We start from the raw sequence: 281054 nt of genomic DNA, 5'->3' as shown, positions 1-281054 counted from the left end.
GTAACATACACAGTATTCTAAACCACGGAGGGAAGCATCAGACGTGCTGTGCTATTTAAACAATGGTATCCAGAATTGTTGTTATCGTAGCAGTGATTACCTATGAGGCAGGTAGCTTGCCCTTGACCGCACTCTTTGGAGATGGTCTTTGGGAAAGTTAAAGCAGGTTTTGTTCTCTTCCGGGGAAACATCTGTATCTCAAACAGCAGCTTGAAATCCCATGTGGATTCTTTCACCATAAGAAACACAGAACCCTAAAACTCAAAGTGTGATTGGAGAAGACATCTCCTTTGGGCCAATGGATAACTTCTCACTCCTGTGAAGGGGAGGGCTCTTTATGGTGAGAGACAGTAATGCCATTATTCATGCTGTAAGCCAGCCCACTTAAACTGCTGATCCTCACAATGCCTACAAGTGTGAAAAAAAAAAAAAAAAAAAAGAATACAAAAAAACCCACTGCTTCCTTTTCCATGAGTATTGACATTCTTGTGCAGTATTAGGAGAGCTAATTTAGCTTCCAGTTCTAAGAATTTTTGAATCTATAGCCAGTAATTATTGGCATTCAGAGGGACAAAAGAGGAAAACAAAGCCTGCAAATTCTAGCACATTCATGTGGGATTGGGAGCTGAATTAGGATCCTCACACCCCATTGAATGATCAGCCCTCCTATTAGAGCCTTATTAAAATGGTAATGATTATATGCCAGCTATAGGCAGGCAGCCGCACCTGTCAAAAACTACCACGATTATCCTGTTCATTGAACTGTCTGGCTCTTGAATCAGTGTCTCAGGTTTTACTCCTCTGAAGTTTTTTTTTTCCCCCTGCTCCCTGTTTTAAACAATCAAAAAAATTTAAAAGATACATTTTTTCCCCCTTGGAGTCACAAAATACATATTGTTCATATACTTTCTCCTTGCCTTTTTGTTTTGTATTGAATATAGAAAAAAAGTTGTAAGAGAGCTACCTTCTCTGGTTTGGGATTTGGAACAAACAAGAGCAAGAAACAAAAGAAATGTAAAATCCCACCGATAAAAATCCTGACACTAGGAAAAGGAAATGCACATCTATGGCTTATCTGGAAGCTAGATCATCTGCTTGACAGCACATGTGCTGTAACGAAGGGAAAGGGTCTCCTTACTTACCCCTGTGTCAGTTACCAAGGCTAGAGAGCCATTGTCTTCACAGACACTCTGAGTTTTCATCCATCCTTTGCTTTTGATGATGCAGAAAAGAATGACGTGGAGTCTCATCTAAAGTCACTGCTCACCCGACATGAGTCTTACCATTGATTGTGTAGTGTTGCTTTCTTACAAGGCCAAACCTCACTCTTGCTGGGGGCGGGGGGATGTCTCTTTGCAATCATTTCTTCTTCTTGGTCTATCGTACTTGGTCCTGATGTTGGACATCATCCGAGGCGCTTGCGACAGATGCTGTGATGAGAAGTAGCCATAGTATTGGAAAGAAGAAAATGTGCAGATTTTTGTTTGTGCTGTCTGGATGGGGTTTGGTTGAGCATGGCTGCCTCTGATTACTATCATACGTCGAGAGTACCATGAAGAATGTTCTATTTCCCTCCGCAACTATTGGACTTAGGAAATCTCTATCTTTTTCTAGCCATAGGTCTCGGTGATTGTGGCACAGAGCAGGAAGCAATGAGTTGGGTTTCTTCCCTCATTCTGCAGGGAGGATGTTCTTCTCTGAATGGGATTCAAAGACTCAGGTCACAAACAACAGGCAGAACTAAGCTTGAGTTCCTTTTACACACACACACACACACACACACACACACACACACACACACACACTTTCAGGAGCCTGCAGTACGGAAAGGAAGGTGTTAGGAACCTGGGACTTTGTGATTTAACTCAGCTGGGAGAAACCTTTGGTTTCTATTTCTTTTGCTATTATGGCGTGAAAATAATTCACCACTAAGTCAACAGACATGGGATTACAGAGACGCCATTCCTGTAGCTCTCATTGTGCAATAAGCTATCTTTTACAGCAAGTCACCACTCAACTGAGACACTCTTTCTTCAAAGGAGATTTAGGTAGTAGTTAGCCTTGGAGCAGCACATCCCTCTGCCTCTCACACCCACTTCCCAGTCGACCTGCTTGAGATTGACTGGCTACCATAGAGCACCAATGAAGAAATTCCTCAGCCCCCACTGAAGCGTGTTAGAATTGATTCCCCATGGGATAAGCACATCTGGCAATTATGGAGTTTCTTTGCACCGAAGGTCATTACCGAGACACCTGAGTGGCCAGCATCACTGTGCTCCTCCAGCTCCACGAATTGGTACAGCGTGAACAAATCATTATCCTTCTATCCAGAAGCACGTCACCCGACGTGGGTGGTGGTTCGCCATCTCAATCTCCAACCTTCTGCTTGATGCATTCTCTGGCTGATCTCACTCCATCCTGTAGTAGGCCTTTCCTTTTTAGTACCTATTTTATTTTTAATAATGTACAGGCAGGTGTGTCCATGTCAGGGTATGTACACCTGAGTACAGTGTCCAGAAGAGAGCCGAGATGTAGCAGTCCCTGGAGCCTTAACTATAAGCAGCTGTTAGCCCCGCAGTGTGGGTGCTGGGGACCAATGTGTCCTCCTCTCTAGGCCTGTGCTTCTTCTTGGGTTTCTATCTTTGACCATTTTTACTCTTTCTTGGCTTCTTTTGGTTTATTTTCCTGGTCACTGTGAAAGAATATCTTAAGGGAGGGGGTCTTTTGGTAGGGATACATCAAAAAAGGCATGGCCACTGGGCCCCTGGGCCCCTGTGGCTCTGACCGGATGTGGAGGACTGTGGTGAAACATAGGAAGTTCAGTCCATCTCCCTTAACACCCAGACCAGATTCTTCTGCCCAGGTCCCACACCCTAAAAGGTTCCAAAATCGCCTCATATAGCCTCACCAGTAGACACCAAATAGCCAAGCATGTGAACCTGCCGGGGGATATTCTGCCTTCAAATCATAACACTGGCCTTGACTGAGACTCTCCTTCTAAAAACCATTCCAATTCCTGGACACCTTTTTCTTCGCAACCTTGTCATATGATCTCCAGCATCCCCTCTAAGAACATAGGCCTAAATACCAACCTCTAGCAGGGCTCTGCAGCCATTCATTTCAAAGAACTGATTTCTTAGTCTCCGAAGATGTTTCATGAGTCTGCAGCTCATGAGTCTGATATATTTGAGTCACCTGTTTCTGAACCTGTCACTACTGCATTCTCCTGTCTAACTGGACACTCAGGCCCATAGGTTCGGTCCTCAACATTTCCCAATAGCACACCAGTGGAGAAACTCAATAGTGTATTTTTCCAATCATTTCTCTCTCTCTCTCTCTCTCTCTCTCTCTCTCTCTCTCTCCAACTCACAATCATCCCCATTCAGACATGGTAAGGAAATGAGACAGAAGAAAGAAAGCAATCTCTGGCCCTCAACTCACAAAGCCAAGTACTCAAATGAACTCCGTCTGGGAAATTTCAAATTTAGAAACACTAAGGTCTTAGCTACCCATGTCTATTAAACTAGGAGATCTTGGAATGGAGGGATAAGCGAGAGGAACAATGGAAACGTAAAGAAAATGGTGGGCACTGGGACAAGCAGATGAAGACCGACCGCATCCAGGGAGACTATCACCACCAACCACAGCCGGAATGAAAGGGGAGTGACATGGGAAGGAAGAAATGGCAGACACGCATACAGAGAAGCTGTGATCAGCTGGGTTGAGCTAGCTCTGATGATACCTACTGCAAAACCCAGAAATTCAATGTACGATATGGGGTGGGTTGGGGATGGGGGCTGGGTAGTCTCAGTAGTAGTTCTCTGTAGTCTCAGGTTGCAGTCCTATGGGAGGGGGAGGAGGAATCTGACATCCATAGTTTCTCCACACACTGTCAATCATATATAAACACTCACACCTGGACCAAAAAAAAAAAAAAAAAAAAAAAAAAGGCTTTGGCACTTCTCTGAGCCTCACTAAAGGGAAGCTTTGCTATTTCCATGGGCTTAAGGCCCTGGAGTCTTGACATGGCTGTTCTCATGTCAACAACTCGGGACTTCATCCGGCCCCCAGATCCCATCACACTCCACTGAAGACCTCCAGTGGCTCTCAGTCCCATCCACAACAGAGTGTCCCAGTAGTAGTCTCCAGGGTCTTAGCTTCAGCTGTGACCTTTTTTTTTATACCACTCTACTTCTTGGCCCAACTTTCTGCATAGGGTGGGTTCTTGCCTCCCACACCTCCTTTTTTACATCTTACTTTCTCTAGAAAGTCTATACACACCACACAACTTAGTTGCTTGTTGTGCTATTTTAAAATCTTTCTCCCTTCCCAGAATGTCAATTCTATGCAAGGCAAAGTTTGTCTCTTTTCTTCAGTGCTGTATTCTAAGAGCTTAAGTCAATTCCCGGCATTTAGTCTTGCCCAATCAATCAATCAATCAGTCATGAGTGAATGAATGAATGAAAGATCAAACAGATGAAATGATATTAGGGTACTTAAGAGAGGATTTCAGATTCTTTGGCCAAGTGGTTTCCAGTGTAATATCTCTGAGAATCATGGTGGAACATCTATTTAATTATTTTAGAAAATGGAGTAAAAATTAAACCTTTGACCTTGATGAAATTGCCCATCCTTACGGTACACAAACTATTTGCCAAAGGACACTGAGGCTGAATGGTAGATGCCAAAGTGAACTCCAGGAACAAGGTAGAACAATTCTAAATCATAGAAAATACAGAAGTACATGTTATATGTCAGATACAAGACCAATTTGTAGCTCAAGGTAGTTTGTGGTTCTGATATTAAGTTTTGTTAAGTTGCTTTTGATAATATCTTCTCTTTGTAAAACTGAGTTTTGGTAACTGTGACTATAAATACACAAGTGAGTACCTTGTAAAAGAAAATACAGAACAGAAAATAGTTAAATTCCAAGATTTATAAGGCCCAAGATACATATACATCATGTTCATAAGTATGGCTTTATAAGAATTAAATTTTTTAAAAATTAAACTTAGCTGTATTTTTCTTAGTGACTGCTGAGAAATCAGGACATACACTCCTTTAATTCTACACTCCTTTAATCCCAGCAAGAGGCAGAGGCAGACAGATCTCTGTGAGTTTGAGGACAGCCTGGTCTACAGAGCGAGTTACAGGACAGCCAGGGAAACCCTATCTAGGAAAAAAAATGAGTGTGTTAAGCTGGAATGCTGGGAAATGGTTCGATTTCATGGTACCTCCTGCAAATATTAGAGAGAACACACCACTAGAGACTATATGTAGTCTCACTATGGGCAACATTGGGCAACAAATAAGAACCTTTACTATTTTTATACAGATTTTGTGTTAGACTATGACATAAAGAATACTCTTAATAGACGTGAGTGGTGGCGCACGCCTTTAATCCCAGCACTCAAGACACAAAGGCAGGTGGATCTCTGTGAGTTCGAGGCCAGCCTGGTCTACAAAGCGAGTCCAGGACAGCCAAGGCTACACAAAACAAAACAAAATAATTTTAATTTTAGCAGAGCATGGTGGTGCACATTTTGGTCCTAGCCTGAGGGAGGAAGAGGCAGTTGGATCTCTGAATTCAAGGCCAGCTGGTGAGTTGAACGTGAGTTCCAGGATAGCCAAAGCTATATAAATAAACCCCATCTCAGAAGAAAGAAAGAAAGAAAGAAAGAAAGAAAGAAAGAAAGAAAGAACTTTTAATTTCATCCTGGAATAGAAACACCACTCCCAATTATCAAATCAAAGGCAGTAATCTTAGAAATGTATTAAGTTTCTACAAGGACCTAAAATTATATAGAAAGAGGTTTCAAATTAAAAAAAAAAAAAAAAAAGGCAACGAAATACAAATTAAGGTACAACCCTTTTAAACAATAGCACTGTACAGATGGTCCCCTGGCCAACATTATTTTCTCTCTCATTTTCATATTATGGGCTGCAAAATGTCTCAACCAAATTAAACTAATGGAAGTCAGTGCATGTGGCATTCATTTGAAGGACAAGGAGAAAGATAGAGGAAAGGCAGGTAATGATTTGTGACAGGGGCCCCTAAATTTGATTTGAACAATTCAATTATGCATTTTAAAGTCCCTCAAAGAAATGTGCCAAACAGACCTCCATTCTCTACGCATGCAGATGGGACACGAACACGACCCTCGGTCGTAATTCTCAGTCACTTTCCCCACAGTGTCCAATGTGGACAGCAAGCCTGGAGACAAAGCCAACCTCCAAAAGTACAATCACAGCCCAATTTTGTCTATTTCCTGTAATATTGGTTTTTTCTCTTGTTTGAGGGCCTCAAGTGTCATATATCTTGGCTTTTCAGAGTCCCCTAGGCAGGAGCCATAGGGCTAGTGTCTTACTGTCACATGTACCAGGCCATACCCACAGGCCAACCCCAGACTTTAGTGGGCAGGCTTGCCCACAGATCCAATGAGCTGATGGTGAGTGGCTGTGAAGGCTTTGTGATTGTTCAGGCTCCTTTGTACGCCCAAACAATGGGGCAGGACATGAGTCTGGCTCGGGAGAGCAACGGATGGAACTGCTGGGCAAGGTGGAAGACTCCTGCCCACAGGACCACTTGTTGACATTGAAAGAATTTCACAACAAGTGAGCAGAAACAGAAACGAGTCTGTTCCGCGGAAGCTACTAGTTGCAACGTGTGGCACCGGAGCAGTCACTCCTCTGTGTGTTTGCTCGCTAATGGCCTCTGAATGCCCATTAAACTGCGCTGCTATAGGCCTGGAGCCGCAGGGACAATGGCACGCATGAGTACCTTCCTCTGCTGCTATTGGCTGACTGAAGGAAGAAACAACTGGTATCACTCAAAATTAAACAGAGTTGACAGTACAGTTAGATGATCATTAATTAGTGGGTTTTTTTTTTCGGGGCGGGGGGGCAGCAGACGAAGACTCAGCCATTTCTGATGATGACAAGATAAGCTAGCGTGACTCATTTGTGAAGTATGATTCAGGCTGGCTCTGTCCTATTTCTGGAGCCATGCGGAATGGTAGCCGAAGGGTTTTAGACAGGGTTAAATAATTCATACATGCTAAGTTGCGGAGGGCAGAATCTTTCTCTTAGGATGTTTCTTTAAAAATATATTTTATTAATTTATTCATATTACGTCCCAATTGTTATCCCATCCCTTGTATCCTCCCATTCCTCCCTCCCTCCCTCCCTCCCTCCCATTTTCCCCTCACTTCCCTCCCCTATGACTGTGACTGAGGGAGACTTCCTCTCCCTGTATATGCTCATAGGGTATCAAGTCTCTTCTTGGTAGCCTGCTATCCTTCCTCTGAGTGCCACCAGGCCTCCCCTTTTAGAAGTCCTGCTCAAACTATGGCACCAGCCAAGGACAATACATGCAGTAAACTTCGAACCCCTACCCAGATCTAGCCAATGGACAGGACATTCTCCACAGTTGAGTGGAGAGTGGGGTCTCTTAGGATGTTTTGAGGGCACTGATAAGACTTTACATGGGGAGAAGTAAACAAGCTACATATGGAAGTCTTCTGGGTATGTGGGTCTGAAATCCAGGACAGCACTGCTTGTTGACTGGGCCTGAGCATCATCTTGGAGTAGGAGTCCAAGTGACAATAACCCCCCCCCCCCACAGAGAAAGTGACAATAACCCTAGTGCCTACTTGAGGTTTGTATTAGTTGCTTGTCTCATTGGTGTGACAAGGTGGCCGATCGAAGCAGTTAGGAAAGGAACAGCTTACTTTGATTCGCTCCTACAGGGGACAGTCCATCGTGGTGACAGGAAATGAAGACAGCTGCTCGTGTTATGGCCGCAGCCAAGACGCAGAGGGCAATGCAAGCATATGCTCATCTGGCTTTCTCCTTGCTGTTTAGTGCAGGACCTCAGCCCACAGAACAGCACCGCGCACACAGGATGGGCCTCTCCACCCACGATTAATCTAAAACTAGATAACCCCTCCCAGATGTGCCCAGAGGCCCGTCTCTTCAGTGATTCTAGATTTTTGTCAAATCAATAATCAATTGACACGACAATGGAGTTATCACAAAGATCTAAGGGAAGACCTTGTAATTTATATTAAATGACACAGCTAGGTTTACCGTTTCACAATGACACATTTTATGCATAGAATTATGTCTACCTTTCTCACATACTCTGGTGCCTCACATTTGACAATGTCCCCTGGAGGGGGAGACCCAGTGGCACTCAGGAAGGATAGCAGGTTACCAAGAAGAGACTTGATACCCTATGAGCATATACAGGGGGAGGAGGTCCCCCTCAGGAACAGTCATAGGGGAGGGGAATAAGGGGAAAATGGGGGGGGGGGAGGGAAGAATGGGAGGATACAAGGGATGAGATAACCATTGAGTTGTAACAAGAATAAATTAATAAAAAAAAAAAAAAAGAAATGATGTCTACATCGGGTAGGATAATCTACTATGTTATAGAAAAATAAATGTAAAAATGGTCCAATGAAAGAGCATATTAAAATATTTTCCCTCACACATTTTATTGTGAAAGGAATGATTAAAATACCACAACACAAAATAATCTCTTATTTCTAATCTCTGAAATTTTTATACACGTATACAGTGTGCTTTGATCATATTCCACCCCTACTATTTTCTTTCATTTCCCTCTAGAACTACTAAACACATCTCCCTGCCAACTTCAATTCTTTATTTAAAGAAAATCAATAACTAGCTGAGATCAATTAGTGATAGCTACACGCATATTGGTGTGGGGCTGCGCACTTGGGAAGGGAAGTCTAACAACAGCCATACAAACCCCGCAACGGCATGTTTTTCTCTCTTGCCAACAATCATCAGCTACCAACAGTTCCTCAGCTGGGGTTGGAGATGGGGGCCTAATAAGCCAATCCCCATCCATGCAGGAATTTTGACTGGTTTGAGCTTGCATGGGTCAGCACAGCTACTAAAAGTTCATGGGTGCGATAGTCCCATGAAGGTCAGAAGACAACATTTCACATCTCTCTCCTTATCTTCTGGATTCTACATTTTTTTCCTGCCTATTCTTTCACAGCATTCCTTGAGATCTTTGTGGCAGGAAGTTGACATGGATGATCCACCTTCATTCTCAGCGCTTTTTCCAATTCCCCATAGGCCTATGACCTCCCCCGTCATGAGTGTTTGAACAAGTTTATAGCACTAGACCTTAAACTGTCTTCCAAGGATCAAGCCTCAAATCTAATCGGAAAGTGGCTGGTTACTCCCACAACTTTCATGCCACTGTTGTACCAATGGGCACATCTTTCCTCACAGGTTAAAGCATCCAGGGCCCCAGTGCTGGGTAAAACTGTTGATTATATGACATTTTTCTCACCTGGTAGCATGCACAATACCCTTGATACTAGGAAAGTCAGGAACAAGGACACCTGCTCAGTTTTAAATTGAGTTCTCTGTTTTGTAACAGATATCTTTGTAGTAAACTTTGTTATAAGTAATGTGTAATAAATTGATTAACTACAACCAAAGTATGTGGTATCTTCCATATTAAGGTCTTGTTATCTTGTTATGGTGGGAAAACCAAGGACAATAGCAGCAACCTTGTGTTGGCTCTGAACCTCTGGGTCCTCTGTGACAAATCAATAACTCCAAGGCAAGGGCCCCACGTCAGGAGCTGAGATTTGTATTTAATACTCTATATATTCTAGGAGCAGCTTTCTCCAAGCATGCAGGGAACCTCTCTGTTCAAACTTCCTTTTTTAAATTATATCCTTAGCTACCCTGCAAACTGTGGGTTCCCATAAGGCTTCTGCACGTGTCTTTAGTTTCCGTTAACATACAACGTACTCCCTCTCCTCTCCCACCTCCCCGTTTCCATCCCCGAGGAGACCAGGGAGGGGTTAACTAAAATGAATAATACACGTGAAAGTTTTGTGGAAACCTTTCATTGTGCAACACAAGTAAAAGGTACAGTTGGTAGGGGGCAGGGCATGTGTGACATGAAGAAACTGACATCAGGGGAATGCTAGAGGTAACGGTTCTTTATAGAGGCATTTCTCTTAGTTTTTCACTTCATCATAGCTTCTTCTTAGAAACATTTATTAGCAGACCCAAGTGGAGAACTATGTCATTAATCATGATTATCATATAGTTAAATAAGTAACCTTCACAAGTACATCCTTCATATCAATGGCTCTCTTATGATGCTCACTACTAAATCTCGGCCTAACAATTTCCCTGCTCCCCTGTGATCCAGACCTAAACTCAAACTTATTGATGAACATACACGGATATCTCACACCTATTTCAGAGTTAGCACAGTAAACGTTACATTGGTTGTCTAATAAATGGCTCCAAGATTCAGTGGCTCAAAACAGTGATTATTATATGGGCACGGCAATTTGAGGTGGGCTCAGCTGGGTGTTCCTTCTGGTACTGGCTAAAGTAACTCATGGGTTTGTGATAGCTGTCTGGCTGGTCCAAGGACGGATTCAATCAAGATGGATTGTCTCTCTCTTCCATGCGAATTTTTACCCTGCTGTAGGCATGGTTCAAGTTTCTCACATGGGAACTGCATGGGGGTGAGGGAGTGTTCAGGACTTCCTGAGAACTCAGCTTAGAACCAGCAAAGAGGAAGTTATAAAGATTTCACATTAAATATAGATTTGGGCCTGGATCATAACCATACCCAGCTACCTGTGGTTTTAAGTTTTATATGAACTTTTGATTTCTGCATAAATATTATCACAAATTTAGCAGCACTAAAAAATCCCACCCATTTGTTATCTCACAGTTTGTGTACATTAGATACCCACATATAAGCAGACCATGTGCATAATCTCAAGACTCAGGAAGCTAAGGCGGGAGCACTTCAGTGAGTTCAAGATCAGAGCTACACCGAGTCAAGGGCAAGTCACACACACACACACACACACACACACACACACACACACACACACACAATAACACAGCGGGTCCTTCATGCTAAGAGAGCAGCAACAATGGCAGCAGCTTCAACCTTTATTCAGTGTTCAAAGAGCCTTCTTATAGGCAGCAAAACAGGAATGCCCCGGTTGAATCATTTGAAGGGCAGGTGTCTGCAATGCTCCGCATACCTGTCTTGACGGGGCCTGGAGCTGACCCCGGGGCCCGTTTCCCTGTAATGGCCTTCCTTACCTATTTGACTTAGAGCAGCACTCATTCCCCCAATGATACCCTCATTGGCAACAAGAACACAAACCTGGCTTAGTATGATCAACTCTATCTCGAGCTTGTCCAGTCTCCCTTTGAGTACATTCTCTCTTAAGGTGTCCTATCTGGCCACATCTGAAACATGTTTTCGGCCGGACTCCCCCCCAGAAGGTGACCGTCCCTGAACAGCAGAAGCCATTACTTGTCCCATTATGTGAGTAGTATCTACACTTCGGCAAATTTTCAGATAGTCATTCACGCTTTTATATATATATATATATATATATATATATATATATATATATATATATATATATATATATATGGCCTAAGGACTTCCTGACAATGTTTATTAGCATTTTCAAAGGCCAATTGTTTAATAATAGGCATGGTTCCTTCCACATCTCCAAAAATCCTCCATGCCAATTGCATAGGGCGACCTACAAATTCCTGGAAGGGCTCCAAGGGTCCTTGGACCACTTTAGACAGCTGTTCTCCTGCCCCCTTATTAAGCAAGGACTTCCAAGCCCTCGTGGCGCAAGTTGCAACCTGCGCATACACAGCTGGGTCATATTGTATCTGGGCACTAAGTTCAGTATACAAACCCATGCCTGCTAGCATATCCACGTTTCTCTGTGGAACCCCAGCCGCTGCATTACGTGCAGCGGTCTGAATACACTGTTCTTGATAATCACTGCACCAAAGCAAATAATCACCCCCACTGAGGACTGCTCTACACATTTGTTGCCAATCATTAGATGTTAAGAATTGTCCTGTGAAGGATTCAAAAATGGCAATCGTAAAAGGGGCATGTGGACCATAGGCCATAACTGCCTCCTTAAGCTGTTTTATATCTTTAAACTGGAGGGCTTCATGCTGTCTCTGCGTTTGCCCTGGGTTACTTGGGTGAGGCACTTTGACTACTGGAAAGACTACTCCCCGAGGGGGGGCAGAAGGCTTTGCCAAAGATAATTGACTTTGATAATCTGGGTTATATGCCGGGGGCGGCTCTCCTCTAGTTTCTTTTCCTTCAATCTTACACTCCTTCAACTTCTTCTTTAGGGCCCGTATCTCAGAGGTTAAAGTTGCCTCTTCCTCCTCAGAATTAGAAGAAGATATATCAGAGGCAATCTCAGACGGGGGCCAAAGATTTTACAGATTGCTCCTCCTGCACTTCATTTAGGGCAAGTTCCAAACTTCCTAGCTGCTCTCTTATTTTCTCGTCCTCGCTCCTAAGCGCATCTCTAACAAGACGCCATAATGAAAAGGCAGCGATAGGAACACTGTTGGACTCTTCCTTTCGTAAAGTCCTCTGGAGATCAGACTTCACCTGATCCCAATCTTGGATATTTAGCTCTCCCGATACCATAAACCAAGGACTACTCAATTCTATTGTTTTTATAAAATCTTTAACACTCTCATGCTTAATCCCGGTGCCTTGATCCTCTAACAATCTCACTACTTGATCCACCAGAACCGTGGATGAGCCTGCAGCACCCATTTTAACACTCTGATACTTAATCCCAGTGCCTTAATCACTAGTCCACCAGAACCGTGGACGAACTTGCGGCACCTATTTCCAATACGCCCATTTCCTACCTCCCTGAGGCGCTGGCCAGCTTCCCTGGGCGATCCGTCAGCTTCCTCCGTTCCTTCCCTGATCTTGGTAGGACCTCCACTTGTGGCGCCCGTGCCAACGCGGTACCGAGTCAAGGGCGAGGGACTGCGGATTTCACACACACACACACACACACACACACACACACACACACAAACACAGCGGGCCCTTCATGCTGAGAGCAGCAGCAGCGGCGGCAGCTTCAACCTTTATTCATTGTTCAAAGAGCCTTCTTATAGGCAGCAAAACAGGAATGCCACTCGCAGGTAAAATCCCTCAAGAAGTGATTGCGCCCAGGAGGAAAAGTCTCAAGGAGGGGAGGGTTGCGCTCTCAGAGCAGTAAACATGACTAGCTAACCAATATAAACACAGACACGGAAGCTGCTAGAAACAAGACATGAAACAGCAAGACAGGCAGGCAGCCCAGTCAGGCCTGGTTCCTACACATCGCGAGTTCAAGTCCAGTCTGAGATATGTAGATAGCAAAGGCTATCTACCCAACAAAAAGAAGTCTAAGTTGCTTTTTCTTCTCTCTTCCTCTTCCTCTCTTGCACTCAGTCTGCCTTCCTCCCTCCCTCTCTTCTTCCCTCTCTTCCCTCCTTCTCTGCCTCTGTCTCTCTCTCTGTCTCTTCCCCTCTGGGGTGCCTCTACCCCTTCCCCATTCTCCCATGCTTCTATAATAAACTTCTCCATATCATTAAAAAAAAAAAACAAGTCTAGTCGAGATATGATTCTTTGTTCAGAGTTTCACAGGGCCGAAGTCAGGAGAGCTATTGCTCCTCTCTGGACTTAAAGTCTTTTAGTACATGTGGCCATGGGCAGAGTCAATTTTAAAATATGTTTTATTAATTTATTCATATTACATCTCAATTGTTATCCCATCCCTTGTATCCTCCCATTCCTCTCTCCCTCCCGCTTTCCCCTTACTCCTCTCCCCTATGACTGTGACTGAGGGGGACCTCCTCCCCCTGTATATGCTTGTAGGTTATCAAGTCTCTTCTTGGTAACCTGCTATCCTTTCTCTGAGTGCCACCAGGCCTTTTATCACTGTGAAATTTGAGGTCTTTGTTTTCTCACTAGCCATCAAGGAAGATCCACTTTCCTTGCTAAAGACCACCTGTTGGTCTTCCACAAGGTCCTCTCCAGAACCTTGCAAGAACACATCTGACTTACTCCTGTTCTTTACTGACCCTAGCATGCTAAGATACTCTCTTCCATACACTGTAAACACAGAAGTGACCCTGTCCTACAATCACCATTTGGTACATATTGCACAAGACCATCAAAATCAAGTGAGATTGGTGAACACTAGAGGATACTGGTGGGGGTATGAAAAAAACGACCCACAAACTGGAAAACTCAGAGACAAACCCGTGTGTGTGTGTGTGTGTGTGTGTGTGTGTGTGTGTGTGTGTGCATGTATGAGCAGGCAACAGTCTATCAGAGTACACATGTGGAGGCAAGAAGATACTTTCCAGGGGTTGGTTCTCTTCTTCCACTGTGGGTTCTGAGATGCAAACTCTGGTTTTTAGGCTTGCTTAGAATCATTTTTCATCTATTAAATCATCTCAATTGCTCTGGGAATCTCTGAGTATGAATCACTTATTTAAATTCTCATAACATCCAAACCCAGATTCTATGCTGGTGACGTGAACCTGTGTTGAGTGGAAGCATGGAGAGGCTTCCCAGAAGCCTTGGCGTTTGCAAGGCTATTTCTGAGAAGAAGGAGGGAGAGTTGGGTATGGGGAAGTATTTTTCCTTTTTATTTATTCTTCTCTCATATATTACATTCTCTGAAGTTTACCATCCCTTCGCTCCTCTGGGTCTCTCCCCACCAATCCCCCTTTCCCTTGGATCCACAACCCGCCTGTACTTCCCTCAGAAATAACAGGCCTCCCATGGGTGTTAACCGAATACAACATAGTAAGCTACAATAAGACCAGGCACATATGCTTACACCAAGGCTGGGCAAGGCAACACAGTAGGAAGGAAAGTGATTCCAAAAGGCAGGTGCAGGAGTCAGAGATTGCCTCCACTCCCACTGTCGGGAGTCCCACAAGAACACTAAGCCACATAACTATAACACATATGCAGAGGACCTCTGTCAGACCCAACCAAGCTCTCTGATCTCTGTGATCCCACTTTGAAGTCCTGGTCACTTGATTCTGTGTGCTGTGTTCTTGTGATGTACATTTACACAATGGAGTGTTACTCAACTGTTAACAAAAATAACATCATGCAATTTTCTGGCAAATGGATGGAACTAGAAAGAGACATCGTCCCGAGTGAGGTGACAGAGACCCAGAAAGACAAACATGGTATGTACTCATAAGTTTGTACTAGTGGGGATGTAAAAGACAATCATGCTACAATCCACAGACCCACGAGGCTACGTGAAAAAGGAAGGCCTAACAGGGATGCAGGGATCTTCCTGGGAAGGAGAAATAGACTAGTTATTGCAAGTGGACTGGAGGTTGGTGGGGATGGGGAAAGGAGGAATGCAGGTGCAGGGAGGGGATGGAGAGAAAGAATACTGGGGAAAATGACTGGAATTGGAGATCATTTTAGAAGTGAGGTAGAAACCTGGTGCAATGGAAACTCCATGGAATCTATGATGGTGACAATAGCAAAGAGTCCTAGTAGTGGGGGGGTCAGGGGGCTTGAACCAGTCATCTTCTGTAATTGGGCAAGGCCTCAAGTGGACGGACTGGGACACCAACACAGACACAAAACCTCCAACCTACAGTTTGTCATGGCTGCAGGATGTGCTGGGACCGGATCCTACTGTAGCCATCATCAAAGACACTTCATCCAGCAACCGATGGAAGCAGATGCAGAGTCCAACAGCCAAATGTTCAGTGGAGCTCAGGGAGTCCTGAGGAGGAGACGGAGGAAGGATGTGCCTTACTTAAAAACAAAACACTGGTGTAACTTGGCAAAGTGTGTTGTTAACTCTACATAAAAGGTAGAGATCAATACTCAATTTTAAAGGTTTTTTTTTTTTTTTTTTTTTTTTTTACGTTTTGAAATAAGCCAAGTTTGGAAAAGGTCATTAACGTTTCTGACTGATACAAATAGAGGGGGGAAGTAACTTGAAATCTCTTGACTCACAATAAATCAGTTAGCTATTGCATTTTTATCTATTGAAAACATTTTTGGCTCTAGGAAAGGAGTAATTTGTATTTAAACTTGCTTTGTATGCTTGGGAAGAAAGACTGGCAAGGATTTTACTTATCTACTGTTGATATTTTGGAAGCATCACTAGCAAATACACAAAGAGATTGAAAATGCATGACACCAGGTAGCCCTATTTGGCCATTGTTACCATTATTTTGAATAATGGCTGAGAGGGACAGATAGCCCAGGGAATTCTGGGTTATGATCATCACTTTATTTACTTTGGCTACTGGGAAACTCAGCACTGACTTTGACGCCTCCTGTAAAACTTCTGACCACTTCAATGTGGTTCTGGCTTCTGACCAGAAAGCGATGTGTTCTCGCTTCGGTTAATCTATCAACTTCCCTAGGCCAAGCATGCCACTGCCCCTTCTGAATGAAATACTACTTAAGTTTTCTTTTGGGGGGGGGGCGCGGCGGGGTTGAGACAGGGTTTCTATGTGTAGCCTTGGCTGTCCTGGGCGCGCTTTGTAGACCAAGCTGGTCTCAAACTCACAGTGATCCACCTGCCTCTGTCTCCCAGGTGCTGGGATTAAAGGCATGTGCCACCACTGCCCATCGTTTCTTTATTATTATTTTTTTTTATTTACATTTGGTATTGCCTCCATATTTGTCTATACAAGGGTGGACATTACAGGAACTGGAGTTACAGTTACAGACAATTACAGACAGTTGTGAACTGCCCTGTGGGTGATGGGGTTTGAACCCAGGTCCCTTGGAAGAGCAGACGGTGCACTTAACCACTGTGCCACCTCTCCAGGCTTAAGTTTTCATAAGCAAGCAACTGGTGAGATCCCCCACCTCATGCTGAGAAACAAGCTGGACACGGTTTCTAGGCTTGTCTACCTAGGTAGGTAGATACGCTGGCGGGGAGGAGGCTAGGTCAAGGTGCTTTGGACAAAGGGAGTCCTGATGTATAACATAAATGAACAGAATTATGTCTGAGGCAAAAAAACAAAACAAACAAACAAAAAAAACCAAGGTCATTTTGCCCAGTAGCTTGTTTACCTAACTTGGCTCCCCTTTCTAGTGGAGGGAGGGGGAGAGAATGAGAGATGGTGGGAGGGATCAGGAGGCAATGAGGGAGGGGGCTGCGATGTGGCAAACAAGCCACTGGAAAAAATGTCCTCCTTGCTGCCACAGACAGAATTCTGCCTAAAAATGGGCCAGTTTAGATGTAGGCAGAGTCAAAGGCCAAAACTCTGCCAGGACAGGGCAAGCAAGTCCTCAACAGTTCCTACCTCACAAATATGTCTGTCAGGTATACTGGACCATAACGCTGAAGATGATGCTCTAACATCATAGAGAGTTTTGTGTGACTGTTCAGGCAGTAAACAGTCTCTTTTTTTTTTTTTTTTTTTTTTTTTTTTTTTCCATTTTGGAAGCTGCTAACCTGTACTCCGGGTTCACTCAGGTATTTAAGTTTTATCCCTTCTCAAATCTCTGATGGGTCTGAAGACCAGATAGTTTAGTCTTTCAATTAAGTTTAGTAGGTTAGGGGTTAAGATGTTTTTAGATAAAAATAGATCTTTTAAGTTAATAAAGGTGACATATGATAAATATTAATCTCCATTCAGAAACTTAGACCCAACAAGATAGGAAAGATGTTTACTTCAAGTTTGCCAAATACAAATAGTGAAATCACTATGAATGTCACATTTATATAATTTCTGATTGTCTCTTGGTTTTTCCTTCTGTATGTAGCTTATTTTACCCACGTCAAATAACATCAATGTATATGTTAAAAAAGAAACGTAGTAAAAATATTAAATAAAAATTATAATATTGAAGAATTAAAAAACATGATCAGCAGAGGAGTGAAGCTTACTCAATGCGTTGGCTGCTTCCTACCATACCCTTTGCCACGTTTCTAGGGTTATTTCCTGATTAGAATATGTCAATGAGCCCCTAAGACTCTGGATGAAATACAGACCAAGTCCTTGGCATGCCACAGGTGTTGCCATCAGGTCTCTGAAACTCCAACCGCGATATCTGCGGGCAGTGCCGCCGCGATATCTGTGGGCAGTGACTTCTCTTGAGAAAATACCACCTGTCCTTCAACACTCAACCTAACACACCCTCAGGAAGTCTTCTCAGATCTGTCCAGTGAGCTCGCTACTTCGCTTCCCAGGCCCGGACTCCCACTACATCTGTCTCCACCACACTCACTGTGCAGAGCTCCTGTATGCTCACTTACTTCCAGTCAATGGCTTTGTGTTTCCTGGTCTGCTCGTAAGTTTCCCTGTAAGGAGAAAGGAGGCTAATGACCCTTGGAGTCCTTGGCCTGGGAGGTGGCAGGCTTGCAGCCATCTGGCATTCTAAGGCAGCTACACTCGAGGAATTTGGCATGACTTGTCACTTTTGTTGTTGTTGTTGGGAAACAGACTGGGGGAAATGTGAAGTCTGTGCAGCAGGTTTTCCCTTGTTCTAGCCTCTTAGTTGGTTACCCTGGTACTCTGAGAGCAAAGTCACGCTGAGGTGTGAGTGACAGTTGTCCCTATGTCCAGAGTCCCTGTACCTTTAAGGAGTTTCATGGCAACATTGAAGCAATGGCTAGCCCCAAGGAAAACAAGATTTTAGCATGATTTCAGGGAAGGCAACCAAGAAAGGCATTTGGGATTCAGGCTCTCCCATATCTCTTGATTCGCATCAAGTTAAATAACGTCATTATCTTGCATACAAAAATGTCTCACCCAGTCTGGGGAGTTGAGTGGGGTCATACATAATATGAGTTTTCATCTCTTAAAACTTCAGTTCTCAGAAGACGGTCATGTCTGAAGACATTTTTTATTGTCACAACTAAAGAGTCCTCCTGACAGTCACTGTGGTGTGTGGGAGGTAAAGGACATTGTATTGCTCAATATCTTACAACATATAGAATGACCACAACCCCCAGCAAGCACCCTGCACCCCCAAATGTCAGGAGCATGAAGACAGAGAGCCCCTGGATGAATGTGAGGCTTAATATTAGGCATTCAGAATATGTTGATTTTTTTTTTTTAGATTAAAAATAATTGTTTTGCTTCTGTAGACTCCAAGATTCTTCAAATGTGTGTCTCTCAGGCCTCGTTTTGTGAACAATTATATTGACTTTGGGAATGAAAATGCCAGCCCCAACCAGACTGCTTGGTTTAATCTACTTTAGATTAATTGTCAGGAAATAAGGGCATTTGCCATGATGCTGTGGAGCGTGGATGCATTCAGTGGTTTAAATGATCTTAAGTTGTAGCTTTTCCCGAATAGTTTATAAGACCATGGTTAGCTGGTCTTTTCCCCTTCTAGTAAGACAAATATGTTCTCTACTTTTGTATAAAATGCCTTAATAACGTAGGTGGCACGCAATTGGAAACATTTCATATATTCAAGTACAACTTTAGAGTTTGCATTTGAACGACAGATAATTGTTTTTTTTTTTTGTTTTGTTTTTTTTGTTTTTTTTTTCCCCACAGCTGGTGGGGGCACGGGAGTGCTGTCGGAGCAGCTGCCATGCATCATGGCAAGGCGGAAGGTGCCCCAGGGACAGGAATCCTGGAGTAGGAGGTAAGAGGTCTTTCTCTTCATCTAACGGTCTTCCAAATGCTTTCTCTGGAACCACATAGATTTTACCTGGGTGTCTGTGACCCCTATTGACCTCCCCACAGTCTGGCACTGCAACCTAGCCAGCAACACCTCCCCACCCCGAACCTCCCCAGAGATAAGTGCACAGGGAAATGTGGGGGAACCACAGATCAAAATCCACTCCTTCTGCTCCCCCAACAGAGCAAGTCATTTACCTTCTCAGACTTTTTTTTTTTAATACATTTATATTTTTGAATGAAAAAAAGACAAGGGATTGGAATATAAACATCTTTCAAACTGAAAAGCAAAACAGGGTAGTATGAATCCATGGCAAATCAGATTTGGTGCGGTGGGAGACCAAAGGCTTGACCCTCACTTTCAGTCTTTGCTTAAATTCTTAGCCAGCCACTAACCTCAAAGCAGAGATTGCAACCTTGGGGCGTGTGGGTTAGTTCATTTACCAATCAAGGTTCACGGAAATGACTCGGTGTTTACTAAGGTAAGCGAGAAAACTTGCAAACCTTGTGGAAAAAGGCACCCCCAAACACTCAATGAATGTTCGATCCTGGCATAATTGTCTCTCGACATGCTGGGGGTGTGTTGATAAGGACTGGACACTGCGTTCAAGTTTCAATGATAAAAAAATTCCTATACATACTGTGGAGATGGCATTTCTTTCTAGTCAGCTGCCTGTTAGCTTTGAAGAGGAAAAAGAAAAAAGAAAACTCAAAATCACTAGTTTCTAAATGAACTTTCCATGTTCTTCCTTCTCTGTCCATTGCCAAGGTGCCATGGAGGCAAATGTTCTCGGAGTGAGCCAAGTTGTAGAAGTGCAGCTGAGCCTTGAGTCGTTATCAGGTGATCTTTAATAAAGACACACCATCATCTAGAGGACCTAGTTGCCTCCAGCCTCAAATTTCAAGACTGTGAGAGTAGTTGCCTCCCCCCATCCCAAATACAGCTGAGCAAAGCCTCAACACAGACGTTAGGAGTGGCCAGCTATTTTCACTTCTTTGGCACACGATGCTATAAAATGTTAGGAGACCATATGATCCTGGAGTAAACAAGAATCTCTGTAAATGTGACTTTCAGTTAAAACACATAGAAAAGTTAGTGAACTTTCCTCATAGGGGAAACTGACCTCGGAACCCAACTGTGAAAATGCTCTGTCTTCCCACCTCTGTGAGAGAATTGCTTTGAGATTGAAATAAACAATAAGTTAAGGAGATATTTGAAATATGTCAGAGAATTAACATATTGACATAGTAAGGCATCTATCGGTCTCCAAGAATCAGTTCAAACGCACAAGGCTGCCTTTGTAAGCTGACAAGGACATTTCCCAATTCTACCTGCTGGATTCAGATTTCCCTGGTGTGAAAAGGATTCACTTTTGGAAACCATGAATGTGGGGGACAAGTTTCTCCAGATTCTATAGGGTCTTTGGGGCTGGGAAATGTGGGGAGCAACATTAACATGGTTACAGCCATAGAAGGCTCTGGACTTGGCACTTGGATTAGAAAAGAACATCGTGGAACAATTGATCAGCCTGTGGACATAACTCTGCTCGCTGATAAGGCTGGCCAAACGGAGCAAATCCTGATTGCCCAAATGGGGATGCTGCCGGAGAGTGTCCTTCACCTCCTGAAAGGTACCTGCTTTTGCCAAGACCTCACAGGAATTCCTAGAAAAGTTTAGCTGTTTATTATAGGCATGGAGGTGTGCCCTTCCCTCCTCTAGTCTCCAAATCTCTAATGCCAGAAGTGCTAGCAATAAAAACAGTACTTGGCCTCTGCCAACAAAGCATTTCCATCAACCCAAGTAATAGCTTCGTGCAGGTGTGAGCCATACCCAGAGACCCAGCAACACAGGAGACTCAGTACCTGCCATTGCTGAGATGTCCCCCTCTTGAAGGATCGGCATTTATATGTTCTGGTTTTCATTATAAGGGAAGATATTTGTTCCTTATTCCACAATTGAGATCAGTAGTAGAGGAGGCTGACATTACTTGATTAAAGTCATATTGCTGGTGTGAGTCTGCCTTCAAGGTCAAACTAGGCCATGTTCACAACGCCGTGTTATCCCCAACTCAATTCGGTCCTTGACTGAGAATTGTGACCTCTTAACTATTCGGTGGATAGTGCAGGGGGAGACTCAAAATAAACTGAAGGATGAATGGGTGGATGGATGAATGCAATTTGTCTTTCAGGAAGTAAGAATGGAAAGGAAGTGGTCCTAGAAGTTCACCCACAGCTCCCATGACACAATGACCTGAGAAGCGTCAACAGTCAGAACTGGGCCCAGGTCAAACATGCGTATATTTTATACTTAGATATTTTAAACCTTCGACACATCACTCTGTAAAAATACTGAACTAAGAAAATTCTAGCCTCTGTGTTGCCATGGGCTATGCCTTAGATTTGTTAATGTAAAGAAGTCATTTACATTTTTATGATTAAGTGTATATCTTCTTGAAGTTTTGATCCAGGGACCACCAATACAATGCATGGTTACCTTTCCCAATTTGCCCCCAGAGTCCCAACTTTTATCTGCTATTCTAATTTTATTGATTTTATTATTACCAAGCTGGCCTCAAACTCAGAGATCCACTTGTCTCTGCCTCTCAATTGCTGTGGTTAAAGGCATGCACCACCACTGCCTGGCTCTGGAGGAATTTTTAATAGATGTCCTTCTATTATAAAAAGTGTTCCGTTTTATCCAGTTTTGTTAGCATATCTAACTTGCCTGAGCCCTTCATCTCTTCCCAGCTCTGAGAGGAGCAGCAAAGGTAAATGGTTAAAAACATATGAGCTTTGAGGCCCTACAGCCACTGTAGATATTATGCCTTCCACTAGCCAGCTATGCAATCTTTGGGAAATTATTCATCTTTCCTATATTATTAGCAGCTGCTAATATTCAACTGGGCTTAATACATGTCTATCTCTGAGATATGTATGAGGAAAGGTGCAATACTTCCTCAGTGAACATAAATTGTTAAATTGTAAATGCAGTTTTTCCATTCACTTTTGTCCTCCTCAGAAGCAGCACACATCCATAAGTGGACCTGACTATATGGGAACAGATACTAACGTGGCAGAAAACTGATAACACGTCTCTAAGTCATGAGCCATGAGATACAAGATCCAGACAACCTTAAAGAACAGAATTATTGTCCAATGGTTGTCTTTGTAATACAGCCATTCTTTGGGATACAAAGCTCTATTTTTGCTTAGCATCTTAAAAACTCCTCTGCATCTAGATTAATGTCTGGAACAGCGAAGACATTGAATAAATGCTATTTGAAAAGGTAATTATATTGCTGGGGGAAACGAAATTGATTCTCATGTGTGTTTACACTCACATGGAGTCACCATTTCTGACCTTTCACCCTGAGCCAGCACCACTGTCCACAATGTGAAGAGCTAGGCAATTGATTTTACCACCATAATCCAAACTTGATCTTTGTCCCTGTTGTTGGTAGATGACCCATGGTGTGGTGGCACAGCCCTGGACATTCTTCTACTTCTGAGAAAGTCTGGTCATGCCACTGACTTGTCAACTGAGGGTCCTTAGTGGAACTAGAAGTCTATGATAAAGGAATGACAGAGAAGTGAAGAAAAAAAGCATAGTTCATTTCTCTGCCCCAGCAGAGTATTTGCACATGTGACACAAATCTGACCAAGGAGAGATCCTTGGTGAAAAATTGAGTCCCAGAGATGGCCACATCTCACTCCTGAGACAGTGGGATAAGTGCAGTTATAGAGTCCCACACACGTACAATAGGAGCACTGGAGAGGGTCACCCAGTCTCTGTGTGAGCATTGTGGAAGGTCTCGGGGAGGCGGGGGACACTTGAACGGGTTTGAGAAGTGGACTTACAGAATGAATGAGGAGAAGGCTCATATGCATATGTGAGAATTCTCCATTTCTAGAAGGGTGTGATGGACAGTGTTGACAGCAGGAAACGTGGTCAAGAGCCTCTGGAGGCACAACTGTTTAACTCCTCATCACTAGAGGCAAGAAGGTGAGAGGTACCAATGCTTTAATGGGACAATTCATTTCAGTTCCCTGTGCCTCACTTTTCTAAGCAATAGCGTGGGGATAATAAAAATACAATGCTGGGTTATTTTTAGAATTAAAGAAGATGAATAGCAGCTATCTCTCTCTTATTCTTACTATAATGACAATTATTACTATAAAATTCATGATTGTCATAACTAGAACTATTATAATTATTATAATCACTGGTCTATAATATTATTAATACAACAGTGCTAATTATTATATTACACTATAATATAACAGTATAATAGTTACTAAATTGCTCTTTAGAAGAAACCTGGACTTGAAGATGAATGTTCATAGACTGACAGAATGAGTGATGCATTCTCAGAATAAATATTTTACATCAAAACCTCAGCCAACATCTATGCCTCAGAAGTTAGTAGCATATCGAATAATTGTCCTGGAGTCAAAAACCAAGAACTTCTAGGACATTTTAAGTCAGCTAAAATGCGTGAAGAATAGAGTTATTTACATGCTGCTTGCAAATAATTTCCAAGATGCCCTGTTTCTAGGAGTGTAAGTTTAAAACCAGGATAAAAGCCAATCACAGTGGTGAAAACGGACTTCGTGTCTTTTATCATGCTTAGACAGAGATCAGAACTAATTAATCTTCAAAGAAGTGAGAATAATCTCTTCCTGAATTTTAATTATGCGAATAAAAGATGATTTCTCATTTGAAAATGGCAAGGCATGGTTCTTTGCCAAAGAAGGAAGGTAAATTGTTCAGAGGAGGTATGAGGCGTCGACTTGGCCCCAGGGTGCAGGCTGAATGGAGGTTCTCACTGTGGCTTTGTAATAAGGCATGTCTCAAAAGAGACACCGTACAGGAGAAGGCCATGTCCCTGCAGCCTCCCTGAGATCCAGGAATGCTATTATGTGGTACATTGGCTCTCCCTTGGTCCCGTGCATCTTTAGGCCCTCCCCAGAGATAAACAGACAGGACTGGGGCAACATACAAGAAAAAAAAAGATTGTCATCTGTCAGGAGGCCAACATTAGCCAACTGTCTCCAGAGAGGTTGTGCCTCTGTGCCTCTCATGCTACAGAAATCTGATCTTTAGGTCATTCCCTCAAGTCTCTCATGTGGATAGAGTGTGACCCAAATGACTCTTGTCAGGACTTATACTCCCAAGGGTAGAAATCTGACACAAACTAAAGAAAATGACCCAACTCTTCAACTTTCTGTGATTTTTAGTATCTCCATTACTCTATTTTACTGCCTGAGTAATGTACATTTTAATTCAATGAGAACTCAACAAACAATGCAAACAATGCAGCGGACAGTTCCTGAGGTTTCTCTCAGGCCAGTGTGAGGACTGGCTTTCTTTTGCAAGTGAGATGTGATTCCCACAGCTGGAAGATTTTTTTTTTTTTAGTTTAGCAAGCACACAGTATGTATTAGTTACTTTTCTGTTGCCAAGGTAAAATACTATGACCAAAAGCAAGCTAAGGAAGAGGGTTTAGTTTAATTTTCCATGGGGACAGAAGGGAGGGAATCCATTTAGCACAGGAAATGGAGTAAGGCTTTAAGCAAAAGCTTGCTCTAAGTGACCCAAGTCACTTTTTCCTCCATCAAGTCTGTACCCACTAAGGTTTTATAACCAGCCTCCCCACCCCCAAACAGCACTACCAACCAGGGACCAAGAACTTTTAAATACAGACTTACAGAGGACAGTTCGTTTTCAAACCACCATACAGTGCCTGCCTCAAGAGACCCATTCAAAACTGTGTGTAGCCATTACCTGATTTGTCATCTTGAACTACTATGATGCTCTCAGAAACCCAATTCGTCCTCGGAAAATCTGGGACTGGCCCTTTCGGGGTTGTTATAAAGATCAAATGGGATAATGTGTACAGAGTGCTGGGGGCCGGGTCTGAGAGGTGCTGGTTGCTCAATAAATGGAGCAATTTATCAGCCTTGACATCATTAGTTTGATTATTCTGATAATCGCTGTGAAGTCTTTTCAGGTAATTAGTTTTTAATTAGCATAACCACTATTGGACTATAATACCTATCTTGAAATTACATCTAATTTTTTTTTTTTTTTTTTTTTTTTTTTAGGATGGTCTATGTGTTCACACACTCTTAAAGGGAGAAATGTGGTATTCTTCTTGGGAAGGTCACAGGGGCTTATTCACTGTAGGAGTGGGATGTAGGGGGGGGGGATAGCCATCCAGCCCTGTCATCTGTATTGACCATTGGAATTAGTGGGCTGCCATGCTAAATGTTACCTGTCAGTATTCTCATATTGTAATAAGTCTCCGTTGCTCCATCTTCGATCCTAGGGATATAGTCCTGGAAGCTGTGTTAGAAAACCATCATAGGTGTGGACAGAGCGCAGAAAACGGAGAGGGGGTGGGCATGAAGCAAGGCCCATGGGAGTACTGATGACTGAAGGAGTAGTTGTGGAAGAATGGCCATTGACTTTCAGTCTTTGCACAGGGTTCGTCCAGTGTGTCCGTGGCATCAGGTGTAAACTCTATAGCCTGCCCAGAGCTGAGTCAGGTGGAGTTAAAGGTAGGAAGGTTAGAAAAGAGATTCCCAAATGAATGGGGTGACCTTCTCCTGGGATTTTCTCCCGTATTTATTCTACCCACCAATCAATAAGTCAATCAATCAAAAGTATCTATTTGACCAGACCTTTCCATAAACTGTTCCATACCTGCCTTCAGGAAACCTCGCATGCAGTTTGAGGTATTATGTTCACATTAGTCTTATTTTTTTTTTTCACTTTCTCCCCTCCTCCTCCCTCCACTCACACGCACCACACATTCCTTTCATGCTTTTTTTTTTTCTCTACTTGCATCATCCCAGACAACATCAGAGAACATTTAATCCCAGCAGCCACTGTCCATGGGGCCTCTGAAACCCAACAGGTGTTTGCTATTTAATGTCTTAGCCCAGCCTCTGACAGAAGGAGACAGTCACTAACCTCTTTACCCACACTTCCTTTTTACGTTGTATAGTTTTAGCTTCTTTGTTAAAAATCCAGCGGCCATAGATGTATGGGCTTATTTATGGGTCCTTGATTCTATTGCACTAATGAACCTGTCTTTATGGCACTATCACGCAGCTTTTATTACTATGGCTCTGCAGTACACCCTGGAATCAGAGATGGCGATACTTCCAGAAGTTCTTTTATGGTACAGGATTGTTTTGGTAGTATTCTCTTTCATATGAAGTTGAGAATTGCTCTTTCAAAGTCTGTAAAGAATTGTGTTGAAATTTTGATAGGAATTGCATTGAATCTGTAGGTTGCTTTCGGTAAGATGCCATTTTTTACTATGTTAATCCCATGAGCACGGGACATCTTTCCATCTTCTTCAGTTTCTTTCTTCAGAGACTTGAAGTTCTTGTCATATAGGTCTCTCACTTCCTTTGGTTAAAGTTACACCAAGATATTTTATATTATCTTTGGCTATTGTGAAGGGTGTTCTTTTCCTAATTTCTTTCTCAGTCAATTTATTGTTTGTATAAAAGAGGGATACTTATTTTTTTTTAAGTCAATTTTCTATCCAACCACTTTGTTGAAGATGCTTATCAGCTGTAGGAGTTCTCTGATAGAAATTTTGTGGTCATTTATGTATATTATCATACCATCTATAATAGCAATACTTCGACTTCTTTCCAATTTGTATTCCTTCGATACCCCATAGTTGTCTTATTGGTCTAGGTAGAATTTCAAGTATTATATTGAAAAGATACGGAGAGAGTGAGCAGCTTTGTCTTGTCCCCTGAATTTAGTGGAACTGCTTTAGTTTCTTTCATTTAATTTTATGTGGGCTATTAGCTTCCTGTATATTGCCTTTATTGTGTTTAGTTATGTGCCTTATGTCTCTGATCTCACCAAGACTTCTAACATGAAGGGGTGTTAGATTTTTTTTTCAAAGGCTTTTTCAGCATCCAGTGAGATGATCATGTGGTTTTTTTTTCTTTCAGTTTGTTTATATGGTGGATTACATTGATGGATCTTTGTATATGGAGCCACTTCTGCATCCCTGAGATGAAGCCTACTTGACTATGGTAGATGATGTTTTTGATGTGTTCTTGGATCCAGTTTGAAAATATTTTATTGACTATATTTGCATCAATGTTCATAAAAGAAACTGATCTGAAATTCTCTTTCCTTGTTGAATCTTTGGTTTAGGAGTCAAGGTGACTGTGGCCTCATAGAATGCATGTTGCAATGTTCCTTTTGTTTCTATTTTGTGGAATAGCTTGAGGAGTATTGGTATTAGCTCTTCTTTGAAAGTCTGGTAGAATTCTAGCTAAAGCCATTTGGCCTTGGGCTTTTTGTTGTTGTTGGAAGACTTTCAATAACTGCTTCTATTTCCATAGGGGTTATAGGACTTTTAAAAATGTTTGTCTTTAAATTGTTAAATCTTGATTTAACTTGGGTAACTGGTACCTATATAGAAAATCATCCATTCCGTTTAGATTTTCCAACTTTGTGGAATACATGTTTTTGAAGACCTAATGATTCTTTGGATTTCCTCAATGTCTGTTGTTGTATGCCCTTTTTTTTTTTTCATTTTTGGATTTTGTTAATTTGAACACTGTATTTCTACCACTGGTTAGTTTGGCTAAGGGTTTGTCTATCTCATTGATTTTCTCAAATAACAAACTCTTGGTTTCATTGATTATTTATATTGTTCTCTTTGTTTCTAATTTATTGATTTAAGCATTGAGTTTGATTGTCTCTGGCTGTCTACTCCTCTTGGGTGTGTTTGTTTCTTTTTGTTATATAGCTTTCAGTTGTGTTTTTAAGTTGCTAGAATGAGATCTCTCCAATTTATTTATGAAGGTGCTTAGTGTTATGAACTTTCCTCTTCGCACTACTTCCATTGTATCCCATAAGTTTGGGTATGTTGTGCCTTCATTTTCATTGAGTTCTAGAAAGTCTTTAATTTCTTTATTTAGGTCTTCCCTGGCCCAGCGGTCATTGAGTAGAGAGCTGTACAGTTTCTCTGACATTGTTGGCTTTGTTGTTGTTGTTGTTGTTGTTGAAGCCCAGCTTTACTCCATGGTGAGCTAATAAGATACAAGGTATTATTTCAATTTTCTTGTATCTTTTGAGTCTTGCTTTGTGACTGACTATAAGGTCAATTTTGGAGAAGGTTCCATGTGGTGGTGAGAAGAAGGTATACTCCTCTGTGTTTGAGTGAAATGTTCTGTAGATATCTGTTAGGCCTGTTTGATTCATAAAATCTGTTAATTTCATTATTTCTCTATTTATTTTTTCTCAATGATCTATAAATTGATGATAGTGGGGTGTTGAAGTATCCCACTACTAATATTTTGGTTCTAGTGGTGTGGAGTTATTTCCTGTTTTCTTGGGTGTAGCTAACCTCCTTGGGTTGGAGTTTTCCTTCAAGTATCTTCTGTAAGGCTGGATTTATGGATATTGTTTAAATTTGGTTTTGTCGTGGAATTTCTTGTTTTCCCCATTTATGGTGATTGATTTTATTTTCTCCATCTATGGTGATTGGAAGTTTTGCTGGGTATAGTAGTCTGGGCTGACATCTGTGGTCTGTTAGAACCTAAAAGACATCCGCCCAGGCCCTCCCCACTTTTGGAGTCTCTGTTGAGAAGTTAGGTGTAAATCTGGTCTGCCTTTTCATGCTCCTTGACCTTTTTCCCTTGCTGCTTTTAATATTCTTTCTTTATTCTGTACAATTGATGTTTTGATTCTTTTGTGGCAGGAGGATTTTCTTTTCTGGTCCAGTCGATTTGGTGTTCCTATAAGCTTCTTGTATGTTTATAGGCATCTCTTTCTTTATGTTGGGGAAGTTTTCTTCTGTGATTTTGTTGAAAATACTTTCCAGATCTTGGAGCTGGAAGTCTTCTCCTTCTATCCCTAATAGTCTTAGGTTTGGTCCTTCCATAGGGTCCCAGATTTCTTAGATGTTTTGTGTCAGAAACGTTTTTGATTTAACATTTCCTTTGGCCAATGTATTGATTTCTTCAAGCATACCTTCTATGCCTAAGATTCTCTCTTCCATCTCTTGTATTCTGTTGTTAATGCTTGTGTCTATAGTTCCTGTTCTCTTCCCTAGGTTTTCCATCTCCAGAATTCCCTCAGCTTGTGTTTTCTTTGTCACTTCTATTTTGATTTTAAGACCTTGAACATTTTTATTCATTTTGTAGATGTGTTTGGTTGTATTTTCCTGTATTTATTTAAGGGGTGTATTAATTTCCTCTTTAAAGGTCTCTATCATCTTTATAAGGTTAGAATTAAGGTCATCTTCTTTTGCTTTGGTGGTGTTAGGATTTCCAGGGCTTGCTATAGTAGTAGCTTTGGTGGTGCCATATCACCCTGGCTCTTGTTGATTGTGTTCTTGTACTGGTCTTTAGCCATTCAGTTATCCTTCGTGTTGGCTGGATGTTCCTGATGCCTGCAGGACTCCTCAGGAAGAGGCAGAGTTGTGAGCCTTACAATGGAGCTATAGATCAGCTCACCTCTGCTGGCTGTGCTCCAGGTGTATCTGAGTGTTTCTGGTCCCTGCAGACCTCCTTGAGAAGGCAGGGTGAACCTGGAGCTAGCGGTTCCCCAGGTAGCCCTGGTAAGCAGGGCATTGGAGTGGGAAGGGTCTAACCTAGATGTTCCTGGGCCCCAGCAGGCCTCCTCAGGAAGGCAGGCAGAGCTATGGGCTGGAAGATGGAACTCATGACACAGAGCAAAGCTTATCTCTTCTGGATGTGCTCCAGGTGGATCCAGTAGACACGGTCTTAACTTGTTATAGTTATAAATTTACCATATTCTAATCAAAGCTGTCTTAAAAACTCTTGCTTTTTTCATTGCAAAAGTTATAGTCAGAAAAGGATCTACTTTTTCCTTACTATAAATGGTCCAGTTTCCTGGATTTTCCCCCTTAGCTGTTTTTTTAAATACATATTTTATTATAATTTATTCATATTACACCTCAATTGTAATCCCCTCACTCTCATCTTCCTGTTCCCACCCTCCCTCCCCTTTTCATCTTATTCCCCTCCCCTAGACCTTTGACAAGTGGGCTCCTCCTCCCCCATTGTCTTACTACAGCCTATCAGGTCTCATCTGGATAGCCTGCATCCTCTTCCTCTGTGTTCCCACGGGGCCTCTCTACCAAGGGGAAGTGTTCAAATCACGGGTGCCAGAGTTCAGGTCAGAGGCAGTCCTCTGCTCTTTCCTTCCCTTCTCCACATGGAGAAAGAGCTGTCGTCCATTGGCTACATCTGAACAGGGGGTCTAGGTCCTCTGCTTGCAATGTCCTTGGTTGGTGCATCAGTTTGTGCAGGCCCCACTGGATCCAGATCCATCAGCCTTGACAGTCTCCTTGTGGAGCTCCTGAAAACCACTCCCAAGTCCTTCTCTCTCTCATCTCTCCCCTTCACTGTTTTAATAAGTCATCATTGGTTTAGTTAAAATCCCACATCTTTGCTTTTCTAAGACCTTTGAATCATCTGAACTGACAGGGTCAAACATTGCCAAAAGGCCCATGACAGAATTCACATTCAGGCACTTAATGGTACCAGCCAATCCCAGTTGGGGGTATGTAACAGGATGTTCCTGGTCCCAGAAAGACCTGAGCCAATCAGCCACTAATGTGACCATATATGGCGTAATGCCTTTGGACTGTAACTCAGGTGACCACCCATTAGCCCCCAGCTTATCAGCTTATGCATCCTGTGATTGCTCCTGAGCCCACCCAATCAAATTAGAAGATAGCACACTCTCTTCAAAGTCCTGTAAAAAGTCCTGTGCCTTTGACCTGGTTGCTGCCATTTTGTATGATTGGTTGACCCCTGTATGCTGGCTGTTTCTGCAGAACAAATGTTCTTTGTTTTTAAGCATACTATTTGAACCTGGGGGCTTCTTTCAGCAATTTTGGGACCATTTCATGAACCGTCTATGTTCATTATGAATCTTCTTTTTCAGTAGAAACTCAATACATAAAGATCTCACTCAATTTTTTTTTCCTCAGAGAATTAGACAGTTATAATCATGTGACAAGCATTGCTTCCAGCTGGGGTAAGAGCACTGGTTAAGCTGGAGCAGTGATATTTTGGAGTGGTATATCACCGTTGGGTAGGATGATGGTGACATTGATGGTGTGAGGTGTGGTAGTGGCAGAGCATGGCGAATTGTTGCTAGGGGTGATGTTGTGGGTGTGGAGCAGATAACATTGTTACCATAAGTTAAGATGATGAGGGACAGATGCTGTCAAATGGTGATGGTGTTGCCGGTAGTAAGGGCGCAGTACTGTTTCTGGTGATGAGGGAGGTATTTGTAGATGATGTTTCGGTGTTGGTGTTTGTGGTTGTGGGCTTAATGTTCTTTGTGGTGTTGTTGGTAAACTAATGCTGCGTGAGTTAGGATTCTAGTTACTGTGATAAAATACCTGCCTGAGGCAAGATCAGGGAGGAAGACTGATTTTGCCTCATGGTTTGAAGGGAACATTATGGAGGCAGGTGGCTCCATGGCAAGGGAATGTCCAGCTGCAAGCCACAGCCTCTTAACAGCCCAGTGGATTAGGAAACAGAAAGAGGGGCCACTGTTAACCACAGGCTGCTGTGCTTGGAGACAGGAGCCTATCAGCTGTCCTCTGAGAGGCTCCACCCAGCAGTGGCTCAAGACAGATGCTGAGACTCACAGCCAAACATTGGGAGTCTAATAGAAAAGTGGGGGAGGGGAGAAAAGGACCTGGAGGTAACAGGAGCTCCCCAAGAAGACCAACAGAGACGACTGACCAGGGCCCAGAGGGGCTTGCTGAGACCAGGGCACCAACCAGGGACCTTGCATGGACTGGATCGAGGCCCCCTACACAGATGTACCCAGTGGGTAGCTCAGACTTCATGTGGGTCCTTTATTGAGGAAGATGCGGGGGCTCTCTCTAGCATGGACTCTCTTGCCAGCTTTTTGCTAACTTCCTGCTGGCGGGACTGCCTTGCAAGGCCACAGGGGGAGAGAACTTGTTCAGCCCTCAGGCAACCTGATGAGCTGGGGTGGCTGGGTAGGGGGCTCCCCTTTTCTAGGGATTAGGGGAGGGAGATGGGAGAGAGGGAAGGAAAGTGAGACTGGGAGGTGAAGAGGGCTGGGCTACCACCAGGATATAAAGTGAATTTTAAAAATTATATATATTACATATATTAAATATATGATATATATTTATATATTAAATATATTATATATTAAATATATATATATATTTGAAAAAACCAGTAACTTCAGGAGCTTTGGATGCAGATCAGCTGGCACAGTGTCAGTATAGCGTACAAGAAAACCTGGATTTTCCCCCAGCAAGGCATAAGGCAAGTGTGGTCACCCACACCTCTATTAGAGATAGAGTCAGGAGGGTTAGAAGTACAGGATCATTTTCAGCTCCATATTAAGCTTCAGGCCAGCCAGTTTTGGCTCTGTCAAAATGCATCAAAACAACAACAACAACAAAAATCCAGTCACGGCTCTAAGATGTTCAAAAGGGTGACATAAGTACAGAAAGAATTTCTCCCATTCTGTTCTATAGCCGTGAAAAAAGAAAGAAAGAAAGAAAGAAAGAAACGATTGAGCATTTTCCTATTGCTTAATATGCAGTCGACTTCAAACGCAGTAACAAAAAGAAAGAAAGCAAAAGAAAAAAAAAAAAAAAAAGAAAAAGAGGGAGATTTCCAGTGACCAAAAATGTGTGATAAATGTTTCTGAAAAGAACGAAAACTCAGGAGTGACGACTCTCTGGCGATGGACATGGGCTTGCTGGGCAGGTTTGGCTGCTGACTCAGCAAAGCAGTTATGTAACTGCCCGATAATTTCTAAAGACACCATGCAATCGCATATGTGTGTAATTCTAAGTGTAAGCGTATAGTGTTACAAACATAAATCAAATAAAAGACAGGAAACGAATCTGCCCAGAGCATTCCAATAATGGTAACACTACTAGAAAAGAAAGGGAAAAAAAGCTATTTTCTTCTTTGTCCATTTCTGTACTTCTCAAGTTAAAACACAGAGGAGCGTCTCCGTTCTCTCATGCCGTTATCCTGCAGGTCACAAAAGTATGAGCGACGACCCAGACTCAAAACGCGCCCTCCTTAGTGAATAAAATGTTAAAAATCCAGGGCCTTGGGTGGGAAAGCCAGAGAAGAAAGGAGGCCTCTTCCTGGTTGTCCCTGGAAAGATGTGGGATACCCCCCCCCGACCCCCCCCCGTGACGCCTCTGCCCCTTCCCCCACGCCGCTCTCCACAAGAACACAAACATTTTATCATGGAAAGCTAAAAGCCCCACTGCCTTCTGTTTTTGAGTCGTGTCATTGTTTTGATACCTTGTGGCAGGGCGGGCGATGAATTGGAGGCCAGGCCGATCTAATCTCGCCTAAATATTCAGAACCAGAGAAGGGAGTCCTCAGCAGCAGTATGCCAACCTACATCCTGGTTTAATTGCCCCCGCTCGCTCCTGATAGATTGGCTCTTACCCCCCTTTGAATTCCTTTGTTGAAGAGGAGTTAAAATTCATGAGCGTCCCATGCCTGGGAATACTTACTTCAGTGCTGCTATTTTTCGGAGCCAAGCTGGCCAACACTGCAAAGAGTCGGAGGTCTGTTGGGCCATCTGTTACATCATAGCCGACAATCTCGAAAATCTAGGGAAACAGGGATCAGGGCGACGGGGGGGGGGGGGGGGGGGCGGGGGGAGCGAGGAGGGAGGAAGCAAGGATGATGAGGCATTTAAACAGAACAGATTGCCTCCTTGCTTACAGAGGGGGGAATGAAGAAGAGATAATATGCTTCGATTGAAGCGGAGACAAGCTGTATTAGCACGAGGGACAAAACAAGCTATAAAAAATGCTGACAGTCTAAAAAAGGTTTGGGGGACAAACCCAGGCTGAACTGGAGGTCACAGGGGTCCACATGTGACACATACACACAAACGACGCACAATGTGTTAGCTCCACACACATACGACATATCGTGACAAATGTGAGATGTGCTTGAAAAATTGCTGTGGGACTCAAAACCTGAATGCAAGCACACACTTGAATCTTCAATCACGGAGTACATGCGGACTGCACTCCTGCCTGAACTACCTACTGCAACAAAGCGTGGGCCGCAACTTTGCCTCTTGTGCTCTTAAATTCCCTGGGGTAGCTGCCTGTAAACTTTCCAATCTTAACTAGGCACAAGCCAATTTTTAGCAGTGGTTTATCGTATTCAACTTACAAAGACTTTAGAGAAAAGACACGAAACTATAGGTAACAAAAACAAAGAGGGAAAAGCAATGAAACCAGACGTAACATGGGTTAAAAATAATTAAAGTTAGGGAAAGAGAAGAAATCAGGGGGGAAAGTTTAATAAATTCTTGGAAAGGCAGAGCATCAACAGAAACCCCCCTTAAAAAAAAAAAAAAAAAAAAAAAAACCAAAGGGCAATATTAAAGTGTATTGAAACCCAGCTAATAGCTACTGTATCAGCAACTGAAGTTAAATACATCAAAACATAAAAAGGGACGGATGGGTAGAAAAATAATAGATTTTAGAGGAGTCCAAAGATGGAAAATGTTTAGTTGTGTACTATAAGACTCAGTATTATGGCATCTACTCTATAATTACTTCAACTTGTTTATATTTTGAAACTGTACTGTAAAATGTTAGGAAAAGACGCCTACATATTGTAGTTCCAAAATGTAAAAATGCAACAAACACCAAAAACTTTAATCATCTTTAAATGTCTGGTCACGCATCCCTTTAATCAATATTTTTTTTTTCCCCGTTACCACATTGCTGTTTCCAAATCTGAAGCTTAAAATAGAAATGTAGGAAATGCATCAAGGATGTGAGTGCCGCCGCGTCTGTGTGTCTAGTTTGGCCACTGTTGTCATTTTCCCCCACGTTATCACTTCATCGTTGCTCTTAATAAATCAATGAGACTAGTAAAAGTCACAGCCCAGCATAGAATTTGACTGACGCTGATCTCATCATTGTCTTCTTGCAAGTGGACTCTTTCTGGGATAAATGTTATAAATTCTAATTTCTTTCCCATAAATGTTCAAGCTCTCCCCTGCATAGACAATAACTTTAAGATTTAAAAAAAAAAAAAAAAAAAAAAAAAAAAAGCAGTTTAAAACCTCAAAGCTTGGGTTGGAGAGATGGCTCAGTGGTTAAGAGCACCGTCTGCTCTTTCAAAGGACCCTGATTCAATTCCCAGCATCCACATGACAGCTCACAACTGTCTGTCACTCCAAGATCTGACACCCTCACACCAGTGCATATAAATTAAATTTTAAATAAAATATTTTTTTAAAAAACCTCAAAGCTCACAATAGTAAACCGGAGGCCTTTTTGGCAAATTCCATCCCAGGCAAGGTTCTTACTAGGTCTGTATGCTTCCATTGATCCTAATAAATAAACTTTATGGTTATTTTCTATGGACAGACCGGCTGCAAAGTTAAGATTATCTTGAGAGAGAGAGAGAGAGAGAGAGAGAGAGAGAAATGGTTGGAGAAATTTCATTTCTAAAAGCTCCCTTTTGGTTAATCTTAGTGTGTGGCGTTTTCCTTGTTGTCAAGTTTTTTGTTATTATGTACATTATATATGCATATGTAATATATAATAAAGTTTACAAAGTAAAAAAAAATACTAAACTAAAAGCCCCATGTTGCCCATCACTTTGAAACAAACTATAAAATGACAGTCTGATTCAGCTGTCTCGGAAACCAGAAAAGAGGAGATGCAGGAAACACGAGATTGCTTTTGGAACAAATCTAAACCTTTCATGTGTGTTCAACTGTCTGTGTCTCAGGAGCAGGGGACGCTTCAGCCCATGTGCAGCAAGCCATGCCTCGATGACAGCTAATGCCTGAACTGTAAATGCATAATACTTTATAAGCCAAACCCAAGGCACTGAATGCCAAACAAAGACGTACACAATTCCACGTAATATACAAAACTGCATTGTGTGGGGGCTTCACTGATCAGAACATGAAACCACAGAAGGGGGCCAAGGTTAGAGGCTTCGGTTGGCTCAAAAATATCTGCCTGGGAACAACACATTATACACTGAGACGCAACAGGCGGAAAGGTTATTGTCTGCGAGTTTTCACTGCAGGGAATAAAAAGAGGGGGAAATGTGTGAAAGTATTTGAACAACTCTCTGTGTGTGAACAAGCAAGTGCAGAGCAGTAGACGCTGCGGGGTACCCTCTTTTCTAAGCCAATGGCAGCGTATCCGGTGCCCTGACCCACGAAAGGAGGCACATTTGGAGAGTTTGGTGTTCACGAAATGGCTGGTCTGGGGACTCTAGAGTTGGAAAGCTACTAGGTAGAAATATGGGCAGTCTATAAGAGCAGGATAAGGCAGAGGGGTCTGGAGGCGGTTAAGCTGTCCCCATGTGGTTTTACCCACAGTGAGCTTGCTGGCCTGAGGGCTCAATGGATACCAGTAACTCAGGAAACTGGGAACCAATCAGAGCTGGGAGTCTTAGAAAACCTCGTAGTGTTGAGAAGGTGACATTTGCCCCTAACTCCTGTTCTGGTTTGTTTGTTTGTTTGTTTGTTTGTTTGTTTGTTTTGTTGTTGTTTTGTACCTGTTTTCTGAAGTTTTGCTCTAACAAGAGAAAAGGATTTTGAAGAACCTGATGACATCCTACAAGTGTTGGGGGCTATCGTACATACAAACACCAATCACACCTTGAGTAGGTCCCAGGTTGCCTGATCTACGAATCCCAGCTCGGGCACAGTCCTGATCATAATCATCACGGTGTTATTGTGAGGATCAAAGAAGAGATTCCAATGGCAGCATATGCCAGGGTGCTACAAAAGACCACGTCCTGGGCGGCAGCTTAAGAACGCATCGTCAGAATTCGCTGAGTGAGGAAAAGCAAACCTTAGAGATCTCTTTTGGGAGCAATACCTCTAGATGTGTTTTGGGGGGTCGCCTTGACATACTTCTCAGCAAGCTGTGTTGATTTCATACTGTTAACGGGAGAAAAACACAATCATTTAAAACAAAAAGACGTTGAAAGCATTTGTCAGTGACCTGGGCTCTGAGCACGAAGTTATCTCCCCAAGCTTTTGTGGCTCTTTGCGGTCACCTTAGCAAGACCGAGGAAAGTCCCATAACGTTTTCCCATCCTCAAGCCATAGTTTAAGAACATAAGGTAAGTCCCTTCATGAGGAACAAGATAGCACAGAGACAGACAGTACATTTTCCAATTTCACAACAGACCGGGCAAAGTGGATACCGGTATCACCTTTCTTTCTGACGCCAAAGCAGTGAGACAGAGTCTTCCAAGGGGGAGTACTACATCTAAGGCTTTTAATAATGCTAAGCAGTATTTTAGGGAGTTATATGATGCTAAAGGGTGAAGGAAAAGCTATGTGGCACTCACATTTGTGAAACAAAAGCATTCACGTTATCTATTTGCCTAGAGTCGGAGTTCCTGACTGAAAGTCATCTGGGTAACTTAATTAGACTATTTTAGAGAAGAAAAGAGACACTCTGTGGGAAAATCAGACTTAGCATGGAACGTTCAGCACTCCGTTAGAGCTGAACTGTCTAAACGCACCATGCTGCTTAGGAAACATTGGCAAGCCTTCTCATTCACAAGGCCGCAAATCTGATTGGCTAAAGCTTACTCATGTGATCACTTCCTGCCTTCATTCTAGCTGAGGTTTTTTGGTTTTTTGGGGTTTTTTTTGTTGTTGTTGTTGTTTTTTTTGTTTGTTTGTTTGTTTGTTTGTTTTTCAGCCAACATCGTGTCTTCTCGCAGCTGCACATCATGTGGAGAACGTTATCCAGAGACGCAATCAAGATACTGTGAATATTAGCCCTGCCTCTTAAGTGGTAAGAAAGCAAAATGTATTGCATATTTCACAATGGCCCCGATCCCCCCCCCCCCCCCCGCCAAAAAAAATGCAATTAAATTCTGTTACTTCTACTCTCGGCTAAGCAGGTAAAAGTGCTGACATATACAAGTCTGATGACCCGAATTCCATTCCCAGAACCCACATGAATGTAGAAGGAGAGTATTATCTCCACAAAGTTGCCCTCTAACTTCCACATGTTCATGTCTTGTGGGCAAAGCCCCCTCACACACATCATGCACACATTAACAGTTAATAAAATAAAATAAAATAATTAGTCCTGTGTTTCACAGCAGTCATTATTTTTATATTTTTCCTTGTTTCCAAGATTAAAATGTATTTATACATGAATATTAAATAAAAGAAAGAGTAGAGAATTCACTGGTGCCCTGAAAGCTCATCCGTTAAACTTTGGTCTCGCTTTAGTTCCATTCTAATCAGTTTAGGATCTTTCTCATAATCTCAGAGAGCCTTTGAGAGGAAAGGAAGTAATGTCCAAGGCACCTTAGGTTGACCGTACTCCCGAGAGTGCTCCGGCACCCCTGTGCATATGGGCAAGGCTAACTAGATTCAGTGAGTTAGGAGAAATAATGGGCATGAAGTTGGGAGGGAGAAAGATGTAGGGGTGGGGCGGGGATTCAGGAGACATTCAAAGCAGGAATGACTATCTGTGAGTATGATCAAAATACACTGAGTGTGTGCGTGCAGTTCTTAGAGAATTAATGAATATCTTACTGCAAATATACTACAGGTGCCTGTAAGGTTCTTTTTCTGTTGCTTTTGTTTTCTTCTGTTGCTTCCCTTCTGCCTGCAAGGATTAACTCCAGGCCCTATGTTTTGTAAGGGAAAGAAACATCTTGCATACTTAAGACTTCCTTAACTCTTATGAGGCAAAGAGCAACATTGTTTCTTATGTTTTGCCTATACTGAGGCTAAGGCGGTTTTTTTTTTGTTTTGTTTTGTTTTTTGTTTTTTTGTTTTTTGTTTGTTTTTTAAGAATATATATTATCAACCAATTGTGATTAGTATTTTCAATGGGACAGCAAGAGACACTGAGACACATTGGCCCTTGGATAGTGGTGAGAAAACGCATGCCACGTTCATGGAAAGCCATTAAAGACACCCAGAAGAGTACCTCAGCTTGGGTGCCGTGCAGCTGTGACCTAGATGTGTACTCAATAACTGTGCAAGCAACAGCTGTTTCCTTCTAGAAAGTCAAGGTTTGCTCATGGAGGGTTGTGGATGTAAAATCTGAAGCCACCTAAATCAACTCAGAATGAGACATTCTTTTAAAATTAAGTCTTCTACTAATTTCTGCAAACAAGGAGACATATAAAAGGGGTCGGAAAACAAGCACATATGTACTCTTTTTGGTCTGTGGCTAAAATTAAGGCTGAAAGGAGGAGGCAAGTGGGCCAAGTTCTTCCCCTGTCAGGTTGGCCTCCAGCTCTTATTGTTTTAAACAATCATTTTTTTTCCCCACTCAGATGCCTCCAAAGAGCTTTCAGGTCTGTCCATGTGATGAAAGACACTTTGTGCTATGCAGGTCTTGCCTTACGCCACATTAAAGTTTGGGCCTTTGCAACGAGTGAGCCATTTTCTATACACAAATCCATGGCTGTGACCCAGGGGCAAAGCAGAGGTTCATTTTTTTTTCCCCTGCCACTTGTCTTTGTGTCTCCGAATTGAATTCATCCCACTGGTCTACACCCCCCACTTCTTTCCTTTCGCTGCAGTTCATAATAATAAATACTACAGCGCGTGTTGAGCAAAGCCACATTTGTGTGAGGCTCGTGTCCATCTGGAATGTCATGTTGTCATGTTCTCTGGCTCCTTATTCTGTCTTAGCTTTTAAAATCCTTGTTTAAACACCACAAGTCAGAACAAAACACCCAGGGAAAAAAAAATGAAGGCAAAGATTGCAGAGACAATATGTTTACTCGAGGCTCATGAGTGAGTAGCCAAAATAGCCTGACCAATCTTGTGTTTTAATCTTTCCTACCGTAGAAACATCAAGACAAAGCTCATGGACAACAATGGGAAAAATAAATGCTGGTAACATCTCTCTCTTTTCTCAGTGGCCATACAAAGGAAGGCCACTGCGTTGGAAAAAAAAAGCAAGGACAGATGGCTCGGTCATTCTCTTTTCTGTACATTATTGGTGGTCAACAACACAGCTGTAAAACAATTCGCCATTGAATAAAAGCAAACATTGTAGCTTTGTAGAGGTAGAGGTGCATAGAGGTATGGCAGAGAGATCACCAAGCTTTTGTGAGGGAGTTCTGGAAGCCCAATTATATTAATCTCCTAAAATCAAAGCGCCTTGCCAGTTGAGTTTTATGTATTTATATGTGGCACAAGCAACTTTTTTTAAAAAAATTGTTTTAACACAAGGTTTCAGTACAAGGTTGAATGGACCCATTGCTTTGGCCCCGAGGGCAGGCAAACAAAGGGGACATACATGCAGTAGTAACTGCTCATCTCTTGACAGCCAGGAAGCAGTCAGGAAAGAGCCAGGGACAAGGTATGCTATTCAGAATGGGTCCCCAGTGAGGTATTTTTCTCCACCTAGGCCCCACCTCCCAATAACGCCTTCGTATTATGAATCCATCAAAGGATTAATTCATCGACTTGGTCGGAGTTCTAAGGATCCAGTCACTAACTCCAAAGCCCATCAATTGGCAACCAAACATTATAATGCATGTATTATTGAAAGGACACTTCATATCCAAGTCTTTACAAAGCTGTTAGCATGTTACATCTTCTACTGACTATATCAAGAGTTAAGCCCTTTAAGTTTCTGGCTGTACACTCCAGATCAAAACAGTTTGCTGAGATATATATCGCTTTAGTAATGTAAAGTATGCTTTTATTTTATTTTTTTAAAGATTTATTTATTTAGTATACAGTATTCTGCCTGCATGTTACACCTGCAGCCAGAAAAGAGCACCAGATTTCATTGTAGATGGTTGTGAGCCATCATGTGGTTGCTGGGAATTGAACTCAGGACCTTCAGAAGAGCAGGCAGCACTCTTAACCTCTGAGCCATCTCTCCAGGCCCGTAAACTATGCTTTTAAAGACCCAATGTATAGACACTGGGTTTACCAGGTCTAGACTAAAACAAACAGCTAGTTAGTTAGAAATTATCTGCGAATAGGAGTTCTTCTGCAGTGCATGGGTTTTTTTGTTTTTTTGGTTTTTGTTGTTGTTGTTGTTGTTGTTGTTGTTCCTCAAATTATTTAATTTGTGCCCTTCTTTGTGAAGGGTATGAAGAGAGGGTACCTTTTCTTTGGATGACTGCGTTTGTATCATGAGGGTCTGCTTACACCTCTTCCTCCCTTCTTCTCTGTTGCTCCCCGAGTCTATGAGCTATAGGGTACGAAGGTGGAGAGCGAGACTCATCTTAGCCAACTCAATTTGTAAGCAGGTATAAGTAGTAGCGGTCATATCACAAACAAGTTGCATTGAAACAGCAAAGAAATAAATGAGCATTTATTGCATATCATCCCAAAATTCCTTATGTGTTTCTAACGTAGACGGAAGTACACAGGGAATTTATCATCCATGAGGGAAACTAGACACACATTGGTTTGGGGAGGGGTCCTAAGTACGATCATACCCTATCTCACGTCTGCTAAAATCAGGGTTGCGCTCTAGAACAAGCTGCCTGAGATTTCTACATATTCAGAGAACTACTGCCCACTGACTCAACTACTGTAAAAGGAGTTTCTTTTTCATCATTTGCTGATGCAGACTTCAAAACTGTAGAATTGGTCTAGTTTGGCGGTAATTTGTCCTCTTCTTTATCCAAAAAGTCAACTTCCTTTACTGTGGGTCAGATAATCCAAATGCCTGACATTTGGCAGCCTGAAATGTTCTTCTCCTTGAATACACACACACACACACACACACACACACACACACATACACACATCACACACACACACATCACACACACACATGCATGCACACACACACATGCATGCACACACACACATGCATGCACACACACATGCATGCACACACACACACACACACACACACCTTTGGAGTTCTAATTGAAGCAGGAAAAAAGAAGACTAAGCTTTAAATTCATGTTCCTTTTATTGCTTCCCAAAAGAGCATCCTTGTTTAGAGTTGCTTTTCTGTTAATAGCACAATGGAAAATTTTTCACTCTAAATTATGTAATATAGATTGTCTCAACATACACGATTACTAGAAATTGGTCCATAAATTGCCTGTCCTGAGAGCATTGGGACCTGAGTTTGAGTCCCCAGTACCATATAAAAGTCTTGGTGGTCCATATCTCTGGGTCAAGATCTGGGGACAGCAATGTAGGCAGACCTTGAAGCTCATTGGTCACATAGCCCGGCTGAAACAATGAGATCCAGGGTAGTGACAGACCCAGCTCCAAAAGACAAGACAGAAAAGCATTTGTAGAGGCCTTTTCAGTAAATGGCAATTTAATTCTTATCTTGGTAGAAAATTAAATTCAACATAGATTGTAGATTTATTTGTAAAGGACAAAACGGAAATACTATCAAAAATTATTTGGATAAATGTTTCAACTTAACTAGTAATCAGAGAAACACAAATTAAAGCACTATTAGTATTGGCAATAGAATATAGGATGAGAAGAAATCTACCAAAATAACAACTGTCTCATGAATTAAAAGACAGATGTCTGTTTTCTTATTCTTTCACATTTTCTAATGTTTTTTTAATATCACCAAAAAAACCGCTTTCAAAAAAGAGAGAAAAAAATTTTCCCATAAGACAGTAATTTCATACTCAGATAGAACAAGGAACAAATTTGATGTTTAATATATTTTGTTTGCTTGGTTAAAAATAAGATTTCATTAAACAATGAGTTTGATTTATAATTATACATTTGTAGCTGTCTACCCCTTTTTGGCTGTACTTTTAACTTCCTGTCTGGAATGGGACTTACCATCCCCATCCCATTCCTACTTGGAAAAAAAAATGCCTTCTCATGTGTTTAGTCAGTAAACCGATACTCAAAGCTAGAAACTTCCATGTTTCTTTCTTCACTGGCCTAAATTCACACCCTCCTATAGTTTATATTATCATAGAACAAGACATTGGTCTAGAGATACACATATCAGAATACACTAGTCTCCCTTCTTTGTTCTCATCGTCCCTACCTTATGTGCAGGCCTCTTAAGACCAGGCTTGGGGACTGGCTGTCAGTATGATGTTCTTAGCAGGGGTTTCTACTTCCTCCACACAACACAGAGTGTGGGACATTCCATCGGAGCAGGTGGGATTAGAGGCAGATGATGAGCATTTCCACTTGGTGTGAGACCACAGGCTGCACATTGCTATTGCTCAATGTGAAAAGTACAGGCTTGTCACAGGTTTGTTGATTGGCACTTGGGCTGCAGAGGCAGGCCCCCAAGGCTGCCCAAGTCACTCAGTAGTGGTGAGCCTGGAGGAGTGGATGATACAGCAGGCAAATGTCATTGGAAACCCTGGAGTTGATGTTTCTCCAACAACAAGGTGCCAGTCCTCTCACACAGGGCCTCTGGGTGCTTTAGTGTACATGCGAATGGTTTAGAAGAAGACAGTAAGAATGACATGTCTAAGCCTTTTGGCTAAAATCAAATTAATCTCTCTCTCTCTCTCTCTCTCTCTCTCTCTCTCTCTCTCTCTCTCTCTCTCCTCTCTCTCTCTCTCTCTCTCTCTCTCTCTCTCTCTCTCTCTCCAGGTGTCGTCTTTGAAATCTACTTTTTTCCATTGATCTTTTCACTACCATCAATATTTTTATAATCATCATTCATAATTTATTTTAGGTTAGCACTTGCTAATAATTATAATTGCCATATTTAATAGTGTCACAGTTCTACTTTGCAGTGTTTATTTATTTGCTAAAAACAAACAAACAAACAACAAACAAACAAAACTCGTGCTTATCCGTTTGAGGAAGACCAATTCTGATAACTCACTTTTCCCAGATCAGTCCGAATGGTTCCATGGCGGGGACACACAATGTCTGTAGCCGCTTACAGCCATAACTTACTTACCCAATTTGTGTAAACGTAAAAAGAGACCAAATCAATCTGTGAGGTTGTAAGTAGGGATTGTGGTCACATTCAGAGGTGACAGTGGATGCCAATTTGCATAAGTGTCACCTACTGGAAAATTCACGGACCCCTTGTTTCTATGTGCACGTCTTTTCATAAACACAGCACTTGAACACAAAGTAAAAAAAAAAAAAAATTAAATTAAATAACTTGTTTAAACCACGTACATGTTTGTTGGCCTGGATACTTTCAAAATGCAATCTTAAAGTTGTTTCTTGCTTGTGAAGGGTTCTCTTCGTGTTATCATTTGTACCAAGGCCTATATGCTGGGTTCTGCTCTTTTGTTACTGTAAATTTCCAATCTATTGTGTTCCAGAGGGACACTAAGAAACGAAGCAAAGATGTTTTCAAGCTTGTGGCAAGGATCAGTCCACCCGAAATAACAACTAGAGTTTTTTTTTCTCTCTCTCTCTCTCTTTTGCCTAATGTGTTGTGATATGACATATTATTATCTCTAATATTCCCACATCTAGGGAGATGTGACTTACACTCACTCGCAGATGGGGTAACCAATGCTCAGAGATCTGAATAAATTACCCAAGTCGATATGGATCAAGTGAGACTTGTAATGGGCCAAAAAGCCTGTCCTTTCTTGCGCCATCTCCTGGGGCCAGGTGCCTATTTTGCAGGATGATGCCAAGTTTTGCTAAAATGTGCCATGGAGGCAATTTTGTTGCTGTCTCTCATCTCACCCATCCAGAGACGGAGAACCACTTGTTTTCGCTGCCAGTTCCTAGAAAATCAGCAGGCTGGGGGCCATTTTTAAAAGCCTTATCTTCCTAAGTCAATATTCACCCAACCAAGATAGACTTTCAGCATGACAACGTGCTGCTGTTCCAATTTCAGCTTTTGCGTTTTAAAAATTGAAGGGAAAAAAGGGGGGGGGGCTGGTGGCTTGGATAGTCTAAAGCTGATGAGCTTTACCAGGTACAGTAAATAAAGTAATGAGACAGGTGTTGGGGCAGAGGATAATACAATTTTAACTAAGCTATGGGAGGAAAAAAAAAAAGCCTGAATCAGATGCAAAACAGATCCCATGTTATCTTAATGTTGCATACTTGCCAAGATTTGAGAGATGATATTTTGTTTGTCATTTCATAAAAAAAGGTGAGAAAGTAAAATTCCTTATGTTAGATTTTTTTTTTAAATGTGTTTACTCTCTCGGAGTTTTATACAGTATATTCTTTTTTCAAACTTTTTATTGATTCTTTGTGAGCTTCACGTCATGTATCTTTTCTCATTCATCTCCCAATCCCTTTGTATCTGTCCTCTGCCCTTGCAACCTCCCCTCCAAAAGAAAATTAAAAAAAAAAAAATAAACAAATAAAAAGAAATAAGCAAAATAAAGCATAGAAGAAATCTTGTCATGGAAACTGTAGTGTGTCACTCACAATGTGTCCCACAGTGTACCCTTTGGTCCACACATCTTTACATGCAAATGATCTTTGCAATGAGTTATTGGTCTTGTTTGAGGCCTCGGGCTTCTGCTACACGGTCAACACTGGAGCCTCGCCAGGACTTTGCCCCCACTTTCTTCCTTTCGTCTATGCTGGCTGGGACCTTGTCTGGCTTGTACTTGTGCAGGTCTCGTGCGTGCTGCTATAGTCTCTGTGAGTTTATACGTGCCTTGCTCCCATTGTGCTTGGAAGACGCTGGTTCCTTGGCGTCATCTGCTACCTCGGGTTCTTACGGTCGTTCTCCATAGACCTCTGAGCCCTGAAGGGAGGGGTGCGGTAAAGACGTCCTCTTTTAAGCAGGAGCCCTTCAAAACCTCTCACCCTCTGCGTGTGTTGTCCAGTTGTGGATTTTTCTATTTCGCTTGCACCTTTGGTAAGAAGAAGCCTCTCTGATGAGGGCTGAGCGGTAGATACCCCACCAACCTGAGGGTACACACCCAGTATGTCACTGGGGATCTATTGATTACTAAGTTCACTTAGTAGAACAATAGTAACAGGCATTCCCTTGGGGCCCAGGACCTATCTAGTCTCAGAGATGTAGGGACTCTGTTGCTGAAGATGCCGCAACTTACGGCCTAGACCATGGACAGATCAAGCTAGCGTTCAACTGGAAGCTTCCTTCCTGCCGGCTAGCATTCATATTTACATGCCACTATAGATGAAGATTAACCATTGATCTCACCTAGCCACAAACCCTGACCCATAAACAAAAGCCTGCCTGTAAGTTATGCCCACTAGTGCAGTAATGACACAGATGTTGGGGAAGTAGCCAACCATTTATTTTAGAATTTGGAGATTTTTTTTTTTTTTTGAATGAGATGAAATCCATATCTGACACCTATGTAGCCAACCACTTCTTTTTAAAATTTGGAGATTTTTTTTTTTTAATGAGATGAAATCCATACCTGACACTTATGAACGATCCTCCTGTTAGATTTTTAAAGAATGGCTGTATACAGACCAAAGTTAGGTTGATACGGCTGATCTACAAGCAAACAACTCTGCCTCTTAACTCTTCTCCACCGAGGTCATGTTACCTCTCTCTGAATCCTAAGGGCCTGTGTTTACAGAAAGTGCTGCTACACTAGCGTGAGGGATCCCATGGATTAATTTAACCCTCCACCAGACACCTATCTTTTACCTGCTCTCACCCAATGTGCTATGTGTTGGATGATCAGCCTATAAAGATAAGCCAGAAATCTTTCTCCTACCTCTGAGAATCTTCCAGCATCCTTATTAATGAGTCTGCCATCTAGTGCCATCCCAGAGCTATCCTGAATGTATCGACTACTTCTGTCTGACCTTGCCTTGGCTTTACTTGCGTCAACCCATCTGAGCTAGAATTTTCTCCAATTCTAATCACACCAACCCTTTTATCTAAAAACCGCATTCTTTCTTCAACCAATGCTGTCACCCACGTCACTTCTCCCATCTATCCACAGTCACTGTTCCGATCATTTATTGTGTCCCTGTGTTGTGCTTTTCCCAAGCCCCCCTGTTGTATTCTAGGAATCTGAATGTTCACATCACCATCTCCCCAGCTCTTTGATTAAAAAAAAAGAAACCCTGGTTTTTAGTTCGCATACTTCTGCACAGTTTAAGACACCATCCTCAGAAGGAGTTTGCATAGTCAAGCATTTGTTGATTCAATCTCTGACCAGGTTAAGTCTGAGATTATGGTCTATATTACCAACCAGATTGACTAATTCAGAAGTGTTCCTCTGGGATGAGGCACCCGGAGGTGAAATAATAGGGCATGAGTCAGCGGGGGCGTTTACCTCATGGTGTTTGATATGTTATCAGGTGCCAGGGGTTTTCCAAGAATGAGTGCTAATAAGGATTGAGCTTGCTCTGTTTGAACAGTGGGAGGAAAACAGGCAGAAAGTATTTAAAAAAAATTTTTTTTAAATATGTAAACTTCAGCTCTTCTCAAAATCTGCCTCAGTATTGTTTCTGAAATTGTGAAGTAAAGTAGAACAGAATAGATTTTAGAGACGTGTATACAATCCCAATTATAAAAAACTGAAAGATGTAGCATGGATTCTTAGAAATTTATATGGAACTTATGGGATTGATCTTTTTGACAGATTAATCTCCCATTGCTCTTAATTGCAGTTTTGTCCAAGCAAAGTAGGAATAAGTGATACTGAGACTTAGGGTCACCATTTCAAAAAAAAAAAAAAAAATGCAACACACTCCACAGAGAACCATAAGGGATACTTCAAACTCAAGGTTTTCCACTTTTACTCCTAAAACCCCTCCTCGTTGAAGAGCCACTCGGCACCCAAACTTTTACTGAATTCCAGCTTTTACCTCCAAAAAGCAATTAGATTTTAGCCAAAGTCACTTTCATACCTCAGTGATTTCCATCCCTCTGTGAAAATAAAGTTCAGAGACGCAATGACGGTGTGACCCCAGAAGAGTCACGGCAACTGAATGTGTCAACACAGTGCAGAGACTAAAAGTCACATTGCATCATTTTGTTCCCAACATGCTGTCTAGGTTTATTTGAATCCTAGATCTACCACCACTCACTGCACAATCATGCTGTGGGGCACGAAGCATTTAACTTCAGCTTCCTTGGTTGTAAAATGGCAGTGGCCACCCTCAGTGAGCACCTGTGATGTTTACAACTCAACACTTTGTGTGAAATGTCAAGCATGGCATCTGCTGCCCTTCAGTCTTTGGTCATCTGTTATTTGTCCTGCCTGCCATCTTCTTTCAGGATATGGGGCAGGGTTGCTGCCCTTCTTGTTGCTGGGATTTTAGCTCTAAGATCCTTTTCGATATCCCCAAGGGTTGTGGGAAATCAGACGTCTTAAGTTTGAATCCCAGCTAGACGGAATTATCTTAGAACTCCTACATAAGTTAGCTTCCAGTTAGATCATTTAAAGGCAAGTCCTGGGAAGTTTAAACTACCATGTTTTAAATTGTGTTTCAGAGAATACTCACTGTGCAGACTTCTCACTAGGAAAGGAGAAGGGAATCCTGTATACTTTGAAGGCTCGGCTTAGCCTCTCCAACTTGGAGAGATTCTCATAGACTTCAGCATTCTAAAGTCTCAAAGTGATCATACAGGAAGGAAACTTGGCATTTATGCCACCTATTTTAACAATGGGCATTTTCTAATACCTTGGAACCCATTTTCGGGCAATAGTCCCCAAGAAGTGGAAGCACATGCCAGTTTACAATAATAAATGATGTTACTGGAAATGGCATTCCAGCTTGCCAATTTCTCAGAAAAAAAGTGTTTTTTAACTATCCTTTAGTTACTATGGAACACAATCAAATTCTTCCTTGGCAAAATGACCTTACTTACTGAATACTTAAAGCCTTGTTAATCCTGGCATGGAAAACAATCAAGGCACACAGATTGCCTGCTGGCTTATGAAAAACTTTATGTACCCATTAACCATGAATAACTTAAGTTTGACTTTTTTGGGGGGAATTAAGCTTTCTTCCCTAAAAAGCTAATCACCGAACTGCTTTGTCTGCCTGTACATTTTACCCTCTCACACTCTCTTGCTATAGGGATCTATTATGGAATCTATTTCCACATATTTCGAAAGGAAGAGGAAAGCTCTACAGCACCCCAACTCCCTTCTCTTTCTCCTTCCAGTGCAGAGCAGCTGGTAGGCTTTATTGCTCTCCCCCAGCACTGGCTCTGTTTTATACACGGAGAAAGATTGATTAGCCTCGTTCTGAAACGTGGAGATCTGGCATGTGCCTTTGTTCTGCATTCCCCAAGCGAGAACTGGCTTCAAGGGCTCTCGGTAAAGAGGCAGCACCTCTTGATCCATCAGCCACCTCTAGCTCCATCAGCGTTGACAGGGCAAGGGTGGAGTTAGCATCCTGGACCACTCCTGGATGTCCCTGACATCCTCTACTTTAAGTTCAGTATCTTCCCATAGAGACCGCTGCCTCACCAGACAACGCCACACAAGAGTACTCAAGCCCCAAGTTCCCCCCAAGGCCCTGCTTTGTACAGTTGGCTGGCCAGGGATGTGGGGACCTTGCATCTAAAGACACTTTAAGTTACAGCTGTAGGAGGACTCAGGTGTCCAGCTAGATGTGCCTGGATGTATGCGCGTAAGCTCCAGAGAGCATGCACGCACTCCCAAACAGGAAGCTAAGGAGCCAAGGTCCCCGTCTTTCTTGCCTTTCCTTTCAGAGTCAGCCTCGCTCACTTTCCAAAGCAGGTTGTGTAAACCTGGCACATCATGACAGGATCCCCAGGCTTTCATCCTTTGTGCCACCAATTTGGCTGAAATAAAATCACTGAGCCTGCACAATATTGAACCACTGTCGAAGACCCAGCCAAGGTTTGGAACATAAGGCGAGCTGAGGGAACCAGCGTGGAGGCGACCCAGAGAAAGTAATTGTTCTTCTCTCAGCACGGCTGCTGCTCTACTTAAGCATCTGAACAAGGTAATTTGAAACATGGCTTTCTGGTAGGAAATGGAGCTCCTCTCAGCATCCCACAGATTCATGGGGAGACATGGCCTTTCACCAGGTAGCAACAGCAAATTATATTTGAAATCCATTTCTATTAAAGGAGGAGGAAAAAAATCCTATTCCACCCCCCAGAAGCCGCCCCTTTTTTGGCATGGTACCCACCATTTGACATTTGTTGTCTCCCAGAGGTCCCTTTTGCTCGCGGAAGTGTCTGATAACAATAGCAAGGATTTTCACTAATTGAACAAGGAGCAGCTTTAATTAGATGCAGCAACGCACAAAGTTTGCCCCTTTGCCAATCCTGGACTTCAAGGCAGTGATCTCAGCAGCCTCCAAGTCTGACAAATTGGCTAAATTGATCCTGCTCCATGGAAAGGGTGCCTCATCTAGGTCCAATCAATGGCAGATTGAGGTGTGATGTGCAGTGAGAGGAAGGAATCAGGCAGCTCCCTATTTCTGGGATACAAGTTGAGCTTCGAGGAGCAGAATCACCTCTGCTTTATTACCCCCCACGCACTAAGGCTCTTCAGGCCTGTGCCTCAGACTACCCTCGCGTGTGAACAAAGCACAGGTGGCAGTGAGCACAAAAAGCAAGAGCTGGTGTGACCGATTCTAGACACTGGATCTTTTGTCCTGTCCACAAGTTGCCAATCTTGTGTTTCACTTTCCATCACTAATTAATCAAATGCCCGGAAAGGGGAAGATTTTTTTTCAACATTTCAAATGACGTAACTGATGTGTTGTAAAATTGCTTTTCATACTACAGACTTGGGAAAAAAAAATAGTACTGGAGTATAAAATTACGTTATGTTCCCTTAGTTGGTCTCAGTGCATATTCCAGATCCCAGTGACATTCTGTATGATTCGAGTCATGGTCGCGTGTGCTTCCTATGATGGTTTACATGAAGAATGTCACCCCCCTCCCCCGTCCCCACGCAGAATCAAATATTTGAACACCCAGTGCCCAGTTAGTGGCGCTGTTTGAGGAGGCAGCTCAGCTGTGATGGGAGAAGTCCTTGGGGGGAGGGAGGATGTGATGAGAGTCCATGCTGAAATTCATCTGTGAAAGGAGGATGGTCAAGGCAATAGCAGGTCTCCAAGGTCCAAATGCTGTATGAAAACAATAGCAGGCAAAGCCTCAGATGCCAATAACACAACGAATGGATGGACTATTCCTTCCTGTTCTCCATTGAAAAATCTCATAAGTAACTACTATGTGCCTAGTCTGCAACAAAAGCAATGGCAGTGATAAATCTAGGTCCATCCTTTACATCAGATGCTTACAATCCAGAGAAGCCATAGTTCATGTAAAGAAACAATAGCTCGATGCTTGAGAGCATGGGCCCTGACATCATCCTTCATAGATACAATCTAGTGAACCAGGCTCTTCTCTCCGGCATAAACCCAGGCCAAATCCATTTCAGCACAACCTCATTCCCAAAAAAACAGACATGAAGGCTCAAGTCAACATCACCAAGGTCCTTTCTCGAGTTCAGGCAAATTTGGCAGCGTCTTGAGTACCATCTTCACAGGAAATCATGCATGCCATTGGCCTTGCTCATATGTCCATCTCCACAGGCTCTGACCATAACTTTGAGACCCCTGATTACACATCAGTCATTTCTCTAAGCAGAATCTTATTCTGGACTCACCTCAATCCTGATAAATTCCTCCATCTGGAAGCAACCTAATAGTGGTGCCCCAGCCAGTGGCTGGGCTCCTGCTTTAACTCAGCAGAAGCAAAAGCTGCCCACTGTTGACCTAAATCACATGTCAGAGGAATACCACAATTGTTTATAAACAGCTCCCTGCCACCCTCTCTCATAATTGAGTTACATGTAATTTCTGTGTTTTGAATTTTTCTAAATTCATATGTGTATGCTTGTCTTTACTAGGGAGCGAAAGGATAAAGGAGAGCAGTGGGTACTACTGATGCTTTTATTCTCCACATCGGGAGCCCTTCTTAAAAGGGTGACCCCAATTCAGAAGATATATATGCTGAAAAATCATCTAGAAGAGAGTATTTCCACTTTTTAAAACAGGTTAGTGAGCAGGCTGAGCCTATAGCAGTGAGCCATGCAGAGAAGACTAGAAGATACAAAAGGGAATTTTAGAATGATAAAGAATTCTAGTACTGGAGTCAGACAACAAATTCTTTGATATGAGGATGATACTGAAGATGTGTATGTGATTTCAGTATGGTTAAAGCCAGTGGCAACATATCCAAAAACTGGGAAGGACAGAGACTCAAGACAAGGTGTTAGTGCAGTAATCTAAGCTGTGATGGTTCTTTACATGAATTTTTGTTTTGTTTTGTTCTTTTTCTGAGATGAGGGCTCATGTATTCCAGGTTGGCCTCAAGCTCCGTGTGTAGCCAAAGATGGCCTTGAACCCTTGGTACTCTTGCCTCCACCTCACAAATGCTGAGATTTCAGGCATGTGCCTCCACGTCCAGCTTAAACAGTACTGGGGACTGAACCCAGGAATTTGTGCATCCCAATAGAATACATACCCCTCACCAAGGCACTTGTGGCATGAAGTGCCCTCTGCTAGCCCTCTGCTCTCACATCTCACCCCTTTCTTTCTGTCCCTGAGTTGACACCAATCTACTCACTTCGGTTTAGTGTGTTTCTGCATTGTGAGTGTGTGTGTGTGTGTGTGTGTGTGTGTGTGTGTGTGTGTGTGTGCATATATGCACACATGTAGTAGTAATAGTAAACTATCTTAGAGACCAAGGATATCTTACAAAGAAAACCCCTTTCAATTTAGAGGAGGCAAATGTACAAACACCCTGTGCCATAAGATTACAGACAGTCCAGCTGAGGCAGCATGGTATCTCACAGGTCTTCCAGTACAACCCCCTCAAAAATAGTCATGACTTTTTAGAAGTTGCTCATCAAGACAAAGCATCCTTTATCCAATGTTCTTTGCACTTGTCTTTTGTGTCCGATATTGCTGCCACACAGACCTCTGTTCCTAGACAGCACTAAGCACCTTCTTTCTTGGGGCTTCTCTGGTGGCTCTTTGCTTTTTCTCAAAGATGCTCATCCCAGGTAACTGTCTGGTTCATCTTCACTTCATTGAGCCTTGACGCAAATATCACAAATGCAAGAGGGCCGCTATAGCAGCAGCCATCTTAATCCCCCACCTCTGTCTCTGTCTCTCTCTGTCTCTCTGTCTCTGTCTCTCTCTTTTTGTCTCTCTGTCTCTGTCTCTCTCTCCTTCTCGTCTGTGTGTGTGTGTGTGTGTGTGTGTGTGTGTGTGTGTGTGTGTGTGTGTGTGTGTGTCCCAGGAATTAAACTCAGGTCATCCAGCTTGGGGACAAGCACTTCTATTTCTTGAGGCATCTCTTCAGACCCTCCATCTATTTTCTTAACCTGCTCTAACATTCTTCCTGTCCCCATCACTGTGTGTAATTACGTAAACACACGAGTATGTTTTATTGATTTACCTGGTATCTGTCTTCCCTTCCTAGAAAGCAAGTGGTTTTCTGCCCTGTTCACTAAAAGGCTCTTCATAAATACACATTGGATAAGTGAATGAACATGTGGATTGGTATGCACAAGGAATAGAAATTTAGACACATAGGATGAGATAGAAGGAAGAATCATTACAAAGGAAATACTTTAAACCCCAGCAATTGGTTGTACTGATTAAGAAGCCAAAGTTGAAGGGAAGATCAAAGGGGAAAACCAAGAGTTAGAGTCTCAGAAGCTGGGAGACTAACGGCATTAAGCAACTGAAGAGTTGGAAAATAGAAACAGGTGCTGCAAAGGAAATGTCAAAGTTACGAGAGAGAGAGAGATCACTGCATTGAGGTACAGGCTTTGATTTCAGGAAGGAAGAGAGAGAGAAGAGCAAAAGGTCAAAGATTCCGTCTTGCTTCTCCCTTCCTAGGAACAGAGAAGAAGACGTGGCTTCTCCTTCTCCTCTTGGTATTTGATGTGGGGGACAGGAGAGTGTGCCCGGGCACAGGTGAGTTGATAAGGTAGGCCGGTGAGAACCAGGAGAACACAACAAAAGAAACAGAGAGTTGAAAATGGTGGAAGCAACTCACTGTCTCTGTGTTAGCCACTGCAGGAATGTGAAACGAGGAAATTGCTTGTTTGGGACTCTAGAGAATGAGTTACGGAGCACACACTAGAGCAATGGAGAATTTAGAAACTCATTCACGCATTGCCCAGATTGGAGGCAGAAGGAGGTTTACCAGGACTCATGGACTGGACAGGTCTCCTGTGGTGTAGACTTCTGACTCTGTGACAGTGGAAAACTAGGAGACGACAGTATGAATGATATTAGCACAATTGGGCAGTTGAGTGGACAGAGTTAGCTATAAAACCAATAATGGCGACAATAATATTTATTTATGCAACTGTATTTATTGCATAATTCTCTTTTCCCAGTTGCTTACCCACTGCCATCCCACCAACAACATGTATATCCGTATTTATCCAGTATTTATAGAGAAAGAGAAACTCAGGAAAGCAAAGGCCCTGCAGAAGGCTTCACAGCAACCCTCAGCTACGGTGCGACATCTCACTGCTGCATTGGGAAGCAGATCCCAAGTCCTCTATGGATGAGATTTGATTTTCAAACAAACCCTCCCCAGAATCTGTTGTCCTTTCACTGATTTTCTACAAACTCTTTCCAAGAGCTTTGGGTCTTTTTTTTTTTTTTTTTTCCTGGAAATTTCTTCAAAAGAACATAGCATAATTTCCCAATTCCAAAGCTAACATCAGCTTCGTTTGTGCATAGCACCTGAATTTCACCAAGTGGATCTCTTGAACTCATATCCCATGAGTTAATCATTAAAGTCTCTGCCACCTGACCCACAGGAGCATGTGGATTTCTATTGCTCAATAGCTGAACTTCGTGGACAGAGTTTTCTTTAAACAAAGCTTTGAAGTATGTCTTCTCTTCAGGAATTGAGTGTCTCTTAAGGGGTAGAAATTAGCACCCAATGGCTGCTTCAAATTTTACAAAATCCATGCAGTTCAATTTCAGTTTCAATGGCATGTATATTGGTGTATTTATAGGATAATGAAATCAATTGATTTAGGGCTCTTCAATTAAATGTCCCCAGTGATTAAACAAGGGACAAGCAACTCCCAGATTTAAATAAATGAGTCTGGGTTCACGTTGGAGTGGAAAAGCTATCCTCCAGCCTGTGCAGCTCCTCTCTGGATTTTGCATAGGAGTGCTTATCAAAATGCCATTTGTGGGCACCCAAATGTTTTTTTTTAATCCAATTCTCACTAACCCCACAAACTTGGCGCCTCCCACTATGCCAAGATGACCTTTGCCTGTCTTCTGTACCCTAGACCATGATGGAAAGGGCAACTGAGTAATCTTTGTAACTTTCATCTGACAACCGTGGGTAGAGGAACTTTAGCTCAGAAAATGGCTGTTCTGGCAAGAGATCACATCCAAAGACCTTCTAGGTCTATGTGATCTGGCTGGAATACAAACATGCCTTTAATTCAGGAGACAGAAGCAAGCAGATCTCTGAGTTCAGGGCCAGCCTGGTATAGAGCAAATATCAGGTAAAGAAACACTTAGATCCAGGCGTGGTGGTATATGCCTTTAATCCCAAACAATAAAGGTAAAGTTAGTTTGTAGTAAGAAGCACCCATGTTTGAAAGTGATGTCTAATTGAGTGGCAGAAAAGGTGACGAATCAGAGAAGATTTGACAGAATATGATAAGCCCAACTCTCATGAGAGGTGGGGGTGGGGTGGGCAGGGGGAAGCTACTTAAGAGGCAGTTTTACAGAGAGAGGAAGCAATTTTGCCAGGACAGTAACAGAGAGATGAGCTCCAGAGAACGAACTCAGGTGAAGACAGAATAAGCCAGAGAATGAGAAGAAGGCAGAAGATTTGAACAGATTGCTGAATTAGTTTGAGGCCAAGCAGAGCAATTCTGGGCCAGGAGAGAAGCCAGATTGAATCAGTCAGCTGGGAGAAGAGTTTGAGCTGGAACAGCTGAGTTAAACAAGCCAGCCCAGAGCTTATTAAGCAGTAAATCTGAGAGACTGGAAACATTCTAGGCCTAGGTTGGATTGGCACGGAAGCTATAAGCTTCCAGGAAGAGGCCTTGGTTAGTAGAATGAGGCAGAAGGAGAACCATTGAGACAGGAGAATAAAAGTTAGTTTTGTATCCACGCTTTCCCTTTTTCTTGTCCCAGTGGTTTTCCTTGAGCAACTGCTTCTTTTTCCTTTCTCTGTAATTCTTTCCATTGCCAAGAGAAAGCGTTTATATGTGAGTTTGCTCATCGCCTACCTATCTCTTGGTTAGAGCTGTGGCTCCTACACTTTGATCTCCTGTTTAATCCCTTTGCATCCTGTTCTAACCTGATCAGCTCACACCAGAAACTTGATCATCCTCTTTTATAAACATTTGTCACTCTTAGCCTAGATATGTACCGACATCTTTGGGGGCTGAGGGTAGGTGTAAGTAAAAGGAAGGCATCCTCGCTGTTTTCCAGAAAGAAGAAAGCAAGACCCAGCATCCCTTTGCCCTACATCAGAATGGAAATCTAGACCAGAGACAGCTTTTGAGAGTTTTCAGCTCACAATTAACAGTGCTGCCTCTGCCGGTTAATAAAAGCCACAGGAGCACGCATTGGAGTTTAGCTCCTTACACAAGCACACAGGACACGGGACACGGGTTACTGCTGGGACCACTGAACTTGGTAGCCATCTTCCTGTCAGGTGCCTATGATCCTGCAGCCTCATCCACAGCTTTAGCGTTGCCTTGCTCTGGCCCGTCCTCTTGTATCACACTTCCCAACCTTCATTCAGTGCCGCCTCTTAGGTATACTAATCAGTTGTTTCATTGTTTACTCCCCGGTGGGTTATATACTTTTGGGGAGCTGAGAGTTTTGAGAAATACATAGGGCAATACACGGTAAATAAAACAAACACGTTTGTTTCAAAGATCAGTTAACTCACGGCCACCATCTGTGATTTACTCACTCTCATTTATTCCCATTTTTGGGTCATAATACTCATGAGGTAATAAAGCACATGTGAAATTATTGGGCTGCAGGAACACAGTACATGCTCAGTGGTGAAGGAAGCAGAAATTTCACATTTCTGGCCCAGTTGTACAATCTCACATCTGTCCTTTAACTTTCTATTTCTTCATATGAGAGGTCCTTTAGGGTTATTTACAGGAGCATGGGTTAGAGGGTTATTTACCAGAACAGGGGCACCTGAGCAGCAGCTACACCACTGAAGAAAATATTGTTCCCTCTGCCAGACACTCTTCACAAACCATCAGGGAAGGGATGCAGCCTTGTGAGCCCGTACCCTCTGCCTAACATAATGTTGCCATCCCCAATCCCATGCAAGCCATGTGCAGGTCACCATGGCTGCTGTTTTTTTTTTCCAAAAGAGCAACAGCTATGGCCATGTCATGTCTGGAGGTTCGACACCAAACTCCTTGGCTTGGACATCTGGACTCTTCAGTCCCTAACTGATCTACACTGAAACAAACAATCTGACAGCCAAGTGGGGCAGTCATATGGAATACTCAGAGCTTCGCTGCCCACAGGAAGCTGTTATTGTCTGTATCTAAAAGTGATGCCCCATAACTCACTACCATTTACTCATCATCTGTACTTGTGGTAGAAACAGATAGTCCTGATTTTCTAAGAGGAATGTAGGTCCAGCAGCAGCTACAGTAGAAACTAGCAGGAAAATTATTTTTCCCACTATTTACACCTGTGCTGTTTGTTCAATTTTTACTCTACCACCCAGTAGTCTGGAGGAAGAATTCCCTGAAATGTTTATTCTTCTATTAGACTGCCACTTGCCTCTACTAGGAATTGTAAGTAATGACAGTGCAGACACATTTCTGTAAAGAATTATTGGAGGGCTGGAGATGTTAGATTTTATGCTTAGCACATGATAGCTAAGGATAGGTTCTGTTCCAACCATGAGGAGAAAAATATAACCCTTGGATAAACAGACATACTTTTTCTCATATGGGGACGATAATTTGTAATCCAGGTGTTGTCATGAATACCCATAATTCCACGATCTCAACTACAGAGCAAGCTGACAAGGGATTGGGAGTTCGAAGTCAATGTGAGCAAACAGGAAGAAACCACCTAAAACAAGTCACACTCAGAGAGGGAAATAAACACAGTGTAGCAGCCTCATTCCTAGAAAATCAAGCCATGCTGTTTCATTCTGTTAATAACCTGGTTTCAGACACAATAGCCTTTTAATGTTTGATGATGTGCCTTGATCTTGTTAAAGAAGAAGAAGAAGATGATTATTATTATTATTATTATTATTATTATTATTATTATTATTATTATTATTATTATTATTATTATGGTGTGTGCTCACTAGTGCCCGGATCACCTGGAGCAGGAGTGACAGGAGGCTGTAAGCTACTGGCCTTGGAAGCTGGGAACCAAAACCTGCTCCTCTACAAAAGCCTTATATATTCCTAACCACTGAGCCATTTCTCTAGTCTCCAGACCTCATAAGTCATGAGACAGAATGCCCCTCCCCATAAAGAAAAGAGCAGAATGCTCTCCACATTCTAAAATACATTAAGACAATTAAGCAAAGCTTACCCCAAACGTACTTGTGCTGCCCAAGGGAAAAGCATTTCCTAATTGCACTTCAAGAAAGCTGAGAGAAAGGCAGGGGCTCCCGAGAAGCTAAAATGATTTGAAATTTTTTGAAGAAAAAGCTCATGACACAGAAAAACAATCCCATAAAGTGACAAGAAACATCAGTTAAAACGTTAAAATGCTACAGCGAGCCTTGCAGGGACATGCTGAAGAAATGAGTTTCTTTTATAAGTAATCAGATAATAAGTCTCTGTTAAGAAGCACAGAATAGTTAGATTCATCCACATAATTTGATTGTACAGGTTATTAAAGAGCAGTTGGCCCCTCCCTCCCCAGCTTTTGTGTATTAAACTCAGACTAATCGAATTGAGGATTCCAAGAGTACTGCCTTAGTCAGCCCCGTCCCTTTTAATTTGTTTAATGGCCGTGTGTGTGTGTGTGTGTGTGTGTGTGTGTGTGTGTGTGTGTGTGTGTGTGTTGAGGGGCTGCCTATTGCTTAGCCTCACAGCGACACGTAAATAAAGAATGGGCAGAGAGAATAAAGCATGCCTGCTTTCTCGAGTTGCATTTGATGTTTGAGTAATTCATGGGACGCAGAGGGCAGGCAATAGTGCTTATTATTTGCCCTGAGCAGCCCGCAGACATAGAAGAAGAGAGGAGGCGAAGAAAGGAAGGAAGGAAGGAAGGAAGAAAAGGAGTCTGAATTTACACTCAGTGCTTCAAAAGCCCTTTTGTACTCCGCCAACTTCTCCTGGCCGAAGATGCAGTATTTGCCCAAAAGTCGCCCCGCAAGAAAGCACACAACACAACAAAAGTAAGAAAACAGCCCACCAAAGGGCTCCTCTGCTGCCTACCCCCATCTTCTTTAATAATTTTCCTTTTGCATAAAAGATGCATTTCCAGAAAATGGCACTCACTCGGAGTCTTACAATGCCCACCGGGCTTAGGAAACAAACCACCTCGTTAGCGAAGCTTTACGTTCAGTTTGGCTGTGTGGGTTAATTGTCTTTTCACCTGGCTCCAGCCGTCAAGTCAACATGAATGAAGAATAGGAGTTACTTAGCATGTACAGTCCGTCCCTAGAGCAGGCCCCTCTGAGCGATGGTCTGAGAGGAGCGAGAATAGCAGGCTTGTTTGGGTTGCTGTTAGCCACCCTTGCACATTCAGGCTTTCTGTCCATTCAGCCGGAGAGGCCACGTGTCCCGAACCTGAAAGGGGGCCCCTGCCACAGAGAAACTTGGTTCGACTTACCCTTTCGTGTGTAGGCTTTTCCATGGATGTCGTGTTTATTCTCTGCAGCTTGGAGAGTTTACTCAAACGCGAATGCATTTCCATTATCTGTGCTTCACACGGGTGGCTGAAATACCAGCGTGGGTTTACTGTATGTGGGACGGAGGTACAAGGCGGAGAAAAGAGAAATAAACAAAGTGCGATCGCTAATTCCTTCATCAGAGGCTCCACAGACACCTGCTGAAACGCCACGAGCCCACTGGGGTGACTTGTTGAATGTTTGGGCTTCTGTGATGCCAACTGGCTGACTTTTCCAAAGAACTGACCGGCTGCTTGGGCATCTTTCAGGAACAACTCTGCTTCACTGGAATTATTTAGAAATAATTACTCCATTGGTGGATCATCAAGGCCATGTTTTCTCTATGGTCCCTTATGAAACACCTGCTTTTTTGTGTGTGTGTATTTTAATACTAATTAGTATCCCCATCCTTGGGAAGAACATCTCAAGTTTAGTGTAACAAGGGCTCCTGTAGCTTCTGGGGAGAGACAAAAAGAAGCAATTGCTCCCATCCACAATTTGAGGATTTAGTGCCAGACACACAAGGATTCAGAGAAACACCACAAAAGGAAGTGCAGAGTGTTTGAGGACTATAGAGAAGAGGAGTTGAGTGCAGTTAAGGTTCTCAGAGACAACTCTCGGTGATGAAGGTAGGATGAATTTTAAAGAATGAATAGACCAGGTAATGTGAGGTAACATGGAGAGAGAAAGAATTTCAGGGAGAAAGGAATAGTGTGTGAAAGTTAAAGTCATACAAAATAGGATTAGCTCAGTACAACAAGAACATAAAGAGAAAGACAGGATGCAATGGGGAGACTGAACCTGGGCACCATACTCGAGAAAGCTTGGTTGCCATCTTGAAGCGTCTATCTTTCATCTCACTGGCAGCAGGAAGCCCCTGAGGGTTAAAGCAGGGGTAGAGATCAGACTCAAATCCAGGCTTCGTGGAAATGGATTTGAGGAGTGGCTGTAGGGAGGCGGCCAGCAGATGACTGCAGCCATGCAGAGAAGAAAGGATGTGATGTGTGCGGTCCACAGCGAGAGAGACTTGGGGGTTCATTTGTGACCCTTCCAGAACAGTTTCTGGCAGTAGGTGTCAGTGCTGCTGACAAGTGGAGCCTGGGGAAAGGAAAATGGGGAGCATGTTGGGGTCTGGGGCTCACAGGAACAGTGAGCTTCGAGGTTTTGCTTTAAGTGAGGCTGTCTCTGTAGGCATCATCTCTACCTGGGAGGTGAAAATGAACCCTTGGGGAATGTGATGGAAGGAAAGAAAACACATTCTTGACACTACGTTTTGAGTCTCAGTAAAGGAGCACATTACATAAATATGTTTACAGTGTTAGAGAAATTTCATGATAAAAAGTAGTTGGGGTGGGTACCCGACAAGTTAAAAATCCAAAGTCCAAACCAGCTCTTTGGGATGTCGATGGCGGTCCACAAACGGAAAAGCAGTAGCTTGAAAGATAGTTATATTGTTGAGTGGTAAAGTGCAAGAGAAGCAGACTTCTTTGGCTAAAGCGGAGCTGGCTACAGGATTCGGATGGGAAGAAACTTGTCTTGACATAGTTGAACACGGACCTCTTCTGTTGGAATCAACTAGCTTGTTTGTTAAAATGCAGACCCCAGCACTCTCACCTCCCATGATACTGTTTGATAATTTCACAGGAGTAGAAGCTGGGTCTGCACTTAATATAAATTAACTGCTTTCCTCCGATATCATGCTTTAACCAACTTTAAAAAAAAAAATACCATTAGATATCTGAGATGGGATATGGCGACAATATCCTGATGGTAGGTACGGAATTAGAAGGCAAGGGCATTGTGCTAATGCATCGATCTGCTATAAACAAAACGCAGGCACAGAAGCCTCACCTTTCACGGCTTAGGAAGGGAAATGCCTTACAAAAGGAAGAAGAGGTAGTGGGTGGGTCTAAGTAAATCTAAAGCTGTGTGGGAAATATATGGACATCAATTCAAAATCCAAATTTTTAAAAGTTCAAGTGGCATCATTCTGCAAGGAGGGATAATATGACTACCAAAGGACACAGCAATTCTGTGTCTCACCCAAGCTCTTCTCGTTTGGGCTGATCTGTGGTCCAATACGATTTTTATTATTGTCTGAGGTCCAGACTGGTACTGCACCTCTTTGAAATCTCACACGAGGCACCAGAAAATCCACATAGACTTAGCCTTCTGGCTGTTACGAATAGGAACTTGGGTGGTTCGTTTAAAACACAGATAGACAATTTCGTGAAAGGAATACAGTTTGGAAGGAGCAGTATAATCCCGTCCGTCACAGAGTTTGAGGGGAAAGCATTAAAACAAGCTCCTGTGGGTGGCACACCTGGGTCTAGTGGCCTAGGACATTCCAGGATTTAGGGCGACTTTATGCTGGCTTGCTCCTCCTCATCCATTCTCAGAGGAAGTGGGGGGGGGGGTCATGTTAGGGCCTTGATCTAACTGAAGCTAGAAAGATAAAGTTCAGAACACTAGTGCTGCTCGCCATTCCTCTCACTCAAGAATTTGTATTTCGATTACAGTTTGTTCCTAGGAAGAATAACTGCTATCTAACAAAATACCATAACTTCCTTATATATGATACCACAAAATCTTGGATTTTTTTCTTTTTTCTTTCTTTTTTTTTTTCAGCCTCTTGACCTTTTTAGTTTTGGCCCTGACTGCTGGATTAATCTCCTTGAAGGAGAAAAAGCTCAAAACAGCCAAGAATGATTTATCTTGTTAAAATGGTGGCGTGTGGAATGAACAGTCTTATCAGTGTGCTTTACAGTTTAATTTTACATTTTCAATCAACCATTGCGTACCAGTGGTCAACTTTGCAGATGAGTAAAGTGGAGCACAGTAAAGGTATGGCATTTACTCTCATCTACGGCCATACTAATTAATGCATTGGTATTCAAACCCAAGCAACATGGCCCTGGGAGCTAAGTCTTATCACTCGCCTAAGCTGCATACTGAACAGGGCAGATGGCATGACCATTGAGGCCGTTTTATAGACTCCATTCTTGAGAAGAACACGCGATCACAGAGAGTGAGGATCGCTTTGTCTCTCTAAAGCATATGCTTTTGTTCTGTACAGCCTTTTTTTTTTTATCTGTGGGGATGAGCTCATGAATAATTGATAGGTAAGAATCTGTGTTCTCTCTCCTTGGAAATGTCCCGAGGTAGAAATGGGGCTGCCATCACTCTCTGAGAAACGACTGCAGGCAGGCTGGCCCTGGAATGAAATTTTAGGTAAAACCATTCATTTTTCCCTCCTTTTCCTGTGGAGCATTTACTAGCTGTATTTCTATTTTTTTCTTTGTTTGTTTTGTTTTTGTTGTTGTTTTGTTTTGCTTTTTTACTAGTTAATGGCACTGTTCACCACACAGATTATTCATAGGTTTCCGTATGTTCCAGGTCATTACTAAACAGGGTTCGAGTTGTTTTCTAAAACTGCCTGGAAGTATTTTAAAAAATCATTTAATTGGAAAGAGGAATGGCCAACAAATATATGCCATTGGTACACTCATTTCTCCCATTCTGGAAGGAATACCCCAAGTTTCTTTGAAAGTCTATTCCTCTCCTCTATATGTGTTGACCTAGTCTTCAGGGTCAGAGATGAGCCACAAGTGGACTAATACAATCATTGTCTTATTTCTCCTACGGTGATTTAGGAATGACTAACTAGCTTGACTAGATCTACTTTAAACTAAAAATACAAAACAAACTAACCCCTCCAAAAAACATTTCCCATAGTTCAGATGGGAAAATGTTGCTTTCTTTTGTTTCATTTTATTGATACTCTGAGGGGGGAGTTGGAGCACTAGAAGCCATTTTGCTGCTGTGAGAGAAGGCAATCTGCTCATGGAAAACAGACTTCCATGTGGAAGTGAGTGTGGCGGCATTGCTTTAGTACCTGAGACTTCTTCTGTGGTGGTCCTGTTCACTTGTTATATTGATTAAAATAAGTTGAACTTTTTGCTACTTAGAAACAGTTTTTTAAACTATTAAAACAAGAGAGATGAAGCAAGGACAGGATTACGGCTGATACATACAATGTACTTACATGTATCAAGTGGTCTACTGAGTTAGGTGTGAGCTTTTTAGCAAACAATAGAATACACAGTTAACTCAGAGTTCACAGTATCTATGGATTAGTCCTGGAACCAGGAATCTAATAGGAATTCCTTTTATGGACCCTCATAAGTAAGAATATATTGGAAAGCATTGTCATGAAGGCACAATGAACAAACAAAAGAGACTGGAAATAAGTGGGAAAAGTTTACAGGACTTTATGAGACAAAATCAAGCAAACCAATATACACATCACAAGATTCTAGAAATGAAACAAAAGAAGATGACGGAAATATTATTGAAGGAAGTTGTGGCTGGAGCTTTTCAAATATAGATACATTATATATAAAGATGTAAATTTTTAAGATAAAAGTGTAGGCGGGGAGGCTGAAGACACCCAGAGGCACACCCACCATGCAGCCCGACTAGGGCAGGAGCCCCTGTGTAGAGAGAAGGAGAAGCAGAATGGTTTGAGCATTATGAAGCGAAATGGAACTGGAAACAGGAGGATAGGGAATAGTAACCTGATGTGAATAGCCTGCCTGGTTATCAGAGGCCATGGTGAAGCCCTTGCTATTGTTGAGGGCCATGTCTGGGTCCATGTCCATGTGCCAACAGGTGTCTGTGCCAATGTCTGTAGCTCGTATAAGCACCACATGAACACATCCCTGGTCTGGGCTGCTGTCTGGCACCATGTTGATGTCCAAGGGTTGTGCAGAGCTGGCACCTCCCTTCACTGGCTGTGGCATTCAGGAGAGCTGGCCCTGTCCCTCATCTGTCTTGTGGTGACTTGGGTGAGGGAGAGATGCCTCCATTCACCCCTTGTCACCTGTGGCAGGTGGCAGAGCATGCCCTGGGGTCATGAGGGTGGGAGAGATGGCCTTGCCCCTCACTGGCTGCAGCACTCAGGAGAGCAGGCCCCTGCACCTCTTCTGGGCAACACAGTAGAGCCGACCCTGGTGGCACAGGGGCAGGTGAGCCTGCCCACGTGAGTGAGAATGGGAGAGCTGGCCCTGTCCCTCGCCAACTGCAGCAATGGGTGAACTAGGCCAGGGCAGCGCTGGAGAGCTCACCCTGGTGGTGTGGGTGTGGAAAAGCTGTCAGGCTGACCAACTTAGCTGCCACCCAGGCCCAGATCCAGGGCTTTGAGTTAGCCTACCACAACAGCTACCTCATCTGTGAACTGCTGGAGCATGTGAAGAGGCCAATCCTACAGATCCAAAGCTGCAGGGCCTCCATGACAGGGGCAACAACAGGATAGCCAAGAGAAGTCTCCATGAGGATCCAGTATCAGTAGAGTAGCAGAAGCCAAAGGCCTCGAACCAGACCAATGAGTCATTGCAACAAGCATTTGCAAGTTAAGATGTGTGAACAAAAGGGTGCACTGTGGGACACACAGTGACACACTACAGCTTCCACAATAAGATTTTTGTGGGGCTTTCTTGTTACTTTTTATTTTCTTCTGTGTGTGTGAGGGGGGGAGGGTGGATGATGCAAAGGCAGAGGCCAGATATGGAGGGATAGGGAGATGAGTGGGATTGGGGTGCATGATGTGAAATTTATTTTAAAAATGGATTTTAAAAAAATGAAAAAATAAAGTATAATCAAATTGTTGAAAGACAAGGAAAATTTCAAAGAAAGAAAGGCATCTCATTAAGAGAACATTGACAAGACAGAGTGGATTTCTGAGCATAAAGCTTAAATGGAGGGCTAGAGAGATGGCTCAGAGGTTAAGAGCACTGACTGCTCTTCCAAAGGTCCTGAGTTCAATTCCCAGCATCCACATGGTGGCTCACAACCATCTACACTGAGATCTGATGCCTTCCTCTGGCATGCAGGCATAAAAAGCTTAAATGGAAGAAATGAATGTTTTGATTTAGTCTGAGTCATGCAGAAAAGATGACTACCAACCAAAATTACTATACCCAGCAAAAGTTGCCTTTTTTAAATAAAGAGGAAGAGCCTTTCTGAGAAAAAAAAAATTAAGAAGGTTCATCACCGCAAGCCCTTCCTTGCTAGAAGTCTCCAAAAAGTTCATCCCTGGCCACATCCCTCCTGAGTTTCAGCCCAGGATTAGTACCTACTGAAGGGTTAAAGTGGGCAGGATTATAGAGGGTCAGCTTCAGGGGCCTCAATTTAAGGCAAAGCCAAAGAGCTAGCCCATGGTTGAGACCTGCATTGCCTCACAGGATTGATTACCTTTGAAACAGCCATATTGCGGCCCAGCTTCTCCCTCTGCTCATTTGCCTCCCCAGTTTTCCCAGCAAGCAAGCAAGTCTCCCAAGAAAATCGCTAGTCACGCGGCTGTCTGCAATGGTCCATCTTGGGGTCTATTGCAAGAAACTGTGAGACAACCTTCGCTTTTTCTCCGATGGGAAACAACTGATTTATTTGGGGATTTATTAGAGCTTCCAAGATGGTGCGTGTGCACTGCTGCTTTGCAGCGTGTAGCTGTATCGTCTCTTCATATCCTGTAAGTGTTACATTTCGGAGACAAAGGGCAAGTTACAAAAAGACTTCCGTTCCTCAAGGAGGGAGGCAAATTTATTTTTAGTCAGATAACCTTGTAGCAACACCTGAAAATGGTTCCTTCTAGCCTTTTAGTACCCCAACTCATGCACAAATATTATTCTACCGTAATATAGATACTTTTCAGCCATTCCAGCTGAACCATTAGCTATGTCTACAGCTGTCTGCACAGGAGCCTCTGCCACACAGTGCCACGGAGGCATTAGAAGTGCTCCCTCACATGACAGACTGAGACAGAGACAGAACAGAGAGACAAGAGAGAAAGGGGAGAAAGGAAAGGAAGGAGAGGAAGAGAGAGAGGAGGAGGAAGAAGGGAGGGGGAGAGAGAGAGAGGAGGAAGACAGACAGAGATACCCAGATAGAGAAGTAGTGGCAATTTCTGGTAAACAATCTCTTCCTAGTACAGCTTTTCTGGATAAATGAGAAAATAAAATCCGAGAAGAGGAAAAAAAATAATATTACACAAAGCAGTGGCAATGGATTTAGTCTTTCTTAAAATTGGCTCTGCTTTGAAGACATTCTTCAAAAGCCCTCAGCAAACAAGCTGTGAATTTTTGATCACACCACATTTCTTGCTCTCACACCTGAAAGTTGCCTGTGAATGCTGTACAAAGCTGGGGGGCCTGCCTTTTCATCTGGACTCAGTACTTGAAACAGCTCCCAGACTCCTCTGACACCTCCTCTTGAATAGTCACTGTCCATCGTTGTCCCACAACCCTCACCTCCCAATCACCACATTCTTTAAAAAAAAAATCCAAGAAAAGAGAGATTTTTGTCATTGGAACTCAGAAGCAAGCTAATAGAAATGGAGGGAAATGCTTCGGGTTTCACTTTTAACTTGCATAAACACCCGTGACAGCTGGCCCAAACCATTTGCTCAAATCAAATCTTCTGATGCTAGCTACATCAGGCCAGGATGAAAAGCTGTCCTTTCAGCTCCATCCAGGCCTTATCACCCCATCCTGTCACTCACACTTCCTTGGCCCACCCCTAAATCCTCCAGGATTTACTGCAGATGTACCAAGCTTGCTGTAAATAATGGTACAAGCGAAGAGGCTAGTCAGCAGTCGACGCCAGTGCTGGGTGATGACCAGTGGGAAACGATTAGCACAAAAGGTGCGCTGGGGTGACAAATGAAGGGGGGGGCTGGCTCATTGAAGACGCTAGGACTTAGACAAAGCTCACACACTAATGCCACACGGGTTCGCTTTATCTGATTACTTCTGGGGACAGTGGCTCCCTACTCAGACCCCCTCTGGGTCTCCTCACCCACCCACATTACCCTTAAAAGACACAGGTTCAGTTGCTGGTTTTGGTGTGCAATCTACCATGAAATGATAATCTAGAAAATCGCTACCTTTCTATAAACTACAAAGTGTTTGCACACCCGAAAAGAAACAAATTTCAGACCAGCAACACATTTGTGTTTACATTGTTGACTGGAGAAAAGCTTAACAGAGAAGTGTTACATTAGGACAAAGGAAAAGAAGAGTGACCTTTCCTTTTTCTTTTTTTTTTTTTAAGCACAGAAAGAGTGCGCTGGCTTTTGAATTTAGACACAATTTTGTTTACTCCAGTTAGACTCCGTTTAGGAAAACCCCCAGAGTCAGAGCAATTTTATTCACCACCCACCTTTTTGCAGAAGAAAATAGGTTTTTATTTCCCACTTTAATCTTTCCTTTTATTTTTTTCCACTACATTTGCTCAGTTCGCCTGTCCCTCTAAGCAGGTGGCATCGCCAGAAGGCTGTGTCATGTAAAACAAGTGAGCTCAGAGCTCCTGTTATCAACCCCCTCCACCCCACCCGCTCTAGAACTGAAGATGAATTATCCTCAGAAACTGTTTCTCAGATTGTCCAATCTCCTCATTTTCACAGAAACAAAGTGAAAGTGGGGTTTTTTTTTTCTTTTTCTTTTTCTTTTTAATCGGAAGCTGGACTGACTGCTAACGGTTTAAGCCGGATTTCATCAAGATGAACTGCTCCTTTTTTCAGGGCCCCATTCTCAACTTGGGTAAAAAGTGGAATGAAGGATGAAGGATCCACTCTGCGCATGATACACGAGATGCCCTTAGCTTGGTTTGGGAGAATGACGCTCCTTGTAGTATATGAAATGACCTTCAAGCAACAAGAAGAGCCAGCTCTTTCCTTCATATCCTCTTGACATCGAAATCGTATGTGATGATGTGACTTAAAACACTGTGCAGCAAGGTATGTCTTAATTTTCCTAAAACATCAGCAGTTTCCAGTGTATCCTTTCCATTATGTGAGAAACAAATGCCTCTTCATTGCAGCAGGCTTAGGAAAAACATTTAAAAACAAACAAAACAAACAAACAAAAAACCAAGACTGCTACTATAACTAGGGTTTAGTGTACATTTAGGGGCAGGGCAACAATGAGTTCAAGGCCAGCCTGATTACATAGAGAAACCCTGTCACATTAACAAACAAACAAAAGGTCCTTCTTCCTTTGAAACCTTTGCCAGCAGTTGGAAAGCGTGCATATCTGCTCCTTTTGAGCTAAGTCTTTCTCCCTGATACCAGTTTGCTGGCTTACGCCATGCAGTCCTTAGGGGTGCAAGATTAACAAAAGATGACTTTGAAAAAGCTACCACCAGTATCAGCAATGTTAAAAGAGCTGAGACTGACTCCCGTGGAAACCAGGTGCTGAGTCAAGGTTTTCAACAAAAATCTCCCAGAGAAATTTTCATTCCAAAAGTTACCTTACACAGGGTTCTTCTGTGTTAGTCGGCCTCCCAGTTCTCACACATCGACCCAGTCCTTGCTTTCCCATGTCACACAGCCATAAACCGCTAAGGCCAGGACTGAACTCTCAATTGTAGCCACTTTTTCTAGGTGGGTGGAAAGAATTGTTTCCCCACCTCGATTCTCAGCACTTACCCTCTGAAGAGTCTCTTTCCTAATGAAATTATATTTTATTCTTATTCAAGGCCCACGTACACATGGTAACATACAAGTAACAAGACAAGCATGTTTAGACATACAGTGGCTGTTCCCTGTGTGATGCTGTCAGCCAGTTCTTTAAAGATAGCTTTAATCCTAGCACCCAGGAGGCAGAGTCAAGTAGATCTCTGTGAGTTCAAGACCATCCTCATCTACAAAGCAAGTCCAGGACAGCCACGGCTATAGAGAGACACCAACTCTCGAAAAACAAATAAACAACAACAACAAAGATAGTTGTTAGACCCTTGGCTATTTCTTCTGTATTCTGGAGCATATGCCTCTCTTGGAACAGCATGAAGGGCTTTTTCTATTGTTTTCTCAATTAGAAATACAATTTATCAAGTATAGTTATGGCAGATTTGAGGTGAAATCTATGCCAAATATTCACATTTTTGAACAGAGGTATTATCCTTCTTTGCTGATCAAGACGTGTGAGTTGTGACTACACTCTCCTCTTGGTTTACCTTTTATCTCTAGCCAGTAGTTTCACTTTAAAATAAACAGTCTTTCCTAATTCACAGACTAAACTGTAAACCAGTATTTGTCCAGATGTAGCCAGATGGGAACATCCATACGGGCAGATGGGACTGCTTATGGCTGTGCCTGAGAAGTGCCTTTGCTGCTCACATCTTCTATAGCAAAGCTCCCATAGTGCCCATGAAATTCTGGCACGCTTGTCCTCTGCACTACTCATTTACACATTTAATCACCTTTAAGTGTAGCTTTAAAAAAAAATCTTTGTTCTCTACCTAGAATACACTGTTTCTGAGGCCAGGGAAAGTTCTGAAACTGCTTCTAGCCACAGAAAACTAGTGATCACTTAGTGCTGGGCACTCACAGTGAGCGGACAGTGGCCAGCTTCTGTGTATCTATATCGCAGGTGTTCTTTGCTGAGCACAGGGATTGAAACCAGAGCCCACAAAACACAAAGTGTCAAGGCTCCTGTGTTTTTATTTTATTTTATTTTATTATTAATTTATTCTTGTTACATCTCAATGTTTATCCCATCCCTTGTATCCTCCCATTCTTCCCTCCCCCCCATTTTCCCCTTATTCCCCTCCCCTATGACTGTTCCTGAGGGGGATTAACTCCCCTGTATATTCTCATAGGGTATCAAGTCTCTTCTTGGTAACCTGCTGTCCTTCCCCTGAGTGCCACCAGGTCTCCCCCTCCAGGGGACATGGTCAAATGTAAGGCATCAGAGTACGTGAGAAAGTCATATCCCACTCTCCACTCAACTGTGGAGAATTTTCTGACCGTTGGCTAGATCTGGGTAGGGGCTTAAAGTTTACCGCCTGTATTGAAGGTTCCTGTGTTTTAAGAAGTGTTTTCTTGAACTCCTGAACCTCTCTTAGCTATTCTGCTGCTGCTAACCAGAAAAAAGAGGCACAGTCACAATCACAGGCACAGGCAAAGACACAGCCACAGGCAGAGGTTACAGGCACAGACACAGGCACAGGCATAGACATAGCCACAGGCACAGGCAGAGGTTACAGGCACAGACACAGACATAGGCAGAGGCATAGTCACAGCCACAGGCACAGCCACAGGCACAAGTAGAGGTTACAGGCACAGGCTGAGGTTACAGGCACAGACACAGACACAGACACAGGCACAGGCACAGGCACAGGCACAGGCACAGACACAGGCACAGACACAGGCACAGGCATAGACATAGCCACAGGCAGAGGTCACAGGCACAGACACAGACACAGGCACAGGCACAGGCACAGGCAGAGGTTGCAGGCACAGGCACAGCCACAGGCATAGACATAGCCACAGGCACAGCCTCAGGCACAGGCAGAGGTTACAGGCACAGACATAGGCAGAGGCATAGTCACAGCCACAGGCACAGGCAGAGGTTATAGGCACAGGTCGAGGTTACAGGCACAGGCACAGGCCAAGGTTACACGCACAGACACAGACATAGGCAGAGGCATAGTCACAGCCATAGGCACAGACACAGACATAGGCAGAGGCATAGTCACAGCCACAGGCACAGGCACAGGCACAGGCAGAGGTTACAGGCATAGACACAGGCACAAGCAGAGGTTACAGGCAGAGGCACAGGCAGAGGTTACAGGCACAAGCGCAGGTAAGTCTTTAAGACTTTTAAAGTTTATTTGTATGTGTGTGTGTGTGTGTGTGTGTGTGTGTGTGTGTGTGTGTGTGTGTGTGCACGCGTGCACATGCATGTCACAGAGCTGGTGGAGAAGTCAGAGGCAGGAGTTTTTCCCCTCCTTCCATCATGTGGGTCCTGAAAATAGAACGCAGAGCCTCCTGCTTGGAAGCCGTTAACCTCTGAGACATCTTGCTGCCCCTTATTTTCTTTGCTTTTAAAAATTCTTATTGCATTTGTCTATTTATTTACTATGCGTGACACGGCATGTGTGTAGCAGTCTGAGGGACAATTTCTGGGAATAGGTCCTCTCTTTCCACTGTGCAGTTCCAGAGCATGAACTCCGATCATGAGATTCTTTAGCAGGTGCCTTTAGGCACTAAGCCATCTCGACAGCCCACCTTAACCTTTTCTGTAGTGCTTTAGTATTGTCAATGAAACAAAATGTTCATTCTACAATAGAGTCTAAAAGTGAGTTTTATTCTCCTGTTTTAATTGTTGTCTGGGAGGCTTAGTGCTTCCTCCTGCTAACCTAGACCTAGTCCTGGAAGCTTATAGGCTCCATAGAATCTAACCTAGGCCTAGAATGTTTTCAGCCTCTGAGACTTACTGCTTAATAAGCTCACCCTTACTTGTTCTTTCTGAGCTGTGGGCTGGCTGGTTCAACTCAGCTGTTCTGGCTCAAACTCTTCTCCCAGCTGACTTATTTAATCTGGCTTCTCTCTTGGCCCGGAATTACTCTGCTTGGCCTCAAACTAACTCATCAGTCTGCTCTAATCTTCTGGCTTCTTCTCATTTTATGGCTTGTTCCATCTTCACCTGAGTTCTCTCTCTCTCTCTCTCTCTCTCTCTCTCTCTCTCTCTCTCTCTCTCTCTCTCTCTCTCTCTCTCTCCCTCCCTCTCTCTCTCTCTCTCTCTCTCTCTCTCTCTCCTCTCTCTCCCTCCCTCTCTCTCTCCCCCCCAACCCATCTCTCTCTTACTGTCCTGGTAAAACTTTCCTCCTATCTCTGTAAAACTGACTCTTTAAGTAGCTTCCCTTTCCTCTCTCTTCTCGTGAGAGTTGGGCATACCCTATTCTGTCAAATCTTGTCTGATTCATTCCCTTTTCTGCCACCCAATTAAGCATCACTTTCAAACATGGGTGCTTCCTTCTACAAACTAACTTTACCTTCATTTTGGATTAAAGGCATGTACTACCACACTTGGACCTTACCTGATACTTGCTCTACACCAGGCTAACCTTGAACTTGGATCTGCTTGCCTCTGTCTCCTGAATTAAAGGTGTGTTTGTATTCTAGCCAGATCACACGGACCTCAGAAAAGGGGAGCCCCCACCACTCACCGAAGCTCATCAGGTCACATCAGGACTGAGCACAATTCCACCAGGGGGAAGTGATCAAACAACAAGCAACAGAGTCCATGTCAGAGACAGCCCTACTCCCCTTACTAGGAGACCCACATGAAGACCAAGCTGCTCATTGGCTACATCTGTGTAGGGGATCTAGGTCCAGTCCATGCATGGTCCTTGGTTGCTGCTTCAGTCTCCATAAGCCCCTCTGGGCCCTTGTTAGTTGGCTCTGTTGGTCTTCTTGTGGAGCTCCTGTCACCTCCAGGTCCTTTTCTCCTCCCCCCGCCCCCCACTTTTCCACAAGACTCCCCAGGCTCCGCCCAATGTTTGGCTGTGAGTCTTAGAATCTGTTTCAATCAGTTGATTGAAACAGAAGACAGCTATGCTAGGCTTCTGTCTGCAAACATAGCAGAGTATCATGAATAGTGTCAGGGGTTGGCTCTCTTCCATGGGGTGGGTCTCAGGTTGGGCCAGGCACCGGTTGGTCATTCCCTCAATCTCTGCTTTATCTTTATCCCTGTACATCTTGTAGGCAGGGTAAATTTTGGGTCGAAGTTTTGTGGGTGGGTTGGTGTTCCTCTCCCTCCACTAGTAGGACCCCCCACCCCCAGAATTTATTCCACTTGGAGAGACTGTGGATAAACTATCACTTCTATACCCCCTGACACATTCTCACTGATTCCATGGAGAATGCATTCCTTTCCATGGAGAAGGGATATGAAACTTAATAGTAGAAAGGCCATAGGCACTGAACTCTTAAAGGGATAGTTTACTTACATATACCCCTCCAGATAGATTTCTCTTCTTAGACATCATGCGTAAAAGGCAGTGACCTTGGATAAAGTTGTTCTGCAGCACCAGGTACCCTAAAGCTCCAGATCTGAGGCTGTCAGCACAGATGGCTACCAGCCTATTGGACTGAGCAGCTAATACCCTTCAAGCAGCCTTTCCCCACACCCAGTATACAGCTGGTGTTCCGATGTTCCCTCTTGCTCAGGATGAAACGTGCAACATCTGGAACACAGAATATGGGATTTTTGAACATTGCTTATTTAAGAGGAGGCTTGGGACAAGCTTCCACCTTTTGTAAGAAGGCAGAGGTGTTTAAATGGCTCCTGCTTTTTAAAATGGAGACAACAGAGCTCATTTCCCCGCTCCGCTTCTCCCACGTCTAATTGAAAAGTGATGATGAACCAGCTTCTGAATGAAGAGGCTCCTACTTCTATTTAAGGCCATGGATGGGCTCTGTGAGATAAGCTTGGACTCACTGGATGCAAGTAAAACAACAGCAATGATAGCAAAAACAGACAATCTTCTAACCCGTCTCTTCTCCTTCTGATAGGAGCCTTTCCTCTGGCCAGGTTCACATTACATTCTAGGACTATGGTTCAGTTAGAGCGCCAAATTCAGAGATCCTGCCAAGTCCCCCAGAGACCAAGCCATATTACTCCCACCCTCAACCCAGCCCTTTTCTAGGTAAATAAAAGTTTAAACCCCCTCAACCCAGAGGTACGTACTCAATATTTGGAAAGCTGCTTCCCCGGGAGTGGATGTACCTGTCCTTCTGCCGTCATTGCCCATTCCAGAATATGCCACACATCAGTGAACACCACTTCATGTGTGAAAGTGGTCAGCCCTCATTAGCTCTTCATTGCCTGTGGAACATAAACCAGAACTAAGTACCCTGGGGAATGGTCCTCCTGGAGGAAAAGGAAAGTAACTGGACCTCTCTGTCTTTCTCCCTCCTTTTTCTCCTCCTCCTCCTCCTCTTCCTCCTCCTTCTCCTTCTTTTTCTTCTCCTCCTCCTCTTTCTTCTCCTCTTCCTCCTCCTCTTCCTCCTCCTTCTCCTTCTTTTTCTTCTCCTCCTCCTCTTTCTTCTCCTCTTCCTCCTCCTCTTCCTCCTCTGTCTCCGTCTCTGTCTCTCTCTGTCTCTCTCCCCTGCCTCTGTTTTTCTCCCCCTGCCTCCCTCTCTTCCCCCATCTCTCTTTATCACAGCCTTTCCTTTTTCCACAGATAGGCTCTCCCATGCATTGGGTAAGGAGTTCATTGCTTACATCTTCTATTCTTCTATAGCAAAGCTCCCATAGTACCCATGAAATTCTGGCACACTTGTCTGCTGCACTACTAATTTATACATTTAATCACCTTTAAGTGTAGCTTTTTAAAAAAAATCTTTGTTCTCTACCTAGAATACACTGTTTCTGAGGCCAGGGAAAGTTCTGAAACTGCTTCTAGTGATCACTTAGTGCTGGGCACTCACAGTAGCGGACAGTGGCCAGCTTCTGTGTATCTATATCGCAGGTGTTCTTTGGTGAGCACAGGGATTGAAACCGGAGCCCACAAAACAGAAAATGTCAAGGCTCTTGTGTTTTAAGAAGTGCTTTCTTGAACTCCTGAACCTTTCTTAGCTATTCTGCTGCTAACCAGAAAAAAGAGACAAAGACACAAGCACAGGCACAGGCACAGGCAAAGACACAGCCACAGGCAGAAGTTACAGGCACAGGCACAGCCACAGGCACAGGCAAAGACACAGACATAGGCATAGGCACAGGCAGAGGTTACAGGCACAGGAGCCTTTTATTTGGGCCAAAGTCAAGCTGTGGACTGTGACAGGTGTTTGGCCCCCAAAGCAGACAATATGCAACCTACTTCTGTTATATACACAGGTGAAAGGGATGAAAGAAGAAAATGGAAAAACATTTATCTTTATTTTCTGGCCATGTCCATAGTAGTCTGAGGTTTCCAATGTACAGAATGAGAATTCACACACACACACACACACACACACACACACACACACACACACAATCTCAGAGGTAAAGTAAAACGGTTCCTCCAGTACTGCGGTGCAGTCTCCGAACACTGGGCAGAGGCAGCGCCTTTTAAATACCTGAACGTGTTAGTGGGCAAGGTAAAAACTGCATCCTATAAGACTATGAACCAGATAGATTTCCAAAGTGGCTGTACTAGTTTGCATTCCCACCACCAATGAAGGAGTGTTCCTCTCTCCCCACATCCTCGCCAGCATGTGGTGTCGCTTGAGTTTTTGATCTTAGCCATTCTGATGGGTGTAAGATGGAATCTCAGAGTTGTTTTGATTTGCATTTCCCTGATGACTAAGGAGGTTGAGCATTTCTTTAAGTGTTTCTCAGCCATTTGATACTAGGGCTTCCTCAAGACCCAGCTATTCCACTCCTTGGAATATACCCAGAAGATGCTCCAGCACACAACAAGAAAATTTGCTCAACCATGTTCATAGCAGCCTTATTCATAATAGCCAGAACATGGAAACAGCCTAAGTGTCCCTCAGTAGAAGAGTGGATAAAGAAACTGTGGTACATATACACTATGGAATACTACTCAGCTATTAAAAACAAGGAATTTCCGAAATTTGTGGATAAATGGATTGAGCTAGAAATGATCATAATGAGTGAGTTAACCCAGAAGCAGAAAGAATCAAATGGCATATACTCACTTATATCTGCATACTAGCCCAAGGGGCATGTCCCACGAAAGCCTTCACTTACCAGGAAACTGGGACAGAGGGGAAGGCATCCTATTGGGACTCTAAATGAGAGACGCATGGGAGAATAGCAAAATAAAAGGATACAGAGGGTCCTAGAAATCTACAAGTAGAACAATATGATAGGCAGATTTGGGCCCAGGGGTCCCGCTCAAACTAAGGCACCAGCCAAGGACAATACAGGAGGTAAACTTTAAACCCCTTCCCAGATCTAGCCAATGGTCAGAATATTCTCCACAGTTGAGTGGAGAGTGGGATATGACTTTCTCATGTACTCTGATGCCTCACATTTGACCATGTCCCCTGGAGGGGGAGACCTGGTGGCACTCAGGGGAAGGACAGCAGGTTGCCAAGAAGAGACTTGATACCCTATGAGCATATACAGGGGAGGTAATCCCCCTCAGGAACAGTCATAGGGGAGAGGAATAAGGGGAAAATGGGGGGGGAGGGAAGAATGGGAGGATACAAGGGATGGGATAAACATTGAGATGTAACAAGAATAAATTAATAAAAGAAAAAAAAGAGACTATGAACCAAGAAACAGGCAGTCATAGTCAGTGCTGTGAAAAGCACCTGCTCTGTCCTCCTGAAGAGTGTGTCATGACAACTCTAGAGGTAAGCTTTATATCGCTGGTAATTTTTAGCTGGAAAAGTTGAGGATAATATCGATTAGCACTAAAAGACTTACTTGTGCAAATGGTTTGAAAGGGCTTCTGACACTGCTGCGGGGGAGACTTCAATGCCATCTGCATCAGTGCAATCTCTTACACCCATTACATATGTAATGCACGCATGATCACGCAAGTAGAAGGTGACAGAGCAGAGCTTTTCACATCAGAATTCTCACTACAGGCAGAAAACATTTTATCCCAGGTACTTAAAAATATTGGCCATGTATTATTTGTTCTCGTTGTTTCTGATCATCCTTGAGTATTTAAAAATAATGCTATTTTTGGCTTCCTAATGGGTGATAAAGCATTCTAAATTTGTTTGAGGTTCCCCAAACTTAGCTCTTAAGCTATTAAGATTTTACTGCCTGCTCCAGCTTCCCCAGAGCATGTTAAGGTGGGATGTTAACTCTTTCCTGCTGCTGTACTCAGGATTGAAGGAACCTGTTTGCTGTTGGTGCTTTTGAAGCTAAAGAATTCAGTATGAAAGCCTATTGACCAGCCACTGGTGCTATCACAAAACAGATTTCCCTAATGAGACGTAAATGGAAACAAATTCCGTATTTTGTCATCACCTACTTCTTGTTCTTACACTAGGGTACTTACACTTTTGGCACCCAGTTTCCTTAGATTAAGTGTCACTTCCCCGAGTACACCTGCTCCAATCCCCAGCACAGGGTAAAGGAGTTCTGTTAAGTATTCTCACTGAATCATGTTTTCATAACGGGCTACATGACAGTAGGCACTGAGTCCTTCCTAACTGTGAATGCCTTTTAAGTGTCTGCGTCCTTCTTGCAAGACCATAAACTACCTAAGAATATGTGTGCCAGCCTACTCCACTTGCATCCCCAGCCAGCTTCCAGCACATGGCTGACCTCAATTCATAGTCCTTTCAATGTGGAAGTAAGTAAAAATGGTTTTTAAGATCAAACACATGTGCATATTTTTCTCAAAGACTTTATTCTACTTAAGACTAATAAAACTCTGGTGAGAGCATCACTGTCCAGCATCTGAGAGAGGAGCAGAAGGCTTCTTAAGGATTGTCAGCTAAAGCAGAGGATGCCCAGTATAATTCAAATTTCAGGTAAATAGTGAATAACCATTTACTGTAAATTTAATTTTAATTACATATTTTATGGTACTCTGTATTTTTATTTTAATAAACACAGGGACAAAACTAAAGAGGAAATAAGAACAGACATGAAACCCAAATGCTTATGAGCTTTGAGTAAAAGTCCACAAGAAAAGTGGTTCTGTTTTAGCATTTTGTGCCTACATTATTTGTCCTTTACCTTGCAAACTTAACAGCCACTGTGCTTTCTTGGTTTTATTGGCAGTTTTTGGGCAGATCTGTATGCATGACACTAACTGCAAAACTAGCTATTTTGGAAACAATAATGTGAGTTAACACATGCAGATAAAATAAAACCAGAAGAAGTAAGGTGAGGGACTGGACCCTTTGACGGTAAGTGTCAGAGCAATCGGATTCCTATCCCCTCCACCCATTGTCCCTCATTCCACCACAGTGGTCCAAGCACAGACCTGCTGCCAGGGCACAAAGAAGTCATTAGAAAGCAAACTGTCCACTTGTGTTCCAGGAAGTGTCTTCATCCACAAATGTAATGTTCTACTAAAGAGAAGGGTATAAAAATAACTCAGTGCTCAATCCCATGACCCTACAATCAAAGGAAAATGGGACCTAGTTTCTTCCCTGTTGGCCAGAGGGGATAAATACATAATCTAAGGCTATTCTGTGACTGTTCCAAGACCCCACATCTAAGAATGAAATGCGTGGGCTAGAATGAGGGCATGACAAACCCAGGCCTAGGACCCTTATGTATTCCACACTCAAGGTATTTCTAACATGGATAAAAATTTTTGATCCAGAAAATTCCACACTTCCCTTCTCTGCCAGATGCTTCGGCCTTGCAATCCATCTGACCGGCACCTAGCTGCCATAAGAGCGTTTTCCTTTCTTTCAGCTAATAAAGACCACTGCTCAGATGGATCGAACAAAACAGTAAATCAAAAATGAATATAGCTGATGAAAATATTTTAAGCCTTTTGAATGTAACTGTCTTCCATTTGTGGACATATCAGATTAAAGATCTCTCTTCTTACATTTTTAAAAGGATGGCAGCTTCGGCTCAATAGTGTTAGTGAGACAATCCCTTAAGCTGTGTCAAAACGCCACTTATCCAAGATGCCACCCAGATTTGAATAATTTAGAGAGAGAGACAAAACACATGCCGTCCGAAAGAAAGACTGAACCATCTTTTGACTCCCGAGGCTTTTGAGGAATACCTCCCCCAACCCCCTCCCTCCTTTTGGAAGCTTCTCCTCTCTGTCAGCAGTGACAAGTGCCAATCAAGCCTTTGGTGGCAGAGGAAGGGAAGGGAGGGGCAGAGGGGAAGCCAGGCTTGGGGAGGGGCGGGGGAGAGACATGAAATACTCCAAAACAATTGCTGGAGGGAGAGTCCCCATCAGTGTGTGGTCTGGGGAAAGGAGTCTTTTCCTTTTTTTTCAGCTTCTAATCTCTAACTGACTATTTGCCTCTTTTTATAAACTCCAATCTCTCTGTTGCACCAAAGGCTGCAAAACAAATCGCCAGTCATCCAGGATTAAGCTGCTTTGTTGGCACTGATTAGCGGGTTTGCTTGTAATTTTTAACATCTTCAGCAACAGCCTGAGGTGGCAAACACCTCACCTCCTTGGAGGGGTGTGTGTGAAATACCAGTCTTACTTCGACTGATGCCAAGCGAGTGCTGAGATAATTCAGGAGAAAGATGCCCCACGAGGAAGGTTGTGCAGCATCGCAGAGAGGCAGAGCTAAGCGGGACAAGTGACTGTCAAAATTTGTACCCTCCGTTGTATTTTATGCCGTCGTTTTAAATCCTGTACTGTTGTGGAAAACTGCACCCTGGAAATAGTCTGCGAAGTGTCTGTTACGTCCCAAACTCTAGGAAACATTTATGCTTGTTGGCCTAAAAATGTTAGAGCCTGAAAACCCTTAGTGGTCAGTTTTTGCTGACCCTGGGGTGGGTACTGTGCTAGAGTGAAGCATCCCGGGGCCCTGACTTCAATACCTTCCTATTGCATCTTCTCATTATACCCTTTTCTTTCTTTCTTTTTTTTTTATTATAATCTTTTTATTAATTCATTCATATTACATCTCAATAGTTATCCCATCCCGTGTATCCTCCCGTTCCTCCCTCCCTCTTTCACCCTATTCCCCTCCCTTATGACTGTGACTGAGGGGGACCTCCTCCCCCTGAATATGATCCTAGGGATTATACCCTTTTCATCATTTAACTATAAAGGTTAAAGTGGTGTCGTTGCCCAGAAATTCTCCCATTCCCGTTGAATCTGCTGGGAAGGAGCCTGCCTTCATTCCCTACTGTGTCCGACGGACACAAGCTAGTCATCAGAGAGGGAGGAGCCTCAGTTGAGGAAATGCCTCTATGAGATCCAGCTGCAAGGCGCTTCTCAATTAGTGATCAACTGCCGGGGCTCCCACTGTGAGTGCTGCCATTCCTGGGTTCTGTAAGAAAGCAGGCTAGCCAAGCATGGTGGTGGCGCACACCTTTAATCCCAGCACTCGGGAGGCAGAGGCAGGCGGATCTCTGTGTGTTCAAGGCCAGCCTGGTCTATGAAGCGAGTCCAGAACAGCCAAGGCTACACAGAGAAACCCTGTCTTGAAAAAACGGAGAGTGGAGGGAGAGAGCAGGTTGGGCAAGCCATGAGGAGCAAGCCAGTTAGCAGCACCCGTCCATGGCCTCTACATCAGCTCCTGCCTCCAGGTTCCTGGCATGTTTGAGTTTGTCCTGGCTTCCTTTGGTTATAAACAGCAATGTGGAAGTATAAGGCAAATAAACTCTTTTCCTCACTAACTTGCCTTTTGGCCATGGTGTTTCATCGCAGGAATAGAAACCCTGAGTAAGACAGTACACTTCACACTGATCTCCCATGAGAGATGCTCAAGGGCATCCCTCCCTTCTTAGCAACGCCAGTTAAAGAAAGGAATCAGCTTAAAATCACCTTTGGCTTCAGCACTGCCTCTGTTTATGGCAAAAAAAAAAAAAAAAAAAAGAGAGAGAGAGAGAGATCATGCAGGCTCAGAAAGGTACACGTGATATCTTCTTTCTCAAATGTGGTGGTTCATAGCTTCATATCTGCGGTTTTTCTATGTTTAACCTAAAGCACATGTGGTAACCTGGAAACTAGAAATGGGCTACAGGCTTCTGGATGTGGACACCTTAAGGGAGAGATTAGTAAAATACAGGTCACTTGACAAATGTGTGTGTGTGTGTGTGTGTGTGTGTGTGTGTGTGTGTGTGTGTGTGTGTGTGTGTGTGTACTAAACAAAGAAAGTCATTAATTTGCAAGGGAGTGAAGTGGGGAACACGGGATGGGTTGGAGAGAGAAAAGGGAAGGGGGAAATAATGTAAGTATAATTTAATGAAGCATTTTAAAAAAAAAGAAAGCAGAACAGAGATTACTGGGGGTAGAAAGGTTCAAGCATAGGTGGGAAGTAAGGTGCTGGTGAGAGACTTAACCACAATTGAGACTGCATGAAAAAGCCTTATGGAATCATAACTGTTCTTCTACCCAAGGAAAAGATTCACTTAGAGATGATGGGCTCAAGGTTAAAGGTTTAAGTGGGGATAGGGAGACTGAGGTGAAGAGAGGATATAGAGTGGGGTAGCCAAAACTAGGGATACATGAAGCACCTTCACAGAGGTTCACTAGTTTGTAAGCTAGTTTAAGCACGTGTGTGTGTGTGTGTGTGTGTGTGTGTGTGTGTGTGTGTGTGTTGCATACATATCACTTGCTCATGGACAATTTCAACAGAACTACCCTAAATGGTAGAAGACACGGGTTATTAGATGAAAGTGTCTGTACCAAGCATGAGATACCTCCTTACAAGCCATTAGTCAGGGAGGCCCGAGGCTACCGCCATTTCTCATGGTTGCGCCCGTTAACTAGATATTAAGACTGTGTTGCTGAAGAGACTACTTGTTTCGGATGAATGACACGGAAAAACCAACCTTGAACTCACCAGAAAAGTATCTCCTTGCTGACTGGCTTCCATGGTGCCAGAAGGTGCCTGCAGACTGCTGCAAGGGAGGACTTGGATGACCTTGCTCATGACCAGATCTTGCATGCTATAACACTGCCCAGCTGGCAAGATGTACCCACTGGGCTATAACGGCTTGATGTTTATGAGAATAACCGACCAATTTCTCATTGGATAGGAGACCTACTTCTGCAGAAATCCATGCCAGTACCGTGTGACTAGTCAAAAGTCCATGATTTGGGAGGCTGTAGGCGCTGGGGATGGGGTGGGGGTGGGGGGACGAATGAACAGACTACTAGCGTTGCATTGCTAAATAACTTCTAAGTGTTTATGTTTAGACTTATTTGTGGTGCTCTCAACCTTTGTCAGGGATATCTTATTTTACAGTTGGTAGTGGTGAATACAGACATTAGTAAACTGGTCAGAGGGTCAGGTATAAGAAGCTGAGCATCTTAAGTGTCAGTAGGTCATTTGAATTAACCTCCTACCATTGGAGTTTAGGGAACTTCATGGATGGAAGGCTGCAAAGAATGTACGATCAAGTAAGTGGGGGAGAGCTGTGAAGTGCTGACCCATGGACACGGCAGGACCACTGCACAGGAACCCAAAGGAGCTGTGCTTACCTGATGTGACCAGCACTAGATCAAGCCAGTTAAAATGCCACCATGGGTGTGGGAGGGGCCCCAAGGCTCCAACCCTACCAAAGGAACTAAGGGCAGTTAATGGCTGCCCAAGGAGGCAAAATTACTTTCCTTTGAGCTGCTAGGAAGCTGTTCATGCCCCAGCGACTGAGCATGCTGTGTTTATGGGCAGCGCTAACTGAACCCAGGGTTACTAATAACAACAACAACAAAATTAAAAGGAGGGAGGTAGTGACAGATTGCCATGATCAATAAGCATTATATAAACATATGGAACTTTCAAAGAATAAAACACAGAATTTTAAGAAGCACTTAAGACTGAAATTTGCTATTTCTTAAATGTTTCCAAGAGCTCACAGGAACCATCTGGTCCTGGTGTTCTCTTTGGGAAAAGATTTTAATCTACAGAATCAACTTCTGTATTTGTATGGGTTGTTCCAACGTCATATTTATTTTTGAGTCGGCCTGCGTATCTGTGTATAGGAGTCTCGATCTTTCGGTCGCTGATGTACTAACACCTCTGTCCCTTATTTGCTCAGGATGTTGATAACAGTTTTCTACTCTGCCCCTCTCCACGGATGCCGTCAGACCCATGAGTGGTGCGCTTTAAAGGAATTCATTTTAATTCTGCTATTATTTCAGTCATGTGCTTGGCTTTCATTTCATTTCATTTTTGCTTTTTGTATTGAATATGCTTTCCTTTTATTCCCTTAGGTTTATTACACTGTTCTCTTAATGACTTGCGTTACACATTTAGAACTTAGTTCATTAATAGGCCTGTTGCACTGTTCTCTTTATGACTGTGGTACACATTTAGCGCATCAATAGCTGGTGTGACTTTCACCAGGTATAAGCACTCATAGATACCCGTGTCTCTGTAGTCATTGCATCCCCGCGTTCTGTGACTCATTGTTCATGTAATAGTCATAATATAACTGCCACTCTAATTTCCTCTATAGTTCATGAAAAATTTAGATGTGTACTTTAAATTAGAAATGGTATAGGATTCCAAAAATATATCCCTTTTTTTTTTTTTTTTTGTTACCAATCCTTAATTTCACTGTGGTCTGTGACATACTATTATTAATAGGTTTTACATTTCAAAGACCTTTTCGTTTCACCACACACCCTCTGCCCTCAAGCATGCATCACGTTACCCCAGTATAAACGAAGCACCCCGGACAGTGCATTCATCATAATTGATGCGTCTTCCCCGATGCACCATTATCACCGAAAGCCAAGTTTACAAGAAGATTCGCTCTTGATGTTGTATATTCTGTGAGTTTGTGCAAACCTCTGCTACTATGCATCTACCGTGTAGTAAGAGCGGCTCACAGATTCACCCCGCTCTCTCCCTACCACAGATGATGAGATATCTTTTTCACTGACTCCAATACTTTTCTACTTCCAGAATGTGAAGTTACAGAGAGACAGTCATCCACAGATGCCTCCTTTGTGGGGCGGACTGCATTCCCGTCCATTCCCAATGGGCCAGTCCTGTCGATGCAGTTGGTCTACTTTCCCATGTTGCATCGTTACCTTCAACGACACTGTTTTTAGAGAGATTCAGTCGTGCCAATGGGTTGTGGTGTGTGTGCTGTGCCCAACGAGGAGTCAAAAGAACTGTCAAAAGCTTCCGTAGGCTAGATACATTTTCCTTGACAGTGGTTGACAAAGCCGGGTTGCCCAGCACATCCCACCAAAGCATCCAAGATCTCAAGTCCCAGAACAGCTTATACTTAGTTTAATTTCCAAAAAACTGTTCACAACAACATTGCTTATGCCACAAGCTTGTTTTGTTCTCCTAGCCTAGTTGACCTTTGTTTTCGTTAAGCCCTTCCCCCAGATAGATGTCCACATCCCAGTTACATATAGGTAGGCTTTGCTCTGCTTTTTAGAGCTCTCCCTGATTCCCCGCCACCCCCACACACACTTTCTCTGAATATTGGTAACATTTATTTTATTTCTCAGTTGCAAATGGTGATATTTTGCATTTCGTGTGATTTTGTGTGTGTGAAGGCATATCTTTCTCCTACTGAATTATCATATACCTTGAAGTTCAGAAGTTAATCTCAGTCATTCTACGGCGCTATATATCATATATATGCTAAAAGAATGCTTAAATTTCTATGTTCAAATGCAGGATCATTCCTGGCTTTGACTTTGCTAATGAAGAATCACATTGAACAGACCTGTCTGCCTGGATATAATGAACATTCTAGGTTGGAACAAACTAATTTTGGAGCAAGAATAGATTTCCATAAATACTCTGACACCGCTACCCTAATGGTTATATAACAGGGTTGCTGTGCTAAAACCACTTGACTCAGGTTGATGGTTTCATTCACACCCGTGGCAGGCTTTGCCATGAGTTCAGTCTCATTTCCCAGGTTGCTAGGCTTGTCCTCCTTTCCTCCAGTATGGCCATTTAAACTTTCCAGATTAGGAAAGGGATAAGTTACTGAGCATCATGTCAACTCTGATGGTATGCTACACTGGCAGAATTGCTTAGAAATGGCCCTGTAGTTGGATAAATATTTCTAGTCAAATGTAAGACCGGTTTTTTTCCCTGCCAGCATTGACTTCCCAGCATCGATCATCGAAATGTTCTGCTACCAGGAACTCCTGTTTCTCTGCCTAGAAACAAACGCATCTAAGTGCCCTAACAACTCATCACTTTTTAGCATCCTATCATCTGTCATGTCGGTGGATGGAGAACCCTGTACATAGTCTAAGAACACAACTGGTTTTGACTTTGCACGTCAAAATGTTATTTTAATATCAAGGTTCTAAACGTGCACTAAGATCGTAACTTCACGGGTCAGATTTTTCTAGGTGTATTAAGTTCTTTCAGCTGGAGAGCTTTTTCTCCCAAAGAGCTTAAAAAGGAGCCAAGAACAACTCGGCACTCAACGCATTAAAGCATCTTCTTTAGGGACTGAAATGCAGATGTGCAGTCGGATGGATGGTATTTGTGATTATCTTGGTTCACTACACTGCAAACCTGATTGGTCTCCCAGCTAGAGTAGCAGTGTGTGCCTGTTGTTCAGCAAGACTCACAGAGGTCCTTTAATGACCAAGATTTCACTTCTTTCCCAGAATATTTTATACGATTCAGTAAATCAGTGAAATTGGTTCCTCTACAAAGGGCCTCCCCCATCATTACTGAAAATTAGTAAAGTTATTTTTTTTAAAGGATAAAGTGATCTATTACTCTGAATAAACCTGCCTTCTTTTTCTTCTTCTTCCTCCCCCCTCCACCCCTCTTTTTCCCTTTTTGTGTGTGAAGAGTTAATTTGAAGAGTGCTTGCATTGTGAATTAAGTCACCAGCTCATGAAGTGTGTCCTTGTCCAGGAAGGAAGAAAACCAACCCTTCACTAAATCTGTAAGAGCAAAACATATGCTTAGGAAAAAAGGCTGCAGACCTGCCAGACCCAGCCAGAAGCCCTCAGTTGGGAGACTGAGGAGCAGCACTTCACTGATGCCTACAAGCTACAGAGAGGATGCTGGTATCACTTTCAAGGGGGTACCAAGCACTCAAAGCTCTAAACCAGTAGACATGTCAGTATTCCTTAGAGAGCTTGTCCGCTTGTGAATCAGCTGTACTGGAGGTCAAATTGTACATGCTTTAAAATGGAACCCAGGTTGCTAGACCTGAGAGACATATACTTGTAAAGCTGCAAGATGACTCCTTAAAAACATTCTTTAAGCTGCAGTATTAGGTTTTTTTTTCTAATCTAGAACTATCTAGAACTGTGACTGTCAAATGTTCTGTGAAGGGGTGTGTGTGTGTGTGTGTGTGTGTGTGTGTGTGTGTGTGTGTGTGTGTGTAGGTTGAGAACAGGAAAAGAAAAGAGAGTCAAACCAGAGTAACAATGCCAGCACACAGATAAGAGCCCAACATGTGAAATGGGTTAGAATCCCAGCCGACATCTACCTCTTGTGCTGCACTGTGGAAGTTTCCTAGCTGGATATTAGCTGCTTGTCTGTAAATTAGACACAGTGGGGGAATTCCTGGGTTACTTCCGAGGATTCTGGATAACGATTATCGTGTGACACGTGTATCAGTTAGCTTTTACTGCTTAACAAACCAACCCGAATTCTGTAGCATGAAATAAAAAATCATTCCACAGTCTCACGATTCTAATATTTGGCAGTTGGGATGGGTTCATCTTGGCAATTCTGGTCTTGGCTAGACTTGTCTAGGCATCTGCCAACAGCTCTTCCTGCAGTTTCTGGAGTGTCTTGGCTCCCTTGATTGCCTTCCCTCATCCTTCACTGAATGCAGGCTCGTTTCTCTGGAAGAGGTGAGCAGGGGAAGGCCTCTTGAACTCTGGGCTTCATAACTGGCGCATGATTACTTCTGCTGTGCTGTACTAGCCAAAGCAATTTAGAAGGAGAGCCCATTAATTGGAGTGAGTAATAAATCAATGCCACAATCTAAAGAGGAGATATGCAAAGTCACATCCAAAGAATATAGTCATAATGGAAGCATTTATTAGGTCTCTCAATACCATCAATATAGTGCAGTAGGCATGTGATGGGCTGTGGCCCCAACTGTTGAAAGAGTAGACAAAGGCACGAGCCAAATGTAACCGCTGCCTGTTTTCATAAGTACAATTCTATAGAACACCCTGGGATCCATTTGTTTTCGTACATCTGCTTGCTTTCACGTCACAACAACACAGGTCAATCATAGTAACATGGGTGAAACAGTCTTCAAAGTTTAGAATACCATCTGGTTGTCAGACACAGAGATCTGCTTTGGAGTTTTGCTGCTCCCAGTGTTGTCTATAGACCAACAGCTTTGGAATCACCTGCAAGCTTCCTAGAAATTCGGAAGCTAAGTACCGTATCAGAGTCTGCCTGGCAACAGGAGTTTGAGGAGTGCTGGACTAGAGAGCACTTAGATGGCTTGCTCATAATCTGCAGAGTGTGGGAGCTCAGTGATAAACTCAGTGATGAGCTAGACCCCAGTAAGTATTGCTATTTGTAATAGTCATGGATGCTAGGCTGGTTCCAGGAGCTCTGTCCATCCCCCAGCAGAGGACATGCCCTTCATCCAGGGATACAGCATGAGTGAGGACCCTAAGTTCAGACTGGCCAGTGTGAGGCTGAAAGATACTTAATGGCCAGAACCGTGGCCTGAAATAAGGCTGTAAGAGTCAGTCCTAAAAGATCATTGGTATCCAAAATGGTAAGTGATCCCAACTCAGGGTCACTGCTAATACTACAGATGTGGACCATTACTGGTAACCAAGGCGACTTGCGGGGTAATAAAATTGTATTTGAGAATATGGCTGAGTTAGTCCTTGTCCTCATTTTCCTTCTGGGAGTTTAGGGTTTCTTTTTTTCCCCTCTCAAGTGTTTTTGGTGAGAATGGTCACACATGGTGGAGGGTGGGGCCTTTGAGGCTCTCCACAAAACTGCATGAAGGAAAGCCGTCTCTGTGGAGTTCTTGTGAAAACTGATGGAATTAATCCATGAAAGAGTCACAGTAGTGTCTAGATCATATAACCCAGTATCGCAATCATTGTTACCAGCATAAACATCTTTTGGGAAATTTTGTCATTGCCATTAAATAAAAAACTTAAAGCTCTCAGGATCCCAAGGGCATCTTGGATTTAACTGGAACCTTGGCTTTTTTTTTTTTTTTTTCCTGCCTCTCTCCAATCTTCCTCCTTTCATCTGTCTTCATTCTCAAGATGCCTCCCTCTTTCTACTGGTCATCTCTTGTCTCTTCTCCATGTGCATTCCAGTGGCTCACATTTGGCTTCCAAATGCCCTTGGCTTGCCTTTCTAAAACTCATTGCCTCAGCCTGTGCTCTAGTAATTAATACTTGTCAATTAATGACAAAATCCTCTCCATAGTTGCAACTATGTGAGATTTTTCTTAGCCATAGATAGCCTTTCATGCCAGGTTTAGTTATTCAGCCTACGATCATCTACCTTTGGAAGAACACACAAGAAGCAGGTACTAAAACATAGATGTCTCCATCTTCCCTTAAGCCGTCGATGATGACACAGATTGTTGAGACTTGCCTTATAGTCGAAGTGGAGAAAGGAACTGGCGACAGAACTCCCAACCTGCCAACTGGACTCTAGATGAAGTCTCCATTTGAGAGAAGCGTAGAAAGAAATCAGGAAAAGTAAGAAGGAGGCTGGATTTCCAGTTACTACAATTCTATCAAGGCATGCAACCACAAACCATTATGGAATCTCCACCACATGAAAAAAAATACACTTACGGAAATCCCTCATAGCCACAGTTTTCTAATACCACTGTTAACATGTTACTTATAACAACACTACTGATATTGGTACCGTTACCGCTATAAAAGCCAACATTTCCTGGGTGTTTTTACATGTTAGGCACAAAGGCCTTAATGTGCAAATCTTCTTTAGAACAACCTGGTGAGTAGGGCAGAAGACCCTTAAAACGTGTACAGACTCCCTGACTTGGGCACAAAGTAATCTGAGCTTATTCCACCCAGAAACAACTGCGAAGACAAGACCTGAACTCCATATAAGCTCTAAACAGCTAATAGAACCACCATTAATATCCAAGGAAACAAAGACAGGAAAGGAAGAGAGGTGCTACCAAGCCAGGGTGATGGGAATTAGCCTTCAGGCTGTTTGGTTTCAGAGTTCATAATTCTTACATAAGAGGTTCCAAGACTAGCAGAGTGGCAGTTAGTCTGTAACCAGTACCAGAGCAATGATGCACCCACAAAACACAACAGCAATTCGATTAAGTGTCTACAGTGGTGAGGGGTGTGTGTGTGTGTGTGTGTGTGTGTGTGTGTGTGTGTGTGTGTGTGTGTGTGTGTGTGTGTGTGTGTTGCCCCCCCTTCTCCTCCCAGCTGCTCCCTCCACTTTCCCTCACTGCCCCCCATCCACCCCTCTCTTGCTTCTCTTCAGAAAAGAGCAGGCCTCTCATGGACTTTGCATGTTTCTTGTGTTGTCTTTGACCCCTCTGGCTCCTACAATCCTTCCTCTCGCTCTTCCGCAGGATTCCCCAAGCTCCCCCTAATGGGGCTCTGAATCTGTTTCCATCAGTTGCTGGGTGAAGCCTCTCCGATGACAATTGGGCTAGGCACCAATCTTTGAGTATAGTTGTGTTTTCATTTAGTGCCCCGATCACTGTTTCCCTGCCTCGGATGAGAAGGGATGCTAATCAGCTCCTACTCCAAAATTCACCGCCCTGTTACACCTTTGCAACGTTTACCAAAATGTCCCTGTCCTGTACCAAGTCATTGCCACACGTCCTCTGGTGCAAGAAATGCTTTAAGCAAAATGGGAATTTTCTTATAGCCCTTCCTAAGACTGCGGGAGTTAGGGCTCTACATTCTAAATCATTAATTGTATGCAATGTTGTAGATTCGACACACTCATTGTTGTGTGGATCTAAGAAGGAAGGAACGGCTGATGTAACAAACAGCTCCTGGTGAGCTGCAGTGCTCTTACATCCGTCAGTTGTTGTGAAAAGACAGACAAGCTATCAGTAAAATCAACGGAAATATCTAATATATTTTCTGCTAACCCACACCCTCAAAACACAGCATACCTATTGACAAAGAAGGTCATACGAGCACTTTGTCTTAAGATTCACAGTGGCATTAGGACACCTATGAGAAAGAACTGTTGTCGGAAAAACATTTCACAAGGCCACTCTTTGGAGTCCTCCCTGCCTGGTCCCTGGCTTCTTCCTCCTCCTCCGCCCTGTGACAGCAAGCAGCATTAAGATGCCACTTCATTTATTTAGATCCCATTTTAGTGGGCTAAGCACTCACCTAATGGAGCTGGCTTCTCTTGTTCAAAAAGCAAACAGATCGAAAGGTAAATACAACTGAACCGATCCAGCATCCACGTCCGGTGGCTGCACCTGCCATTCAGACCACTCACCATGGGTAATTTGAAAAATACCTGGCAGGCGTCTCTATTTACCTTCTGAAGGTAGAAGGGAAAAGAGCTTTGCGACACGTGTGAGGAAATCTGGGTCAGAGCCAGGCCTTTGATCTCCAGGCTAGAATGACCATCGGCTGGTCACTTTCTTCTTTGAAGATTTTTTTTCCCTGCCTTTAAAATCATCAGACAAAACCAAATTACCTCTAAAGGCCTTCCTTTAAATTTATATACTCATCTATTTAATGCTTGTTTTCCAAAGACCCCACCGGAGTGAGGCAGATGCGGCCTTCTCAGGGTTCCAGGTTAACAGAGCCCTACAGATCGAGCACCAGCAAGCACTCTTGCTTAGCTGAATCCTAAGTGATTTGGAGAGCTCTTTCAACGACAACTGAAAAATGAAAGTCGTGAGAGGGGAGCCTTTCCCCGACGCTACGAGCATCTCTTTTTCTCTTACGGGTCCCTCATTTGGCTCCAGCTGGTCCATGGAGTCCATGGATCACAGATTTTGCAACCTCCAGCTTCAAGAAGCCAACAAAGGAACTAATTGTTAAGACCTTCTTGTGGAGGTTACAAATTCCGCACCGGAACGCAGCTCTGCGACCCATCTGCTCTACCGGAGAACACTCTAGATCGCATTTGTGCTTGACCTGAATCTAGTTCCTTTCACATGCGATATAAAACATTATGCCTGACTTCAAGGCAGTCTTAACTTTTAAAACAGAAACTCTTTGAATCATAGCTCCATTGTTCTTTCTACATTGCTAAAGCTATGCAATATCTTTTTTTTTTAATTGTAGTAAATTGCCTGGAAGTTTTTGACTCATCTGTGAAACATTGTTTTTAATAGATTGTGGCACTTTGTGATCTCTAAAAATGTCATTTTTTTTTTTACAGTTTCAAAATTATGTCCTTTTTTGCTTAAAATGCTTAAATTTATTAAACACTAAAAGTCTGGTCTTGAGAAGTCATTTTATTATATTAACCATCTGAAAAAAATATATAACTAGGCATCATCTGTACGCTTTGTCACCCTAACATTCAGAATAGGAACATAGGTCTGTAGAGTTGGGCTGTGTGACTAAATATATGTTTTAAAAGAAACAAAAATATATATTCTAATGGTTACTGTGAGAAAATCTGTTACTTTTTAAATTTGTACAAGTAATATACATGGGGTGATTTAATCAATATGACTTACAATGATATCTACAATTGGTTTTCCTAATATAATAAAAGGATGCTTATTAATAAAGATCCTATCTAAATCCAGTTTGGGTGGCACTTACCTCTTATGGAAATCATAATTTCCATCAGTGTTATTGTCTTGATGGCTTTTACTCTGCATGTCTACTACAAAATCATAATTAGACCTTCTGAACTTCCATAGGGAAATCATTGAGTATTATGATAACTCTCAGTGGTCAGTATATTTGAAATTAAAATATTAGAAACTAAAAAAATCAGAAAGATAAGTAGCTAAGAAATGTCTTCATGTTGTACCCACCCTGATTTTAAAAAACATTCACAATATTTTCATCACTGATGTAATTTATATTAGGTATAAGTGCCTAGGGAGAAGTAAGCCTAGTTTCATTCAGGTTTTTCAAATCTTCTCCAAAACATTAAAATGTTTTAATACTTATAATATTTAATATTGTGTTAAGAAATTAAGTGATTTCACAAAGTATAAAATGCATTTTTTACAGGCAAAATTTATGATGAGCTTAACAACATACAGGTAATTATTCTCTTAAAAATTAATTCATTTGTTTATTCAGTTTATATCCTGATCATAGCCTGCTACCTCCTCTCTTCCCAGTCCCACTCTCCCTCTCTTTTCGCCCCTCCCTGCTTCCCTATTCCCCAAAAAAGGAGACATCCACCACCCACCCACCCCAGTTCATTAAGATGCATCAGGACCGAATACATCCTCTTCCCCTGTGGCCTGGCAAGGCAGCCCCATAGGGGCGGGGTGGAGGGATCGAAAAGCAGACATCTGTGTCCAAGTCAGAGACATTCCCCACCCCCTTACTAGGGGAACCACAGGAAGACTGAACTGCATATCTGCTATGTCTGTGTAGGGGATCTATGTCCCTCTATTCATAGCCCTTCGTTGGTGCTTCAGTCTCAGCAAGCCCCTCTACACCTTGGTCAGTTGGCTCTGTTGGTCTTCTTATGGAGCTCCTGTCTCCTCCAGGTCCTTCTATCCATCTCTCCACTTTTCCACATACTTGTCCCCGTGTTTGCCTATGAGTCTCCACATCTGTTTTCCGCTGCTTGGTGTAGTCTCTCAGAGGACAGCTATGCTAGGCTCCTGACTACAAGCACAGAAGAGTATCATTAATAGTGTCAGGGCTTGGCTCTGTCCCATGGGGTGGGTCTCAGGTTGGGCCAGGCATTGGTTGGACATTCCCTCAATCTCTGCTCTATCTTTACCCCTGCATGACTTGTAGGCAGGGTATATTTTGGGTCAAAGTTTTTTTGTGGGTGGGTTGGTGTTCCCTTCCCTCCACTAGAATTCCTGTCTAGTTAGAGGAAAATCATGAAATTTGGAGGCAAATGGTTAGAACTTGAAAAGATCATCCTGAGTAAGGTCACCCCTACCCAGAAAGATAAACATGGTATGGACTCACTTAAAAGCTGATTTTAGCCACATAGTAGAGGGTAAACATTACAATTCACAGACCTAAAGACAAGTAACAAGGAGGACCCAAGGGAGGATGATTAAATCTCATTCAGTAGGGGAAATAGAATAGACAGAGGAAGTGGCTGAAGAGAGAGAACAAGGGAGGAGAGGGAGCTCAGAGAGAAACGGGGATGGAGATCAGACATGGGGAGAGCAGGGGCAGGAGAGAGGGCCTGCAGAGAGAGGAGAAACCATGGGGTGGAGATATCTCTAAGACAAGCTGGAAACTTTTGGGAGGATCTGGCGGTGACGCCAGCTGAAATTCCTAGTAGCAGTGGTCAGAGAGACTGAAGAGGCAATTATTCTTAGTAACTGTATTTAGTTTTATAAAAATTCTTCAGTCTGCTCTTTCCAGCTGTAAAGGGCAAAGCAAAGTCACCTGTGTCCTATTTGTTACTCATGGAGTTGTCTGAAAGTGAGGAAAGGAAAACACATGTGTGTCTTATCAGGAAGGAAAAGGTTCTCTAGAGTTGTGGCTTTCAATATCAGCTGCCCATTAAAATTATTTGGGGGAGATTCTGAAAATCCAGTCCCGTAGGCGATACCCTTTTCCCATTAAATTGGGCGCTTATGAGATATGGCTAGACATTGCTTAAAGCTCCCAGGATCAATTTCAAGGTATAGAAAAGGTAAAATCTAGGAAAATAGGACAAGGAAGGTGAAAATAGGTATCTGACTTCTGTCTTTGTATCCCGCACCTCTGGTGGATCATGTCACCAAGGAAAGCATTCTGCCACTTGGACTGAATGGTCTAATCCCATAGCAGGTACAACCTCCGATTCCCAGCCTGCCAGAGGAGTTAGCTGATGTCATCCTAAAAGGATTCCTCTAGTGGGGACCTGATACTCTCTGAGAAGATGAGAGGTACCCATTCCAGACATCTCTGAGATCATCTGGTCAGTGTACTTCCATTCCATGGGTCTTTTGGGTGCTCAGATTTGAGTAGGAATGGTTCTCACTCCAGGACTCCAGGACACTTCAATATAGTCCATCTCAGAGTCTGAAGACAATAGTCACCTAAGAAATGCCTAGAATTATTTGAAAAGGAAAATACAGGCAAAAAAAATATCTAATTTACGTCAAGATTAAATCCTGATAAGCAATGATATTACCCAGGTTTATAACAACAGTAGTTAAAATACCCCACCTTTGGTGTCTTGGTACAGAGCCTTAAACAGAATGTATCTTTTACATAGATACAATGTATATTTCACTTTCTTTCTGCTTTTCACTTTTCACTCCTTCCATGTCCTTAATGTTTCCTCCTTTTCCTTCTAGAAATCTACCCAGGATGCCATAAATGCAATGTCATTAAACAAGTATTTCTGCACAACAACCAAAGATGATTTCAAAATGTGTAAACCCCATCATAGCTCTTTACTTGAAGCACTTTCAGAAGCAAATATGCCACTTAATTTCTTGGAAGATTACATACAGTGGTATGGGATAAGCAGGAAAATGTTTTAAAAGAGATTTTTCTTATTCTTCTATTTTTACCAAGGATTGGGGACAAGTATAGCCAATAAATGCATCAAATGAGTAGACTGTTCATGTAATCCCAGAGCATCGAGCATAAGTCTCCATATTACTATGGCAAATTAATTGGAAATAAGCTTTGGAAGTTTTACATAGCAAAGAGGCTATAGAGTGTTTTGGGTTTTGTTTTGTTTTGTTTTGAATACAGCCTTAGGGAAGATGGTGATACTCTCAAGTGTTCTTATACATTCCAAGTCATGTTTCTTGAAGGACATTTTTGTTCCATGGAAACACAAGCTATGGACCCAGAAAGATATATTGAGTTCTATTTGCTCAGCAGTCATAGGCAACCTAACTCACTTTTTTCATGTGGAAAGGAGTGAACATCATATCCAAACTAAAGAGTTGTTTTTAAAAAATTAATCGGATAACAAAGTGCCTACTAGCTAGCTAACCATCAGAAGCAGACTAAGCAGTTTATTGTTGACATGTATTATTGCTTTCCTTATAACTGGGAGCTACTAAAAAGAGTAGCCATTGTAGGAGCCAAATGCTGAACTCCTAAGTCATAAACTCATTCCTAAAGTATGTACTCAGCCTTGATGAATAGCAACCACTGAAGAAATGTAACAAAATATGTACACATGGTCTTTCCCTGAATCAGTTCGTTTGGATGAGATATGGAACACATATGGTAGTATCTGTTGAACTAGGAAGTATTAATGACTGGGTGGCTTGTCTCTGCCTGAAGTGAGAACATAGGACCCATAGGAGTTTCCACCTAGAGCAGTACAGAGGCTAAAGAGAGAGAGGCCTGTCACCCCAGACATTGCCAGCCAGGGGACTGGAATGTGAGTGGAAGGCACTCGGGTGCCACAGACATAAATTAATCAGTAACAAGCCCAAAATAGTGAACAAGGGCCACTTGACTTGACTATATCTTTGACTGATGTGATCCTAAATTTGCCAAACTTGGCCCCAAATCTCAGATTCAGTCAAAGCCAACCAAAATAAACCAATATAGTAAAAGCCAAAACATGGGAGCAATTCTTAGAAGAATAGCAAGGTATGAGTGACTTGGTGAAATGGGGGGTGGGGGTGGGTGGGACTTTAATTATGGAGGGAGGGAAGTCAATACAGGAAGGTGAGACAATAATACAAACAGTGTCTTAAAGTCAGAATGAATAATATTATTATATATTTACTTTAATTAAATATACAACTGTATGTATATATATATATATTTTTTTAAATGAAGATTCCCCACCTATACTGACAATTCTTCCCACAAGAGTCATAGACCATACAATGAACATCTCAATGCTGTCCATAAGAAGTCCCCTTTTGAGTTGTTGATCAGCATTGTTCAAGAGACTCCCCAATCATTATAGGCAGTTGTCACTACTTTTGCTTATCTCCTAGGAGTAAAGCCTTGTAGCCGAAGACACCATGCCCCTTGTACACACAACCTGGGGCATCTGATAGGAAAGCGTCCTCCCTGAGGGCTAGCTTTCATGGGACCAGAAAGTGTCATGCAATCTTCCAAGGGAAGGAAGCAACCCATATTTCTACCCATCTATGGAGCCTACAAACTACAATACCCTAAGGGTATGTTAGCGCCATGTACATCTTGGAGGTAAGCAACAGTTCTCTGGTTGGACTTAATGCTTGCTCAACAATAGCGAGCTCAGGCTCAGTACTGAAGTCTAGCCAACTACCTGGGGGGCTAAAACGGTTCTTGGAGGGGAGCCTACAACTGCCACCTTACCAGCCATCATGATTCCTAACTTTATTCTAAATAAGTGTAGCTCTCATCCCTCACCAAAGAAACTTCCCTTTGCAACAGAAAGAAACCATTAGAGAAAACTACAGCTAGTTAAAATGCAGGTGTCAGTTGATCACGTGGTGCCCATCTCCAGATGATACATCTACAACACATCTCCTACACAGAAAGGTGTGTGTGTGTGTGTGTGTGTGTGTGTGTGTGTGTGTGTGTGTGCATGCGTGCGCTCAGAAATGTCAGAAAAGCTATACTTGTGAAGTCTCAAAAACATGTCTACGTAAACAAGAACTGATCAAAGACAAGGCCAGTAGACATGCTAACATGTAACATGGAATGGGTAAATCTCACTGTTAGACAAAGAACTGAGGAATGCTAAGAGTGAGAGCAATCGTCCTCCCTAGGGAGGAGCTCCCCACTATGTCATCTGATAGCAGGTAACATGATACGGAATGAACAGGTTGTATTTGTAGACTTAAGAGTATACAAAACAAACAATTGAATACATAAACAATTATACACATTAAAAACTAAAGAATAAGAGGGCATGAATTTGAAAGAGAACAAGTGGGAAATATGAGAAGGGTTAGAGGGGGAAAGGGAAGAGGAAATTATGTAAATATATTTTCATTAACAAATAAACATTTAAATGTTAAAAACAAACAATAATAAGAAAATAAGGTGAATAAAAGAGATGCCATGTGGCTGATTATATCAACTCTCCCATAAATTAAGATTGACTGGTCCATTTCTTTTAAGGTACTGGCCAGGAAACCCAGAATATTTTCATGAAGGGAAGTCCTACAGGTTAAACATTTACCATACGTGAGTATATTTCTTTTGCAATTAATTCTTTGATAAGGGGGATGAATTTAAAGGATTTGGAAGAATACCAAGATGTATTCAAATGATCCTACGCCATATGACTCTGTGCCATATGTGATAGAACTTAATTAAATGAGGTTTTTTAAAGGATGCTGCTGTTTGCCTCCAGGGTGGATATAGCCCTCAGGACCTAGACACTCAAATACTGGAAACGAAATCATAAAATAATTCAACCATACACAAATGTAATATCTTTTTAAAGACGCGGACCTGAGAGAAGGGATTATCCGTTCATATAGTCAGAGTAAACAGTCCCCTCTGCACCCAACAGATGGAGGCTTTGAGTATGGGAAAGAGAGAACAGAAGACTAAAAATGCAGAGCTTAAAGTTACCCTTTGGACTATGGCTTAAAAGTCTCCTCTATTTATTGTGGGCACAAAGCTCTTTATGACAGGTATGAGAAAACACAGCATCTTCTAAGTATATGATTTCTTAGCCCATATTATTACTATTATTTACTAATAAGTGTCTTGCTTTTAAGTTAGCATAGCTAACTTTATAAGAATGGAATTAATACTGTTATCATATTCTACTTCTCCTTGCTCTTAATAGTTTATTTTTATTCTCTTAAATTTTATCTTTGTAGATTTATGCTTTATTCTTAAAAAATTTATAAAACAACTCTAGATCAAGATTTGATAAGAATTTTCAAGACCCAAATGACTACTAGATTCTCAGTGGAGGCCCAGCAGCATATATCGCCTTTTTACATGGGTTGTCAGGCTTTTCTCCCAACAATCCTACCACCTGTCGCTATTTCAGTGTCTCTACAGGAGAGGATGCTAAAGCTTGGAAGAATTGGTAATGGAAGCAAGGCCACGCAGGAAGGGACCCGGCCGAGGAGTACAGCTCATCTCAGGTCACTCCATCTTTATTCCATTCTCCTGTCACTGTGGTGCACTTCCTTTCCTTAGCACTTATCCACGCTTCTGACGATACATAAAACAGGAGTGTATAAGGCCTGGGTACCAGTGAGATGGCTCAGTGGGTAAAGACACTTGCTGCTGCCAAGCCTGATGACCTGCATTAGATCCTTGGGGCCCCATAGGGGAAGGAGAGAATAGATTGCTGCAGATTAGAAGAATCTATGGGGCAATATTTTCTCTCCAAAGCAAGATTGTTTTTCTCCTTCAATATCCAACTCTCAAGCAAATAAGTTACCATGCGTCACCAATATCGATTTCTAACTGGAGACATCATCACGGCACTAAACACTCAGAACTCAAGCATCAGGGTCTGGAGCTACAGTGAGTGAGTCAGAGAGTGTTCTGGGAAGCTTGGATTAACTTCTCTCCAGCAGTCCTTAGAGTCAGCCAGTCCTTCAGAAAACCCTAACCCAAGCAACCACTCACAGAAAGTTTCTACAGGAGCGACACATGCTCAATTTGAAAACCAGGTTGTCATTCTTTTAGTTGGTGTGTGTGTATGTGTGTGTGTGTGTGTTTAGTATGCATGCTATATGCATAGATATGGGACAGCAATTTTTTGATGCTTTTTGAAAGCCACAGAGGTGGTAGTGATAGAGAAAACGCCAAAGATGAAGGAAGTCAGGAAGTGTGTTTTCAGTTGCTTTGTGGAGCTTTTTATTTTTTTTAAACTAATAATGATGAAATAGGATCTTGGTCTTTTGTCCTCTGGCTGTGGTGCGGTTTGCACAAGTCATTTAATCTCTGTCTAGTTTCTCGGTTGTTAAAAAGCATATCACAGCAGGCAGTGGTGACGCAAGTCTTTAATCCCAGCACTTAGGAGGCAGAGGCAGGAGGAATCTATGTGAGTTTGAGGCCAGCCTGGTCTGCAGAAGAAGTTCCAGGAGGACCAAGGCTGTTACACAGAGAAACTCTGTCTCGGAAGACAGACAAACAAACAAACAAAAAAGCATATCTCAAAAAAGTGTGAGAATGTTTTCAAGGTTTACATGGTTGTCTTGTTTAAAAACTGCATTTTTGAAAGTGTTTATCGGTGTCGTATAAATATTAAAAAATAGCAATATGGTAATACAAAGATGAGGACTAGACTGTGCTACGTCAGCATCTCGGCGCTCACAAAGGCTGTCTTGTGAGCAGGGAAACGTGCGGGGATCGCTCATTTTCACTGGGAAAGCCTGCCCTCACACTATCCCAGTCTCTGTCTTCCTTGGTCCTTTTCAGTTCAGGAGGGAAGCAGACACTCACAGGAGGCTGCTGAACAAACAGGGACAACCCAGTTTCACTCCGGACCACATTAAATAGGCCAAACTCAAACACAGGGGGCCGACAATGTGAAGAGATGCAAATCTGCCTGCTTTATGCTATCACACTGAAAGACTAATATTATCCATTTGTTAGGAAACAAAAGCTAGGGTGAGTAAGCAAACCATTCAACCCTTAGATTTTCTAACCTTCCAGGAAAGAGTTACATAAGTCAACATTGACTCAGGAGGGCTGCTCGCTAGTCAAAGAGAGAGTAATTTTACTTCCCCTAAAGCAGAACATCAGTTTCTGTATGTTTGGAATCATGATCTTGCTTGATGATCTAAATGAAAATTTTTACTACTTTTTGAGAGATGAAGGGTATCTATGGATATGTATACTTAATTTTATAGAAAGAAGTCTAGCATGCTCAGTTGCCGACATGTCAGATATGACTGGTTAGGTCAAGATAAAAATACAACGAAGTTTATCAGCTCATATAAATGAGATAGGGCTGGCCCCAGCAGTGACCTAATTGGGAGCTCAAATTATGTTACCAGGCCACACTCGTCTCTTTTCCAGATCTCTCTTCCAAGCTGGGTCCCTCCTCGTGTTGTCCAAAATGGCTTGACAGGACTGGCGAGAGATGGGCCGGCCAGTAAAGGGTAGGACTCAAAAAGCACGAGAGCCTGAATTTAGTCATATCAGCGAGGGACACTGTCTCAAGAACTATAAGGTGGAGAAAATGAGACGTGAATAAGAACATTCATTGCCAACCTCGAGCCTGAAACCTGCACGCACACCAATATGCCCATCACACACACACACACACACACACACACACACACACACACACACACACACGGTGACTTTAGCACCTCCCACCCTCACATCTCTTCTTCCATATGTAATAGAACAGAACACGATTTTCTCCACAAATTGACGTTCCAATGTGGTTCAAATGTTACGTCCTCTTGAAGCTCTGCCTACCTGTAGAAGCCGACCCTCACGGACAGAGACGCGCAAGGTGTTGTCGGCACCGGAAAGGGAAAAGCAAACAAAGTGTGCTCAGGACTAGAAAACAGGAAGTCAAACTGGTCTTGAAGGGATACTGGACCAAAGAATTACTGACTGACAGAAATGTCCTCACGTTAACAGAAAGCTGTCTTTTAAAATGTCGTTTCTCACGTGCTCAAATTTAACATGTTCTTAATTTCCTTCCGTCTATTTATGTGTTTCTCTTGTGGTTGGGATAAAAAATGAACCTAAGGTTTCTTATAGTAGAGGCTTGATTCCGAATGCGATGCCGCGGGAAGGGGCGGGGCTAGCAGAAGGGGTTGAATTGTGAGAGCTCCAAAGGTATATCAATGGATTAATTGACGGACTCACACTTTAATGGTATTATTGGGAGATGGTTGGAAACAAAAAGGTGGCGCGTAGGTGGAGGAAGTCCTTCACCGAGGCTATGCCTTTGTTCCTGGCCTGGTCCCCTGGTTTTGTTTCCTGTCCACATTGAAGAAAGCTGACTTCTCTGCCACGCACTCCTCCCGCCATGATGGTCATGCATTGAAACCCATGAGCTAAAATAAATCTTACATGCATTTGAAAAGAATACAGAGTTAGAAAGCACTGTTGGTCTATGGAAGCATATTGTTTCTGAGCATTTACCCCACAGCCATAGCCTTTTGCAATCTTTGTTGATTTAAAGACCTTGCAGCATTTCTTGTTCCTTCATATCTTGGACTATCACTCACGCGCGCACGCATGTGTGTGTGTGTGTGTGTGTGTGTGTGTGTGTGTGTGTGTGTGTGTGTATGTGTGCGTGCATGTATATGTGTGTGTGAGTGTGTGTATGTGTGTGTGAGTGTTTATGTGTATGTGTTTGTATGTGTGTGTGTATGTGTGTATATGTGTGTGTATGTGTGTGTGCGCGTGTGTATGTGTGTATGTATGTGTATGTGTGTATATGTGTGTGCGTGTGTGTTTGTGTATGTGTATGTATGAAGTTGTGTATGAAACATAAATATATATGAATGATGATACATATTTCTTTATTTCGTACATAATTGTGCTAGCTGGGAGCGCTGGTAGAATGTTGGCTAGATGATGAAGGCTCTTTGGCATACCCATGATTTCAAAAGAATGGCCATGCATACATATAATACATAACTTGCTTCAGAATTTTGACATGTGACATACCTCTCCCCATTCTGACTGCATTTAAAAGTTCAGCTTGCAGTGTCCGTGGGATCAGAGCCTTCATCGGTTGCGCACCATTGTCCCACCCTGCTCATCCTGCCACTAGTTTAGTCTGAGTCCTTGGTTCACTTTGCTTTTCCAGAATGTATTCTCCTCAGGAGGGAATCACTGTAACAGGATTACACGAGTCCTTGATATTGATAATATTTTAGATGGTCTTGTGATATGCAAAGTCAGTTTTAGGGAATATGACGATCTTAGCTCAGACATTCTTCTAAATGCCTTAGTGATATTCTCAATTGCATTCTGGAATAGTATGGTGCTGTGGGGGATAATAGAATTTTAATTCATATTTAAGACATATGATTGCTTTTAGGTGCCCAAAATGTCTTTATAAATGGCATCAAGATGTCCCCAGGAGGCCTGCTCTTTTCTGAAGGGACATATAGGTATAGTGGATCTGGGGTTAGGGGAGGTGGGGGCTGGGAGAGCGGACAAAAGTGAAGCAGCAAAGCAGTCTGCATATAATATATGAGAGAAGAATTTTTTAAAATTCAAAAATAATGACATCAAGATGTACTTGATCTATAGGGTAAATATAAGCAGTGTGTGTGTAAGGCTTTCAATGGTACAGACAATAAGGGACCGAGGGATGCTCTGCTCTAAATAAGGCATCCCCATCACATCTCCTCCTCCCAAGGTTTAGGAGCCATCCCGGAAGAGGGGGTGGAAAGATCATAAGAGCAGGAGGCACGGAATACTACAGAACGCCCATAATTTTTGGACACAGAAGGCACATACGAACTCCCAGAGGCTGTAAAAAGCACGCACAAGGTGTGTGCAATACCAAGCCAGACAGAATACAAACCAGACAGGGAAGTGGGCAGGACCCATCACTGCAAGCTGAACTGCTGTCGGTAGCTAAGGAACATTTGCATAAAAAGAGTCTTTTGTCTCCTGGGATGTGCCTCTTGAGAGGCTACATGCTCCAGTGGATGGCCTTATGCATACTAGCAGCCCTAAGTGGACAGGGGAGGATTTTCTTTTTTAAAGAACACATGAAATTGGTAGAGAATAAAATTTTAGGTGGGAGGGGCCATAAGGGAAGAGCAAGGCTGACTCTGATCAAAACATTGCTTGTGTTTATGAAATTCCCAAACAATAAAAGTTTTAAAATAGAGAGATCAAAGAACCAAGGAACTCATTGTGAAGAGCATAAAAAAAAAACTTCGCTCAATGCGTCCATGTGGGGAAGATAAGGCAAATCAAGTGACAGCGCCAAGTCTATCCTCTGCATCCTGATGAGCGTAAGGTTTAAATAGAAACTAAGATACATGTGCAACTAAGAAGTCCACACAAGGTGTGGTCTTTAGCCCACCACCATCTGAGCTCCAAGTCCTCACAACTTGTATGTAATTTTCCAGGAGACAAGGTCTTTATCTGGTTGCAGATTCCTCCTCTAACTATAGATTCCTTCTCTGACTGTAGAGTCCTCTTCTGACTGTAGAGTCCTCCTCTGACTGTAGAGTCCTCCTCTGTAGAGTCCTCCTCTGACTGTAGAGTGCTCCTCTGCCTGCGCTGCCCTCCTCTAAGTACCTCCAAGGCTTTAGTCGGAGCTTCTTCCAGCCAAAGATTCCCAAGGAAGTTCTAGTGTCTTAGATTGCACTGTTCCCATAATCTGACAAACAAAGAAAGGTGCCCAAACGTCCCTAGGACAGACTCATTCCTGCCGAGTAGGACAGTTAACCTTCTGCCGTCTTTGTTTTCACACTCAGTTTCACGGTGTAATATGTACATGTTTGAAACAAGCACCATAAACAGAAAGCAAGTGAGTAGGATTCAGGGTTAGAACACACTCAGGAGGTGTCAGGTTACCACGCATAGGAAGCTCTTCTCCGCTGCCTCATGGCTTATGGCTACTTCCGGAAGGGCTGGACCAAGCAACCCCATCTTTTTAGTCTGAAAGAGGGACTCAACATCAGGCCTAGACTAACCTCTGACTTAGTCCTCGTCAACTAATCACTACGTTCCACATGATTTCAATTCAAACCCTACCGATCAGCTGACCCCAAATTCTGCATGGGAGTTTCAGCTGGGTGGCATCCTTACCAATCCATTAGAAAGTTGTCAGAATTAACACTGTGGCCTGGAGGCAAGAACAGGTGACTAGACCAACTGACTAGAACTCAGAAACAGTACCACAATACCTAAACATTTGAACCCTGAGTTATAATTATTTGCTGGAATTTTGTTTGAGTCTGAAATCAGTATTTTTTTGTTTCAGGGTTCAGGTTTCAAACTGTTCTCAGACTCTGAGCTGGGACTAGATCATAGCAAGAGCAATTAATTCTCAAGGAGCCAGTCTGTGGTCTTGCCTTCATACCACATAAAATGATATAAAAACTGGGGTGCTCAATTTTTAACACAGGCTTTCTTTGACTATATATTATGAAAGGGTGGTGAAAATGTCAACGCATATAGGAAATGTCAATTATACAGTTGTTTTTTGCCAACAACTGATTGCAAGAAATGTCTCTGTTTTCAATACAATGGAAACAAAAACACTGCAAAACGTCACATGTATACTTCCTCTTCAAAACAGATTCAACAATAATAATAAATAAAGGCTGCTGGAGCCTGTCCTGTGATTCAGAATCATATAACTTATAGTAGCTAAATCTAAATACAAGTGCATAGGCAGGAACAACTACCATCCTTGTTTTGTGGTTTAGAGAAGATGAAGATGCGTCAGATGGTGAAAATGGAGCTCAGTCGTGTGTCCATGTCTGTGAGACAGTCAGTCTGGGCTCAGCTACTTTCTGCTCTCACTCCATAAAACGCTTCCATCGCCCTGAACTAACACCGTGTCAGCCTTCACACCAGAGTAAAGAAAACAACACAAATTTGTGAAAAGCAACCAGTCATGTTTTTAAAATACCTTTTTGGATGAAATCAATTTTATTTTTGTGGTTAAAAAAAATTATTTTATTAGCAAGAAATGTGCAGGTGACGTGTAGGCACTTTCGGAAAACAGATTTTTTTAAAGTGTGTGAAACCTGGAGAGGGCTGTTTCCTGAAACAGGAGAAACAGTGCCCTGTGTATGGACTTGGCCCTACATTGTTGACACACGAAGAAGCTCTTTTTAATTAACTGGCCAGGAACTTAATATCTTCACATATGCAAGGCAAGTCGACTAGCCCAGGCAACCAGATACAGCAGCTTTGTCTCTTAGTTCTGCTGCCTTGGCCTGCCAGGGAGCCTCCTAAGTCAAGGGCATTAAGGCTGGATCTTAAGTAATGGTTTTGTACTCAAGTGTTCCTTGGGAAAATTAGGATATGCGGAGCACTGGCAAAAAGTACAAAGTGACCCCGCAAATTAAAAAATCGACAGCGAGAAGAATAAAGCAGAAAGAGTCAGATTAAAATATTCAAAAGATTAATTTGCCGAACAGCATGTGAGCCTCGCTGAATGAGAGCTCTTGGGAGCTCTGGCAAAGTATGAAACTAGAATTAAACAGGCCATCCGTGAGCATTCTAGCTTGTTCCTAAGCTATGCCTAAAGCAGAAGCCTGTGATTTGCTACCTTAGGTTGTATTTTAAAGGCTTATTTCCCACCTTAAGGTGAGTCCCACATTCTGGTTATAGCGGTGTCCTTCCTAATGGACACTGAACAGTTGCCTTAACAAAATTAGGAATCATTCTTCTGAGAATACATTATTATTATTATTTCTACTCATTATCTTTATTTTGATATTTCACATTTCAGATAAGTGTACTACTGCCCTCCTGGTGTTCTTAGGTGCACTACATGCATTTTTAAATTTGTCTTTGCCCCTTTTGTGCTCTTTCGTCTGGGTTCACAGATTGTCTGTTTATGAGGTTATAGTTATCTTAAGGTCAGCTACTACAATGCCTATCTATTTCTAAATTCTCGCCACCAGAACTCAAGTATTTCTGTAGTCCATAACACTTAACACAAGCTGTTACCCAGAAAGGACACTCAGGAAATTACTCTGTGAGTGGTATGTACTTTGCACACAAATTTGTAACATCCATTTCCCTTACCTCAATAAGATGTATTAATGGAGGACTGGATGGACAATAGAGGCTGCCTACCTGAGTCTCAGCCCTACTGTGGCTACCGTGGACCCCTGGTAAAGAGTGGTTTTTCAGGTCAGTAGGAGTCACAAAGGAATGGAGGTAAGCTAGAAGGAAAGGCTCAAGGGGACAACTGGAAAAAAAAAAAAAACTAGACAAAGCCACAACTAGATATAAAATGCCGCCAAGTAAAACCTCCATTGCCAAGGATAGGTTCAAGCTGGTTGAGTGTTGGTCCTAGGAGTCCTGTAGACCTTACCCAAACATCACAGGCTGTAGTCAAGGCTATTGGTTATTCTCCACAGCCTGTTGCTGAAGATGCCACTTACCTTTGTCGTCAAACATGGAGAGGTAGAGCTGGTGCCTAACTAGAAGCTTTGCCCCTGCTGACTAGCACTCACAGCACCAGAGAGCATACTGCAACCATCATGTTCCCATACAAACCCTATTGCCTACAACAGTGACCTGCCTGAAAGATACACTTGTTCAATACTGGTGCAAATGTTATGGGACTAACCAACCATTTTTTTATTGGATTTGTATGAGATGTAACCCATACTTAATACCACTTAACGGGCCAAGAACCTGAGACTAGCAAGATCACGGTCCCAAGAGAACCCTACTAGTATTAATCTGGTAAAAGTATATGCCAATAAAATGATACCTGATGACGCACTGCTAAACCAGTAGACCAGTGTGCTCTCGGCCTTCATCAAAGAAGCTTTTTCTTGCAGTAGATGGGAACTAACACAGAGATACACAACTGCACACGTGCAGAGCATGAGAGGTGTTGGCGCACCCTGTCTAAATGGGCATGGAGTCCTCAGACTACTCCCTAAAGGCAAAGGGATCTACATCTACGCAGAAGAGAAGACAGGAAGATTGTGCGAGCCAGAGGTGATGGATGAGTCCAAGGAAGCAGTGTCTTCTAAAAACAGCAGGACTGATGCACATACATAGCTCAGAGCTCAGAACTCACAGAGACTCTGGCAGCACACCTAAGACCTACGCATCAAAAGGGGAAAGAAGAAGACACCAGGTCCCGCCCCTACCCAAGGAACTATTTGCAATAGATGCCTGCTGGGAAAGGAAATTTAGGGATTTTTTTTTTTTTAAACCAGAGGAGTGTCACTGAGAAGATCAGCCACACCCCAGGGCAGGCACCCCAGCATGTAGTAGTTGGGCCAACACAGACTGGACTCCATAGAATTGAGGTTTTATTTTTGTGAGCTTTTTGCTTTGTTTTGGTTTTGGTTTGGTTTGGTTTGGTTGTTATATTGAGTTTTTTTGTTTCATTTTATTCTTGTTTTTGTTTTGAGGTAGAGAAAGATGATGAAGTTGGATGGATAATGAGGAGGACCTAGGAGGAGTTAAGGGAGAGGAGAGTATACGACTCATATATAGCCATATATATTGTATGAAAAATTTAAACAAAAAGAAATATTCACTAAGATTATGCTATTTCAAAAACGCATTATATTTCTCATGCAGTATTTTTTCATAAAATGGTAAAGAATAAGAATACAGCCTTTCAAAGCAGGAAGGAGATTCAGAGTATTCTATTTAATGTTTCAAAAATGTTTCAGAAAACGGGGAAAATTTGTACAGATTTTCAAAAGTGAGTTTGCAAAACGATGTCTGCAAGATTAAGCACCAGCATGAAAGGAAAATAGCTGGTTAGTGGTAGAATTAGAATTAATGCCCAGATGTAGTGACTTTGTTACCAAAACTTTCCCACTCATGAGCTAATCAAAGTGTTTTCAAAATACGCTTATGAATAAAAAATGTCTTATGAATCTGCCATTTACCGTACCAGGAAGCTGTGCTCAGTCACAGTTTGCCGATAATAAAGCTACTTTAATAAATGTGCTTTTAAAAGGGTTATAATCACGGTCAAGAAACTTGGCACTTGTACCCTTTCATTCACCAATTTTACTTTGGGGGATTTCTAGAGACAATAAGAGACGTTTCACAAGACCTGTGAATAAGGCTGCTTATTGAAGGCTTGTTATCAAAATATTCAACCAGAGATTGTGATGCAGCTACACAATAAAAGGCCAGGCCCTTTCAAAGAATGTGTCATCAGACATCAAAATATACAAGGTGTGATAGTAAGGACTTACAAGGCATATTTCATGCAGTCAAATTCGACTTTTTAAAAGTGGCACTGCAAGAGTGCCGTAATGTGTTCTTAGGAAAATAAGCTAAAATCTGAACTCATTATTTCTGAATAATGCAATTACTAGTGATCTCTATTTTGTCCTTCTAAAATATGTTTTGCTACCCAGTCTTATAAAATAAGCATGAATGAATATGTAGCAAAAGGCCGCTGCCCTGTAAATATACCTTTTGTTCAAAGTATGCCTAGCAAGTAGGCAAGCTGAAGAGCCACCCAGCAGATTTAATTTAGGTTCTTTGTATGATCATGAGAAGCTAGCTGACTTGCTGGAGCCTGGACAACTCGCCAGTAGCTACACCACTAAAGAAAGTCCCCCGCCCCTCCATTGTCTGGCACATAACAGTTCCTCTGTAAATATCCATCAGGTTACTGATGACCTTAATCCTATTATTCAAGCACATTGTGACTGAAAGGCAGTTGAACTTAACATGGATTCCTTTTATTATGATCGTAGCCAACTATTACCCTACCTTATTTCTCTTCTGTTCCTTTCTACCCTATAACTAGTTCCCCTCTTACTTTCTTGTCTGTTGTTGTTGATGATGATGATGATGATGATGATGACCCAGTGGATTTAGTTAAGACTGTTTGTCTGAGTGTGGATAGGTTATTACTAGAGCAGGGACAACTTACTAGAGGCTACACCTCTCTCCACTGGCAACAATTAAATGCTGATAGCACCTCAGGAAGAGAAGAGCCCCTGAGCCCCTCTCTGACCCATGATGGAATACTGAACCATTCAGACTCACACAAGTATCCACAGCTAAAACGGCAGGTTGGCAATGTTACGTGTTTCAGTACTATTTCATTGTAATAGAACAAGAATGTGAAAGGTGATCTTGACTGACAGAATGGTAAGAGGAAATATCCAGGCTGGGGTTGTCATTCTCCAGGCTGGATTGCTGTCACTCTATGTGTCCTATCTAGGCCAAAGCAAATGGAAGAAACAGAAGGACTTTCCAAAGCAAAGATGGCCACTGGGTATGGACCGCTATCCCTGCAGCAGATGCTTGTGCCTGCATTTCTCTCTCCTTGACATTTTCCAGGTCCACCCCCTGGTAAGTCTCAGCTTCTACATACCCTTGGGACAAATCTGATCACGCCACTGGCTTTGTCATCTTACAGTGACATTAGTGCCAGCTTGCATTCTTACCCTGTGGGGCTGCTTTTTTTTTTTTTTTTTTTTTTTTTTTTTTTTTTTCTTTTCTTTTCTTAAAGGGCATCCGGTAAGAAACTATTATACAAGTTTCAAACTTTTCCACTTGCCTGTTTTGGGGGAGGACACTCCTTGCAGTATAGTTGACCCAAGGACCAGGCAGCCTTAAAAAGCAAAGACTGTGATCTCTGCTTAGACAGTATATGAATGTCATCTGATATGAGAGTTCTGCCCCTTAAGAACTGGTAGTATGCCCTCATTTTTATTATCCTTGGCAAATGCCTCCAAAAGTGTTAAATAAGGGGGTTTCTGTGCTCGTTTTAATATCAAATTAATTGATAATTAATCAGAAAAAAAAGATCATCTTTATTTGTAAACACCACTAATATCCTGAAAGTCAGATAACTAAAGTCACAGAAAGCAGGCTCTGCAAGATGGGCTGTAGACATGCACATCTGCATGCAAGTGGCCACCATGGATTGACTGTTGGGTGGTGGCAGTCACTGTGGGAGTGTGTGCTGAGGCCTGTGTTACCAGACACCCCAACACTGGAGACCATCTCTGGGGTTACCTGGTCTAAACAGCACACTCTCAAGCATTTTCTTGCTATGGTTAAAGTAGCTTTCTTTGTGTCCCCTGTGGCTTTCTAATTCTGAAGGGAAGGGGTGGGGGTGGTGGGGGGAACAAAGCAAAAAAGTGCCAATTTGGTCATGACACAAACAAGACCTTCTCGCCCACGTCTGTCCAAGATCTGAAGATGTACAAGAGCTAAAAACCCAGGCAGATGGTGGCCAGGCTGACCTCCGATGCTTTGTGCTTAATTTGACTATTTAAACTTTTTAATTGGGTTCCTTTCTGTTCTACACCTTTCTCTAAAAGGTAGATTATTTTTAGACAAAATAAATAACATATTTTGTGAGCAGGTGGAGAGCTAAGAAAAATTCCAGTCACCAGGTGTCATACTATCAAACAACACGCCAGGTGTAAAAAGTAGAAAAATAACCTTGGAGAGTATCTGGGGAAAATTCCAAGAAAGGTCAGGCAGTCATTATCCTAACCCTGGCAACACTTCACAATTTAACTGCAAAGAAATCCTAACTGCTAGAAAGGTGTATGCTAATTATGAACACCTTCAGATCTGGCGGTGGGTGTATTTCTCCTACTGGTTTCAGACACACCTTCTTATGGCCACCTCTGGGCTAACCTCAGCCTCACTTATCTGTGGAAGTCCTGCCTGGCCTCTAGCCTTCCATACGAAGCTATCAATTCCTGGAAACTCTTCCGTGCTCAACTCAAATAGACACACATGTTGTGTCTGGTTCCGAGGGAGCAGAGCTGCAAAAGCAGGCACTGGCATTATGGCGGATGATGAAAAGAAAGATTTTAACACTCAAAAAGTATGGATTGAGCCAGGCATGGTGGTGTATGTGTTTAATCCCAGCATTCAGGAGACAGAAGCAGGTGGATCTTGGAGACTTTGAGGCCAGCCTGATCTACATTGTGAAATGTTGTATAAAAAGACAATCATACAAGCTGAATTGATAGAGTACTTGGTACAGGTTAGACACTCTTCTGTGGACACAAACTACTGTGGATGGGTGTGCACGGGAGAACACTGAGAAGAAAGTCATGGGTAGCACATTTGCGTTAATGCATTCATGTGCATAGTGCATACATGCGTATGTATGTATATACATTATATGCATGCGGTCCCCCTTCTGTATCGTGAGGAAATGTTCTGAGACCCCCAAGAGAATATTAAGAACTGCAAGTTCTCATGGCTCTTTTATGAAACAATGCAGTACTGGCATACAATCGATGGTAAGGTTACCACAAGCCTTTACGTTGCCTAATTTTGGGGAGAGAGATGAGCAAAAAGCTCATAGTTCTGGGTCACTTGGCCTTTCGTCTTCTTGTTGTCACCCAGTTCAAAAATCTTCTCATCTCTTTTTTTTTTTTTTTTTTTTTTTCTCTTCTCATCTCTTAATAGTCAGTATGCTCTTAGGTCTTCAGCTGAGCTCGGTACAGCCAGGCGTTAGCAAACGGGGTTACTGTGCCCATTGAGCCATACTGTTTCATGTCATCACTTTTCTTTCCCTGGGCATACAGTGAGTCCTTTCCCTTCTTGTGCTTTGTCACTCTGTGTACTGGGTACTTGCTGCACTTCTTGCAGAGAGTCTGGCCAATCTTAGAAACGTTCACCATGTTTCCAAGAACCGTAATAGGCACAGAAGGAAAGAGGCGGAGCCAGCAACGGAAGTCAAGAGGGGTCATCCCTAAATCATTCATAATATTTGGTGCAAAAGTTATGTAAACATTATATGGTTTAGGAAATAATGACAAGAGAAAGTATGTCTACATGTCTGGCACCAATATTATGTTTTTCCAAACTATTTCTTGGTTCAAATCCACAGGCATGAAACCCATGTATTTGAAGGATTCGTTGTGTGTACTGTGAATGTGTATCTATCTTTATCAATCTACACATACTGTGTATATGTGTGAATTTATGTAAATAATGTATATGTGTATAAATCATATACAAACATGAAGCACCACAATTGTTGATAAATACAACCACAAATATTAATAAGATAATAGACAACATTAGCACAGTAAGTTACTAGTTGAAAAAAATTTCATATCAGTATTCTATTTGAGGTTTTTCAAAGCATAATTTTACACAGGATAAAACCAAAGAGTAAGCAAGTGTGATGAGCTCAAAGATAAACAGGGGTGTATCGATAAGCACCCATTCCAGAACAAGGCTCCCTCCAGGGAGACAGAGGGGAGCCAGGTGAAAAGAGAGGACAGAAGTCAGTGACGCCAAGTCTAATCCAAGCTTTCCCTTCCCTGTATTTAAATAACACACAAAGCGGAAAGAACAAATGTTAAATGTTAATTATTTATAATAATAAATATACAGTCATCATTCCGGTAGAATCTGCTTTGCTGTATTTCAACACATTCTTTTCAAAAAAAAAAAAAAAAAAAAAAAGACAACATGGCGGAAGGAAGAATTAAACCCCTTCCCGTTCTCAAAACATAACAAACGTGACCCATGAGCACAGAGGCAAAGGCACAGTGCTCTGTTTCTACTACACCACCTAATAAGCTGGTCTTCCGTGTCTCTTCTCTCGTGCTTTTCTTCCCTTCCTTTTCCCTCTGTCCCCTTTGGCTGGGAATGGAATCATCCCAATCTATAGTTGTTAGAGCATGTTGTTAGGATGTGTGACCATCCTGAAGGCAGGAACCCTGTCTCAGCCACCTTGCATCTCCATAGACAAGTACCAGGCTGGCTAGTGGGTAAATGATACATGTCTTTGTCAACACAGAATGAGCATCCAAATACTCCCACAACTCGCAGGGGTTTAATCTGAAGCAGTATCGGCGGGTCCTGCTTTGTTCTGCTTTGCTTTCTATAGCAGTATATTCTTTTATTTAGAATCCAGACAGGAGCCTGGGGGCAGGGGCGGTGGGGGCGGGGGGAGAATAAATTTTTCTTGAAAGCTTCAAGATTAAGTTCACCATCTCTTCAACATGGTTCCTTAAAGTACAAGCTCCCCTAAACTTGTAAGCAATGGTCGCTTGCATTCTACCTCAAGGGAAACACATGAGGACTAGGTATTGATTTCCCCCCTCTGAGTTAAAGAAAGTGCAGGTGTTGAAGCATTTATGAAGCTGATTGACTCCCCCTCCAGCAGCCAGTTGATAATAAGTTTAAGCTTTGGAGTGAGGCTGTAAAGGTTTGATTATGTTAACAATACCAATAGTTATGGGTTCATAAATCTTAAGAGAAAGGCTGCATATGTCACATAGAAGGCATGAAAACGTTGTTCTTTTAGCACGGATAACCCTCTATTGTGCGGAGACCCGGTTGATCAGCGATTCCATTATTTGAATAAGTATCTGATGTCTTGTTTTCTTTCAAGAAGGCAGGTGCAGAATGAAGCAGGAAGCCTGCCAAGAAAGATGATAAATTACCAGTTAGTGCTGGCGACCAGGGGTTGTGGAAATGCAGGGCTGCCGGGGATAAAAGAGATGGAATAGCTAGAAACGACGAGAGGAGGAGAGTCCTAAGTATGACTTCAGAGGTATTTGCTTTGGTCTCCCATTATCCTTGTGGCATTCTAACTGCAAACTTAAGTACTGCTGAAAACGACCACGCACTAGCAAGAGATTGTATTACAGCCGCAGAGGTCAGAGGAAGATGCAGAGCTGACGAGGAACTTGACAGAGGAATCAAAATGACCTAGGTAGACAAATGACGTAAAGCAAAGCGAAGTGAGCGGCACTGTTCGCAGTGGAGCACCTGGGCCGCGTTTGCAGGAGGCCCACCTCTGTTACACTGAATTACACACCTCTATGGATTGCATTTCCCATCCATCCTACAGCTTTGAAGAATAAAACAGGCTAACAATAACCACGCTGACAATGATCACAAGTCACTTTGGGTATCTGTTTGTCCTCTTAGTATCACCTGCTTAGGGGCCACACTCTGTGTTATCTCATTGCAAGATTAGACATTGTTTCGTGATTGTGCAGTGATCCTGTGGAGTCATCAGCAATGGCTGCCCTCCACGTGCCGAGTCAAACAACATTAAACTGTGCTTCATGCTCAGCTGGATGCTGAGGACAAGACCTAGACTCAAGCTCGTGAGCCAATGAAGAAGAGGCAGTGTGCCCACGAGAAGGATGCACCTACAGCACTGGGGAGTGTGAAGGGCGCACCTGTGTGGCTAGCCTCCCAGGCTCCTGAGAGTGGTGACATCTGAACTGGCAAAGGGCAGAGAGGGGACACGTTTTAGGAATTCAAAGAAAGAGAGCCAGGAATGCAGCTATGACTAGCAACTTCCCAACACTGAGGCTGTGTGTCTGGGGCTCAGGATGGATGGGTAGGTAAGTGGGTGGGTGGGTAGGTGGGGGGTGGCAGAATGTGAAACTAGAAAAGCTCCCCGGTTTTACAGAACAAAGGATACTGGACTCCAGACTAAAACGTTTGAAATTTATTCTATTGTTAATACAAAGTCCCTGATGTGTTCTGAGCAGGAAAGTCATACAGGGAATTTTCATTCGGCCATGGTTGGCATTGTGAGGAAATATGACCTAAGGGATATGACCGTGTCACAAAAGAAGGGGCCAAGTTTACACTTTCCGGAGAAGTTCACTCTGTGACGGGTTCCAGGGGGGTTGTTAGGAGGTCACCAGTCATAAAGGGGGTAGGGGACTATTTCTCTAAGATGAAAAGAATAGGGGAGGGTGGGGAGGAGAGAAAGGAAGGAAGGGGAGAGAAAGAGCAAAGGAAGAAAGAAAAAAAAGGCAGAACAGAAAGAACAGCTGGAGGAAGAAGGGCAAAGTTCACCAGGACAGGAAGTCTTAATTGCATTTTAGTATTGATATAGTTTGTTTGTTTGTTTGTTTGTTTGTTTAACCATTTAAAAATATCTATGCGTTTAAAATGAGGGGAGAAATCCCAAATGTGCCAGAATGACAAGCAAGGGGACATGATCGGTTCTGAATAGAACGTGTCCCCTGCTTTGGTTACGTCCAGCATCAGAGGTACACAATTTTTGCCATCTTCCAAAAGAGAGGTCAGGAAAAATACTGAAACACGGGGCCCAGAGAAGAATACAGACATTGAATTTGATTATTTGCTTTGCCAATAACAAAGCAGCAATTATGGGAAGGTCATCGGGTGTCCTCACAGCTTCAAAATGGAGAGATGGCATGATACTCTGAGACAGCTGTGTGGCTTCTGCAAGCCGTGGAGGATGCTGTTAAGTGGGATGCTGGGAGGATGCATCTCCACCAAAGCTGATGCCTCTACACACACTGTCTGCTCTGTAAGTGAGTGCCCCCTTCTCCCTCCATGTTATACGACACACAGTGACACTGAACTGGTTGTCCCTAGGAAAATGCAGCAGTTAGATGCAGTTCTCATGAGATTTAAGCCTTCTCGTTGCATTTCCATTTGTCATCACCACAGATGCACGGGTAGCAGCTTGGATACAAGTGAGAGTCATGCTGGGTCAGGGGCCCAACATCTGGCTCCCTGTTTCTGCTACTCAATAGCCATACGACTCTAGCAGGAGTCTCTTCTCACCTCAGTGTACCCCACTGTAAAACGGGGCCAGTGATGGATGGCCACCTCACAAGAAGTTCCTGACACTGTGACCAGAGTGTATAAAGTGCTAGGAAAACAGAAGTTCTAGAACAAGGACATGTCTGGAATACTTGAAGAATAAGACTAAGCACACTCAGACTTGGGCAAACACACATGCTCACACACTCATACACACAGTCACACACATACACACACTCATACACACATTGTCACACACACATACATACAACACAAAAGAAGAAGGGAGACTAGTTAGGAAAACAGAGGGGATCAGTAGAAGTGGGAGTCGGGGCAAGAGAATGTAATACGGGGTGAATAAGATCAAAATTACAACAGTGTGTGGTGACGCACGCCTTTAATCCCAGCACTCTGGAGGCAGAGGCAAGCGGATCTCTGTGAGTTCAAGGCCAACCTGGTCTACAAAATGAGTCCAGAACAGCCAAGGCCACACAGAGAAACCCTGTCTTGAACCTCCCCCCTCCAAAAAAAAGATCAAAATTACATTCTGTACAATGAATGAAAATGCAACAATGAAACCTGTTACTGTGTGTGTGTGTGTGTGTGTGTGTGTGTGTGTGTGTGTGTGTGTGTGCGTGCACGTGCCATGTTAATGAGGTTAACAATACCAAGGACATCTGCCACTGACGGATGCAGTAATGGCTGGTACTTATTTCCAAGATGTGCATTTCAATGGTCTGTTTTGTTCCCCATACTCATTGCCCTTAATAATTACCTCAAAAGTAAACATGGGTGAGGAGCAGTGGCCCTGTTCAATCACAATGGAAAATGTACGCCCTTAGTTGCTAGAGGACACATACAGGCCATGTAATTGCTGCTCTTCCCCTATATCCCACATCTCAGGCAGTTTAATTCCTTGCCATGGTTTCTCCTCTATGCTGTGAAAGATTTACACTCTTTAATTTCTTTCTTAGAACTTTGCCAAGGGTATCAACATTCAAGACCCTTTATGTTAGAATATGGAGGGAGGACGGAAACAGGATGAAGAAATTATCTTTTAAAAGTACTATTTGAGCTATGGTGGCTCAGCTGTTAGGAGCACTGGCTGCTCTTCCACAGGACCCAGGATTGTTTCCCAGCACCCAGATGGTAGCTCACTTGGAGATCCAACACCCTCTTCCAGTATCTATGGGCACTGCACGTATGTGGTGCAAAGATACATGCAGGCAAAACATTCATACACATGAAATAAAAATAAAGGTAAGCATATTTTTAAAGTACCACTTGAAGGGATACCATGGAAGAAATGTATGGTGAAAGAGAAACACAGTCTCCCTGGCTACACATTCGACATGGTAATGCTACTTGTAGGTCTTTAGCATTCTAAGAGTGTGTCATTAAAGGCAACATGTAGTCACCTTACCTAGGTGACAATGCTTAGAATAATGATAATACTGTATTGACCAGCTTTCCAAGACTACAACAGATATGAAGTCTAACCAACATATAAAGATAGAAGGTTTCTTTTGTCTTGTGACTATGAGGGGTTTGACCAGTTAGCTCATTTGATTTTGAGCTTGAGATGAGATTGTACACACACACACACACACACACACACACACACACACACACACACACACACACACGGAGGGGCTTACTGAGAGGAAAGTCCTTCACTTCGGGACAGAGAACCAAACAAGTTAGGTAAGTGGGAGGGCAATGCTAGGGCCCCACAATACATTTTGAAAGTATCCCCCAAAACCTAAATGCCTCCCATCAGCTTATGTTCCTTAAATGTTCTACCAGCTCCCTAAAAGGCTAGGGAGGAAGACTCTAATGCACACACCTTTAAAAATATTCCAGATCCAGTGGCAGCAGTGGTATAATATGCCAGGCACTTGCTAAATCTTTTAACTTTGAGCATAGCTCCACTGAGCAAACCATCCCAGAACAATTTCACACCCTAGTAAAGACCACTGGGCCCACTCATGAAGGAACGGTCCCCCACACCCAGAACCTGGGAAGATGACAGTCATGAGGTCCGCTTACCCTGAAGAGAACTGGTTTTGAAGACTTGTCTTCTGTTAATAGATTGTATGTAAGGATGGGTCTGGTTTCTCATATGCCACCACAGACAAAGAACTATAGTGCCTTTCTGCTTGCCATAAGATATGGCCTCACAGAAAACAGTGCAAGATCGAGACCAGACAGAATGCTAGCTTTTCCATCTAAAGAAAACTTAGAGGACAGGGAGTTTAACCAGTCTCCCTCACCTGGTAGAAAACAAGGTCCTAGGAAAGGCAAGTGACCCAGGCCCATAAGACGAACAGCTAGTTAAACAGCAAGGTGATCTGAGACACTCAGGCCCCCTTACTGGCATGTGACCTACATCTGTCTCTTTTTGTCACCCAAGCGTGTGTTGTCAGTAGCTGGCCAGGCTCTCTACTTCCCCTGAACCGGAAGCTCCTTCTATTCACACACAAAGCCAAGCTCCCCCAAGTGTTCTTGTTTGTCTCTATAGCACCTGTGTGTTCCCTTCAGACGTAGGTAGAGGAACATTTCCACACAGCTTGTTTTCCTCCCGTCTCTTCATGGTGATGTGTACCTGTTAGAATATTAGTCATTGCTTTTACACTGGGGTGACTCAGCATGTGACCATTTGGGAGCAAAAGTCACTATTTACAGCTTAGATCCTCCCCTGACCCATAGAGACATGACTTGGAGCCTACCCAAGCCCATTTGATAAAGTAAGAGGGAACGTTCTCTTCCACTTGGGGTCATCAAGATTTCTTGGGGGCCAGCATAACCGTAAAGTGATACAAGCAGCAAAATTACATATAGCATTGAATATTTAGTATATTCTATCTACTATGATGGAAAGCACATTGCCTTACTGTTAAAGGACATGATCTAAGCAACTCCACCACCAGCTGTCACCTTGGAGCGCCACTTCCGTCCCCTGCCCTGTTTACTTATCTATGAAAGTAGAGTTCTGGTTTCCTGAGCTCCCGATTTTGTGGCGTAATGGTGGTCAAGTTGAATACACAGCAGGTCACTTGTCTGATCATTTTTAATCTATAAAAATCTTAGGCCAAGAAGGGAAAGCAGAAAGTGCATTTTAACAGCCCCCCACCGTAGAGATACCATACTTATCCAAGGTCAAGAAACACTCTCCTAAGAGTGGCCCCTCTGGGATTCCCGTAGTGGGACTGACACATCAACACTGCCACAAGCCTTCAACCTACAACCTGTCCTGCCTGCGAGGTGCACTGGGGCATGGTGGTGCAGAACTTATGGGACTGACCAACCATGCCAAGAGAGGGAACCCATGCCTGAATGACCAGGAAATGGAGGCTGGATAGCCCAGAGACATAGTGTAGAACCAAACATGACGGGGGAAAAAAAAAAAACCCAAACCAAACCAAAACAGTGAAATGATTCCTAAATGATGTGTGCTAACCTCATAGATTGGTGCCTAGTCCAGGCATCATCAGACAGGCAGCTAATGGGAGCAGATGCAAAGACTCACAGCCAAAAATTAGGAATAAAGAGAAAGAGAGAGTCCAGGTTGGAGCTCTTTATCACATCCTTCCCCTTGGGGTTTGGGAAACTCCCCAGAAGAGTGAGAGGGGGAATTGTGGGAGACAGAAAGGTTGAAGACACTGCAAGACCACAGGCTCATGGAATCAACTAAGCGGGGCCTAGAGACTGAATTTGGTAATTACAGAGCCTTCATGGGTCTGCACTAGCTCATCTGCATATACGTTATGTTTGTTCGATCTGTGTGTTTTTGAGGTGCTTCTGACAGTGGAAGTGGGGTGTCGCTGGCTCTTTTATTTGCTCTTGGGACCATTTTCCTCCTACTGGGTTGCCTCTTGATGAGAGCGTTTGTGCCTGGACTTATTGCATCTTGTTGCGCCATGATCCCTTTATGTTCCAGGGGAGACATGCTCTTTTCCGGAGGGTGAGACAGGAAGGTGGGGTTGGGTCGTGGGGGGCGGGGGAGTGAAGGTGGGAGAGAACTGGGAGGAGTGAAGGGAAGGGAAGCTGTAGTTGGGTTGTATTGTATGAGGAAGAATAAATAAAAACAACAAGGAAGTAATTTTACGGTGGGGGGAGGTCACCAGAACATGAAGAATTGTAGTAAAGGATCACAGCATCGGGAAAATTGAGAACCGTTGTTCTACAGGGTCTGTTTCCTTCCCATAATAGCAGTATGGGGCTGAGGAGAGCTTATTGGGCCTGAAACCACAAGAAGTCCTTTTATATTCATTTTTTAAATCCTCACAGCAGGATAAAGGTAGACACCCTCAGTAACAATCTTCAGTATATTTTTGCAGATGAGGACTTGGAGGAGGGTAAGGAATATATACCCAAGGCCACACAGCAAGACAAGCTGACAGAGTCCGTGCTCTTGAACTCTTACCCAGTGCTCTGGAGTCAGGCTCCTCTGCCCTTCCCGGATCTCGAGGTGCACCTTAAAAGGAACCTACATTCCTGGGATGTAATGTGGATTAGACACATGTGAGACTTGGTATGTCCTGATGGCCTAATCATATTTCTCTACCACTTAGAAGAGTCAAGTCTCAGATGACACCCGTGTACCTCTTCTCAGGAATAATTTGTTCCTTGTTTATGGCCAATTCTCACTGCAGCTCATTTGAGATGCTAGTTAAGGTCTCATTGCTATGTCTGGGAATGAAAGGTGTTTCATTTCTCTGGTAGATGGAGCACCTACACACGTGCGTAGGTGTGTGTGCGTGCATGCATCTGCACATCTGTGTGTGGACACATGCATGCAGTGCACGTCTTTGTTTTAATCTACATTTTCCTAGCTATGAAATAAATAAATCTTTCTTAAGACTTTATTGCCCTGTGGAGGGAAAGAAACTTGGCTTGCCAAATTTGCCCAGCACACATTTTCAGCTGTTCCTTTTTAAAATCTGGTCAGACACTTATGCTCAGCTTGAAGCTGATTTCCTTTAGCTTCTAAACACCTACATGAGATGCCAGGAGCAAATTCTTTGCCCTCCTGATGTCCTAAATGCTCTGTTCGATCCACATTTGGCACATCTTTGTTTTCTTTCATGAGCAAAGAAATTATCTTGGAAGAAAAAAAAAAGATTGCAACTCTCTTTTCCCACCTGTAGTCCATTTAAAAACCTTTATACTAAATGTGCTGTCTAATTTCAGTTGAATTTACCCCTTAAATATTTGATTTTTTTTGTATCACCTTTAGTCCTTGCAAGCTGTGACTTGATTGACAAGTCTGACCAAAAAGGAAGAAAACAATTGGATAGTGTCAGATAACAAGAAAAGACATGGCAATGTAAATTTCATCAGTAGCAATATTTTAAAGTTATAAATGCCTGCTGTAGATAATTGTGGGCCATAATTTTGAAAGTGAAAATGGTCATTCTTGACACAGAAGAAATAGGAAGTTGAAATGCACAAACTGATTAAAAAATCCTAAAATTGAATTTATAAGGTCCCTATCCCTCTCCCCTTAAAATACAGCATAGATCCAGAGAGTGTTGTGCAAAACCCCAAAGGGCACAATAGTTCTGATCTCAGCTGAACTGTGCCAGAGTCTAGAAAAATAAAGGACCTTATAGGGCTATCAATTTATACCCAAATAAGGTAAACATATACAAAAATATGCAAAAAAAATCTCAAAATATTAACTGGCTGAATATTTTAAAATATATCATGTCCAATACAAAAACAAGACAGTTTTGTCTTAAATCCATTTAATTCATGTTAGTGGAATAAGGAAAAATTAAAATTAACCCAAGTACAGACTCATTTGTCTTGCCACATCTGGCATCTTTTCAAAGGCTGTATAATATTCCATGATCAAGTGATACAAAACTGTAGTTAGGCAAGATGATTAGGCTATAGGTCCCTGCTGAACACGATGCTTACAGCTAACGATATTTGTACTGTCATTGAATTTTAGTCAAGATTGGGGATGTCAAGTGCTCTTAACACAGACACACACACACACACACACACACACACACGAGAAAGCTTTTAGAGGTGTTGCATAAAAGACCAATCACATTGATAACAAATTCACACATGTACACACTATGTTCAAACCCATCAAACTCTATACATTTTCAACATGAGAACTTTACCCCAGTAAGCCTATTAACTGTACACATGTGTTTATTATACACCTTTTGTTTACCTATTATGTGTTACATATAAATAAAAATGGTAACCAATGACTAGTAAGTAGACAGGGAAATATCTCCCAAACTCGTTTCTACCTGTGATGGCTCAGCATTTCAGATCAGATCCATCCGAATTTATTAATATAGAAAAACCCTGTCATTAAAGGAATGAATGAGACATTTGCATGAAGATAAGTTTTTGGTTAAAAGTGAGGCTACTCTTCCAGAAACATTAGCTTAAAAAGCTTTAAACCAAGGGAGTGTACAGACCTCACTCAGATGACCACACCCCAGTAGAAGTCCACAGATCCAATACCATATGGGAAATACAAACTGAACATGAAAGGCTTTTAAGAAGCAGACACAAACTGGGCAAGTAAGGAAGTAAGGAGGTGGGTCTGGGAGGAGTACGGGCATGAACACAGTCAAAACACGTTGTATGGAATTTTCAAAGGACAAAATTTTAAAATTATTAAATTACCTTCTGTGTGCAGTTATGAGCCTAAGTTGTGATTGGAAGTAGCACTGTGCTGATGAAAAGGGAAACGGATATTAGACCTTTGTCAGATGAAGGGTTGGTGAAGATCTTTTCCCAGTCTGTAGGCTGTCACTTTGTTCTGACAGTGTCACCTGCCTTACAGAAGCTTCTCAGCCTCATGAGGTCCCATTTATTAATTGTTGACGTTAAGGCCTGGGCTGTTGGTGTTCTGTTCAGGAAGTTGTCTCCTGTGCCTATGTGTTCCAGACTCTTCCTCACTTTTTCCTCTAATTGGATTAATGTCTCTGGTTTTAGATTGAGATCTTTAATCCACTTGGACTTGAGTTTTGTGCATAGTGACAAATAGGGGTCTAATTGCATTTTTCTACAAGTAGACATCCAGTTAGACCAGCACCATTTGTTGAAGATGCTGTCATTTTTCCATTGAATGGACTTGGCTTCTTTGTAAAAAATCAAGCGACCAAATGTGTGTGGATTCATCTCTGGGTCTTCAGTTCGATTCCATTGATCCACTAGCCTATTGCTGTGCCAGTACCATGCTGTTTTAATTACTGTTGCTCTACAGTACAGCTTGAGATCAGGTATGGAGATTCCTCCAGAGGATCTTTTATTGTATAGGATTGTTTTTGCTATTCTGGGCTTTTGTTTCTCCATATGAAGTTGACAAAGGTCTAATATCCAAAATATATAAAGAACTCAAGAAATTAAACACCACCAAACCAAATAACCCAATAGAGAAATGGGGCTCAGAACTAAACAGAGAATTCCCAACAGAGGAATATCAAATGGCTGAGAAACACTTAAAGAAATGTTCGACCTCCTTAGTCATCAGAGAAATGCAAATCAAAACGACACTGAGATTCCATCTTACAACCATCAGAATGGCTAAGATCAATAACTCAACTGACACCACATGCTGGCGAGGATGTGGAGAAAGAGGAATACTCCTTCATTGCTGGTGGGAATGCAAACTAGTACAACCACTTTGGAAATCTATCTGGCACTTTCTCAGAAAAATGGAAATAGGGCTTCCTCAAGACCCAGCTCTTCCACTCCTTGGAATATACCCAGAAAATGCCCTACCACACAACAGGGACATATGCTCAACCATGTTCATAGCTGCCTTATTCATAATAGCCAGAACATGGAAACAGCCTATGTGTCCCTCAGTAGAAGAATGGATAAAGAAACTGTGGTACATTTACACTATGGAATACTACTCAGCTATTAAAAACAAGGAATTCCCGAAATTTGTGGACAAATGGATTGAACTAGATATTATCATAATGAGTTCAACCAGAAGCAAAAAAGAGTTAAATGGTATATACTAACTGATATCGAAACACTAGTCCAAGGAGTACATCCCCATTAAAAACTTTACCTACCAGGAAAGTGGGTCAGAGGGGAGGACATCCTATTGAGACTTTAGGTTTGAGAAGCCTGGGAGAGTAAGGAAATAGAAGGATCCAGAGGGTCCTGGAAAACTACAGGTGGGTCTGGGCCCCAGGGTCCTCCTCAAACTATGGCACCAGCCAAGGAAAATATAGGCAGTAAACTTTGAACACCTACCCAGACTAGCCGACGGACAGGACATTCTCCACCATTAAGTGGAGAAGGAGATCTGACTTTCACACAAACTCTGATGCCCCATATTTGACCATGTCCCTTGGATGGGGACACCTGGTGGCACTCAGAGGAAGGATAATAGGTCACCAAGAAGAGACTCGATACCCTATGAGCATATACAGGAGGAGGAGGTCCCCCTCAGTCACAGACATAGGGGAGGGGAGTAGGGGGGAAGCGGGAGGGAGGGAGGAATGGTGGATACAAGGGATGGGCTAACAACTGAGATGTAATTTAAATAAATTAATAATTAAAAAGGGGGAAAAAGGAAAGAAAATAGAAATGGGAAGAGGACAAATCCCAAAAGGGTTAGTCACAATAGATTAGGTGTGGCACTGCTACTCCAAACACTCAGGATCCTGTGGTGGTGGTGGAGTGCTGACACGACAGGTCGTAGGGGCATACAACATGATCCAGGGAGACAAGGCTTTCTGTTATCATGGAACCTGTTATGCTAATGGAAGAGGAGGGTGTCAATAAACAAAAATCTAAGACTAGAAGGGAAAATGCAATATAGGGAAGGTATAAAAGAATTGATTAGGAAGTGTTTATTGTCTGCCAACTGTCTCCTACATGCTGACAAAGGCATTGAATAACCATAACCATAAAAAGCTTTGAATGTTTGTGTCTCAGGTGAGTTACTTATCCCTTGACAAATGCTCTCTCAATCCTTACAGCAGCTTTAAGAAGCTAATACTATTATTGGACACGGTTTCTAGGAAAGGACATTAAGGCTAGGGTGGGTTGAGTCATGTAAGTCACACAGATAGCCAACAGTGGGGTCAGACCGCACACCCAGCTTGACCAGACAGTCTGTGCTCTGAGACAATGAAAAGAGGCAAATGCCGGTCTCTCGCAGAACAAGGGAAAGGCATACAGTCACCTCACACTTCATCAAGGCTCCTTGTCACTGGGCCTTTTATAGCAAGTCGTTGACACAGTTCTAAAACCTTTGCCAATGTTACCATATTTAGTCCATCAACCAAATCTACAGGCAGGGTTTGCTCTTCTTCGTTCGCAGAGTGAACAGAAATGACACCCAGGATGGGGGGCAGATAATAACTTTCAGTTCATCTGAAAACAGAAGGGAAACTCTAGGAATAAACATCAAAGCCTCTAAACCATCGTCCTATGTAGAAAGGGCATGGACCAGACCTCGCTGTGGTCCATGGGAAGGGCATATTCTTGGAAATGACTAGAAATCTACATAGTTCAAAATCACTAGCATGGCATACCTGAAGTAGCACTGGCTCAGGCAACCTTTCCACTTAAGTGTTCTTTTGAAAGATAATTCTATTATTAAACTATACTGACAATATCCTTGACACAGAATTTCAAGATTCTCAACAGTTGAGAGGAGAACAGAGCTCATATTTAAGTTGAAGAAGGCAAAACAAAGACTGTAGAAGATTCCCCCTACCTGGCCCATGGAAAGTGCATTAACATGAGAATATTCCTCTTCTCTACTTTTGCAACATGCAAGTGTCTTGTTGTGCCCCACTTTAGTGTAATTTCTAGGAAGAAAAGAAAACCACATAGATTCTTCGCTCCACTAAAGACATGCCAAGAAAAAAGGAAGGAAAGAATGTAAACTTTCCTGAGCTCCTAGACCCAGCCTGAGCGGTTCACGAGCCTTCATTTATGTCAGCACTACTTCTGAATCGGGGAATCTCGACCCCTTTGGCCAGTCTCTCTAAAAAATATTTACACTATGATTCATAACAGCAGCCAAATTAGTTATGAGGTAGCAATGAAATTAAGTTTGTGGTTGGGGTCACCACAGCATGAGGAACTGTATTAAAGGGCTGAAGTATTGAGAAGGTTGAGAAACACTGACTTATGGGAACCAGAAAACTGTCTTTTTTTTTTTTTTTTTTTTTTTCCCTAATTGTGTTCATCAAAATGCAATTTCTGGTTACTTAAAAATCAAGATTCTTAAGTGTTTCAATGACCATTAGGAATTCTGTAAATGGCCTAAAGAGATGGCCCAGTGGCTAAGAGCACTAGTTGTTCATCTACTAGACTGGAATTAAGTTCTCACCACCCCCATGAGAACTTGCAACCATCTGTGATATTGACCCAGGGTATCCAATGCCTTTTTCTGGCCTCCGTGGACACCAGGCACACACATAATGCACAGACTCAGTGGGAGATTGGGACAGATGCTGGGACTTGCTATTGGGATTCCAGATGAGAGTGGTATGGGAGAATAGGGAGATAGAAAGACCCAGAGGGTCCAGGAACCCTACTAGAAGACCACCAAGACTGGCAGATCTGGACCCAGGGGGGGGACCTGCACAAACTGCTGTACCAACCAAGGACAATGAATGCAATAAACCTAGACACCCCCCCCCCTGTTTAGATCTAGCCAATGGACAACACATTCCCCACAGTTGTGTGGAGAGCAGGGATTGACTCTGACATGAACTATGGTGCCCTCTATTTGACCCCTTTCCCTTGGAAGGGAGGCCTGGTGGCACTCAAAGGAAGGGCAAGCAGGCTACCAGGATGAGACCTGATAGGCTGTGATCGTATGGTGGGGGAGGAGGGCCCCTTCTGTCCCAGGCCTAGGGGAGGGAAATAGAGTGAAAGAAGGAGGGAGGGGGAACCGGAAGATAGAAGTGAGGGGATAGCAACCAAGATGTAATCTGAATAAATTATTAAAAAAATAAAAAAAATTAAAAGCACCTCATTATTTTTTAAATTGTGTGATTCTATAACTTGAGTAAATTCAGCTGTAGCCTACATTAAACATTAGCTTCAAAAAAAATCCTCCAATATGAAATGGCTCAGTGGCTAAGAACACTGGCTGCTCCTCCAGAGGACCTATGTTCCATTCCTAGCAGCCACATGGTGGCTCAAAACCTTCTGTGCCTCCAATCCTAAGGGATCCAACATGCTCTCCTGGCCACCTAAAGCACTATATGTGTAGGATGCACAGACAGGCAGGCAAGACACTCATACACTCAAAAATCAATTTCAAAAATTATAAACTAAAATATTAGATCGAAAAGATAAAGATGCTATTTGTCATAAAAGTAGAACATGGTATGGGAGAGGAGGGTGGGAACAGACACACATGAACGCATTCTAACGCCATGTGGAAACATACATGGGTTGGCTTTGTATAGTGGAAATTGGACATTGCCAAGTAATTGCAGTGGACTCTTCACAGACCAGCAGTTCTCAACCTGGAGGGTCTTGACATCTTTGTGGATTGAATGCCTCTTTCACAGGGGTCACCTAAGACTACCAGAAAACAGATTCATAACAGTGGCAAAAATACAATTATGAAATAGCAATGAAAAGACTTTTATGGCTGGGGTTCACCGCAGCATGAGGAATGGTAGGAAAGGGCCACAGCATTAGGAAGGGTGAGAATCACTACTCAAGCCCCCTGTCCCAGTGTTCGGCCCTATCCCATTAAAGGATTGTTTTCAGTTAAGAAAATCTTTGGACTTTTCAAAACTCATTTATTAAAAGGTAGGACCCATACAGGGTGAGAGCCAGAAACAGCTTAACAGTATTTTGGAATGATCCACACAATTGCAATTACCAAAGGCAAACGACATGTATGTAACATGAGCGTGCATGTACACACACATGCACACACACATACACACACATATGCACACACACACACATACACACACACACACACACACACACACACACACACACACGGAAATCAGAAGATTTAGCTCAGAATATCCCAGTCCAAGATGAAATGTCTCCAAAACCTTGATTTAGCTTTAAGTGTCATATGAAGTTTCATTCTAGCCCATACTCTGTTTTACTTGATAGAGCAAGATGCTTCACAGTGCCTTCTGGAACTCAAAAATCTCCTTAATACTTCATCCTATGCCTTCTCATGTAACCACGTGGTCCACATGGACAGCACTCTCAAGCGCTACAGAAACACTACATGGTTGTTTTGGGGTGGTTTTATTTGTTTGTTTGTTTTTTGGTGTTTTGAGACAGGGCCTCTTTGTGTAGCCTTGGCTGTCCTGGACTCACTTTGTAGACCAGGCTGGCCTCGAACTCACAGCGATCCGCCTGCCTCTGCCTCCCCAGTGCTGGGATTAAAGGCGTGCGCCACCACACCCAGCTATTACTACACGGTTTTTATAATGGAACTTCACCCGGCTACATAAGTTCATCTCTGCCTGGGCTCGCACAACTTGGCCTCCGTCTGAGCACACCAGCCTTAAGCATAGCCATTTGCTTCCTTTCCAGTATCTTGAGCCAGCCAGGGCTCACACTGACATAGCCTTCTTTGTTTTCTTTGGACCCCCCCCCCAATCAGTCCATGTTTTCCTGTTATTCTTTCAGTGCTATGTGCCTTCCACTCATTAGCACAAATGGTAAGACAATAGGTAACGTCTTGGCTCTCCTCCCTGCTTCCTTGACAAATTGTAGCTGTACAGAGAATGTTTCCTACATGACTGCATAAATGGCAGAGCTCGGAAATAAGTCGCCTTCTTGCAGGTCTAGAGTTCAGAGTCGGAGTGGTCCTCAGCTTCCCTGATGCTACAACCCTTTAATGCTGTTCCTCGTATTGTGTTGACCCAAACCTAAGACCGTAAAATTGCTCCAAGGCTATTTCATAACTGTAATTTTGCTACTGTTAGGAATTGTCATGTTATGCAGGATATCTGTTATGAGACACACACACACACACACACACACACACACACACGAGGTGGAGACCCACAGGTTGAAAACGGCTGGTCCAACAGCTTGAGTGACTTGAAATAAAATTTAGAACCAAAACAAAAAAAAAATGTGGTTTTTGAAAAGACCCTTCTAATTACTAAAAGCAGAAAAAAACATCACACACCGCTTTGGTAAGGCTTGGGTGAGAAAGAACCTGGAAGGACAGAATCTTGCCACAGACAAGTGACAGAAGTAATCGTCCCTGTATGCTGCTCACCTCCCCAATGCACCCAGTAGAACTCCCAAGAGGAACAATGGCTGAAAGAAGCAGGCCCCCCTACATTGCTCCAATTGCTAAACCTCCGGAGACAGAAACTGTGAGTTTTATTCTTAAGACTTGGCTTCCGTTTGGTGACCAAGAAGCCAGGTGTTTTGTCGGCAAGCACCGACCCCTGATAACAATCATCATACTGAAGCAAAGTGGTGGACAGGAGCATTGATATCCAGCATCTTTACTCACCAATCACCCCACCTTGAGAAGGCTGTTTGTTCCTGCTACCAAGAGGTATTCTGGGAAATGGCACGCATGCCCAGCTCTGCCACCGGTAGGGTTCTATTTATATCCCACAGGTGGAGCGGTGTTTGTATCCCATCAATGCAAACAGATCTACACAGCTACTCTACCTACAAGGAAATATAGAGGTGAAGTTCTATTTTAACCCACTCATTGCTACTCCAAATAAACAGGGGTGCCATCATCACATAGGACAACAGAGATCAGAGAGTCACAGACCTCCTGAAAAGCTAAACCTCAAAACCTGGTGAAACATTGGAAATTCTAAACTTCTCCCCCGACACACACACACACACACACACTGCATGGGTGAAAGATAAGGCCGACCTGTCAGTCAAGTGAGAGCCTTGGTTAGGTGGCATCTTCTGGAAAGCGAACCCACAGGACGCCTGAGACGCAGGCCAGTTCTTTAACTGCCACCTGCCCTTCTCCCCTTTCTCGATGCTGCAAATGATCACCAAGCCTTCTGCTTCCCGACGGCCAAATACCAAACATTAATTTTCTTTGAGAAGACTTTGTTCAGCCTAATTTGTGAGTAAAATTTCCTAAGGGTGGCAGTGAAAAGCCCAAGATAATGAGGAAGTCTTCAAACTCAGCGGAGCCAATGGGATTCGCTCTCCGAGTTACCACACACCATTAATCAATTGTTACTTGGCAGAGTCACGAAGCCCAGATGAAGGTCACCTGATCACATGACCCACAGTGCTCCCGCTACAGTGTCTCTCAGTTTGCACCACAGTAGACATGACTTTGTAATTTAGGACAAGTCATAATCTACGTTGGTTTTTTTTCTTTTTCTCGGGGATTCCCTTCAGCTTATGGGAGACTTTCTGAATGAAGCAGAGTGGAAACCGGAAGACAGAGCATTAGAGATGTGGGGAGGGCGTGGAGGCTGTCACCAAGAACACAGGACGTGTTGAGGATGTACTTCTCAGAAAACAAACCGGAAACAAACTTGAATTATTTCCATATCTAGTCTGATGTGCCCTCATTTGAAAACTGGGCCTTTCTACCTATCATTTTCAATAAACATTCGAATTTGATCTTCTTTGCCAGTGCAAGCCACAAATAGTTCAATGTTTTACACTGTGCACAATTCTGTCTTTTGGGATCCTGTACAAATCAGTATGTCAGACTCAGAAAAGGTCCTGCCCTGCCTTGATTTCCCTTCTCTGTAACAGTAAGTCCCTGTAGTGGTGACAGTATCACCTCATGATATTTTCTCCCATAAGCCCCAAATCTAAAACCTCCCATTAGTTCATTCTTTGGCATACTCTAGAATTTTCCTAGCAGAAAAGCAGAAAAAAAAAGAAAAGGAAAAAGCAAGAGAAAAAAAAGTAGCCGAGAAGATGAACAGCATCACTGTAGGAAGAGTATGGCTGCTTTTATTTATTTCAGTCTATAAACATGACCCCTGTGTTTATTCTGACTGCCCCTTTTAGTTATTTTGGAGTGGCAAAGCATTTAGCAATAGCTGCATTTAATAGAAATATGCAAAATGCCAACCCAAAAAAATGAATTAAGCAATGTTAAAGCATTACTGCTGTATCATCTCACACATGGACAACAGTACTGTGCTGTTATCAATAGGTACCCAGGAGCTCCCAATTCTAGTTCCTAAAGAGCAGTTTGTCTAGTTTTTCAGATTAAAAAGTTGCCCACATTTATAGCAAATCATAAGACTCTGTGTAGACTGAACTCATCTAAATCAAAATGAAGATGATCCAACTCAGAATCTCTGTATAGAACCATGGGTTGGAGTAACTCTTTTCGATGTAACATCACCGTTTCTTAATCTCTACAGATAAGAAAGCACATCAGAAAAAATGCTTAGACATTGGTCTGGACCAGGACAAAAGCTACCAAATTTATTTTAAGAAGCAACCTCCATAAATAGGAATCTATACCCTAAGTGTGGCAAGTACAAAACAAAGCTATATAAAATGTATTTACCAGAGCTCCATTGTGACGGAGGAGAAATGAACTTACAGAATATGTTTAGTAGGAGTTTATTATAAAAATAGTCCTGTGTGCAGACACGCCAAGGAAAAGATTGGAAAGGAGGTGCACTAGTCCGCAAATGATGCTTGTGTCCATCAGGTGATGGGGCCCGCATATAATTTTTGCCCTTGTCATACCTTCAGGTAACTTCTTTTTCTCTTATTCCATTTAAAAAAGAATAATAAAGAAGAATGTGATTTCCATTGAGAGAGAGAGAGAGAGATGGAGTAGAGGAGTTGGGGGCTGTGCCCTGTACTAATGCTGGCCTTCCCATCTGGGTTAGTGACATGCGTGCAAAGGCCCTAAAGAGAGGGGTGGGGGTGGGGGGAAGGAGGAAGGAAAGCTTCACCACACTAAATGAAAAGCAAACAATATGCATATCAGCATTTTAAGATGTACCATTCTGCTGGGAAGAGCCAAGACAAAAGAATTATCGGACACAACAGTTCAAAGCATATTGCACCTGTCAAAATGTCTGTCATCTTCTATAGAAATGCTCCTTTCTAAGAGAGAAAGGGGAAACGTCAGAAAAAGTCACCCAGGAACAACAGCTTACTTTGTCTCCTTCCTCTTGCCAACCCCTCCATCTGAAAGCCATTGAGCTCCATGATAAAGATTGCCTGGAAGGACCAGACAATAGGAAGGTCTCTTTCATTGTCAAGGACAGTTACACTTTGAAGATGACGCTCAAAAGAGGTTAAAATGGGTCAACAAGCAATTGTCAAGCCTATGCATGGACATGTGAAGAGAACATTGTTAAGGACACACGCACGCGCGCGCGCACACACACACACACACACACACACATACACACACACAAAAACCTCGATCTCAAAGAATTCAACTTTAACCTAGAGGTGCAGGAAGGAGGGAACTAACACGCGATGCTGATTTCTGATTTCACCCCGAAGAAGCATTCAAGGATCAGTTAATAGACAGTCTAGGGACAGCCTCTGCGATTCTAAACACCCAGACAGGCTGCATTAAGAGATAAGTGCAAGATAGGGCAAAATAACAAATGTAGATTTTTAAAAGCATGCAAGAAGTGGTCACTCCATGTAGGCATTTATATTATTAAGATTTATATTTTCTGGCCAGACACAGTGGTAATTTCAGCGCCTGGGAGGTCAACACAGAGGGATTGGTGCAAACTCAAGTTCACTCGGGTCTACGGCGTGAGATTCAGGCTAGCCTGAGCTGGGGAGACCATGCCTCTAAAAATGACGCGTTCTGTCTTTTCTGCTTTATGTTTTAGATAATGTATGTATCATTTAATTGGATGATTTCTAAGCAGCTGAAAGGGGATACACTTAAACAGTTATTCTTATATTTGTGCAATCTCTAGAAAACTTAGAGACCAGAGGACAGCTGACAGGAACAGCAGCATGATAGAGATGAGTCAGCCTGAAGGACGTGTGGCCTGCCTCTTATACCTCACATGTGACCCTGGACAAGGAACTTAACCTCTTTATTCTCAGTTTCAAACCTGGCTTTCAACACGAACTTCTTTCAAACTAAAACCAGAACGATAGCATTCTCAAACTGGTGAACTAGCTAGCCATGCACCTGTGCTTCAGGACTGACTTTACATCTTCAGGTGACCACCAGCCCTTAGAAGCTTCTTTTCAGCCTTGAAAATGGGTGAGAAGGAGCTGGGGAGCTGACTCAGGGGCTAAGATCACTGGCTGCTCTTCCAGAGGACCTGGTTTCAATTCCCAGCACCCACGTGGCAGCTCACAACTGTCTGTAGCTCCAGTTCCAAGGGATATGGCAGTCTTTATGAGTACCAGGTACACACGTGATGTACAGGCACATTATGCAGGCAAACACCCATACGCATAATTTTTTAAAGGATTATAAAGAAAATAAAATAAGGCTGGGAGGGAGCAGTGGCATCACAATAAAAGAATTAGAACAGAGACTGGCACAGCTTAAGGGCCTGCTATACAACAACTCTCAGAATTATTTTCATGAGCTTATAAAAATGTTTGAAAGAAACTTTCGAAAAGAATACTGAGATGTGCCATTGCAGTCAGACTGAAATTGTACTTTACCTGTAATGTATGCACAATATTTTTAGATTCAAGTTCATCCCCTGAAATATAAAGACAGTCTACCCCTTAAGAAACCCAAGAGTTCACAATGAAGTGCAGCTCTTCCTCTCCGTTGCGTTTATGACTGTCAACATATTACGCTTTAGCAATTGGCTGGCTGTAGAAACAAGCATGAGGAGACTAGGCCATTCCTTCCAAGGGACACTCACAGTTGGAGCCGTTTCTCTTGTTTTGTTTTCTGTGGTATTGGCTAAGCCCACAGCTGCATTCATTCTTTAAAAATGTATTTGGAATATTTACCAAAGGCTACCCACACTCTGCCTGCCTACATTTACTTTTAATGATGGCTTGCTTTTGGTTATTAATGTTCAAAGTTACAAACAAAGGCAAATGATAAAGCATTTAAGAACCTCCCATCGGACCCCAGCACCTCCCATTCCTCCCTTGCCCTGGTGACAACACATGTTTGTTTATAGATCTTCAGGTACATTTCATTTCATTGTTTAATAATTAGCCATGCCTTTGTTCTTGCTCAGAAATGGATTTACAAAGCTCCCAATGAGATTTAAGATTCACAAACATTCGTCATACTTTTCCATTCTTTTCCTTAAAGGGTTCTATTAAAAATGCATATACCTCCCACCTCCCCACCCCCCGCCACTGACATTGGGTGGAGAAACCTTGTTGGTGGTGGTGTTCTTATATCAGCCATTGGCAGAGCACATGGCAGTCCTTTGTTCATCCTAGCTTGATGCCTCATTGGTGCCCAAAGCTGTTTTATGCCCAGGACTCACAAAAATCAAATTCAGGCAGCGCAGCATGGAAGGAGGAAGACAGACAGATGCCTGCAGACCACCATGCCACCCACAGACCTGCCCTCCAGCGCACATCACAGACCGGCCATAGACACCTACTTACCACCAGACCATACAACAGGGACAGAGGCTGTCGCCTAGGGCCTGTCAGCTGCATGGTCAGCCTGCAGTGGGAGCCACGACAATGTGCAAGTATGTGGTGGACAGATGGGAGAGAAAGAAAAGTGGAGCAGTGTGAGCATTATGAAGAGAGATGAAGATGAGTAGCCTGTTGGGAGTGACCAGCCCCACCTCCTGGGGCCATGGCGAGGTCCCAGGCTGAGCCACTCCTGAGGGCCATGTCTGAGTATATGACTATGCAGCAGCAGGGGTCAGTGTCAATGTCCGTGGCTCATATTACCACTAGAGAGCATGGCGATGTCCCTGGTTGGGGCAGCGGCTGAGGATTGCATGGCTGTCCAGAGACTGTGCAGAACTGGCCCTGCCCCTCATTAGATGTGGGACTCTGGAGTGCTGGCCACATTCCTCGCTGGCTGCAGCAGCACTTGCGGAGAACAAACCCTGCAACCCACCTAGAAAGCACTGTGGAGCTGACCCTGGTGGGGGTGGGGTACAGGAAAGCCAATCCCAAGTGAGAGAGCTGGACCTGACAGTTGTCTGCTATGAGGCATCCAGGGGTAGGGGATAAAGCCTTCCTCCACCTCGCCCCTCACCATCTACAACAGCTGAGAGAGTTGGCCCTGAGGTCCTGAGAGTAGGTGAGCTGGCCCTGCCTCTCAGCGGCTGCAGCACTCAGTAGCTCAGATGCTGTACCTTGCCTGTGAAACATAGTGGAGCTGGCCCCAATGACCAAGGCATGGGTGAGCCAGCCTGGAGGGTGTGAGAGCAGGAGAGCTGTCCCAGCCCCTCACATGTTGCAGCACGTGAGAGAGTGTCGCCCCCTAACCCCCACACTTTGACTGTGCAGCACAGTGGAGCTGGTTCTGGAGGCATGAGTGAAGATAAGCAAGCCCTGAGGCTATGAGAGCAGGAGAGCTAATCCTGCCTCCTGCTTATGGCAGCACTAGGTGGCCCAGGCAGAGCAGTGCTGGAGAACTTGCCCTGGTGGTATGGATAAGGGAAAGCCAGCATGCTGACCAGCTCAGCAACCACCCAGGCTCAGATCCAGGGCACTGAGTTGGCCTACCCCAAAGTCTATATCTTCTGTGAATGCTGACCCAAAGCTGAAGCATCTCCATAGCATAGGTCAAGAATCTTGAACTGGACCAATGACTCATTACAATGAACATTTGCAAGTGAAGATGTGTGGATAGAGGGGCATACTATGGGACACACTGTGACAGACTACAGCTTCCACGAGGGATGGTGGTGGTGGTGGTGGTTGTTGTTGTGGTTGTTGTTGTTTGTGCATTTTTCTTTTTTATTTGGGGAGGAGGAGTTTGCAAGGGAAAAGGACACATATGAGGGGATGAAGAGATGAGTGGGACTGGAGTGCATGATGTGAAACTCACAAAGAATAGAAAATTAAAAAGAAAAAAGAGGGAATATATATATATACCTCTGGATGCACAAATATTGGTTGGCCCCTGACTGCTACTTCTTATGCTTCAGAGTAGTTTGTGCATCCCCCAAATTTTCTACTCTTCAAAATTAATTAAACTCAACCACTGAAAGCCTTCAATAATTCTTCTAGCCTAAATGACCCAAAATCTCCACTGTATTTATCCTCCTTTCAAAATCTTCTGAGGGAATTGAGTGCGGCATTTGGGATTTGGGGTGGTAGTATGCCTGTGAACTCTATCTTGCGTCGTGGCAGCTCATCCGTCTTGTTCAACACTTTCCATCAGGGTGCAGGGTCATGCTGTCATAAACAGCATTGAGATATCTGCATCAAAATACATAACTGAGATCAACAGGTTGTTTGGTTTGGTTCATAATTGACAACAAGTGGACTTTAAATTGTTGAAGAATTTAGATTCTAGGACAGTTGCTAAAGGACTATCAGCATTACAGAGGCTCATCACCGAGGCTTCCTTGGACAAAATGGATTTTCACCTCAAACATCAAAAGACAAAAACAAAACAAACAAGCAAACAAAAAAACCTAGCACATATTAGGTATTCAATCAATTCTATAAAATGAATGAAAGAACTAATTCTAAAACTTGGTCTCACTTGTCAATGGAAAAGGATTGTTTCTCTTTTAGTCAAAATTACCAGTGGGGTTCCTGGAACAAGATGAGAAAAATTAGTGTTGGTTGGTTGGCACCGTTCTGAATGCTGTTACTGGGCCTCCCTCAAATGGTTAAGTGTCAATCAACACTTCACCAACTACTGCTTCGAGGTGGATTCCAGAGTCACTAAGTTACTAGATCAGACTGAATTCTCTGCGGGAAAATACAAGTGGGGAGATTGAAGGAGAAAGGAGTGGGGGCCTAGTCATAGGGCAAAAAGGAACCCGGAAAATCTAAGTTGATGAAGATGATGGTGATGATCATGTTTCAAAGACCTTGGACAATGTCAAAGAGAAAGCACACACCTTCAGAACTCTGAAGCAGTCCTCCTAACAACCTCTGATAACAACCTCTATTCTGGGGCCTTTGTTATGTCCAATCCTCAACATACGTTTACAGTTACAAAGAACATTGCCTTAGGACCAAAGAGATGGCTCAGCACTTAAGGGCACTAAGTGTTCTTCCAGAGGACCCAGGTTCAATTCTTGGCACACACATGGTAGTTAACAACTGTATGTAAGCCCAGTTCCCCATCATGCAATGCTCTCTTATGGCCTCTGTATGTACTGCATGAAGTGTACAGTACATGTGTGTAGACTAAACACCCCACACATAAAATAAAAATGATTTCCCACAAATTGCCTTAGTCTTTCTCCTCTGTGTGAAATCTCATAACCGTTCATAGAAAGTTGGCCTAAAATTATCACACCTGGGGAATGCCAACTGCAATTTCTGTAAGAAGAATTTTTCTAAATGGAAGGTTTAGCAAGACGTTGACGACCTGAAAAATCCAACATCCAAGGGTCTGGCACAGGGGATCCATAAGCTCTGGCTAGCCTGGGCTACACTGTAGGACCCCTTTCTTAGAAGAAATTAAATAAATGCATTGAAGGTTCTAAGTGAACGGTTAATTTGTCAATTATTTATTGTTGTCATCAAAGAAAATATGGAACTTGCTTTGTATATGACGTCGTGGTGTGGCACTCATGAGCACGGCATCCTACTGCTGCCTTCCTGGTTCTGTGAGGAAGGGTAACAATCTATCCTTCAGAGAGGAAGGAGCCTCAGTTGATGAAATGCCTCCCTGAGATCCAGCTGTAGGGCATTTTCTCAATTAGTGATCCATGTGGGAGAGCCCGGTCCATTGTGGGTGAAGCCATTCCTGGGCAGGTGGTCCTGGGCTGTATAAGAAAGCAGGCAGAGCAAGCCACATGAAGCAGACCAGTAAGCCGCATCCCTCCATGGCCTCTGCATCAGCTCCTGCCTCCTGGTCCCAGCCCTGCTAATTATTATCAGCATGACTCACTTGTCAGTGCAGACTCTTGCTGTTAGAGATGCGTTGGCTTGATAGGAAGTTTCATCTTCGAATTATCCTTTGCAGCAGACGAAACAGGTCACCTCAGTTGAACAGTGAAGAAGCTCGGGTCAAATGGAGGAAGTAGTGCCAAGTCCCGATCACCATTACAGAACACTTGCTCGCCTTCTACAGTGTCCCCTTCTGTCACCTTCAGGAGTTTGATGGCGGTCACCTCTAGTCATCTTGGAAAATGCTGCATCTTTTGTAAACTCCAGAATTGCCTTCCCTTATCGTCTAAATCATTGTTCACAGAGTTGCTATCATCCCAATGACCTGACTGCTAAGAACCCCTGATCTGATCCTGCTTTGCTCTAAAACGTATTGCATATTGTCAGACCAGAATTATGATCTCCTTCTCTCCACAATGTCCTCAGGAGGTCAGGGAATTCAGGCAGAATTCCTATATCTACTTCACCTATGCATAAGCAGCACGGTACACAATTTTAATTATAGACACTCGTAGAGTGTACACACATCACAAACATACAGTCTACTAGCCTTAATACACACTATATGACAGAATTTCATAATATCATTTTGAAGTTGTTTTTATATATTTTATATAATTATTGTCACTAAAAAAATAAAGCTTCCTTATCTGTGAAATGGAGACACTGTAAGTCATTGTAAGGACATGATGTCATTGTAAGGAGTAACTGAATTATTACTGAACATCAAGTACTCAGAACAGCCCCTAATAGGCAATAAATAAATATTAACTCCAGAAGTTGTTGCTTATTTAATTATTTTATGTGTTACAAAAGGAGCTCTTGATTTATGAATATTCTTCATCAAAGTATCTCTCAAATATCTCCTCCACGAATGCACCAGCACTTTACGTCCAACAATATCACATTTTAAAACACAATGTTCAGATAATTATTTTTCCATGAAGAAGACATTTTACATCGGTTATAAGACTCTTATAGGATAAGAGTAATCAATGGGCTTTAAATGAAAACACATCTCTTTATAAGAAAGAAGAGTGAGCTGTAATTTTGAACCTATAAAGCAGATTGCCCTAGCATATGAGACCTCATTCTTGTCCTCACTGCCTGGGTTGTACATAAATGCACATCATGTATTTCCTGACTTTGAATTGTAAATGTATAGTTCAGCGCTGTTTTCCAAAGTAATAGCAAATAGCCCAGTACATTTCTCTTTGTGTCTAAGTTCCAGTAGTAGTTTTGGTGTACGAGCCCATGCCTGTGACAGTCAGGGTTAGGCGAGCTTCTCTTCCATCACTAAGTGCGTTCAGGGCTGGACCAACTGAGTTTTCTCCCAAAGGCATGTACTCAAAAAACGAGAAATAGCCAGCTACATCTCATTCATTATTCGAGTGAAAAATGGGATTCTTGAAGGGGACTGCTTGGCAATCTCTGGCTATTACCCCGTTTATTTGAAAAGAAATCCTCACCTTAAAGTGTGCTTAGAGTTTTCAGCAATGCTTTGTCAAATATTGTTTCATATGTATGTCACAGAATAATTGTGCTAGTAGATATTGCCTTAGATTAGTTTTTAAATCTGAGCACAGGCTGGGCATGGTGGTACACATCTTTAATCCCAGCTTCCTTTGGAGGCAGAGGCCAGATCATCTCTGTGAGTTTGAGACCAGCAGAGCTTCTTCTTTTGCATTGAATTTTTAGATAAATTTGCTTATGTGCAGGCTCTATAGGTAGGGAGTCCATCTGCCGTGTCAAGCCCAGATTCTGTTTTAGCATCAGCTGTTAAGAATTTTAGCCAATTTGGTTTCGAATCTCCTTAGGCAGTGCTACCCTGCTCTGAAAACACTGTGTGCTAACTCACGATTGAATCATGTGTTAGAATTCCCCAGAATCAAAACTCTATAAAACCCATACAGGCATACATACTACGTTAAACTAAAAAGAAAATATTAATGTAATATTTATAACCTTTATGTATCACACTTCCCCAGTCCAAGCCTGTGGGGAAACTGCAAGACTGAAGAAAGACTGCACACTGATCACACTGGTGCCCACTTCTTCATGGACATTAAAAGGAACAAATGTTGTCCCATAAAATCACTGATAAAGCTATCAGACACTATATTGTGTTGAAAAGCAATCGTGTGAGTCTGTTAAGTGACCCATAAACGTTTTAAATGTGTTGTTTAGGATGACCAGCTTGCTAGTACATTCCCTAAAGTTGCCAGACTATTCTATTACAAACCAAAAGCTTTGGAATCTTCCCCCTTTAAAACAAACACTAAACTTACTTCTAAGTGTTCAAAGCCACCAGCTAGGATCTGGCTTCAGGTTTCTGATACACCTTTCATATAGCCTGAAGAATTTCCTTAGGCACTTCAGGAGTAATCAAACTTCATGTTAACTATTAAATTGCAGGCATTTTGGCTATGTTTTCCAAATGTCTCCGTAGAAATCCCAAAGTCCCTTAGAAAATATCCTTAGCCCTAAGCCGAGGCTGGGAAGTGAAATCCTTTACCTGTAATAGCAAAACAAAAGCCTGACCTCCGATCCCAGCAGGCCATGCTGCAAAGTGGCACGTGGTGCACCCCGGTCCTCATTGTGCAGCACAAATTCTTTGTAACAGTGGGAGACACTGCAGAACAAAAATACTATCACAAATGCTTCAAAAAGAACATTTTTGGGGGGCTGCGATAGAGACTTTTGACATTATTTATTAGGTTCAAAAATGCTTCACAAAGCCTAACAATGGTTCTGTGGAAATCAATACATCTGAGGCCCTTTCTGTTGTTGTGGCCAGGCATTGACTGGAAGATGAGAAGCACTCACAGAACAATTCCTTCTCAGCAGTCAGTGTAAGTGAGCATTCACCACTGGCCTCGAAAGAGTCTGTGAGCAAGCAGTATGGAAACACCGTGGTGGGCGCGGGGCTGCTGAGGAGCGAGCCTTCATTAACTTTTTGGAAAATAAATGGGTAGAAGAGCCCACGAGCAGAGGCAGGGGCTCTTTGGCCGCAGGGACATGGAAGGCAATAGCTGCCTTTGCCCTCCGTTCTGTGGGGGTTTGAAGATGCTTGGGGGTCATCTCAAATGTTCTGGTGCCTCTTGCTAATGCATTTCCGTAGACGGATAGGAAATCTCTGTGTGTCAGGGGTCCCGAGGCCGAGGCTGAGGCTGAGGCTGACGCTTTATCCTGCTGCACAGCTTCTGAGGAGGTCTTACAGTTTATCTGCTGGGAAGAGGAGTTCTGACTGGCGCTACTGCAGAGGCCAATGGCGGTAAAAGGCCTCAGAACAGGATCTGGAAGGCAAAGCAGAGCCATAGCTGAACTTCAGCCTAACGCAAGCGGGCCACCATCTTCTGATTCTGGGAACTTTGTAAAGAGAAAAGTTATATGCAAGGAAGGATCAACAGCCCACTCACACACTGACAATTGATGATCTGAAAACAAATCCAGAAGCTAGTTATTCCATTTTTATTAGAAATTGTAAAACCAGCTGAAAATGAAAATAAATAAATAAGTAAGTAAATAAATAGATTACCCCGAAGCTGAGTCTATACGCAACAATACATTCTCCCACTGACGTTAATATCAGGTTTAATTTTCCCTCTTTGCTCAATCATACTTCCATTGCTATATATTCTATTTGCATTTTTATGTGTATGGTCTTACATTGTTTTTAGTTGAGAAATTCTATACATTGACCTACACCCATTAGAAGTCTCTTCCTTTAGTGATAAATTAAGATAATTTACATGTTTTAAATCATCCTCCGCAAGTCTCTGATGGACTTCTTAGTAACAGGAACATTCCTAGAATATTTTTAAACAACCCACAGAATTATTTTCAAGTTCAAAAATGTATAAAATTAGAATGCATAATGCCATCTTCCTAACACAGAGTGTCAGACAGCCAAAGTATCTCTAAGGAATTCAATTCAATTCCTGCCATCTTGCTTTGTTCTTACTAGGCACTGAGAGTCTTCCACTGTGTGCTCAATTTACCTGACTGACAGACAGACAGACAGACAGACAGACAACACAAGAACAGTGTAGTGAATCTGACTGATCCAAAGTGAGAATTATTCCTGAATATAAAAGTGGAACAGCCTTTCCAAATGTGTGAGTGAGTGACAGCTTTCAAACCCAGTGCTGTGCAAAAACTAATAACACCCATTAGTGTGGACTTCCAGGCCTAGTGGCGGAGCCATTTAATTAGTGTGTATCAAGAATCTACTTCTACTGAACTTCTGGAACGTAACATAATAAGGCATGGTGTAGGCAGAGTGCGCTGTCCTGTCTCTTAAGCTGAAATATGGACATCCCTTCAAAACACTCCAGTATAATCATGTTGAGGCATTGGCAAGCAACAGGTTTAGCGTGACAGTACAGTCTACCAAAATCTGGGCTGTCGGAGTCTAATCCTAGAACATCAACTGGCCTAAGCTCCCTTGTTCTCACCGGGAACATGGAGCTTTTACTACGTATGTCACTTGATTGCCAGTGAAATGATACTTGTTCTGTTCATTCATTTGCTGGCTAACATAGGAATTAGCCCAACAGCGTTCAAAACATTAAGGGTACAGAAGAGAACAAGGCAACCAGATCTCCCTGTGCTTCCGTTCTCCTTGTGGGAGGAGGAGGAGGAGGAGGAGGAGGAGGAGGAGGAGGAGGAGGAGGAGGAGGAGGAGTGAGTTTAGAAGTCTCAATGTATTGATAAATTCTGAGGGGGAAAACTAAAGCAAGAAAAGGAGGCTAGGAAAGAACAAGCCTGTCATACCTCACTAAAGACTTGAACAGGGCGAAATGAGGCTGGTTAAATGTCTGCAGGAAGTCCGGGACAAAGGGGTTACCATTGAGGACAATGAAAGTGCTCAAGGCGGAAGAACTGACATTGATGTTCTGACCTGGAGCCAGAGAGAGAAGCCTGAATCCTGACTTTGACCCTACCATAAGAGAACCCTCAACGGGCCTCTGGTTCTGTTTCTAAACCGTGAGAAACTGCCATCTTCTATCTCAATAGAGAGATCATAAGATTTACACTGAAGTTGTGTGCTCGCATTGGTACATTACCCTATATGGAGCAAGACTCAAGAGAAGTTAACCAGGCCGGAGGGACGGCTCAGTTGATAAAGTACTCACCGCAAAAGCATCAGATACTCAAAGGAGGCTGTGTGAAAACACTTGGTGTGGGAACGTGTGTCTGCAGTTGCAGAGTGAGGGACGGGGAGATGGAAGGAACCCTGGGATTCTCTGGCCAGGCAGTCTAACCTAAGGAGTGAGATCCAGACCAACAAACTCTGTCTAAAAAGGAGGCTGACTCCTAAGAATGACGTATGAGGTTGTCCTCTGACCTTCCCACGCATATTCATGGACACACACACACACACACACATACACACATGCGCGTGCACATGCACACTTTTACATATGCACACAGGTACCTGCACACACACAAACATACATTTTTTTTAAAGTGTTAACCACATCACAGAAACCGCAACCCATCATTGGGTCCAGCATCTCAGAAATGAAAGAATCTCAGATACTGTGTCAGCGGACTATCTTATCCAACCTGTCTTAGCATCTGGAGTAAAATCTCTTTCCTCCTTGTCCCCCGTCCTGACCCAAAATAAAAATAATTGTCACAAAAGTGCTACATAACATCAATCCAATCCTTCCTTCTATGTGACAGTTCCTGGTGTTTTCCTTCTAGTTCCTTTCCAGCTTGGACATCAGCATCATTAACGCCACCAACAGTATATAGTCTCTACTGTGTTTAGGGAACATTTTTTTTTAAATGAACCCTCTAATTACAAGTACTCTTCATAGCAATAATTATCCTTGATTGACAGAAGAAAAGAGCAAGCTCAAAGAACATTGGTAGACCTGTATCATGGCTTCAGAATGTGTGTGTGTGTGTGTGTGTGTGTGTGTGTGAGAGAGAGAGAGAGAGAGAGAGAGAGAGAGAGAGAGAGAGAGAGAGAGAGAGAGAAGGGACTTGACCCAAGATCTTCACTTCCAAACCCTTTTTTCTTATGTTCCATTTCCTTATGTTTAGTGATTAATTTTTAAAAAATCTATGTGTGTACATGTGTATGCCTGAGTGTGTATGTACCTACCCTATGTGTGCATGTACACACACTCCACACACATGTGAGTGTGTGAACACAGAGTCATGCACGCAGCAGCATGTGCGTGGAGGTCAGAGGGCAACTTCAAGTTTTAGTCCTCACCTCTTACCTGGTTTGAGACAGCCTCTCTGGTGGTGATGGTGGTGGTGGTGGTGATAGTGGTTGTGGTGATGGTGGTGGTGGTGATGCTTGTGGTGATGGTGGTGGTGGTGGTGCTGCTGCTGCTGCTGCTGCTGCTGATGATGATGATGATGATGATGATAATGATGTTTTAACCACTGTGTGTACTCTGTTCTCACTGTGGAGGCACTGGGATTATAGACATGTGCTTATATGCTCAGCTTAAATGGCTTCTAGAGACTCAAGCTCAGGTCTTTCAAACACTAAACTGTTTCCCCCACCCTCTGTTTCCTCACTTTTGACAATTTCTCCTTCTATGGAAGCTGAGGTTGAAACGCTTCATTCTCACACATACTACCCTTTCCTATTAATTCCCGGCGTCTTTATTTGTAAGATGGGGAGACGAGCTGCCTAAATGTTATGGTCTGGTTTTGTCAATTGACCCGAAATGCTCAACATAGATCCTAGCACACGATAAAAGCTTAACATATACGTAGACTAGAACCTACCACCGCTACTGTCTGCTGCAACACCTGAATTAGCAACTCACATCTGCTATCTCCTCACATGTCACCCTTGTCGAAAGTATTCTGATGTCTAGCTGACATAGCTCTTACCATACTTCTAGAATATGGCCTACCATTGGCTCAATAACCAGTGGCTTTGTTTACATTAAAATTAAATCCGGAAAGAGACAAACTGAGAAAAGAATGGTTAGAACCCACGATGCGATTGATACCTACCAGAATCTCCCCTGGGCTTGCCCGAGGGATGGCTCTGTAGTGGTACATGTCTACCCGCAGCTTCCATAGGAGTGGCATTCACTGAATATAGTCTCTTAAAAGACTTATTTGACGCTTGCTTTTCCAGAAATGGGCTGATCCAGGCCTGGTTGGATGGTCTTCTAGGCAGTTGCTGCACTTCTTCTTTGACAGTAAAGAACATGTCATCTTCACCCATTTCACTGGATGGTGATGGGGAAGAGCAGGCTTCTTCACAAAAGTCTTCATCGAAAGCAATTGTGCTCACGGGCGTATTGGGAATTATGTACTGCTGAGTAGTGCAAAGTCGTCTTTTATCTGTCATTGGACTGTGAGTCCCCACAAATCCTGTAAGAGGGAAATACATTAGTTTGAAAGACTCACTTCAAAATCATCTTCTGGATTAATAGAAGGGAGGAAGGATCAAGCTATACATGGATTTCTGTGTATTTTTTCTGTTTCAAACTTGAGCAAACACATGTAAATGACCATGATAGAAACTGGGAATAAAAAGAAAAGGTGGGAGAAGTGTGGAGGGAATCGTAAAGGGCTTTGAATACTTAAGTCCGAGGCATGTAGCCGATACTGTATGAGGGCCTGACCATAGTTGCCGCTTAATCTTTGCAAGAGCCATAGGTAGATGAGAGGATTATCTCCATTGTATAGTCAGAACACTAGCTTGAAGCTTAAAAGTCACACACGCACACACACACACACACACACACACACGCAAAGCTGTGCTGAAGTTCTGATTTGCAATACCTGCACATGTGACCTCCAATATCTGCCCATGTGATCTTGCTAGGGAATAAAGTTTTTAAAAATATAATTAAAGATGAAGTCATGCTAAATTGAGGGTTCGTTTTGCTTATCCACATTAGAAGGCCGAGACACACGAGAGTGTACGCTGCGTAAAGGAACAGATTTAGGTGAAGCCCAGTGACGCTGGTGACAGCGACTAGGAGCTGACAAACACAAGGGTCTACTAGAAGGAAGAAGCAAACTTCTTCTACAGCCTTCTGAGGGAGCATACCCAGGCCGACACCTTGATTTGGGGCTTGCAGTCTCCAGGCTGGAAAAAATTAATTTCTGTTATTTTTTTTAAGCCACCCATTTTGTCACCATTTCTTACAACGGCCCAAGAAACCAAGATACACTTAGACCAGGGAGGTTGGCCCAAGATCACAAACATGTTAACTAGCAGAGTTGGAACTTTAGCCCAGACTCTCAATCCCACAACACAAGCCCAGTGGTCAAGACACTTCTTTAGATGGACCAGCAAGGCAAAAAACACAGTGCTTTACGCCTCTTTAGAGGGTGAGGGAGACGGCTCAGTCAAGTGCTCACCTTGCAAGCATCCTGATATCTGAGTCAGATATCCCAGAACCCCTGGTTGTGTGTGTGTCTGTGTGTGTGTGTCCCATGTATGTATACATCATACATACATACATACATACATACATACATACATACATACATACACATACATACAGCAAATCTGTAATCTCAATGTTGTGGAATCAGCGATAGTTGGATCTCTGCAGTTCAGTGGCCAGTAACCTAGACTGCTTGGCAAGTTCCGGGCCAAGGAGAGAACAAAGGTGAGAGAGTCTCCAATCGTCAAAGATAGCCATGGACGCAGCTAAGGCGACGCCAGCTTTCCCTGTCACAGACAATGGTGGCTTGGAGTAGATAGGGAGAAAATGGCTTAAAGACATATCTAAGAAATCACTCTGACCTCTTAGCCAAAAGTGATGGGTGAGCAATAGATGGAGGAAACAGGAAAAGAGAAGAATAAGTCTCTGGAGTTTGAAATTGAATAGACTGTGTGTGTGTGTGTGTGTGTGTGTGTGTGTGTGTGTGTGTGTGTGTGTGTGTCTGTGTCTGTGTGTGTGTGTGTGAGCGTGCGTGTGTGTGAATTTGCTACACCTTAGAGCTAGGTATGAATCATGGTTTTCTGAAATTCACAGCTCATGAGCCCAGGAAATTTCGCTTTAATTTTACACAGCCTCAGTTTCTCATTCATAAAATATGGAGAATTGCCTTTACCTCGAGAATATTATACAGAACAGATTAGGTGGTGTACATAATGAATGTAGAAGATGAATATTAAATATCAATATTACATAGTAATACTCAATGAGATTACATGAAAGAATAACTATAAAATATAAAGATATAAATCACACAATGAAAACAATAAAATTTGAAAAAGATAAACCAAAATAAGTAGTTAAAATGCTGGAACTTCTATGAATCTTTAATTAGACAAAATTAAAATTTAGAGTAATATGGTTTAGCATTCTGACTGCACATATATTTAATTAACTGTCTTTTCACAGAACCGTGACATAAAATGAAATATTCAGTGGGGGAGGTGGTGTAGGAAAAGAGAAAATTCCAGGGCTTAAGAATCTGCCTGTGCTGGGTGCTAAGCAGTACAGTTTTTAGAGGGAACTTGCAGAAATTCACTGAGCCTGTGATAGTATGACCAAAAGGCACAGTTACTTATGGAGCCAATTATGTCCGCTAGATGATTTATTTGAAGCCCTAAAATTCAGTAGCTGTAAATCTGCCCTTATTTGGAAATAGAGGTTTTTTTTTACAGATAAAAATCAAGTTGAGGTCGCTGGGGTAGTTTTTAATTCAATAGTGTCCTTACAAGAAGAGCAACAGAGACACAGATATAGAAGAAAACCGTGGATGGGAGAGACAAGATTGAGGAAATGTCCCAACTAGTAGAGAAATGCCAAAAAATGGCTACCAGAAGCTAAACAAGTGTTTAATAAGTTCTTCCTCAGAAACTTCAGGCAACGATTTTTGAGTCTTGCCCTCAAAACTGAGAAAATAAAGTATTTTGTTTTAACCTGTTCAATTTGTGACAATTTGCCACAATAGCCACAACACAATTATGTACATTATAGCTCAAATTTGCACATATTGTCCTAAAGTGATTGCTAATAAAACTTTTTCACCCAAAAAACAAAGTGTTTGGATTTTGGAGATAGAAAAGAGAAAAATCCCAAGTATGGTCGCTGTGGAACGGGAAGAGGAAGAGCTGTGTGGAATGATTTGATGTCTACCATGTAGATGAGTTTGGCCAGAGTACCAGGAAATATTCTCTGCACGTTGAGTAACAAGCGGCCAAGAGCACACTGGCCATGCTAACTGCCATATTCCACCTAAACTACAACAGCTGTAGAAGCAACTGAGAGATAATCATAGAAAATACTCTGATATCTAAGCAAAGTGGGGTTATCTTTAAGGTATCTCTCCCATCTGAAGGGATCAGAGACCTCCCAATCCTTTTCTTGCCAAGAAGAAATAAGGAGTTAAGCAAATGCAGGCATTTTAGAGGGAAGAAAAATTTTAGGAATGTAAAATCTTCTGATTTAAATGTTGGTGTCTATTTAGTCTTCTAGTTATGTGGTGTAGAACACAAATGACACAACTGCTCTATGAAAAAACACACAAGCCATCAGTTTCTGTCTTTGTCACAAAGCCAGACCTACAAGTGTCACAACCCTTTACTTCCTTCTGTAACATCATTACCTTAGAACACGATTTTAAAAATATTTAGCAAGCCTTAGATCTAGATATCTGGTCTACCTTCATCACATTAACTCGAATGTCTGATTTTCATTTTCATTATTTTGTTATTTCACCTTAAACCCCATAGCTTAACATAGCAGACAAAAAAAAAATTTAAGCTTTCCAAAATGCAGAGAACCATTTAGGATCTTTCAAACTTGTAGCTTCAGTCTCCTGGTCCAAAAGGAAAATAAATATCACTATAACCAATGGTATTCAATCCATTCTTGTTTGGTTGTTCAAATATTGTGAATAGTATGGGAGGTCTGAAGTGCTTCAAATACATCCAACTTCCCTTCACATTCAAGAAGTTATGGATCAAGATAATTTAAATGTTATCTGAGACTAACCATCTTCAATATTCAACTATGTGTAAATATTTTGGAGGATGAATTTTTCACACCTTTGCAACAGATATTCCACTGCTTCTTGGAAGAGCAAGTAACTTTGCATTTCTAACACATTGGGCATTCTATATACAGGAAATAATAAAGGCAGTATTATGGCATTAAAATGGGTGACCATTGTGGTTACTTTAGTTATTTAGCAATACTTCTAAGTATCTACCATAGATTAGATACTACCACAGTGATGAACATTTATACAGGTCAATAGAAGAAATGATTTTAAGAAAAATGTATCAGTTGTTTTACAGTAAAATGAAGTTGAGTCTATAAAACTAGATTCTTTTGATTTCACAAATTCTTGAATCCATTTCTAGTATCTTCTGTGATACCTCTGCCAGGTCACCTGGCCTAATAGAACTACCAGTTGTCTTGGACTTAAATCAAGAGAGCAACTGTTCAAAGTTCTTTTGCAATCTTCAATGATTTTTAATAATTTTTCTTAATTTTCCTTCCTAGAAAGTGACACATTTTCCTAGAAAATGGCATGAAGTCTAGCACTTTTTGGTAAGTTACACACCTAAGTCAAATTTAATGTTTCCCCACCCAGACTGCATATTAGACAATATATATTAGACAACAACATATTGGACATGTTTTTAAAAACATGATTCATGTCCTACCATTGGCAAACTCAGTGAGAGGGTTTGCTGTGCAGTCCCTTAGCAGTAGCGTAGTGAGTCTTTGATCTGTTTACCTTATACAGGTTTCCAAGGGCTGTTGTCAGTTTCAGTCAGCAACATAATCATGATGGTGAACTGAAAAGTGGTTACCATTTTTCTCTTCAACTCTTTTTACACCCAGACGCAATCTCAGAATCCAGCATATACTCCTTATAACTTCAGTGTTCCTGTACATTTCCTTATTTTCATACCAACAATATCGCTTGAGCCTCACTCACTAAACTCCTCTGGCTTATTAATCTCTTTAAGAAACTGAAGCTCAGAAAAAAAAAAAATAAGCATCTTGTTCATAATACTAGCTGAGCTGAAAGCAGGATGCAAGTCTTCAGTTTTGTTTTGCTACTTCACAATATACACTGGTGGTATCCAAGGATACACATGACTGCAGTACTCTGGGCTCAGTGACGTGGCCATAACGATGGCAGCCAACAAATACTGGCCACCGACCACAAGCTAGGACACGCCTCACCATCGAGCTGTAGCCATAAAAAATGCTGTTAGCACTATGTCTAACAAGGGGAATCAGAAATCATCATTTTAAAATGACGGCCCTGTGAATACAAATAACAGAACCTGAATCTGAATCTATGTATCCCTCACATGAGATCCCTAATTCAAACCATCCTTTCATGATCCTGGTATAGGGAAGCGTGTGTGTGTGTGTGTGTGTGTGTGTGTGTGTGTGTGTGTGTGTGTGTGTGTGTTTTGGTGAGTGGTGGTGGTAGTAGTGGTGATGTACTGAAATTGTGCAAGCCATTTTATCTCACAAGTAATTTGATCTCTTATTTTGTATCATGGATCTTCTATCTGCTACTAACGTCATTTGAAATAATACGGTGTCAGACAGGAGACTTAAAGGCACAATAAAATAAACCTAAGAGCTGAAAGCATTTAGCAAAGCAACTTTTTATTCTTTCTGAGTTGTAAGTCACTGTGATAAATCCTGACAAATGCTGGCATGTTCTTTGGGGGAGGTGGAGTAGGAACAGACCTAGACGGCCAGGAACTCACTATGTAGAACAAGCTAGTATGTTCATTTTCAATTCAATACAAAGACAAGCAGGTTAACTTCCATGTCTTTGGGCCTTTTTAGATCCAGAGAGAATGACCTTCATGACTTCAGCCATTCCTCACAGCCTGCCTGTAGTTTTCCTTACCTTGTTCTGTCTCTTCACTCAACAGTGTTTGTAATTCTATCGTGTTTATGTTATGAAAGACTGGCAGAAACACTGCCTTAAGACACAGAGGCAATTAATTCCCCACAGCTCATTATAGCATTTAGGTGTGAATAGAGGCTCAACCTAACTGCCTTTGTTTCCTCACATGAAACATCAATCATCAACACACTATCTATTAAGGCAAAGAAAACCCTCCTGTATTATACTTTTTTAAAGTTTTCCTAGACCATAATGGAGTTTGTCACCTCCCTCTCACCTTTTCTCCCAGCATGGAGTGAGATTCATGTTTAAGCTAAGAGTTCAAAAGAGGTGTCAGGATGCATCCTGGGAGATGGTGGGTGATAGATGTCAAGCACACACAAGCCCCGAGTCTAGACTGTTTGAGTCAAATCTTTGCTTTGGCCCTTCCTACCTCTTACTTAAGTGCTCCCTTCCTTGGCTCTCCAGCCCACGAACTGGAAATCATGTTACCTACCTTGGGTACAAATTGCTTTAAAATAAGGCTTAGAGCAATGCCAAGCATAGCAAGTACTATCTTGGTTGTTCTTATTGTTGTTGTTGGTTAAGAAAAAATAAAACATGTCCTATCTTAAAGGCTGTGGAGAGGGCTCGGCCCATTCAGTGGTTGCCATATGAGCATTAGGAGCTGAGTTCTAGTCCCCAAAAGCCAGGTATAGCAGCAGTGGCCTGCAATCACAATACTGAAGAGGCAGAGGCAGGAGGATTGCTGGCCCACCAGCACAGCCATTCTGTTATACTCAGGGTCATTAAAGACCCTGCCCCCAAAACAAGTTGAAGAATATAAAGACAACTGACGTCAAGCTCTGACCTCCACATTTATGAACATACATGTGTATATGATATGCACATACACACAAATAAACATGAACTCAGCACACACACACACACATACACACACACACCACATACACGCAAATGAACCCATACGCAGTGCACAAATCACACACACACACACACATACACACATGCTCCTTTCTCTCTCCCTCTCCATACCTCCTGAAAAATATACATTCAAACAATCCAGAGATTTATCTTATATACTCCTTCATTTTAAAATGTTGATCTTATTCTTTTTCTGAGTGCCATCAGGCCTCCCCATCAAGGGGAGGTGGTCAAATATGGGGCACCAAAGTTCATCTCAGAGTCAATGCCCACTCTCCACATAACTGTGGAGAATGTCCTGTCCATTGGGTAGATCAGAGTAGGGGTTCGATGTTTACTACTTATATTGTCCTTGGTTAGTGCAATAGTTTGAGCAGAGCCCCCCTGGGCCCTGATCCACCCATCAAGATGTTCTTCTTGTAGGTTTCTAGGACCCTCTGGGTCCTTCTACTTCTCTCTCTCCTATATTTGTCTTACCTAGAGTCTCAGTAGGATGTCCTCACGTCTATCCCAATCTCCTGGTAAGTGAAGACTTTTGTGGGACGTGCCTTTTGGGCTAGTGCCCAATTATAAGTGAGTATACACCATGTGAGTCTTTCTGATTCTGGGTTAACTCACTCATTATGATCATTTCTAGTTCTATCCATTTGTCCACAAATTTCAGGATTTCCTTGTTTTTAATAGCTGAGTAGTATTCCATAGTGTAAATGTACCAAAGACTTGATAGACTATGACCATATAGTGGGGGAGGCGGTCCCCCTTGGTCTTAGACCTAGGGGAGGGGAATAGGATGAAAGCAGGAGGGAAGGAGGAATGGGAGGCTACAAGTGATAGGATAACAATTTAATTGTAATCTGAATAAATTAATAAAATTAAAATAAAAAACAACAAAAAAAAACGTTGATCTTAGTGCCTGAGCTGTTCATATTGTTTAGGGGAGTTGTCTTCTGTATCGGTAGGTTCCTGGCTATTCCCCCACTTTCTCTTCTATCAGGATTTAGTGTATACAGTTTTATGCTGAAGTCTTTGATTCACTTGGATTTTAGTTTGGTGCAGGATTATAGATAGGGATATATTTGCATTCTTCTACATACCGACATCTAGTTAGACCACGACCATTTTCGGAAGATGCTTTCTTTTATCTGTTGTATGGTTTTTGCTTCTTTGTCAAAAATCAAGTGTCCATAGGTGTATGGGTTTATTTCTGGGTCTTTGGTTCAATTCCATTGATCAGCTTGTCTGTTTTTATGCCAATATCATGTGGTTTTTATTACCATAGCTCTGTAGTACAGCTAGAGATCAGGGATGATGAGACCTCCAGGAGTTATATTATTGTACAGGATTGTTTTAGCTATTCTGGGCTTTTTGTTTTTCCATATGAAGTAGAAAATTACTCCTTACAGGTTTGTAAATAATTATGTTGGAATTTTGATGGAAATTGCATCGAATCTGTAGGTTACTTTTGGTAAAATGGCCATTTTTACTATGTTAATCCTGCAGATCTGTGAGCATGGGAGATCTTTCCATCTTCTGATATCTTCAATTTCTTTATTCAAAGACTTGAAGCTCTTGTCGTATAGGTCTTTCATGTGCTTGATTAGAGTTACAGTAAGATATTTTATATTATTTGTGGCTACTGTGAAGTGTGGTGTTGTTACCCTAATTTCTTTCTCAACCCATTTATTGTTAGTATAACAGAGGGCTACTTTTTTTTTTTTTTTTTTTTAGTTAATTTTGTGTCCAGTCACTTTGTTGAAGGTGTTTATCAGCTGTAGGGGTTCTCTGGTAGAATTTTTGGAGTCACTTATGTGTACTACCATATCATATGCAAATAGTGATGCATTGACTTCTTCCTTTCTAATTGTGTCCCTTTGGCCTCCTGTAGTTCCTGAATGGCTCTAACTAGAACTTCATGTACTAGCTTAAAGAGATATGAAGAAGAGTGGACAGTCTTGTCTTGTCCCCGGTTTTAGCGGAATTGCTTTCAGTTTCTCTCCATCTTATTTGATGTTGGCTATTGGCTTGCTGTATATTGTCTTTATTGTGTTTAGGTATGCATCTTGTATCCCTGATTTTTCCAAGACTTTTAACATGAATGTTGGATTTTGTCAATCGTTTTTTCAACATCAAATGAAATAATCATGTGGGTTTTTTTCTCTCAGTTTGTCTATATGGTGGATTACATTGAAGGATTTTAATATATTGAACCATCCCTGCATCCCTGGGATGAAGCCTACTTCATGATGTATTCTTGGATTCAATTTGTGACTATCTTATTGAGTACTTTTTTCATCAATGTTCTTGAGGGAAATTGGTCTGAAATTTTTTCTCTGTTGAGTCTTTGTGTGTGTTAGGTATCAGGGTGACTGTGCCCTCATAGGATGAGTTTGTCAAGGTTGCTTCTGTCCAAAATATGGGCTAAAGAAATAACTTACCAAGGAAAGTGCAGCACTGAAGGGAGACACATGTGATTGTTTCTGGCCATCAGAAACAATCTGGCAGAAACAGTGAGTTCCAGGTTCAGGGAGAGACCCTGCCTCAAAAGATGTAATGAAGACATAATTAAGGAAAGCACACCAACATCATCAGCCTCTGGCCTCCTCATATCTCAACTTGAGTGAGTTTAACAGTGTAGACACACACACACACACACACACACACACACACACACACACACACACACACACCAAACAAAAGCAAATTCATATGTCACAACTTACAAATAATAAATAATACCAAACTCACCCTATTTCATTATATGGAAATCCACAATTTGTTCATTCCTTTTCTTATGAGCACAGGACTGGAGTCTAGTTTTATTATTGTTTTAACAATATCACAAGCAAAACTACTATAAAAATTTTTGTGGGAGTTCTCCAGGAGTAAACTAGCCAAGTTGCAAATAGGCATGGTTACCTCTTACCTTGTAACAAAGCACCTATATCATCCATAATGTTTTATCAACTTACACTCGTACAGTAGGAAGTCTACTCAACTTCCCACTGTTCCACACCTTGTCAATGCTTGAAGTTGCTTATAGTCAACATGCTTTGTTTGTTTGTTTGTTTATTGGCATCTTGGTGAATGTAAAATGGTATTGGCTTTGTGATTTTACTTTGTGTTTTCCTAATAAAGAACAAACTCAACCATCTCTCCTTCTACTAAATCTTTCGCTAGAATGGTCTGTCTATTATGTATAATTATGGACTGACTCTTGATCCCTCCTCTGACTCCTATTCTGTGTTTTTAGCCAGCTGGACCATAGTGGCAGAGCCCAGCAGAACATGGGGAACACTTAAGTAATCCAAAGCGTTGACAGTCTGCTTCGACATGAATAACCAGGAGCTGATGTCACTTTGGGGATTGGACTCACACAATTCCAGTCTGGCCAAGCACTATTTTGCATGCAAGGAAGTACTTGACTGGTTCCTTTATCTTAATGATGGGCGTAACGTCAGCCACAACTGGCTTGATTTACAAAAAGCCAGTGCTTCGGCCCATTACCACTTCAAACACTACTCAGCTTCCTATGAAATTGTTTTCACAGCTCTCGTTTTGTCCACTTGAACATGTGCAGTATAGCAATCAGTCATAAAACTAAATATACTGGAAAACAGGGAGAGATATTTAGAAATATTTAAAATCACAGCACTTAATTTTCCAGAAAAGCAACTCTTCGTTCCATTTCCTCTATGAGAAACTCATGAAGTGTCTTCTACCAAAGCTGCAGGATTCATCTGAGATGTTCTTAATTGCTTTCATGAATAAATGACTCTGATGAATAAAAGGGAGGGGGGAAGATAAGAGGGGGACATTATACATGAAGCCAGAAACTATTGAAAAAGGAGTTCAGGCTAACTCCAACCCCAGCCTTTGTTGATGGCATCACCAGAGATCTGTATAGATATTATTTTGAAATTTAGAGCTTCACCTTGTATGGACATGAACCCTCATGCTGAGTTCTTGCATGCCTCCGTGAAATGGCAAAAAAGGACCTAACCGACCCTATTCTTGCATTAAAGCAACATGCCATGGAAGGCCTGAAAATAAACCATCTATGCTTGATTAATTAGGTTTGTAAGTATTGTTTCAGAACCAAACAATATTTCTAAAGATTTCAATAGTTCAAAGATTGCCCTATGGCCGTCTGGCCAATACATCTTCTAACACATGCAGTTTACAAGCATTTTTCTTCCCAATATGTTGTCTTTGGTTGGTGCGACATTGTTTGAGTGCGGGGCTATTTGGGTCATGGTGGTTTTCTCCTCTGCACAGCAGTGGTGCTGAGCACAGCACTTTGACCATACATCTTCCATGTCATTTCCATCAAAGGCACATGACACTTCCTGGTGACCAATCAGGAGTGGTCCAGCATCCTAACAGAGGGCATATTGGCAAGCCAAGCTTTCTTAATGACAACCATTGTTCAAGTCCAACAAAAGGGAGGTCTTGAATATTAACATGTGGCCTTGTATAAAGGTCATCAGTATGGCACATCCATCATATTTCACAGCTGAGAAAGAGAACTTTATATGTTCTGTCCAAACCTACTGTTGTCTAAATAAATGTGGTGGGCTGACAGCTGACACCAACGAGGCAAATGATCTTGAGGGATGATTGCCTCTTAATACATCTCTGCTTCTTTGAAACAGCAACAGACATTATTGGTGAAAGATAGTATTTGAGGAATATACCTTGGGGACACAGGGGATTTAAATAACCAGGCAACCCAATTAAAATACCAATCTGAGCACACACAATCATTAGACCAAATGGCATCTGCTTCTAACAGGCATAAGTTTCTGCACTAAAAAGAGAAACCACACCCCAGAACCTTGAATAGTCTTCTTATTGGTAAATACCAATGGGCTCATGTAAAAATCTATCAGTAAGATTTTGAATGTTAAGCCAATTGAAAGGAGAGACTCAAGGCCTAGCCTCATTGACAACACTATCTTTTTCATCTCAATAGTGTCCCGAGCATTTAATACCAAATGGAAGAGCACAAGATGAACTCTCTTTTTTGTCACTCTTGGTTAGAAAAAGTCATCTGTTTAATAGCAGAAATATGAGGTGATGGCTATCGAATATTATTATTTAAATTTTTTTTAATGTATTGCCTCTTAAAAAGATCCTGGATAAAACATAACAAGAACAAGAAAGAGTGATGAATAGGTGTGGACATCTGTGCTCCCTCTGGCTGTGTGATCATGGGAGGGGACACAGGAGGATAGAGGAAAGGAGGAGAGGAGAGTCACCTTCGGTCCCATGGAGGAGGCATCCCTTCCACCTGGGATGTTCTTGTTAGTCCTTTCTCTTCTACGCATCCTAATCCCCGTTGGGATATTTTTCCCTTTGGGTCCTGTGGCTGTGTGTTCTCACGGTTCCCTGGATTTGTTTTTATTATAACTCTCAACTTCTCAAAGTGCTTGTTGATAATCTTATCTTTCATAGTCACCCCCAGAATGTTTATTTTATCACTGTGGATGTTCTAGCAACACTTGTGTATAAATGGCAGCTTGCAAAAATAAAAATGAGAACCAAGGCCCAGTTGAGTGCTTTTTGACTTAAAATAGGTTTCTTCTCTTCCTTTCTTTTTCTGTTTTTGTTTTTAGGCTGGGTCTCTCTATATATAGCCTCAAATTTTCCATCCTCCTGCCGCAACTTCCAAAGAGCTGGTATTGGGGGTGTGTACCCTCTCACTTGGCTTGACATGCACAATGCTTCTGTAGGATGACAGAAATCGTCCAGCTCCGGAAGAGAGGAGTCAGCACTGCTGCAGTTTGCATTGATCAGCATGCAGAGGCAGCATGAAGGCTGCAGAACGAGGCTTTCGATAGAAGACAGGTTCAAGATCATTTTCAGGACAGCCAACTAACACAACAGGTAAAGGCATTCCCCCACACCCCTGGGTTTACTCCCCTGGACCCACATAGGAAAGGACTAACTCCAGCAAACAATCTTCTGACAGAGAGAGACAGAGACAAGAGACAGACAGAGAGAGACACAGAGAAAGACAGAGAGGGACAGAGAGACAAAGAGAGACAGAGACAAAGGAGAGAGAAAAAATTTTAAGTATGCTCTCCTGATATATATATATGTGTGTGTGTGTGTGTGTGTGTGTGTGTGTGTGTGTGTGTGTGTGTGTGTGTGTGTAAACACTGACCCACTTGTCTGAACATAAGAGCCTTTTCTCCACTCAGAAAACCCTCCTCCTAGCTCTTCAAGGCCAAAAGCAAGGACCAAGCCTTTTGTGCAACACCAGCCTTCTGTTGATGCTCACACCAATTTCCTTGTCTTCCAAATGGCTCTTTGGAAAACTTTCACTGGACACATTGTAACCGAAGGTCTTCAACAAGTATTCCTTTTGTTGATTTTTTTTTTTTAACTCACTAAAGGAAAGAATAGCCATCTTTATTCTTTTCTGAATCCAGCGGGGTGCCCAGTATGCTGCACTCTACGAATTCTCTATAACTAGTTGCTAAATAAATGCATGAACATACAGACAGCCATTCTAAGAGGTCAAGCTGTTATCTTAAGAAGAATATAACATTTCACTAAGCTACACTATGAGCATTCCATTCTTCCATGCCCTCTCCAAGATCTATGATGCTACAATGTGTAAGGTCTGACATGGAAACCTTCTAATTGTTAGATCGTTCTCTCTTCTGGCTACAAGAAGGAAAAGTCTCCAAGATGATCTCCTACTCTTTGGTCATAGTTAATAGGTCCCAGGTTCTTGCACCTGAGCCACACTTGGCCAGTCAGATTCATTCAGTGGGCTTTTGATCTTAGGGCCTCCAATGCCACATCTCAGTCCTGTACAAAGGTAGATGCTGGAAATATGCTCAGGAAGCCATTGGAGCTCGGATTTTAGGTCTATATGAAAGAGACTACAATGAGAAAAGGAATGGCTTGTAATATGAACAAGAGGCACAGAGAGCCTTATGGATTCAGATCATAGCCGAGGGCACTTTATTCCAAATTCCATGTATTTTAGATGTATGCCCCACCCTTTCCCTTTCATTGTCATTCAGATGGACTCTGCAACGTCCAATCAAAATAGTTTTAATAAATCTAGTCCTTCCCCCTGCGTCTGATTTGCCACAACTGGATTGGTGAGCTTTGTTCTCACTTCTGCAAATGTCTATTCATGAGACGCCATTGGGCTCCTCTGTGCATGTGCGCTCGGAAACATACTTGACAAACTGTGAAGGCTTTCCACCCTTATAAACATGGCTTCATGCTTCACCGTCTCTTGACTTAAAAAAGAATGAGAGTGGCAAGGCCCCAGGTGAAGATGACATCTAATTACATATTTGCTACTGGTCTGTGGAATGGTGCTCGTTTCCGCTCTGTCTGGAACATTCTACAGACAGGGAAGGAGGCTTTGAGAAATGAAGTTCCTTGTTTAAGGTTTCCCAATCTTCTATTCTCAGCATAAAATACACAAAGTGCTGTTATACAGTCTACAGACACATATTCATCAGTACCCCAAGCCCTCCCCTCAAATTCTGGCCCTCTTCTATGCCACCCCTCCCCTTGTAGCTGAGTCCTGTAAACCCTCCCTTCTCATTTAGAGCAGCCCCTACCCTCTCTGCCTCTGTTTCTCATCAGAAAGCAAGACAGAAATAGTCATTCTGTTCATCCAGCAAAAAGGAAATTAATGGTTGATTAGATGCCTGCTCAACACAATGAGAATAAAAACCAGTCTTCATGGTGAATTATCGAATTAGGGGGCAACTTTCAGTGCCACTATGTCTACACAAAGCCAAACACCCCATAGATTCAACAACAACAACAAAAAAAGAAGTACAGTTTAGCAACAGAAAAAAAAAAAAAAAAAAAAAAAAAGATGAAGAAACAGATGTCAACCCAGTATCGCGGTTTCAACCCAAGCAGAGCAATGAGAATACAATCCCTGATGCTTGCACATAGAAAACAGAAACTCAATGGCATATGTGGGGGGAAAATAAATCCATTAAACTGCTTTTTGGAGGTATGTGTTTGTACTGATATTTTTATTTCATTTTCGAAACCCAAGTTTAAGATCAAAATCAAGAAAAGACAAAGACAGTGTGCAAAGATACCAAGATCCACCCCAGGCCAGGATATTAAAAAGACAGCATTCTTTTGATAAGTCCCGCACAGAACATAATATGATGGAGTCATTCAATCTGCTTTAGATTCATATTTAGTGAGTTAAATATTACCCTCATTTTCTATGACACACAAAAGTATATTGAGATGCATTTTTATCTATAAAAGTTCCAAACCGCAAGATTCACTTGGTGTCCACACTGATAGCAAAAACAAGAAAATTTTCTGCTGGGTATAATTCATACATATCTGAACTGAGTTTTTAGACAATGGCATTTTTAATATCCTGAATCATTTCTGTCTTTGATTTGTGTTTCAGTCATGAACAATATTGTTAGGCCTAAACACTGAAGGGCTACGAAACTATAGTTAGTTTTCATGTGGACAGTTGGGTAGATGAGATGGCAACTCATGAATAATTTCAACTCCATTAAGAGTAAGATACAATTTGTAAAAAAAAAAAATTGTAAGTCTTAATAGCTCATTAATTTAATTCACACACACACCGCCCCCCCCCACACACACACACATACAAATCTAAAAGAACCAAACCTAGGAAGTAGACAAAGGAAATAATCAAGACAAAGTGGAAAATACCATTTTGTGAACTGAGTCCTAAGCTCCAAGAATGAATATGCAGCTGCCATTGATTTCTGTTACCTTAAATACTACTGGGCCATATGGAGCGGTGCTGAGGACTGTCTATTTTAAAATGTTCTGTTCATATTTTATTCTTTTTCCATATGTCTCATCCTCACTTCAGAGTAACTAGTCATTTCCATAAAAATAAGATCTTTGTTTTACAAGAGTTCTCTCTTTCCTAGTACAGCCACAAATTGCCCCAGCTATTCTAAGATCAAATAATTGTAGTAAAAAAAAAAAAAGATAAAGAAAAAAAGATCCGTATAAGATGACCTGTGGGCTACATAGCTCCCATGTCTTTGCTTCTTGCAAATGACCCCGTCAGTATAGGCAATAATGAGCCTAACATTGGTGTCAAACTGTTCCAAACAAACCAAATGTTTACCGAAACTGTCCTACAATGACTAAAGGAAGTGTTAGAGAAAGCCATAATCTGGTTAACCAAAAATTAACCAAAATGTGCTTTCTGGAAAAGGGGCCTCCCTGTAGTTCAGGGTTGACTTGGAGCAATTATCCAAACAAAACAGTTGGCGTCTGTATTGGCGACAAAGTAGTGTTTGCATAAAGTAGGAGGAGGGGACAAATATGCATGAAAATTAAATTTAGGCCTCTGGGACTACCCTTTGGGGGGCCATAGAAGATCTGATTACATGTTCACAGCTGGAATTGGTGTTGGCAGAGATGGCCTTATTCATGGGCAGAGGGAGGGACTCCCTTTTTGAGTGACATCCTGGTGGCAAAGCAAGGGCGACAACGTGAAAAGCATCTGATAGTGACAGAGCTGGAGCCCCTGGCCCCTATGCCACTTGGCTCTGATGACCAACTAGAGTTTTCTCCACTGAGAAATCACTGCTGTGTACAGGGCATGTATGTCTGCTCCAATGCAGGGTCCTTCACTGCTGTGTACAGGGCATGTATGTCTGCTCCAATGCAGGGTCCTTCACTGCTGTGGACAGGGCATGTACGTCTGCTCCAATGCAGGGTCCTTCACTGCTGTGGACAGGGCATGTATGTTGCTCCAGTTCAGAGTCCAGTGCACACCCTTTCCCACATGCTCATCACACAGAAGGCAGTAAGCAACTTTTCTACTTAGAAGGCAGAAGACTGCAGCCAAGAAGTGAGCCAGGATTCTGAACAACAGGAAAGGTAAGTCGTACATGACCAAAGTTGAAGACTAAACCTACAGTAGAGCCCTGGCCTCACATGCACAAAACTGTACAAATGCGCGTGCATGCACACTCACACACACTCACTCACCCACACAAACACTCACATACACACTCATACATACACACAAGCTCACACACATGCATACACATACTAACACAAGCACTCATATACACACCCATTCACACGCAAGCACACACACACACACACTCACACATATATGCACACATACACACTCACTCACACACTCACTACATACACACACATACATACACCCGAGTACACGCACGCGCATACACACACAGCTGAGGTCTATAATAAGATACCGAACCTGTCTTAGGACAAAGTCTTTGTGGATGTCTGTAACAGGAAGTGTGTGCTCTAATGGGCATTTTGACAACTACGCTCTAGGTTCGTGGTGGCAGATGCCACGCAATGTAACATTACCCCTTTTTCAGGTAGAATGTTCCCCTTCTTTAACCTGAGTTAGACCTATCATTTATTTTTCCCAATAGAATATGGCCAAAATGATAAGAAGTACTTTCTACAGTGATATAGAAAAAAACAAAAGATGGGCAAACATTAGCCCAATAAACAAACAACTGTGCCCTATGCCAAGAAACAACACATTATGCGGAGTGACGATAATAGCCAAATTCATAAATCACTTTGATGTGCTGGGAAATAATCAAAGCATTGTACTGTATTAGCTAATGTAGTTCCCCAGACAAGCTGAGGAGTTGCTGTTGCTGTTGCTGTTGCTGTTGCTGTTGCTGTTGCTACTTACCTGTTTTCTTCCTCCTCCCCCTTCTCCTCCTCATTATTTTCTTCCTCTCTTCCTCCTCCTCTTCTCCTGCTGCTACATCTACTTCTTTTCTTCCTCTTCTCTTCTTTCTTCCTCCTCATCTTCCTCTTCCCCATTCCTCCTTCCCTTCTTCCTCCTCCTCTTTCTTCTCCCACCCCACTTTCTCACCCCACTTCCTCTCTCCCTCGGCAGTTAGGAATTTGGTCCAATGTCCCACAGGTACTAGTTGGCCAAATTCTTATTCAAACGCAGGGTTGTTTGGCTTTAGAGACAACACTTCTTCACCAGGATACCACTGCGCCTTTAAAAGGACGAGAAGAAGCAGGATACACATGGGGTCTTAAGTGGAAGCCACGACACCCGCAACTGTCACACTGCTGGGCCTGTTGTCTTCTCTTCCACTGCACAGTCTATTCTCCGTGGCCCCATCAGAAACTGAATCGAGTCCTACTGCACTTTTCAAAAGCTGAGTCAAGTCCTATTATTTCCTCGCTCAGTCATCTCCTTTCACTGGCTTCCCTTTGCCCTTACAGGAAAGAAAAACCAAAACATTCTTTTATGTTTATTGTGTGTGAGAGTGTGCACGTATGTCGGCTGCGGTATGCACATGGTAATGTTGGAAAACATCTCATGGGAGATGGCTCTCTTCTTTCCCTGTGTAGGTCCCAAACCCACATTGTTAGTTTTTTTTTTTTTTTTTTTTTTTGGTTTTTTTTTTTTGTTTTTTTTTTTTTTTTGGGGGTTTTGTTTTGTTTTTTGTTTGTTTGTTTGTTTGTTTGTTTTGTTTTTTGTTTTTTGTTTTTTGTTTTGTTTTGTTTTTAGCAAGCATCCTTACCCACAGAGCCATCTCGCCTGCCCTCAGAATTTCTTATGATGGCCACGGGCTGTATATTTTCTGGTTCCCTCCACCACTCTATTCACCTGTCTTACCTCTCTCACGTTAACAGTGGCAGCATTCCCCCTGCCTCTAGGAACTGCTCCAAACAGCTTACTCCCACTCAGGGTTCATGCCTGTGCGGTTATCTGCTTAGAATGTTCCTTCTCCAGACCTTGATGTTGGCTCTGCCTCTTTTCTCCCTTGAGCTCGGTACACCCATCACCTCTTCAAAGAGGCCTTTCTTGCTCACCATCTCTAAAATGTCACATCTCGGTCACATTGGTCTGTTCTCGCCTTAATTTTCTTCGCAGGACTTGCCATGGATATCACATGATTATGTGGGATTTTTGTTCATTTGGTTTGGTTTGGTTTGCTTGTTGTTTTGTTTTCTTTTGTCCTGTTTTTGGTCACTTCTTTCATATTCAGCTGCCCCAATGTGAAGTTTACTCCAGAGGCAGGCCCTTTGATATTCCTGTTAGACCTTAGATTCATATCAGACATAGTAAAAACAACTATAATTAAATCAGAATTTCAGATGAATGGTGAGTATACACTATGTGGACCATGATTACACTAAAACATCTGAAAATTATCTTGCCTTCCTCCCCCCATGTTATATCTGAAATCTCTGTTTCACAAAGAGCAATGACATCATTCACCTCAAGTCACGACACCCTGCTCGGCGTGTCTCTCTGCCAGTGGGTGAAACTGCAGGCCACACATACAGAAAATTTAAGGGTATCAATCTAGAGAAAGCAACATTGTGTGAGGAAGGGGCATGAGGCCCATGAATATTCAAATATTCAATTGAAAAGAAGCGTTCTAGCCTCTGTGGCCCTCAAGTCAGAACTGAGAACAAATGTTAGACCCATTAGAAAGCTCTGATTCTCTCGAGAAGGAGGACATTTCCTGTAAGCATAGATAGGCAGGGTGGGATGGTTACTCCTCACTTGGCACTTATTAGCTGTAAGTAAGTACGAATTTCCTACGCCATCCCAGACATTATTACAAACATCAGTGACACAAAGACAACTGTAGCTCTTTGCCTGCACAATATTTTGTCCCGGGTAAGGAGAAAATAAGATGCAGGGGACACTGTGCAATGATATGAGACTAGTAAGGCAGACACACACTCAGAGCTGTGGAGATGGTGGCCACAGCCTGAGTAAGTGGTACCACTGTTCTTTACAGAACACACAGGCTCTCCATGTTCTAGAATCTAAAACCTACGCATTCACCATGTGAAGTAAAGTAAACAAAGACAAGCATGACTTCTTGAGAAAGAACAGGGGAGCCATAGACCTACTATAATTATTATTCCCAAATACTTGGGGTTTTTTTTCCCCCAACACTACTTTGTTTGTTTGTTTGTTTGTTTGTTTGTTTCTCTTTGTGTCCTGACTCCCCACTGGCTTTGTTCTCACCGCCTGCATCATCTTGAATTATAGTTATCTCGTCTTTACTTGACTCTGGTTTGCAAGGAGTATCTATGTCTTCTTTATCTTTGGGGTTTTTGCTTATTTGTTTGAATGGTTGTCTTTGTTGTTGTTTCGGTTGGTTGGTTTTGTTGTTGTTGTTGTTTGGTTTTAGGGGGGTTGGGGGGTTTGTTTGTTTGTTTGGCTGGATTGTTTTGTTTTATTTATATTGTTTGTTTGTTTGTTTGTTTTGTTTTTGAGACAGGGTTTCTCTGTAGATCAGGCTGGCCTCAAACCATCTGCCTCTGCCTTCCAAGTGCTGGGATTAAAGGCACGTGCCACCATCCCCTGGCTCATCTTCCTATCTATTGCACCTTATGTACTTAAACTTAGGCACAATGTCAAAATCTCAGTAGTCTTACTGCTTTATCTCCAGCATTGCTCCTCATTACAGACTGGCTGGTGAGCAGCCAGACATTCCTACACAGGCAGACAGCCTTCCTGCACCCTGTGACACTTCTGCTTTCTCATATTCCTGACTTGCCAGGTGCTTCCACTCCCTAGCCTGTAAGCCCTCCAGACAAACTTTACCAGCGGTTGTGAATACTAAAGCTTTTGTCTCATTCTGTACTCTTGCAGTTACTCTCAAGTGAATGGATGAATAGTGACTCTGGCACCAACATCCTACGGAATGACTCAGGCACAAACTGATAAGTGTGCCCCAATGAGAGTGCAGTCCGCTTCCGGTCACCAATGTACCCACCATACCTTGAAAAGGCCTTTGCTCCAGGCATCACGCATTCTCAGACAAGACATACGACTTACAAAGCTCACCCAGAAATTCATTTTAACAGCTATTCTATGCAAGGCATTATGTAGGGGCAATGAATTAATGGAGCTCAGTCTCTAGAATTCCTAAAAGGCTTCAGTCTAGAGAAATGAGGATAAGAGAACAGCCATCCACAGCTGTAACAAAAGCTTTCATAAGCAAGGTGCGCCTCAGAGTAGCTTTGTGAAACACAGTGATACTGATGTGCCCATCTTACAGATGGGAGAACTGAGGCTCACAAGAGCTAAGGCTGTCAGGGTCTCCATGGCTAATGATAGGCAGGCAGGGATGGAGAAAGCTATGGTAACTTGTATTTTCATGGAAGCACATCACGTCTACCCTACTGAAGGACCTCATGTTACCTGGAGGAGAAAAGGTGTTAGAATAGTTGAGAGAGCCATCTGTTATTACTGTAAATTCTTTCCAGGCTGCTCTACAACATATAGATTCAACAATGTCCCGGCTCACTACAAAATCTGACCAGTGGTAGGCAGGAAATTACCTAGCATCTGATTTCAAGCCATGTTCATCAGTCAGTTTAAGGCTGGGTTATGCTGCTATGACAACTGAAATTATAATGGTTAACTGAGGCATGGAATAACTATTATCACTCATCACGCGTGCTCTCCAGCAAGCTGTCCCATGTGCTCTTCACTCTGTGGCTTTTGCCAAAGAAGCCCTTTTGTGAAACATTGCTCATGTGTAGGGGAAATGACGTGTTCCTCATTGTTCCTGCTCAGAAGTGACTCACTTCTATTCATACTTCAGTAGCCAATGTTTGTCTCATGGTCAAGCATAGTATCAATGCAACATAGATGTCTGGTTCTCCCATATGAGGAGAGCATATGAAAAACAAACAAACCAGCCTTCCATCTCATCCATGACCACACACACAGAACTAAATATGGTGGAAAGAAAAGACCTTAGAATGGACACAGGCTCCTCCACTGTGGGTGAACAGAGATGAAATTCTCTGTGTTCTAGTATTACCACCTATAAACAAAACAGCTGTCTGTCTTGCTCTATTTAAAGGAAACTTGGTGGCAATGTTCAGGGAGCTTATAGAAAAAGGAACACATTGTTCCTGGTCTCACTTTCAAATAGCTGTCTTAACCTGATGAAGAGGAAGAGGAAGAAAGGTAAATTCAAATACCTATGGGCATGCATATAAAACAGTAAATACTCTCTCTCCTCCTCTTCCTTCTCTCTCCTCTTTCTTTCGCTCCTCTCTTCTCTCTCTCTCTCTCTCTCTCTCTCTCTCTCTCTCTCTCTCTCTCTCCAATATAAACAAGACATATCTAAGCACTAAATCTGATTGTAGAACCATTAGAGTAAGATTAAAACACCTAGCTATATCAACTCTTTATTGTAAAATAAGTCAATTTTCTCATGTGAAAAATAATCACAAATTACAATACAGTGCAGAGATCCTCACCAGATGTTGCTGTCAAACTCTTTACAGTCTCTAGTACTGTACATTAAAATAAACCCCTATTCCTCATAAATTATCTGGTTTCAAGTATTTTATTATAGCATCTGAAAACAGGCTGAAACAATATCAACAGAAATTGAGAAGAGATAAATCCAGGGGATATATGAAAGCATAAATTAAGAACATGACAATAAAACTGTTCAAATAAAAGGAGACCAAAGAATAGTACTAGAAGGTGCTATGCAAGCTGCCTAGGGGGAAAAGCAAGCAATAATCCTACGTGGCTGTGCTGGGAACAAATCATAATGGTCAGTGTTGCAAGATATCCCCAAAGGCAAAATAGTGACACTTAAATCTCGGAGGTAACCAATAGCTGTCTAACTGGGCTCAGGACATACTCAATAAGAGTGAAATTATGCCTGGTATTGCAAACCTAGCCAACTACCCATAGCTGGTGAGGTCGTGGACCCTAGAGACGAGTCTACTACTGCTATTTTCATAAACCATTATAATTTCCAATTCCATTCTAGATACTAATCTTTATACCCACTGATAAATGTTAACTATCAGTACGTAACTCAGAGAAGCTCCTTTTTGCAGCAGATAAAGATCATTATAGAAAGCTATGACTAGTCAAAATACAGGAAACCACCGACTGTGAGATGCCCAACACCTACAGCACAACCCCAACAGGAAAGCCTCAGGGGCCATGGAGGAAGAAGGTACAGAAAAATTGTAAGAGCCAGAGGAACAGGAGATCTGCTCAGAGGCTGTGTCTTCTATGTGGAACCGAGAAGCTGCATCCACAAGATGTCAACAATATGGTCATCTAACAAGTCCATACTGAGACCAATTAACATGCCAACATGGATAGGGGACTCTCTCAAGGCCCCACCCATAGATAAGAACGTACAGCCATTAACGACCGACTACCAAGAGCAGGAGAATCAAACACACACACACACACACACACACACACACACACACACACACACACACACACACTGTGATTAGCTCTCTAATTTGTTATCCAATACCCTGAGGTCAGCCCTTAAAAGCATATACATATAAGCAATACCAAGTTGCACTTATATATTTAAACGTGTGCATATAAGCAACAATAGTAATGAAAGAAGGGACGTAACACAGCTAAAGGAAAACAGTAGAGAAAGCGTATGAAAGCAGAAGGAAGGCTTGGAGCTACAGGAAGGAGAATGATGGGAGGGGAGAATGGGATATGAAAATAAAGATGATATTAACTGCATTACATGCATGCATGAAATATAATGGAAACAACCGTTTGATATAATTAGTAAACATGAGAAAAGGAAAAGAGGAAAGAAGGAAGAGAGTGTAGAAGATGTAAGATGGGCCATGTTCTTGCTGTAGACTGGTCACTAACCGAGGCTCAAATGGAGGACTCTGGTTTTAGCACGTGACATGCCAGTGAGCTATTCTGCTGTTAACAGAAGCTTTTAAAGCAATGACCTCAAGGTCGTGAATTTGACTTAAATTTGATGCAGTTCTCCAAGTATCTTTAAATTTGAACATTTAAATTTTCAAAGAAAATTTAATCTCAATGTACACTTAAGTGCTTTTCTATAAAGAGAACACTGTACTCACAGACACATGGTCATCTCAAAGAAGGACCATCAACTAAGAAAACACTTGAGCTCAACCATCTTCATATCTCAGTTCCAGAGGATTTCTGCAAACTCCCAACATTTTATTGGATTGAAATATTTAGGAACAGAAGTACTGTTAATACAAGAAAAAGGAACCCCATTACCCTTGGATAGGTAAGATGTGGGCTGTCTGGATTGCCACCTATAGAACAGATTCCTAGAGATATCATAAGTCAGGGTGGTTGAAGGAGAGATAAACCTTTTTTACGATCCCAAGCGTAGGGTCAGAAGAGTCTTGTGAGAGAACAGGTGAGGTTAATCCACTAGAAAACAAACCACCTTGCGCAGGAGCTTGATTGTTGCCAACAGAAAAGATCCCGTGAACAGACTCTGGGAGGAGATATATAAATGAGCCCAAACGTGGAGGCGGGGCCTTTGGAGACTTGGGATAGTTTTGGCTTTTCATCGTTCCACTTCGAGACGCTCCTAGAGAGAACCGCTCGAGGAAAGGCTTCGGGGCTCCGGGCTCTGGACAACTGCTGAGGTTCTGGGTTCTGGCTACTCCAGGTTCCAGCAGAAGAAATCCTGCTGATCATGCCAGGAGAATCATTCCTCAGAACTGATATCTTTACGGTTTTTTTATTCTTTAATCTCCCTTTCCTATTAGTCAGGTTATAAGGGACGTACACGCAGTTAATAGGTTCATAATAAAATATATTGGTGGGCTGGAGAGATGGCTCAGCAGTTAAGAGCACTACCTGCTCTTCCAAAGGTCCTGAGTTCAATTCTCGGCAACCACATGATGGCTCACAACCATCTACAATGAGATCTTGTGCCCTCTTCTGGTGTGCAGGCAAAACACTGTATAATTAATAAATAAATAACTTTAAAAATAAAATATATTGGTTAAAAAAACTGAACCAACAGATGGTAAACATCACTGTCTGGGGCCACTTCCTTGACAGTCAAGTTCAGGGTGACTTTGAAATGAGAGGAACAGCTCCAGGAAACCACTGATGTAGCCTTTTAGAATCCTCCACAGCAGAATCTTGCGGCAGTTCTATACTCCCTGGACACTACTTGCCATGCTGACGTGGGAGTTCGGGTCCAGCCTGGGTTATAGTCAGGATCTGCCTGCACAACATAGAGGAACTCTGTCTCAAGTAACAACATTAAAAAATGGCTAGGGATGCAGTTCCATTGGTAAAATTCTTGCCTGGTATGTGTGAGATCCCAGGTCCAGATTCCAGAACGGGATGGGCGGGGGGGGGGAGGGAAGAAAGAAAGGAAAAGAAAGACCTTCAAGAGGCTACACAAGCTCCAAAGGCATGTGAATCTCTATGCCATTACCCTGTGTGACTTTCTAAACACTCACCTGCCTTGGGAAACACACGTAAGACTCTAAGGGGACAATGCTACTGTGTCTTCAGTAAAGCCTGTGCCTTCACGGCTGTTTTACGGGATCAACTGTGCCTACCCTCATGAATGCGTTAAGCCTTCAACAACCGATTCCCATAAATGTGAACTGACTTGTAAAAGGCCCTTAACCCATGTAATTGAGATGTAAGTAGTTTACACTCTACAAACGAAATCCTGAAATCTACAAACTTAGATCCTGAAAAACCCCACAACAGGTCCGGCCACAAGGTTGAATCTGGCTGATAGATTGGCTCAGCCTAGTGGCTGACAGGGACTCCCTAACTGTTCTAGGAGTCAAATATTCAGGGGGAAAAAAAAAAGCTCTATCTAAAAGTCTGGTGCGCAGAGAGGCGGGTGGGGTGGGGTGAGGGGCAATGAACACACACAATACCCACGATAGCTTAGGACCTCATGGAGTGATAAAGGAAAACTACACAGTGTGAGGTCAGTGACAGAGGCCTACAGTAATCTGAGCAGGCTCCCTGTCTCTTCACCACAGCTCCTAACGTCACCATGTTTCTTCAGAGAGAAAACCATAGAAAGCCATGAATGAGACAACAGGGGTTGAAACCAGAGGAAGCATGTGAAGAGCCTGAGACCTGATTCCCCAGCGCAAAGATAAAACATGTTCGGTTCTCACACAGTGCCTGTTACATAGCAGAAGATGCCCAGTGTCAGTCGTCATTATATTCCCAGAAGCCAGGGCTCCTAGGTATTAGTTCACATAACAAGGAACTATAAAACTTATACTATATGGGCTGGAGACGTGGTTCAGCGATTAAGAGCACTGGCTACTCTTCCAGAGGACCCAGGTTCGATTCCCAGCACCAACATAGCAGCTCACAACGGTCTGTGACTCCTGTTGCACGGGATCCAACACCTTCAGACATGCGTGTAGGCAAAACATCAGGGAATGTAAAAGTAATTTCTGTAGACGCGTCCTATAAGGAACACAGCTTCATTTTCAAAACACTGAGGTCGCAGTAGATGTCACAAAAGTCAAGAATCAACTGTGGAAACAAGGAATAAATGAAGAATGCAAGTAACCTTCCCTCTTTCACAAATTTACCTCGTTAACGAAGGGCAGAAGTTCAGAGACAGCAGTCCAAGATGTAAAATGGAATAAAAGCAACCACAGAGCTCTCTTCGGCTGCACAGCCCAAGCCTCTGGGCTTCTACGAGCGCACAAACTGGGAGCCACTGTGGCCTGGGTCCAGGAGGCTATCTCTGTAAGGACAGCCCTAGACGCCAATTTCCACTCTACAGACCACGAATGGTGTGGAATATTGACCAGTGTGAGTCCCTGCCTGGACTGTCATGTCAGTGCCCTGACTTCAAGTTGTAGAGTGTGGACAACTTCAGCCGGACGAGCACCATATATCTTTGATGCCCAGACATGCCCTATTTCATCTCATTGACAACTTTGGCCCGCTTTCACTCTGTTCTTTCTCAACAATGTGAAAGAAAAATCCAAAAGTCCTCAGCCTGTACCCGTATGATATTCATATACTGCGCCCCCCGCTCCCTGCTTTCCTGCATCAGACCCACAGATAAAGGAAAATAAATAAATAAAAGAACTCCCGAGAGCTCTCGGTGGGAGCTTTGAGGGTCCTGAACCGAACCTAGTGCTTATCTTAACTTGCCTATGTGAGACGTACGCGCAAGAGGAGAAAAATAAGGGGTAATTTAAATTTTAATTTAAAACCTCGTTTTATTTTCTTATCCCTTATCAAACTGCCAGCATTTTGCCTCCTGACAATGAGCAAGTGTCACTGGCATAGGCCAGACCCTACCCACAAACCCAGGAATCTCTTTCATCTAAGCCCCTGATCCCTTTAATAAACAAAATACGAAAAGGCAGTCAAAATTACGCCGTGCCTTTATAAAAAAAAAAAAAAAAAAGGGGGGTCGAGAAATCCTCAGAGTACAATCCCCTCCTTGTTATTCTCCAATGCCATGTGACTTGGAGTCACTCTGAAGGATAAAGAGACACGGGCTGCCACTAGGTCCCAGCCATGACTTCCCCCAGCGTTCCCAGCCCGGCCCATCTGTTCTCCGAGGGCTACATGAACGGCATATGTCAAAAGAGTCAGAGCTGTGCAAACTGCCCAAAGAAATCACTCATCCAACGGCCCTTGGCTTCTACAGCTTCGGAGATTGCTGCCGAGCCAACCACCATATGGTGAATAATTAGTTTTTCGACCCCACTCAAGAAAAATGCCCGTTTCATTGCCAACCCTTAGCAATATGTGCATTGACAAGCAGTAGGTGCTGAATGCCTATACATTCACTGACTTGGGAATGCTCTTTACTTTTTTCTTCTTCTTCTTCTTCTTCTTCTTTCTTTTTCTTTTTTTTTTTTTTTTTTTTTTTTTTTTTTTTAACTTTCCTCTTTCAGCTTCAAGCTCTGACCACTTTTGCTTTGCTCCCCTTTAACAAGATGACAACACTCAAAGCCTTTAGGAATAAACGGCATTTTCTTTTCTTCTTTCTTTTCCTTTCTTCTTTCTTTCCTTCTTTTTCTTTCTTTCTTTCTTTCTTTCTGTATTTATTTATTTATCATTTATTTGTGAGATTCTGTAATCCATCAGGAAATGGAATGTCACAATAAGTGCCTTCCTTTTACTTGCCTTTCTAAAAATGGTGAATTCAACACACACGAAGATCAGAATCCTTGAGCTAAGTAACAGGATGCTTTCTGCCACTTATGTGCAGGGGGACTGATATACAGGATTGAATCGTAGCATGCTCTGTGACCAAGCAGAATACACTTAGTTGCCTCCTTAAATAAACCCTTAACCTCCTCACTCCACCTAAAACACATAGAATACTTCAACCACAAAAATCAAAGAACCCCATTAGTTCACTGCCCCCCAAGAGTGCTCAGTGTCCTACTGCCTTAACGACAGTGTTCACAGTAAGTCATCCACAAAATGTGACTGCTTTTTAATCATGATAAATATGAAAAGACCAACATGTGTTTTTTAAAGCATGTATGTCCCTTCCATGATTCAAAATAAAATGTGTGTGTGTGTGTGTGTGTGTGTGTGTGTGTGTGTGTGTGTGTGTGTGTGTGTCCAATTTTTGTCTGTTTGGTTTGGAGCACTGACTGCCCACCCCACCCCCATCTTGATGCTAACGTTGGCCTTCACACTCTCTAAACGCAGAGATATGAATCCTGATGGAAGGGGAAAAGAGGAAAGAGTTGAAATGTTCCCTGATGCGGGGCTCAGAAAATCCAGCCATAGATCAGTGGTCTTCAAGTATCTGTAGTTGGCAGACCATCAGACCAATCAGAATGTTCCTCCCACTGAGCGGTAGCTCCAGCCCCAACTATCTTAATGCTTTTGAGCAAAGCTTTTAAAAATTATATACATATACAATCAGATAATACTTTCACTTGGAAAATTTTTTTATTTTTAGCATAATTAGAAAATCAAAGAGCTTACAGTGGCTTTCCATAGACCAAACATGGTCACTAGTAGCAAAGTGACAAATGCTTTTCATTCAGAGGCAAAAAGCAAAGGATTCTCAAGTCACTGGTATCTGTCACTTCACATCCAACTTGATTCTTGGTAGACCCCCAGAGGGAAGCATGGAGTGACAACGTGATGTCTTTGCTAATAAAATTGCTTCTAACAGACATACTCCTGTGGCACATGCTATGTGTTAGAGCTAGATTGTGTTGGGCTGGTTAGACACTTGTCAAGGCAGAGTTGCTCTGATCAACATGCAGACAAGAAATGTATTCAAGGAGAAGCCAAAAGAAAACTGCCACGTCAGCTGGAAAGAAAGACGTAGCCGCCTGCAAAAGGGATCATTTCTCTGTTACCTGGGTAGGTGTCCCTTTTCACACAGCTGAAAGCTATTCCTATCTGACAGTTTAGCTAGCCCAGCTGGAGGGATAAGGATGGGGCTGAGCTCCTGACCAGAGGCAGATAAGGAAATCTCGTGGACAGAGGATTTGAATCTGAGATGTGGCTAATCATGCGGGTATCCCTCTAGCTGGGCATACCCTCCCGGTCAGCACACACCCTAGCCCAATCACACCACTCACTCTAATAATCCGCACACACGCTAGCCCCTTCACACCACTTACGATCTACACACATCGTAGACCGTGAGAAAGGTGAAGGAGCTAGGGTGTGTGCAGATTGGGAGTGGTGTGAAGGGGCTAGGGTGTGAACATATTGGTAGAAAGAGTGGTGTGAAGGGGCTAGGGTGTGAACATATTGGTAGAAAGAGTGGTGTGAAGGGGCTAGGGTGTGGGTATGCAGACTAGGAGTGTGAGTGGTGTGAAGGGGCTAGGGTAAGTGTGGATTGAGGGAGTGAGTAGTGTGAAGGGGCTAGGGTGTGCACAGACTGGGAGAGGTGTGAAGGGGCTACGGTGTGTGTGGATTGTGAGTGGTGTGAAGGGACTAGCGTGTGCGCAGGTCGGGAGTGGTGAGAAGGGTCTAGGGTGTGAACGTATTGGGAGAGTGGTGTGAAGGGGCTATGGGTGTGTGCAGATGTGAGAGTAAGTGGTGTGAAGGGGCTGAGGTGTGTGACAGTGAGTGGTGGGAAGGAGCAAGGGTGTGTGTGGACTGGGAGAGGTGTGAAGGAACTAGGGTGTGTGGGGATCACGAGAAATGTGATGGGACTGGGAGTGGTGTGAAAGGGCAAGAGTGTGTGCGGTTTGGGGGAGGTGTGTAGGGGCTAGGGTGTGTGTGGATTGTGAGAGTGAGTGGTATGAAGGGGCTAGGGTGTGCATGGCCTGGGAGATTGAGTGATGTCACAATCCACACACACCCTTGCCCCTTGAGACTACTCACTCTCACAATCCTGACACACCCTAGCACACACCTTCATGCCAGTCTGAGTTTATATTCTTTTTCTTCTCCGTGCTCTCTAATCAACAGCTAAGTGGCGGCTTTGTTTAAGTCGTCCTTTCGATGTTCCTCTACAGAGCTCCCTTCTGCTTCACAATCTGAATGAACTGGCTCTGTGAACAGGAGGGGACAGTCACGGCCAAGTCTAGGAGAATGGCCAAGGCCCTCCTTCCCTTGAGTGACAAGCTGAGGGACAGGAGAGTGTCTCCCATATCAAATTGTGTCTCTACTTGGGATTACTGACTTACTCTGAAATTCTCATTTGGGCAAATTGCATGCTCAGGGTTCAAATATTGCCTCCTGCAGGTCTCCATTTAAAAGCATACATCTTAGACGGAAGAGATGCATCTTTATTCCTTGGGCCTGCACTACTTCTAGTGCCATTATAACACTGCACACCTACCTTCTCTGCGCCCAGCCTAATGCTCACACTCATGAAGACTGTGTCTTCCAGCGTGAACCCGCTCATGTCCCAAGTCTCTCCATGCCACCTGCCCACTCCTTTTTCTCTCCTCCTTTCATTTTTAAGACTCTGAAGACCAGCCATCCGTGGCGTCCCTGGACATTTGTCCCGGGACAGTATTTGTGTTCTGTCCATGTTTCCACCAGAAACAATGACCTCTTCTGCTGTTACCTATAAATAACTCCTCTTTAAGCTGTAATGTTCTGTTGTCCCATCCTTTTCTTTCCTTTTACTATGAAACATGCAGAAGGATGGGGCGGGAGTCCAGTACAGTGGCCACTAGCTTGTGGTGGGCAATGAACATATGACATGTGGTTAGGACAGGGGACCGTGAAGGTAACAATTCCTCTACAGCCTTTTGTCCTTCAGACACGCTCTTTCCAGATTTTATTTCATTACAGAGCATTTAAAAGCAACAGCCTTTCTACAGTGTTTGTGCTCTTTTCTCACACATCCGCTTCTTTCCCTTGTTCAGATCACACCTTTCCCCTGCTGCGGTCAATTCCTGGGTCCCTAACTCTTGATGAACAAGAGAGATTATCTCTGGCTTCTTTGGTGCATCCCCAGGTCCGCAAAGATGTATGATAGGTTCATTTCTAGAAAGAGCTGCAGTGAGAAGCATTTCTGCCACAGTGGAGACAGAGAAGGAAATGTTGTTTGGACTGCCTCCTGCACTTTGGAGACCAGGAGCTTCTGGAGGACACAGCTACACTTACCTGAGACATGAGCGTGCTCTCTCCTCTCCGCTCCTCTCTCTCTTCTCTCTCCTCTCTCCTCTCTCTATCTCTGTCTCTGTCTCTGTCTCTGTCTGTCTCTGTTTCTCTCTGTCTCTGTCTCTGTCTGTCTGTCTCTCTCTCTCTCTCTCTCTCTCTCTCTCTCTCTCTCTCTCTCTCTCTCCTTCTCCCTTCCCCACTCTCTTTTTTCTGTTTTTCTTCATCATAATGACAGACAGAAAAGTGCACTTTTGTGCAAAACATAGAATACTAGCAAATAATTGTCTGTATTTTATCATTTCACTCATTTTAAAACCACAAAGAAATTAGACATGGAAGATATTCCATTATTTTACTTTCACTATTAAAACAGCTCAAGACAATTATATTCGTGTTTTAGGTCTTTGAGACAGGACAAAACACTAATAAATATACATTATTGAGCAAGTTCAAATATGCCTTTGGATTTATAATTAATGTGCCACGAGTAACTCTAAGAAAACTATAAGATTTAAAAGATTATGATTTCAGAATTTCAAGAGATACACAAATATATCTCCTGCTGTATAATACAATTTACTTAATGGAGACTCAGAGAAATCAGCAAAGACTTCATAAAAACTGTTAGAAAAATATTTGACATGTCAATGACTAAAGATAATGGATGCAGAAAGATGAGAGAAAATGAGATTTTGAAGGTTGTTTGGCCTCCAGCCTTGATAGTGTTTCCAATCATGGCACTGTGCAGAAGAACCGTGGCTGACTTTGCAGACTCCTTGAGTTGAAAAGAAAGGGTGTGTGCCTCTGAAGATCAACATGCGCCTTGTTCTCGGGGCAATGTGCTGGAGATGGACAATGACATACAAGACCTCCCAGACTAGAAAATATAATAGCAACTAAGCCTCGAGCAAGCAAAAACAAGAAAACTATGAAGAGGGGAGCCAAGGCAGAGAGATGGCTCTCTCAGTAAAGTGCTTGGCACATGATCATGAGGATCCAAGCTTGACCCCCACAAGCCATACAAAAATGCCAGCAGTGAGGACGTATAGATGGTCAGATCCCTAGGACTCGCTGGCTACCCAGCCTAGCCTACTCATGGTTCCAGACCAACTAGAGACCTGTCTCAAAAGAACAAAGAACATGGCTCCTGGGGATTAACTCTCAATGTTGTCCCCTGGCCTCCACACACATGCTCCCTACATCTGAACACATGTGTGCACAAATACACGAGGCCATACATATACAAGAGCAAAAGCAAAACTCTATGAAATACGGAACAGGGATACAACTCTATCCAGGATTGTCTGGGAAAGTAGAAATGAAGAGAAGACACAAAAGAGGTGACAATGTAAATGTCCTTCAGTGAATGACTAAGGATAAAGAAAAGGAATATCACTTTGTAATGCAGAGGAATAAAGTATTGCTATGAGTATCAATAAAGTTGGGTGAATCTCAACGTGCAGGATGAAATAAGCTACTTGCAAAAGGTCACAGGCTGTGTGGCTCTCTTTGTATGACACTCTGAAAAAGATTAAAGCCACTATGACATGAGAGTTTCTACAAGGAGCAGTTCTGCACCCTGATTATAAGGAGGTTCCACAAATCTGCCAGTTTCTTACATGCAGAACTGCATGTCAAAACGTCAATGTTATTAGCTGCCAGTTAAAAACAAAATTAAAAGGTGGTATTGGGGAAAAATACATAAAACAAAGGTCAAGAGTAGGAGACAGCAACCGTAAATATACAGTACTTGAAGAATTCATTTCCCCGACAAAGAATGTCAAAACTCAACAATAAAAAAAAAAAAAATCACTAAAGAAGATATGTGGCTATCACATAAGCACTTGTAAAGATTCTCTGCATTAGTGTCATCAATATGCAAATTAAAACCACCCGATATGACTGTGGCAACCTTCAATAGGAGGAAAATGAAAACATATATCCATATAAAGACTTGGGATAGAAATGACTGTCAGCTTTATTTGTCACAGGCTAGATGAAGACAGCTCAAGTGCCCCCAAACATGAGAATTAATCAATACACCGTAGTATAGCCAATCAGTGAGTAGCTCAAGAAGGAATAAATTATGGATGCAAAAATAAAGCAGCAAGTACGTCTCTCCCCCTGACAAAAGAGTGCATAGTGTATCATTCTGCTATTATAAACTTCTGGAAAATGTGACCTAATATGTGACATAAAAGAGAGCAGTAAGGAGGGTGGAGAGATGGCTCAGTGGTTAAGGGCACCACCTGCTCTTCCAAAGGTTCTGAGTTCAATTCCCAGCAACCACCATCTATAATGAGATCCAGTGCCCTCTTCTGGCCTGCAGGGGTACATGCAGGCAGAATACAGTATAAATGATAAATAAATGAATCCAAAAAAAAAAGCAGTGATTGCTCAGAGAGCTTTTCTATTGCTGTGACAAAACACTATAACCAGAAGCAACTTGTAGGAAACAGCATTTATTTGTTCTTATGGCTCCAGAGGCATAAGAATCCATCATGCATCACAGCTTGGAAGCATGACAGCAGGCAGGCACAGTGCAGCAAGGTGGGCGCTCATCTCTTCAATAGCAATCACAAAGAAGAGTTAGCATCCCGGAGATGGCACAAGCCTTTGAAACCTTAATGCCAACACACTTCCTGCGGCAAGGCCATGTATGCTGATCCTACCCAAACAGTGCCACTAACTGGGGACCAAATATCCAAACAGCTGAGTCTTTGGTGAACATTCTACTTCAAACCACCATGTACTCTACACCCTGGTTCTCATAGGCTCATGACCAAACCATAATGCAAAATGCATGTAGTCCAAGCCTAAAAGTCCCCACAGCCTCCCAGTCTCAGCACTGCTTAAAAGCCCAAAGTCTCTTCTGAGACTCATGGCAATCTCTATTTTTATTTTATTTATTTTACATCCAGACCACAGTTTCCCTCCCTCCTCTCTTCCCAGTCCCTTCCCCAAACCCCTAGCCACTCCTCCTCCATTTCTCTTCAGAAAACGCACCCCCCATCTCAATGGACATCAACTGGCCATGACCGGACAAGGCAACCAAGTAGGGGAAAGGGCCCTAAAGGCAGGCAACAGAGTCTGAGATAGGCCATGCTTACACTGTTAGGGGTCCTACAATAAGTCCAAGTTACACAACTGTACCATGCACAGAGGGCCTAGGTCAGTCGCATGCAGGCTCCCTAGTTGGTGGTTCAGTCTCTGTGAGCCCCCCTGTGAGGCCAGGCTAGTTGATTCTGTGCATTTTCTTATGGTATCTTAAGGCAATATCTTACTTGCATATATTAGTGTTCCAAAGAGGGCAGATGGGTGAATAATGGAAAATACTGAGCCAAAGCAAGAGGTAAATCCAAGAGGGCAAATATCAAATTCTGTTGTTCCGTGGTGTCAGAGCTTGCACAGCTGCACTCTACCATCTTTGCTGACTAGAACATAGAGCTCTTTCTTAGACTGGTTCAACTTCCTGCGTGTAGCTCTCCCTGGCAGACATGACTCTGGCATCTCCAATATCTTGAGGTCTCCAGCACAACCAGGTTTTATTTTCACAGTTTCACGCAAATTCCCCTCACAGCTTCTTGCTATGAGGATTACCCCACCACGCTGTGCCCGACCTCAGAGGCTCTCTGAAGCAACAGAGGAAGATTCTGTGGCCCCTTTATTCTTATATCCTCCACGAGTCTAAAGCCATGTGAACAACACTGCAAAATTCGGCTACCAGCCTGGCATGGGCCTTGGCTCCCTTGAATCACATTTGCGGCAGCTTTTGTTTGTTGTTGCCTTATAGGAGCAGAAAAGTCCTTAGGCCTCTTAGCTCAGAAGGGTCTTGCTCCGAGGAGACCCTTCGCTTATTCCAGTGCAGATCAGGCCTCAAAAGTCTTGACTGCAACGTTAAGCTGTTGGTGTGCTTTCTCTCTTCAAGCTGTATGTTTTGTACTTCTTTCTACTGTACTTGTTTTCTCCACTATAAATCTCTGTACCGGTCACTAATAATAAGCACAAATTCAATATTCTGCTGCGTTGAAATTATGTCCATTACTTTCCAAATTAGTTTTTGGCAAGCTCTTTGGATAAAGGCAGGAAGCAGCCAGAGTGTTTGCCAAAATACCACAGGCATGCCCTCTAGACCAGCTCCTAATGCTGTTCCCCTGTAAAATCTCACGTGAGCTCCAAGAGTCCACGTGCCCTTCAGTGCTGTCTTTCAGTCCACTACTACAATGGCTGATAAAACTCTACTTACAGTGTTCAACCATTCTTCTAGTCCCGAGTTTCAAAGTCTTCCACATTCTTCCAAAAAAAAAGCAACATGGTTAAGCTTGCCACAGCAATAGTCCAGTCTTTGGTACCAAGTGCTATATTAGTTACTTTTCCGTTGCTACGATGCTAAAATACTACAACAAGAAGCAACTTCTAAGAAGACAGAGAGTGTGGTTCCGGAGTAATAAAGTAACGGTCATGGCTTGGAGACATGACAGCTGGAGCAGCAAGCTGAGAGTGCACATCTTTAAGAGCAAGCACAAAGCACAGTGAGTGTACTGGGAACAATATGAGGCTCTTAAAACCCCCAAAGCCTACCTCTAGTGACATACTTCCCCCAGTGAGACCACACCTCCTAACCCTACCCAAACATCTGAGCCCATGAGAACCATTCTCATTCCAACCACGGGAGACATGTATCAATACTGCAGGTAGTAGCATCAACTTTATTTGTCTACTCTTCCACGCCTGAGTGGTGCTCATATAGTTAACAGAGTGTCGTTCTTGGGTGTATTTTTAGGTGGTTTATAGAAGAAAGTTGTATTAGAATTGGTAGACTAGGGAAAGGAGCAGTGGAGCAGAACCATCCTATTCCTAGTTTGTGGATGACAGAATAGGGAAAAAAAAAGATATATTAAAAAGTGGAGGGGAAAGGCTACTTTGCTTGCTCTCTCTCCTCTCTCTCTCTCTCTCCCCTCTCTTCGCTCCTCCTCCTCTCCCTCTCTCCTCGCTCGCTTCCTCTTTCTCCTCTTTCTCTCTCTCTCTCTCTCTCTCTGCCCTTCCTCCTCCGCTCTCCTCTCTCTCTCGCCTCTCTCTCTCTGCCTCTCTCCTCGTCTCCCTCCTCTCTCTCCTCCCTCTGCTCTCTTTCTCGCTCTCTGCTCCCTCACTCCATCCTCGCTCCGCTCTCTCTCTCCTCTCTCATCTCTCTCTCTTCCTCCCTCCCGCCCCTCTCTCCTTCTCTCTCTGGCCCGCTCCCTCCTCATCCTCGCACTCCTCTTCTCCCTCCCTCTCCTCTCTCCGCTCTCTCTCGCTCTCTCGCATCTCTCTCTCCTTGCTCTCTCGTCTCTCTGCTCATCCCTCGCTCTCTTCTGGCTCTCTCTCTCCTGACGGTCCTCTCTCTCTGCTCTCTCTCTCTCTCTGCCCCCTCTCCTCTCTCCTCTCTTTCTCTTCTCCTTCTCTCTCTCTCTCTCTCTCTCTCTCTCTCTCTCTCCTCTTCCTCTTCTCTCTCTCTCTCTCTCTTCTCTTCTCATTCTCCCTCTCTCCTCTCCTCCGCCTTCTCTTCTCCTCTTCTCTTCTCTTCTCTCTCTCTCCTCTCTCTCTCTCTCTCTCTCTCTCTCTCTCTCTCTCTCTCTCTCTCTCTCCTTGAGCAAGGCCAACTGTTATCTCCTGCCTTAAAACACTACAGTTCCTGCTTAGGTTGTTGGGACTCTGTGGCTTATAGCAGTGCCTATTCTGCCCTGTTGGCCTTGATCCTCAACTGAGAGATACGCCACTGGATTCTTTAGCTCTCCTGCTTTCAGCGTCTGGAATTACACCACTGGCTTTTCTGCTTCTACAGTCTGAAAGCTTATCCCCTATTCTTCATAATCATGGAAGCCATCCTCATAGCACATCTCTTAGCACATTCGCTGGTAGGTAGGTAAGTAGGTACCTTCAGACACTTGGGACACACTTACACCAAGGTGACTTATTTGCAACCACGCCATTGTGTCTAGAGATTATCCCGGCACTTAGAGCACTTAGGTGGACACTTCGGACACATCAGGCACATGCAAAACCTGAAGGAGCATCAGAATCTCAGAATACTTGAAAGACCCCACAGTCTAATAGAATTTTCTAGCATGTAAAGGTTTGTTCAGATTTTGAGTGACTTTTTAAGCACTTTATCTCTCATCATATTCAATCTGGAATAAGTTATTTCAAGAGACCTAGACAGAGGTCAATGCCTTACTGAATCCCAAGATAGACTATCCTCAAAGAAAGGGATAGATACGTCAACTATCTATTGAGCACCCACTATGGGGCAGACACTGTACTAATTATTCTACTTACAAATCCCCCCATTCTTCCCTACTGTGATATTCTTACCCTGTTATACAAAGGGCAAAGCTTAAGCAAAGGCAATCAGAAAATTCGTAAGTTAAAAATGCACTAGCTCTTTTATATCTCAAAAACTCTAGAAATGATCATAATGAGTGAGTTAACCCAGAAGCAGAAAGACTCAAATGATATATACTCACTTATATCTGGACACTAGCCCAAGGGGCATGTCCCATGAAAGTCTTCACTTATCAGGAAAGTGGGACAGAGGGGAGTCCCCTATGGGGACTTTAGGTGAGAGAAGCATGGGAGAATGGCAAAATAGAAGGATCCAGAAGGTTCTAGAAACCTACAAGAAGAACATTATGATGGGCGGATCTGGGTCCAGGGGTCCTGCTCAAACTATGACACCAGCCAAGGACTATACGTGCAGTAAACATTGAACCCCTACTCAGACTTAGCCAAAGGTCAGGACATTCTCCACAGTTGAGTGGAGAGCGGGGACTGACTTTAACATGAACATTGGTGTCCCATATTTGACCATGTCCCCTTGATGGGGAGGCCTGGTGGCACTCAGAGGAAGGATAGCAGGCTACCAAGAAGAGACTTGATACCCTATGGGCATATACAGGGGGAGGAGGTCTCCCTCAGTCACAGACATAGGGGAGGGGAGTAAGGGGAAAGCGGGAGGGAGGGAGGAATGGGAGTATACAAGGGACGAGATAACTATTGAGATGCAATGTGAATGAATTAATTAATTCAAATTAAAAAAATTTGAAACTCTAGATTGAAAGATTATACGCTTTTTCCATTTCTCTGTGTAGAAACAAGTCGACACTTAAAATTCCATAATGGACACCACAAAATGTAGATATATCCCTGGATGGCATCAGATCAAAATGGTGATGTCTGCTTCTAAGGTTTCCACATTGGAAAACCTCCTTGTCCCCATGGTCTCTGCTCTCCTCCCAGATGTCACAAAGAAGAGAAGCAGACAAGAGCTGGGGCAGACCTGAAAGAGCTTGAGGACACCGCACCCTCATGCTGTTTACAGTACACGCCCTGCCTACCATGCAGTTCTAAGGAACTGTCAGGTACCTCTCACCATTCAGAACAAAATAAGAACATATAAATATATCCTAATGGTAACCTGAATCCAAGTGGTGGAAGCATCCATTCTCAAAACATCAATGTGTTCTGTTATTGAAATGTTACAAAATAAACTCCCAAGCTCACGCAGAAAACTAAATCTCTTCTCCATCAAAAACCCTAAAATGATTCCCCGAAATGCCATCTTCCCTTAAAGATGGAGATTTTTTTTTTAAGATCTTCTTTTCATATGTCATACAGACATTCAAGTCACAAAATCAATTTCTTTTGATTGACTTCGTTTCACTCTGATAAAAGTAACTCAGTGTAGCAAACCTAAAGCAATGCTTAAAGAGGGAAACCCAGCTAAAAGTTTTCCACTTCAAACAGAATATTTATGAAAGACATCACGTAACAGCATTCTCAAACGAAGCACAGCAGCTAGCCAAGGTACACTTTCTGAGGTATATTTGGAAGGTATTTCAGAAGCCCAAATTTTTAGCAATGCAAAATTGAAATGTGGGGCGGGGATGGAGCCTGTCTTTCTCCAAGGCTACTACTGCTATGACAAATTCATTGAATTGGCACCACCGTGACTGCCACCAATTACTGTATTCATTCATAGGCTCTTAATGTCTGCACCCAGAAGATTTTTTTTTATCTGTTTCACCTTGAAATGAGGAAACAGACAATCTCAAGCAAGTTTCAAGCATCAATTTATATGACCAAAATAGGGGAAAACAGAGGGCCCTCTAATAGTTATACAAATTGGGTCATCTTCAGCTGTTTTCATCTTCATTCAAGAAAGAATAGGAAAGGATACTTGGATCAAGATAGAGAATTCTAGTTGGGTATGATGGCTTACACCTGTCATGCCGGAGCTTGAGAAACCAAGGCAAGAAGAGTACACAACCCAAACCAGTTGGAGCTTCATGAGACCCTAAAAGACTCAAGGGCTGAGATTTGGCTCACTGGTGCAGCACACAGCATGTATGGGCAATCCCCAGCACCATCTCCCAAACCTCAACCACAGAGGTAAAAAGGAGTGTCATTCATGCTTCCCAAATATATGCTATAGTGCAAAGGCAGAATCTGAAATGGTGGAGGCCAAAGAAAGATGCTTACTGAACACTGAGCATCTCCATGCACAACTGAGCATGAAAGTTCTACACACAAGCTGAGAAGCAAAGACGCCAGTAACTAAAAAAAAAAAGGCCCATACAATCTCTTTCCCTACACAAAGCCTTAATGCTCTAGCCTTCTTCTAATCTGTAATGATATTCCTTTCACTGCTTTGCTACCCAAACCTTCCTCTTAGTGTAGACCCTCCACCTGCATGTACCCCCCTGACACAGATGATGGAATAAAGCCCCGTGTCTCATCAGCTCCATCCAACTGCTCATTCTCAAGAATCTGAACTGGAGGCATGAGGACCAAATCAGCTGTCTGCAAAGCTCTGGTGAGCCTAAGGGACACTGCACATCTTGAGCCGTCCATGGCAGGTCATGCAGGTGGGACAGAAGAAGGTCTAGAGAGGAGGCAGAGAACAACCTTAGAAAGGAGGAATGCACAAAGACAGTAATAAATCATAACAGCTTCTAGGGAAGGAGATTAAGCAGGGAGAACAGACATAGGCTCTCCTGTTGGGCTGGTGAGTCATCTGACCTCACCACTCTGAGTCTGTGTGACCTCGGTCACTTGCCTTGCTCTCTCCTTGGCCTCCATTTTACATGTTCTACTGGAGTATTAATGGCACTCCTCCCAAAGCTTTTAAGAGAATTAAACAAAAGACACTCGTGAAGCAGTTTAGTATAACTATCAATATAAAGCATCTAAGAACTGTTAGCTCACAATAATTAGAAATATAACCCCATTCCATAAAACGGGGATAACTATGTAACTTAACTCACAAGGCTTAAATGAGTCCTCAAGGGTATCTTGCACATAGTGAGAGCTCAGTAAACCTTTTATCATTCTCACAACTATTGATGATGTCATTATCGTTTTCCACTGTCTTCATCATCATTAGCCCAGCACCAGCCAGGACTTGGCAGTACTTCTAATAATTACTACTTTCAATGATTAAACCAATTATTCATTAAAATGGTGGAATGACATTCGCCTCTGTGCAGAAGTTTGTGACTCTTGCATTCTGCATTAGCGCTATTTTTGCTGATGATCCTGTTTATCATGAAGCAGCAGCAATACTTTACTTCACTGTAGTTCTTTGGTTCTATAGAGACAAGTCTTCATGAAATAAATACATTTAAAAAAAAAAGCAATCTAAATGTCCCTCAAAGGGGGAATACATAATTCAATGATAGTAAAGCCAAGTAGGTATGATATTGTTGAGCTATTAAAGTAATATGTATAAAGATTTATTGAATTGAATTGTGAAGCCATATAGAAAGATAATGCAATGCTAAATCAAAGCATTAAGGTTGTACATACTGTAGGACAATAGCACTATAATAAAATCTATGTATATACAAAGTCTTAGAAACATTGATGAGTTTTATTTTGTTATATTCACGTGTGTGTGTGTGTGTGAGAGAGAGAGAGACAGAGAGAGACAGAGACAGAGACAGAGAGACAGAGAGAGACAGAGACAGAGAACGTACATATGGAGGTCAGAGGACAACTTTGGGAAGTAGATTCTCCCTTTCCATCATGTGGGTCCCAGGGAAGAATTCAGGCCATTAGACTTAGTGGTAAATGCCTTTACCTACTGGGCCATCTCACTGGCCGACAGTGGTGAGTTCCATCAAGTTAGACAGATGACAGGATATTAGCCCAAGATAGATGTTTCCTGAGAGCCTCCAACCAGCAGGAGATCAGGACAGATACTGGCACTTGCTCTGGACTCTGGGAGAAGGGCTGTGAGTTGTATGGAGGAGTTGAGGATGGAAAATGGAGGGGGGGGGGTGTCAAGAGCTCCACAGAGACTAGCAAAGCTGGCAGATCAGGACAGGGGAGCTTGCACAAGCTGATGCCCCAAGCAAGGGTATTGCAAGGAGAGATCCTAGACCCCCTATGGACAACTACATCTGTCCCTTAAGGGAAGGAGGGAGGAGAGGAGGGAACTGCCTCTGACATGAACTTTGGTGCCTGTGATTTGATCACTGCCTCATGGTGGAGAAGCCCTGTGGGAACACAGAGGAAGGGGAAGCAGGCTATCCAGATGAAACCTGATAGGCTGTGGTCAGATGGTGGGGGAGGAGGACCCTACCTGTCAGAGGTTTAGGAGAGGGGAATAGGGCAGAAGAGGGAGGGAAGGTGGAAAGAGGAAGATAAGAGCGAGGGGATTACAATCCAGGGTTGTAATGTGAATAAAATATAATAAAAATTTTACACTGAAAAAAAATGCATTTTGCTAATGTGCACGGTCATTTTCTAAGTCTTAATGGCGTAGAAGGGGAAGAATGGACTTGTCGTAAAATCAAGGATGAGGATTGAGATATGGTGATGAGACACACTGAGCAACTTGCTAGCCAGCCCCTCCCACAGCTGGCCTCACAGCTTCACCAAGAGTCCTTAGCTGAAGTTGTAAAGCACAGATGCGGACAATTCCATGAACCCAGCAGGACCCAGAGGAAGTTTACCATTGGGAAAGCAACATGAATGTCTAGCCATCATTCCTAGGTTCCTAAAATCAAAAGACTGAGAGAAACCATGTTCTGCACCCGAAGAGGCGTCTATTAGCCGTGAAGTGCTGCCGTGGGCTGTTTCCCACTGTTATAACTGACTAGCACAACTCTCCGGCAATTCACTTAAAGTGTTTACTCAAGTATAGGGCAGTTAAACGGAATAGGTGCATGCCAAGGGTGGAGCAGAGGTAGTGATGCTGTTTACTTGTCGGTGGATACTGCCTAACATTATTACTGCTTTTACTTAGCCTTCCATATTCAAAGAAATTGCAACCCACCAGCAGAGCATAAAAACGGGCAATTTGCAATAGTGTGCATTGGCCAATCAGGCATTAAGTGTTTTGCTGGAAACTAAATTTGTAAAATATCTAATTTATTTCATCCTGTAAAGCCTACTCTAAGAGCAGCTGAACCACGGTAAACATGTAAATATCGCTTGAACTTTCAAATACGACCTGTTACAATAGATATTGTTAAGCAAACCAGTTCACTTGACGTTGGTAACTAAGAGCTTTTAATATAATGTGATAGTATTTCGGGGTTGCATGTGTCGTGAGTGACCAGCCCCCAGCCCAGTTTTTCTCACCGAGGCATGTGCCATCTTTCAGAGCACAGCCCTAGCCGTACAATCATAAAAATAGCTGATTTCTGACCCTACCCAGAGCCCTCTAGTAATGCATCAAACCCAGTTTCCAAAGAAGTGTAAAGAAACTGATCCTGGGGGCCCTGTGAGCTATTGGTACCTAGAGGAAATGGCAGGGTGCGTTCAGTATGTGAACAGTGAGTGGATAAACAACCCAGCGAAGCAGTGCTCATCAGCCCCTCTCCAAGAGTAGGAGGACCTTCCTCCTCAATGCTTTGCTTTTTCTCCCCCTGGCTAGCTGCTTTCTTCTTCGCTAGCGATTTTATCCTCTACACATTTGACAATAAGTGTGGCCCAGCTCATGAATAAGACAATGCTGGCCTGAAATGGGAAGTCATCTGCCAAGGGACCTCAAGTCTTCAAAGAAGGGACAGTGGATTAGGAAACATCAAAAGACGGGCTTGAAACTTTCCAAAATTTTCAAGGACACAGTGAGGCAAACTTAAGCAAATAGGCTGCAGGCCCAAAGGATCTCTGGGTACCAGTGAAGCGCTGGTCTAAGCTGCCTCAACTCTGCCCCAGTGAGATGCTGACTGCCCCTGATTTATTACTTTATCGTTAAAAAAGAAAGAAAGAAAACTAAAAGGAGAGAATAATACTACAACTTCCCCCATAGGGTTTCTATGAGGACTAAAATGATGGTTAGGACATAACTTCAGTGAGTGTCAGTTACTACTACTGTTTAATTAGCGTGGTCTAACATTTTCCCAGGGAATGCAAAGGTCTGAGTTTATGAAAGCGAAACATGTTAAACACAGTTAAGGAGAATATGCCTGGCCAAGCCCTGACCTACCTCTCCTTATGGCCCATGCCTTTCATTCGGCCTCTGCTCTTATTTGCAATTCGAACCACAGCGTGCTACTTTTCCCTCAGCGCAAAAAAAAAAAAAAAAAAAAAAAAAAAAAAAAAACGACAAAGAGCATAAGCCCCAGAAGACACCTAAAACCATCTGCGATCACAACAGCCATGTTACTCCCGGAATGCCATTCTTTTTGTTACCACAGAGTTTCACCGAATGCAAAAACAGAGTGTGGGGGGGGGGTGGCGAAGGTGAGGCAATAGGGGAGGGTGAGGGGCGATGAGCACAAAGGCTAGGAGGCAGGAGTGAGTGGTGGCGCTGTGTGATACTAACATGTGTGATTAATTCGGCATGCGAAGGAAGGCTGCAGAATCAAAAGCTGCCTGGTTTTGATGCACACGGTGCCGCTTTCACCTGCCAGTGCCTCCTTGCTTTGTGCCTGCGCCTCAGTCTTCAGAGTCCGGCAGGCACAAAGAGGCTAGAACATTCTCAAGGGAAGCCAGTGTCACAAGCACTCTGACCAACGCCCTTCTCCCCTCTCTTTCTGGGACACACTTAGGCTCTCGGTTTATTATTTGCATCATTTCCTCCTGAAAATTGAACAACTGGAAGTTGTCCCCAAAATGCAATGTTGTCAACCCATGGAAAGTAGTTTTACCCCAGGAGGTGGGATGTCAAATCCTACCCCAAGCTCTTTTGCCAGAAAAGCGGTGAGAAGGGTATAGACATACTTCAGATCCCGGTGGGAATGACCCCGTTTGGGGGTCAGGAACCCCAAAGAGCGCCCACAAGAATATGAACATTTTGTTCACAAGCTTGAGGAAGTGGAATAGAAGCTCTGCCAAAGAAAGAGCAAGAAATCTTGAGAGAAAGAAAGGAAGGTGGCAAGAGAGGCACTGTCCTGTTGTGTTGCCTTCAGTTGGTTACAGTGTGATTCTGGCGTTTTCTACATACACAAGCTAAGCTCCTAAGTGAACAGACAGGAGTAAAAACTGGGCTTCTCGCATGGGAGAATGGCAAAGTAGAAGGATCCAGAGGGTCCTAGAAACCTGCAAGAAGAACATTATGATAGGCAGATTTGGGCCCAGGGGTCCCGCTCAAACTATGGCACCAGCCAAGGACAATACAGGCCGTAAACTTCAAACCCCTACCCAGATCTAGTCAATGGACAGGACATTCTCCACAGTTGAGTGGAGAGTGGAGTATGACTTTCACACGTACTCTGGTGCCTCATATTTGACCACGCCCCCTGGATGGGGAGACCTGGTAGCACTCAGAGGAAGGATAGCAGGCTACCAAGAAGAGACTTGATATGCTATGAGCATATAAAGGGGGAGGAGGTTCCCCTCAGTCACAGTCATAGGGGAGGGGAGTAAGGGGAAAATGGGAGGGAGGGAGGAATGGGAGGACACAAGGGACGGGATAACCACAGAGATGTAATATGAATAAATTAATTTAAAAATCTGTTTTTAAAAAACTGGGCTTCTCTGGGAAGTCAGCGTGGTCTTAGCAGAAGGCTCACCAAAATTTGGGAGACTTTTGTAGAGCCTGTTACCAGTGTTCTGTCCACAGAAGGTTGACTCTGGCAAGAAACACAAAAAACGCTTCCCCAAACCTGTGTGCATAGGGTCAGGCTTGGATCCCAGCTCTGAGAAGAATGAAGGGTCTGGCTCAACAAGGCCTCAGCTCTCCTCGCTTTCCTCTTCCCGTCCTCCTTTTTTCTCCACACTCTGGGTCCTTACCCTGCCTGCATAGACAGATGTCAACAGCTGGGATGGTGCCTCTCGGGTGGCATTCTGCGGTCACCAGGTCAACAGTGAGAAAGCTGGATCCTTTGGTGATATCCTTTTAGAATAACTCTTATACTCCACAATATCTTGCCCATAGATTTTTCTTGGGGCTGCCTTCAGTGCCCGATATGGAACTTGATACAGAACAAGCTCTTACTATGCTCTACTGAGCTGTGTCATAGGAGTCCATCTCAGCCAACAACCATGTCTTTTAGATGGATACCCCATCTCCCTAACTGAAGACACTCACTCTGATGAGTTTGTTTGTGTGACTGCCAATGGGATTCGTAAATATTGGGGAAGCATGGTTTCATTTTATTGGTATTTTATTCATTTCACCATGGGTAAAAATGGTCTGTGACAGATGAGTTTATGGATAGTCTTGTCACATGGATATCTAAAGGGTGTGGTTGAGTTCATGAGCTCATGTCTGTCTGTGTGTGTGTGTGTGTGTGTGTGTGTGTGTGTGTGTGTGTGTGTGTGTGTGTAAATGTAAAAGAAGAAAATGAGCAATGAAGAACCCTAAATTTTGATTGGTCATTAACCATCTTATCTGAAAAAAAAAAAATCATTTCTACAACATTCTACAGTCTAACCATCCAGGCTGTCTGAAAAAGCCTTTCTTTAAATGGGTATCAAAGCATCCACTCCTCTCCCTCTTGCTTTGGAACAGAGGGCACCACAGAGAGGCAACTTGCACAAGGTCACACAGCTAATAGTTCAACTAGGCTGTCCGGGGCCTCTTCTCCTTCTTCTTCAAGTGTCAACCACCCAGCTTGAGCTCCCGATGCTATAAATTATTCTTACCAATGGAAGCAAAGCTTCCCAGCAGTTAAAACAAATGTGTGTTCCTGTTTGAGTTCTCACTTGTCCTACATGACACCAGCTATTTTTCCTTCCGTTTGAAACTCATGACCACACTAGAACGTTGCAGCAATGATGTCAACAATTACTGGACATTTCATAAGGTCTAGTCACTGTCCCAAGAACTTCAACTATACCGTGACACTTCTCACAATAAAATAATAGGGATTAGATATATTAGTATCCCCATTTTGTCTTAGGAAAGCAAAAATATGAAGAAGTTAGGTAATGTGTCTATGGTCCCACAACTAGTCAGGGGTGGCCGAGGAATCCAGACTCAATAGTCTCGGTCCAGGAAGGGCACTTGTAAACCACAGAGCCTTTCCTTAGCTCCTGGCCTCTCCCTGCTTTACTGGGCCATATGATTCAATTCGCAGCACCCACATGGTACTCAAGACTGTCTACAACTCCAGTTCTAGGGGACCTGACACCCTCATACAGACACACATGCAGGCAAAACACCAAAGCACATGAAACAAAAATAAATAAATTATTTTTTTTAATGAGATATCGGTGGACGTTGCTAAAGAAGTTGACCGCTGAAGTTGACCTTTGACCTCTACATATACATATACATATATATGCACACACATACATACAATTAACTAGTCAACTAATAAATAAATCATTCCAAAACATTAACAAAATATAGAACATGTGAGTGTATCTGCACCTACAACACACACATACACACACACACACACATACACACACACACACACACACACACACACACACACACAAAGTTCCCATGATTCTGAAGGTTGACAATTATGGTCCTGCTCTGAATCATCTCAACCAAAACTGGAGACTCTACAATGAATACCCTGGCAACTATACTGATGGGCAAACATGTCGTTCTATGAGGCTCACTCACACACATGTCTCCTTTTAGCTGGGATGACAACTTTGTGTTTCTTGCCATTCATCAGGACACCTGGACTCGTTCTAGGACAATGGTGGGGTTCCCAGTAGTTTCAGGGCAAGCCTCAAGGTGAATCACATTTAAATTATCTTTCTCTGTAATGCCTTCTAGAGTCTCATTAGTAAAAGCTAGTAGAGTAGTTAGGCTGGGATTCAATGTGTGGAGAAAAACTTCCTGTTGGTGGGAGGAACAGGAAAATGCTTTTCAAAGATGCATGTATCAAGAAGTCCGTGAAGTTTTTGTGGCTACTTTTTCGCCATTTTTGCGGCAGCTTGCCTAGTCTAGTCCTGCAAAGAATAGAAACTTGAGTACCTGCCTCTATCCCAGAATCCCTTCTGCCTGCCAGAAGATCCACCTATTTCCTGCCTAAGCTATAGGCTATAGGCTTTTTTAAAAACTGACAGGTGCTGCATTCATTCAACACACAAGAGATTCCTTCCACAGCAGCCTTCTTTTTTTCCCCGTTTGTTCCTGCTAAAGTGAAGCACGCAAACCACAAGGTGATGATGTTTAAAAGTAGGTGGAAAGAGGAACAGTGACTTAAATGCCCCAATGGAATTTAGGACAAAATCCAAAATTCTTCCTTTGACTGACAAAGCCTACCATAACCTCAGCACTACTTGCTTTCCATTTCAACTCACACATTTTCCTTTCTTCAGAAATGAGTGTCAGTTTTCCTAACCCCTATATATTAAGTAGCTCCAATCCTTCTGTAGTCCCTGTTTTTTGTTTTGTTTTGTTTTTCTTGAATTTATCTTTTAGGTTTTTTTTTTAATGGTACAGAAGCTGCCTCAGTATGAGAGCAAGTGAAGTAAAACTGTTTATAATTCACTATTCGGTGCCCAGCTGTATGCCTCACCAAACATGCAGATCTGTGATCATTATCTAAGATCTAAAGTAACATTCCAATCACATCAATAAAGCCTCTCATTGAAAAAAAAAAAACCCACATTATCTATCTGATAACTGAATAGACCATGGAAAACCCATACGCTAGGCTATTACTCAACAGTAACACCATAGATCTCAAATGCATTATACTAAATGAACAAAATTAAATTTAGGAAATTGCGTGTCAAGTGATTGTGTTGATTTGAGAAGCAAGAAATGAGAGGACTATGAAGATATTAAATAGCCTGTTTGTCCTTGGAGTCTGGGGTTGGGCAGGGCCTTGATTACAAAGGGACATAAAAAATTTCCCCTACTATTTTTCTTCATAGCTTGTGTTATTATCTATCGTTACCGTGATAATTTATTTCTTCATTTATTAATTTGTACCTTGCTTAAAAGGTAAATTTCAAGAAGACAGGAATCCTTACCTCTCTCATTCATACCTGTATTTCCCAAAACTAGCCTGACGTCAGCTACCTGAAGGATGTTCAACCATCCCTTATTGAGTAAACTGATGGCCATGTAAACACTCCCCCACATCAGCCTTCACCTTTAATCCACGACCATGTGCTGTCAACACCACCTCTCACACATTGACCCTGCCTATGCCTTTTCCTATAATTTCATCAACACACCGTTCTCTTGTCGTCTTTTTTCTTGGCACCTGTAAACAGCCTCAAGAGCAGTTTTCTTGCCTTTTGGTCTGTCTTTAGCTACTCCTAGAGACAACTAAATCACATCACGTCCTTGCCTTAAAGAAAAAGGCGATGGTCCCCTCTTCCCTATAAGCCAGCATCACTATGGACTATCCCTCTTTCAAGTGCCCAGCTCAGATCCCTGTCCTGATACTGCACCTAGAACCTAAATGCTGTTCATTTGTCCTAGGGGCTGCATAGAACCAAGTGAGTGTCTCAGCTCTAGAGAGTCCCTGAGAACTAACTGTCCCAGCATCCATCGGTGCCCCTCAGTCATGGCCGACTGAACACTTCAGGTCACTGCATTGAAAATGGATATTATAGCACTTAGAGCTATCAGTGGAGGTTTCATAATTTTAAGAGCAGTAACTTTCAGGTACAGCTGTAACGTCAGCCCTGAAGATGCTCCCGTACTAGATTTTGAAATCCGACATTTTCTGTCAGATACATACAGTGGACAGTTTGGCTCTTCCCTTGCAGTTTGGGAAGAATTAAGACATCGTCATTTTCTTGTACTGAGTTATATCAACTGCCTGAAACTAAGTGACTAACTGCCTAGCCGAGTCTTTGTATGATAATAATAGCAGGAGTGGGATAGACTCAAATCCACTTTAATATGTGCTTCCAAACCCCCGAAATATGCAATCCGTACTATCGTTGTCTTTTAGTGTCCAAAGGCAACTAGTTCCTGGACTCTTTTACCGTGGACACCAAAACTTGAGGTTACCCGTGTCCTTTGTATAAAAAAAAGCATAGTACTTCTAAATAGCCTACAGGATCTCACATGCAGTTTAAATCGTCTCTGGGTTACTATAATCCCTGATAACTGATAACGATGTATTGCTATGTAAATGCTTGTTAATACTATCTCCTTTAATATAACAACAAGGCTAAAATTCATTGAGGCCCTTGTCACAGGCATAAATACATCTGAGCCTCGGCTGGTTGAACCTATAGATATAAAGCCTTGTGTAAAGATCTCATCAAAATTATACCATCCAGGACACAAACAGATCTTTCAACAGTCCTGATCTCCAAGTACCACCCTGCCTCCATCTTAGACTTAAAAGCCATCTTATCGTAACGACAAACTAGGCTTATTCCTGTTTATGATTAAGCCTCTGTTTCTCGAGGATTGGGCTGTGCCTCTCCTGTAACCTTAACTACAAATGGCCTGTTCCAGGAATGACAATCATGTCTTCGTTTCAAAAGGTCCTATGACCACCTATTCCTACCTTGTTATGACTACCTGCTGTGCTTACCTTGTTCTGACCACCTGTTATGTTCCACCCTGTAACTCCACCTACTTTCCCCCATTTGGAACCCCCCCCCCCATCCCTGAACTCTATAAAATCCTTGTCTTTCTCATAACCAATGCTGACCTCTCAAACCCCACTTTTAGGGGGAGGCAGCCCATGTACACAAAATTTTAAAAGCTTGCTTTAATTAATCACTTGCTTTAATTGATTTGTCCTGATGCTTTGGGTCTGTCGTCTTTCTCTTCCCATCTTTGATTGACACTAGATGAGCATGTTGCATAAGCAAATAAACAAGTGGAAACTTTCTAAGATGAAAAATTAGTAAAAATAACACATTGTGAAATGGTTGGTTTCATAGGTAGTAAATTGGTCGTGAAATTCATTTCCCTTTCAAGTCAGGGAAATACAAAATGGAGTTTATCAATGGTCCCGTGCTGTTGTAATAGTGTATAGTGAAAGAACGTGGTAAGCAAGAAAACTACAAAATCACAACGGCCTCATTAAAAAAGTGTATGTTTGTGAAAGCTTGCCTCCATTGACTTAGTTTGAAAAGCCATCCACACCCTCACCTCTCTTCCTCTGTTTTTCTCTGTCCCCACTCTACACACACACACACACACACACACACACACACACACACGTTTGGTACAATTTAGGTTCAGTTCCCACTGTGGTCTAAGTATGCTTCATTTTCCCAGTTTTTTAAGAACCAAATGTGGCCAATCAAAGTCACCAGGCATAATGTGAAGACTCAAACACAGGAAGAAATAAAGCTTCACTATGGTTTTTGAGGCAGGGTCTCACTACATAGGGCCAGGTGGTCTAGAGCACATAGAACAGATTGGCCCCAAGCTCACAGACATCCACCTGCCTCGGCCTCAAGGTTTTATTTTTGAGGTCATCTATTCGAAGAATCATACATGCCTCTGCTAACAATTTTCTACCCTTCCTGAAAATGAAAGCAACAATTAAATAAAGCCGGTAATGTCAGTGGGACTAAACCCAAAAACTATCCATGAGCCATGAGTCCAACCAAGCCTTGAGCCAATGTCCCCCTGCACTTGCAAACTTCATAAACCAATGAGGTTCCTCTCTCACTGCCATGTTGGAATGCAGCTAAAGTGTAAAAGCCTTATGGGTTTTCGCCTATATAGTTTCTTTGGAACGCACGAGATTTCTTAGTCTTGTTTTATTTACCTGGAAATGGCAGGAAATGCAATTTGTCCATTTTATGTGATGAAGAAAAATTCTTCATATGAGTAACAAATCTGGAGCAAGGCACAGCTGTTTTTGCACAACAAAGGCTAGGCTGTGAGGGAAAAGAGAAAAACAAGCCAGTGTTAGGTCCATGACTCCAAAAACAAGGCATGCCGCCTACAATTCTTACATCACTAAATGAGTGACCTTGTGATGGCATTTTGTATCTTTATTCTTTAAAAGTTACAGTCCTGAAAAAAAATTGACTCTAGCTATCTACAGCACATGTACGTGTATATGTGAATGCACACACACACACACACACACACACACACACATACATATAGGCACACACATATACACATGCACACATACAGTCTCATACACACACATATACACATGCACACATATAAACACTCATATCCATAAACACACACATACACATATGCACTCACTCACACTTACACATACACACCTACAAACACATACATACACACTAAAACACACACACACACACACACATAAACACACACATACAAATATATGCTCATACACATCCTCCCTATAGGTTTGATTAAAGGGGTTAGTGAACATTTTCTGTTCACGCAGAAAAGTTTTAACTGAGTTACACAGTGTGTGAGAAATTGACATTTTAGTTAAGGTAACAAGGAAAGAACAATATATATCAAACGGTGATTTTGTTGTTGATGATGATAATAAGATGAAAAACAAGATAAGGTTAAATAGAACCGGAAACTGTTAAGGATAGTACTCTTAATTTTTAAGACATTTACTTTCAATTATCTTCAAGTTTGGAGGGGTATGTGTACACCAGTGCAGTGACTGCAGAGGGCATCAAAGCCACTGCAGTGGAGTTACTAGCATTTGTGAGTTATCCGATGTGGGTGCTGGGAACCAAACTCCAGTCCTCTGTTAAAAACAGTTAAGTGCCCTTAACCATTGATCCATTTCCCTGGGCCCTGTAGATTTATATACAGAAATAAGCTGTGGCGTCTCAGACAACGAAGTGCTTTAGACTTAGGCTCATGGGCAAAGCGAGTAGCTATGTGGGGTCTAGTGAGAGGGGTCACTGCAAGCATGAAGAGTAACGAGTGACTCAGAAGACAGAGATGGAGAAAGAGCGAAGCAGTCAGGAGCTGTTGTGACCTTGAAATAACTAAAACAGAAAGTGAGAGGGGAAACAGCCACAGATACTGAATAAATAACAACGAATTAAGTCATCAAAAGGATGATTTCACTCGATTTTAGTGAAAAGCAGTTTATTAAATATTTTGTCAATGCCAATTGGCCATCAATGTTTAAGTGCAATTTTAATTGTATGGATAGGACTGGATATTATATCACTTCTTAGATACCATTGTACGTGTAATATTTTTGCTGTCGATGATATTGATAATTGGGATAGAACTAACTTGCTAAGTCTGTAAGAGATCAAACCATCCCTGAATGAAGATTGAACTCTTACCTCAGGAGTGAGCTTTCTCATGCCAGCATTCTGCATAACTCATCTATCTCCTCAGGAAATGCTTATGTCACAGTCCACCAACATTATGTTGGATGGGAGGGTCCTGTGAAGGCTCCAAAGTAGAATCTTTCACTTTGCCGTACACTGCTCCAAGTCGAAGAGGTAAGGCTGGCACTCACTTTGCCTTGGGAGGAAATTTCTAGGTAATCTACAATGACACACCTCCAACAAGGCCACAGCTTCTAGTCCTTCCCAGCGGTTCCACCACTTAGTATTCAAACATATGACCCTATGGAGGCCATCTTCATCCATACCATCGCAGTGATGCTTGCCGCACTTGGCTCTCTTGCAGACTCAAAACCACTGGCCTCGGGAATGGTGCCTCCCACAGGGAGCTAAGCCATTCTCTATTTGTTGTAGCAGGCCCAGAAACATGCCTGCAGGCCAATCAGATCTGGGCAGTCCTTCGATTGGATTGAGACTTTTCCCCATGCAACTTTGGCTGTGTTTAGTTGATAGTTGAATGTAATTACATCATACACGGAGTGTCATGATACTATGGCTTCTGATCTGAGCCTTTAGAGTTTCAGCAGTCTTTCAAAGGGGTTGGCAGCGATGCCTGACAAGCCTTGCAAATTAGTTGTTCCTCATTCTCCTTTATCTTGAGTCCACTCCTAGCATTCCATTTAAATGGAAGAAATTCCCTTTGGTTTCTTAATGAAAGTCCTGCCTTCCAGTTCCTGCTTTGACTTCCTGCCTCAACTTCCCTCAGTGATGGACCATTGCCTTTAATTCAATAAGGCCTCACCTCCCCTAAGCCATGTTTGACCAGAGTGTTCTGTAACAGCAAACAGACACCAAGCTGGACCACTGTCCAGTTGCATTCCTCCATTCTTCTCTGCATGAACTAGCGTGAGTTGTCCTCGCTGCTCCTCAGCTTCTGCTCTTTCTAAGGTGATCACAGCAATCCTTACCCTCACTTTCAAATGGAAAACTAAGCAACTTTCCAAGGCTGCAGAAGAAGCAACTGTTGTAAGGAAGTCCCAAATCCATTCTCCAGTCTTCCTAAACCTACATTCTTTTCTTTCTTTGTTTTCTTTCTTTCTTTTGGGGGGTATAGTTTGTTTTTTTTTTTTTTTTCCAGACAGGGCTTCTCTGTGCAACTGCAACTCACTGCAACTCTCCTGCAACTCACTCTGTAGACCAGGCTGGCCTCGAACTCAGAGAGCTCTGCCTGCCTCTGCCTCCCCAAGTGCTGGGAGTAAAGGCGTGCGCCATCCTCATCAGGCTCCCAAACCTACATTTTTACCCTGTCATATTGCTTCCTTTTCTTAGCGCTGTCACATCCCACTGTCCAAATGCACAAAGCCAGGGAGGTCACTGTGACCTATCTCTCTCTCTCTTGGTCTCCTGATCTGCTCCACTCTGACTGTCATCTCTCAGGATCCTCAGACCCACTCCCTCCTGCACAACCCTTTAATACCCATCAGTTTAGCTACTTATAGCCTTGTTAGAAGCTTGCCTTCATAGGCTTCTCCTTTTCATATTCCTTTTCTAAAGGAAAAAAAAAAATAAATGAAGTACACTCTAACCTGTGTTTTAAACCATTGTCTATAACTGTCATTTTTAAATCATATAAAAAATATATATTTTAAAATACAAATTCTTATGCAAAATGTCTATGGCCAAATTCAGACCTATGCAATGACTTTTTAAAAAATATCTACCCAGATAAGTCTACAGATAAGAAATAGCTTCTTATTAGAACATGGCGCTGGTTTTGTAGTACCATCCAGAAGCCTATTACATCCAGAGATTCTCTCACTCCACCGAGATCTACACAATCAGGATCTGAATCGGAGCAGAGTGCATGCAGACTCTACACACGCATGAAAGCTATGGACCCACGTTCTCATGTAAAAGGTTCAGCGCTTTCTATAGAAGAGGAAGTTGTTCAGGAGCCAGGCCGCTGCCTCTTCCTCTGCAGTCTAGCCACAACAAACTAGGGAAGTTGAGGCATTCAAAGCTCACACAAGACCATGCCTTGGCATAGCCCCTGCTACGATGAGCCCTGGGGTTTCGTTGGTCTGTGTTGGGTTGAACTGAGTAGAACTGATTGACGTTTCAAAGAGTACATTGAAATCCATCATTGGCATTCAAGTTGTGTGTTTCAAGAAGCTAGGATTGAACCTGAAATGATGAATGGATGGATGGAGAAGAGGCTGCCGGTGTCAAAGAAGGGACATCCAGCCTTGTGAAGGGACTCCTGTCTAGGAAAACCTGCTGCAATCACTTGACTCCATGCCTGAAGTCGGCATGTGCTCTATATTTTAAAGCAGGACCCCTCCCACCTCTCTGTCTCCTCTCTCTCTCTCTCTCTCTCTCTCTCTCTCTCTCTCTCTCTCTCTCTCTCTCTCTCTCTCTCTGTTAGACAGAGCAAACTTTCACCACAAAGATACAGGAACAGTCAATATTGATCTTCTTGACAAACGGCACACCTCGTGCCACAGGCCGCTCAAGCATCTGTGCAGAAGTCCCCTTTGTCAGAAAATAAAGCCGAGTGGCCTCGCGCACTATCAGCTGCAGATCACAAATATTGAAAAGAAATAAATTTCTCTGGGTGAAAAGCACCTCTCTTTGTTTCCCAACCCTCTCCCCTCCCAAGCCATGTTGATTTTGGGGCCGTGTAGACTCCCAGCACCTGTACTTTTCAATTGTTGCTTTGCCAAGCCCATTGTGGTTTCCTTGCTCGGCTTGAGGATCCATTCTAAGTACAGTAACCAATAAAATCGTTTTTTCTTTCTCTCTTGGCATTATGTAAGAGAAGCAGGCACTTTGGGCCACCTACAGCAACTATAATTAGAAGACACGGGAGGACAGAATAGGAAATCGGAGCTCCTCCACCTAGACTTCTCCCTTAGGATCATGGGAAATGCATCTCCCCTGCAGAGCAAAAGCAGAAAGGAAAAAAAAACAAAAAACAAAAAATAAAATGGAGATTTCTGCAGCAGCCTTATTATTTGGCAGAAAGGTGATGTTTTTAAACTTGTCTCGCAGAAATCTGCAATTATTCTTTGAGAACTGGGACCTAAACAATAATGGCATAAGTAATGATCTTGCAAGGTGTGTGCTACAAGCTGAGTAACCAGAGGCCAAGAGCCCAGTATGGGAAGTGGGGGTGGTGGTGGTGGAGGGCCGCTCCAAAGAAAAGGGCAACAGGGTGCACAATGTCATGGAGAGATAAGGGGGAAACTGGAACGGGAGTGGGGGGGATAAATGGGGAGGAGGAAGGGAGAGCATAAAAAATGGAGGAAATAGAAGGAAAGACATCTAATACTAAAGGCCTTTTGGAAAAGTATATGAAAGCCTACACGCGTGCGTGTGTGCATATGTGTGTGCATGCGTGTGCACATGCATGTGTCTGTGTGTGTAATTTATATTTAAATACAGAATATATCTACATAAACACATTCCATATACATATATTTGTATGAATATTTATGTTTATGTAAGTATATTTATAAGTGGAATTTAAATGAAGTCACCCTGTAACGGGCAAGAGAATGCACCGACCAGACATCCTATACCACCAACTAAGACCTCAGTGCCAGAAGTGGTTTGCATTTTATTGAGTTGTTGGCCAAAAGGATCTGTCCCTTACCACCCCCACCCTCCCCAACCACCCCCTCCCCTCAAGCCCTAACCCCCGCCCAAGCACCATAAGCTATTGCCAGGGCTATGGGTTGTTTTCCACAACTTGATGGCAACACCCTAAGACCCTGACCTGCCTGCAAATCTATTCCCAGCACAGGGAAGCCCTTCTGTCTTTCCTCCCCCCACCCCCCACTTTTATTTTATTTTCGTGAATTTGGGGGTCCAGACTAAAATTTTGGATCCTTCTGGGTTGAGTAAAACCAGAGCTTATATTGAGCACATCGCTGATGACTCCAACCTGCTGGTTAGGGAAACTGTAGTTCTGAACCAGTGGCAAACTGAAGTTTTGCCAAAAACTCCCTGAATGGAGACAATACTTGCTACCAACCCTTAGACCTACAACCAAGAGGTATGTTTTGTTGTTGTCAACGCATGTAGGAAACCCTGGAGTTAAGAGCAGAAACTACACTCCTTGGGTGTATGTCTCCTGCATCTGCTCTTGGCTTCTCAAAACACTCAAAAAAATTAAAAGAAATTGCAAAATCCAAGAAAGTACCATGGCCTTTGTATAGCAGAAAATCTAGATTCAGGTAGTAGGAATTTGTAGGAAGAGTCTCTTCTTATAAAAAGTTAATCTGTAGGCTAGAAAGACGGAGAGATTGTTCGTGGCTAAGCACTGGATGCTCTTCCAGGGGACTCTGACTTGATCCACAGAACCCATATGGCAGCTCACAAACCTCTGTAACTCTGGTTTCAAAGGATCATACACCGTATGGCTTCCAAGGGAAGCAGGTATGCATCCAGACCACAGACATACATGCAGGCAAACGCTCACACACAATAAGATAGAAAATAAGGAAAATTTAAAATTTAAAACTGCTCTGTAAGCATAATTAAATCTAGGTGTATTAAAATTTGTATCTCAGAGCAATTTCTCAGAACTCTAACCCAATGGTGTCACACTCTATAAACAATCCACTAAACAATGCCGGTAAGAGCTACATGAGAAGAAAAGCCCTTCTGGAAATCAGAAATTATTTACAATATTGAAAATGAAATTACTAAAAGCAAAGGATTGTAAAATAAGCATCCTGATACATATATTTATAGAAAACAAGCCAGAAAAAAATCCTTATGTTCAATAAGACACTTTAATTAAGCATTATTCATCATATTGTGCAAAACTGATGCCAAAATAATTTTTTTAATTTTGTAAGTTCTGATTTATACTCTTACATTGCTACTGTTTATAGTAAGTTTATTAGTAATAAGATATTTTCAAGCTAAAATCCTTATGCTTTATTATCATTAGCAGGTGACACTTTCGTGTTGCTCTGGGACCCACAAATTATTTACAGTTCTTGGCAGTATCTGTAAACCTTTTTTCAGAATAAATCTTAAATTCTCACAGTCAGCTGGGCAAGGACAAAACTCCTGAGCCAATTGAGTAAATTCTGCATCTTTTCCCCATGTCATTTAGAGGTAGCCTTTCTTGGAGATCGATTCCTACCACAGCTTGAACTATCTAGGACCAGTGTCTGGCCATATGACAAGAAAATAACACCTGCCATCTACTGAGCGCGCATATATTCTAGAGTAAAAAGATTGCACAGCGCATATATGCTTGTGAGCCTCTCTGATGTTTGGCGTCTCAGGCTGATGTCTGGTGCCTTTCTGACTCGTGTTCCTTTGTGATCTGCCTGGGCCACATTTGCTTTATTGGTATCCTTTGTCATTTATCTCCAAGAACGTTTAAGAACTCTTTGTCACTATTGAAATAAGTTTTCACAATAAAGTGCTATCCTGTGGGTTCTCTTTCACTATGCTGGCCATTCCAGCCACTCCTTTCGACCTGGAAGTTCCTGTTCTGCAGTTTTTAGGAACAATTTTCACCTTTTTCTTTTTTGTGTGTGAGAATAATTCAGAGTCTCTCTTTGTGTGTGTCTGTTCTCTTCCTTGCTTTTCTTGATCTCCTCCCCCCTCCATTCTCTCTCTCCTCTCTCCTCTCTCTCTTCCCCCCTCTCTCTCCCTCCCTCCCTCCTTCCCTCTCTCCCTCCCTCTCTCTCATTTTACATCCTCTGTTGTGTTTTCCTTTCCTTCTAGGTACTTCCTCTTACTCCCGTACGGCTTATCAAACAGTTCCTCTCCAATGAATTTCTCATTTGTACAGTCTCTTCTTTTTAAAAGCTGGCCTGTGTTTTGGGGTATTTTGTGCTCTGCTTTCGTTTGGGTGCGAGGTCTGCAGGGTCTGGTTTTGATGGGTTTTCTTTGGTTTAGTCTATTCCGTGTGAAAGACTGCCCTCGGAGACCTCGGGAGACTTGACTAGCCATTCACTTTTTTCTTTTATTTTCTCCCTTCTAAATTATTTAGTCTGAGAACTTCCCATATAGATACAATGTGTTCCCACCATATCTACCCCCTTTATACACACTCCTGGGTGCTCCCACTCACATACTGCTCTCTCAAATTCATGACGCACATCCTTCATAATTATTATTGAGGGAGATAGATAGATAGATAGATAGATAGATAGATAGATAGATAGATAGATAGGAGCTATATATAAATTGTACAGTCTTTATTAGAGTCGCCGAGGCTCTGCAAAGCCAAGAACTACTGGTCTGACATAACCAGGCTAGCCCCAGCTCCAAGGACTCTGTGGGAGCTAACTAAACACATCCTAGCTACCAGCAACCAATTTTCAGCATGCTAATTAGAAGTCCCTGTTCCACCATTAACTCCTTCTCATTTAAGGAGAGGAGATGTGTAAGTTTGGGCAGCCTACAATGTTGACAAGACAAGCCTCGCTAATCTTCATGCCTAAGGTACGTGGCTCTTTCCTAAAGCCCACCCAGATCATAGTTTCCATCCAGCTATTTCAGAAGCCGTCTCCTGACCCTAGGCAACTGGCCTCTGTGACTGTTCCCTGTGGAAGAAGTAAAGGCCATGCTTCTTATCCCACCAGTACCACCCCAGGCAAATATATAGCTCCATGATGGACCCCTTAAATCACAGGAGCCTGGGCCCCAGAAACATTCATCCTGGACCTGGTAGCGGGGAAGAGAAGGGCTTCAACCCCCAACCTGCAAAGACAAAAGAGACTGACTGGTTTGAAAGGAGCCACACAGCATGGCGGGGAAGAATAGCACAGTGCCTAGATCCCAAGGTTGGGGTTGACCGCTGCGGTTCTCCAGTGGAATTCCGCCTCCAAGTCACTGGATGCGTGATCCTCCCTGAGTATCCTCAGCCGGATGCTGGGCGTTCTATAGGGCAGTTCCTGTGAATTCCTGTGAATGTTTTCTATCGGAACAAAGGGCCAAACACAGAGGTGAGAAGGGGGTGGATGAGTTGAACAGAAAATGCCGCTGAACACTGAAAAGGAGACAAGGATAGCAAAGTGGGGAAAAGTCTTTTTAAATGAAAAATGACAGAGACTTAGGCCTCAGCTCAGGTGTACAGAGACACCTGGCTCCTCACTATCCACAGAGAAGCTGGAGAGACATCTGGGACAATTCTCAACAGTGTTCGAGGTCCTTACATGTGCTGTTGGTCTTTGGAGCTTGTCCTGGTCTTCCAGATGGCTTCCAAATGAACGAAGTTACTATCTCTTCATTATCGATTGGTCTGTCAAATGGGGTCAGTTTTCCTTACTTATTAGCCTTCTTTTTATTAGACCATAAATAAAATGCAACTCATCTTTCATCTATGCCAGCCTATCCACTATTATACACACACACACACACATACACACACACACACACACACACACACACACACACACCACGTGAATATTTGAGACCTAAACACTGAGGAAGCATATATATACAGAGAAAGAGCATCACACATGTATAACCATGAACCTCAATATTCAGAAGGAACAAAAATGGCCAAAGTGAAATACGTATACACTATGTGTGTGTGTGTGTGTGTGTGTGTGTCTGTGTGTGTGTATATATATATATATATATATATACATATACATATGCATATATATAAAGTATGTCAAGATCTCCTTGATAGCTGTTGAAATATAATTAAACACAAAGATATTGCTTTTCAATAATGCATACATTCCAGCTCCTTTCAGGTCCTCCTTACTAGTAAGGTTTGTATCGTATGTGAACAAAGTAATCATAATTCAATCATCCACTGATTTATTACAAAACACTTTGCCCACATTGGCTATTTGGATGTGTAAGCATAAGAGTGCTACAGCCCTCACCATCCCAGGCTTCACATTTCAGATTTCATTAGCCAATAAAACCAGGTTTATTTATAATAAAGTTAAGCCTTTCAAACCACTGACCATGGAAACCAGATTTTGAAATAATTCAGATTTGTGTTTCTGTTCTTTCTAATTAAGGGTAATATCGGGAAGCGCAGACAGTGGGTAGCATTGTTCAAGCACCATGGATTTAAGCAAGAAAATCTGATTATCAGCTCATGTCAGAAGCCAAGCGATAATGCAGCTTAGCATTCGTTTGGGCTTTTTCTTCAGCCAAAAGATAATTACCGTTCATGAGGCCTTACGTAAGTGTATCTAATATCTAGGGCCCTAAAACTTATGAATAGCTAGAGCATACAATGGGCAAAGAAGAATTATCATACTTACTATTTCTATGCCTTGTTCTACCATGATAATTTCATTACCTAGCAGACAAAGTCGAACCTCTAAAATCAAAGTATCATTTCTTAAAGAAAGGACAAGAACTCGAACACACCGGCAAGGTTTTGTGCCTGACTTCCCTTTGGTGAAAATTATTTCTAACAAATAAGGAGCAGATGAGGCAGAATTTTAATAGGAAATGTACCGGGGGCGGGGGGGGGGGCGGGAGAACTCAGAGTTACCTAACGAGGTCATTGCACAAACAGATGTTAAGCTCGGAGTAAAGACATTTTCTTTCACATGCAGCTGTTTTCTCAGGCTTATGCCTTTGCTGAGTGTGAAGCTTTCTGCTGCCGAGGAAACAAACAGCGAGAGCAGGAAAGCTCTGACATAAGCAAGGGTGGGGACTGAGGGAGCACCGCTGAATGCAAGAGCAGAAAAACGATTTTGAACTGGGCGCTTGACATTTGGCACAGAAAGCCAAATCTAGCGGTGAAGGAGGATGAAACCAGGTTGTGAAATGTGTTCAAGGTAGCACACAAAGAAGTCCTTTTAGCAACCTACTTTGGTGAGATGCATGATGTCTTCAGCTGTTTCTCAGCAATACATTTTGCTTTCCTGTCACCACGGAGCAGAAGCATTAGCCTTCCATTGAGTACTTGCTATATAGAGACCACCGTTATAAGCACGCCACTCACTTCAACTCCTCATCACCACCTTGCAGAATCAGAATCACCTCGGCTACAGCTAACAAATGATGAAAACGACACAGACAGGCTAATTAGCCTCCACGGCCCTTTCATAGAGTTCTTTATCTTATTTGCCTCGTAATTAAAGCAAGCTTTATCTTTCTACGTCTCTAGCACATGGCTGAAACCACTCACAGTTCCCAGAATTGAGGCTGCGTGCGTAATCTCTGTGTGGTCTGCTCGTGCTGTGGTGACAGTTCGCCCATACCGCGTCCTGAAGCCAGTGGAAGGTGCTGGTCTCAGAAGGCGAGGGCTGCTGCTGACCCAGGTGTGAGCAATTGGCAAATTACCACACTCTCCACTGGGCAGAAGTTAGGTGGGAGCAATGCCCTGCCTTCCCTGCTTCCTTCCCATGACCCTTGAGGAAGAAAGTGGGGTCTGAAAGCACTTTAGGAAACATCATGTGCCAGCTGCTGAGGGGTAGCCACGCTGAGTTAACCATTGCGAGCATGTGACTGGCAAAATGAAAAAGTCAAAATAGGTGCAGAAATTAATTTTATTTAGAAGACCAAAAATCTTTTCCTAAACCTTGAAGACAGAAATTATTTGATTTAAAGAAAGGTAAGACAATACCAAAACGCAACGGTGACAACAATACTTTATAAATAAGGAATTCTCAGTTTTGAGAAGCAACGTGTGCTATGACCACAGCATGGGTCGGGTGGAATCCTGGATCTACCCCGATCAAACTACCCGAGTCTTCTTCTCTTTGCCTCTGTTTTCTCATCTTAGAAGGGAGAAAAACATTAGTCTTTATCTGGCTGAATAATTGTGACATGCCAATGATGACATTCATAGGTAATTTAGAATAGCTTGACCAGGTAACTGCTATATATAAACACATACTTGATAGCCCCAACTAGTGGCATAACTAATCACTTGATGGCAGATGCCAGCAATTCACTAGTTATTGGATTCGCTAGTTACTTTAACTTGGGTTAACAGATGGAATCTTGGATGGTCTTTTGTTTTTTTTCTATTCTGAGCAAAAACTACTGATTCTGCTTCCGCCTCTGTGAGCCCATGTGAGCCTTGCTTAGTTGCCTCAGTGAACCATGTTCTCTTGGTGCCCTCTGTGCCCTCTGACTGAATTGGCAAGCATGGGGCCTGCACTGGTCCGCAGCCCTTTGCATATATGTCAGGGCTGTTAGCTTGGTGGTTTGTGGGGCCAGTCGGGGCCAGCATGGCTCTTTTGCCTGCTCTCTGGACTCTATTCCTCCTACTGAGTTGCCTTGAGATGAAGGTTTTTTGCTTCGTCTTATTTTATCTTATTTTGTCCTGCTTGGCTATCTCTTGGAAGCCTGCTCTTCTCTGAAGAGGAAACGGAAGGGAAGGGAGAAGTTGGGAGAAGCTGGAAAGAGGGAGGAAGAGAAAACTGTGGTTGAGATGTATTGTGTGAAAGAAGAATCTATTTTCAATAAAAAACAAACAAACAAACAAAAAAGAATTATTCCTTTACACTCCGACCAAACAACTAGACCAAGAAATTGTGTTTGAAGTTATCTGAGGCTATTTCACCTACTTCTGATTACATTCACACCTATTGGCAAGCTCTTTTCATGGGAAGTGGGAATCATGTATGATAACCAGGCCCCTGGAGAGTGATGAGGAACAAGTTTATGGAGACACTAAAGCAGCAACAGCAGAGGATAAAATGATTGATACTAGCAGGCTCAAGCCTGGAAAAAAGAGCGGAAAGATAGTGTTGCCTTTATCCCAACGGTCCTCAACCTTCCTAATGCTTCAACCCTTTAATACATTATTACCTCATATTGTGTTGAGCCCAACCATAAAAGCATTTTTGTTGCCACTTCATACCTGTAATTTTGCTTGTTATGAGCCATACTAATATGCAGGACATCTGATACGCCACCACCTGTGAAAGGGTCATTCAACCCAGACCCGCCAACGAGGTCGCGACCCCACAGGTTGAGAACCACTGCCTTGGCCCTTCGGCCCCTGCTCTGATTCCAATAAAGTCATAGTAATGAGAAAGTACAAATACATGACAAGGGTGGTCTCTACCACATTGAACTAGGGTTTCCATCAACACACTGGATGCATGCCACACAGTCTACGAAATAAGGTATGGTGTGTCCATGTCGCAGGTGCCACAATCACACCCAAGATCAGCCATTGAGGAATGGGAGGAAGCCACGGGGGTGGCAGGGTGCAGGGGAGCAGGGAGGGGAAACTATCATCATTGAAAGGAGCACCCAGAGTTCCACAGTATAGTGAAAATACGGTTTAGATATGAAGCGCTTGCCTTAGAAGCACAAGGACCTTGAGTTCAACACAAAAAGCCCATGTAAACTTGCAGACCCTCTTACACTCAGAAATGGGGAAGCAGAGATAGGCAGCCATCTTGGCCTAGTTGGCAAGCTTCGGGCTACAGAGAGACTAAGTCTCAAACAAAACAAAACAAAAACAAAAGTAGATGGTGCCTATGAAATGACACCAATGCCTGAAGTTGTCCTCTGGCCTTCACATGCACAAACACACACACACACACACACACACACACATACACACACACACAGAATGTCAGCTCTGACTAAGATAAATAGGTGAGTTACCAGTATCACTCTGTTATCAAAGACAGACTCAGATACCACAAGAAGATTATAGACCAATATCCCCAAGGAATGATTCAAAAATCCTCAACAAAGACCTGGGAAACTGAATTCAGTAATACATAAAAAGAATCACATCCCATGACCAAGTGGATTGTATTCCTAGAATTCAAGGATAGTTCTGTGCATGGGATGGGGGGGGGAATCAATGTAATATATTAGCCTAACATGATTACCTCAGTAGAAAGAAAAATAATGCATCTAAAGGCATTAACTGAACTTCCATGACAATAAACACTCGAGAAAACTAAGACTAGGGAAAACTACCTTCACATAATGAAAGCCATTTATGACATGCCCACAACTAACATTACACTCAGTATTAAAAGACTGATAGTTGTTTTATATTTTGGATCAGACAACCTCTCACATATATTCAGCTTAGTACTGGAAGCCCCGTCCAGGATAATTAGGCTAAGGAAGAAAGGTAACAGAAAATAGACAAGCTGGAAAGGATGATGTAAGAAAATCCCTCTTAACCAGTGATATGATCTCATATGTAGAAAACCCAGAAGATTCCTGCATTGGCCAATGAGGAGCTGAGATTTGCAGGCCTGTGCCACCAGGCCTGGCTGCAGGTTTTTAAGTAATGTAGAAAACAAAACCAAACCAAAATGAATTGTCCAAAAGAGATGCCATGGTTCCACATGGGATTAAAAGAATGGACTAAGGAAATGAATGATGCAAAACTCAGTGTGTTAGGGAGACTCAGGGTACCAGGATTCTGTGCCTGTGAGTGGCTCCCACACACTTCTGCTTGTGTCCTCATAGGTGTGTCAGTGAGAAGGGTTGGCAGCGGTGGCAGATGGCTGGTGGCACAGCTCTACACTGCCCCCTGTAGGCGCCTGAGGAGCTCTTCTCACAGGGAAAGCTAGGCTATTTGACTGCGCTATAGAAGTGGGTCAGCGCAAAGCAGCAGCTTTTGAGTTTGTTGGGGAGCTGTTTTAAGAGACAGAAGTCAGCAGAAGGAACCACAGTGGAGAAAGAGTTAAGACACAGCAGTGTGGGTGTGGCCTTCTCAAGAGCGACTCCTACTTATTTGTCTTCATGGCTGCCATACATGCGATCTCCACCTCGATGGCTTCTAAAGTGGAATTTCAAAGGGTTATTGAAGGACTCAAATGCAATCATGACATTGTTTAGGATTCTAGCTGATAAAATAAAACCCTGAGATCCAAAAATTAAAGACGGAATTAAGGTGTTTCTAAAAAAAAAAAAAAGAAAGAAAGAAAGAAAAGAAACAAAGTTTATAGTATGGTTTATAAGATTTTCAGAAAATGTAGGTTTATTTCTGAGAAAGAAGTAAAGCCATATATGCTTAGCCTTTAAGTATGATTCATTTTAGCTTAATGTTCTTACCTAAAAGATCTTTGTATAAGGAACTGAAAAGATGACTCAGTGATTAAAAAGCTTTGGCTCTGCAATACTGAGGTCCAGCATTTGGATCTCAGCACCCCATGACAAGCCAGAGTCTCCCACACACACCTGTACGCCCAGCTCCAAGAGGGGGAGGGAATGAGAGGATTGCTGTGGGGGGGGGGTGGCCGGTGATCTAGCTTCCAGCCTTGCTAGAAAAACATGAAGCATCAGGTTCGAGGAGAGACCCTGCCTCAGAGAAATGAGGAGAGAGTGATAGAGGACATGCAATGCCCCTTCTGACTTCCATACATGAGTAAAGACACTGGCATCTAAACACACAGACACATTCACGTATACAGTCACACAAATCATATGCAAATACACGAAAATAAATCATCAAAGACTTAAATAAAAAAAACTCTATATAAACAGAGCACTGATTCTATGAAGGCAACCTTTAGTGCAAATTCTGTCAATGGGGCAAGAAGTCTTGCCTTTTTGCTGGCAAGGGATATCAATGAGACTCCATGGTGAGGGGATGGTTTCTTTTCCTGTGCGTTAATTTTCCTTTTCTCTTCAACCCTGCCTCTTTCAAATCAAATTCACCCTGTAATTCTCTTAAGTCACGCTTGCTGTGTTCACTTTTCCGCTCATCCGCGGTGACTTTTCTCATGCATTTTTCATATTTTTGTCACTTTGCTTTCCACTCTGGCAGATTTTCTACAACTTTCCCTCCATTGTCTAGTGCAATCTTTGCCTTCAACAATCACATAGTTGATTCCGTGAGCCCCCTCTGCTTGCTGATTGCTGCTTTTTAAAGGACACAGCTGTTCTTAGCTTGTGTCTTCTTCTCAGAATCACCCCAAGTACTAATTAGACATCTTCCTAGTGTGGAGTTTTTCCTGCTGGTTTCTGAAAGACATCAGTGTTCTCCACCGCCACTTTCCCTACTGGATCTTCTTGGTCCTTGTCTTTGGTATAATCGGTCTTCCTTGAATTCTGCAAGTCCTTGATATGCTGAACAAAACTCAAGTTGATGAGTCACTTTTGTCTTTGTGTAGGTGTGATTCTCTTTCTTTTTTTAGAAAGAATCCAGGGCATCCCACTCAGATAGTGACCTTGGTAGAAGGGGTGAAGTATAAAACCTAACTTAATTTCAGAAATGGGCTACCCTGGGCTCTCCAGAAGTGGGCTACCCTGGGCTCTTCTGACTATTAGAATGAAAGGACATCTCTTGAAGGCATCAATCTCCATATCAAACCTCCTGGTTCTCACCTAAAAATTGTATTTGGGCCAGGTGTGGTGGCGCACACCTTTAATCCCAGCACTCAGGAGGCAGAGGCAGGAGGATCTCTATAAGTTCAAGAACAGCCTGGTCTACAAAGCGAGTCCAGAACAGCCAAGGATACACAGAGAAATCTTGTCTCAAAAAAAAAAAAAAAACCCAAAAAAATTGTATTTGGTTTCTTTGGAAAAAAAATACTCTTCCAGATTTGTCCTGGGAAGGAAGCTGGCCTACACACTCTCTCCCTGCACCTCACACAGCAAGAGGGCCATCTGACTGGAGTGTGAGAAAGCCGGTCGCTGAGCATCTTTCACTCAAAACTCTCCAAAGAGCACTTTGTCCCTTGAAGTCTACAGACAGCAAGTGGTTCCAATCTGCATTTTGTGCTAAGGTAAGTTTATCAGGAAAAGTTCCTGCCATTCTCATGCTTCCGCAAGATCTGGATTTCAAAGCATCGCCCTGGCCGTCCAGGGAAAGATGTCCCTCTGGAGGTCAAGACAGAAGGTCCATTTTTGCCACACCCCCTAAGTCAGTGTTCCCAGTCAATCTGGTATTTTGATCTCTCTTGAATTGAAATTGATGGAAAGAGATAAAAAGCTGTTACACCTTGGCAGCTTAGATCCAAGACCATTTCCAGTATTTTGATTTGGTTTGGCTTTCGTTTTGTTTAACTTGAGTCTTACCAACCCCTTCCCACATGAGGAAGGCATGGCCCAGTGGACGATGACAGTGACCGTCTCCCAGACCCAAAGTGTCACGTAGGTATCCGCTTCTCAACCTATGGCACCGGCTGAGATTAGACTTCCCAGACATCAAAGACGCCCTGATGCCTGGTCTGCAAGCTGAAAATGGAAAGATCCTTTCTGACACCCTCCCAAGAGCTATTGAGATGGAGTGAGCTGCTCTGTCTCAAAACTAAAGCTGGCCAAGACTTTTTCAGTGGTACTGTGGTGACTTAAATTAGGCACTGGAAGCAGATATCTCTATATGTACATAAGCCTTTCAGCAGGACCATATAACTGCTATTTCAACACAGTTATCCCACCTCAGAAGGATGATGCTCTTCAACTCACGAGAAACACAAACTACATCACCTCTCAATAATTCCATTTCTTAATTATAAAAGTGGTGACTGTACACTCTAAAACCCGTTAAACCTGTACTCTGCAGGGTGTAGATTTGACCACCCTGTAGCAAGGCGCTAACTGGAAGTGCCCCCCCAGGGGCTTTCCTGGGGTTCTGATGCATAGGTGTTAGAATGGTACATGCAAGCTTTTCCAGACACATAGGGCCATATCAGAACTAGACGAAGCCATTTCTGCGTTACCCTAAGGAGTATGGGTGCCCTGCTCAAAACTAAGCTTACTTTCAAAAGCCAGCTAGGAAACAAGTCAAGGCTTTACCAAAGCCACCCAAAAAAAGAAGTATCACCTCACACAGTGCACAGTTCACCTCTCACCTTCCATTCTAGACTCTGTTCTTGTGGGCTCCCTCCATATCAGCCCCAACCTTCTAAGACCCATGTCCTCAAAATTCAACCTATTCTAGTTCTAGCTCTCTCTCCTCTCTTCTTTCCTCTCTCCTCTCCTCTCCTCTCCTCTCCTCTCCTCTTCTCTTCTCTTTCTCTCTCTCTCTCTCTCTCTCTCTCTCTCTCTCTCTCTCTCTCTCTCCCTCTCTCTCTCTCTCTCCCTCCCTCCCTCCTTCCGTCCCCCCTTGCCTGTACATTAGATTCTATCCATTCCAAAGTCACTAACCTTTCTAGGATTTGTTTCATCTCTATATCTGTCACTTGATCAACCTAATAAGGAGGCAAATGTGACTAGCACATCCAAGCAACAAAGGCATCTCATTCTTCAAAGACCAGTAGAAAGCTCCTGTGGTCACACTGTGATACTTTGACTCTACAGCTGCCTCTACCTACAGATGTGCTCCTGTGGTTACAGCATCCCGATGCACTGAAAGCACACAGGAGTATACAGTAGTGAGAATGTAACTTGCTGACAACTGTGGAGGTTGTTTCTGATTTTTTTTTTTTTTTTTTTTTTTATCATCAAGAAGAATGCTTCACCAAATAAGCCTTGATGCTTTCTTGGTAAACATTGATTTGTATCTCCCAGGCTCACTTTATATAATTACTAATGTGTGTGAATATATCTATATGTGTATTTAATGTAATTTAAAATGTGTACTACAATTAATATAATATACATAATTATATTCATATTTTACATACACATATATTTAACTGGGTAGATCGGTGGATGAAGGGGCATATAACTTAGTGTATGGCTGTAGGCAACTCCAAGGCTCTTCCTTTGAAGAGAATATCTCTGCTCAACTGCTTTCAAATTCAACTTTCCTGCAACATGAGGAAAGTCATCTTGAGAGACTGCTTATATGGAACAAAATGAGTCACTATCAATAGTGACGCCTAGGCCCCATAGTATTATGGGAAATCGTCATTGAGCTAAAATCAGCATCCATGAAAATCATTTCAATAAGCATCTGGGTGCCATGAACACTTCACAACCAGAGGAAATCACCAGAAGTATTTGAAAGAGCTGGGTCTCGGCAGCAAGGTTTTGGGTGGCATTCTATGTGCAGCATTATATTAAGGCATCACAGCTGCTTTAAACTTCCAACGATAACGTCAACGATTAATTTTACAGGTACACTATTTCTGTTCTTAAAAATAAAAATAACTCAAGAAGGGCTAGGCTGGAGAGACAGCTCAGCAGTCAAGAACTCTTGGTGCTCTTCCCAAGGACCTGGATTCAGTTCCTAGCATCCATATGGGGCAGTAAGTCCTGCTCCAAGGGATCCACTGCCTTCCTCTGTCCTCCACACTCACCTACATCTATGACAGACAGGCAGGCAGGCAGACACAAACACACATACACAGATAAATCTTAAAAACAAAAACCCAAGGTTTTCGCTAAACACTGGAAAATTCAAATGTCATCATAAGCAAATATATTTGTTAAATAGTTGGTTTATAATGCTAAGTGATGGCCAAAGGAAGTGAATGTCTTCCTTACCCTAGAAAACACAAAAGTTCAGCCAATAGCAGCACTTTGGAGCCTCTTAGATCAACGCTAAATCCTAGCATTCATTTGTTCATTCATTCATTCATTCCTCACTCAATGCAATGTAAGTTATTTGTAAGCCACTCTATTAAGCCATGGGTACACAAATCTTCCACATTCTCCCCTTTAAAGATATCTAATCTTACATGGTGTCGCCTGCCATTGTCTAGGGCATGAAATAAGCTTGATAATTTATATAAAATTACATAAATACACAGTGCATTTATCAGGCATGGGTCTCTTCCTTGCCTTCCCTACTGCTACTCAAGCAAACCTATAGGCATACGCTAAAGAAAGTGTTACACAGTCAGAGATGAAAGACGGACAGTTATATTTAATTAGGTCAAACAACACAGAACCTAGTACCCAGATGCCTAGTAGACAGACCTGTGAAAGTTCATACAAAGCCCCACATTTGACAGGCAGCATCATGGCATGGTGGGAAGATCCTAACAACAGCACTTAGGAGAGACCACAGGCTCAATTGCAGAGTCTGGTCCACAGAGTGAATGAGGAAACCACAGCCTCAATTTCCTCTTCTAGGTGTAGATTAGGCTACGTCTTCTCTAAAATGCCCATCAAAGCTGCAGCCCGTCACTTTGCAGGCAACTTGTTCACAACAAAACAAGTAGCATTGTTAGCCCCTCCAAGAGAATATAAGAGCACTAGAGAGGTAGGCTTTCTCCAAGTAGCTGGTAGACTTTTCTTCTCCATCCCATAATATATAATGTACCGAGACTAGTAAGATAAGAAACACTTGGTGCTGAGTATAATAGCCCATTTGAAAAAAAAAATTAACCAGTCATTTCATGTTTTTAGCAAACACTCTTACCATTGTGTGGCATTTTATTGTCCCCTCTGGTGAATAGAGCCTTTAAGAACGTATACGCCTGGAACTGAGTGCCGTGTCAAATCTACTGGCGCTGTGTGTTTAAACACCTGCATCTCGTCATGAGTCCTTCATAATATTGTTAAACAATAATTACACTTATGATGAGTGGTGGGTGAATCCAAATATATTCTTCCTTGAAATGTGCTCATTCTTGCGTTATAAGTAACCCATTCGGCGCATATACAAGCTATTCAGGTAGACCAGCACTCAGCCATCCATCCATCTAACACTCAATAAAGCTTTGAAATTGTTATAATAAATTGTCCTGTGTCATCTCCCCTAATAGAGTATTCCTGTCTGATTTTATAAGAATGATCAATGTTTGTTTACTAAAGTTCTAAATTTCACTTGCCTAACAAGATTTAAAAAAAATTTTTTTAATGTCACTATGAAATTTGGCTGAGTATAATTTCTCTCTGTTTCTTATTTGAAAGAAAACATGAAAACTTTGAGGCAGGTGTGGTGGGGCACACTTTTAATCCCAGAACTCAGGAGGCAGGAGCAAGAGACTAGCCTAGGCTATTCTAGAGACTAGAGAATAGTTCTAGGCTAACCTGGGCTTCATAGAAACACTCTATCCCATTCAATATGTCAATCAATTTGAGAGAAAAAAATGAAGCTTGCCTTGAAGGAAGGCCATCTGTGCACTATGAACAACCAATATTTAATGATCAATTTAAAAGGCTCTCAGGAGAACTGACTCGTTTACTTCCCAAACAAACAACAACAAAAGACATCAGTGTGCCGATCACAAACAGAATCCTAATAAAGAGGCTTTCAGTGAACTACAGGAACGACAGCCACTAGCGCCCATGGGAGCACATGGCTGGAGTCACCTCTAACTTGCTGGGGCCCCACACTGCACCTTAGGAAAAGGACATTTTTGCTACATGATTTTGCAGTTGATGAAGCACACACAGTAAGACAAGCTCTCCCAAAGCCTCCAGGAAGAAACTACTAAGGACAAGATGTGAACTCAGGCTGTCTACATAAGGAACATTCTCAACTAGTTATTCAGTGTCCACCCCAGGATAGCCATGGCCACCCGAAGGCAGGTGCCAGCAACCTCAGGGTACCACCTCTCAGTAATCTAGAATACAAGAAAGAACTCAAACTACTACGGGACAGAATCGTCCTTTGAATATCTGTCTGGTCTGGACCCCAGACTATCTCTGGTTACTAAAATAGACTCATCCCTCCTCTCTCAACTCTCTGATCCCTGAAGTTGTCAGATCGGCCTCGCATCCATGTGGGCAAAGGAGCTGCTTGATTTGGCTAAGTACGCCAAGCCGTCCACTAAGAGTAATCGTCCTAAGTCACCTGTAACGTGAGTCTCCAGACACATCGCCAGCCTGGTCTACAAAATGAGTCCAAGACAGCCTTACACAGAGAAATCCTGTCTCGAAAAAACCAAACAATTAAACAAACAAACAAATCAGTCCAGCCTACTGACTCTAGGTTAGACCTAGGTCTAGCCTCTGCTCCAGTGGAGAGGAGTTAGCAATTCTACTGGGTAGCTCAGTCTATGTTAAGCCAAACTACGGGAGGAGGAAGAGCACTGACCCAAATCACATGACTAAATCAATCAAAGCAAGCTTTTTTTTTTTTTTTTTTTTTTTTTTTTTAATTCAGGCACACAGGCCACCGCCTCCTAAGGCAGGGCTCGAGAGCTCAGCGTTGGGTCTGAGGAAGACAAGGCTTTTATAAGCCACGGGTAGAAGATTCCCAAATGAGGGATTTGGTGGGGGAACAAGGTGAGGTTACAAGAGCAGAACATACAAGTTTGTCCTAATGACCTCTTGAAACAAAGCCATGGTCATAATAAGCCATGGTCATAACAAGACAGTCATGGGTGGCCATTGAACCTTTTGAAACAAAGGTAGGGTTGCAGTGTGGTTATAAATAACTTTTTGGAGAAAGATATGACTGCCACTTTTGGGACAGGCAGTACAGAGACATTAGCTGTGCTTCCTAGTTTGCCTTTATTGTAAAATGACTTCCAAGCCTCAAATGAAGGCAGGCTGAGTCTTCACCTGGAACCTTGGCCATGCCACGGGGACTAATTCACCTACCTCATATCTGTCTTGCTGCAGCAGGACATGAGGGCTCCCGAGACAAATGTTGAGAGGAAGGAAGCTGAGCCCAGGGAGGATCAGGTCCTTCCTCCCATCGCTGAGCAGCAGAGGACAGGATTTGGGTTGGAGGTGAGCAAGACACAGAAGGAATGCTGCAAGTTGTCTCTTCTAAACCAGGGTGTAAAGAGACTGGACCGTGTGCTAAGTGTTTACTGTCGGATCTACCACGTAGAGCATTCCCTTTTTTAAAAAATCAGTGTGCCACTGTTGTGCCTGCATGTATGTCTATGCCCCATGTGCAGGCAGTGCCTGTGGAGGCCGGAAGAGGGGTACTGAATCCTCCGAAGCTGGAATCAGAGATAGTGTGAGCTAAAATGTGGGTGCTGGGAACTGAACTCACGTCCTTTGCAAGAGCAGTAAGCACTCTCGACCACTGAGCCAGCTCTCCAGCTCAACGTTGTTTCCTTAGGATCACAGAACAATTTTTTCAAATTTATTTCTTTTCAATTAGCATATAATAACAGATAGCCTTATAGCATTTTTATACAGGTTTGGTTTAAGTCGTTCGTGCACAAGCACACTCACTCCTTTCAATAAAAAGAAAATAAAATGTATAAAATCAATAGCACAATGTTTTGCCAGCAAGCATGAAGCCCTGGGTTTGAACCACAGCACCGACAAAAAAAAAAAAAAAAAAAGTTATGAAAGCATCAAGGTTAGATATAAAAGAATATGTCTACTTCTGCTTTCGTCCACTTATTTTACATTCTATTTTAAATTCAGCGGGATATGTAATTTATGGTATACTTATAATTTATAAGTATGTTATAATATGGCTTAGGATGTCATACCGAGTGATATTAAGTGTAGTGGTGCGTAGATAAACACAAGCAGATTGAATAGGGATGCTCAGTTTTCTTTCCTACTGCAAGGTTTTTGAAATTAAAATGTAAAAGACATTGTCCTAATCCTTTGATGCAAACTGATGAGCCATTCCCAATGGAGCTCCTTGGGAGCACTACAGCCCTGGGTGCCCATGGTCCCTGTCTGCTGCTCAGCGAGTGGGGCTGACACCAGAGAAAAAACAGTCCAGGTACATTTGCTTCCCATAGACAGGATGGTGGGGTCAAAGAAGAGAGCGTGCTTTAAAAGCTGAGTGGAAAACAGTCTAGGAAGGAAAAGGCAATCGTAGAGTCCAAGAGAAAAGTGAGGACCAGCCTATGAAGAGTTTGGGGCCATGATGAAGTCTTTTTATGTAGTTGTTAGCTAAACTGAACCCTGTTGGCGACTAACTGTAAGCAGGATATGATGTGTTGTGTTTTGGAAACATGGCTAAGTCCTACAATCCAGCTTTGACCCACAGTGTATTTTTACCACCATCTGTTTGCTTTCCTTACATCTCAGATGTCTTTAAACGAGGAAGAAAATACCAGCGTGTATAAATATAGCCCCTCCACGGACTCAGAGCTCATATTCAACAGCACACACCTGATTCGCTCTGCATCAAGTCTTCGGCTGCATCCTTGATGGTGTGTGCGGCTTCCACCTGTTGCTTTAACCCAGCGGCGGCACCCCGTTGTTTAAATATGACACAATGAATTTAGCCATCCTCTGGTTAATGGACACTTGTGTCTTTTTAGTGCCCCATTGCAACACTCATGCCCCCAGAAAGCCAGCTTCTATGCATCTTCGCCAACTCAAAATTCATACCCTGGTGAGGACTATTAAGTCACAGATTGCTGTTTCCATCCGCAGCTGTGTTACACCGTTAAGTGTTCTCCAAAGTCATTCGGCAGTGTGTGAAGTTCCCTGTGTCTCTACATGTTTGTAAGAGCTGGAGGTAACGGATGACTCCAAGGAGACAGCATCTTTCAGACACAATAGGGCTGATGCACATACGAACTCACAGAGATTGATGCATGAGACCTGCACAAGTTCTCAGCCAGGCTCAATCCTAGCACTGAGAAGGGGAAGTGGACACAACGTGAGAAAGTGGTGTTTTCCCCCAATGGGCTGTCACTGGGTGTATCAACCACAGCCCAGAGCAGGCTCATGGCCAGGAGTATCTGCCCCACACAAAATGGACTCCGTGTGTGTGTGTGTGTGTGTGTGTGTGTGTGTGTGTGTGTGTGTTGTGGTAGTTGTAATAGTAACAATTGTTGTTGTTGCTCTTGTTCTTGGTGTTGGTCTGGTGGTGTGTGTCGTGGGGGAGTCTTTCTGTTTCCTTTTGAGGTTCTCTTGTCTTCTTGTCTTTTGTTTGTGCTTTTATTCTTATTTTGGTTTGGTTTGGTTTTTGAGAAAGAACATGAAGTCAGGTCAGTATAAAGGTAGGGAGGATCTGGAAGGAGTTGAGGGAGGAGGAAAATAGGACCAAACTATATAGTATGAAAGCATTTAAAATAAAAGAGTTTCTCCTCTATTTTCTATTTCCTAAACAGTTTTATTTTTCCTCCCATGAATTAATGTAAAAGCCAATGTCCATGGGAATGTTTTTGTACATTTGGCTTATTAATATGTATTATAATATTTTATTTTTCATATTAAACTATTATTGCATCATTAAAATTAATCTTAATTAGTTATGGTATATTTTTATTTTATGGACTGCTGAACTTTAATTTGCTAGCACTCTGTATCATATATTTTATAAATTACAATGCTCTATAATTTGTTTCCTTTTTAAGTATTGCTAGCCTCAAAGAATGAACTACATTTTTCTCTTTCTCTCCATAATAATTTCTGGCATTTGATTTTTTGTTTGGTTGGTTGTTTGTCTGTTTGTTTTTTGGTTTTGGTTTTTGAGACCGTATTTCTCTGTGTAGTCCTGACTGTCCTGGACTCACTTTGTAAACCAGGCTGGCCTCGAACTCACAATGATCCACCTGCCTCTGCCTCCCAAGTGCTGGGATTAAAGGCGTGCACCACCACACCCGGCAGCATTTGATGTTTTAATAAAACTCAGCCACGGTTATAAAACCACCTTGGCTCTTTGGGAGCAACAGGAATTTTTTAATTTTAATTAATCAATGTTTTTATTTTTGCTTATCTTGTTATAATAGAAAATTCACACTTGATATATGTCCTGAATTCTGACACAGATTTCCTAAAAGGTAAAGTTTAATTTTTATTTACTGATGCTTTTATAATAGCCATTTGACCTTTTCTGGGGGAGGGGGGGGATGATTGGTGATAAAAATCAAGATACTGACATCCTTGCATTTATATGCAGGAATCCAACAGAGAGTATTTGATGTGTAATCTATGATAATACCCCATATATAATATATGCTGTTTAATATATGCTGTACACTATACAATATTTGACATAAAATACAGAATACCCAAGACATGATATATAATAGGGAATAAAGTACACAACGGTTAGGATATAGAATATAGCTATAAAAAGAGAGACATCCAAAAATCCTTACTCCTGTCTCTGTGATTCCTCCAAAGTACAAACCCACACAACACAGAGGCAGGGAAGAAGAAAGAACAAACAGAAGGAATGGGATGGTCCTAAAGAGACCCCAGAAACACCAAGACCCTGGCCTCAGATAGGACTTCACTGTTACACACACACACACATACACACACACACACACACACACACACACACACACACACACTTCTTGAAGAAATCTAGAAGAAAAGGAGGGTGCCCAGGAGTCAGTTGTTGGCAAATTTGATTGCTGCATGGCCGTCGTGCGTACAACTCTCCAAGTGGAGAGACTTGAGAGCCACTTTTAGGAAGTTCAGCCTTCCGAAGGTCTTGGCACACTAATAGAATGGCCTCCATAAGGGTGTTATGTAAATGTCTCTTCCTTTCCCCTCCCGAACCCTACCCTACCCTACTCTTCCTTCCCCTTCCCTTCCCTTCCCTTCCCTTCCCTTCCCTTCCCTTCCCTTCCCTTCCCTTCCTTTCCCTTCCCTTCCCTAAAAACCTGTGAGTCATGGACTCCATTAGCTGAATGAATTCTTACAAGGTCAACAACTTAAGTCCAAATGGAAAAACAACTACAGAAACAGAACACTGCGGATGCCTTATTTGGACTCAGCCCTCCACTCCAGTGCAGAAAGAATTGGCAGAAAACCAGGTCACGGGTTTTGTTTGTGTGTTTTAAGTAGGCAGTGTTTTCATCTTCTCTACGATGGCCTTTTTGTTTAACCTTAGAACATGAGTTTACACCTCTGGTTGCTACTATAATTCTATTTCCAGTCACTGTATTCTATTTCTGATGAAGCATCAACTTGGGGCAAACCCACTTACAAATTGTGGTCAAGTTCTTGTTTGATTTTGTTTTTCTTTTTTCCAATTTTTTTCTTTGTCCCATAGGTTAGCTAGTTGGTTATGGTGGGGTGGTTTGTTTGTCTGTTTGATTTTTGTTTGTTTGTTTGTTTGTTTGTTTGAGAAAAGTCTCATCATGTAGCCCTGGCTAGCCTGAAACTGCTAAATTTGGGAAAAGGGAAAGTAGAAGATAAACTATCTTAGAATTGGCCCCTAAAGCCCCACCGTCCACCTGGGATGTAGTAACTGAAACAGTGTCATTGGACAATAGCATCCTCTTTAAAAGACATCGCAATTTCCTTCATGACAATAGGAAGGACATGAAGACATACAGAGCTCTTACAGTGTATATCTCAGTATGAAAAGCTCCTCCTTTTTCTCAGTATTGCTCTTGTAAACAAAGCTCAGAGAGGGCTAAATCTGGGATACGACCGTGGCTCCGTGACAGTGGGGCTGGTCTGCCAGGCATGGCGACCATCTCTGGGTACACACACCACAGTTACTTAGAGAGCCACAAATTCACATAATAGAGGAAAAATATTCCCTTCAGCCATTAGCAACCAGGGAGCAAAGGCAGCCTGCTAAGAGACCACATGGTATTGAAATTTTTCAGTGCTCGACTTTTTCAGTACGAAACCAATTAACTTTTGTATTGATTATTGTAAGACAAAACGCACCCAGCATACATCCCTACTCTTACTAATCAGATGAGTCTTTCCTTGATGCACATAGCCGCGTGCTCAAAGAACCAAGAGATCACATGATTCTCAGACACAGATTCAAGGTTCCATAGGAAATACCTTTTGACATCCTTCTTATTTGGGAATTTGAAACCCAAACGATTTACAGCTATAATTTTCCAAAAGAAGGTCTGAAGGAATAATGTCAAATGTCAAGCTATGCAATACAAAGAGAGGATAGTATAGACGTGGTCCTAGGCCACAGGATTCTGCTTACTCACGCTTGTATAAGGTGCACCTCTCTCCCACAGGGTCATACTGCTCACAATGGGAATGTAGCAAAAACTCTTCTGGAAGAGAAGAAACAAGGCGTTTAGCGCCACTTCGGACACATTTCATCACTGAGAGGTGAGTTTTAAGCAGCTCACGAGCTAATTTATTCTAACAACGCCTCTTCGTACTCTGGGTACCTGATAATACACAGAACAATGACCTGGTTGCCATGGGAACCATGGAAAACTCCAAATACAGTTGCTACCTTTAAGAGTCCAGAGTAATATGAAGCCACATGTAAGAAGTTTAAAAAAAAAAAAAAAAAAAAAAAAAAAAAAATGAACGATTTAAAATGTTGACACTGATATGTTATAAAGTAAGAAATGGCTCTTGAGATTTGATAGGATGAAAACAGAATTAAAGTGGCACTCTCTTTGCCATATGCTTTCGAAATATGTCACATGATCTTGAGCCATCCCCAACTGATTTACCCAAAGCCAACCGACATACCCAAGAATATTAATAAGAAATAAATACTAGTTGGTGGAAGTCATTAATTTGGAACTATATGTTATGCAGGCAACATGGCAGAAGCCTGCTTGAAACAAACGTGCTACACATATATGTGATTGCTTAGGGCAGCCAGGGAAGGCTGCCTGAGGAGAGAGAACCTTGACATTTTACATAAAATGTCAACCCTTAATAAGATTGCATCAGGATTGGTTTTCTGACTTCTTGTTTTCAATTTGGTGGTTTTCATTTTAGTTAGTCATGGTGTCCAGGGCCCTTGACTTATTAGCCAGCATTTGCTAAACTCAGTCTTGGTACCTTGAAGAGCAGGACCCATCAGGCCCAAGGATACCGGTATACATCTGCAATACAGCGGCCCTTCCATTTTTGATCAGAATTTAAAGACTTTATTAACTAAATTGTATGTGTAGATGTATGTGTCTGAGTGTGTGTCTGTGTGTCTGTGTGTCTGTGTGTGTGTGTGTACATGTGCATGCATGCATGCCATGTACATAAAAGTGCCCACAGAGACAAGAATGGGTATGTGATCCCCTGGAACTGGAGACATAGGTAGTTGTAAGCTGCCCAGTGTGGGTGTTAGGGACTAAACCTGGGTCCTCAGCAAGTTGTCTTAACTGTTGAGCACCTCTCCAACCCCAGGTGACCAGGATTAGAACAGGCATGGTTACAGGGACTCACGCAGGGAAACTCAGTAAAGTTGAACGTTATGGGGAAGAAGGGTAGGTGTATGCAGACTCAAAGGTGGTAGATGACATGGACTTGGGAAACAGACTTCCCACTCAACAAAAAAGGCAGAAGACATGATGGTCTTCCTAAAACCCAAAACCAAGACTTAAGGATGTGAGGAGTTAAGGGTGTGAGGAGTTTAAGGTGGCAGACAAATAATAAAATTGCTAGAATCTAGAGGAAATATATGAGTGAGTAAATAGATTTTCAGAGCTCTGAAAGTGAGAATCATAAATATATAACATTTGAATAATATAATACCTAATATATTATTGTTATAGTTTATATTTATTTTTCTTATATAAATATGTGTAATTTATATAAATATTATGTTATTATTGTTATAGTTTATATTTATTTTCTTATATAAATGTATATAATTTATATAAATATATACAATAAATATAGTATGAAATTTTATATGATTAGATTACATATGTAATATAATTGTGTTTTATATAATTATAATTTTTTGTAAATTTAATAACATAACATTTTACATAAGTATACATATATACATGCCAGAGTATAGGCATGAACATGAACTGGTGAAGTCAAGCATACACTTCTTTTACATGGTAGCTCTGGTATCAGTTCTGTACATGACAAATATACAACACACGGGATGAAGAATGCACGAGGTCCTCCCTAAGATTCCCAAATGAGTTGGAGTGTGAAGAGAGGAGAAATCTGAGCTACCACCATTGGCACATTAGGTGAAGAAGATACTTCATATCACACCGATAGAAAACAGCACAGCATCGCTGACAACTTAACTCTCTGTTGAGTACCAGGACACATATGCAGCCTTCAGAACCAGGTGTCTGGTTTGACCTAGAAAGCTATCTCATACATTCCAGAAGGAGAGGCTCCTGTTTAAAGAAAGGACCATCCAGTGAAGAGTCAGACCCGCGCCAAGCACACGTCTCAGTTCCCTTCTTCAGCAACAGCTCCGCACCCACTCCAACCACCCATTTTCATGTCCCTGGGGTTTTCAAACGAGGTAACCTTTGCCTGAGGTGGGCAGGACCCGAAGGATACAGCTCTGACATTGATTCCAATGGAGATTTCCTCAGCGGTACCACTGTTCAAGCTATGCACATTGTCAGGGGCACACCCTAGTAGCATCTGTTTAGAGAGACTGATGGGAAACCGGTCTCTCCAAGGTGTCTAGGGAGGCACCTGAACATGTGTACACAGCAGTCCTGTGATTTGTACTTTCCAAACAATAAGGCTCCATGGCAGCGAACAGACTCTGGGAACTAAGTGCATTCTGTTCGTTAAAAAAGGAAAAAGAAAAAGAAAAAACTGAGACAGCTTTGTTGAGGTATAGCTGGCATGCAAATGACTATGCGTATTTGATATCTACAATTTGACAACTTTAGAGGTATCTACTGGAGAAAAGAAGCCACAGAGACTAGGATTCTCTATCAACTCTTCAGAAAAGCTCCTCCCTAAACCTTCAAAAGCAGGTAGAACTAAAAGGTTATTGTAATCAGCAAGCCAAAGACGGGGGAGGGGCTTTTAAGGAATAAAATAGCTGGGATATTCATTGTCATTCATTAACCTGATTTTCTAATGAATGAGGCATTAGGCATTCATTAACAATCATTTGTGTTTATGTTGAGCAGTTGGTGTATGATGAAGGCTGGTAAATGAAAGCAAAATTAAACCAGGGAATTCTGGACACTTATAAAGCAATTAACTTGTTTGGCAGTAATTACACGTTGAAAGCTAAATCAAGTGCATTTAGAAAACCGCAGGAGTCGCCACAGAAAGCAAGGTGCTTTGCTGAAAAAAAATACCCAGAATAATGATAACAATAACAATAATATCAACAACAACAACAATATAAGTGATGACAATAAAAGACCATGCTTCTTTAAACATGAAAGAGAAGATATAAACGGATCAAAGCTCAGGTCTGATGAAAATAGATGCAGTCTTAGCCCACCCATATGTTAAGGAAGTGGCAGATTACCAAAAATAAGGTCAGATCAGCTTATTTAACTTTGATTTTGAAGTTCATTGCTCTTTGAATGCATCATGACACAGTCCTGTGAAAAAAAAGGTGTCATGCCCTGCAGGACACAGGTTTTGCTTTGCTCACATATGTGCTCAGACATATATGAGTTAGTCACTGTGCGACCGATGAAACCCAAGCCTGTAGGCAGGAGCTCAGGTAGCCACTCTATTGCCGTAAAAGGTTTTTAACCACTGACAGCTTTTATCGTCAGATGACCCCTGAATGTAGCCTTGATTAAATACAGTGCTTGGCTAAGAGATCCAGCATTAAACACAGCCAAGAACTTCTTTTCAGAAGTGAATGCCGCTGGGCAGTGGTGTCGCATGCTTTTTTAAATCCCAGAACTCAGAAGAAAAGGAGGAGGAGGAGGAAGGAGGGCAGAGGATGGGGAGGATGGGGAGGAGGAGGAGGGAGGAGGAAGAGCATTGTGGTTGCCTTAGGGAAGGAATTCAGGGAAAGATGTCTGAACTGCTTAAAGCAAAGGAAGCAAGCGCAAAATACCATGTAAAGTTTATCGCAACATTTATCATCAGAAGTGTCCCTGTCACTAAGGCTTTCAGATGGGAAATCACTGTTTTCAGAATCTCCAATCCTCTAAGATACAATGGAGACAGAGGAAGAGGTGCTCTGTGTGTGTGTGTGTGTGTGTGCGTGCGTGTGTGTGTGTGTGTGTGTGTGTGCATGTGTGTGTGTGTGTATGTGTGTGTGTGTGTGTGTCCCGCTAGGGCAGCGACAAGATGATTAGGCTGCGAGAGAAAAATCGTCAGATGAGCCCAGAGGGCTGACTAAAGCTACAAAGATTTTCAAGCTTTGAGTCAAGGTCTGGATCACCCTTCTTTAAAAGATGGGATGTGACAAATATCTCCACAAATAAAGGTTTGCGTGCACTTGAGGGTTAGCAACCAAAAGAAAAGTCCCCAGGAGGAGCTGCAAAGGGCAGCTGGCCTTGTGGAAACATTTGCAAAGTGCTTGGGTGTCAACAATGCTAAAAGCAAATACTTGCTTTGCCCCTGGGATTGGAACAGAAACCAGAAACCGGGAGATCGCTTTTGAAATCCCTGGTTAGGTCAGTGAACTGCACCCACTAAAAAGATACATTCGCCATGGTGAGTGCTGTTTCTTTGAAAAGCTGGAATTTGAGTAGAAGAGAAAAAAAAATCATTTTGTTTCTAGGCAGAGAAATCAAGATATTAAGTTGAAAAACTCATTTCTCAATCATTTGAACCCCTTGAAAGATCTAGACCGTCTACTCAGCTCTAATCTAACAGAGAGTGTTTCATTGGGGGCTTTCCTGGCCGGCAGATTGTGTCCCAACTTCAGCAGTACCCAGCAGTGGACCGACACGTCACTTCTCTCCCTCTGCAGTTGGCCCAGGAGCTTTTCCCGAGTCTTCATTACCAAAGACAATCATGAGTCAGAAATTTCACAGAACCTGCTCTTCCTGAAGCTGCTGTTACCGGCCCATGACTCTTACACTTTAATGTACAGTCAAGGTCACCTGGGGCTCGCTGGTTGAAATGCACAGGCTAGCTCAGGAGGTCTAGTGTGAGCCTGAGGTCCTGCTTTTGTGTCATGCTTCCTGACGATATGGTTGTCATAAAACACATTGCTGAGTCTCTGACCTTTATGATACTTAATTGTCTTTTTTGTTTTGTCTTGGTTTGGTTTTGGTTTTGGTTTTGGTTTTCAAAACACGGTTTCTCTGTTACACAGATCTCTAGCTGTCCTGGACTCTTTGTAGACCAGGCTGGCCTCAAACTTAGAGATTCACATGCCTCTGCATCCTGGGTGCTGGGATTAAAGGTGTGCACCACTACGCCCATCCTGATACTTAATTGTCTTAAAGAGACTATAAGAGGCCAGCAATGGAGGAACATGCTTATAATCCTGACACTTTGGAGGCTGAGGCAGGAGGATTGCCGAGAATAACCTGTGCTGCTTAGATAGCTGCTAAGAGGTCACCCAAGGCTCTTTACCAAGACCCATCTCAAAAATAATAAATAAAAAGATTAAAACTAAAGATAACAAAAGGCTTGGAAATAAAATCCCTCTCCAATGAGAGTCCCTGAAAGCAAAATGGACCAGGGACTAAGCAACGCCCACCAACAATGAAATACAGAGACATGTCTAGCTACCATGTGCTGGGCCTTCCAGTTGTCAGCGCTATGCCCAAGGTGTTTCTGTCCACTTGTCTGGTTATTGCAACCAATATAAGTATTGATTCACATGGTAGTGTGCTCAGCACCAAAGAGGTATGGCTAAACAGTGCACAGTCTCCATGGTGCTTCCCAGGGGACCAGAGCCCAGCAGAACAAAGGCTCTGACAGAAGCATAATAGAAGACCTGAGGAACTGGTCCTCCAGACATAGAGTAGACGAAACATGAAGAAGAATCAAGAAAAGGATATGTCCCTTGAGCTAAATTTGGAAGCAGAAGCAAATGTAGATTTAGTGGCAGAAAAGAAAGGAAAGTGACTGTTGCAGAGAACAGGCACAGGCAAGTCTTTTCTGGACACCATACTGACCATGTGTTATCTGCTGAGAGTGACAGTAATAGCTCTGTCCCTGCAACAGCTCCCTGAACCCCCAACTAAGGTACTCCTGGGTATCAGCTATTTTTATCAAGATTTCTTTTGGAGCTGAGAAATCTGAAAGCTAAAGAACATCACTGTACCCCAAGGCAACATCACTGCTGAGGTTCTTCCTGTGGTGCCCTGGAGTCTCGCACAAGTAGTTCTGAAATTCTACATTGCGAAGCATAAGAGCCTTTATTCTTTAAAGGATCTTTACCTTTGAAAGACTTCAACTTTGAAACGTACAGTTAAGCAAGAAAGGCAGAAACTGGGCCAAGGAAAGCACTGACAGAGCTATTGCTAGCCCTTTAGGGTCCTAAATGAACTTCAAAAACTAAAAAACTGGCAAGACTTGGTTTGGTCAGTAAAAAAAAAAAACCTACATTCCAGAAAGATAGCCAAGTAGAGACATGGGCTGTGTGTAGTCTGCACTACTTTTAGGAGTCCCACTATGAATAGAGAACAAGAAATAAGACAGAAGCCAGACAGGGCAATGGGTCAAGTGCTGACTTTCTATCACCCTAAATAGAAAGATCTAGGAAAGCTTAGAAAAGGCGAAATGGGGGGAGGGGACCAGAGGGGAGGACGGAGGGTTAACACAATAGTCAACTTTAAATCCAAAAGCACCAGATCCCAATTCTAATCCTCTCCTCAAGGAAGACAAAAATCAGCTAAGTTAAGAAGATTTCAAGTCTAAGAAGACGTAAATATGATTCCTCTAGATAAACACACGGGGTCCAAGTTAACACAAATCACTGTGTGGAAGCCACAACTGAATATTCTTTGCCAAAGTCTGCTTAAATGGTTCTCTAGCAAACAGCCCTAACATGCCTCTAGAAATATCCCTTCCTCTGGCTGCGAGAAAACCCAAGAAATGAACAAACTATGTTATAGACAACCAAATATCAGCAACCTCATTATAAGTCATAGATCTTTTTTTTTTTTTTTTTCTTCAGTGTGGCTAGATACAGCAAGCTTACAATGAAGAGGCTGAGCAAGACCCTCAGGGGTTGAGGGGGTTCGTGAATCACGCTTTCTACCTCGTCCTGGGGTGACTGTTTCAGAAGAATCATTGAATGTCCAGGGACCAGCCAGTCTAGTCAAAAGAAATCACAAATCCTTAACTAACATATGCTAACTTTTCTTTGAGGAACAAAAGAAGCATCTTTGTTTGTTCCTCACCAGCAAACACCCAGCCATCTCAAAGGGGTCCTTTCACTAGCCATGTTAGCAGGGAAATTCAATTGTATTTAATTAAGTTCACCCCCCAACCCCAGAAAAAAAACTGCACACAGAAGCATCAAAGAGGTTATCAGGGGTCAGATGCCTGTCATGACTTTCTGACCCTCCCAAAAATGCAGAAGAAAAGATTGTGGTACCCCTGCTGGCAAGATGGGTTTCCACATTTGTGTCTCTCCCTTTCTGCTTTAATTTAATAGCAATCAGCACAATATGGCCACTTTTTTCTGAACAATAGTGTGGGCAGAAGTTAGGTTTAGAGCGCTGCAAGGGGGAAGACGGGACACAAGAGAGGCTCACTGTGGCTTTCAAAGCTCAATAAGAACATCACTTCCATACCCATCACACACACACACACACACACACACACACACACACAAATAACTTGAAAGTCTGTTTAACAATCATTGTGTTCAAAACGGACAGATGTGTGCCTCTGAAATCTCATATTCAGAAGCTATTTTCAATGGCCAGCTTCCCCTTAAATGCTTTTGAAGAGAGAGCTGTGCCTGAATAAGATTTCTTCTTTACCAGAAAGTAGTCTTGGGGTCTGGCCATGCATTTATCAGCTCTTTCACTTGAAACCCTTAAATATTTATGGTTCCTTTTTCTCTAAATTTCATAATTCTCCCCTTATGCTGAGCACTCATGACCCTAACCAAAGTTCTAAAAGTATTTCATCAAAACCAAACGTGAGTTAATTAAGCTGGATGTTGCTAAAAAGTCTTCAGTGTCCAATTACAAACGAGCCCCAGGCCTGGCACTTACTTCCTGAGATATTTCATGTTTAGGAAATGATATTCTTGAGTTATACACTTTTTTAAAAAATGAGCCTACAACTCCAGAGCCAGAAGACATCGTGCAGATGATGCAGGTGAGCATCCTCAGTGATGCTTGGCTCCCCGATCACATTCCCACTGCACTGTATCCAATCTGTAGTTAGAACATGCACAAAGCCCTCAAACTTCCTGTTTCCTCGGGCCCCTCCACCCCCAACGACACCATCCTCGTAAGCAAAGGTTGGAAACAGAACTAAAAAGAGACTTGATTTTGAGGCCCAGTGTCTCAAATTTTGATTCTAGTTCTGTAGCCAAGTTAGGAACCCAAGTTACCTGTTCAGGCACCCTGCTCCTGTAGAAAAAAAGGTAGGTGTCCCGGCCAGCATCTCTGACTTAAGATCTCTGTGAATCTGTGTCCTTTTTTTTCCCAATGGGACTGTTAAGTCAGATGGTTGAATCATCGTCGATGCAACTGCTGCCTGGAAATCCTTCTAAGAGTCCCATGAAAGAGCACAACACTGCTGGTGTGAGTTTTCACACCTTAGGCAAGTTCCAGAGAGGATGGGGAAATGACACAGCATCTACCCTCTTTTTGTAGCCAGTGCTTTGAAAAGAGTTGCAAGGGGGACACTAAAGTGAAGACTGTAACCTGGTTCCAGCAAGAACCAGCAGAGCAAGGATTACCAAGTGTTTGGGAACAGGAGGCAACTTCTGGAATGGCTCTTGCCTAGGGTTGAATGCAGCTGGACTATCACTTCGGATGAGCAAAGTAGAAGGCTGGACACTTATGTACCTTCGCCCTCTTGAAAGCAATTAGCAGGGTCAATAGTTCCTATGCTCTTACCAACCACCCTGTAGAAGAGGAACTGTGGTCTCTAGTCAGAAGAAAACAGATGCATAACTATGTAACTAGATGAGTTGACATGGCCAAGAAACAGTTACTAAACTAGGTGGAGTTAGACCAAGCCCAGGCCAGTAACTTTGACCATGGAATCAACCATAGTTGAGTTGTGCCCCTTCTCAGCACATTTGCAGGTTCGTTTGCTGTCTATTTTATCAACCCAAGATACAATCGCCCCATTTACCACAGAGCTGAGAAACCATCTATGTCTTTTGTTAATAATAGAATGCTAATAGGGGTATATTTCATCCTTTTTAAGTATTTACGCTACCTGTGTGTGTTGGGGGGGGTGTCTGTGTGTATGTCTGTGTCTGTACAAGAGTGTTCCACAGGCCCAGAGGCCAGAGACATAAGTTGGGAGCTGCCTGACATGAGTGCCAAGACCCAAACTTGGTATGTACTCTTAAGCACTGTCTTCCTTTTTATTATAGCAACTTAAACAGGCTATAACAATTATACTGGGGGGGAGCGGGGAGGAGAGAAAGAGAGAAAGAGAGAGAGAGAGAGAGAGAGAGAGAGAGAGAATTGCATATGCCACTTCTACTGTAACTACCATTCATAAAAAGCTTTAGATCATCTCTGCTGCTCACAGTCTGGGAGACCAATGCAGCAAGCACTAATTACTGTGCTCAGAGTTTGTTGAGCATAATTAAGTAGACTACACTTACACTCAGGCGTGTGCCACACCTGGACTTGTTGCCAAGGCAACAAAACACCACCTGGCACCCTAAGATAAAGTACCTGTTCTAGAATTCTTTCTTCAGACTAACATTTTAACTCAGTTCAAAATTTTAACCTTTGACAAACATAAGTAAAAAAAATGTTATCACTCAGAACCAAAGTGAGGAACACACTGAACACCAAGATGACTTCGAGTCAATTTTACTCACTTGAATGTTAAGTATATTCATTCAGCCAAGGAATGATGACCAACTAATGGTTCTGCGATGCAAATATAGGCTGCCTGCTTATCTAATAAGCTGTAATCCCTTTTCAGAGAGACAAAGTCTTCCCACCAAAGAGAAGTTTGAATGAGGGCCCAGCTCTGTTGGTAGAGAGCGAACCTAGCATGTAGGATAAGCATGCAGGAAGCCTACCCTGACTACAACAGGAGGAAGAGGGTAGCCTGTCATCCAGGCACTTGGAGGTGGAGAAGAGAGAATGAGAAATTCAGGAAGATGATCCTTGGCTGTGGTGTGAGGTCAAAACCGACACAGGCTGTATGAGGGGCACAGCTCAGAGTGTGTGTTTTGTGTGACAGTGGACTTGGTTTTCCTTTCCATAGGGTAGACGTGTTGTTTGTGGGGGAAAAAAAAAAACAAACTAAGCCGGGCGTCGAGGCGCACGCCTTTAATCCCAGCACTCGGGAGGCAGAGGCAGGCGGATCGCTGTGAGTTCGAGGCCAGCCTGGTCTACAAAGTGAGTCCAGGATGGCCAAGGCTACACAGAGAAACTCTGTCTCGAAAAACCAAAAAAAAAAAAAAAAAACAGACTAAACCCAAGAGTCTAGTATGCTACATTGTCTTTTCCTCCCTCTGGCGGGCCCAATGGCCTTTAGGACAGAATAACAAAAGCAGCCACTTACCAAATCCCCAAGCAGCACCAAGCATTTTATCCATGTTGACACATTTAATCAGTGTTTGGATGAGTATGGGGTAGACAATAACCATGGCAAGTAAAACTCACAGTGGTATGAGCATGCGTGAATAGTATTAATATTGTGTTTTAGAAATAAACTATTTGACCAATCTGAGGAAAAAGCAACTCTACCCAAAGATTAAACCCAAATATACAAAGACTAATGGGAAATAATGAAGGTCAGTTAATGGTATCTGTCTATAAAATGTAATGGAGTTATTAAATTCTCTCGCATGATCCTGACTACTCAGAAATATAACAAACGTTGTGTGTGCTTGGTTTCTCAGAGAGAGCACAGCTAGTAGCTAGTACAGCCCAGGGCACCATGATGCTCTGGTCACAAAGGCAGCAATAAACAGTCTACTTTTTTGAAAGACTGCTCAATAAGACTCCTAGATAAAACCTCATGAAGAACAAAGAAGGGGAGACTAAAAAAAAAAATAAAAAAAATAACAATGCAAGGGAAAATAACTTGTCCAAATTTGAAGCTGAAGTATTTATATTTGGAAAACTGAGCCCTTTCTTACAGACTATGGTCAAATCTTAGAAATCAGTGGCACAGTGGCACTGTGGCACAACCAAACTTCCATACAGACTCACTTAGTCCACAAATGTGCCACAAAGGAGAAAAAGCCACTAGAGAGCCTATGCCTCGATAACACTTCTAAGGAACGTCACCCAGGAGTGCACAGAGTGGGAGTAACTGAAGATATTACTGTCTGGTTTTCTAGGCAAGCAAGATGGCTTCCATCAAGCCCAATCCGATAAGCGGTGAGGCCATGAGTCATGTCATCACTGTAGTCCCTTAAATGGGACACTCACTCCTCACACTGCACTTGTGGAATAATGGTCCAAAAATCAGTTCAGCCTCTCACACATGACAGGCATAAGTAGATGTAGCTCTTTGCTTTGAGTTTTTATTTTATTTTATTTTATTTCCAGACGACCTTCTGCAAACTATGAGGGAAGCCTGTGTGACTCAGGCTGCACAGTAGCATATGCTTTAGGAGTTTAATTTGGTTATGAACAGGAGTAAATGTGCCAAAAATCCGACCCCAAGATATTCACAATGAGGGACAGAACACAATAGTCACCTTAAGTGAAGACTAATTATATAACAAGAATTCGCAAATTGCTTGATGGCGTTTTCTTGTGGAGACAGGCACAGCTGCCACACTGAGTAAGTGCCAAATTTTATTCTTTTCTCTCCCGTTTCCAAGAAGAGAAATCCCCTCTGCCTGGTGCGGGCTTCCTGGTCTTTCTCGGATGCATTCACATGTCTTAACAGGTGATCGCTGGGGCAACTTGGTCTTTTTCCTGGAGTATGTTTGGGCCTTTGCATGACTGAGAGTGTAAGGTGTACACAGTGTGTGCTAGGATGTCATTTGGATGTCTGTTTTGTTATAACTAAAATTTGTGTTCAATCAGGGGCATGTACATGTATTTAAAAACTAACACAGATTTTCGGAGAAAAGCGACATGGCTGTTTGGAAAATGTTTCTGATGTGTCCCAGTGTATCTTCAGCTGGCCTGTTGAGCTAATAAAACAAACATTCAGAATATATCAGAATCTTACATGAACCAAGAGGCTTAGTGCATCAGGGAGTTGGGGAGGAGTGGCAGGTAACATAGGCAGAGCTTCATACAGGAAGGTTAGAGATCTAGTGACAGACAGACAGACAGACAGACAGACAGACAGAATTGCTCCAGAGAAACGGCTGGTTTTCAATGGAGCCATGTAGGATCTTAGATCCTTAGATCCTCGTGGATCTAAGACACTTCTGAAGCTGAAGCAAGCACCCCACGTCTCTCCTGCACCTACCCACAAACCTGGCGTGAATTCACCCCTCTAACACGCCGTGCTTGCGACTACATGTGTCAGCTACCTTGAGGTCTGCTTTGCAGGGCACAAAGATGAATAGTATACGTAGCCCTGAGACAACCCACCTTACCCACTTTGTGAAAAGGATCTTCCATTCCCTACCTTGCGTTATTGTATTTAATCTTAAGTTCGTGACCTTGAGAACGGAAGTGACCTCTGCTTTAGCCTTCTGTTACACAGCCCTGGGCACGGTGCTGAGGAGCAAGCCGTCTCGTTGAGTTGGATATATAAATTAGTCTCTCCAACATTTAGGAGAAAGTCAACATTGAATATGAACCACAAACAAATTCAGTATAAATGGAACTTCTCTTTTCTGTCCCTGAAGTATGAACAAGACTGAGAGATTTTAACTGGAAAGCCCCCTAGCTTCGCTATGGCGACAGTCTGAGCGTTGGAAAGGACCCAAATCTGAATAAGTAGCTTGTAGCAATCCGGGCCTCTTGTTTTATCAGTCTCCCTCATTCCACCTTCCAAAAAGACCTGGGTTGACCTTCTAAAGGGTGCTTGAACTTCACACCACTCGCCCTGCTCAGGACTCACAAGGCTCTCCTAGCTCCTCCCACTGCCGTGAAGGGCGTCTACTCCTAGCTCCTCCCACTGCCGTGAAGGGCGTCTGCTCCTTTATCCAAACGACCCTCTCAACCTCAGCCACCATTCTCCCCCCACCTACTCTTCCCAAACTTCTCACATGCCTCTCTGTCCCCCTCTATTCTCCATGCTTTGCCTGTGTGTGGCATTCGCACTCTTTATCTGACTAATCATAATGATCCAAGACATATTTATTGACACTTACAGAGACACCGCCTGTAATTCTAGTACTCGGGAGGCTGAGGCAAGGTGATCACACTATCAAGACCAGCCTGGGCAATGCAGTGAGACCCTGTTTCAAAAGGCAAAGACCAAGAAAAACAACAACAAAGGCGTTAAAGGGATGGCTCCACAGTTAAGAGCACTGCTTTTCCAGAGGGCTCGGGTTCAATCCCCAGCATCCATATGGCAGCTCACAACCATTCCACAGCTTGTTCTAGGAGACTTGACACCCTCTGCTGGCCTTTGCAGGCAGCAGGCATGCTTGACAGCCACAGACATACATGGAGACGAAAACACCAGTACACATAAAATAAAGATAAGTAAGTAAATACAACATTTTTTAAAAGAACAAAGAGCTAAGTAAGTCTAGCTTTGAGCACTTGGACAACAGAGAGAGCCTCGCCCGTTTTTAGAATCCTCCCAATAAGGATAAAACTTTGTACTGATGGGACAGACTTACATAAGACTTAGTGAACAGGGAAATTGTGGAGTTGATGCAGTTATTGGGTAAAAAGATAACAAGTGAATAGAGAAAAGGTTGGATTGGTGAGCACTTAAATAGTAGGGTGGACAAATGAATGGTGTCATTGCGTAAGATTCGAGTGACAGAGCTACATGTCACACCTCACAAATGAACAAAATTCTGAAAAAGACCATTCATTATCTGTATAAATTCTGGGATAATCCAGCTTTGTTCACAAAGGTAGTTGGAAGTTAACTCTGTCCCTCTGTCTTATAACCAAGAGCTACGTATACGTGCACACGGAATTGTGTTTTAATCAGTGATTCTTAAGAACTGTGTCGCTAAATCCTCCTTTGAATGACTAGGAAAATAGTTTTTCCTCAATACTCATTGTTTTTCATACAGTAGTCTTTATATCTGTGGAAAATACAGGCCATAAAAACCAGACCCCCAGCAAGCTCGTACCGTGTTCTTAGGCACACACAGCATACTCTTGTCTACCTGCCATGACAGCTGGTCCCCAGCAACCAGCAGATCTCAGGGAGCTACTTTAAAACAGAAATGAGGCATGAGCCACACCGATGTGTTTTCTGCAGTAAGCACTAGTGTGTACACTAGCAACCGAGGACAGGCTAGAAACAATGCTTTAAAGGTGGCTGGAGTGACACGCCAACAAGGATGGGGGAAGTCACATAAGGCCACTTAGATGAAGAGATGTGAGTCACGGTTATCTCCATGGGATAGTCCCACTGAAAAGCTAAAGATCACCCTCTGGCCATTTCTACTCTGGATCCTCTCTGGTGCATACCTTGGCATATCTTGTCACACAGGTGCTCAAGTCCTAACATTAGTTTGTAATTATGTGTCTCATCTGAGAACTTTATACAAAAAAAAAAAAAAAAAAAAGAGTTCACTATAAAACTGTCCACAATTATGAATCATATAAAATTATGCTAAGATATTATACACATTGGGTTTGTTTTTCTCACCACTGTGACCAAATGCTTGACAAAAGGTAACTTAGAGGAGGAAGATGTGTTTTGGTCCACGGTGTGAGAGGATGTCGCTCCATCATAGTTGAGAGAGCCCGAGGCGAGAGCCGCTCCTGGGCCACAGTAGATGAGGGTTAAGATGTGTGGCTGTGTGGGCAAGCGGTCAGGAAGCACAGAGGAAGACAGCAGGCTGGAAGCAGAAGCAGCCTCTTCCCTCCACCCAGCCTCACCTACCTGTATACTGCGACTTCTCAGGACCGCACCCACCAGCTGGAGTGGTGTTCAATCACATGAGCACAAGGGGGCGCTTCACGCACAAACCGCACATGTATATTATATGATACAAAATAGTACATGTAACATAATATAGCATATACGAAATATGAAATGTTTTGCAATATATTTTAACTTAACATTGTGATATATATAATATGTAGCATCTATTGTGTCAAATTGTTTTTGCAAACCAAAGGACATGTTAAGACAGCTGCACTGTCCTTCCTGCCATGATCGCTTAGTTTTCCACATACATTTGAAAATATTTTTCAGTTTTTTACAGATTTCCTAATTAGCATCTTAAGTAACCTGGTTCTGTGCCCCTAGCTAGGCCTGTTATAGCCCCCCTAGCTAAGCTTTTAGCACAGGCAAAAGCAGCCACCGTGTTGAAGGTCTCTTTCCTCCTAGGGCTTGAAGATCGTGCGAACTGCCACTTCAGGTCGCTGAAACCGGTACCCTTGTTAAAACACCCAAATGATAGCATCCAGTTTGCACCTCGTGCTCTCTGCTCTTGGCTGCTCATCAGTGTCCACTTCAGCCTCTGTCGCATAGCGCCTCGCCTGCTGTAGGCTCCAACGGGCGGAACCCACAGGGGCTGGTGAGGGGTGACAGAGACAGAGGAAGAGATCATAAAAGTAAACTGAGGGGGCTTTCAAAGAGGGAGTTAGAGGGAGGGAGGGCGGGATCTGCAGAAGAGGAGGAGGCTAAGATTGCCATGTAAAGTGAATAAGTAATTTTTTAAGAGCACTTGAGCCAGGCGTGGTGGCGCACGCCTTTAATCCCAGCACTCGGGAGGCAGAGGCAGGCGGATCGCTGTGAGTTCGAGGCCAGCCTGGTCTACAACCGAGTCTAGGACAGCCAAGGCTACACAGAGAAACCCTGTCTCGAAAAACCAAAAAATATATATAAATATAAATATATTTTAATAAATTTAAAATTAAAAAGAGCACATGTTCTTGCAGAAAAGCCTGGGTCTATTCCCAGCACGATGTGGCAGTTCACAAGTGTATGTAATTCCAATTGCACAGGAGTTGGCGCCCTCTTCTGGCCTCGGTGGGTAGCAGGCATGCCTGTGCTGCAGACATAACAGCTGAGCAACACACTCAAATGCATAAAATAAATGCATCTAAACTTTTAATAATTTTTTTTCAAATCTGTAGATATCCTACTGTTGTATTATAAGGCAACTAACGGGTGCAAATGCAGTGCAGCTCAGTCTGAGAACGTAAACAAATCACACTAGAGATTATACACAATTTTTCTGATAATATATTTTTTTAAAGCAAACAGGACAAGGTATGTATCAATTTGAAATACTTTAGAAAACAAAATTGACTCTATGGAAGCAGCGAAAAAACTAAGTAAAATTTGAAAAAAAAAACAAACCCGGGAAAACACTGCCACCATGTTTCAGCATGGTTCCAAAGGTGACTATATGGAACTGGGAGATGAGCGAGAGAGCTACACAAGCGCTTCTGCAGGGGACAGGTTAGTGGCTAACGCTGTCAGACGACAGTCTTCCAGGAGGAGGGGCTAATCGTGATAAACTTCGGTCCTGTACTCCTGTCCTGTGTTTCTGACACACACTCATTTCAAAAAAAAAAAAAAAAAGGGATGGGGGGGCAGATCTTGTCGGTTAGAAATGATGTTTGTATCTCAAGTCTATTAATTGAAACCAGAAGCACGCATTTATGTATAATGAAGTTTTTTTTAAAAAACTTGATTAGATTTGGTACTGACTTATTAAATAACTTCTTAAATAAAGAGGGAAAGGAAGAGGTGTTGTGCTGGAGGGCAGCGATAGGATAAGTCTGGGTGGAAGCTCTATTTTTGGACAACCCCTGTTCTAGTCAAATGTTTAAATTCATTGAAATAAATTTGAGTCCTGTAAGGTCATGACAGGAAGAAAGAAAGAAAGAAAGAAAGAAAGAAAGAAAAGAAAGAAAGAAAGAAAGAAAGAAAGAAAGAAAGAAAGAAAGAAAGAGAAAGAGAGAGAAAAGGAAAGGAAATAGAAGAAGAAAAAGAAAAAACCCTCCAATTGATTTAAAGGACCTTACCAAGAAGGTTTGCAGTCCCTTTTAGAAGCGGACTTCTAAAATGGAAGAAAACCGGCCAACCATTCTCTGACTAAAGCACATGTTACCATAACAGCCAATTATCGCTCCGCAAATGCAATATCCCAGTTCGTTCTTGTTTACAAGGTAACAACGCGGGGCAGCGAGTTTAGAAAATAAAATGATAGGCTAGAAAAGGAAAAGCGTGGGGAGGATTTGGGGCTTTTTACTGGATGCCGGTCGTTTCATTAGTGGGTCTGCGTCCCCCGCTGGGCTCTTATTTCTAAGCCTTTTGTTTGGGATTTTCCTTTTAAAATGATATCTCCACGCAGACATGCACATCCGTGTAAGAGAACACTTTGCACATGTCTCAGAAACCTGTAGAATGGTCCCGGAAAGCACAGAAATCTTTTTCAAAGAAAAAAATAGGGGGGGGGGGATAAAATGGAATTTTTCAGGCTTCCCTAACAGTTGGGGCGGGGGAGGGGGGTGTCTAGTGGCTGAAAACCTGCTCCAAAAAAAAGAAAAAAGAAAAAGAAAGAAAGAAAGAAGCCTGTAACTGTGGCGAAAGAAAAGACACTCCGGTCCTGATAATCCTGGCAAAATTAAATTGTAGACCTGGGAACATTAAAAAAAAAAAAAAAAAAAAAAGACACAACACCCTTCAAAAGAAAAATAAAACAATGCCCCCCAAAATAGGCCGGATCATGTGGGTCGCCGCATACTGTGTGTTTCCCCTGTAGCATTTCTTCCTGGTTACTGTTGCCAGGGGACACCTGATGCTCTCATTACATATGTTTGTCTTTCACATCTACATTCGAGCCAGTTCCCCCTCCGCCCCCCCCCCGCCACCACCCCACCCCCGCTTCGATGTTCCCAGAACTGTAACAGAAATAAAATAAATAAATAAATAAGGAATGGACCCCATTATCACACAAATACCTACAGAGCAGAGGGAGAGACCCCTGGGGCTCACCGTGTTGTCCCGGGAAGCACTGATGCCCTCGCCCCCAGGGCCTCTAGCCTTTTGTGGCAGGGTCAAAGCCAGGACCTCAGCCGAGTACCCTCTGTGAAGAATTAACAAGTTGACAATTTGGACCCCCACCCCCCTCAGCCCCTGGCCCGGCCTGCTTGAATGCTATAAATAGAGACATCTGGATAGGGCCTTTCACCGCAGTAATTGAAAACGAACACGGATCAAGTTCTGGCCTGTTGTATTCATAAATCTTGAGGCTTAATTACATTAAAGGGAAATCTAGGGCCCTGCACTATGGAAACTGCAGGTTCCATTGGCCGCTTGAATCATGAATCTTTAAGATAAGTGTTTTTTTTTTTTTTTCTTTCTTTCTTTCTTTCTTTCTTTCTTTCCTCATCTTTAGTAGAGCTGAATGGGAAACTTTCAAACCGGCCTTCTAGTATTAAAGTGCCAGAAACCTTTCAGAGAAGATTCTGGGTTCCAACAGGAAGCTTTGGCTGCACGCTGCCGCCGCCAGTGGCACCAGCTTCCTCCAGGCAGATGCCTGTGCCAGGGCTTAAAACTAGACATATTTTTGTGAGTTACAACAACATACTTGACAGATATTTCAAATATGTCTTTCCCCACAGCTGAACACAGAAAGTGTGCATCTAGTTAAATTTTAATGAGTTTCAGAAAGGGCAAAAAAAAAAAAAAAAAAAAAAAAGAAAAGAAAAAAAAATCCTAACTATAATAATTTAAAATTCCAAATGAAGTCAGAACGCTCAACATCCTATTTAATAACAAATTGAAAGCCTGTAATCCCAGCACTCCCAGGAGGCAGAGGCAGGCAGATCTCTGTGAGTTCAAGGTCAGCCTGGTCTACAAAGTGAGTCTAGGACAGCCAAGGCTACACTGAGAAACCCTGTCTCAAACAAAACAAAACAAAACCAAAAAAGAACAAATTGAGAATTACACCCCTAGAGGGACCTGCAGACATTTTATAAACAACCTATGATGGAATTTCTTTGTTGTTCAATGTAACTACACACACACACACACACACACACACACACACTTCCTGAAGCTGGATTTCAGAGTAAGTACATAGCACTAATGTTTGTACTGTTTATATCCTTGCCTTAATTTTGTATGTGGTGTGACATTAGGGTCACTCTGACTTGTGAGGAGGAAGAATACTGTGATCCCTTGCACCAGTCACCCTGCAGAACCGGAGCCCTGAGAGTGCATCTCCAACAATATCAGAGCCTGCCCTGCACATAGTACCACCCTGGGTCTCGTACATCACGAGTACATAAAACACTGTGCAGGGGACCTGCAAAGGACTCTACACGTTGGGTGGGATCTGTGCACTTGGAAGGAATGGCTGTAAGTTCCTCCTGCTGTCCTTCTGCCTCCATACCTTTGCAGATGCTCCTCTCTACCCCCCCCCCCAAGGTCCCTCCTAACTCCCCCAAGCCCCCCCCCCCCGCAACACACACACCTAAAATGAATTATTCCCTGGGAAAACGTGCCTAAGGATGGGACGAGAGAGCAACCTAGTTAATATTTGCCCTGAATTTCATCACTCAAATGTGGTGGGAGGGGTTTTACAGTGTGAAGATTGTGTTGATGCCATGCAAACACGCTGACCAGTCTTAAGGTACAGAAAGGAATCTGGGTAGCGGTTACAAGTCTTTGGGGATATTCTTTCTTTCTTTTTTTTTTTTTTTAATTGTACTGGCTTCTTATTGGGCCACTCCATGTTTGGTTTTATAGAAGATAGATAGATAGATAGATAGATAGATAGATAGATAGATAGATAGATAGACAGATAGATAGATTAGGGTTGGGGAATGACTCGTGCCTCTGCCTGCATGAGGGGGTCCCAGGACAAACCCAGCACTTCTGTTCTTCTGTCACCTGGGTCCTGAGAATGGAATTCAGGCGGCAGGGCTTAGCAGCAACTGCCTTTTCCTGCTGAGCCATCGGCCAGTCCGAGCTTCACAGTTTAATGTTCCTGTTTAATTCAATCAAGCTTTTTACCCAAAACTTAACAGAAATTTGTGATTCTTTCTCTTCTCCACACACCAAACCCTCAAACTGAAACTTGGCCGTGAAAAAGGAAAGGCGAAACAACAATTTCAAGGTAAGTGGTTTTAAACAATGCTCTCCACAAGTAATCAAAACCTCGTTGCCTCATCCTGCCCCACGTGCAAGCTTTTCACTCATTTCTAAATGCAAGCAGCTTTGTAGAGCTGCCACACAGAAGCAACAGCCTGAAAGGCTGTGAGCAGAGCCCAAGAGAGCCTTGGCTGGTCCTAACCGATTGGACTTGTTGTGGGAATGCCCTCAGAAACCGAGACAACAGACAGAGGTCTGGATGGACAGAGGTCTGGACAGACGGAGGACTGGACGGACAGAGGTCTGGATGGATAGACAGAGGACTGGGCGGGCAGAGTTCTGGATGGACAGAGGACTGGACAGGCAGAGTTCTGGATGGACAGAGGACTAGACAGACAGAGGACTGGACAGACTGAGGACTGGACAGACAGAGGATGGGACGGGCAGAGTTTTGGATGGACAGAGGTCTGGACGGACAGAGGTCTGGACAGACAGAGGGCTGGACGGACAGAGGTCTAGACAGACAGAAGTCTGTACTGACAGAGGTCTGGAAACCATGTGAAGCAAACCCCAGCAAATCTCCAATGGGCCCTTTTCTCTTGTCCCCTGTACTGTGCAAATGGGGCAGTTCTGAAACCAGGAAAAGTGCTGTCCAAGGACAGGAATTCCTGAAGAAAAAGGCAGTAACGTTGATTCTGTTTTAAATCAAGTTCTCTCTTAATAAAAATGCAATTCTGATTCTTTTTGTTGGCTTATGTTTCTCGAGATAGGGTTTCTCTGTGTAGCCTTGGCTGTCCTGGACTCACTTTGTAGAGCAGGCTGACCTAGAACTCACAGCAATCCACTTGCCTCTGCCTCCCGAGTGCTGGGATTAAAGGTGTGCGCCACCACCACCCAGCTATTTTTTTTTTTAATACTTTTACTAAAATTTCCACCAGATGCTTGTTTCCACCTTGCTTCATGTCTTTCCTAACTTATTCCAATGTTGACATTTTATATCCCTTCTATTATAAACCTCTGTAATATAAACCCGGTATCTGTGAATTTCTCTGGGTTTTTCCAGTAAGATAGTGCTCGCCACTAACCATAACAATTGTTTTCTCACGGCTGCCATTTCCTGACAAAAGCAGAGATGTGACTGATGGGGTCTGCCTCAGAGGATGGCAGTCTGTGGACAATGGTCCTCTTGAGCACAGGGAAACACAGCTGTGCAGGTGGAAAGACTGCTGTTCTGGGCACCCATGACCTTCAGTGGCCTGAGGACAAGGTGGCTTTCCTGGAAAGTGCTCTCGCCGATATTTCAGTCTGGCAAATGGGTTCCAGATGATTCTACCCTTGCCCCCTGTGCTGTGATCTGGGCCAGCCTTCTCTCCTGTCAGAAGTTCCCTGGGTGCCCTGGCACAAACATTTCATCCCTATTCTAATATATATATATGTATCCTAGATTATTTTCTCACAAATCATATCGCATGCACTGGGATTAGAGAAAGTGGGTAACTTACACAATAATAGGCATTTCAAAATAGGGGGAGGAGAAATGTAATTTTTCAAATTGTTTCAAAGGGAAATTGTCTTGGAAACTTCTCTCCTTCTTTCTCAGTCATTCATTCATCCATCCACCCAAGCAGCAAACACTTTTCTAAATGCTTATGAGGGTCCAGCCTTTGCCCAGGGTACTGAGAACAAAACAGCAACTAGACAGAGGCTAACAGGAGCTTCGAGGCTAAGGATGAAAGAGGATTGCAAGGTGAAGATGAGGACCAAAAAAAAAAAAAAAAGTGAGGAGCTGAATGCACAGGCTGAGTGTGTGGCCAGCAGCTCCCGTGTTTTGGAATAAGCTACTAGCAAACACCATGAGCTTCCTTTTTCAAACACCTAAGCGGGAGAGATTAGCCTCATTGGCCACTTGGTCATGGTAATTTTACTGATCATCTTGCCGCTGAAACTAAATGGCAGCGGGCAGAAGTTCCATTCTACAGAGGAGAGGGGCAACACAGGAGGGATAGGACACTGTTGCAGACACAGCCCCAAAGCCAGGGTCCTGGCTCTCTACCATCACTATCCGTAAACCTTCGCAGCCACTTGCTAAGACTTTCTCTTCCATCTTGCCACCCAGGAAAAAAAACAAAAAACAAAAAACAATGCATACCAAATCTTATGCAGAACTACATCCCAAGATGCTCTTTGTGGCCCCCAGTGGAGAATTTTCTCTTTAATGCTGTTTTTGAGTAACTACTTGTGTTTTTATGTTCAAGGATTTCCAAGGTTCGTATTTGGGGTGGAATTAATAGGTCATAAAAAAAAAATTCTGCACGCACTGATATACAGCATATAATACCTGTTTGCTCAAGAGAGATCCGCAAACTTACATAGATATGCTGGACATCCCACGTCCTGACCAACATTCTACTTAAATCGCCGTGTTTCTTGGCTACGTGACGACTGCCCTCATATCCTTACTGGCCACCACTAGCATAGACTGTTCGGTAACAAGTTTTTGTGAGTCTTTTACCCATGCTGGTCTTGATATGCTTCCTGGGCACCAACTCTTCTTAGATTCCTTCTTTCTGTTCCCTCTCCCTGGTAGAGTCCTATTGATTTTCGTTTGGTTGGGTTTTGCTTCAGTGCTTAAATAAACAGAGCTGATTCCTCATGTACTCCACCTATTTGAGCCCGGGGATCGAACTCAGGTCACCAGGCTTGGTATCCTGGGACCTTCATTGACTAAGCCATAAGTCCTGTATTGTCTTCTTAAAGATTAACAGATTCCCATGTTATGTTTAAGTCTTTTAGCGTGAGGTAATTTGGTATTTGAGTCTACGGTATGAGGTAAGGGTCAACTTTCCTTGACCTGTGAGGTAATCAGCCATCCTACCGTTACTTATAGTTTCATTACCAATCCGTAATAGTAATAATGATAACATCTATGCAAAGCAGCCAATTCATGCCTGGGGCTGGCTTACCTCATGTTAGCCTCTGTTTTTACATGGCTTACATGTGATGCCCTCTCTCTAATGTGTTCTGCTATACAATGCAAACTCCACCACGCAGCAGGGTTCCATACTTAGGGCTTTCTCTTCTATTCCATTGAAACACTTCACTATACTGGCCTTTTAATTGCTACACATTTCTAATAAATCCTAACATCTGACAAAGCAATTCTCCTGAAATTATTTTCATGTAGGAGTAGCTTGGACATTCCTCACATGCAAACTTTGGAGGAATGCTTTTCTAGGTTTTTTTTTTTTTTTTTTTTTTTAAAGCATGTACATTTGAGTGGGAATGCATCGAGTCTAAAAGCAATGCCAACACCAGTCATCAATGTAGCAGTGATAATTATGAATCTTCCATAGGAACGTGTTTTAATTTTTCATGTTTCGGGTTTTGATGCACCTCCCATGAAACCAAGTCTTGACTTTTAAACTGTGATTAATTGCAACTGTCCACTATTTGGGTTTTTTTTTTTTTTTTTTTTTTTTGACTGACAACTGGTTCATTGAACTTTTCATTTTCAACCTTGCTTTTTTGTTTTGTTTTGTTTCAAAAATCTCTTTTCTTGCAACTTGCTTTTTAATTACATTAGAGAAAGGAAATTGCTCTAACAGCAAGAACCTCAACACATGCAAGATATAGAAATATTTAAATGCCTAAAATCAATTGCATCTTTCTAATAGACTACCAATAACAACAAAACTAAAAGTAGCCTGACTACTGTAGGATGCACTATGAAATTAGAAATTATTTGGATAAATGTGAAAAAAAAATGGAGGAAAAGACTTCCTGATAGTGAAAAGGGTTTTAAAATTATATAAATATAAGAAGTTGTTTTTAAAAAGGAAATTCTTAAATCAGTAAGGTAAAGTCAAAATACTACTGAATGTAGCTTTCTCAAGGCCCCAGGGCAAAAAGAAAAAAAGAAAGCTAAGAAAAAGAAAAAACATTGCTTAATAATTTTTAATGCAAACAAAATTAGATGACTGTACAACGGAGAGTGATAAGTAATATATATAATATATATTAGATATATTATATATATATATATATATATATATATATATATATATATATATATATATATATATATACATATATATAATAAAGAAAAAAATCCTGCTGGTACTCCAATAGAAATTGGCAGTGGAAATCACATGGCTCTCAAAAAGATGGCAGTGCGCAGCTAAGTAAAAAACTGAAGCTACAGGAACGGAGACAGGAACAGTCTGTTGATCTTGTGAGCTCCCTGCATTGCTGTGGTTTGTGCTGTTGCTAGGTCTTTAGTTGAACAAGGCTCTGAAGTTCCCCAGAGCTGTCCTCATCTTGGTAGCTTTCCTTCTTTGCATACCAGAGACCTCTGCTGGCCAACCTTAGCTTTGCAGCCTGTGGGCTGGGGAGGCTCTCCCACCCTCCCTGGATGGTACTGGCCTCCAATCACAAGAGAGAGATCAGTAAGGGCTGCTCGAAATCCTGTCTTCTTCTTTTCTTTTCTTTTTTTTAAGATTTATTTATTTATTATGTACAGTACTCTGCCTGCATGTATGCCAGCTGGCCAGAGAGGGCACCAGATCTCATTATAGATGGTTATAAGCCACCATATGGTTGCTGGGAATTGAACTCAGGACCTTTGGAAGAACAGACAGTGCTCTTAACCTCTGAGCCATCTCTCCAGTCCGAAATCCTGTCTTCTTTCTTTCTTTTTTTTTCTTTAAGATTTATTTATTTATTACATAGACAGTGTTCTCCCTGCATATGTCCCTGCAGGCCAGAAGAGAGCACCATATCTCATTATAGATGGTTGTGAGCCACCATGTGGTTGCTGGGAATTGAACTCAGGACCTCTGGAAGAGCAGCCAGTGCTCTTAACTGCTGAGCCATCTCTCCAGGCCCTGTCTTGCTACTTTTAAGACTGTCTGAGTACTCATCACCTTTGGAGGAAAGCGTGACTCTATCAAAAACACCCCTGGAACCTCAGCATTCTTAGGTTCAACAGCTTTGAATGACAGACAGGTAGGTGGCTCTGGGTGTTTGTTTGTTTGTTTGTTTGTTTGTTTGTTTGTTTGTTTTTCCCTGCTGCTGCCTCAAATCCCATTTGGTGTTTATTTTCAGATGATGAGATCTACTCCTGGCCATGAAGGGTGAGAATATCTGTCTCTCTGTGCTTTCCCACCTATGCCAGCCCTGCTCACACTTCAGCCTGTCCCCCTTGCTCTTCAAAACCTCATCTCTAGGCCTCTCTTGTCCTGGGGCTGTGGTAGGACAAATAGAGGTTCCTTGACCTGCTCTTGTTGCAGATCTCAAGACGTTATATGAGTAGTTCCCGCTCATTCACAACCTTCCATCTTAGGAGGTGAAACATTCCATCCTGCAGGGAAGTTCCTTAAGCTCAGGAAGTAAACAAAATAGCTTCAGGAACTCCCTGAAACTAACCAGATCTACTAGGCCCCTCCCTACGAAGCATTTGTAAGTAATAAGGCCTAGTGAGAGTTACTCTCAGACAAGACCAGCAACCTGGAAGTAGAGACCATCTGAACGGCATAGAGGAAACAGACTACCCAAGCTGCTAGGAAAAGGCTCAAACCAACTGAGGCACCTGGAAAGGACATGGTTCCAACCTTTTGCGTTGCCTGTAGGTAACGCAGTGCACACCAGCTTTCATGAGCTGTCCTCAGTGCTGGGGTGAGCTTTGGTGGGTCAGCTTTGAATCCTTTCAGCTCTGTAAGCAACCTTTTATCCATATTCCTGTGAGTAACTGCAATAAAATTAATTTTGGTTCACCAAGTTGGCCCGTGGTGGTATCTATGCTTTGGGCTTCTTCATTTTCCTGTCTGGAGTAAGTAGATGTTTTTTCATACCACAGGAGTAGTGTCACCCAATATAAGCCCCAGGGTAGCTGGGATTTTGAAGGTGATTATTCAATTTTTTATCATTGTGGAGGGGTACACATGGCAAAGATCAGAGAACAACCTTATATGCTGGTCCTCACCTTCCATTTTGAGACAAGGACTTTTATTGTTTAGCATGGTACATGTCAGGCTAGCTGCAAGCGTCTAGGATTCTCTCAACTTTGTCTCCCTTCTCACTATGGAAGTGCAGGGACTGCAGAGATGCAGTGCCATCCCTGGTTTTACATGAGTCCTAGGAACCCAGTCTAAGGTCTCCATCCTTGCTTAGCAAGCATTTTACCCACTGAGCCATCTCCCTCACCATCAGTTTCACTCTCTCAAGATGGCGCCCAAGCACTGACCACCGCCGCCCCCACCGCCCAGGTTATACAGAGTGGCAAATGGTAATCTCTCTCCCTGTAACCCATTTGAAGGTGTCACGGTCTTACCAACACCTACAACTGTATTTGAGGCGTGTTGAGGGCTGTGGGCTTGTCCTGGGGTAAGCCTGCCAGACTCACTTGGTTCACCTTTGGAGGGGATCTCTGCTTTCTTCCAAACAGAGACCTCTGAAGCAGAAGCTGTGTTCATCTGACTCCTCTGGGTCCTCAGCCTTTTTGTCTTATCTGTTGTTTTATTTTTCCTTTCTTCCAGGTGACCTGTTACACTCCCTTGGTGGATTTCTGAGACTCTGCCTCTCCTCACTACCCCCTGCTCTTTGGAAGAGTCTATTTTTTTTTCTTACTCTAAAACATATTCCCTATAGTTCTAGCTTAGTCTTCTGTTTGATGAGTTCCTTGGCTAAGCCACCTTCACTTACCTGAAATATATTTAACACCATGGGTTTGGCTTAGTAGATTTGTGTTTAGAATTTTGCATCCATGCTCTGTAGACAGTGGGGTTGTGCCAAGCATGGTGGCGCACACCTTTAATCCCAGCACTTGGGAGGCAGAGGCAGGTGGATCACTGTGAGTTCGAGGCCAGCCTGGTCTACAAATTGGGTCCAGGATAGCCAGGGCTACACAGAGAAACCCTGTCTCGAAAAACAAACAAAAAGGCAGTGGGGTTGCCCTTTCGTGTTCCTTGTCTGAACTACCCTTAGTGTCGAGACCATTTTCCCAGCATCCAATGCATTGGTGGGATAAATTCAGTGTTCTCATGCCAGTTTGCCAATGTTTTAGATCAAATTCTTACACTAATACTTTCTAAAATGTTCTATAACTTTTAACATTTGTCTTTGACTCATTTCATTATAAAGCTTATATGAAACCTTATAATTTAGGAATGGGAGGTCTATCAGTTGTCTGTGCACTCACAGTGGTGTTATACATCAACCATGAAACAGCGCCAAGGGATGTCGCCAGGAAACCTCATCTCCTGCCATACAGAAGCCAGTTTTGATGCAGCCTCATTATTCCCAGAGTGTTCCCCCAAGTACACTGTTTCTGCTAATTACTTGTTCTGCACACCGGTTTTGCCATGATTCCTGGCTTTGCCTTTTGAGGTACATTTAATTTTTCATCAGTATCTTAATGTGTCCTTGGACAGGGAGGAATGGTTGATTCCAGACACTAAAAACTTTCCCCATCTACTAGAAAGTTAGAGCCCAGAAGTCAGTTTGAAATTTACTCTTTATCAGTCTACTTTATCTAAGATTGGTGGTGCTGCCTTGTACAGCCTACTCAAGAGCTTGTGCCACATACACAACTCTACCCAACAGCAATTGTCAAAAATTAAAATACACACACAGCTGGGCATGGTGGTGCATGCCTGTAATCCCAGCACTCAAGGTGGCAAAGGCAGGTGAATCTCTGTGAGTTCGAGGCCACCCTGGTCTACAAAGTGAGTCCAGGACAGCCAAGGCAACCCTGTCTCAAAAGACCAAACATGCACACATGCATACACACACACTGCCATTGTTTCTAGGAGGGATCCTTCCAAACCAACATTGACTTTAGATACCTGACTCTACTATATGACAATGCCCTTAAGGGTCGCAGAAGCTCTTTTTTGAGGTTAAAGGTTCTATGTGGCACCACTTAAAGTCTCTCATGTCAGTCTACATAAACAGCCCAAAAGTATCAACTTTGAGTTTATGCATTTAATTCCGGGTTCCATTTAGCAAGAAACCTTGACTTAACGGGGAGACTATAGAATGCATTTTATTTCTAAGCTAGCAATTCTGATCTCTTTCCATGCCCTCCACATTTTGCCGAAAAACCAAACAATTCTTTCTTAACCTCTGCTTCATCGTGTCAGACTGTTATCATCCACAATTTGGGGGCAGCCATCTGGCAGTCCCAGCATTCTGCCTGAGAGCCCTTGACACCAAATCCAAGTGTCTGCAGGTCGTCTTCTCCCTTCTGACTTACACAGGCAAATGTTATCATACGTCATTAATGCCCACACTCTAAGAACAATGTTTTCTCCATCATTTTCTGGCTTTGCCACCAGTTCGCTTCCTGTAGTTGGTCTTTACTACTCTGTGAGTGCTTCTTTTTCCCACTCTCTATCTGCCCCAGTTTTACCCTCTATCGTTAGATAGGAGAGAAAGAAGGATAGAGGGGGAAAGAAAAAGAGATCCTCGGATCTAATTTATTCTTGTTTCTTTTTTGTGCACAACTACCAACAAACCACAACCAACACCCCCCCCCCCAATGAATGACCAACAACCACCAATCCCCTCTCTTGGTGCCCTTTTATTTATGTACCCTCTGAAAAGTTCCCAGAATTCCAAAGGTCACACCATCATAGAAACTTATCTGCAGCTGGCAAAACCACATCTCTGCTAAAGCACGAGGCAAATCATCATCAGCTGCTGCAGACAGTCTGAAGTAATCCCCAGAGCCCCACGCCTGGGATTAAAATGAAAACATTCTCACAATATTTCTGTGTTTTTAAAGAAACCACCATTCTGGAATTCTCAGTACAGCTCACCATTTCTCCAGCCTCTGAAAATCACTTGGAAAAGCCACACCACATATTTCCGGCTTTTGCATTGCTAACACCCCACTTCTGGATAACTAATTATTCCGTCTGTTGACAAAGCCATCTTGAAAGTTAATGACTGCAAGCAATAAGCATGACTCCTTAACTTCTAAGTCTAAGACTCAGCTGGAAAGTCATATGATTTAAACTAGGCGTGCTCGGCCTTTTCTGATGGGTCTGCGTGTTGAATTCTGGGAGTCATCTAGGACGTCCTTATTTATCTGCCTCACAGCTGGTTGGCTATGGAGTGAAATGACAAGGGTGACCGGGTTACATGCTTTTCACATTCAACAAGCCAGCCCAGGCCTTCACACACGATGGGTCAGGGGTTCAAAAGCTGTGGAAACCTCTCAAGGCACTGGCTAAAAACCAGAGCATCACCATTTCCAGGGCCATCCCTTCCACTACCTTCCTATCACTATAGTAACTGATGAGACTAGCCCTGATGCAAGATTAAGGAAGTAGGCACCACCTCCTTGAGGACAGGCCAGCAAGCCATTTTACAAATGATAAAAATTTAAGGAGAAGTGGAGAACTGGAAATGCAGAGTGTTCGCAGTCAATGGGAATATACCAAAGTTTATGCATACCTTTGCATAAGATTAGAACGGTCTATTCCTTGTATTTACAATATAACTTTTCTGTAAGACTGTGCTGAACTCAAAGGTTTAATTTCCTTTCAAAGTACTTATTATAGTGTTAGCTACTGCATCTCATGACCATAAGATTGTCTGGATTTTCTTAGTGTTTTATAAAAAAATTTTGTGTAAACACTTTTACATGTTCTGTTTTTCATAATATTTTCACTTTAATTGTTAAGTTATTGACAAGTTCGTTTTAATCTTCTCATATTCCATTCTGAGTTCTTCATGTACAGTAATGCCTCTTTTCATTTCTAATTCCATTTGCAATGCATTTTTAATTGTTATTCTTTCAAGCTTAGAATGACTAAAATAAAAAAATAAAAAAAATCTTTTAACAACATTTCATTGTTTTCTACTAGAAAAAAAAATCACTTGCAGAATACCCTCTTTTAAATCTTCTTTTTATATTGATGGATTGATTTAATGAGTATGTGCACCAAAGAAGGTCAGAGGACAACTTGTGGCAGCAAGTGCCCGCACTCAGCTGAGCCATCTTGTTGAACCACAGCATTCTTTTTTACATTTTCATAGATAAGCTTCCACCGCTAATACCAACTAGGCTTCCTGTGCTTCCTACACAGCACATTGACTGCACACCAGTTGCCCTATTGACAGGAAGGGGTCTGGTAATACACACAAGTTAATGGAGGCAACTTCCTTAGTCAGACATCAGCAGTGGGAGAAAACAGAAACAAGGGCGGGCATGGGAACAGGAGGGATCTGGTTGGGGGAGGACGAAGGGAGAGAGCACTGAGAGAAGCAGCTGCAATGCATGGGGAAGGGGGAGCATCTCTGGGATGAACTAGAAATCTAGGGCAATGGAAACTCCCAGGAACCTATGAGGGTGATCCTAGCTAAGATTCCTAGCAATTGGGAGATATGGAGCCTGAACCAGCCATCTTCTGTAACCAGACAAGACTTGCAATGAGGGATTGGGACACCAGCCCAGCCACAAACCCTTATGCCCACAATTTTCCTCCCTACAAGATGTGCAGGGATAAAGATGGAACAGAAATTGAGGGAATGGCCAACTAATGGCTGGTCCAGCTTGAGACCCATGCTATGCGAGGGAGCCCAACCCTGAGATATTGGTGATCTTCTGCTATATTTGTAGACAGGAGCCTATCATAAAGTCATCGGAGAGGCTTCGCCTAGCAACTGATAGAAACAGATGCAGAGACCCACAGCCAAACATTAGGTGGAGCTTGGAGAAGATGGTGGAAGAGAAGAAGGAAGGATTATAGGAGCCAGAAAGATGAAGGGCACCACAAGAAAACTCACAAAATCAACTCACCTGGCCCCATATGGGCCCACAAGGACTGAACCACCAGCCAGAGAGCATGCGTGGGACTGAACTAGGCCCTCTACATATTTGTAACAGCTGTGTAACTTGGTGTTGATGCAGGACTCCTAACAGTGGGAGCTGTTGCCCCTCTGGGTCTGTTGCCTCCCTTTGGGACCCTTTTCCCCTACTGGGCTACCTCTTCTAGCCTCAATAGGAGAAGATGCACTTAGTCTTACTGCAATTTGGTATGCCAGGGCTGGTTGATATCCATGGGAGGCCTCCCCTTTTCTGAGGAGAAAAAGGGAGGAGGACTGGAATGGGAAGAACAGAGAGGGAGAACTAGAAGAAGAGGAAGGAGAGGAAACTGCAGTTGGAATGTAAAGCAAATTAATTAATTTAAAATTAAATATTATAATTCAGGATTTAAAGAAAGAAACAAACAAACCCAGGATTCATAGCAATCTGATCTTCCAAGGTATAGGAAAATGTTTTAGAGTAGGTCCAGTGCCATCTCTCAATGCCCCACACCTCACTGAAGTGTAGACTCTGAAACACATTATACCATGGAAAACTGGACTCTTTAAGCCAAATACATCCACAGGAGGAGAAAGGAAAAACAGGAATTGGAAAGGAATGACACCGAGGCTGACCCACACAGTCTGCCTGCTCACAGGGTACAGCTTATGCTTCCATGAAAACCGATGGTTGCTTTATGTTTGAGGTGTATCACCAAACCTTAGAAATTGGACAGTTGCCCAATTCCATCTGAATCCATTTGTCATTTGTCTCCTGAAAAATATTTCATAGATTTGAGGGTGTTTATTACACACTACTTTATTAAATAAATCAACAGTCTAGGAAAACCCTCTGGTGACTTGTTTTCTTTCTTTCATCTGTTGTTGTTGTTGTTTGTTTGTTTGTTTGTTTGCTTGCTTGCTTGCTTTGTTTTGGGGGGGGGAGGTTGGATTTTTGAAACAGGGTTTCTCTGTGTAGCCTTGGCTGTCCTGGACTCACTTTGTAGACCAGGCTGGCCTCGAACTCACAGTGATCAACCAGCCCCTGCCTCCCAAGTGCTAGGATTAAAGGCGTGTGCCACCACCACCTGGCTTGTTTTGTTAATTATTGAATTTGCCTTGGAAAATTTATCAGAAAGGTGAAAAATATTTGACCCAACCACTATCCTGAAAATGTGTTTCCTAGAAAGCCTAGAAGCATAAATATCTCACAGGTAGCACAGAGAAAAGGACCCTCAGCCTAATGAACCCTCTTGCTTCCGGCGTACGTAGCTAATGAACCCTCTTGCTTCCGGCGTACATAGCTAATGAACCTTCTTGCTTCCGGTGTACGTAACTTGGTACGTAGCTATGGCTAAAGAACTAGTGTGTTCATGGAACTTGTGTCATGTTGCTTTAAAAACATGGAAACTGTGCTGGGGGTGGTGGGGATGGCTTACTCTGTAAAGCATTTGCCGGGCAAGCAGGAGGAGCTAAATTCGATTCCCAGAAGCTAGGTTTTACAATCCAGGTATGTTGACACGGGCTTCTAGTCTCAGCGCTGGGAAAGTAGAGTAGGCACATCCTTGAGGCTCAATGGCCACCTGCTCTGATAGAATTGGTCAACTCCAGGGCGATAAGAGACCTTGTCCCTGTGATGACACCTGAGACCGTTCCCCTGGCCTCCACATGGATGCTTACACATGCTCATGAGCACACACATGAGCACACACGCATATGCACACCCACACATAACCCATGCGCACCCTTATAAACTGAATAAACAAAAACTATGGATGCTTGCTTTTATCTATTTGCTTTTTATTTTATACCTACAGCAGCTGATAATAAGGGGGGCAATCTAGAAGCCTCTAAGTTCAACTGAACACACAGTTAAGACCAAATGTCTATATCGTTACCCAAACGAGGGGGAGGGAAGTAATTTTTAATATAGGTGATAAAATAAGGCCCTGCCATGTGTTTGCTGCACGTCTATGAGGAATTGCACTTTTCGATTTTTTTTTTTATGCTTGTTTCCTCATATTGTAGCCTGCCCCTTTCTTGGTGGTTTAAAGATGTGGGAAAGGTGAGTCTGGTATTCATTCAGTACGGAAGCTTTGAGCCCTGTGTTGCTAACCATCACCCCCCGCGTCATCCCCACAGCAGAGAGGAACTGCAACCTCGTGCCTGCTCTTCTGGCTGAGACTGCTGCTTCTAAACTATATTCTTTCATGCGAGGCCTCTGGTTGTCACAACAGTGCCTCAGTGTTGTGTCACCTCAGTCACCGAATGGGATCTGCATGTGTCTCTTTTTAAAATATATTTAGTTTCCATACTGTCAGAAGCATCTAGTTACGTTGCCTAAATACTTTGAGTTGGTTGCCATAGTAACAGGTGATCACAGTTAGGGACCTACAATTTTATGTTACATTGTGTTTTCCTCTACTTCCCATAAGCTGCACACTGGTATAGTCTGCCCTCGGGGAACGCCTATGAAGGCACAAGTAAAAAGAAATCACTCTTTACCCTCCTTTGTGTCCTTTTAAATTAGAAGTTTCTCAACACACCCAAAAACCTCTCATAATTTCATATTGCTCCAACTGTTTAACAAGACCTGGAAAAAAAATTGAAATAGCGGTCTCAGTAGCTAAGCAGTAGGCCCTGCACTTCAGATGAAATTAAAACCACACAACTCCATTGACCATCTTGAGACAAAGAACAAAAGCTTAATCACATATCTAGACGGGGCCATTAAAGTCAAGACCACGGAAATCTAATTCGAGCAGCACACCCATGCATAATGAACACTTTTGGAGTCGCTGTCTCTGCTGAAAAGACCCAGTGTCCGTGTAGAGTCTGCGTTTTTTAATTATGAGACATTTCACATGAAGACAAGGCGGTAAGGAATCCAAGGAACTATGTGGGGGAGCCTTGCCCTCTCTACACACTCTGAAACTGGTTTATCTCATCCTTGGAGGTGGGGGATCCAAAGGTCTTTCGGGGGAGCCTTGCCCTCTCCACAAACCCCTGAAACTGGTTTGTCTCAGCCATTCTTTTTTTTTTAAGCAAAGAGAAATTTTAAACCCAGACAGAACCTTCGGAAGAATTCACTACAAAACTTTTCTTCCAAAACAAAAACAAAAAACAAAATACATACAGAAAATAGGGTCTCGGGGTGTGGGAAGGCAAACCAGTTGATGCAGGCTGTCTCTTCAGGGACGTGTGAGGTAGACACATTGCTTATTCTCTAAGCCTCACCCCTTGGGAGTCAAATCTGCCTGAGATGAATTTTCGTTTAGTAACAGACTGAGGGTCTCATTGGGAGGTCTTACTAAAAAGTCCTCATTTCTTGGTGTCTCATCTCCATCAGGAGTCTGTGTTTTAAGACATGTTGTCAGGCCAGAAAGATGGCCCCATAAAGGGCTTGCCTAGCGTGGAAACCTGAGTTTGCGTCCTAGCACCCACATAGAAGGCCACGTGTGATTGGCACGCACCTATAATCCTAGCACTAAGGAGGCACAGACTGGAGGAGCCTGAAGTTTACGCTGAGTCAGTAAGGTCCAAGCTCAGTGAGAGGCCCTGTCTGAAAAAAAGTAAGGGACGGTGTAAATAAGAAAGACAACCAGCATTGACCTCTAGCCTCTATGCATGCCCACATGTGTACACAATGCACACACACACACACACACCACACACACACACACACGCACACGCACACACACACCACACACACACGCACACACACACGCGCACACACACACGCACACCACACACACACACACGCACGCACAACACACACACACACGCACAACACACACACACACACACACAGCCTTTTAAAATGTTCTTTTCTCTAATGGCTCTGGCAAGCTGACTTCCAGGTTCTTGGATGAACCAAAGGGCTCCATGAAGCTACAATTTACCAAGGAGACTACAGACTGTCATAGACATGTCCCCCGCCAATCTCTCCAGAGAACCAGAGCAGGTCACCTTCACGCTGAAGGATTAGAATTTTAATGGCTTCTGGGAAAGTTCAGATCCTCTGAGAAGCAAAAACCAAAGATGAATCAAATAAGAAATTTAACATGAGAGCTACCCATGAGGGAAAAAAAAACTGAGAAGAGAAAAATCTGACTCTGTGGGAAGGAGAGAGGAGAGAGAGAATGGTGAAAGAAGGGGGTTTCCCAGACTGTTCCTCAGGGACCTTCTGCAAATGGCACCAAAAATGCCCGCCCTGACGCGCCTACTGCGCTGGTCATTGACGAAGAACAGCTTGCTTTGCACGAGGCCCACAGATTGACTTTATATACCAAAGTATTGCTTTCTGAAATATCTGCTTGGATTTAATCTTCTCTTCACAGCTAAAAAAAAAAAAAAAAAAAAAAAAAAGGTGGAGCTGACTTTGGAAACTATGGAGGCATGAAAAGTCAACGAGGCCATGTCAAGTGGGCCTGACTTGGCTGGTTCCGCCCACGCCCCAGCTACAGCACCTCTGCTAGGGCCTCACTGTTGAGGCCTGGGGTTCAGAGTCTTGGGCTAGCTCTAAATGCTTGCACAAAGAGAGATGGCCCTCTGTTACAACGCAAGGCACAGAGTTCCTTTAAGAGGTTCCCGGGGACAGTTCAGTTGGCTAAGGGCTTGTCTTGTACACACAAGGACTCAAAGTCAATACCCAGAGATCACATTTTTTTAAAAAATGGACATGACAGCAAAAGATGTCATGCCAGTTCTGGGGACACAGGCAGGTGGATCCCTCAGGCTCACTGGCCAGATAGGCTTTTATTTGGTGAGCTCAAGACCACTGAGAAAAACTGTCTAAAAACTAGGGGTATGGCTGCACGTGTATCATCTGGGAACTTACACACACACACACACACACACACACACACACACACACACACACACACACACACAAGGTTTCTGAAGTTGGCTTTAGAACCTATGTACACAACGAAGCTGCTTAAAATGCTCAGTTTCAGGCATTTGGTAAATATTTTCAGGCAACCATTTTCTATGAGAAAAATGTGTTCTGAGTGATAAACAACCTATTTATGCGCAGACGGTAAGAAGACCCATCTGTACGGTAATCGCTAACTATATGTGTAAGTGCGCCTAAATGTATACGTCACATGCTGTAAAATCTTGAGACGGTGTGGGGTTGAAGGCAGGCGCTTGGCACTGGCTCTTGGCTCAGACCCTCTAACAAAATTTTGTGCTTAGCATGGGGAGGGTTGGGCAGAGGCATGTGAGAGAGTCACTTTATGAGACTGTTTCGCCTTCTCTACATAATCGGCTGAAGATCTGCTGCAGGTCGCCTTAACACCATTAAGTCAAGCCCTTGCTCCTTCGGGCTTCGTGACATCACAAACTGATTTAAAATGCCACCTTCTATCAACCTCCAATGAAGTGATACAAGGTCTTAGGAGAATAAAGTCTTTGTGCCTTGCTGACTGAATTATGGTGAGGTTTTATTTTAGACTCCTATGCGTGTGTAAATATGTCATTTCAAACACGCGCTTGAAGAGAATGCGAAAGACTGCAAGCATTCTAGCCACTTGGCTCGGTCAAGGAAACCGGGTCTCCTCTCTTCTCAGGTGGCACCATCGCTTCCTGTCTTTGAATGACAATCTTCGCAGTCCCTGACAGCACACTCCTACACCGCACTGTCTACTTCAAAGGATAGAGATGAGAGCCAAGAGATTTTAGGATCATTAAGAAGTTGAACAATGGATTCCTGATTAGAGAAATTGGCAGAGACTGCCTTCCAGACACACTTTGCATTGCAAAACCTTTCCATAGTACACACAGATGTGTGGACTTCAGTGGGAGAATACTCTTGGGTGTTTGCATGTACCTTCATGGAATGGGAGCTACCGGGGGTGTGGCGGGAAGAGCTAGGGTTTGGGTTCTAAGACCCTGAAGCCTTGCTTCAGCTCCACATTTATTTCCTGCGATCCTAGACAAGTGATCTGCCTTGCCTGAGCTTTGCTTCCTCACTCCAAAACACACTGAGATCTGAGGAGGATGACTCCACCCACCAGTCCACCGTAGGATAACATTTGAAGCCTTAGGACCTTCATTTCCACAAATAGAAAGCTGTTCACGGAACTATCTAGCCTTTTTTCCTCCCAGGGCTGTCTTCAGATTCAAAAGTAATGTATGTGGGTGGCAATGAGTATAGCTCAGTGGTAGAACTCTTCCTTAGCATGTGCTATGGCCCTGGGTTAAATCCCTACAGAGTGTCTGTCTATCTGTCTGCCTGTCTGTCTATCTGTCTGTCTACATGTCAGTCTGTCTGTGTCTCTGTCTCTCTGTGTGTCTGTGTATGTGTGTGTCTGTCTGGTGTCTGTGTGTGTACAACTATGTGTGTGTATGTGTGCATATCTATGCCTATGTGTGTCTGTGTCTGTATATAAGATATGAAAACTGCCAAGTACTATACAAATTTAGGATTTTTAAAAAGAAAATAAATTCACTGCTAATCTCTTTTGCTTTTCCGCTTAATCTAGACCCACGTAGTTTCAATTGATTTAGGATTCAATCTTAATCTAATCTAATCTCTCTGAAGACCATTTGGGAAGCTGGGAGTTTCTTACACTCTTGATAAACTGCAGAACACAGCTTAAGTCCAGATGAAGAAATATCACCTATGCTTAGAAAATGAAGGCTCTCATAATTCCATGATGTATAATAAATTATTGCTCTTTCTACCAACCCAAACCAGAATGTGCCCTGAAAGGCCCACACACAGGGTTGTATGGAGGCTGGACAGATGGCTCAGGGGTTATGGGTACTTAAGTGCACTTGCAGAGGACCAAAGTCCAGTTCCCAACCCCACATCAGGGACCTTACAACTGCCTGTAAATCCAGATCCAGGGTGTTCAAACATCCTCTTCTGGCTTCCACAGGTACCTGCACTCATGTGCACATAACCTCACACACACACATATATATATACAAATAAAAATAAATCAGTTTTAACATTTTTTATTTAAAGACTAACTTTATAGTAGTGCATTCTCTATGGGTTGCTGACTTCAAAAAACACATCATTTCCCATGAGATGGACAGACCTATATACTGTTTAAGGAGTAAAAACAAGTAGAAAAGAAAATACAAGACTTCTTGTACATTTGTAAAAACACTGTTGGTTTGATAGATGTACAACATAGGGGAAATCTTAGAATCAATGCTCCACTCCCCCATTGAAATCACACCTATAGAGACTGTCCTAAATTTGGTACTTTGACATCTTTGTTTCTTATGTCCTGTAGTCTAGACAGAGTTATGGACAAGACCATGGCAGTGGCCAAGACCTGAGCCCTTAGAGCCACTGATGTTAAGTCTGCGTTCTGATTATATTACTTGGGAGATCAGGAAAAGTAGATAAGTTCTAAGAGTCTGCATTTCCTCTGTATTAAGGAAATCATTTGACATCCAGCTGTAAATGAATGGCATGCAATTGGGTCATTGTGAAAATCTGACAGGAAACAAAATGCCATACTCAAAAGCTTAGCATGGCGCCTGGCACACAGTGAGTGCTTCAAAACTGGGGGCTACTAATTACTGTAATTGGCCAGGATCCTTAAGTCTCAAAAATTACCAAGATTAAGTCTCTCCCCCTCTTCATCTAACCCCATGCTCCTCATATTCTTGACTTCTTTACATGGCATTTTTATCTGATAGTTGTGACCACGGGGTTCATTATGAAGTCACCTGGACGGAACGGCACTACTGGGTATTTGAATGAAGTCGAGTGAAGTGGAACAGAGTGGAATAAAATGGAATGCAGTGGAACAAAGCAGGTCGGAAAGGAAAGGAACTGAATGGAATGGAACAAGACGGAATGGAACTGAACAGAACGAAATGGGGGGAATAATAGAGGAAAAAAAAAAAAACAGAATACAGTAAGATAAAATAGGAAATGTAAAAAAATAAAAATAAATAAATAAAAATAAATAAAACTTTAAACATGAAAAAATAAATAAATAAATAAATAAATAAAATTAAATAAAATAGGAGACGTAATGTCCAAGTACAGTATAGTGCTTGTGTATAATGTATTGATGAATTGTATATAATGAGATTTAATAGTTATACTCGACTGTAGGCTTTGGGATTTTTTCTTTTTTTTAACCTACTTTATTTGGCATTCTTTAATGCCTCTACCTCCTTTCAAGCCCATCTACCTGAGATAGAAGAGAAAGAAGGTTAGCAGGGACAATGGAGGTAAACATTTTTAGACTCAGTTCCTTGGGGCGATTTCACTCTTCATTACCAAGGTCCCAACAGTCAAGCCAGACAGAAAACCAGCAATCCAGCAAGCACAATGGCAACTGTGGCGGCAACCTCAAAGCATTCTCTGGAACTTCTCTCTCTAGGAACACACGGAAACGAAGCAATGCGAAGCTGAAGGGAAGAAGCCAAGAGATGCGAAGTGATGCAAAAAGCACTCTCTGAAATTTAGGCTGTTTGATACACTCCCAGATTCCGTACAGGATGTATTTCAACTGGCAAAGACCCCCCACACACACGAGGCAGTGGCCAGCTGACAAAGATCACAAGCACTTTCGGTGGTCACTTCCAGCGGACAAACATCACATGCCCTCACACAACTCAGTTTCACATCCCACACTTAGCATCAAAACAAAACAAAAATATATTTACATCCACTACGATACTCAGTTTAGGTACAAGAGGGAATGAAAAACTAAATTTCCTACAACAACAACAACAACAACAAAATCAAAGCCACCCGAAAATATTCTCGTGGCAAACTGTAGTAACCTATAGAGTTCCTTCTGAGCAAAACTCCCCTACACCCTCACCATTTGTGGAATGTTCCTGTATCTTCTTGCTGAAACTTAAGAGTTCTAAATTTTTAGCACATGCCTGAAATACCAGCTATCAGAGTAGGGGGTGGAGGCAAAACCAGGACGATCATGAGTTCAAGGCCAGCCTTAGCTACATAGTAAATTCAAGGCCACCTGGGTTATAGAAAACAAACAAACAAAAGGCCTTGAGTAGGCATGAGTGTTTCCTGAAGGCTTGGCAGTAATCAGCCTCTAAGACACTTCCTAAGGATTCCCCTTCTAGTATCCACCTACCAATGTGGCCCATGTGTAGCCTCCCCTTGGCTGTAAGCTAGGAGTTGTACCTCACTTCTACTGAATGAACTCAGCAATGGTGACAGTGCTTAACTTTCAAGACTGAGTTATTTTTGAAAAATCAGCTAAGTTCTCACCTCTCTCTCTCTCCCTCTTTTTCACATGGGAATAAGCAAGCAGTCCAGTGCAAGATCCCAAGTCTGGGACAGGATTCTTTATTCTAAACTGGTTTGCAGATACTGGTCCTACTAGCCAACAAGTACTAGCCCCTCAAACACTATAAGATAATATTTGCTATTTTGTGAGGCTGGGTTTGAACACAACGCATTAAATAGCAATGGACAGATAACGGGTTTATTAAGACCTCAGCTACAGGGCTGGGGAGATGATGGGTGAGGCGGTCAAGTGTTTGCCGTGTAAGCGTGAGCATATGAGTTCAAATCACTGACACCCAAATAACAAATAATAAATAATTTTAAGGATGTGGCAGTACCCCAGCAGCAGGGATGCAGAAGTAAGCAGATGCCCAGGGTTTGCTGGCCACCCTGGCCTGCCCAAATCAGTGAGTTCCAGGTTCAGTGGGAGAACCTATCTCAAAATCTAAAGTAAAGAGCAAATGACAAAGAGACACCCGATGTTGGCCTCTGCTCGGCCGGCCTCCACATCTAAGCACATGTATGCGTGCACCCCTGCATGGATATGTGCACACATATAAACATACAACACAGCAAATAGGTTGCTGGGTCCATTGAAACATCCCTCATCAATATTTAGGGCATGAGACAAAAGGGTTTGTATTTCTACCAGGGGCCCTGTTCCTCCGTGGCACTTTCAGGAGCTAGCTCAATTCGGGGTTCACTCTGTGTCCCACAAAGTCCACTCTACACAGGGAGTTCTCATCAGTGCCTCCCCGACCAGTCTCTACTATATTGCCTTTGGGGCCTCAGGGCTCTGAAGCACCCCATTTGGACAGTACAAGTCTAGGAGAGTTGAAGCTCTAAGCCTTAACAAGACCATGATGCCCCACTGTAGAAATGGAGTATGTCTGAAAAGCCCACACTGTGCAAAGATCGCTGCTACTGTGCAAGAACTTCCTGTCCACATCCTTGGCCTGGACAAGTGCTCTGGAAGTGCTCACTTAGCTCTGATATCATCTACACCTGAGACAAGGCACCAAGTAAATCCAACTTTATCTCACTCTTAACTAAAGGGCAATCTCTTCCATTCTTCAGGTTCAAGATGTGGGAACCACTTTGCAATACTGCCCCGCTTCTGCCCACACAACCCTGATTGCCTTTCAGGGGAACCTTGGACAGGACCAACCCAATGGGGGGGGGGGTAGAAAGTAGGGGAGGTGTCAGAATCAAGCACCCTAAGGACAAGGTAATTACCTTGAGATTCCAAATGTAGTTTATGTTTTGTATACAGCCAACAGGTGAGTCTTTGGTTGTCACGGAAAGCCCACGGAAATAAGTCTTTGCAAGATGCTTGCGCTATGGACACAGCACTTTCATGGTAACTCACTAATGTTCTTGCAAAGCAAGGCAGTTTATTCAAGGAAAACCCAGTGGGACCAGCCTGTAGAGTTGAATCTTTAAGTAGGAGGTCACGTGGAAACCTAGGGGTGTCCTGTGGCTGCAGGCTCTCACAGCCACCCAAAGATCACGCCAGCGCTCCTAGCTGCATTTGGCCTTCTCAGCCCTATCCATCCTCTACTACCTCAAAGCAGTCCTCAGAGTGGGAATCCCTGTTGGAAGAGAGATGGTGGGGGAGGTGGGAGGGGGAAGGGAGGCACTGGGGGGGGGGGGATGCCTGCAGGGCAGCAGCCACTGGTGTTTGGGGGAGTGGAACTCGGGAAGGCATTAAAGCAGCTGAGCCCCCTTTTGAACAAGGTACTAACCAGGGGGGAACATGTTATGTAAGACAGCTATGCATACCATCCGTTTTCTTTTCTGGTTGTAAAGATAATGCATATAATGCTCACTAGAGTTTTAAAAGACAGAACGACGAGCTGGAGAGAGACAGCTCAGTAGTTACAAGAGCATACTGTTCTTAAGAAGACCTTGTAACTCCAGCTCCAGGGAGATCCCGTGACCTCTTCTGGTCTCCATAGGCACCTACAGCATGTGCCTACACACATATGCACACACACACACACACACACAGACATACACATGCATGCACTAAAGTTAAATATTTTTAATAAAAATAAAATAAAGAAAGACACCCTTTAAAAGGTACAAGATTATCTTCAATTGGTCCTTGTCTATTCTTCTCTAGGCAAAGTTTGTTTTTTTTTACATATTTAAATTAATTTATGCAAATTACATACACACTTTGCATTGTCCGTGTATACTATAAGTTATAGAATGTCCTATTATTGGCAAGTGCAGGTGGCTCCCACTGTTCGGTAACTACAAATAGCAATTCAGTAAAGATCCTTGTACAGAACTCTTGACCTCACAGTCTATGTGTTTAAGATGGAGTCTCCAAGTGGTATCAACAGACACAGGTGTTCATCAATGCTTCTAAACACTCAAAGCCAAGTCAAATGGCTCTTCAGCAGAGGCCCACAGTCAGTGTGTGCTCCACAGCAGCATAGGACTGATCCATATTTATTACACACTTCCACCAACGTAAAAATTGTAAGCCTGGTGTGGTAGTGTCCACCTGTAATCCCAGCACTCAGAGAGGCAAGGCAGGTGGATCCCTGTGAGTCTGAGAACAGCCTGGTCTACAAAGGGAGTCCACGACAGCCAAGGCTGCATCGGGAAACCGTGTCTTGAAAAACCAAAAAAATAGAAAAAGAAAAAAAAAGAGTTTAATCTGCGATAATTTGGCAAGCACAGTCACATATCTAAAGTCAGTTGTTTTAATTTATGAGTACAAAACACATTATGAATAGCACAGTTTGCTCATATACCTGGCCCATTTGCAAAGCCGTAAAAGCAGGCCATTGGAAAATGTTAAGTGACCTCAGAGAGAGTGTAATAGGCCAAAGGCAAAATTATCTACAAAGGTCTCTCCTCAGTGATGAACTCAGGACTAAAAGCCAAGTCTTTTATTTCTCACTCACTCCAGGGTTCCTAGAGGGTTTCAGTAGGATTAAAACCTGCTGTAAAAACGTGGAGCAAAATAGAAAGGTGGAAGAGCCTTTTAACTGGCATTTGCCAGTTTTGCCTCGCTGACATTTCAAAGTCTTTCCACGTCCCCTGGCAGGGGCCTCCACCACCCAACAGTCCTTTGATTATACCTTTGGGAGGAGAAGAAACATGAAATGTAAGCTTTTTTTCAGAATGACTTACAGCAAAGTAGCACTAGCAAGCTGGGTTGGGCTGAGGTTGTACTAAGATGTTATCCAAGATCAAAGACAGATGGTCCCTGAGGGGTCCTTGTCTTGCTGAAGGTGAGACCCGGAAGGAGAAGGTCATGCTCAAGCACTTCCTGTGACGTCACCCAGCACAGTCAAGTCTCTTCTCTCTCAAACTCTACTGTAACTGTAGAACAAGGCCGCCAATTCTTCCCAAGGAAAGGAACGATTTTTGCCCCCTTCCCTTGAACCTGGGAGGGCTTCTGATTGCCATAACCAGCAGAATGTTTTTAAGTGATGTACCCTAACATTGCGCTAAGTGATTAAAGGCAACGATGCTTTCTTCCTTGTCTGCTGGGAAGAATTACCCTTGGGGTCATCAGCCACCACCTGAGAGCGCCCTCTACCTTGAGACCAGCAAAGGCTAAGGGTGAAAGAGTCCACACCAACTAAAAAGACTGTGGGCAGATGCACTGGGTGACAGAGTCAAACAAACACAAGCTTTGAAGCAACCCAACTCAGGTGCCAGGCACAACTGAGGGGATCTCCATTGACCTTTGTCCAGGCACTATGGGGCAACAGAAAACCACAGTCTGTGCCTTTGCTGGATTACCAATTCACACTGTAACCTGATGGGTACGAATGACACAATGCTACTTGTTGACAGGTTTAGAAGCAGACAGTTCTCATGTTTTGTTTTGTATTTTTTTTTTTTTTCAGTTTGAGAGGCTTATGGGAGCCGACACGTTTCCCAGCACCACCACAAACAACGCTTCCATGAGACTCCTTATCCTTGAGCCCTAAGAGGAGGAGGAAAGAAAATAGAGAATCAAACAGTAAAGAGAGAAAAAGAGTCTGGGAAGGATCGTGGGCATTGTCACGGGTGAAAGCAGTCTTGGCGGGCTTTGCCCTTGGACACACCATGGATACTCCCTGAGATTAACCTTGAGATAGGCTGGGTGGAGCCATCTTGGGCCTGGAATTCAGGAAGCGGACCTGGGGACTCCACCTGGATTACTGTTTCTAATCGACCCTCGATGGGAGAGGGAGACCGCCCCTTACACGTGACAGACAGGCAGGCGGACAGGAGAGAGGAGCAGCAGGTTCAGACCCAGTTTGAGTGCACGTGGATTGGAAGGAGGATCAGTGAACAGGCCGGACCAGCGCACAGGCCAGAAACACCTAGAGACCGGTCCTATGGAACGGACACCGGAAGGTTCACTCTTTTTTCCCTTTAACCTTTTTTCCCTCTTGTGTAAGCTAGTTGCGTTGTATAATAAAGGAGTGAAAGTAAGACATATGTCAACAACAAACAAGTAAACAAACAAGCAGCGTCTGTTCAGACACAATAAAGCAGAACTAGAGCCACCAAAAGGGGAGGCTGCAAATGTCATCCCATTGCCTCCTTGTCTGCTAGCTCAAGGAGACTGTCTGGTAGATTAAAAGAAAGATTTATACACCTGTGCACACAAATGCATGTGCACACATGCACAATCGGGCGGGGACAGGCCGACCAAGAATGGGACAGGCCGACCAAGAATGACTGATCAATCTTCATGTGGAAGCTTTGGAGTCTTCTATTAGAAATAAACTGTGATGTTAAAAAAAAAAACAAAAAACAAAAAACAAAAAAAACCATTATATTCGTGTTTAAACATAAAGTCACCCATGCTCAAAAAAAAAAAAAAAATTGTCAACTAGAAATATAGTTTTGGCTTTAATCGAAGCCACCATTTCTCATTTAGTTTTGCCCAAAGGAGATTGTTTCCCTCTTGTTTGTAATACACCTCATCCCCATAAAGTCAGAAAACAAATCTGAGTCAGAATAGATTTCTCCCAAGCCAGGGCTTGCAAAGTCAGCAGAGCTCAGTGTCTGAGTCTGTACCGTCAGGGATCAGGAGCAGAGAAGGTGGCTGGGCCTTTCTGAGACTTCGCAAGATTCTAAACATCAAATATTGGGAGTAGGCAGTAAGAGGTGAAGGTTTGGAGAGACACCCCCCACCAAGATAAACTTTCCCCAGTTCCCCTCCTTCCATTTAAGTCAAAGGATCCTCTGGGGGAATTTAGTACATCTGAATGTTTTTTGTGTGGCCTTTTCATTTGTGTGGGATTTTTAGCCAGCACCCTAGAATGGCAAATGCCTCCTCCTTGTCAATGCAACCATGTAGATTCAGAAAAGGCCATCTTCCACTGAGAAGCCAATTGTTTTCTATAGAGAGAAGGAACAAACGCACCCTATCCCAGCAGGCTTTTGCCTCAGCTTCCTCTGAGCAAACACAAGGAAGTCTAGCTGGCGCAGTCAATCCCGCTGCCCCACACTAGGCCCCTGCAGTTGTTACTATTTACCCTTCCTATTAATCTGTCAATGTTCTGGTCAAACATGTGAAACAATATGGCGGGGCGCATAGCTAAGTCGGTCATTGCTAAGTAACTTGGGCCAAAGAAATAGAAATGGAACCCCCGACCAACAAAAATGTGAGGCCCAAACACAACTGCGCAAAAAAAAAAAAAAAAAAATCAACAATGCCAGCACATGACAATTCTTTTTCTCCAGAGTGACTCTGATTTAGCGTCCCTCTCACCGAAGAGTGATCTCCACAAATGATTCCGTCCCAGAATCTAAATTCGGGTCATGTCACTGTTCCTATCGTTATAGGGTAAAACTGTCTGGGCACGTTGTGGGGGATGGGAGCTGTCAGAAGATGCCGTTCGTTGCCCTGCGGTGAACGAGCTAATTGAAGAATTTACTTTGACGAGCTGACAACAGAAATATTCTTTGAGCCTAACAAATTAGAAGTCTCTTGTTCAGCAGCACGTTCTGGAAAGAAAAACTTTTCCTATTTCCCAGACGTAATCCAAATGTAGTCAAAAAACTTTTTAATACATTTATTTACGCTGTGGTTTGAACGTGACATGGCCCCCAAGGGTCCTGGTGTCCACGCACTTGATTTCCAGCTGGTGGCGCTGTTTCAAAGGCTGTACAACCTTAAGGAGATAAAGCATGGCTAGAGTGGACAACTAAGCCCAGCTCTACTTCCGCTCCAGTCTTCACTGTTTAACAGTGTGATTTAGCAAACGCAAGGTGACCAGCTTGCCTCACGCCCCTGCTATCCTGCCTTCTGGGTCACACTGGACTGCATCTTCTCAAACTGTAATCCAAACTAAATGCTTCCTCCTGTACGTTGCGTCTTTTCAAGCACTTGGTCACAGCAGTACGAAAAAGTAGCTAATGCCTTCTCAACGCAAAGTTCCAAACAGCCACATTCCACTCGGATTAGCACAAAAGACAAACCGCGCCTGACATTCTAGCCCTTGTGATACGAGACAAAAAAAATAAGCTGCCTGAAGACAAGTGAAAGCAACAACTGTCTAAGCCACACCCTGAGTTTTTTGTTTTTGTTTTTGTTTTGTTTTTTTAAAGAAATGCAGCCCTTGCATTTCTCTGCTGTGTTTTCAAGAACTGACCTGAATGGGAGGAGTGGGTGACTGACATTCTGACTATGAGATGCCAGGACACAGCACAGGAAAGTGACAGAAACGTCGTTGTAATCGGGCTGAGTAAATTCCCCCTGTGTAGCTATTTAGTAACTATTTGCTCCCTGAGATGTAAACAACTTCTCTGAGATATGTCTACCCACCAATTGTCTAGATTAAATGGTCACCACAACAGTCAGGATACTAAAGGACCATAAATGGCTATATTCCCAGATCTAGAGGAAGCCAAGAGGAAGTTTCCTAAAATGAGCTTTGGGTGAGGGAACTATTCTTGATGGGTAGATGAAGCAAAAAATGCTTCACCTCGTGGGGTGAAAAGGTTAAATAGAATATATATACATGTATGTATATGTGTGTGTGTGTGTGTGTGTGTGTGTGTGTGTGTATTCTACATATATTATATATATATATATATATATTCTATGATTTAGCAACTGACACACAGTAAGTATTCTGTAAGTGGCTACAAAGATTATAGTACTTATTTTTGTCATGGTTATCAACCTCTGTTCTTAAAAATATCAAGTGATAGGGTTATTTATAAAAGGAGATAAAATAGTGTAGGTGAGTCCACAACTAACTAATATCAGCTTAATTCTGGATACTAGGGTCACAAAATCTCTTATTACTAAAATATATTTGTATTGGCTGGGATTATTCTGTTCTCTAAGAAGGGCCACAGGATCACATAGTATAATCCCCAAAATTTATTTTACAAGTTAAAATAGACTGGAACTCGCTACAGACCAGGCTGGCCTCAAACTCAAAGATCCACCTACCTCTGCCTCCAGAGTGCTGGGATTAAAGGCATGTGCTGCCACTGCCCAGGCAATAGGCACTTTTCAAAGAGCTTCTCTCTAGTACTGAGTGGTAGCTAATCCTTATAAAATACTTTCTTGTGCACCACCTTACTGAACAACACGGCATGTTGAAGTACAAAATTACATCAATTCATTCAAACTATGAGTTGGTACTTTACTAGTTCCTGGGTGGCACACGGAGCCACAAAAAGTGGCCCTACTCCTCACCTTCAGCAGGAGACCCAGGCAGCAAAGAGAAACTCTATGAAGACAATCAAGGGACAGTATGAGGCTAAAGAGCATTGGACAAATATTAGACATGAGGTTCATTGAAGGCCCTCTGAGCAGAGATATGAACTACATGAGAGTGTAAGTCATTCCACACCAAGGAAGAGTTAAGTGAGCACAGAGGCGAGAATGTGGTAAGGTGGCCAGAGGAGAACAAGCAGGGGACAAGGGAAGCGATGACAGGAAGTTCACTTCCCTTCCTAGCACCCCTGGAGGTGTCTGTGTCCTAACCCCCACCCACACCCCCACACCCCCAACCCCTGCTGTCTGAGCGTGGTAACTTACTGGCCCAAAGGAACTTTGCAACTGTAATTAAGCCAAGGACAGTGAGGTGGGATTATCTTGTGAGTGCTCAAGGGTCCTTAACTACTGCAGGATGAGGCAGAAGAGGCCAGAGAGAGGCCACTGGAGAAAGAGACTCAGCCTGTGGCTGCTGGCTTTGATGATGAGGAAAAGTCAAGCAGAGTCAAGAAGCTGGAAATGAAGAAATAGAAAGGTTCTAGAAAGGCCCAGAACACTGTTAATGCCCAGGTTTTTTTTTTTTTTTTTTTTTTTTTTTAAACCCAAAATACGTGTTAGGCTTCTGAGCTGCAAGGCATTTAAACCTTCTCTCACTATCCCAGCACTCTTTACATAGCAGAAGATGCAGTTTTGGGGGGGGTTTTGTTTTTGTTTTGGTTTTTAGCTTTTTGCCTTTCTGTTAAAAACATGAACTTGTACAGCCTGGGGGAGCCAGTATTTGCTTTAACCCCATACACCCAGCCAGTATGGCACGTGATCACCTTAGCAGTACACAAAAGAATGTCAGACTGAGGGCTGCACCTCCTAGGTTTGCTTAACAGCAGCATAATATTTTGCTGGTGTGAAAATAAATAAGTACACAAATAAACAAACGAATGAATAAATATTTTCTGAAGACATACACAATTACGCTCCTACTTGCATATTTTACACATCATTGCAGCCACGTGACTAGAAACTAGCAGGATGTTTCAAGCTGTGAGACCGATGTCATTGACTCAAGAATCAAAATGATTGGCTGACCTGGAGCAAGCCTACTGATTTAGAAAGAAAGACAGGAAGAAAGAAAGAAAGAAAGAAAGAAAGAAAGAAAGAAAGAAAGAAAGAAAGAAAGAAAGAAAGAAAGGGAAAGGAAAAAGTTTCTTTCACACACTACCTGCATACTGTTTTGAAGTCTGGTATTTAGTTAGAACGCTTCTCCCATTCCTCCACACTAGTCACGTTAGGCATCTGTCTGTAAATTCAATCTCCTGTAACAACAGAGGGAGAAGGGACCAGTTACCGAGATGCAATGGCCGTTTAAGACACTACGTCATTCTTCCTAGAGCACTTTGCTTGACAATGACTTCTGACAGCACGTTATACTCTTCCGAGATATAAGATTATCTACTTGTAAGACACAGTTCTAGAGACCACTTGAGTTTGTTTCTATTTGTGGGTTTTGTTTTACTTTTGCATCGAAATCTTCTTTTTCTTTTTTCTTTTTTTTTCCCCCCTTTGACAAAGGATGTGGCTCTGTGGGGCCTCAAACTCACAATCCCTAATACTGGAGTTGCAGGCGTGTGCATTTTTCAGATCATGTCCAGGGTATAGAAATCCGATTGCGAGCAAATATTCTTGTTTATGGCCTCACATACTCAGGGATATTTGGAAGCCCTTTGACATGTGTTTATAGACGTAGAGGGTCCACTAAGCCAAGGGCTGAGAGCATCTTCACAGAGCATGAGGCTTACCACAGACATTTCCCTGCTCTGATATCCCCACCAATGTGTCCAGAAAGTTTCTTAATCTCCATTTATGACTTTCTTTATTCTGTTACTATAAAAAGTTCATTGAAACATGAAATTTGCAGTAACCAACAGATGTGTTCCCAGACCATGGTCACTCACATCTGCTTCCAGACTAAATGGTTTCTTATCCCCTTTGAGGAGAAAGCTGTTCTTTATGTCATCATAATTTTAAATGCAAGCCAATACTTTTTCGGTAATGCTGAAATATGTGTTTGTAGATTACTGGAGATTTTTAACGTCAATGGTTGTATATCTTGACAACACTGACAGCTGTTCATCTTTCTTCCTTTCAAATATCCATGCTTTAAGTGTTTTGTCTTCCTGCACTAGCTTGCATCTCCAGTATGTGAAGAGCTATGGTGGTACGCACGCCTGCTTTCCCCAGAAACAGATTTACTCTGCAGTAAGCATAGTAAGGCCATATTTGTGCCCCCCTTGCTGTAGGTTCTAAAAGATTCCGGGGTTTGAAAAGTATTCTGGGTAGATCGGAGAGGCCTAGGAAAATTAGGAAAGAGTCTGATCAAATAAAATGCCTTAGAAAGCTGGGGCATGGTGGCACTTGCCCTTAATCCCAGCACTCCAGAGACAGAAAAAGGAGGATGTCTGTGAGTTCAAGGCCAGTCTGGTCTACAAAGCAAGTCCAGGACAGCCAGAGAGGGCTACACAGAGGAATCCTACCTCAAAAAATCAAAAACAAAACAAAACAAAAGTCTTAGAAGGACAATCCCTAGCTCTCTGTCTCCAGTAGTTTTCTGTGCTTTCTACTCTTGTTCATTTTGAATAAATACTTTTGTATTTGTAGTTCTGAGACTTGAATGTAAGATATTTCTATTACAGAAGCAGGATATAAAACTGGCTATAAAGGGTTAAATACGTGGGAAAGAAAAAATGGGGTGCAAAAACTAACAGGATAATACTGACAGATTAATAGGTGCTCTCCCTCAAGGGGTGGAGCCCCAGACATTCAGGCTGCCCACAAGTTGGATATTCCTTATTGCTTTGATATTGAAAAGAAAGGATTATTTCCATGCTCAGGTACAATATGTGCCATATATTTTTTTTAAATCCTTTGTAGATGTCTTTATAAATTTGAGTAAACTCCCTTCAATTCACAGTTTACAAAGATCCTTGGTTTTTTTTTTTTTTTTTTTAGGCTAGGAGCAGATGGTGAATACTGTTCAATGTTTTCAGATGATTATGTTTTTATTTTTAACCTGTTAATGTGCTAAGAAATTTTGTGACATTAAGCCAGTCAAGCATCCATGGCCATAACATGTTTACTTTTCAATGTTGGAATGTGTTAATCTAACAATATTCATTTTATTTTTTCAGTGACCATGAGTGAAATTCATCCTACCCCCACCTTTATACCTTTACATTTTTGTCAGTTATGCTCATTTCAGAAAAGGGCTTAGGATACGCACTTTCCTAAATCACTGGTAGAAGTTTATGTATAATTGAAATTACTTGTCTCTTACATACTTGAATAGCTATTGATTAAAAACAGAGCTGTGCTCTGTCCCCTGAGTGCCACTGTCGGGCCCATAGCTTTGTCTGCCTCCCTGAGGAGGTCTGCAGGGCCCCAGGAACATTCAGGGCCATCTGGGACACAACCACAATAAGTGAGCATCTTGATGTTTTCTGAGCTTCATCTTCAGGCCCATGGCTCTGCCTGCCTCTCCAAGGACTACCACCAGCATCAGGAACATCCAGCCAACATCAGGGACAAGCAGCTCAATAAAGACCAACTTACAATTGACAAGAGCCAGGGCAATATGGTGCCACCAGAGCCCAGCTACAACAAGCCCAGGATATCCTAACGCAACCGAAGCACAAGAAGATGACCTTAAATCCAATCTTATTAAGATGGTAGAGGTCTTCAAATAGGAAATGAGTAAATCCCTTAAAGAAATACAGGAAAATATAACCAACCAGGTGAAGGAAATGAATAAAACTGTTCAAGACGTGAAAATGGAAATAGAAGCAATGAAGAAAACATAAATTGAGGGAATCCTGTAGATAGAGAAGCTAGGAAACAGAACAGGAACTACAGATGCAAGCATCACCAACAGAATATACGAGGTGAAAGAAAAAAATCTCAAGTGTGGAAGTTTCCATTTAAGACATTGATACATCAGTCAAAGAAAATGTTAAATCTAAAAAGTTCCTGACACAAAACACCCAAGGAAGCTAGATGTTGTGAAAAGACCAAACCTAAGAATAATAGGAATAGGAGACTTCCAGCTCCAAGGACCAGAAAATACTTTCAACAAAATCATAGAAGAAAATTTCACAAACCTAAAGAAAGAGATGCCTATAAACATACAATAAGTTTACAAAACAACAAATAGATTGGACCAGAGAAGAAAATGTTCCTGCCACATAATAATCAAAACATTAAATATACGGAACAAAACAAGAATATTAAAAGCTGCAAGGGAAAAAGGCCAAGGAACATATAAAGGGAGGCCTCTCAGGACTACACCCAAAATTGCAACAGAGACTCTCAAAGCCAGAAACACCTGGACAGATGTGCTGCAGATTCTAAGAGACCACAGATGTCAGCCCAGACTACTATACCCAGAAAAACTTATAATCACTATTGACAGATAAAACAAAATATTCTATGACAAAACCAATTTTAAATAATACACTAGTCTGGAGAGATGGCTCAGCCATTAAAGGCTAGGCTCACAACCAAAAATATAAACAATATCTATGCAAAAATCCAACCTTACAGAAGATACCAAAAGAAACGCTCCAACAAAAGGAGGTTAACTACATCCAAGAAAGCACAGGAAATAACTCCACACCAGCAAAACCAAAGAAGAGAAACATACACACACAACACACACACACAGCACACAAACACACCAACAATATCAAAATAACAGGAATTAACCATCATTGGTCATTAATCTCTCAACATCATTGGACTCAATTCTCCAATGAAAAGACACAAGTTAGCAAAATAGATGCAAAAACAGAATCCATCATTCTATTGCACATAAGAAACACACCTCAGCAACAAAGATAGGCATTACCTCAGAGTAAAGGGCTGGAAACAGATGTTCCAAGCAAACAGACCTGAGAAGCAAGCTGGAGTAGCCATTGTAATGTTTAATAAAATAGGCTTTCAACCAAAAGTAATCAAAAGAGATCAGGATTCATACTGATCCAAGAAAAAAATCCACCAAGATGTCATCTCAATTCTGAACATCTATGCCCCAAATGCAAGGGCAACCACATTTGCAAAAGAAACATTACTAAAGCTAAAATTACACATTGAACCACATACACTGATAGCGGGAGATTTCAACACCCCACTCTCACCAATGGACAGGCCATCAACACAGAAACTAAACAGAGAAATAATGACACTAATATTTCCTGCATTCTGCTTTCTTGGAATTACAGGTGCCATGGCTCTAACTGAGCCCTGCAGAAGGAATATTGAAACAAATGCCAGAGCTGCCGAGCTGCTTCAACAGTTCACCACACGGCTTCTATTCCAGAGAACCCAGGTTCAAATCCCTGCATGCACATGGCTACTAACCACCTTCTAGAACTCCAGTTCCATGAGCACCATACACATGTGCTACACAAGCATACATGCAGGAAAAATACCAGTAAAATATACTATAAAGTTGTATAAATATATATTTTAAAACATATATATTCTTCCTCTCAACAGATAGTTGGTGAGACTGAAGAAAGCCTACATCTATTGGGATAAGTTTACCGGGACCTTTAAAGAAAAAGTGGTGAGGAGGCTGGAGAGACGGCTCAGTAGTTAAGGGTACAGACGACCTGGGTTCCACTCCCAGCACCCTCATGGCGATTCGCAATTGTCTGTAATTCTAGCTCCAGGGGACCCAATAGCCTGTGCTAACCTCTGCAGAGGCTACATGAACGTGGTGCACATACATACCTGTAGGCAAAACATTCACACATGGAAAATAAAAATAATCTTGTTTTTTAAAGAAAGAGATAAATGGGACTGGAGAGATGGCACAACCATTAAAGGCTAGGCTTGCAACAGAAGGAGGAGGAGGAGGAGGAGGAGAAATGTAGTTACAGTCTGCGTCCTCGTTTACTTTCCTGGGTCCAGATGTTCACACCTTGAACTCTTGCTTGTCCATGACAACCAGACTTTGTGGATGCAGTAGTTAGCCCTGCCGGTCACTCTCCTATCTACTTCCGCTCCTATGTGTCTAAGTTATCTTCTGCCTGTTCTGATGACCAATCTTAGGAAACCCATTCTGGCTTAAAACAGAAACCTCACTCTCCAATTCATCTTTTCTAAGGATCTGTACGGAGTCACCTTGCACGCATCAATAAAGCTGACAAACTGGTATGCAAAACAAACAAACAAACAAACAAAATGCACCCTGAGTCTATAATCCAGGACTCTGAAGAAAATGGGAAGATTTAGCCGGATGTGATAGCATACCCTTAGGTCAGCCTAGTGTGGTGGGTTAAATGAAAATAGCCCCCATGGACTCGTAGAGAGTGGCGCTATTAGGAAGTGTGGCCTTGTTGGAGAAATGTGTCACTGTGGGTGTGCCACCATGCCCCAATCCGTGATGAAAGTGGACTAAACCTCTGAACCCAATTAGATGGATTCAGGCCCCAATTAAATGCTTTCCTTTAGGAGAATTGCAGTGGTCATGCTGTCTCTCCACAGCAATAGAAGCCCTAAGATACCTGGTCTGCATAGAGCAGAGAGAGGGAAAGGGAGGGAGAGAGGGAGGGAGGGAAGGAGGGAGGAAGGGAGGGAGGGAGGGAAGGAAAAAGAGAATGAGAAAGAATGTATTTTACTGAATTCTCAAAGATAATCTTTAGCTTATTGGATACCTCTTTCCATTCTTGGCTTGAGGGGGGGGGGAGAAGATTGTTATATGTGTTCAGTCCTTTTAGACTCTTTGGATTTAATGTCATGCCTAACAGACAGATTGCTTTTATGTTGGTGAGGAAAGCGGGCGGGGGAGGGGGGGAGAAAGAAAGGATGAAGGCAGAGGGAACCAAAACTTCTGTAAATAAAATAATTCAAACACTTGACCAGCTAATAGTGGAGCTTAATTAGATTTTGTCTGTGCGGTAAATCGACGTTGAAACCCAGCTTTCCACTCAGAACCTGAGCAATGATTTCCACTAAATTACCATCCGATAACTCATTTCATATACTAATCTTTAATACATAAACGACTTCCATGTGAATAACAGGATCTCATAAATCTTTTGACTGCATTTTGGGTATATGACAAGGCCCTGACAGCAGGGCTATTATTGGGTTTGGGTTTGGGTTTGGGTTTGGTTTTTCCTACTTTGTAACAAAGGCTTTGCATTAGGTATAGACATCACTCTCAGAGCCTGGTTTTCCATCTCATAGACAGCACTGGCTCTTTAAGGAATGACATTATTGACATTATAGCCATTATAGCCGGCCGCGGCCGCCGTGATACACACCTGTGCTCTTAAATAGACTTGCCAGTCATTTGCATGTGGTCTCCCCATTTCAAGAGGTCAGCACAGTGGAAAGCACCTAACGCACCCCCATGCCACTACAGGTGCTTGCCCCAGAATGCCTCTAGTCCCATAACACAGCTTCTTTTTGCCTGTCAGTCAGCATCTATTTCCTCTCACAAGGAGTTTCCTCTCTGCCGTTTTACAGGTTCCTACTTGTTCATTCTGCCCATTCGTTTGTGGCTCTAAATGGTTCCCTTTCAAGCTCCTGGCTTCTCAAGGCTTCCTCCGGATTAATCTGAGGAAACTGAGTCGGCGGTTCTGGTTCCCGTGCAGAAGCTGGAACTCTTACCGCCCTAGCCGATTTCCTCATGTCACAGCAAATCACAGGTGTCCAGAAGGCTACAGACTGACTGCCCCCTCCCCCACAGAAGTCAGCTGTCTGACCCCAGACGCGCCATCTCCATTTAGCCCCTCAACACCACACCACACGCGGGTTCACACCTGCCTTCTCTCTAGTGTGTGCGCCACCGCTGAGCTGAGGTTGCCCCGCCTGCGCTCCTGTCTCTTCACATCAACCACACGTTTTCACTCACCGGGGTCTCGTCAGTCCTCTCTGAAGCCGACCCAAGGCCTGTGCGTTTTCTTCATTTCCATCAGCACAGTGTAATCCAAGACATCACATACGCCTTGTCCGGTAACTAAGGTAGCCTTCCAGCAGGCTCTCTTACCAGCCATTGCATTGTCTGGTTCTGCTGTCCAGTTCATCAGGGCTTGACCCTCATCTCATCAATTGGTCAGTGCCCAATTTGAGGCTATCAGCTCTCTGTCTCCCTGTCTCTGTCTCTCTCTGCCTCTGTTTGTCTGTCTCTCTGTCTCTACTTCTGTCTGTCCATCCATCTCTCTTCTCTCTCTCTCTCTCTCTCTCTCTCTCTCTCTCTCTGTCTCTCTCTCTCTGTCTCTCTCTCTCTCTCTCTGTCTCTCTCTCTCTCTGTCTCTCTCTCTCTCTCTCTCTCTCTCTCTCTCTCTCTCTCTCTCGTTGTAACAGACTCTTGCCCATCTGCTTTCCCCCATGGTATAAGATAGCACAGTACCAGGAGCGCAAGGCTCTTGAAACCAGCCCTCAGAACTACCAGCCAAACAATACTCGGTTGTAGCATCACAGAGCAAACCAAAAAAATATACACCACATAGCAGCGGTGATCATCTTAACACAGTAAGCCCAATTGTAAGAATCCCTTGAAATCCTCAGCTCTTCTCTATGTCCTTCAGAATAAAAGGCCTTTCCTTCTCAGTCAGTGCCCCACAAAAGGCCTTCCTTATTTGAGCCTCTCCAGCTTCACCTCATAGTACTTTTCCCACCTCACAATGCAACACACACCCCTCATGGCCTTCTTTTTTTTTTTTATTAATTTATTCTTGTTACATCTCAATGTTCCTCATGGCCTTCTAACAGTGACTTGAGATTCTTGCAGCTCTTCTGCAAACACGTGGCTTCTCTCTCTCTCTCTCTCTCTCTCTCTCTCTCTCTCTCTCTCTCTCTCTCTCTCTCACACACACACACACACACACACATACACGTACACACCCGCATGCGTGCACTCTCACGCACACACACACACACACGCACACGCACACACACACATTTACTTAGCTTCCTCGGCTTCTTTACTGGCTTCAGGTCACAGTGGACTCTGGCCTGCTTTTGTTAGCCCAAGCAAAGAGAATCTCACCCATTTCAAAGCTATGCAATTGCCTCCTGGCTTTGTATGTTCACCTACCTTTCTAACGGATTGGAAAGGAGATGACAAAGAACAGAGGAAAATCAAAATAGAAAACAAAGAAGAAAAGAAAATCTTCAAACAATATAAGCCATAAAATTAAGGGAAGGTAAGCAGCTGGGTATGGTGGTACACAGCACTCTCAGGAGGTAGAGGCAGAGAACTCAGTGAGTTCAAGGTCAGCCTGCGCCACATGGCAAGTTTCAGGACAACTGGGGCTACACAGAGAAACCTTTCTCGAAAACAGAAAAAAAAAGTGAAAGGAGAGATAGACAAAGAAAATAAAATTACTATCATTACAAGGGAAAGAAACATAATTTCACAATTTTCCAAATAAACACAAATTATACATTATATATATATATATATATATATATATATATATATATATATATATATATATATATATTCCTTAACATTTAAACACTCTAGAACCGGGCATGGTGGTGCACGCCTTTAATCTCAGCACTCGGGAGGCAGAGGTAGGCGGATCGCTGTGAGTTCAAGGCCAGCCTGGTCTACAAAGTGAGTCCAGGATGGCCAAGGCTACACAGAGAAACCCTGTCTTAAAAAAAAAAAAAAAACATTTAAACACTCTAACCATTTACTTCTAAGTATTACATAATGATTACTAACTTCCCTGCCCTGAGGTTTGTATAAACTGGCCGTCTTTGAATTCTAGTAAATTCCACTAGTTTAAGAACTTAGCAAAAACACTGGTCCAAATGAGTAAAAAAAAAAAAAAAAAAGCATTTGAAAAAGTCATTAAGAGCCCTTAGAAGAATCCTTTTTTTTCCTGGTTGTAAGTTTGCATAGCAAGGATCTAGGACATGTTTCAAAATAAAGCGACTCTCTCATACAGCAGTGAGTACACGAGGCATCCTTTTCCAACAATAGCCTTGCCCTCTGGCCTCTCTCTGGCCTCCAGAATGCCTCTTTGTAAATCACAGGTGTCCGTGGACAGAAAGACCATCAGAGGGGAGTTTATTGTGAGTTCTTTCTCTCCCACTTGTTCTAAACCTGTTCAGAGAGTGCTTCATGCCACACACCAAATCTCCATAAAAATCAAGAAACAAGAAGTTTTCTGTATGCCCGCCCAACAGCCGCACTATGACATTAGTTTCGACAGCTCTGTGACCCCCGTATTGTCCCAACTTTATTCA

The 281054-nt window shown here is 42.7% G+C and overlaps 1 protein-coding gene and 1 non-coding gene across 2 annotated transcripts; one reads left to right on the top strand and one right to left on the bottom strand.

Annotated features, from left to right (window-relative positions):
• The first annotated feature begins 134085 nt into the window (after positions 1–134085).
• On the top strand, positions 134086–134226 carry LOC127183835 (small nucleolar RNA SNORA48). The gene has a single exon (XR_007830083.1). It is a non-coding gene; the product is annotated as a small nucleolar RNA SNORA48 (small nucleolar RNA).
• Positions 134227–140630: 6404 nt separating this feature from the next.
• Positions 140631–246013, bottom strand: C31H12orf42 (chromosome 31 C12orf42 homolog). The gene is made up of 7 exons (XM_051172758.1): positions 246009–246013; positions 240943–241033; positions 237634–237783; positions 223086–223154; positions 196011–196122; positions 144777–145142; positions 140631–141079 (listed from the first exon to the last, which is right to left on the bottom strand). The coding sequence occupies exons 1-7, from the start codon at positions 246011–246013 to the stop codon at positions 140631–140633; spliced, it is 1242 nt and encodes a 413-aa protein (XP_051028715.1).
• Positions 246014–281054: the final 35041 nt, after the last annotated feature.

Source organism: Acomys russatus, chromosome 31 (assembly GCF_903995435.1).
Source record: "Acomys russatus chromosome 31, mAcoRus1.1, whole genome shotgun sequence".
In the NCBI taxonomy this organism is placed as follows: Eukaryota; Metazoa; Chordata; class Mammalia; order Rodentia; family Muridae; genus Acomys; species Acomys russatus.
The sequence above is the reverse complement of the archived record's forward strand: the minus strand, read 5'-3'. Positions and strand labels throughout refer to the sequence as shown.

Coding starts and splice junctions, on each gene's coding strand:
- C31H12orf42 (XM_051172758.1), bottom strand. Junction 237,784..240,942: donor GTGCTTCCCGGGACAACACG/GTGAGCCCCAGG, acceptor TTGCCCACACAG/CCACACATCTTAACCCTCAT. Junction 141,080..144,776: donor CAAGCCCAGGGGAGATTCTG/GTAGGTATCAAT, acceptor TTTGCCTTCCAG/ATCCTGTTCTGAGGCCTTTT.